General features: G+C 46.0%; 6 protein-coding genes across 16 annotated transcripts in view; 2 read left to right on the top strand and 4 right to left on the bottom strand.

The window, feature by feature from the left end:
* The window catches only part of COL20A1 (collagen type XX alpha 1 chain), a 146,940-nt gene extending 102,774 nt beyond the window's left edge, over window positions 1-44,166 (bottom strand). For both annotated transcript variants that reach the window (XR_016308755.1, XM_089663720.1), the window contains exons 1-16: window positions 44,113-44,166; window positions 36,814-36,899; window positions 21,445-21,555; window positions 20,540-20,683; window positions 17,988-18,098; window positions 17,578-17,745; window positions 15,527-15,682; window positions 14,473-14,592; window positions 14,224-14,388; window positions 13,489-13,653; window positions 13,242-13,414; window positions 12,120-12,249; window positions 11,890-12,032; window positions 11,610-11,733; window positions 11,270-11,406; window positions 8,436-8,568 (exon numbers count right to left, since the gene is read on the bottom strand). Coding sequence is in view for 1 of the 2 variants with exons in the window: in XM_089663720.1 (XP_089519846.1) it covers window positions 8,436-8,568; window positions 11,270-11,406; window positions 11,610-11,733; window positions 11,890-12,032; window positions 12,120-12,249; window positions 13,242-13,414; window positions 13,489-13,653; window positions 14,224-14,388; window positions 14,473-14,592; window positions 15,527-15,682; window positions 17,578-17,745; window positions 17,988-18,098; window positions 20,540-20,683; window positions 21,445-21,555; window positions 36,814-36,889 (2,056 nt within the window). In the remaining variant the exon portion in view is untranslated. The remainder of the gene's footprint in view (window positions 1-8,435; window positions 8,569-11,269; window positions 11,407-11,609; window positions 11,734-11,889; window positions 12,033-12,119; window positions 12,250-13,241; window positions 13,415-13,488; window positions 13,654-14,223; window positions 14,389-14,472; window positions 14,593-15,526; window positions 15,683-17,577; window positions 17,746-17,987; window positions 18,099-20,539; window positions 20,684-21,444; window positions 21,556-36,813; window positions 36,900-44,112) is intronic.
* An 11,097-nt stretch (window positions 44,167-55,263) lies between these two features.
* Window positions 55,264-63,966, bottom strand: LOC149434394 (DEP domain-containing mTOR-interacting protein-like). Its single transcript, XM_089663733.1, has 9 exons — window positions 63,881-63,966; window positions 62,452-62,630; window positions 60,265-60,388; window positions 59,109-59,287; window positions 58,258-58,449; window positions 56,835-56,954; window positions 56,007-56,077; window positions 55,783-55,887; window positions 55,264-55,456 (listed from the first exon to the last, which is right to left on the bottom strand). Exons 1-9 carry the CDS (start codon window positions 63,964-63,966, stop codon window positions 55,331-55,333), a joined length of 1,182 nt encoding a protein of 393 aa, XP_089519859.1. The 3' UTR covers window positions 55,264-55,330.
* A 20,350-nt stretch (window positions 63,967-84,316) lies between these two features.
* Window positions 84,317-115,440, bottom strand: ARFGAP1 (ARF GTPase activating protein 1). 4 transcript variants are annotated; one of them, XM_089663726.1, is made up of 14 exons: window positions 115,298-115,440; window positions 110,629-110,692; window positions 109,828-109,937; window positions 108,209-108,380; window positions 107,056-107,156; window positions 106,863-106,949; window positions 104,720-104,831; window positions 104,571-104,627; window positions 102,981-103,013; window positions 100,324-100,356; window positions 95,474-95,530; window positions 93,018-93,077; window positions 86,887-86,963; window positions 84,317-84,866 (listed from the first exon to the last, which is right to left on the bottom strand). In XM_089663726.1, exons 2-14 carry the CDS (start codon window positions 110,686-110,688, stop codon window positions 84,530-84,532), a joined length of 1,296 nt encoding a protein of 431 aa, XP_089519852.1. In that variant the 5' UTR covers window positions 110,689-110,692; window positions 115,298-115,440; the 3' UTR covers window positions 84,317-84,529. The 4 variants fall into 4 exon arrangements, with proteins under 4 accessions (XP_089519852.1, XP_089519854.1, XP_089519853.1 ...); XM_089663728.1 differs by lacking the exon at window positions 93,018-93,077 and having other exon boundaries at window positions 86,887-86,957; XM_089663727.1 differs by lacking the exon at window positions 100,324-100,356.
* Window positions 115,441-125,424: 9,984 nt separating this feature from the next.
* Window positions 125,425-190,832, top strand: NKAIN4 (sodium/potassium transporting ATPase interacting 4). 2 transcript variants are annotated; one of them, XM_089663734.1, is made up of 7 exons: window positions 125,427-125,664; window positions 163,735-163,872; window positions 170,903-170,983; window positions 174,576-174,773; window positions 181,553-181,613; window positions 187,746-187,830; window positions 190,248-190,832. In XM_089663734.1, exons 1-7 carry the CDS (start codon window positions 125,611-125,613, stop codon window positions 190,255-190,257), a joined length of 627 nt encoding a protein of 208 aa, XP_089519860.1. In that variant the 5' UTR covers window positions 125,427-125,610; the 3' UTR covers window positions 190,258-190,832. The 2 variants fall into 2 exon arrangements, with proteins under 2 accessions (XP_089519861.1, XP_089519860.1); XM_089663735.1 differs by lacking the exon at window positions 187,746-187,830 and having other exon boundaries at window positions 125,425-125,664.
* A 7,387-nt stretch (window positions 190,833-198,219) lies between these two features.
* On the bottom strand, window positions 198,220-212,830 carry BIRC7 (baculoviral IAP repeat containing 7). 2 transcript variants are annotated; one of them, XM_089663730.1, is made up of 8 exons: window positions 212,269-212,830; window positions 209,441-209,540; window positions 208,217-208,298; window positions 204,896-204,941; window positions 202,873-203,079; window positions 201,654-201,713; window positions 201,273-201,485; window positions 198,220-198,600 (listed from the first exon to the last, which is right to left on the bottom strand). In XM_089663730.1, exons 1-7 carry the CDS (start codon window positions 212,756-212,758, stop codon window positions 201,286-201,288), a joined length of 1,185 nt encoding a protein of 394 aa, XP_089519856.1. In that variant the 5' UTR covers window positions 212,759-212,830; the 3' UTR covers window positions 198,220-198,600; window positions 201,273-201,285. The 2 variants fall into 2 exon arrangements, with proteins under 2 accessions (XP_089519856.1, XP_089519857.1); XM_089663731.1 differs by lacking the exon at window positions 202,873-203,079.
* A 12,569-nt stretch (window positions 212,831-225,399) lies between these two features.
* Window positions 225,400-287,762, top strand: YTHDF1 (YTH N6-methyladenosine RNA binding protein F1). Of its 5 annotated transcripts, none has more exons than XM_089663724.1 (6): window positions 225,400-225,654; window positions 241,647-241,671; window positions 247,622-247,701; window positions 251,425-252,972; window positions 264,608-264,669; window positions 276,518-287,762. In XM_089663724.1, exons 1-5 carry the CDS (start codon window positions 225,628-225,630, stop codon window positions 264,638-264,640), a joined length of 1,713 nt encoding a protein of 570 aa, XP_089519850.1. In that variant the 5' UTR covers window positions 225,400-225,627; the 3' UTR covers window positions 264,641-264,669; window positions 276,518-287,762. The 5 variants fall into 5 exon arrangements, with proteins under 5 accessions (XP_089519850.1, XP_089519847.1, XP_089519848.1 ...); XM_089663721.1 differs by having other exon boundaries at window positions 247,583-247,701; XM_089663722.1 differs by lacking the exon at window positions 264,608-264,669 and having other exon boundaries at window positions 247,583-247,701.
* The last annotated feature ends 596 nt before the right edge of the window (window positions 287,763-288,358 follow it).

Here is a 288,358-nt window from a genome sequence, read left to right as displayed (position 1 = left end):
TCCCTTAAATGTCATTTTACGAATTTGCAAATTCCATTATTTAATAAAATTTGGTTTTATCACCTACTACACTATGGGCACTTTTTATGTCTCCCCATGTGGAGCAATTCATTTTTAGAGCCCACCTGATCCACCACAGTATCCAGAGGAGGGAGTCCCTGTTCCACAGGCTTCTACACCCACCCATCCCTAAAGGGGACCTCTGGCTGACTGGATCCTTCACTACCCGAGAGCTCCTGAGACATCACCATTATCCAGAGGGAGTATTATCCTTGGTTTGGCTACATCCGATTCCTAAAGGGGACCTCCACTGTCTGATTTAATGCGTATATACATTACGCATCTGGTGAGTGCGCATTCTTACCCCATTGATCTGGAGCACCATCACTGAAGTATGATTGCTGCTATTGCACTGATATCTGCACAGATTGTCACAGATTGTCCAGCTTTTAGCTGGAGTTCAACATATGTTCATTTATCTGGACATTTTATTATTTTAATCCTACAGTCATTTAGCGCTGCACTTACTTTTTTGATTGCTATTGAGGTTTTTATATTGGTTACCTTTTTAGTGCTACAGCTGCTACCTATAGAGCGCTCACTTTTCTTTTATTTGATGATATATATGGTTCTCTGTACATGATGGCAGCCCTCTTTGCTCATTATATATGCAGACTTCTTGCTTAGCACTGTTGCACAGACTTTCTCTGTTCCTCTATGTCAGCCCTTAAGTACCCCTAAAAGGTCATGTTTTCAGGACTACCTTCACCATGCACAAGTGCTTTTACGACAGCATTCCATGTATATTTGGTGGCAGGGAGAGTAGGCCTTGATGCCTTGTTCCGGGGTGTGTTCCATAAGCTGCCCCCTCATAACTGTGACTGAGCTGTTACCGAAAGCTTTTGGTCAACTACTCATGATTGGAACCTCGTAGGTGGGACTCCAGATGACATCAGATCTGTGCAACCAATAACAATGCAGCAGTATTGGGATCCCCACCTACCAGGTTTAGGCATCACCACCCATTTATTTGACCCTGGCTGGCATAAAGCGGCTAATACAGTTGAAGGGAAATTCTCAAGACATGGCCTGTTGGGGGTACTTGAGGATTGAGGATGGGAACCACTGCTCTATCTCAAGGCAATGAATCTGAGATTCAGTGCTTCTATTGAAATCATCCTGGAAATGCTAATCACCTGGCAATCTCTGGCTCCAATACTTTGAACTGCTGACCCAGAACAAGCATGCAACCAGTGAAGTCAGCAAAGGCCAGCATGCTCACTAGTCTGTAGACCAGCAGTTTTCTTAGGCAGGATGCAAACCAGGGGCGGACTGACAACTCATGGGGCCCCCGGGCAATAGGGGATCATGGGGCCCGTGTCCTTGCCCACACTCAAAGCACACCCAAAAAAAGCCTATAAAAGGTACCCGGGGCATTTCATGAGGCCCCCTACTGACCCCGGGCCCTCGGGCAGTGCCCGAGTGCTCGAATGGTCAGTCCGCCCCTGATGTAAACTCAACCACAAAGAGCTCATGTAATCTAGAACCCCTTCCCAGCCCTGGTGCCCCTTTAGCAAGGTCTGTAAACCCAGGGGACAGGACAGATCAGCTGAGCACATGACCAGTGTGATTGGCTGTTACTGTGGTCACATGATCGGAGGCCGGTTCCATCTATGACAGCTCAGTTACTGTGCCAAGAGCATTCAGTGAGCACACTCTGAGCACACAAAGCTCTGTCGCCCATGGATGCGTGTGCTGGTGTTAAAGCCCGCCCTCTTTTCCAATGTATGGCGCTACTTGGGCGGTAGGAGATTACCATTTCAAAAGCCATTTTCAATATTTCTGAATCTGCAGCTTTTAATATAATGATACCTGGCTATCCTGCCATCAAGGTCCTTGTTCAGGCACTTCCTGTTAGAGGATGACAACACTCTGTCCCTGTGCTGCTGCGTTGTCACACTTTTACACATTGCTCCCAATGAAGATTGCAAGTGGCCGTTTCAACACACATTACCCAGGCATGGAATAGAGCGTGGTGGCGTCATTACGTATGGACGGCAATCGCCATCTTGGGACTCCTTGTATGTACACCTGACTGTGGGTTACACAGTATATACTTGATGGGTCTGTGACTCTTGTTTTTATGTGAGTAGCCCTTTGTTTTTATGAATCTATTTTATCAATAAATATCTAAATATTACACTATGGAAGTTCTATCTTTGACTTCTTTTTGAGCCATTTGAAGACCCCTTTTAACCGTTTGTATGGTTTCGGTGGGAGCTGTTCCTGTGTCCCTTTAAAGGGAAAGATCCATCCAGCCTGGGATCATCCGGGGATCCGGGGCGGACTGATCATTTGGAAAGTCGGGCACTGCCCGAGGGCCCAGGGTCAGTAGGGGGCCCCACGAGATGCCCCTGGTACCTTTCATAGGCTTTTTTGGGTGTGGTTTGAGTGTGGGCGAAGGACACAGGGGCCCCATGATGCCCTATTGCCCGGGGGCCCCATGAGTTGTCAGTCCGCCCCGCCGGGGGTATTGATTGCTCTACGACTCCTTGAGGGTCGAATCTGTGAGGTGAGCGCACACACCAGAAGGTGATGGATAAACTGGCACCATATATTTGAGCGCACAATATAAAGTTGGAATATAAAGTTGAAGAATTGAAAAATCTGGATTTTTATTTTATATTTATATTTTATTTTTATTTATTTTTCTTGTGCAATATAATTTTTTTCACTTCTTTTTTTTATCATTGCATATATGTCACGCTATAACAATTGATCACTTTGATTGTAAATATTATTTTTGGATTATATTTCACTTTATAATTAAGTTAGTGAGGATGCACAGAGTAATATTATTTTTTCACTATAATATCATTTATTTACAATAATATGATTTGACAATATTTAATTTCACCACTTACACCATCCTGTTAAAATCATTTTTTCATCTCATTTCTTTCGGGTGTTAGCAGCTACTTCATCCCCTGAGAGGATATTTGGCAGCGCAGGAGTCCACCCTCATTTAAGTGGTTGACTGTTGTCACCACCAGGGAACCTGTCCTGAGAAATGCCATGCCATGGATGGAGTGTATGTAGACAGGAAGTGGCTACAAAGAGACTGCCGGAGATCAGCAAGGATGAGTGTATTTTATTAAACAAACCAGCAATTGTTCAGGATGCATGCGGCTTTAGGAAAGTAAACATCAATCAATTAGGGTTTACATCTAAGTTAAACACTGCCGGTCATGCTAAAGTAAAACATTTAAATATTTGTCCGCCGGAGTTATTAGAAACGCATTAAATAGACAAACATTCCATTAATGTTTAGTAAATCTTTAACAGGCTCGGCGTAGCATATTATGAATGTTCCAGCAGAATTCTGTGCGGCTCACATCATCGCATTAAAAGACCATTAAGCAGAAATGACATCATTTTGGTAAAACAGTTTAAGTGTGATTTAATAGTTTCCCTGAGTAAAAAAAAAAAAATTCTAATGAAATTATGAGAAAAGAGAGCGTTTAAAGAGGAACGCCAGATGGAAAAAACTCAGAACCCTTTCTGTGTCCCCATTGGAGAGATTCCTTCCACTTCCTGTCCTGGTGACCACCTATTATAAGGACAGGAAGTCAGGGGAAATCTCCCCAAAAGGGACACAGATGGCAACAAAACTAGACAGGGTTCTGATGCCTCCTTACTACAAATGAGTGTTCTCCTTGCTGCCTATGTCCTCATTGGATAAATTACTCTTAGTCTCTTTCCCTGTGACCACCTATCACCAGGACAGGAAGCAAAAGAAACAGACATCAATAAAAACCCAACAGAGTTTCTAGCCCTGCCCCACTTCAGGTAAAATGGAAAAAAACATTTTTGGTTAACCACTTGAGCTCCCCTTAATGACCACGCCTCTTTTTGCTACTCGGTGCTGCACTAATTCAACTGATAATTGCGCGGTCATGCAATGCTGCACCCAAACAAAATTTACGTCCTTTTTTTCACACAAATAGAGCTTTCTTTTGGTGGTATTTGATCACCTGTGTGCTTTTTATTTTTCACGCTATAAACAAAAAAAGACCAAAAATTTTGAAGAAAAACAATATTTTTTTACTTTTCAGCTATAAAAAATATATAGTAAACTCAAAGTTGGTTATAAATTTAGGCCAAAATGTATTCTGCTCCATGTTTTTGGTAAAAAAAAACCCCAATAAGTGTATATTGATTGCTTTGTGTGGAAGTTATAGCGTCTACAAACTGTGGTACAGATACTGCAATTTACACCATTTTTCTGCTATACAGCGCTGCGCTAGTTTAACGGACAATTGCGCGGTCATGCAATACGGTACATAAATGAAATTTACATCCTTTTTTTCCCCACAAATTGAGCTTTCTTTCGGTGGTATTTGATCGCCTGCTCTGCTCTGTGTCAGTGATAACAGCTCTTCGCGGGAAAACGGCCGGTAAAAACCGGCCGTGACCCGGCGGCTGAAACCCGCGGGACAGGCAGGGCGGGCGCGCGCCTCACGCGCGCCCCCTACCTGTTTTGCGGAGGTCCGTTTTAAAACGTCATTTTGCCTACGAGCGCCGCCCTGCCGCCGTTTATAGGGTTAAAGCTCCTGAATTTTTTTTTAGTAAACCCTTTTTTTTTTTAAAACAAATAAACATTAAATACATGACCAAAGATTCCCAGAGCACTATGGGTTTTCTAACAAGACTACACAGAAGCCCCTGCTTGCTTTGCAGCTCCCTCCATCTGATTGAAAACTGCTACTGAGACAAATGATGAGGGAGTTTTGTAAGTGAGCCGCTTTCAGCACAAATGGAATTACCTTCAACCCAGTGCTCTCCCATGGAGTACTTGTGACGGGAGTGACTTTGGGGGGTGGGGGGACCCCTGTCTCAGCTCCCCATATCCCTATTATGTGTAAGTCACCCTGTGCCTCTTAGGGGTACAGAGTGGAATGTCCTGATATTGTGTAGACATGTATAGGTGGGGGTTGGTCATCGTTAACTGCCATGTGGTGCATCCCATTGTTCTATTGTGTGTCTTGCTTGGGAGCAAACTATTAGGGGATGTATGTGTCTATGTGTATTGGCTTGGTGGGGGGGGTGTTTCTGGCAGCCCTTCCCCCTGATGGGGTTGACTGCTGATGTGTCTCTGGTTGCCAGATTTGGCTTGCCCCACCCTGTGTCCATTTGCAAGGAGGTGGGTTGTTCCCTTGAATGTGTATATATTTTGTATCTATGTTAACATAAAGGAATACATCTCCTGGTTTCCTTCAAGTAAGGTGCTATCTTGTCTTGTATGGCCAGCGGTGGTGTCCGTGGATCTGTGTTCGGACAGGGAAGCGGGAGGCTTACGGAAATACCCTAGTGCAGTCAGGGTCCGGTTCCGTTACAGTACTCCTTCTGTTCCACAAGATATCCTCAGTTTTCTGGGTGAAATGACACACAGGGCCACTCAAACCCTAAGATTGATGACAGTCTGAGAGTGTAGACTATAGCTGGGGCTTCAGGGGTGGGCCTGTGGAGGTGAAAACCTCATGGGAGGGTCTGCGGGGGACTCTGGCAGGGTTGGGCTGACCTAGACATCACTAAAGATTCCCAGAGTGCTATTGGTTTTCTAAGGAGCCCACACAGTAGACCCTGCTTGCTTTGCAACTCCCTTTGTCTAATTGAAACCTCCCACTAAGTCAAATGATGAGGGAATTTCCTAAATCGGTGTCTTTCAACACAAATGAAAAAGTGGAAAAACTTTCAACCCAGCACTCTCCTGAGCAGTACTCTTTCTCCAGCAGATGATGTCCTCGGTCTCAGGGTTGAATGATACTCAGGGTCACTCAAACCCTAAGACTGAGGACAGACAGAGTGTAGGACACCACAGCTAGGGGCTTCGGGGGAGGGTATGTGGGGGCAGGAGCCTCTTATACCCAACCATTCTCCCTCTCTCACCCCCCCACCACCTCTCTCTTCCCCCCCTCTCTCAGCCCCCCATCACCTCTCTCTCACCCCCCTCTCACCCCAAGTGAAGCCTCAGGAGAGGTTCTGTGGGGGTGGGAGCCTCAGGGAAGGGAGTGGGGGCTTCAGGGGAGGGACTGTGGGAGTGGAATTCTCAGGGGAGGGACTGTGGTGGTGGGAGCCTCAAGTAAGGGTGAGCATCTGTGGGGGTGGGGGCTGCAGAGGAGGGTCTATGGGGGTTGGGGCCTCAGGGGAAAGCCTGTAGGGGTGGGTACCTCAGGAGAGGGTCTGTGGGGGGTTTGGGCAGAGTTGGTCTTCGGGGTCAGTTTGTGCTTTGATTTTCCCATGTGTCAATGGGAATGCATGGCAAATGCATCTCAAAAGCCCCGTGCACACTAGTCCTTACTGGGCCCCTGAAAACCCACAGACCACAGGCTCCGCCTCCAGTCTGAACCCATATTACAACATCAAAGATCATCCAGAGCCCTGAAGAAGGGGAAGTCACAATCCGAAACGCGTTGGTAGTACCTTTCTGCTGTACGCTAATAAAGACCTGAACCAAAAGGCCTATTTGTACATCTCTCTATACTAGGCACTCCTCACCCCACATATCTATAGGTTGCCATTACTGGTCTCCTGAAAATGCTAATTATTTGGTAGCCATGTTTGATATAAAGCCATTTATAACTCCGCCCCAAATTACATCACCGATCTTGTCTCTAAATATCACCCAAACTGTCCTCTCCGCTCCTCGCAAGACCTCCTGCTCTCTAGCTCACTTGTCTCCTCCTCCCATGCTCATCTCCAGGACTTCTCCAGAGCTTCCCCCATCCTCTGGAACTCTCTACCCCAATTCATCAGACTATCGCCTACTCTGCTCACTTTTAGGCAATCTCTGAAAACCTATCTCTTCAGGGAAGCCTATCCTGCCCTCAGCTAAGACTGGAATCTTCTACTCTTCCAACCAGTCAATCCCCCACAGTTACTACCTTTTGTACCACTAGCCCCTCCCTCTTAGATTGTAAGCTCCCAGGATCAGGGCCCTCCTATCCCTCTTGTATTGATCTGTATTGTTGCTGTATTGTCTCCCATTATATTGTAAAGCGCTGAGAACTGTTGGCACCATATAAATCCTGTATAATAATAATAATATATAAATCCTGTATAATAATAATATATAAATCCTGTATAATAATAATAATAATAATATATAAATCCTGTATAATAATAATATATAAATCCTGTATAATAATAATAATATATAAATCCTGTATAATAATAATATATAAATCCTGTATAATAATAATAATAATATATAAATCCTGTATAATAATAATATATAAATCCTGTATAATAATAATAATATATAAATCCTGTATAATAATAATATATAAATCCTGTATAATAATAATAATAATATATAAATCCTGTATAATAATAATATATAAATCCTGTATAATAATAATAATAATAATATATAAATCCTGTATAATAATAATATATAAATCCTGTATAATAATAATAATATATAAATCCTGTATAATAATAATATATAAATCCTGTATAATAATAATATATAAATCCTGTATAATAATAATAATAATATATAAATCCTGTATAATAATAATAATAATAATAATATATAAATCCTGTATAATAATAATAATAATATATAAATCCTGTATAATAATAATAATAATAATAATATATAAATCCTGTATAATAATAATCTGCCTACTTTGGTACTTTCTAAATCAGCAATCTGGAAGCCAGGGAAGGCACAGGGCAGCTGCACCCTGGGGGGGCAGTGCTCAAGAACTACTGAAGCTAAAAGCTCTCCTAGACAGCCAAGCAACTAGCATTTTCAGACAGTGAAGCCCTCCTTCTGTTCATTGTTCTACATCTGTACAGAGGTGTGAATTTCAGCCCCAGTCATGACGAGGGAAATAATCTTTTCTGCCAGAGGATAGACAGTCCAGGCTGAAAGGCACAGAGGAGCACTAGAGAGAAGCAAATGTAGGAGCCCCCCTGGGAGATTCACGCCGGTTACTAATCAAAGTCAAGTGAAGGTGGACCCCTCCGCGCCACCATGTCAGTTAATTGGTGCCAGTGACAGAATAATAATTATCGGCGCAGAGGTCAGGCGGCACAAACTGGAACAAATAACAGCAACAGAGACGCAGCCGGCCATATGTCACCGCCAACTTAAAAATGCCTCTTTCCCCCCCCCCCCCCCAGCGACCAGCAGATCTGCCATTAAGAATGACATTCTGGGGCTCTGTAATTAACACTAATTGGCCGTTCTGCCCTGAATAAAGACTTTCCCTCGCACACTTGGCGTTTCTGCAGGAACGAGGACAAACCCCGCTGACAGCCAAGGGCACGGCTCCGGCAGAATGGTGGCAGCGCCAATGAATCAGACAGAATGGGCAACGGGCAGCTCTGACTGTGCGGTTCCTCATTCCTATCTCGTCACTTACAGGTTGTAAAGTTTCCCGTCAGATGGAGCAAAGTCTTCAGCCCGCTGTGTGAGATGGCCAGGGTGACGTTATACGGGGTCTGAGAGGTCAGAGACTTTAGGGTCACCGAGGAGCTGCCACCAGGGATCTCCACCTGAAAGGGGACAACGGGGACACCATCAGATACAACCTTTAAAAGAAGATCTCAGGCACTTCACTTTTATTGTATTCAAATGTAACACACGTATGGTACATGTCAGTGGAGGACTGACAACTCATGGGGCCCCCAGGCAATAGGGGATCATGGGGCCCCTGTGTCCTCACCCACACTCAAAGCACACCCAAAAAAGCCTATAAAAAGGTACCAGGGGCATTTCATGGTGCCCCCTACTGACCCCGGGCCCTCGAGCAGTGCCCGAGTGCTGGAATGGTCAGTCCGCCCCTGATACACATCATTGAAGCATGTTCAAGGTAACCTGGACTTAAAGGGAAAATTATAATGGTTTTGGGGGCAATTTTTATTGAAGTTAAAGTGAAGGGGAGAAGAGCAAAGAGGAGAGGAGCAGATAGGAGAGGAGGGGAGGAGAATATCAGGGGAGCAGAGAGGAGAGGAAAGCAGGAGAAAGGGAAGAGGAAGAATAGGAGAGAAGCAGAGAGGAGAAGAGATAGGAGAGAAGCAGAGAGGAGAGGAGATAGGAGAGAAGCAGAGAGGAGAGGAGATAGGAGAGAAGCAGAGAGGAGAGGAGATAGGAGAGAAGCAGAGAGGAGATAGAAGAGAGAAGATGATAGGAGATGATGAAAGGAAAAATGGAAGGAGGAGATAGGAGATGAACAGAGAGGAGATAGAGGAGAGAAGATGAAAGGAGAGGAGAGAAGGGGAAAGGGAAGAAGGAGATAGGAGAGGAGATAGAGAAGAGAAGAGGTGCAGATAGGTGAGGAGAGCAGAAGAGAGGTTATAAAAAAAATAGACATGAGCAGTAGTGAGGAGGAAAGCATAAAGGGGAAAAGACATGAGGAGCAAAAAGGTGAGCAGTAGAAAGGAGAGGAGTGAAGAGGTGAGGAGATGAGCAGAAAAAAGAAGATTAGAGAGGAAAATGCAAAAAGGAGAAGAGTGGAGAGGAGCAGAGAGGGAAGGAGCCAAGACATGAGCAGATGAATGAGTAGAAATGAAAAAGAGCAAAGCAGATAAAAGTGGCGAGGAACAGAGAAACATGGGGATAAGGAGATGGGAAGAGAGGAAAGGAGGAGCAGAGAGGTGATAGTAGAAGCGAAGAGGAAAGGGGCAGAAAAGAGAGGAGCAAACTAGAAAAAAGAGAAGTAGAGAAAAGAGGTGCAAAGGACGAAGGAGAGGAGCAAAGAGAAGACAAGAAAAGCAGAGTGGAGGGGAGAGGTGCAGAGAGGTGAGTAGGCAAGTAGAGAAGAAAGGAGAGGAGCAGGAAAAAGTGGAGAGTTGCATAAAAGAGAGAAGCAGAGAGGAGAGGATGGGAGAGGAGCACAGAAGACCGGAGAGCAGAGAAGTGAGTAGGCAAGTAGAGAAGAGAGGAGAGAAGCAGGGAAAAGAGAAAAGCAGAAAAGAGGGAAGCAGAGAGGAGAGGAGAGGAGCAGAGAAGAGCGAAGAGCAGCAAAGGGGTGTGTAGGCAAGTAGAGAAGAGAGGAGCAGAGAGGTGAGTAGGCAAGTAGAGAAGAGGGGAGAGGAGCAGGGAAAAGAGGAGAGGAGCAAAGCAGAAAATAGAGAAAGCAGAGAGGAGAGGTGCAAAGGAGAAAGGAGTGGAGCAGAGAGATGAAAAGAAAATCATAAAGGAGAGGAGGGGTGCAGAGAAGAGTGGGGAGAAGCAGAGAGGTGAGTAGGCAAGTAGAGAAGAGGGGAGAGGAGCAGGGAAAAGAGGAGAGGAGCAGAAAAGAAAGAAGCAAAGAGGGAAATTAGGGCAGGTGAGAGTAAACAGGAGAGGAAAGCCTGCTTCTCTGCTGAGGCAACTGTGAGCTGCAGCATGCATTGGTGGCAATATCTAATGTGAGCAGACAGTACAAGTTACCCCGGCAGATGAAGCCAGGAGGTCATAATAAGTAAAACAAAAAGACAAAAGGGGAAGGGAACGTCATTCCACATCAGAGAGGCCGCAGTATGAGTAGTCATAGGTGAACACATGAAGGATCTGACATGCACATGAAAGCCCGGAGAGTAATAACACTGAACCCGGCAGAGGAATACATTGTGCTGGAAGGAGACAAAGCGAAGGATTTCATCTGGAAGGAGAAGCGGGGATCACCCTTCACCTCCAGAGCTGGCTGACTCACCATGTGAGCGGTGTCACCTCCGGGGGTGGCTAATTCCTGAACGGGGATTACACAGGGTTCTCATATCATCTCCTGTACTTGAAGGGGACTCCCTGTCACTTGATTCGGATGACAGTGTTCCACTCGGGCAGAAATACAGAAAAAAACTAGATTGTCTATAAAAACTGCAAAGTGCTTTTTATACAAAAAGGCCGCGAGGCATAACCAGTCTATGAAGCAAAAGGGTTTTGGGTGCCTGACAACTCATGGGGCCCCCGGGCAATAGGGGTTTATGGGGCCCCTGTGTCATCACCCACACTCAAACCACACCCAAAAAAGCCTATGAAAGGTACCATGGGCATCTCATGGGGCCCCCTACTGACCCCGGCCCTCGGGCACTGCCCGAGTTCCCAAATGGTCAGTCCACCCCTGGGTGCCTCCATCTTCTAACTGCCATTCACGTCTAGAGGGATTAGCATTTTTGTTTCTGTGCCTGGCCATGCAGCCATGGCTGTGTTGGGCTGACCCAGGAAGATAATTGCTGCCCCCATTCTAGAGGGTGAAATTACTCCAATACTCACCTCTTTAGCAATGGCGTTGCTTGCCTCAGATGTGTATGAGATGTGCTGGATCGTTCCATTAGGGGGCGCCACCTCCCAGAACACAGTGACACTACTGTGAGTGACGTTGGTGAACCGTAGACTGTCCCGGGTGGGCTCTGAAAGACAAAAGACAAGTAGCCATCAGTGGAAAAATCAACCTCTAATGTTGCCGTTACTGACACCAGCAGCATGCAGAAAACTATTTATGACGTCTGCGCTCAGGGGGAACTTGATGTAATGGCGACACACTGGTGACAGGTTCTCTTTAATATCCCCATTAATACTTAAAGCTGGGTACTAGGATGTAGGCAGCACTTACCGGTGATCTGCTGTATGGTGATCGGGTCACTGGTCTCTTCTCCAGCTGCAGCTACTACAACCACGCTGTATGTGGTATTTGGGGACAAGCCAGACACTAGGACCTTTGTGGCTCCCACTTTAATCTGCAAAGCAAATGTTTGTGTCCTGCTTTAGAGAACAAAAAAAAATCTGATGACAGACATTAAGAGCGGAATTGGATGTGCTGAAGGCTGACCAATTATCATATATATATTTCCAAAATGAAGTATATGAAGCCCCTTTAGGAGTCACCTCTTTACCTCTTTCCCCTCTTCCCCATGGCCAGGCTCTGTTGAGTAGGTCACCATATAGTAAGCGGCGCCCTCTGATGGCTGCCAGTGGACCTCAAAGGACGAGTCAGTGACCTGGTCTACTGAGAGCTCACGAGGAGCAGACAGCGGCACTGCAAGAGAGAGGAGAACAGACTGAGAATGGTGGGGTGACCTACAGTAGATGACCACCTATGAAGTATCCGGAGTCATCTATTTACAGGTAGAGGTGATTCCACGGAGTCCAGAGCCCACGCCACTGATATAGATGGGGAAGACGGACACCAGGTAGTCGGTACGGGCGGTTAAGTTCTTAAGGACGGCAGAGGTGGAATCTCCTTCTAAGACCACCTGCAAATGAAAGACAAGCTACATCATGGGATTCCAAGGAGAGATGTAGGAAAACAGGAGATACCAAATGCAGGTCCACCAATAAAGGGTCAACTCACCCAAAGGGTATATTTTATTTATACATGGAGCTTTGGTGGGCTGAATCAGCCCTTGGCTTCTTGTAGGTCTCATATACTCAACAGTGAAATCTAATGGTCAACTCTGTTCCTGTCTATCTGGGAGTTTTGGGCTTCTCCTGTTACATTCTCCATAATAAACAATAATTATAATATCCAGAGGAGATGATGGGAACCCCTCTTAATGGGCACAGCAGATGTACAGACCAGGGAACTCAGTACAGGGAGAGTGGGAACCCCTCGTAATTGGCACAGCCAGTGTACAGACCCGGGAACTCAGTACAGGGAGAGTGGGAACCCCTCGTAATTGGCACAGTCAGTGTACAGACCTGGGAACTCAGTACAGGGATGGCAGGAGCCCCTCATAATGGGCACAGCAGGTGTACAGACCTGGGAACTCAGTACAGGGATGGTAGGAGCCCCTAATAATGGGCACAGCAGGTGTACAGACCTAGGAATGCAATACACGGTTGGTGGGAGCCTTTCAGGATAGACACAGAAGGTGTACAAACCTGGAAACTCAATGTAGGAATGAGGGAACCCCTCAGAATGGTCACAGCAGGTGTATAAACCTGGGAACTCCGTGTAGGGACAGGGGAACCCCTCATACATGGTAATAATATTTTAAAAAGGGACAAGATTTATACCTGAAAATTACAGACTAGTCAGCCTAACACCAATAGTATGCAAACTAATGTAGGGGATGATAAGGGACTATATCCAAGAATTTGCTTCTGAAAAAAGTATAATTAGTTGTAACCAGCATGGATTTATTAAAGATCGTTTTTGCCAGACCAACCTGTTAACATTCTCTGAGGAAGTGAGCTGTGAACTAGATAGAAAATACATTTTCTACCTTTACAGGCCACACTGTACCTCTTGAGGTGTCCCACCGCGAGATGGGTAGTAGACTATACGGTACTTGCGGACAGGTTGTTGTGGAGGGGTCCATGACACACGCATGCTCCTGGCTGTTACATCGGACACCACCAGATGAGTGGGGCTGGGGTGCGGGTCCACAATGACGGGTGCAACAACTTTCTGCAACCCTGGACGATAAACACAGCAGTGAGAAATCTGTTCTGGAAGGCAGTGAAGACCTCATAATGAACTCAATCCTCACCAATGTCTACCTCCTTCCGTCTCTCCTTCAGCCGCATGCACAGTGCCCGGGACACATCTCCCACCAGAGGGCTGAGCATCGGGAAGTCGGCTACCATGTGGACAGTCAAGTCGGTTGGTTTGGACGCCATTTCTCTCAGCTCTGATTCATCTGCGTTCTTCACCCCTGAGAAGTAAACAGAAACTTCGATGAAAATGAATGTCCAATTTTTTCTCCAAGATTTTCTGGCAGTGTGTTGGAATAGACATTTGGTAACAAAAAAACAGAAACAATGGTTTCTCTGCAGGCAATTAGGTTACTTTGAGCTGCACTGTGTGTTGTTGGTAGATACAGAATGTGTTGGCCCTTTCTATGTATACAGGTGTTCCAGGCATGTGTTCTCAAAAGTGTCAACCAGTAAAATTGGAAGCAAAGGATGGGGCCAGGTGGACAGCAAAAATAATAATGAAAAGGAGGAGAAGAACGGGTGATAAATACAAAAAAGGAAGGGGGGGGCAGTTAGAACCATGGTCAAGACCTTATTGATGTTTGTGTCCCTGCTGGAGACCTATGTGGTCAACATAGAGTATTAGGAGTCCAACCAAGGCTCTAACCCTGCCTGACTCCATGCAAAACATGAAATTGATGGAGTCCCATTTTAAAACAATGAAGGCATTAAAGAACACTTGTTACAAGAAGAAAATAACGAAGAAATCTAAGAGGAAATCGTTTAATGTTCTTGCTCTGCCTGCTTACCTATAGCAAACAAATATATTCCGGCCTCCTTGAGGGTCTGTGCCACTGTGATGGCATCATCCTGGGACTTCCCATCCGTTAGGAGGACCACCACTTTGCCAGCCTGGGCTCGGGCCCCGGAGGCGGCTCTGAGATTCTCTTCTAGAATGTGGGTGAGAGCCATACCTGATCACACAAAGGGTATACGTCTTACAGTGATACGGGCTGATTCACAGGGTATTGCAGCTGGAAAAATAAAGGTACCCATACCTGTAAAGGTGTTTCCTCCTTTATATTTCACCCTTCTAATGGCCTCCAGGACATCTGCTTTAGTGGAATAAGAGTTCAGATCCCATTCAGTCTGTGGCTCTCCGCTGTACTGAGATAGACCTGTAGGGGGCAGTGAAGAGTACAAAAGCCATGGCGTGTACATAGACAGACATAGGGGTTGATTTACTGAAACTGGAAAGTGCAAAATCTGGTGCAGCTCTGCATGAGAGCCAATCAGCTTCTAACTTCAGCGTGTTCAATTAAGCTTTGTCAAAATTAACTGGAAGCTGATTGGTTTCTATGCAGAGCTGCACCAGATTTTGCACTTTCCAATTTTAGTGAATAACCCCCATTGAGACTTTTCCCATGATCTGATCTACCTCTAACGCTCATGGCTTGTTCATACTAAGGTGCGTTGAGGTAGCACATGTACTGCAATGTACAATACCTTTGTGGTGTGCTTAAATATTGTAACCCATTCATTTTGGATGGATTGGAATAATTCTGTTCAGTCGCTCTAGTGATGCACAATGGGTCTAGCCATTCAGGTGACAGTACCATTCACTATTGCATCATCTCAGGTGATCAGTAAGTTGGCTGGAATATGAGGTCTACAGAGTGCTTCTCATGTAAGTGGTTTTAACCTCTCCCCTTTCAGTTCCCAGTGCCTGAAAACATCATTATGCAATACCATAGAATCTCTTTTGCTCATGATGGAAGACCCTCTCCAATCCAGTGAAAATTGGGAAAACTGTGGGAGGGTAATATAACGATAGAGACTCATATTCTGCTTTCCAGATAACGAATCCCGACTCATCCTCCCTTTCTGGCCTACCTTCTTCTAGGCCATCTTTTTTCTTAGCCTCCCCTACTCCATCCAAAATGAAAGAAAACAGTTTTGGGCTTTAGATACACTTTAATTCTCCATCTCCTACCCTCAGCTTTTCACAACTGCACCAACCAGGTCCTCATGTCAAAGTCTTCTGAACATTGTATGATTCCAGACGACTCATCCTACCACCACCAACCCACCATGACACCATAGTCTCATTACCGACTCGAATCTTGTCCTTGGAGATGTGGAGGGGGCTGAGAATCCCCCAAAGGAAGTTCTTCACCAATCTGAAGTTGGCACGTCCCACGCTCCAGGAACTGTCCACCAGGAGGACTATGTCCCACTCCAGCGCTGTGTCACAATGGTGCCCCGACCCTGGCAACAGAAAGAGACATTACAAACCAGTAAAAGGTAACAAAAAGCTGCTACTATTCAGTAAACACCAATCACTGCAAGTCTAGAGACTGCATTTTCAAGCTAGACTTTCACAGTGCCTTGGGTATTACTGCAACCTGTTGAACATTACTCTTACAACCTGGAGGTCATATGGGGGGATAGACTATTGATAGGTTGTGAATCAATTACTTCTATAGGTAGGAAAAATGTGGTCACTCTCCATAGGTCACAGGGACTTATAGTAATAGGGTCCCAGGTTTGACTTCCATCCAGTATATGAAGGTTGCTCAAGTCTCCTTCATTCCACAATTTGGGGAATTGGTTACATCATCTTTGCTGATTTTTGGGGTAATGATATCAGGAGGATGTTCTGCAAGGGGGCGGCACAGTGGCTAAATGGTTAGCACTTCTGTCTGGCAGTACTAGGGTCACTGGTTCAAATCCCAACCATGGAACCACCTGCCTGGAGTTTGCATGTTCTCCCTGTGCCTGCGTGGGTTTTCTCCGGGTACTCCGGTTTCCTCCCAAACTCCAAAGACATGCTGGTAGGTTAATTGGATCCCGTCTAAATTGGCCCATGAATGTAAGTTAGGAACCTTAGATTGTACGCCCCTTGAGGGTTAGGGACCTTAGATTGTATGCCCCTTGAGGGTTAGAGACCTTAGATTGTACACCCCTTGAGGGTTAGGGACCTTAGATTGTACACCCCTTGATGGTTAGGGACCTTAGATTGTACGCCCCCTTGAGGGTTAGGGACCTTAGATTGTACGCCCCCTTGAGGGTTAGGGACCTTAGATTGTACACCCCTTGAGGCTTAGGGACCTTAGATTGTACGCCCCTTGAGGGTTAGGGACCTTAGATTGTACGCCCCTTGAGGGTTAGGGACCTTAGATTGTACGCCCCTTGAGGGTGAGGGACCTTAGATTGTACGCCCCTTGAGGGTTAGGGACCTTAGATTGTATGCCCCTTGAGGGTTAGGGACCTTAGATTGTACGCCCCTTGAGGGTTAGGGACCTTAGATTGTACGCCCCTTGAGGGTTAGGGACCTTAGATTATACGCCCCTTGAGGGTTAGGGACCTTAGATTGTACGCCCCTTGAGGGTTAGGGACCTTAGATTGTACGCCCCTTGAGGGTTAGGGACTGATGTGAATGTACAATATATATCTAAAGTGCTGCGTAAATTAACGGCGCTATATAAGTACCTGAAATAAATTAATAAATAAGCAGTTGATTTGCCAGCTCTGCCTAAATACCAACCCCTGAGGATCCTCCAGTAGAGACCACATGACCAATGCTTTATCACTGGTCATGTGACCAGGAACCAAAGGGATGCAGACCTAGAAGCAAGGTGGATTGTGCATCTCCTCCTGCAAACAGTAAAGCCTAGATATGGAGTTATTTTGTATATTTTTCAGTAGAGGCTTTACAAAAAACCCGCAATGAGCTAAGCTTGCGTTTATTTTTGTAATTTTTGCGAATGTGTGCAGCTTAAAAATCCTGCCATAAAAACTCAACAAAAAAAAATCTACAGAAAATAAAAAAATATGATTATGTACTAAAGGATTTAAAGGAATGAAATAAAAATGGAGATCTGGTTTTCTCTCCTCTGATTGGCTGTTTGGTCTGGCCCTGATTCCTGTGCTCGGGGTACTCTTCCGCAGACATACAGCAGCAGACGCGAGGCATTAAACGCAGACAGGTGGACGATCGATATCTATCAAGCCTCGGGAAAAAGCACAGCAGGCTCGTCAATCAGGGTTTTCTTCTCCCAGGAGACCCTCTGCGTCGCCCCGATCATTAGAGTTCAGGAGATCACAGAGATGAATTAGCAAGCTTGCAGAGATGGACGGATAATTTACGCAGGCCGCTTTACCTCTCCGAGGGGTGCTGGGGGTAGCTGACACCTCTCTCTCCGATTTGGAGGAAATTTTCTGGGTAGGTTTGGCCAGTAGGGTAGCATTCTGGGGCCCTGACTTTCGTCCTTCAGGCCCCTGTGGTCTGGAGCTTGGAGTATCCAACTGCTCCTTGTCCTCTCTTCTCTCTAACAAGAGATAAAAATGAACGTTTGAGAATTAGATTACGTAACACCATCCACTCAAGACCAATATTCCAATGTAGGGTGGATGCGGCTTTGCCTCTTTATACTGTTAGATGGGTGATGGTTGGAAAAATGGCTGCAGGAGAGCTTGAAGAAGCCAAAACATCAAGGCCTCCAAAAGGAGGAACCCCTAGAAAATAGACCTCTTCTAGCTCTCCATTGGGCACCACGACACCTAAACTCACCTGTGATTGTGGTGCTGCCCTCTGCTGGGGAGGATGACTCAGTGATCTGCGGTGCTGGAGTCACATCCACCTTTTTCTTCTCATTTCGTACTTGGGCCTTCAAATCTTCAACTGCAAATATACAACGGGAGGAACATATGTCCAATCATCTTTACAAAAGTTATCAAAACTTATAAAAAGTGGACTTAGCATCTTTGAAATTTGCTCATGTCAAGTGCAGGGGCGGATTGACCATTCGAGCACTCGGGCACTGCCCGAGGGCCCGGGGTCAGAATGGGACCCCATGAAATGCCCCTGGTACCTTTTATAGGCTTTTTTGGGTGTGCTTTGAGTGTGGGCAAGGACACGGGCCCCATGATCCCCTATTGCCCAGGGGCCCCATGAGTTGTCAGTCCACCCCTGGTCAAGTGAGTTCATTCCAGGGGCGGACTGACCATTTGGAAACTCGGGCACTGCCCGAGGGCCCGGGGTCAGTAGGGGGCCCCATGAGATGCCCCTGGTACCTTTTTCATAGGCTTTTGTGAGTTTGGGCAAGGACACAGGGGCCCCATGATCCCCTATTGCCCGGGGGCCCCATGAGTTGTCAGTCCCTGGTTCATTCATAGTAACGTGTCAGTGTAACACTTCAAGGTACCTATTACCTCTCAGAGAGATCACAATGTTCTCTATGACAATGCCATCATCTGCTTTTCTCTCCAGGAGGAAGGAGCCACCTTTGTTCCGGCATCAGGCTCAGAGATGACACCATCATTTAACTTCTGCTGCCCGTGCAGTTCTTGGCTGCTTACCAATGTCTGACAAAAATCAGCCCCTGCTTCAGCCTCTCTCTGTGACTTGCTACACAGTGACATTGTACAGTCTGATCACTGAAGGAGAAGAGACTGAAGAAATGCTTCATCATGCCTGCAGCAGATTGGTGAAATCACCACAGCCAGAGCAAGGTCACCTCTGCAGATCAAGGATGGCTCCTTGTGGTAGAGCACATTTCTTCCAGTGCACCTAAATATGTGGCCAGAAAATTTGGGAGTAGGGGCGGACTGACCATTCGGGAACTCAGGCACTGCCCGAGGGCCCGGGGTCAGTAAGGGGCCCCATGAGATGCCCCTGGTACCTTTCATGGGCTTTTTTGGGTGTGGTTTGACTGTGGGTGAGGACACAGGGGCCCCATGATCCCCTATTGCCCGGGGGCCCCATGAATTGTCAGTCCGCCCGTGATTGGGAGGATATACAGTATGTATTTTCAATGCCTCTGTAGCCTGATTACGACAGGTGGGGGTTTGAATGGTGTAATGTACAAATCTAAAGAGGGATACATGTGTTCTAGATTGGAGGAAAAAGTTATTTTCTATTGTAAAGTACCAAAACTGCAATTTTATTTCATTTATTTCTCATTCGGTCTTGGTATCGGCTGAGGGAAGAATATTGAACTAGAAAATAAAAATAGAAACCAGATGCCCCCCAAGTTGTGAGGCCCCTAGACAAAAGCCAACTGTGACCAATTCTTGATTCTACAGTGTGACGTCCTCTAGTGTACATAGGTTTTTTTTTGTGCTTGGTTAGACGCTTGATAGAAGCCTGGGTATGAGTCAGCCTGGGTATGCGTCAGCAATGTTATTTCAGGTTAGGCTGGAGGGCTCTACAGGTCAGTTCTCCTCCTGCTCTAAAAACTTAAAGAAATTTGTAGAAGTAGGAGGCGAGGTTGAGAAGGGGCTGACTTGCATAGGGTAATCTGGCCAATCCCTAGGCAGGAGGCCTGGTATGGTGGCTAGGTCAGCCCTTAAATATGAGACAGCCTGGTCAGCACGGGAGTAAGGTGGAAGATGGAGTGAGGAAATGCTGCTGGTGTGGAGCCTGGGAGGGGGCCCCAGAGGAGGGAGGTCTGCCTACAGGCTGAAGCTGGACAGAAGGACCTCAACTGTCCCACAGTCTACCGGGGAAAGACAACCTGTCAGCAGGGAAGGAGCCAGCCCAGAGTAGGGCCTTAAAGCAACAGGAGCTACAGGAACAGGACAGTGTGAGTACTTCTACACCTCCTGGGCCAAAGAAGGGAGAGGGCGGTCAGGTGCCATACTCAACTAGTTCTCTCTGGGACTACATTCTTTGTGTGTCTCAGAATCCCTTGCTCAGGGACACTCTCAAAACAGCTGGGTGGAGGAGGAGATTTTCATCTGGGGTCTGAGGAGGTTCATTTAAGGGAACCAAGTGCTCCTTGTAGAGACTGTTTGCTGATTCTTCAGAGGGAAGTGCCACTCCAGAAGGAGTAGAGAGCCTAGGATCCATTTTGTGCTGTTTGCTGGATTCTTGTCATTTTGTCTAAGAAGTTTGTCCTCCACAGTTGTTCGGTTCTACTGGGCATCCCATATACCCCTAGACCCCATCCAAGTTGGTAACCCCTAATAAAAACAACAAAAACCAAGGTCATGGACTATGTACTGACTGTGGATAAAAGTATTGAAAATGCGTATGGCCTGGCTGTGCAGAGCTTAGGGAGGCCCAAAACCTCAACGGCCCCAAGATGGTAGCGTTACAATAGGTATGAGTGTGTAACTCACTTATGAACTTCTTCTTGGCTATGAGGGTGTCCTGTCCTCCTTGGATGACGTGTATCTGCAGAACGTATTCCTTCACAGGGTCCAGACCTCCAACTGTGGCCTTGGCCGTTTTTGTTTTCAGCATCACCTCCTGTTCTGGATCTCCTTACAGGAAAAGCGAAAAAAAATGGTTATTTACAACCACCAACTGTTCTTAATTTCCAAGAGAGGGGTGGAGACCTTCCAATGGAATTATAAACATTAACTCATTTTATTTATTTTTTTCATTTCCAAAGCTACTTAGATTTTTCAGAATATTACAATATAATAGTTATCTCCTGACTGACACACCTCCTGACATTGCCCCTCCCCCTTTCTTATACTTGTTGTACCACATAATAAAGCATGTAATGTTCCCCTTTTATTATTGGAACTGTTTTTTTTTTTCTTCACTCATATCTTCCTGGCTATTACCTACTAGGGATGAGTGTCAGACAAACTAATTTGGGAATTAAAATATGGGCACATGTGTTTGCCAGGAAATGGGTAAGGTTTGGTCCCAAAGAGAGTGTCTGGGTGGAATTTGTGATCGGTCACCTAATATACATGTTTTTTGCTAACAAACTATTTTCAACTTTACACAGTACACAAAACTGTTTCAACCAGTCCCCGCCCCTGAGGAGCTTACACTTCAAAGTCTCTAGTAGTAGTGCTGTCAGGTGGCTTATTTGCGTGAGCTCCATTTAATCTACCGTTATGCTTTTGGGTTGTGGGAGAAAATCAATGCACTGGAAGAAAAGCCACATATGATACTTCATGAGAACAAACAAACTCCGCAAGGCGGTGGAAGCTAAGCTCTGGTCCCCAGTGCTAGCTAGATATTATTGGAAAGTATACAACAATCCCAAAATCCTCCTCGCACTTACCCGTCAGTGGTTTTACTAGCACCTTATAGATGTTGCTGGTCCCCTCCACCTCCTTCCACTTCATCTGTAATCTGTCCTCCATCAGAACGGCCAGCCTCAACCGCCCAGAGCCTGCGACAAGGACCAGAAATAGCCCGGTCATTTTCTCTGTAAGTGGAATCCAGCAGGGCAAAATAACAGAAGAGGAACACTGGGCTGAGAGAAACACAGGCTGGTTAAGAGAACCTGTTGATAAAGCCCAACATTGGGAGTCTTTATGAAGACTATCAGTTTTGTAGGAAACTATGACAATACTGAGGAGCACTGATGATGTACTAAGTGCTGTTATCCCATAGTAACTGCTGTCAGCTGGATTCTGATTGGCTTCTATGGGTTATGAAAAAGCATCATAAATGACCAAAAAAACCTGTTTCTCACTAAGGCACTACGAAGCTGCATTTGAATTAAAGGGAAATTAATGTGCATTTTCAGTAAGTACATCATTATTAGAACTGACAATTATTAAATTATTATTAGTTATCATTGTTGATCTCCCGGATAGTAATTTGTGATGTAGTACCCATTTTTTTGGCTTTCCTTGCTGTCCCATATTTTTATAATGGTGTCTTTATTATATGGATAACAAGGTTACAGCTCTTTGGAGCTTGATGTCAAACTGACACCTTGTGGCCGAGCTGACAAATGTAGGAAATGTCAAGTTGGTCAATGCAATGTTTGAAAAAGAGAAATGTGAAGGGGAGCAAAGGGAAGTGGAAAAAGAGAGGGAGGAAGGAAGAAAGAAACAGAAAAGTGAGAAAAAGAGATATATGGGAAAAGGAAAAGGAAAAGGGAAAGAAAGAAAGAAAGAAAGAAAGAAAGAAAGAAAGAAAGAAAGAAAGAAAGAAAGAAAGAAAGAAAGAAAGAAAAGGAAAGAGGAAGGAAGAAGGAAAAGAAAGAGAAAGAAAGAAGAAAAAGGAAGGGAAGAGGGAAAGGAAAGAGGAAGGAAAAAAGGAAAGGAAAGAGGAAGGAAAAAAGGAAAGGAAAGAGGAAGGAAAAAAGAAAAGGAAAGAGGAAGAAAAAAAGGAAAGAAAGGAGGAAGGAAAAAAGAAAAGGAAAGAGGAAGGAAAAAAGGAAAGGAAAGAGGAAGGAAAAAAGGAAAGAAAGGAGGAAGGAAAAAAGGAAAGAAAGGAGGAAGGAAAAAAGGAAAGAAAGGAGGAAGGAAAAAAGGAAAGAGGAAGGAAAAAAGGAAAGGAAAGAGGAAGGAAAAAGGAAAGGACAGAGGAAGGAAAAAAGGACAGAGGAAGGAAAAAAGGAAAGAGGAAGGAAAAAAGGAAAGAGGAAGGAAAAAAGGAAAGAGGAAAGGAAAGGAAAAAGGAAAGAGAAGGGGAGAAGGAAAGGTAAGAGCAAGGAATAAGTAAAGGAAAGAGGTGGAAAGATGGAAAGGAAAGAGGAGAGAAGAAGGAAAGTAAAGAGAAAAGGAAAAATAATGGAAAGAGGAAAGGAAAGAGGAGGGAAAAGGGAAAGACAAGGAAAGAAGAGGGAAAGAGGAAAGGAAAGAGGAGGGAAAAGGGAAAGACAAGGAAAGAAGAGGGAAAGAGAAAAGGAAATAGAAAAGGAAGGAGGAGGGGAAAGTGACAGGAAAAAGAAGGCAAGAAGAAGGAAAAGAAAGAGGAGAAAAGAAGGAAAGGAAAGATGAAGGAATAAGTAAAGGAAAGAGGAGGAAAGATGGAAAGGAAAGAGGAGGGAAGATGGAAAGGAAAAAGAGGAGAGAAGATGGAAAGGAAAAAGAGGAGAGAAGAAGGAAAGGAAAGAGTGGAGAAGAAGGAAAGGAAAGAGTGGAGAAGAAGGAAAGGAAAGAGTGGAGAAGACAAAAAGGAAGAGAAGAACAAAAGGAATCTGAATAAATGGAAGGAGGAAAGAAGAAGGAAATCAATATGAATTAAGAGTGAAAGGCGAAGAAAGTAAGAAGAGGAAATAGGAAGTCAGAAGAAAAGAATGAGGATAACAAAGAAGGAAAGGACTGTAAAAAGAAAAAAAAAAAAGAATATGAGAAAGAGAGAAAGAAAGAGAGAAAGAAAGAAAGAGAGAAAGAAAGAAAGAGAGAAAGAAAGAGAGAAAGAAAGAAAGAGAGAAAGAAAGAGAGAGAGAAAGAAAGAGAGAGAGAGAAAGAGAGAAAGAGAGAGAGAGAGAAAGAAAGAGAGAGAGAAAGAGAGAAAGAGAGAAAGAGAGAAAGAGAGAAAGAGAGAAAGAGAGAAAGAGAGAAAGAAAGAAAGAAAGAAAGAAAGAGAAATAGTGAGCAGCGAGAGCCCTGTAGCAGTGAGAAGCTGATCTGATGCATTGGGCCCCCAGGGAGCCCTTCTCTGTGTGATGTCCCTGTATGTACCTGTACTGTATGAGCAGTGAGTCACCTGATCTTCCCTGGAAGGGGACCTGCTAGAAATGACTTGACTGTACACTCGGACTACCAGCCACACCACAAAACACTGGAGTAAATTATTGGGGGAGCCATCTGAAAATAGCCGAGAGAAGAGCGGAATGTCATTAGTGGCGAAGGTCGCTTCACTAATGGCCACTGTAGCCATGGCAACCGCGCTTCAAGTGCTGAAACCATAGAGGAATAATGGAAAGTACAAAAAGTGGGGGATCCCTCAAGACTGAGACCAATTAGAAGCGCAAGATAAGAAGAGGTAGTGAAATATCACCAGGAACACGCTGAAGGTGTGAGACAGAAACAGGCGACAGATTAATTTAAAGGGGTCAGTCCCAAAAATAATTTATTTTCTAAGAGTGGTGGGAGACATGGCTTAATACCCAAATTGCTTTTTAATTATTCCAGAAAATCAACTGGTGGGCTGTTTCCTAGAGTTCCTGACCTACAGTGGTTGGAGGGGCCAAGGTCTCAGAGCTATAAGCAGGTGGATCATACAGTCTGCCAAAAAAGGCATTTCCACCCAAAAATATAAGGGGCACATGTTCATTGAATGATGCCAGCTTCCACAGTTTCTGCAGACAACTAGCCATTGCACACAATGTCACACAATTCATGGGAATGGTCTTTCTTTAAAGTGCTTAAAGGAGTAATTTTTTGCTAGTTTTGGATAGAGCAATGAAGGGTTAGGCCCTTTGTCAAGTTTTATTTTGTACTCTGGGTCCCCAGTGGAGAGAATCACCCTCTCTATTGATCCTAGTGACCATGGTCATCAAGACAAAAGTTGAGGGGAAAACCCCAAATTTTTGAGTTGCCACCAGAGGAGAGGGATAATCCTCCAATGGGAATCCTTGCTCCTGTGAGAACTCTCTAAGATATAAGTTTTTTTTCAATTTGGAGAGATTTCCTTCCGTTTCCTGTTGGGTCCACAGGACAGGAAGTGAAGGTACATCTCCCCAGGGGGACACAGGCAGCAGTAGTGATCTTAGCAATTCTCTACCCAAAAACTAAAAAAAAAAAGTTTTGGCTTCACATATAATTGAAGCTTCCATGGAGGCAATTTTGTAAAAAGCAATATCGAGCGCTGTTAACCGAACATTACATACAATTACCGGCAATCGCTGTCCTGGTTTCTGTCCTCCCTTAAAATTTTTTGAGCTTCAGAAAACAGACATCTTTGAAAGCTTCCCAGTTCCTGCACGCAGCACATTAAATATTTCAATTACCAAAAAGCACAGAGCACAATTTTGATCCATTAAGTGAATCCAGGGATTTGAGTCAGCAATTCATCTCTCTAACAAAACTCTTTTTTTTTGCCAGTAAAATTAGCAGCACGCTCTGTAATCAGAGATTTTCTACTCTGTGCCAAAATACGGGATCAGCCGACGCAGAAGAGGAAAGTTCCTGCCTGCTGGTGGGCGAACGGTGACTAAAACAAAAGAGAGTTCCAAAGGAAGAAAACGGACAAACATTGTAGCAGAGGGAGTTTATGGAGGAGATGAAGCCATTGGGGGGGGGAATGCGATTTAGTGCTGTGAACCCAAAGTTGATAGTGTTTATCGACACCTAAGCACCGAAAAAAGTAAAATAAAACTACCTTGACCTCTAACCTGAACCAGACACCTGAAATTAACTCTGACCTTAATTTTTAACTGCTAGCCTAACCCAGACCCTAATACTTAACCTCTTATCTAACCCAGACCCTAATACTTAACCTCTTATCTAACCCAGACCCTAATACTTAACCTCTTATCTAACCCAGACCCTAATACTTAACTTCTTATCTAACCCAGACCATAATACTTAACCTCTTATCTAACCCAGACCCTAATACTTAACTTCTTATCTTACCCAGACCCTAATACTTAACCTCTTATCTAACCCAGACCCTAATACTTAACCTCTTATCTAACCCAGACCCTAATACTTAACTTCTTATCTTACCCAGACCCTAATACTTAACCTCTTATCTAACCCAGACCCTAATACTTAACCTCTTATCTAACCCAGACCCTAATACTTAACTTCTTATCTTACCCAGACCCTAATACTTAACCTCTTATCTAGCCCAGACCCTAATACTTAACTTCTTATCTATCCCAGATCCTAATACTTAACCTCTTATCTAACCCAGACCATAATACTTAACTTCTTATCTTACCCAGACCCTAATACTTAACCTCTTATCTAACCCAGACCCTAATACTTAACCTCTTATCTAACCCAGACCCTAATACTTAACCTCTTATCTAACCCAGACCATAATACTTAACCTCTTATCTAGCCCAGACCCTAATACTTAACCTCTTATCTTACCCAGACCTCAATACTTAACCTCTTATCTAATCCAGACCCTAATACTTAACCTCTTATCTAACCCAGATTCTAATGCTTAACCTCTACCCTATCACTGACCCTAATGCTTAACCTCTACCCTATCCCTTACTAACCTCTACCCAATCACTGAACTAACGCTAATGCCTAACCCCTAATCTAACCTGGACCCTGATACTCATCCCCTAACTTAATCCTGGACCTATTACTTAACCTTTAGCCAAACCCTGACCTTAATCCTTAACCCGTAATCTAACCCTGACCCCTCGTGCTTAACCGCTAACCTAACCCAGACCCTAATACTTAACCCCTAACCTAACCCAGACCCTAATACTTAACCCCTAATCTAACTCAGACCCTAATGCTTTTCCTGTAATTCAATGCTGGCCCTCTTACTTAACCTTTAACCTAACACTTACCCTATTGCTTAACCTCTACCCTATCCCTGACCCTAATGTGTAATGGTTTACCTAACCCAATGCTAATATTTAAACCCAAATCTAACTCAGACTCTAAGGCCTATCCCCTAACGCAATTCTATCCCTGTTAGTTAACTAACCTCTGACTCTAATGCCTAACCTGTAATCTAACCCTGACCCTATACCTAATCCTGACCCTAATGCTTAACCACTAAACTAGCCCAGACCGTAAAACTTCACCCCTAATCTAACTTGGACCCTAATGCCTCTAACTCAATCCTGGACAAATTACCTAACCTTTAAGGTAACCCTGACCCTAATGCTTAACCTTAACCCTACCCTTGACCCTAATGTTTAACCGCTAACCTAATCCAGATCCCAATGCTTAACTCCTAATCAGGGGCAGACTGACAACTCATGGGGCCCCCGGGCAATAGGGGATCATGGGGCCCCTGTGTCCTTGCCCAAACTCAAAAAAGCCTATGAAAAAGGTACCAGGGGCATCTCATGGGGCCCCCTGCTGACCCCGGGCCCTCGGGCAGTGCCCCAGTTTCCAAACGGTCAGTCCGCCCCTGCTCCTAATCTAACCTTGACCTTAATACTTACCCCTAATCTAACACGAATGCCTAAAACCTACTATAAGCCTGACCCTAATGCTTTACCCCCAACTTGACACTGATACTATTGCTGAACCTCTAACATACCCTTGATTGTAATGCTAACCACTAACTCAGCCCCGGGCCTAATGACTAAACCATAATCTAACATAACCCTGACCCCAACACTTAACCCCAACCCAACCCTGATTACACTGATGAGCTTGTGTGATGCATGGACTTGAGTGGAACAGCTTCAGCTAATGACAAGAGACTCTCGTAATGCTCCAGGTAGCCAAAGAATATGTGATCTTCTGAGTTGTTATAGGGTAAAAGGGACCTCTTCCTGGACATGCAGCTTTGAGCAATCTCCTGCACCTCTCACACAGCTCAATGACTTGCACAGAGACCTCACCGCAGCTGCCATCCTCTGAACTGTGAATAAGAGGCTGTGACAGCATCAGAGCAAAACGACACGAATAGGAGTGACAGCTGTACCTGAAACCAGGAAGACTGGAGGGGGCGAGAACAGCTGGGTGGGAGAACTAGAGTGTGAGAGGCTAAGAGGAGACCAAGGTGATGAACAGAGAGTCTGGAGAGAGACCATAGTGAGGGAGACTGCTCAGGGGGTGCCTACCATAAGGGAGAGGATCCTGGGGGAGACCACAGTAAGGGAGAGTGTGTGAACAGAGACCATAGTGAAGGATGCAGTCCAGGGGAGACCACTGTGAGGAAGAGAATCCAGGGGGAGACCTCCATGAAGGAGAAGATCCAGGGGGAGACCCCAGTGAGGGAAAGAGTCCTGAGGGAGACCCCAGTGAGGGAAAGAGTCCAAGGGGAGACTATAATGAGGGAGACCATCTGTGGGAGACCATAGCAAGGGAGACAGTCCGGGGGGACTATAGTGAGGGAGACCATTCAGGGGGAGACCAGAGTGAGGAAGAGAGCCCTCAGGGAATACCAATGAGGGAGAGAGTCCAGGGGAACCATAGTGAGGGACCGAGGGACAAATTTCCGGGGAAGACCATAGAGAGGGGGAGAGAGCCCAGGGGAGGTCAGAGAAATGGATAGAATATAGGAGAAGACCATAGTGAGGGAGAAATTTTGAGTGGAGAACACAGTGAAGGAGACAATCCAGGGGCCCATGGGATCCAGGGATCCAAGATCACCTGTGACACCACAGTGAGGGAGTGAATTCTGAGAGAGACCATAGTGAGGGAGAAAGTCTAAGGGGAAACTATAATGAGGGAGACCATCTGGGGGAGACCATAGCGAGAAAGATAGTCCAGGGGGAGACCATAGCAAGGGAGAAAGTCCAGGGGGAGACCATAGCGAGGGAGAAAGCCCAGGGGGAGACCATAGCGAGGGAGAAAGTCCAGGAGTAGACAATAGCGAGGCAGACAGTCCAGGGGGAGAACATAGCAAGGGAGAAAGTCCATTGTCAGAGACTGGGGTAGGAACATATAATGGAAAATAGTCCAGGAGGAGAACTTAATGAGGGAAGGCATACAAGAGGCGAAAATAGTGAGAGGGTGAGAGTCCAAGAGGAAAGACCATAGTGAAAGACAGGCCAGGAGAAGAACATAGTAAGGTAGAGAATCTATGAGAAGACCATAGTGAGAAACAGAATGCAGGGGGAGACCTCCATGAAGGAGAGGATTCAGGGGGAGACCACAGTGAGGCAAATAGTCCTGAGGGAGGCCATAGTGAGGGAGAAATTCCAAGAGGAGATTATAATGGGGGCAATAGCCTTGGGGAGATCAAGACAGTCCAGGGAAGACAAGTGAGACCATAGTGAGGGAGAGAGTTCAGGAAGAGACCATAGCAAGGGAGACAGTCTACGGGGAGACCAAAGCAAGGGAGACAGTCCAGGGGGAGAACAGAGTGAGGAAGAGAGTCCTGGGGTGAGACCAATGAGGGAGAGAGTCCAGGTGAACCATAGTGAGTGACTGAGGGACAGAATTCAGGAGAAGACCATATATGTAGAGGGGGAGAGAGCCCAGGGAAAGACCATAAGGTGGGAGAGGGTCTGGGGAGGCCATAGTAAGGGAAAGAATCCAGGGGGAGACCATAGAGAGGGAGAGAGTCTGAGTGCAGCCCATAGTGAAGAAGACAGTCTGGGGGGAGATCAAGTGGAGACTAGAATGAGTGTGAGAGAATGGGGCAGACAATAGCGAGGGAGACAATCCAGGGAGAGACCACAGTGAGGAAGATAGTGCAAGGGGGGAGAACAATGAGGTAGAGAGTCCAGGTGAACCACAGTGAGGGATTGAAGAACAACATTCAGAGGAAGACCATAGAGATGAGGAGAGAGTCCTGTGGAATGAGCATGAGCCATAGCGAGGGAGAGAGCCTGGGGGAGGCCATAGTAAGGGAGAGAATTTGGGGGAAGATCATAGTGAGGTATCCATTGTAAGGAAGAGAACCCAAGGGGAGACCATAGTGAGGGAGAGAGTCCATTGGGAGACCATAGTGTGGGAGAGAGTCTACGGGAGGCCATAGTATGGAAGAGAATCCAGGGGAATAGTGAGGGAGAGAATATGAGTGCAGACCATAGCGAAGAAGAAAGTTTGGGGGGAGACCATGGTGGGGGTGAGAGTCTGGGGGAGGCCATAGTAGGGGAGAGAATTTGGGGGAAGATTGTAGGTAACCATAGCGAGGTAGAGAGCCCAAGGGGAGACCATAGTGCGGGAGAGAGTCCATTGGGAGACCAGAATGAGGGAGAGATTGAGGCAGGAACATAATATGGAAGTGAGTCCAGGAGAGTATAGTAAGGGAAAGAAACCAGGAGGTGACTATAGTGAGAGGGTGAGAGTCCAAGAGGAGGAGAAGAACATAGTAAGGTAGAGAACTGTGAGAAGACCATAATGAGAGACAAAGTCCAGGGGGTCCAACTTAGAGAGGGTGGTAAAGGCTGAGGGGGGGAAGGGTTAGGAAAAGAGAGTCTGGAGGGGATCAGGATAAGGGCAAAGAGGTCAGGTAGGAGAGATCAGGCTGAGGATAGAGTTTGGGGAATCCAGAGTGAGAAAGGCCATGGGTAAACCACGGTATAGAAGAGAGAGACGGGGGACGACCAGGGAATGAAGAGATAAACTGGAGAAGATGAGAATGAGGGAAAGAAAACAAAAATGAGAGAGAAGGAAGGCAGGTTTATGGAGGAAGATAGAGAGGTAAAGGGAGATGGATTAGGAACTTTCCATAGTGAGAGTTGCTGGCAAAATGCTTAGAAGGAAATTAGAGTCAGAAGACTTTCCTGTCCATTCCTTTCATCCTTGCAGCTCCACCAGAGCAGAAACCTTCACAGACAGAGTAAAGATAATCCGCATCTCATTGCCGCCCCCGGCAACGGCTGAAAAACAGTCTGAGCATCACTCCAGTCTAGAGTGGCTCCTTTCTTTCCGTGCCTAGGGCCACACCAGGCTCAGGTGCACTATATCCTCCTTAAAGAGCCAGAACAATGTTTAGCCAGAGTAGTCTGTTGATTCAATAGAGATCAATAACATAACTACGACAGTTTTACTATCATGGATATTTCAGGGAAAGTCTGGGGAGGCCAGTGACATCACAGCAGCTGCCATTTTGTACATCACTAAGCACCAGTGACATAGTTACAACTTGAGACGTTTATGGAGGTCCTTGTCAAAGAGTTAGAATTCACTTTTCATGTGGGACCCCTTCCCCCGCCATCATCTAAGTATGAATAGTCACAGCTCCCATTATTAATTTTTGGCCTGAAGCGTAGTCTCTGTCCTTTCCTCTGTCCATCTCCGCAAACAGAATTTATTGTCCTCAAAGAGCCGCGGATTCCGCGGTGCCAAAATTAACCCTTTCCCCACCAACAGCTGCTGTTGGGCAGTTTTTTTTTTTATTATTTTCTTATTATGACATATCTATCATACAGTATCTAACAGGCTTTGTATAAAAAAAATTTTTTAACACATAAACATTTATCACAGTACACATTTACGACAGTTTGTTTGAAAAGCATTCAGGACTTTCTAAGAAAAAAAGACCACTATGGTGTTAGTCTACTAGTTCAGGGAAATCTGCACTGGAATAATTACATAAGTGGCTATTGGTGATCTTCTTTTGAGAATGAAGAGTTGTCCACTTATACTGGTGGTCCATGGAGAAGTGTCAATTTACATCTTTTGACAGTGGAAAAGGACCTCTTTACAGTGGTTGTCATTGGAAGATAAGCCATCTTCTAATGGTGGTCAGTGGGAGGGGAGCCCCCTTACACTGGTGGACCATGGAGAAGAGCACTCTTACATTGCTTGCCAGTGGAGAACATCCTAAATACTTTGGTTGACCCTGTGAGAAGAGCCACCTTCTCCTGGTGGTCTGTGGTAGAGGTGCCTCCTTACACAGGTGGTCGATGGAGAAGTGCCCCTTTACATCTTTTGCCAATGGAGAAGGACCTCTTTACATTGGTTGTCATTGGAAGATAAGCCATATTCTAATGGTGGTCAGTGGGAGAGGAGCCCCTTTACACCGGAGGACCATGGAGAACAGCCCTCTTACATTGCTTGCCAGTGGAGAACATCCTAAATACTTTGGTTGACCCTGTAAGAAGAGCCACCTTCTACTGTGGTCTGCGGTAGAGGTGCCTCCTTACACAGGTGGTCCATGGAGAAGTGCCCCTTTACATCTTTTGCCAATGGAGAAGGACTTCTTTACATTGGTTGTCATTGGAAGATAAGCCATCTTCTAATGGTGGTCACTGGGAGAGGAGCCCTTTTACACCGGAGGACCATGGAGAAGAGCCCTCTTACATTGCTTGCCAGTGGAGAACATCCTAAATACTTTGGTTGACCCTGTGAGAAGAGCCACCTTCTACTGGTGGTCTGTGGCAGAGGTGCCTCCTTACACAGGCGGTCCATGGAGAAGTGCCCCCTTTCATCCTTTGCCAAAGGAGAAGGATCACCTTCCATTTGTTGTCCCTGGGAGAAGAGCCATCTTCTACTGGCGGTCAGTGGGAGAGGAGCCCCCATACACAGGTGGACCATGGAGAAGTGCTCTCTTACATTGCTTGCCAGCGGAGAAAAATCTCAATACTTTGGTTCTCACTAGGAGAAAAGTCACCTTTTATTAGTGCTCGGTGGGAGAGGTGCCTCCTTACACAGCTGATCCATGGAGATGTGCCCCTTATATCCTTTGCCAGTGGAGCAGGACCTTACATTATTTGTCACTCTGTGGAGAAGAGCCACCTTCTATTGGTGGTCAGTTGGAGAGGCGCTCCATTATGCTGGTGGCCCACAGAGAACTATCCCATTATATTGTTTACCAGCAGAGAATGACCAACTTACGCTGACTATCACTGGGATAAGAGCCACCTTCTACTGGTGGATGATGGAAGAAGGGCCCCATTATATCAGTGGTAAGTGGAAGAAGCCAAAATATTATTGGCATCAGTGGTTACTTTTCTGGAGGTCAGAGACTGATCATTTCACAGGGATCCCTAGCAACGTATGGAGGAACCTTAGGGTTCCATGCAACACTGATTGAGAATGGATGCTTTAAATAATAAAAAATGAAATCAAACTTGTGAAGGGCGAGACATGAGTCTATGAGGACAGAAAAAACACATAACTGCGCATCAAAGTCATCACTAGATCCAGAGATGCAGGTAGCTAAAGTTATGTACAAATCCAAAAGTTTCCTGGAAGAGCCAACTTCTTCCCACTCCTATTGGTCTTTTAAGTGATGGGCATCCTCACTAACCAATAGTGAGGTTCAGGTCCCTGGAGAGGGTTGGACCAGATAGAAATTTTAGAGGAAAAGGTTGATTTTACCTATAATTTCGTCTCCTTGTGTCTCCAGATCTAACGATCGGTTTGACATGAGACTTTCACTTAAGGTCATCTCTACTTGTGCATTTTTATTTTTGATCAGTTTTAAAAGGAAGGTTCTTAATTAAATGCACCAAGGAGTTAATCATATCCCTCAATAAGTGGATTTCCGCCCTGTGCCCACTGACTGTGAAGATGGATATCCACTGGAAGGATGAACAAGGACAGTAATGTCTTCAGATAACAATCAAGGGATTCATGGGAAGACACCATTGGGCACACACGGTGTCACAGCTGGGCGCTCAGCCCGTCTCCGAGGTCAGACACAGAGTGACATTCACAGGTCCTGCTGGCCCTTCTTCACACACGGCTCCCTGTTGCTGGAAACGCAGCGCAAGAATGCCCGCAGAAAAAGGCGGGTCGGGGAAAAACAGGGGGGGGGTTTAATTGCGGCACAGAGACTTTTTGAAAGGGTCCGGAAGTAAACACAGGCTTCCAGAGTAGCTCTAAATATAGAAAAGTCGTCAACAAACTTCATTGTAAGGCGCCGTAAACACGACTGTGCCCTTTGATGAAGGCGCTGAACCGCTTTGAGGCCACAAGTCTTATTAGGGCCCCAAAAAAGGATCTTTTACCCGAGGGCCCAAAGGGAAGGTAGTTGCAGATGATGAGGTCCAAGTTTTAAAGTTGACATATATCAATAGGGGATGCACCGATACCAGGGGTGGACTGACCATTTGGGAACTCAGGCACTGTCTGAGGGTCCGGGGTCAGTAGGGGGCCCATGAGATGCCCCTGGAACCTTTCATAGGCTTTTTTGGGTGTGGTTTGTGTGGGCGAGGGCACAGGGGCCCCATGATCCCCTATTGCCATGAGTTGTCAATTCACCCCTGAGCGATACTGTTTTTTCATCGACAAGTCCAAGTACCGATATTTGTGCTCAAGTACTCGCCGATACAGATCACCGAAATCTTTGCAGTGCGATTTAAGCCCATGTAAAATGAATGGTTCAAATCGCACTGCAAATCCCAGCACACCCGCAGGGAAACCGCATGTGATTCGGATAGAAACCGCATCGCATTCCTGTTCAGATCACATGCGATTCTTTGCAGTGCGATTCGAGCCCATTCATTTTGTATGGGCTCAAATCACACTGCAAAGGAATCGGTTTCAGGCATCGGAGTACTCATGCAAATGCTTAATATCAGCACAGATATTGGTGTTGGTGTCAGTGCAACCCTACAAAATAATGCAGCTCTGAAATCCTTTTAAATGCAAGCAGTGTAAGCACCTGATATCAGCAGTTCCCTTTACAGCAGAGCTCAGACTGGGAGAGGGAGAAGCATCACAAGGAGTCAATCAGTTGTGTTGCATGAGTTAGCAAAAGACATGTCGATAGAAGCAGAGAGAAGAGCTCATCCATCTGCTGCTCCTCTTTTTACTGTCCAGTCACAGGACGGGGTAGGTCAATGACAGCCTATGCCAAGAAAATGTCGGAGCTATGATGCTGTCCATCCTTAAACCCGGAAAACATATGACATCTAAAAGGCAGAAATTAAATTCTGCGGTGGAGAAGGGAAAGAGGGGTGGGGGGGGAGGTTTAAGAGGGGCTCTGGATTGAAGGTGGGTATTGCAGCAATTATCTGTGCACAGTGCTCATGCACTAATAAGGAGCATGCTTTATAGGAGAAAAGAGCAGAGCGGCAGGGAGATGAGCTCATCACTGTGCTGCTTCTCCTTTCACTGTCCAATCACAGGCTGGGGTGAGTCCAGGAAGACCTGGATTTGGAAGTGGATCTGGCATCAGACTGAGGACATCTAGTGGCAGAAAAAAGTAATGCAGGGAAATCTCTGGATTGGAGGGTAATATTGGAGCAAAAGCTGTTCTTGTTAGTTTGTAGCTATACGCAGGGGCGGACTGACAACTCATGGGGCCCCCGGGCAATAGGGGATCACCACTTGTCACTCTTCATGTCTATGGCTGACTGTAGGCTTATTGGCCTTATCATCACCTGTAATCAGCCGCACTGTTCAATCTATTGGTCTGAAAGCCCACATGGAAGAAAAATATATTTGAAATATATTTTAAAAATAGTCTTACCAAATAAAGTGACATGTGTTTGAAATGCTACAATGTTGGCCATATTCAATATATTTCAAAATATTTATATATATATATATATATATACACACATACACACACTGCATGTTGAAATGCATTTTTATTACAAAATATATGAAAAATATTTTTTAAAATACAATTTCAAATATACTGTATGTCTTTAAATACACAAATCTCCATTTTTGGAATGCATTTACCAACATATGTAAAAATATACGTTAAAATGACTTTTTTATATGTTAAAAAAAAATCTGTAGAATATATTTGAAAAATATATATTTTTAAAAATATATTCTTCAGATTTTTTTTTACATATAAAAAAAAAGTAATTTTAACACATATTTTTACATATATTTGTAAATGCATTCCAAAAATACAGATTTTGTATTTTTAAAGAAATACAGTATATTTGAAATGTATTTTTAAAAAATATTTTTCATATATTTTGTAATAAAAACGCATTTCAACATGCAGTATATATAAATATATTTATTTATTGAAATATATTTTGAAATATATTGAATATGGGCAAAATTGTAGCATTTCAAATATATGTCAATATATTTGGGAAGAATATTTCAAATATATTTTTCTTCCATGTGGGAGACAGAGAGTCACTGCAGAGACAATCTACAGATATTCACCTAATTTTATAATAATAATAATAGGAAAGTCACCTCTAAGGTCACTTAAAGTAGATGTAAACCATAACCGACTGACACTGAGTTTGCTAAAGCGCTGTATATCAAAACCAACTGCCATTTTCCTTACTAAAATACTGTTTTCCCTTTTTTTTCCATCCCGTGTTACATTTTGCAGCATTGTGCAGTAATTGTGCGTTACTGCACCTTCAGCTCTTGAAAAACAATGCACTCCCTGTGTGGCTGACATTTTATTATTGTTATATTATTATTATACAGGATTTATATATTATTATACAGGATTGTTATATTATTATTATACAGGATTTATGGCGCCAACAGTTTGCTCAGCGCTTTACAATATAACGGGAGACAATACAGCAACAATACAGTTCAATACAAGAGGGTTAGGAGGACCTGCTCCTGGGAGCTGACAATCTTATCTCACCAGTAATTGCACTGGGCCACTGGGAGCTCCCTCTAGTGGCCAAACTGCAAATACCTATCTGTAATAAATTATAAAAAGCTTGTAAAATTGTAAAAATCACATAAAAAACTAATAAAACCTCAATTACAAGCTCACTGGGAATACACTGCACATTCATGGAATAATAATGTTGGGAAGAAGATAATGTAATCGTATAAATATCTGCACACAGAAAACACAAAAGAATTTTCTTGAACACATAATAGCGATCTATGTAAATATCTGCTCAGTGAAAATACAATTTCCCTTTATTAATGTAAAGAAACAGCACAGTTTTTAGCGCAATTATCTAAACCTGAACTCCAGGGAAATTTTAAAGCCCCCAGCATTCCCCCTTTTGTAGTTTTCTGCAGTGGGGGTGGAGCCTGCTGGGCCCCTCCCACAGATCTGCGCAGACTATGTACAGGACAGTGATGATGTCCATGCTACTTTTACAAGGTAATATCTGGTTTTGTAAAGGCATTCCCCTTTAATGACAGTGTTGTAGACACTCTGTCCTGCATGGAAGTGGAGCGTAGTGTGCACATTGTGATGGGGAAGTTCCAGCCCTGGAGGGGATCATCTGTCTTACCTGGAGTCTGGTGTGCGCTGACAGCCCGAATGATGATCAGAGCGCACAGGAGCAGAGCGGAGAGCGGCAGCTGCATGGTGAGTGATCTGTGAGAAGACATGGAATGAGACAGATGAGGAGCAGACACCCCGACGTCACATGGACAGGAGACCTCTCCCCCCTATAACTGTACATTACAGGAGACCTCTCCCCCCCATAACTGTACATTACAGGAGACCTCTCCCCCCTATAACTGTACATTACAGGAGACCTCTCCCCCCTATAACTGTACATTACAGGAGACCTCTCCCCCCCTATAACTGTACATTACAGGAGACCTCTCCCCCCCATAACTGTACATTACAGGAGACCTCTCCCCCCATAACTGTACATTACAGGAGACCTCTCCCCCCCATAACTGTACATTACAGGAGACCTCTCCACCCATAACTGTACATTACAGGAGACCTCACCCCCCTATAACTGTACATTACAGGAGACCTCTCCCCCCTATAACTGTATATTACAGGAGACCTCTCCCCCCTATAACTGTACATTACAGGAGACCTCTCCCCCCATAACTGTACATTACAGGAGACCTCTCCCCCCTATAACTGTACATTACAGGAGACCTCTCCCCCCTATAACTGTATATTACAGGAGACCTCTCCCCCCTATAACTGTACATTACAGGAGACCTCTCCCCCCATAACTGTACATTACAGGAGACCTCTCCCCCCTATAACTGTACATTACAGGAGACCTCTCCCCCTATAACTGTACATTACAGGAGACCTCTCCCCCCTATAACTGTATATTACAGGAGACCTCTCCCCCCTATAACTGTATATTACAGGAGACCTCTCCCCCCTATAACTGTACATTACAGGAGACCTCTCCCCCCTATAACTGTATATTACAGGAGACCTCTCCCCCTATAACTGTACATTACAGGAGACCTCTCCCCTCTATAACTGTATATTACAGGAGACCTCTCCCCCTATAACTGTACATTACAGGAGACCTCTCCCCCTATAACTGTACATTACAGGAGACCTCTCCCCCCTATAACTGTATATTACAGGAGACCTCTCCCCCCTATAACTGTACATTACAGGAGACCTCTCCCCCCTATAACTGTACATTACAGGAGACCTCTCCCCTCTATAACTGTACATTACAGGAGACCTCTCCCCCTATAACTGTACATTACAGGAGACCTCTCCCTCCTATAACTGTACATTACAGGAGACCTCTCCCCCCTATAACTGTACATTACAGGAGACCTCTCCCCCCTATAACTGTACATTACAGGAGACCTCTCCCCCCTATAACTGTACATTACAGGAGACCTCTCCCCTCTATAACTGTATATTACAGGAGACCTCTCCCCCTATAACTGTACATTACAGGAGACCTCTCCCCTCTATAACTGTACATTACAGGAGACCTCTCCCCCCTATAACTGTACATTACAGGAGACCTCTCCCTCCTATAACTGTATATTACAGGAGACCTCTCCCCCTATAACTGTATATTACAGGAGACCTCTCCCCCTATAACTGTATATTACAGGAGACCTCTCCCCCCTATAACTATACATTACAGGAGACCTCTCCCCCCATAACTGTACATTACAGGAGACCTCTCCCCCCTATAACTATACATTACAGGAGACCTCTCCCCCCTATAACTGTACATTACAGGAGACCTCTCCCCCCTATAACTGTATATTACAGGAGACCTCTCCCCCCTATAACTTTTCATCACAGTGCTGTCACCTGTATCACAATTATAAATGTGCCTTAGCCGGAAAGATTCACTCTCTCTATTTGTCCTGTTGACATGATCAGAGCTGCCTTTAAAAATCATGGGGCACCAACCTGACAGGGCCCCATACCTCACAGGGTCACCCCAACTGTGACCCACCTGGGAAGGCTCCCAGCCACCCTGCTACCTGATAGAACCCCCCCAACCATCCCACCTGACAGGCCCCCCCCCAACCTCTCTCCTATCTAACCGGGACCCAAACTCCCCAACCCACCCCCACCTGACAGGGCCCCCCAACCTCTCTCCTACATAACCGGGCCCCAAACTTCCCAACCCACCCACCCCCACCTGACAGGGCCCCATACAGCCTACCTTTCAAGACCACCATTACTAACAAGGCCCCCCCTAACTCTGCTCCATTTGAGAAGGTCCCCCAACTATCCCACCTGACAGGGCCCCCTCAACCCCACTCCACTTGTCATGGCCTCCCAACCTCCCTTCCATCAGACAGAACCCCAACAAACCTGACAGTGCCCCATAGAGTTTAAGTGACAAGGCCCTCCATACCTAATAGGGTCCCCCCAACTCTGCCCCACCGCCTATTTGACAGGGACCCCCAACCTTCCTCCTACCCGACAGGGCCACCCACTCCCATACAGCCTACCTGACAAGAAGGCCCAACTCTGCCTCATTTGGGATGGCCACCAATTACCCTCCTGTCTGACAGGTCCCCCAACCATCCCACCTGACATGGCCCCCCAACATCCCACCTGACAGGGCCCCCCAACCTCCCTCCTCCCTGACAAGCCCCCCCCCCCAACCATCCCACCTGACAGGGCCCCCTCAACCTTCCCCCTACCTGACAGGGCCCCAAACTCCCCAATCCACATACCCCAACCTGACAGGGCTCCATATAGCCTACTTGGCAAGATCCCCATACCTAATAACAGGGTACCCCTAACTCTGCCTCACCTAGGAAAAAGCCCTCCAACTGCCCCACCTGACAGTACCCCCCTTCTAATTGACAGCCCCCATCCATCCCACCAGACCAGGTTCCCCATTCCCTCTTTAAAGGGCCCACATTCAGCCCCTACTGGGCCTGGGTTCCCTTGCTGATGCAACAGGGCCTGGTACAGAATTACTGCCTGCACCCCTCTATCAGCAATCCTGGAGACCAGAAATCTAAAATCTTACAGTTGTCACCATAACAGGATTAAAGGGAATTTTTTCAATGGGGACACCTGTTTCAGTGACAACTAACAGTCAGACACCTGTCAGGTCTTTCATTTGCTGTCAGTAATCCATCAAGAAGATTCCCTTCACGTTCTGTCCCAACAAGAGGAATTTTCTCCAAAATGAATGAAAATACCGTTCACCGAGACTAATGCTCCATTCTAAACTAAATTCTCGCTACTGGGCGGAGTTCAGTTGACATTCGAATTAAAGGGAAATGAGCAGGAACATGCCGTTCTCTTCTTCTGCAAATGCAAGTTGCCCGGTTTTCATGCTGATGCAATGGGTTCAATGCTATCGCTGACCAAAGGGGCAATGTAACGGAACCGTCCCAGCCTGTGATGAGTACTTCCGTTAGAATACCGCTTCCCCGTCCGAACACCGACCACAGACACCACAGATTTGAAGTAAACCAGGAAATAGACTACTTTATTTTAACACAGATACAAGATATATACATTCAAGGGAACAACCCCCCCTCCCTGCATAATGACACAGGGTGGGGAAATCTACCTTTAGTAACAAGAGACACACCAACAGACAGTCCCATCAGTCCCCACCAAGCCAATACACATAAACACATATATCCCTTAATAGTTTGCTCCCAAGCAAGACACACAATAGAATAATGGGATGCAACCACATGGCATTAAACAATCCACAACCCCCCACCCCAATATTAGGACAGATCACCCTGTACCCCTAACAGGCACAGGGTGACTTACACATAAGAGGGATATGGGGAGCTGAGACAGGGGTCTCCACACCTCTCCAAAGTGAGCTGGGTTCCATGGGCCGTCACAGGCAAGCATGGTGATTGTGAATAGTGATGAGACACTACTACTGGGACAGTACTAAACCCATAAATAGCAGGGCTCTAATGGCCCTGGAGCCAGTATGCATATAAGAGCCCAGACTTCACTGGCTGCATACTTGTTCCAGAGCAGTGACACAGAAAATAATGAAGTTGTGGGATCGGCAATGGCAGTCTTGATGTTGAGAGAAGAGCTGACCATTCAAATCCTGTACGGGGTCTGTGGAATTGGAGATGATGTGTCTACAGATGTCTTATCGTGGAATCTCAATACATCTGTGATAGTGTGCAGGTGTGGGGGCGGGGCTCAGCCTGCAGGTCACATGACCTATATTAGTATGTGGGCATTATTCCGCACTTGTGATCACGAGCAATATTCTGATAACGTCCCAACCTGCCTGGAGCTCCCCAGATGTGCTGGAACACAAGGCTCCCTCCTACGATAGGGGGGCTGCCATTGCTGGACACCTTCCAAAAATGCTACTTGCATGGCTGTTACCTTGCGTCAATGCTTTCCGATTCATTCATCTGGAATGCAGATCATTAAAACCCGAATGCTTTTTCCAGGTTGGTGATACAAAGTATTGAAGCATGGGAGTCAGGCGACTGGACTTTTCCCCTATAACACCTTAATGGCTGCTTTCATTAAAATAAACCGTGGTGATCCTGCCATAAAGATCCTTGTTCCAGAACTTACGGTTATAGGGTGACAACGCTCCATCCCTGTCTGCCAACAGTACACCTGAGTTGTCACCCTTCCACACGGGTTCCCAGTGAAGAATGAAGTGGCAGTTTAATCACACATTACACAGATATGAAAACACTGTTGTCTCCATCAGGAAACCCACCATGAGAAATTCCATGCGGCCATCACTGGAGACCAAATAACCATGAAGTGGCTGCAAACAGGCTGCAGGAGATCAACAGCAGCACCTAAAGTGCTGTAAAGAATGACGTTTCAGCACATTCTTGCAGGCTTTTTTTGGTATTGTTTCTTTACATTTATCTAATACCCATTACTTCTTTAACATCCAACTTTAGCAATTATAATTGCAATAGGCCATCCGCTAAATTCTTGGCAAGATGGGCAATAGTTATACAAGCAACCAGGAGGCCAATTATAACAGACATAGAAAGGTTTCTCTGGTCTGATAAGACCAAAACTGAACCAAGCGCAAAATAATGTGTGCAGTGGAAAGCCAGCTGAGAGCACCATCCCAACTGTGAAGCATGGCGGTTTTTAGCCATCTGCTAAATCCCTGGTAAGATGGGTAATAGTTATACAAGCAACCAGGAGGCCAATTATAACAGACATAGAAAGATTTCTCTGGTCTGATGAGACCAAAACTGAAACAAGCGCAAAATAATGTGTGCTGTGAAAAGCCAGCCGAGAGCGCCATCCCAACAGTGAAGCATGGCGGTTTTTAGCCATCCATTAAATCCCTTGTAAGGTGGGCAATAGTAATAAAAGCAACCAGGAGGCCAATTATAACAGACATAGAAAGGTTTTTCTGGTCTGATGAGACCAAAACTGAACCAAGTGCAAAATAATGTGTGCAGTGGAAAGCCAGCCGAGAGCGCCATCCCAAATGTGAAGCATGGCGGTTTTTAGCCATCCGCTAAATCCCTGGTAAGGTGGACAATAGCAAAAAAAGCAATCAGGAGGCCAATTATAATAGAGATAGAAAGATTTCTCTGGTCTGATGAGACCAAAACTGAACCAAGCGCAGAATAATGTGTGCAGTGGAAAGCAAGCTGAGAGCGCCATCCCAACTGTGAAGCATGGCGGGTTTTTAGCCATCCGCTAAATCCTTGGTAAGGTGGGCAATAGCAATAAAAGCAACCAGGAGGCCAATTATAACTGAGACATAGAAAGGTTTCTCTGGTCTGATGAGACCAAAACTGAACCAAGCTCAAAATAATGTGTGCAGTAGAAAGCAAGCCGAGAGCCCCATCTGTGAAGCATGGTGGTGGGAGCATTAGGATGTGGGGTGGCTTTGCACGGGGAGCAGGAAACTACTCAGGATCGAAATCAAGGTGGATGGGGCCAAATACAGGGCGAATGTAGAGGAACCAATTTCAGTCTGTAAGATAGTGTACATCTATGTCCTTTACACAACATCCAATGTTTGACCTTTTTACAGAATCCTTCCAAGGTTTGAAGCTCACATACAAGTTTGCATAGAATGGGGGAACACCTGAGAGTATCTAAGTCATCTGATCAGGTTGTGAGCAGATAATGGTCAGCGTCTGAGGTTTAGAATGATTGTCCTGAGAACACTGGGATGGGATGTATTAGTATCTGCAGACTTTTATCTGAGGTCTATGAGGAGTCCGTTGGATGAGGTGAAGGAAAGTCAGGTAAAGTATCTGAGGTCTATGGGAAGCAGCTGCAGACTGACAACTCATGGGGCCCCCGGGCAATAGGGGATCATGGGGGCCCCTGTGTACTTGCCCAAACTCAAAAAAGCCTATGAAAAAGGTACCAGGGGCATCTCATGGGGCCCCCTACTGACCCCGGGCTCTAGGGCAGTGCCCGAGTTTCCAAATGGTCAGTCCGTCCCTGATGGTGAGTCTATAGGATGGAGTGAAGGAAAGTCACATAAAGTATCTGTGGTCTATTGGGGGGTTCAAAGGACGAGGTGAAGGAAAGTCCGGTAAAGTATCTGAGGTCTATGGGGAGTCCATAGGACAAGGTATATGAGTAAAGTATCTGAGGTCTATGAGGAATCTATAGGACAAGGTAAGGGAAAGTCAGGAAAAGTATTTGAGGTCTATGGGGAGTCCAAAGGATGAAGTGGAGGAAAGTCAGGTAAAATACCTCAGGTCTACGGGGAGTCAGTAGGACGAGGTGAAGGAAAGTCAGGTAAAGTATCAGAGTCTATGGGGAGTCAGTAGGACAAGGTGAAGGAAAGTCAGGTAAAGTATCTGAGGTCTATGGGCATCCATAGAACAAGGTATAAGAAAGTGGAGTAAAGTATTTGAGGTCTATGAGAAGTCTATAGGTCGAGGTAACAGAAAGTCAAGTAGAGTATCTGAGGTCTATAGAGAGTAGGTAGGTCAAGGTACAAGAAAGTCAAGTAGAGTATCTGGGGTCTATGGGGAGTCAGTAGGTCAAGGTACAAGAAAGTCAAGTAGAGTATCTGGGGTCTATGGGGAGTCAGTAGGTCAAGGTACAAGAAAGTCAAGTAGAGTATCTGGGGTCTATGGGGAGTCAGTAGGACAAGGTATAGGAAAGTCAGGTAAAGTACCTGAGATATATGGGGAGTCCATAGGACAAGGCATAGGAGATGTCGAAGAAAGTATCTGAGGTCTATGGGGAGTCAGTAGGACGAGGAATAGGAAAGTCAGGTAAGGTATCTGAGGTCTATGAGGAGTCCATAGGGCGAAGTATAAGAAAGTGGAGTAAAGTATCTGAGGTCTATGGGGAGTCTATAGGAGGAGGTGAAGGAAAGTCAGGTAAAGTATCTGAGGTCTATGAGACGTATATACAGAGGACTCACCGTGTTGGTTCCAGGCTGTCCCAATCACTGCATGATCTGATGAGGGTCCTTGCTGTGTCTGCAGAGGAGAGAAGACACATTAGAGTGTTATCCGGACACCTCCCACTGCCAAACCTCACAGCTCATTATACGGTCCTATACACACCCAGAGAGAACAGACAACTCTGTATGACTCCCAGACACAACGTATAGAACACAGCAATCATATAATATACATCACATAAACATGGAGAAGCCAACAACAAAGATACATACTTCATTGTATGCAGAATCGACTGCGACCAATCAGCAAACAGCATCCAAAAAGTCCTAACCTGATGAAATGTGAGAGGGTAATGCTTAGACATGATAAAGGACAAAGATAGATAGATGATAAATAACCAATAAATAGATAATAGACTGACAGATCGATCAATCGATAGATATGGGAGGGATAGATAGATAGATAGATAGATAGATAGATAGATAGATAGATAGATAGATATGGGAGGGATAGATAGATAGATAGATAGATAGATAGATAGATAGATATGGGAGGGATAGATAGATAGATAGATAGATAGATAGATAGATAGATAGATAGATAATAGATAGATAGATAGATATGGGAGGGATAGATAGATAGATAGATAGATAGATAGATAGATAGATAGATAGATAGATAGATATGGGAGGGATAGATAGATAGATAGATAGATAGATAGATAGATAGATAGATAGATATGGGATAGATAGATAGATAGATAGATAGATAGATAGATAGATAGATAGATAGATAGATATGGGATAGATAGATAGATAGATAGATAGATAGATAGATAGATAGATAGATATGGGATAGATAGATAGATAGATAGATAGATAGATAGATAGATAGATCCACATATGAACACAATGCAGATTTTACTGTATGAAACAGAAAAAGAAAGGTGTTCAAACACGAGGGACTACCAAGGCCAACTCTACCCACAACTAGGATTTCACTGTGTGGTGTCACATGATGGTGTCACTCTTCCTTGACGTGACATTGTAAGACCATATAATATCTTTCTGTGGAAGCCCTGTATGGAACAATCCTAGCACTTAGATTTGTCCCAGATTGACCTGTTCATGGCCAGCCTATGTTGTAAGGAATGATTGGCCAGAAGGGGCGGACTGACCATTTAGCCACTCAGGCACTGCCCGAGGGCTGGGGTCAATAGGGGGCCCCATGAGATGCCCCTGGTACCTTTCATAGGCTTTTTTTGGGTGTGGTTTGAGTGTGGGCGAGGACACAGGGGCCCCATGATTTCCTATTGCCCGGGGGGCCCCATGAGTTGTCAGTCCACCCCTGTTGGCCAGTACTTAGAATATAATATTTCTGGGGGTATCATGCTCCTTCTTTGCTTCTTAGTGAGTCACTGACCCTTGGGAACCCCAAACCTCCAGAATCATGCCAGGTCAGAGGCTCACTGATGGATCCTTTGGTGTTGAGTTTTTCTTCTTTTACCATCTTGGTGAGTAGTAAATAGGAGAGGAGGGAATAGCAGAATTTATTGGCATTATAGGTACATTTGGTTAGGTAAGAGTCATATTCAATTAACTGATGGGGTGTATTCCCCCCTGAGGTCATCACAGAGGACAAGGCGGCGCTCTTTATGTCTAAAGGAAAAGAAATGTAATCTCCAAACTCAGAAAGGTTTCTTCACAGTAAGAGCTGTGAAAATGTAAAATAGACTCTGTCAGGAGTTGGTTCTGGCCAGCTCAGTGGATCACTTCAAAAAAGTCCTGGATTCTTTCCTGGATACACAGAATATAACATTTATAGGTAAAGTTGATCCAGGGAATATCCGATTGCCTCTCGGGGGATCAGGAAGGAATTTTTTTCCCAGCAGGAGCAAATTGGATCGTGCTTTGCTGGGTTTTTTTGCCTTCCTCTGGATCAACTGTGGGGGTAGGATTATAATTTTTTTTTTTTTTTTTCTATGGTTGAACTGGATGGACTTTTGTCTTTTTTCAGCCAGACTAACTTTGTAACTATGTATGGTTTGAGTTAAGGAGTGGTTAGGAATCAGGAACCATTTTTTTTTAACATATCATAAATGTATTTTTTTGAGGTGATCAGTGTTTAATATTCCTGCCCCAAAATTTCCATAGTCTAAAAAAAGTGCAGTTACCTGTAGATAAAAAAAACAAGCATTAAGGAGGACAAAAAAAAAACCCATAAAAAAAAAAATCTTAAAAAAAAAAAAATACATTATTTTATAGACTTTTATGATTTTTTTTTTTTTTTACAGTAGAGTACAATAGGTTTGGCAGCATTATCATCAATGCACATTGGGATGGCATCAGGTAGAGAATAGGATCATAAATACAAAAGTGTAATGAAGTGCAATTCCTGGAGTATAGTTCGGGTTGTTAGGGAGAAGGTAAAATTCCAAAGCAATCCAGGGGGGCACATCCAAAATTCATCTTTAAAATAAAAACAAAATACATATAATATTACAGACAATACAATGTAACACAGACAGAATGTTGTGTCTTTTTCAATGATAACAATCTACAACACAAAGAAGGTAATTCTATCATCCAGAGGATGCGAAGCGCAGATTTGGGATAAACAACCCTCATTCGTCTTTCCAAGGTTCATCGACGCATCCTTCAGTGACATTGGCTGTCTTGTGTTCCGGTGTCATGTGACGTCTGGAAATTTAATGTTTTGTATCCAAAAAGTCACATCCGCCATTTTTATTTTTTTTTTTTTTTTTTTTTTAAAGGTAAAGTATAACTTTAATGACAGATAGGCAGAGAGACCCCCTATAACGGTCAGTTCAGTGAAAGTGATTTTACTTTTTTTTCTTTTGGGGGTTGTGTTTTTATGTATTTATTAAGGGTAGTTTACTTAATATCATTTAATGTTTTTTATTCCCAGGGGATTTATGTGTATGTGACTGTTATTCGTGTACTGATACATATTTTTTTTCCAATTTGTTTTTTCCCCATTTTGTAGTCATCTATAGCTAGATATGAAGAGAAAAAGATAGTTAGAAGGTATATTGCTGAAATTGATTTGATTTCTCTTTTTTCCTTTTATTATTGTTTATTTTTGTGTACTATATTCTATTTAGCTTTTTTTTTTTTAATTTATGCTATTTGTGTATTGTATCATTTTATTTTTTAAATTTCTGTTATAGATATGAATAGAGTTGTTTTGGCAAGATTTAATTTTTATAGTTATTTAGAGAGTGTGTTTTTGGGGTGGATTTGGGCTAGTTTGTTATTTTCATTTAGAGTGGTATTTAGTGAGTTTTTTCTTTTGTGGTGTGTATTTGATCATTTTGTTATTTTTATCCTTTATTCACGGTTTTTTTTAATGTATTTTGGATTATTTTATTATTTGTTATTTGCGTATTGAATCATTTTGTTCGTTTTTTGTTTCTTTCTACTATTATAGGTAATAATGGAGTTATTTTGGCAAAATAGTATTTTTAAAAAATGTATTTAGGTGTGTTTTTTGGGAATATATTTGAGGTAGTTTATTTTATTTAGAGAGATATTAGGTGGTTTTTTTTTTGTGGTGTGCATTTAATTATTTGGTCACTTTTTAATTTTTTTTTTCTGCTTTGTTTCTTTAAATGTGTGTTTGGGGTAGCTTATTTTATTTAGTCCTTTGTGAATTGCATGGTTTTGTTTTCTTTCTTTAGTTATAGATATTAATGGAATACTTTTGGAAAAAAAAAAATTTTTAAATGTATTTTAGGGATTGTGTTTTTTGGGGATAGATTAGTTTATTTTAATTAGAGTGATATTTGTGTTTCTTCTTTTGTGGTATTTGATCGTTTTGGGTTTTTTATTCTGTTGGGAAAAAAAACTACAAAAAATTAGGTCGAAATAGGTCAAGTTGATATAAGGTTTTCTATTGCTTGGGGGCATTTAGTATGCATTGCATCCTTCAGCAACATTTTTATTTCTTTGCCATGGGTGTGGCTTCTCTGCAAGCTGATAGGTTGCAGGAGGTGAGAGGGAGGAGATATCTCAGGGTGGATGTCACCACAGCAGCGATAGGCTATAGTCAAACGGGAGAAAGTGGGTGGGACAGTGGTACTAAAAAGTAACCCTCATTATCCAATGCAGCCAAATATTGGAACAGGGGGTGTGGCTAAACACATTAGCTCCTCCCTTGTCAGGTAAACAGTTCTTACTTGTTTCAGAGGAGTGGAATCACCCTTTGAGTCCACATAGAAGGGAAAAAAAAAGATTGAAATAAAAAACTGTTAAAAAGTTTTCAGCAAGTTTGGAATGATTCAACCCGTCAACCCTGTGCCATCAATTTCCACAGCGCTTTACATAGATAGTGTACATTCACATCAGTCCCTGACCCTCAAGGTGGGTACAATCTAAGGTCTCTAACCCTCAAGGGGTGTACAATCTAAGGTCTCTAACCCTCAAGGGGCGTACAATCTAAGGTCTCTAACCCTCAAGGGGCGTACAATCTAAGGTCCCTAACCCTCAAGGGGCGTACAATCTAAGGTCCCTAACCCTCAAGGGGCGTACAATCTAAGGTCCCTAACCCTCAAGGGGCGTACAATCTAAGGTCCCTAACCCTCAAGGGGCGTACAATCTAAGGTCCCTAACCCTCAAGGGGCGTACAATCTAAGGTCCCTAACCCTCAAGGGGCGTACAATCTAAGGTCCCTAACCCTCAAGGGGTGTACAATCTAAGGTCCCTAACCCTCAAGGGGTGTACAATCTAAGGTCCCTAACCCTCAAGGGGTGTACAATCTAAGGTCCCTAACTCACATTCATACACATACTAGGGACAATTTAGACAGGAACCAATTCACCTACCAGCATGTCATTGGAGTTTGAGAGGAAATCGGAGGAACCCGGAGGAAACCCGCACAGGAACATGCAAACTCTAGGCAGGTGGTGCCGTGGTTGGGATTCCAACCAATGACCCTAGTACTGGCAGGTGGAGGTGCTAACCATTTAGCCACTGTAACTTGTAATATAAGGTCCCTAACCCTCAAGGGGCGTACAATCTAAGGTCCCTAACCCTCAAGGGGCGTACAATCTAAGGTCCCTAACCCTCAAGGGGCGTACAATCTAAGGTCCCTAACTCACATTCAAACATACACATACTAGGGAAAATTTAGACAGGATCCAATTCACCAACCAGCATGTCTTTGGAGTGTGGGAGGAAACCGGAGTAAATACAGGCACAGGGAGAACATGCAAACTCCAGGCAGGTGGTGCTGTGGTTGGGATTCAAACCAATGACCCTAGTACTGCCAGGTGGAAGTGCTAACCATTTTGTTTAGCCTTTCCCATTGACTCCATGGAATTTCACCAAGATTTTACTAAAATTGTGAGGACATGAAGACTCAGTTTCCCTCATTCCTTATACACGAGATACATAGATGAAACTTTGCAATCCCTTTACAAATTTTCCTTGTCATCCATGTCAGGAACCCATCCTGCATACAGATCTCCCCTGCAGCACACCATCGCTATAGAAAGAACTTCCATGATGCCTCTGAGCTGTAACAGGGGAAACAAGTAGTCCCTTGATGGCTGGTCCTGTACTGCTTTGCTGAGCTCTATTGGTGAACAAATTAGTGATCAGTTAAGGATCATAATCTCTGTTTTGACACTCCATGAAAATGTTACTCAGTCTTCTACTGTGGAAGAAGGATAAGACACTTATTTTTTGTGGGCACTGCAATTAAAGTATAATTGTCTGTTACAACCAATCAGAACTGGTTTTTCATTTTCCAATTGCAGTATGGAACAATAGAACATGAACACGACTGGCTACTGCATACCCCTATATTTTACATCATTACCCCAAACAATTAAACTTTTTTTTTCCAGATCCTAAATTTGTCTCAGTTCTGCTTCCTAATGACTGATTTTTGGTTGCTTCACCCCCCCCCCCCCCTAAAAAAAAAAAACCCTGAAATAGGGCACTGTTAGAGCTACTCTACCATTCACCCCTCTCCTGCCTTTTCCCGTTTCAGCAGCTCATGGGGGAAGAAGCAATCATGAGCTTGACTTGTAAAGGACTGTGAAACAAAAATAAAGATTTACACTCAATCAACAGTTTTTCAAAACAAGCAGCAACATTTTTATTAGGTTGAAATCAGTCTTGCAGTGGGTGTGGCTTCTCTGCAAGAAGATGGGTAGCAGGACCTGAGAGGGAGGAGAGATCTCAGGGTGGGTGTTGCCACAGCAGCAATAGGCTATAGTCAAAAGGGGAGAAAGTGGGTGGGGCAGGGGGACTAAAAAAAGACAACCATCAGTATCCTATGCAGCCAAATACTGGAACAGAGGGTGTGGCTCAACATTCGCTCCACCCTTGTCAGGTATACAGTTCCCATTTGGTTCAACTGATGGTTTAGAGAGGTAGAATCACCCTTTAAGTGCACATAGAAGAAGAAAATGACACACAGCATATATATTTGAAATAAAAACTATTAAAAAGTTTTCACAAAGTTAGGAGTGATTCAACCCTTCTCCTGCCTCTCTCAGACCTTTCCCGATGTTCTGGGGGAGGATGTGTGGGTGGAGAGATTTCACACAAAGTGAACAGAGTTTTCAAACGCCGCTGCGCACAAATCAAAAGAATTTAGAAAACAGCCGTTCCTGCAAAACCTATGACCACTTAATGATACAGTCACCGACAGATCTGCCCCCAGGAGGACGAGGCTCCCCTGGGAAACTGGGGGATGAAATCTTATACTGGGGGAAATAAGATGAAAAAAAGGGAACCTGGCACCTGTGTAAAATATTAGCATCAAAACACAAGGTGTACTATGTAAAAAAAAAAAAAAAAACAACATAAAACCTTATATATAAAATCAACATCTTAAAAAAGGCAAACTTTTTTTGCCTTAGGCACTGAAGGTAACGGGAAGTCTAAACTGAGTTTTCAGAAGATCAGGAAGAGAGGGGAAATCTTCAAGTGAGGCTATTGATATCAGTTATACAATTTTTTTTTTTTTTAAATAAAGAAAAAAACCCACCCACACCACCACAAACCATACATTGAAAGCCAAAAAAAAGTTGTTTTTTTGCACAGACTGGCCACTTTAATAGACACTTTGCTAATACCAAGAAAAATCTCTCCCCACCATGACACCACCACCAGCCTGATCCATTGATACAAGGCAAGATGGATCCATGCTTTAAATGTTTACACTAAATTCTGACCCTTCCATCTGAACTTAACGCTCAGACCAAGTAATTTTTTTTCAGTCTTCTACAAGTCCAATTTTGGTGAGCCTGGATGAACTGTAGCCTCCGCTTCCTGTTCTTAGCTGAGAGGAGTGGCACCCGGAATGGTCTTTTGCTGCTGTAACCAATCTGCTTCAATGTTTTCAGAGACTGTATTCTGCATACCTTGGGTGTAATGAGTGGTTATCGGAGTTCCTGTTGCCTTTCCATCATCTCAAACCAGTCTGCTTATTCTGACATCAAGACGTTTTTATCCACACAACTACAGCTTGCTGGATATTTCCTCTTTTTCAGACCATTCACTGTAAATCCTAGTGATGGTTGTGTGTGAAAAATTGTAGAATTTTTTTTTTTTTTTTTTTTTTTTTAAGATATTCAGACCAGCCTGTCTGGCACCAACAACCATGCCACGTTCAAAGTCACTTAAATTCCCTTCCTTCCCCAATCTGATGCTCGGTTTGAACTTGAGCAAGTCATTTACAACACATCTACATGCCTAAATGCATTGATTTGCTGCCATGTGACTGGCTTTTTAGCAATTTGTTATCAGGCAATTGAACAGGTATACCTAATAAAGAGGCAAGTGAGTACATTGAAAAAACTAAAAATCTTGAGTTGCCATCAAGATCAGGACTAGGAGGGGAAAATCTTCAATGTGGGACATTTGTTCCAGAAAAGAGAAAAATGCCCAACACTTTGGATAAATTCCTTCACATTTCCTGTTGCATCCATTGAATGGGAAGAAAAGAGCTCAATCTCACACAATGCTCATTGTGCACATAACACGCCATATGTCTTGTAAAGGGGTCCCTTCTCTTATATGCTATAATGGTGCATTGGCGTGAACTGTGCAAAGCGCAACATGTCCATTTTTTGTTTTGGGGCAACACTGCTGGAGTGCATGAGTTGGAGGGAAAAAGTTCAAACTTAGGCATTAAGACATTAAACTGGTCTTCAAGAATGCTGATCTTGTGTGGGCTGTATCAAATACCCCTTTACATGTTGGTAGCACGAGTTTTTAAAAAAAAAAAAAAAAAAAAAAAAAAAAGGGAAGCTTAGTGGTAGAATTGCGAGGCGAAAAAAAAAAAAAAAAAAGGAATGCAGCCATTGCACCTAATTAGTGCCAATACATAGTTTGGTGACAGTACTCCCCCATTGCACTGCATCTATGGTGAAATGGCATTGGACAGGAAGTGTTAGGAATATGATGGGGGGTAGCAGAGGTTAGAAGGGACTGGTAAAGGTGTCATAGCACCGGACCAGTTAAGATAACCATTTTAATCCCTAAACAGACTGTTCTCCTTGGAGGAAGTGAACCAGATGTGGAAGTTCTACTTAGACAGAACTCAAGTTCCAGGGTTCTGCCTCTGTTCACAATGGAGGAATCTCTCATTAGAACATCTAGTTGTGGGAATGGGGATGGAAGCACCTAGTGTGCTAAAGAAACCCCAGAAACTGACCCCAAACTTTATATTTATTGAAGAAAGTCAGATACAGCCAACATGTTTCAAGAGATGGGCTTACCCTTTTTTAGGGCTTCAAACAAACAATTTAAAATTTTCAGCAACCTCTGGCTTGATCAACTTTCAGTTTGGGGCTGAGCCCAACCAAAAATGAGGGCTGCAAACAAAGGATGCATTCTGTAGTCTGAGATACCTGGAACAAAAGCTCATTTTATAAAATGGTATTCGGTTTATTCAACTAAAGCAATGTTGTCTCAAGTATAAAAGAAAAATAGGTGCAGCGCTAAAAGCAAAATAAAATATTTCTCTGTAGGATAAATATATAAATATCAGTGGTCAAACAGATATACCACAAGGTGAATAGGGCATTGAGTCTATAAAGGGTGCTGAGAGCACGTACAAAGTTCTCATCCCAGGGTGATGGTAGTAAAAGGTAGAGGGAATCCTGGAAAACAGAGTGCGCACTCACCAGAAGTGCGTTAAAATAACGCATGTAAGGAAGTAGCTGCTGCAAGATCTCTCCAGCATCAGGGATCTGGTCAGGTCGCACTGCGTCCTATCCACTGTCTCACCGCAAGAAGAGGTGGCCAAGTAGCATCCGAACGTGTGAGCGTCAGGGAACTCCTTGGTCCAAAGAAGTGCTGTGGGAGATGGTGCTCTCATAGAGAGCCCAATGAAGGACGCCACATGGTGTAATATTGTTTGACTTGCGTTTAATAGTCAAAAAAAGGGGGGTAAACAAAAAAGTACTGACCATAAGTAGTAGGCCACATATAGTGGCTAGATGTCCATAAGCTGTAGCCCCCCCCTGACGCGTTTCGTGCGATGCACGTCCTCAGAGGGACGTCCTCAGTCCTAAGCCCTGACCCTCTGAGGACGTGCATCGCACGAAACGCGTCAGGGGGGCTACAGCTTATGGACATCTAGCCACTATATGTGGCCTACTACTTATGGTCAGTACTTTTTTGTTTACCCCCCTTTTTTTGACTATTAAACGCAAGTCAAACAATATTACACCATGTGGCGTCCTTCATTGGGCTCTCTATGAGAGCACCATCTCCCACAGCACTTCTTTGGACCAAGGAGTTCCCTGACGCTCACACGTTCGGATGCTACTTGGCCACCTCTTCTTGCGGTGAGACAGTGGATAGGACGCAGTGCGACCTGACCAGATCCCTGATGCTGGAGAGATCTTGCAGCAGCTACTTCCTTACATGCGTTATTTTAACGCACTTCTGGTGAGTGCGCACTCTGTTTCCCAGGATTCCCTCTACCTTTTACTACCATCACCCTGGGATGAGAACTTTGTACGTGCTCTCAGCACCCTTTATAGACTCAATGCACTATTCACCTTGTGGTATATCTGTTTGACCACTGATATTTATATATTTATCCTACAGAGAAATATTTTATTTTGCTTTTAGCGCTGCACCTATTTTTCTTTTATTATTGACTATTGCAAGGAGGATTGGTTGCCTTTTTGGTGTTCTAGCTGCTTGTGCTCTTGTACCTGTAGCGCTCGCTATACTTTTTTCACACAATGTTGTCTCAAGTACTCCAGTGGAGACTAGATTCCTTGACCAACCAGCTGACTTGGTTAACAAAGAGCATTCTAAATCCCTCTACTACACCCAACAGATTGGAGCAAGAGGAATGCGATTACCTTGGGAGGAAAGCAAGAACAGTCAGGAACTACAATCCTGAAGCTCCAAGCACCATCTAAAAACAATGGTGTTCCACAACCCATTTTGGGTTGAGCGACGCTTTCATAGCACAATTTGACATTCAGCTTTACCTCTGAAAATTAGAACACAAAAAACCCCCACACCAAAAAACAAGGACACAACCACCACACCCAAACAAACACTTTCCAGGCAATTCCATCACCTGGAAAGTGGCAACCATGTGACTGGCTTAGTTATTTTCAGGGAAGGGGGGGGGGGGGGCCCCACTAAACAATTGCTCATAGCTTCAGCCCTATGGCTGCCCGGCTTCCTATAACAGCTAGGAAATCAGTGTCTACACCAGCCTTTTTACACCAGAGAAACAAAATTCAGGTCCCAAGAACACAAACTAAAGCCAAGTGTGTTTTTGGCCAGCGAGGAAAATGCCCCTTACATTGGTCGTTAAGAATACACTCCCATTGTGGTCAAAAGTACATTCCCTCAGATGGCTAAAAAGTGCATGGCTTTCATGCCACTGGCTCTGCCAAAATGGTTTTACACCCAGAAATATGCCGGCACCATAAGATGGGAGATAAGCCAGCCACAGGAACCCTTACCAACCTTTATAGGTTTCTACAGAAACCTGGTAGAGAATGGCTGCTCTAAACTGACCAGAGGGGGGAGAGAAAAAAACCCAAACCCCCCCCCACACACACACACAAAATCCACACGGACAACCACATTATGTGAAAAAAGGAGGAACTTTAATTTGATTAATTGCAGCTGAAATAAACAGAACATTCAAAAAAAAAAAAAAAAAAAAAAAAAAAAAAAAAAATGCATTGTGAAGAGATATTAGCCAGGAGAAACGTTCAAGTCACTCGGTGGACTCCAAAACCTCAAGGATGAGAGTCTTTGGACCACCCACGATCCTGTTGTAGATCTGCTGGTATGCCATGTCAAGACAGCTGGTCCCATTAACAGTTTGGAGAAACTGGCGTATCTGAATAATGGAGATCATTACATACCAACCAGGACAGCATCAGTGGACACCATCACATAACGGGGGAAGGGGGACAGGCCCTCAGCATACATCGAGGAGTCATTAAAAACAACAGGTATACATCAACTGGGTACCACCCCAATCCAGAGGGCACCATCATACACCAACCAGAACCGGGGGGGCGGTCATCAGCATACACAAACGTAGTCATACAGCAACCTGATTAGACGCCACCCTCATACACCAACCCAATCACCAGGGGCCACCATCATACACTTGAATATACATTTGCAGATAGACATGTGAACAGAAAATGCATATGGTACCTTCACACCAGCAGCAGCGGCTGGTCCGGCAGGATCAACTGCCTGGACATGGCATGGACCTCTTCCACGAGCTATAAAACCCCAGCCAACAGCATCACCAGTGATCTACGGTAAAAAGGAAAAAAAAAAAAAAAAAAAACCCACAAATTCATATTTACAAAACGATGATAATCAGTATATTCACAAGTCTACATAAAGACAACATACAAAACCTAGCCGCTTACACTCAGCGTCTTCTTAATGTATGGTGCTCCTGGTGCCGTCAGCTCTGCCTCTGTCACCTTCTTCTTTAGCACTAGACATGGATCAGAGAACACGTGTCATACAATGCATATCCTAAACCTGAACCCAAGGCACATGGGCTGATTTACAGCAATTTCTTTTTTTAATCCTTGTTAGCCAGTCTTATGATCCATTAACCCCTACCAAGCACCATACCCTCACTTGACACATTGGGGTTTATTTACTAAAGCTGGAGAGTCCAAAATCAGACTCACTTCTGCATAGAAACCAATCAGCTTCCAGGTTTCATTGCCAAAGCTTCATTGAACAAGCTGAGGTTAGAAGCCGATTGGTTTCTATGCAGAAGGGAGTCTGATTTTGGACTCTCCAGCTTTAGTAAATAAACCCCATTGTGTTTAAGCAGTTGGGTCACACCCAGTTACCTGCCACTGCTTTATTACAGAACCATCATGCTTCATGGGTCACGTTTTCGTAGCTTTATTCACTCAGTGAGCCAAAAATACTGCAAAGTTGGCAAAGTTTTGTTGGTCCTCAAATAAGAAAGATGGGAACTGCAACAGTGGCAGGATTGACAAGTATTTGGGAATGATGGGACTGTAGATTTATATATGCTGGGTAATCTCTGGATCTGTCTCCAGCAAGCTATACATTTTCTGGTGTACAGTAGTACTGTCTTACCCCCCTCCATAGTGTCCATAGATTAGCCAGTTTGAAATCTATTCCACAATGTTCTGTTGGATGTAGGGGCTCAAGAAATCAGTGGATGCCTCAAGTTTCAAAAACTTTACAGTGCAAGCTACAATTCTCACCTGAAGGGAGAGAGACGACTGGTCTACTGGGGGAGTACTGAGCAAACCCTGTCCCCAAACTGGAGGAGCCTCTCCTTCTTGAGGAAGGCGGAGTCACAGGCACAGGGTGTGGATCACCCGCTGGAATCCAAAAAACAGAATTATGAAAAATTAAATAAACGTGTATACATGTAGTGCTACCCTCTAGAGGCCTGCTGGATTTTATTTGCCCCCCCCCCCAGCTCTGCACACCCAGGCATAATGCATTTCACACTTGCAGTCAGTCCTTGAGCTGGTTTTTAGTTTGAGTGGTTAAGAACCTGGATAGGAGAATCAATGTCCACTTTGTGTATCTCGAACCCCAGATGATACCTCTTCACCCAGCTGCACCGAGGGTATTCTTGGGCAAGAGATGCCTAGATCTTTCAATTAAGTAGTACTTGGAGTCTGATGGGTTGGTGGCTGCTCTCAGGCCTTACACCTTGCCTTCTGCACAAGATGTCCTCCATAAGAGGCCTTAGGCATTGGAGATTCTTTCCAGCAGCCTGCCGGTAGGTAGGCTCCACACTCCAACTTCCACCTGACTCCCCTGCTGCTCGGGCTCCGGCACATTTAAGGTTTGCCCTTAGTCACCATGCTCTGCCTCCTGCCTGGGGATTGGCCATGTTCCCTTAGACCTGCAGATCTGGGCCTCCTACCCTCTTCGAGAAGGTTCCCTGGTTTCTGGAAAGGTGGAAGGGCTTCAGAAGCCTTGACCTGTAGAGCCTCCCAGCCTGTCCTGAGGTGAACTCACTACTTCACTCTCAGACCAACTCATTGCAGATTGCTACCCAGCTTCTGGCTAACAAAAAGCCTACCAAACTAAGCAAGAGGGCATTACATATACCAGTCACACAGAACAGAACATGACTAACGGTTACAATGCATCTGAAAGCCAACAGGGTATATTAGGTAGCAGATCATGTCCCTGAAGTTTTGTGGAAAGCAGAGGGAAAAAAAAAACCCAATCTATGGAGGCCCAACCTCAGCTTACAGGACGTAAAGGATTTGCTACTGACAGCTTGGTGCCAGCATACCTTCAGAGGTCCAATGGAGTCCATGCTTTCCTAGCATTGGGTTAGAGAGGGTTGCTAGCAGTGAGATACTCAATTGCTAGCAGAGGCATATGAATTAGAAAAATAAGAGATGAAATTGAAGTTATGTTCTGCAGTGGTATTAGCTACAAATACACTCATGGAAGAAAAAAAAAAAAAAAAAAAAAAAAAAAAAAAAAAAAAGATTAAAAACCAGTACAAAGGCAAGTACAAAAGCTGGAGCTCTGTTGCCACCCAATGGTAAAAATGAAGTATAGCCAAACATTAGACAAGCAGCGATCTATTGCTTACAGGGTGCGATTCTTCTGTTACCAACAAAGATCACAGGAAAAAAACCCAACTGTTCTTACCACACACAAAGCTGCCATGCGGGAGCTCGGCCCCAAGTTTCCGCAGACAGAAGGGGCTATCCGGAGATTCCTGCATTGGTTCCAGCCATGGATGGGACTCTTCCAGGACCTCGATCAGTTTCCTGCGGCGGCGGAAATTAATACCAAACTGGAACACTCGATCAGAGTCTGAGAAGTGATAGTGACCATTCACTGCAGAAAAAGAAATCCATGATTCAATAAGTGCAAGCAGACATCTTCTAATCAAAGAACTGTCAAATGTGGTCACCTATGACAGCCAGCCAACCAACTTTCATTGTCTGCCCGATACCAGAGAAATAATGTGCCGTTATAGAGGGGTAGGGGGGAAAAAAAAAAAAAAAAAAAAAAAAAAAAAAAAAAAAAAAAAAAAAAGCTTAGTCAGCTCCCACAATATCCTTTAGCGGAAACCATGTGACCAAAGATCTTGACACCTGACCTCAAGACCTACCAACAGAGGGAGCACATGTACCCCAGTATTATTCTGGATTCTTAATCCCCTTACATTATAGTCAGGGGTGGACTGACAACTCATGGGGCCCCCCCCAGCAATAGGGGATCATGGGGCCCGTGTCCTTGCCCAAACTCAAAAAAGCCTATGAAAAAGGTACCAGGGGCATCTCATGGGGCCCCATACTGACCCCCAGGCAGTGCCTGAGTTTCCAAATGGTCAGTCCACCCCTGATTAAAGTCTATACTAATAGAACAGTCACTTTACATTTAATCAGGTAGGACTGTGCACTAGAGTGAGCAGTAAGTCTACAGACGATTGTACATTGAGATAGCACCATGTGTGGCCAGCTTGAATTGCAGACTTGAATACTGGAACGTACCAGGCTGAATGATCCCTAGTTCCACCATGCCACGGCACTGCTCTAATCCAGCACTTCTCTTAGCCACCATGTTAAAATTTTGCAAACAATCCAACAGTTGGGAGCCAATAAACGTCCTTCTGTACCGCTTTGAGCCTTCTTCCCGAACCTTAAGAATACAATCCTCCTGGCTCATCAACCTGGGGAAAGCAGGGGCAATAGTAAGACAATAGTGAGTGGTGGGGTAACTTTTGGCTCTCCAGGGGAACTTAACAGTGTGTTACCCTTCCTACCCATCCTCCCTCCAGGAGGGACCCTTTTGCATTCCTCCCCCACTCCAGAGGGAAGAGGCACCCTTGCCTCCCAAATCCCTCCCCCCACTCCAGAGGAAAGAGGCACCCTTTGTCATCCTCCACTGCGCCCCCCCAATAGGCATCAGTTGACCAGCCAGACTAGAAATACAGATTCCTCCCCCCTGCACACAATCTTTCCTGTGAGATCCCTGGTTCTCTCAACTCCCCCCCATGAGGGGGTTTGAACATTAGACAGCCATCCATGGTTCTGAAAGAAGGGGGCGGTTTAGCACCAAGAATACCCCATGCTAGCGACTAGTAGCCGCCACCCCAGCTGCACATCAGCTATCACAGGAAAGCAGAATCATGGCCACCTCGATGGCCTTGATTGACCAGTCAACATCTGGGAGACGAGAAATTTGGAGCCCTTCTGGCACACAAGAACGGATTCTTCCTGGTGACAATATTTAGTCTCCTACATGAAGAATGACAACGCTCACCAAACCACAGACTACTGCAGACAGCAGTGACCCCGACAAGCGCTCTAACCCTTCCTTACTCCAGTATTAAAAGCCCAACTTGGGATCCAAGCTTCCATCCAGAGGCGGAGCATCTTTCCACCTGGAAAACTAGAGGGCATCTTGTGGCAGAGAAGAGGTACTACAGAAGCAAGGGGGACCCTTTTATTAAAAAATCCTCAAGCTGAGCTTTTATACATCATAGAAAGAAGCTCTACACCAAGGGACTTTCAGCTCTGCACAAGGAGCACCGTCATTGAGATGGAGGCAGAGACACTGTTGACCCCCCAAGATCTCACATTAGCTCCTCCCCCAGTGAAGGAAAGAGTTTTACATGAAGTTTCCCTTTTTTAGTTAGGCACTCACATCTCGTAGATCCGCTGGCCTCGGGTCATAATCCTCATCTCTGTGGTAGGCATCAAAGTGCCGTCATCATTTCGGAAGCGGTACAACAATTTGGCATCTTTAAAGGTGGAGTATTGGTCACAGACTGTCAGGAAGAAGTGAAAGCTACATGAACGAACAAAAAAAAAAAAAAAACCCGACAGGGCAAAGCACGCAAGGCAGGAATGGCAGCCAGCCAACCAGAAATATAAATCTGATAAGACAGGAAGCTCAGGCTGACTCCACCATACAACCCAATTGTATAGATTAGACCGACCATCAAGGTAGTACAAACATCTGCCTTACTGGCTAGTTCAGCCTGTCACACAATGTTTTACCGCAGAGGATCCCCTAAAATTGAAGCCTTGGGGAACCCAAGCTAAAAAACAATGTCCAATGGGGAGAAAAAAAAAAAACCCCCACACACTTCTAACATTGGTGTTCATGGTCAATAGGAAGACTGCAACCTTAACTCATTTACACTTGCTTTGACTTAAATGCACATTAAAGCACCTACCACTTCAACATGCTTTCTTGAAGCTTGGCAAAATGTGTGTGAAAAGGGGCCCAGTAGAACCCCAACTCAGTAGTATCCCTACTCAGATCTCCTCCCTACTCAGTAGCAACCCCCAGCTCTGCTGATCAACACACTAGCAACCCCTAGCTCTGCTGATCCGCCAGTTTGCCGATCCTCCTCCCTAGTCCCTGCTCACATGCTGAACGCCACATGTGACATTGCTAGTTTCTCCTGCTCCGGTCCCTCAGCTCAGCTGATCCTCTGCCACTCCACCCTCAGCTGCCCTTCTTGTATAGCATTCCCATGTTGCACACCAATTGTGCCAACTGCTACTTTCTCCACTCCAGACCCCACTCGCCAGATGAGTCCCAGAATATATACACAGGAACAGGTAGTGACTGAGGATGTCTTTCCTGATTGCTTACTGGTTTCCGAATCAGGGGTGGACTAACTCATGAGGCCCCCGGGCAATAGGGGATCATGGGGTTCATGTCCTCACCCAAAAAAGTCTAGGAAAGATACTAAGGGCATCTCATGGGGCCCCCTACTGGCCCTGGGCCCTCAGGCAGTGCCCGGTCAGTCCGCCCCTGTTCCCAGTGCATGCTGGGATCCTATACCTCAATATAAAACATCAAAATCTGCAGGTACTGCTAGTGAGCTTTGTCAGACTTCTATAGAGGCTCTGGAGAGGTTTTGAAGCACCAAGGGATATGGGGTATAGTTTATGGTAGGTTACCACCCTTACAGGCAGCCATAAGATGAGTGGTGTCCAGGGGTGGACTGACAACTCATGGGACCCCCGGGAAATAGGGGATCATGGGGCCCCCTGTGTCCTTGCCCAAACTCAAAAAAGCCTATGAAAAATGTACCAGGGGCATCTCATGGGGCCTCCTACTGACCCCGGGCCCTCGGGCAGTGCCAGAGTTTCCAAATGGTTAGTCCGCCCCTGGTGGTGTCACACTGATGGCTTGGTCATGCAGCATTGGCCCTATAGCTATGCAGGCACCATAAAATGAGCCCTTAATCAGCTAAAGCCAACAGAAGCCCTTGTAAGCTCCAGAGGAACCCTAGGCTTCCTTGGATGCCTGGTTGAGAATGGCTGGGCTAGTTTATGCAGGTCCTTATTTAACAGGAGGTGGTAAATCTAAAGTTGATTATACAATCAAGGATGTCATGGGGGGAGAAAAAAAAAAAAAAAAAAACCCACAATCTTCCAATGGGACAAAAATTTTTTAGTAGAGCGAGGAAGGGTCTGTGTCTTCCTGTCCCAGCAATGACCACTCAGTATCTCTTTTATGGGTGTCAAGGAGGGAGAGGCTCCCCAAACAGGGCTACAGCCAAAAACAAGTAAAAACAAAACATCAACTCTCCTCCAATCTATTCAAAACTAAAATTAGTTTTGGCTGGAGTTAGGTCTGCAGGCAGGACACATGTAGCAGACATTGGAGAAACCTTTGGCCTGATCTGGGCCCACCTCACCAGAAAAATCCACTGCTGAGTCCTTTAAAGTAGTATCTGCTTCTCTTAGGACTGGACTGACTTGCTCTTGAAGTCGAATGGAGGGGTTAGAAGAACATAGTCTGCAGTGTTCTAAATCAGAGCTTACCAACAATTCAAGGTTTTGGCTTTATAAACTAAAGCAGAAGACCCACCGTGATGAATGATGTTGGCGTCCATGAACTTCTGCATTATACGGATGGCAGTAACTCTGTCCGGAGCGTCCCTGAACGCGATAAGCCAATCGATAAGATCATTTGCGATAAAGGTGCTTGGGTATGTGAACGTGTTCCGGCATCTGTCTCGTATCTGTTTTGAATTGTGCAGACGCAGCCTACAATACACAAGAGCCCTAGTTAAAACTACACAGATCCCCACCAGCACACAGACAGCGCTACAGGGCCACCACAGTTCCCCACCAGCACGCGGACAAGCGCCACCACAGTTCCCCACCAGCACGCGGACAAGCGCCACCACAGTTCCCCACCAGCACGCGGACAAGCGCCACCACAGTTCCCCACCAGCACGCGGACAAGCGCCACCGGGCCTCCACAGTTCCCCACCAACACATGGACAGTATTATAGGACCTTCGAGACAATTTTAGGCCCCCCATATACACTTATGGGCAATAAACACAAGTTTGAGTTGTGTTTTTGAATCAAACCCCAACCACTCAGTGCAGAGGCAGCAGATGGAGTACATATGCCGAGGCCAATGCTTTACGCTGCAAAAAAAAAAAAAAAAAAAAACCACCCCAAACTTTCCCTTAGGGTCATCATTACCACCCACCGAACATAACAAATATAATTGAATAGGGGTGCTCCACAACCATCCAGCAGTTACATGCAATCCACAAGGATGTGTCACACTAGTGCAGGTTTAAGGGGTAAAAAGAAAAAACCATCCTCATCAATCTGTTTAATGCCCTCTTAAGAGCAATCCCACAAAGATCACTCTTCAGATCCCCACTAAAATATGAACAATGGTCTAAGACCTCCACAAATCCTCACCAACACATGGACAGCATTATAGAGCCTTCATAGATCCACCCCACCACATAGGGTGGATCTGCTTGGGGTTTTCTGACACTGTCCACCACATAGAGATATAGACCCCAAGCAGATCCAACCCACCACATGGACTGTGTTATAGGGCCTGCTGGACACAAGTTCCACACGGGCAGAGCTGTCCATACATACATGTGAAATAAGAAGACTAATAAACTCAGTATGGCCCTCATCACACATGTGGGCCATTTATCTTCCATCAACAAGTTCTATGGAAAAAGCAGATCAATTTATATCCGCATCAATTTTTTTAAATGGATCAAAGCCCTAAATTTGCTCAAAAAAAAAAAAAAAAAAAAAAAAAAAAAAAGGGAGGGTCCAACAATCCATTTTTTCATTGGTAGCAGATTCAGAAAACTTAACCAGGTTTCTTTGTGTGTGTATATATATATATATATATAAAAATTATTTTTTTTTAACATACACACATATATATGCACTGAACTAATGAAACAAACAGTCCACACATATAAAAGGAAGACACAGAGAAGCTCAGTCCCACACTCCTGCCCTCACCTGAGCTGCTCTCCAGCCAGGACAACCTCTGCCTCCTTCCGGAAGTTCTCCGCTTTTTTCTCCATACTAGGGCTCAGCAACTCCATCCCTAGCGAATCCATCTCTCCCAACTCCAACTCAGCTTCCCCAAGCAAGCCTGCACCAGCCATTAGTAACACTCCACCTCCTTCTAGTTGCTCCACCAACAACTAGCAACACTCCACCTTCTTCTAGTTGCTCCTATCAACTGATCCACTCCCCTCCCAAAATTAGCTCCCCCCCCCCAGAGACCTGTGTGCACCAGCTGAAGCTGGGATCCAATGGAATCCCAATCAAGAACATTATCTTTAACATGTTCATGTCATGTCAGAAGTCATTTTCAAATCTTCAGCTTTCACTAAAATAATCCTTGGTGGTCCTGCCATGAAGATCCTTGCACTTCCTGTTATAGGGTGACAACGCTTTGTCCCTCTCTTGCAATGGCACTCCTGTGTTGTCACCCCATCACATAGGCTTCCCATGGAGACTACGAATGGTTGATTTGATGCACATTATACAGTTGTCTCCATGAGGAACACCATGAAGCCATCATTGGAGGCCAGCACCCCCATGAATGGGTGCTTAAATTGGAAGTAAAGTTAGGAATACTTACCTGAAATCCTACAGTCCAGAGCCCATGAGGGACTCCTGATTGGACAGTATGGGATGACGTCACTCCTGAAGAGCAGGGGCGGACTGACCATTTGGAAACTCAGGCACTGCCCAAGGCCCGGGGTCAGTAGGGGGCCCCATGAGATGCCCCTGGTACCTTTTTCATAGGCTTTTTTGAGTTTGGGCAAGGACACAGGGGCCCCATGATCCTCTATTGCCCGGGGGCCCCATGAGTTGTCAGTCCGCCCCTGCTGAAGAGCAATCCACCATTGTTTACTTTTCAGAGGGCAGTAAGCACTGAAGCGTGTCTGAAAGAGACCTAAAGAAGACAATGGTATAGCATATAGGTCAACTTTTCAGTTAGTAGTGACACACGGGGGCTAAAATTCCAACCTTTGTACATGTATATGGAGAGTAGAGGTAATAAAATGTTCTGACCAGGGGTGGGCTGACCATTTGGAAAATCGGGCACTGCCCGAGGGCCCGGGGTCAGTAGGGGGCCACATGAGATGCCCCTGGTACCTTTTTTCATAGGCTTTTTTGAGTTTGGGCAAGGACACAGGGGCCCCATGATCCCCTATTGCCCGGGGGCCCCATGAGTTGTCAGTCCGCCCCTGGCATGGACATAGAGTTTTTTTCTTAGATCTTTCTAAAAAAAAAAAAAGAAGATGTATGGCCAGCCTTACCCCAGGTTCACACCTAAGCGTTTTCTGCAGCGTTTTGCAGAAACGCAGTACAGTCCATTTCCTATGGGACACGTTCACATCTACGTGTTTTCACCCAGTGCGTTTTTTGGAAAGGGTCGGGGACTTTTTTAATGCAAAACGTTGCATTTTTTTTGTTCTTTTTTGTTGTTTTTTTTGAAAAAACAAAAACGCATCAAAAACGCAGGTGCAAAAACACAAAACGCAATGCAGAAATGACACAAACACAACTTGCGTAGGTGTGAACCTAGTCTGAGGGTTCCAGTCCCGACAAATGGCATTGCAATGATCGGCACCTAGAGCAAGTGCGTGGGGGTAGACTGCGTGCTTTAACTGCAACGCACACGTGTCAACGAGCCCTTTTGGTTTACATGCTCAGAACGTTTTGATCTCCTACAGGGGACAAGGCTTGGAATCGCCCAGTTGCTGATCTAGTGGAAATGATAGGATAGCCAGGGATTTGGGGGGACCCAGGGGTAGGGGGTCACTCAATTTGAGAAGTCCATGTGCATGGAGCGCTAAACATTTCAAGAGTCATTCACAAATGACAATAGGTAAATGGGATCCACCAACGCGTTTCGGAAGCCAGAAGATCCGGCTTCATCAGGACTGTAAATGGATTCGGGAAGAAAGCTCCTAGGAATGGCAATCTAAATCAGGTGTTTTTTCTGTGAGTGGTCATGCCTGTGTCAGCGGAAGAGTAGTTACTGCCCAGCCCATTGGACACAGTGGGGGGAGATTTACTAAAACTGGAGAGTGTAAAATCTGGTGCAGCTGTGCATGGGAGCCAATCAGCTTCTTACTTCAGCTTATTCTATTAGGGTCCTTTCCCACAGGCGTTCAGTTTTTTTCCATCAGTGCAGTCACGGTTTTTCAAAGAACAGATGAAAAACACGGATGGAAACGGATCTAAATGGATGAAAGAGGGATGTAAACCAATGTAAATAGATGAAAAACTGATATATAAACGGATGAAAAAAGAGGTGAAAAAAATGGATGTAAAGGGATGAAAAAGGATGTAAAATAATGTAAATAGATGAAAAACTGATGTAAACAGATGAAAAATGGATGAAAAAACAGATGAAAAACACAGATGTAAACGGATCTAAACAGATGAAAAAGGGATGTAAACCAATGTAAATAGATGAAAAACGGATGTAAACGGATGAAAAATGGATGAAAAAACAGATGAAATAAACGGATATAAACTGAAAAAAAAACAGATAAAAACACGGATGTAAATGGATCTAAACAGATGAAAAAGGGATGTAAACCAATGTAAATAGATGAAAAACGGATGTAAACAGATGAAAAAACAGATGAAATAAATGGATGTAAATGGAAGAAAAAACAAATGAAAAACACAGATGTAAACGGATCTAAGCAGATGAAAAAGGGATGTAAACCAATGTAAATAGATGAAAAACAGATGTGAACGGATGAAAAATGGATGAAAAAACAGATTAAATAAACAGATGTAAACAGAAGAAAAAACAGATGAAAAACACAGATGTAAACGGATCTAAACGGATGAAAAAGGGATGTAAACCAATGTAAATAGATGAAAAACGGATGTGAATGGATGAAAAATGGATGAAAAAACATGAAATAAATGGATGAAAACTGATGAAAAACACGGATGTAAATGGATCTAAACTGATGAAAAAGGGATGTAAACGGAAGAAAAATGGATGAAAAACGGATGTAAACGGATAAAAAAACAGATGAAAAAAACAGATGAAAAAAAACGGATGTATACGGATGAAAAAATGGATGTAAACTCATCCATTTTTTCTCTGTAAAAATGTGACTGAACTGAAGAAAAAAAACGTAATGTTTTGTAAAAAACGGAATGTAAGGGACCCTTAGGGTTTTCTTCCGTTCAAAAAAAACGGATGTTAACGGATCGCAACAAAACTGCAGAAAAAGTCATGTCAGAACTACTTTAGATATCGCGCTGCAGCAAATCGCACATGTTAAGACGCTGACATTCACATTCATTAGATGCGATTTCAGTTTCGCAGTATGACCGGGCACTAAAACCTGGAAGGTGATTATGCAGAGCTGCACCAGATTTTGCACTTTCTGGTCTTAGTAAATCTCCCCCACTGTTACAGCCTTTACTTGGTTCACATCTGTGCGGGTGGTGCCGCTGCAGGACCCCCCAAATACCTGCATTCGCAATACCTGCACAGAGGAATGTGGGACCTATGGGCGGGTGACATTAATTCTAATGGCACGCCGTCCGCACTGGTAATCACAACAGTACTGGGAACCTCAGTTCCCGTGCGGACTACGATTTCCAAAGCAGTGCTGGGACTTCTTCCCTGAGTGATTGAACGAATGGACTCTCGTGCCTGCGCAAATCGCGGCCCGCACATATGTGAAACAGGCCTTAACAAGGGGGATCTTCTGACCCCAAAACGCATTGTTGCTGTTATCCTATTATTTTTGAAAGCAATGAAATCCCTTGGACTCTTGAGATGTATGGAGCTCTTTCTGCCTCAACCACACGAGCAATAAAATCTGGACAGAGGTCCAACTCTGTATGTAAAGCTTGGGATGGCATATGGCTTGAAGGGGACAGTTCACCCAAATCTGTGAAACCCACCATTGTAAATTTCGAGGCTCTAGGCAGTTGAATGGAGCAGCGAGGAGCAAAAGGAAGATGAGCAAGGCAGCTGATAAAGAGAACCTGTTACACTGATGTGTGGTGGAAGCATGGGCTCACTTGAAATATGAACAAAGTATATCCTTCTATAGTGTGTACTTGTCTCAATCCAGAGCACCAAGTGCCATTTCTGTCTGCTGCCTTGTTCCTCAAAGTCACTTTTGATACGTTTTCCTGACACCAAGAAAAAAGGGGCGATGGGGGGGACCTCCAGCATGCAACCTGTGATTGACAGCCTCAGCTCTGTTCCTGTCTGCTATGTGAAAGGGAGGTGTGTCCCTTCCCTCCAATCAGCTCTCACTGAAGCTCTGCAGAGTGCAACTTCTGCTCGCCTCCCCCTGCTTTCTGAAAGCTCAGACAAGCTGTATAAATTCTGGATTTTGAATGGATGTAGAAAAGAGAGGACTGCTGATAAACAGGTACAACCTATGTAGAGGAATTTGTTTCCTCCTGTGTATCACCAGACCCTTCGCTGGCTATACGGAAGGGTTTACAACCACTTTAACCCCTTGGCGCTGGCGCCTCCCGGCCCTTTAAGGGTTTCAGAAGCCGGGATTTTAAGGTCACGTGACCGCCGTGATTCGGCGTCACAGCGGTCACATGATCGGGAAAGGTTCCAATCGAAAGAGGAGATCGGGACCTTTCCGCGAGTACCGGACATGTGTGCTGGGAGTGCGCAGGACGCGCGCTCTCAGCACGTTTTTGTTAATTGCACGCAAATGTGCGCCCGCTCGGCGTCAAGGCCCAGACGCGGGGAGGCCGCACATTTGCATGTGGCCGGCATGAAGAGGTTAATGTGCTATTTGCCATCAAAATGTGAAGTGAAAAAATTCTGCGCTACATGAAACAGTGGTAAAAACCATTATATAACCAAAAAAACAAAGTGAAGAAATACATATATATTACAAGAAATTCTGTGTGTTTATATATATATATATATATATAGTGCTGATCGACTTTTTCAGCATGTGCTAGGCAGGTCCACAACAAAATGGCGCCGGTTTACTATATAAATTGATTGTCGGACAGGCCAATCGTATCCCCTTGATAAAGTCACATGACTAGTGATGAAACGCGTCGGGGAGGAGTGTGCGGATGACGTCACATTGTTGCCATTCATCGGGATAGCGGCTTGTAGTACTCTACAAATGGCTCTTGAAACGACATTACAGCATTCATTAGGTGGCCACTGCTTTGCCTTGCATTACATTACGGATGGTGTTGGTTTTGAGCATGTACAGGACTCTGCTGCTGAGATGATACTGCCATCTAGTGTTTAATCAGAACATCACAGGATCTTCATCATACCTGGTGCAAAATAGACCTCCGGAACGTGAGTGGAGTGCATTTCATGTTTTAATTGATGAATAAAAGGATAAAGCACTATGTGGAGTTCTATTTAATGAGGAGTACGGCTGATACAAAGACGCCTTTCAGGAGGGAGCTTACTTTGGAGTCTTCATTCAGCAAGCTGATCTTCTGAGTCCATATGGGACCAAAAGTGTAGTTAGACCGTAACATTGCTTAGATGATGGAGAATTTCTGCACGGGACTTGATGACAGATGCACATATTTTTCGTTATCCAAAGGAGGGTTTACTGAATGAACACTTTATTGATTGAACTTGATTTTTTGAAGTACTTTTTATTCTTAATTTATTTTGATTCACACTTAAAATATTCTTTATTTTTTGTGTGATTTTTTTCTTTAAAATATATATATATATCCATTCACAATATCCGCTCTCCCCGGACCCTGCATTCACAATATCCGCTCTCCCCGGACCCTGCATTCACTATATCTGGTCTCCCTGGACCCTGCATTCACAATATCCGCTCTCCCCGGACCCTGCATTCACTATATCCGCTCTCCCCCGACCTCGCATTCACTATATCCGGTCTCCCCGGACCCTGCATTCACTATATCCGCTCTCCCCCGACCTCGCATTCACTATATCCGCTCTCCCCGGACCCCGCATTCACTTTATCCGCTCTCCCCGGACCCCGCATTCACTATATCCGCTCTCCCCGGACCCCGCATTCACTATATCCAGTCTCCCAGGACCCCGCATTCACTATAGCCGCTCTCCCCAGACCCTGCATTCACTATACCCAGTCTCCCCAGACCCCGCATTCACTATATCCGCTCTCCCCGGACCCCGCATTCACTATATCCGCTCTCCCCGGACCCCGCATTCACTATACCCGCTCTCCCCGGACCCCGCATTCACTATACCCGCTCTCCCCGGACCCCGCATTCACTATACCCGCTCTACCCGGACCCCGCATTCACTATACCCGCTCTACCCGGACCCCGCATTCACTATATCCGGTCTCCCCGGACCCCGCATTCACTATATCCGGTCTCCCCGGACCCCGCATTCACTATATCCGGTCTCCCCGGACCCCGCATTCACTATATCCGCTCTCCCCGGGCCCTACATTCACTATATCCGCTCTTCCCCGACCCTGCATTCACTATATCTGGTCTGCCCGGACCCTGCATTCACTATATCTGCTCTCCCCGGACCCCGCATTCACTATATCCGCTCTCCCCGGGCCCTACATTCACTATATCCGCTCTCCCCAGACCCTGCATTCACTATATCCGGTCTGCCCGGACCCTGCATTCACTATATCTGGTCTCCCCGGACCCTGCATTCACTATACCCGGTCTCCCCGGACCCTGCATTCACTATATCCGGTCTCCCCAGACCCTGCATTCACTATATCCGCTCCTTCCCGACCCTGCATTCACTATATCCGATCTCCCACAGTACACACAACATGGAAATGCAATTATTTTAGCAAATATAAACTGCTAAATACCTTTTCTCATCAGCAGTATAGAGCAGTCTTGTGACTTCTATCAGTGTCCAGCACAGCACTGGTTAAAGCTTGTTTTCATTTTGCTCTAGGAGGATGCAGGACCCATCTGGACAGTGCTGATCACCTGCACTCTCCCAAGAGAAAAAAAAAAAACAAACCTCTCTAGCTATACACACTAAACTGAGCATGTGCAGAATGGCTATGGTTCAGTCTGTCTTAACAGGAGACGTGGACATTTGAACAAGAGAAGGAGCAGAGAAGTCAGGATCAAATAGCCTGCAGAGGATTAACCCCTTAGGTTCCACAGTGAGTATAACAAGCATGCTTTACTGCATATACAGACTGATTGTACTGTTGTGGGTTCAGTAACACTTTATTATGAGCTGACTGCCAACGCCACGCAACAGATGAAAGGAGGTGCATGACCCTTTTTCGGCAAAGCACGGCATGTGCGTTGTGGTGCGTTGGGCTCTACTCTCCAAGGCGTTGGAGCTCTATTCACAAAAGGACCGGTGAATGGTGTCAATGGGGAATGATGCACCAGTGTGAATGGGCCCCAATATATAAAGGTTGATCTGTGCCTCCTAGGCCCCATGTGATGCCTGCGTAGCGCAGCGCCGAAACCGCAAATAAATAAAGACAGGAGACGCGGCTGGTCATATTTCATTTATTATCCACATAATTCTTCTTGGAAAACAGAAGCTCTGCCTATGGGGGGGCAGAGCGATCACAAGGAATATGGCGATGGACACAGATATACAGCACTCCATACACACAGACGCAGGCACCAGAGAAAAGGGGGGGAGGGGGATACACGTATTCAGACTGCCAGCGACCCCCCCCCCCCCATTCTACGTGCGTTCACAGTAACAATGTGCATCTCCCTGACCAAGACCCAATACAAAGGCAGGCTCTACTTCTCACACAGGTCGCCCTTTTGCTCGCCCCTAATCACTGGCTGCAATGCGACTCATCGCCAACCAGAGAATTCAAATAACACCCCCACAAACACGCCAAACGATTCAGGGTGCTCATTGGTGTACCTGCAATCTAAACTATCAGTGTTTCAGAAACAAAAGCACTGAAAATTCTGGATGAGCACAACAGCCAGGAAAAAGAAAAAAAAAAAGGCTCAGCCAATGTTTGCATTAAAAGGAGTCTATGGATAATACATTCGCTGAACGAATGTCAGAAGCAGAAAACGGAACTAAATGTCTTTTCTAAAAAAAAATATTCCTTCCTGTTCACCAGCTCCCTCTAGTGACCAAAATGCAGTAGTTTTCTCATTGAGGCATTTCAGAAAGTTATACCACATTTTGGCCAGTAGATGGAGCTGATGACACAGGCTGTTAATACAGGACATTTTGTTCCATTTGCATGAATGCTTCTGACATTTAGCCTTCATGCTCACGGGACGTTGATAACGCTGGTAACGTTAGATGTGTAAAGTCATGTTAAAAATGTGAGTTTTTCAGCATTTGTTTTTCTCCCCGCGATTAGCAGTGTTTTCCCTCGTTTTTGTTTTTTAGCTTTTTTTTATACCCCAAAAAAATTACTTTTGGTCAAAAAAACATCCAAAGACGCCAGTTTGTGGCATTTTAACGCGTTTCGCCACATATTTTAGCGTTAAGAGTGTTTTTACAGCTGAAAAACTAAAAAAAAAAACACTAGTTTTGGGGTTTTTTTCCAGCCAAAAAACATTGATTACAGTCTCTGTGTGCATGGACACATATACTACATTCGCTGAACGAATGTCAGAAGCAGAAAACGGAACAAAACGTCTTTTCTAAAAAATATTTGTTCCTTTTCACCAGCTCCCTCTAGTGACCAAAATGCAGTAGATTTCTCATTGAGGCATTTCAGAAAGTTATACCACATTTTGGCCAGTAGATGGAGCTGATGACAGGCCGATAATACAGGACATTTCAATCCATTTGCACGAATGCTTCTGACATTCGCAGTGTTTTCCCTCATTTGTCTTTTTTAGCTTTTTTTTATACCCAAACAAATTACTTTTGGTCAAAAAAACATCCAAAAACGCCAGTTTGCGGCATTTTAAACGCATTTCGCCACATATTTCAGCGTTGAGTGTTTTTACAGCTGAAAAACTCAAGAAACTCACTAGTTTTGGGGGTTTTTTTTCAGCCAAAGAAACATTGATTCCAGTCTATGTGTGTATGGACACATAGTATCACATGCTGGGGGGGGTTTACTGGCTGTAGAAAAAAAAACCCGCCAAAAACAGCCGCTGTAAAAACGTCCCATGTGCATGAGGACTTATAAACAGGTGTAGTTATAGCCATTTCTTCGTGGCTGTGGATGGAGGTAGGATAGATGTGTCCTTGTTCAGCCCTCTCTGTTGGTCCTGCTGACTGTGATCACCAATACAGAAAGTGAAGGGAAAGGCAACATTTTATGTTGTTTCCAAAACAGGAAGAGAGGAAAATCTTCTAATGGGGACACCTAGTGACAACGGAGAGCACTTTCACACCAGGTACAATGATCAACGACATGCTCTGTGCATCAAGGGAAATACAAACATGCTACAATTTATTTGTGCAACACATCTATCATAATAATAATAATAATAATAAAAAACAAAGAAGTTAGTATTTTGACCCTTGATGTGGCCTGTACATAAAACGCAGTAAAACAAAACACGATGTGTTAAAAAGAATGCGTTTTAATGTACGTGTTTTTCGATCCATTATGGTGTGAAAGAGCCCTTAAGCCCCGGTTCACATCTATGCGCCCATGCGGGGCACGAGAACCCATTCATTTGAATGGACTCTCGTGCCCCGTATTGAAGAAGTCCCTGTACATCTTCTGAAAACGCAACCTCGGTTCCCAGTACGGTTGCGTTTTCCAGTGCGGGCGGCAGGAAGATCCCCCTTGTTAAGGCCTGGTTCACATATGTGTGGGCTGCGATTTGCGCAGGCACGAGAGCCCATTCGTTTAGTCACGAAAGGGAAGAAGTCCCTGCACTTCTTTGGAAATCGTATTCCGCACGGGAACTGAGGTTCGCAATACAGTTGTGTTTTCCATTGCGGGTGGCGTGCCATTAGAACTAATGGCACCCGCCCGCGGGTCCACATTCCTCTGTGCGGGTGGTGCAGCTGCATGGACTTTTGCGCAGATCCGCAGCCGGACCACCAGCACATATGTGAACCTAGCCTTATGCAGGCCATACATGGTTCGAATTCCGAACGATTTTCGTACAAAAATCGGACCTAAGAATAATCGGCCGATTTTCGCTCTGTTAGTGGGGCAATGGCATCGGCTGATTTTCGTGGTTCCTCCCTACACTAGAAAATTTGTGAAAAATTACTGATTTTCAAAATCATTGGTGGCACAGTCGGATTACAGAATGAACGAGGTTTCGATTTTCGGACGAAAAAGCGTTCGGAATTCGAACCATGTATGGCCTGCTTTAGAGAGGATTTTCTCCAACTTCCTGTTGTGTCTACAAAACCTGACATGGGTTTTAGCCCTCCCCTACTCCAACCAAAATTTGTTGTAAATTCCATCTTTGTACTTTTACGCCCAGCACCAGGAATTACAAAAAAATTTCCCTTGCAGTGCCCATCCCCTCCCTCATACAGCGAGGGTTAAATGCTCATGAGGAATAATGTGTTATACTAACCTTGCTCCTCTCTGACAAGCATCCTCCATCCTCTGGCCCATGCTTGCACAATGACGTCATCAAGTACAATGCAGGGCCAACAGCCCTTGAGGCATTGTCCATGTGGACAGGGAGGGACAGCCTACAAGCTGAGGCATAGGAGAGCCCCAGGCTGCATTCACCCAGGCACATTGTTTGCTGTTCAGAGGCAGCTAAACTTTCTGTGCTATGGGCACATACAAACTGGCAAAATAGTTGCACCTACAACTCCCTGGAAGCACACTGGTGGCATCCAGGGTTGGTCGGAGACTCAATTCACTAAGATGAGCAGTGACATGTGAAGAGCGGAGCTGCTAGCCACAGATAGCTGCTGCTGGCCATTGATAGGTGTCACTAGCCATGGATAGCTGCTGCTGGCCATTGATAGTCACCGCTGGCCACTAATAGCTGCTGCTGGCCATTGATAATCACTGCTGGCCACTGATGGCTGCTGCTGGCCATTGATAATCACTGCTGGCCACTGATGGCTGCTGCTGGCCATTGATAGTCACTGCTGGCCATTGATAGTCACCACTGGCCACTCATAGCTGCTGCTGGCCATTGATAATCACCACTGGCCACTCATAGCTGCTGCTGCCGGCCATTGACAATCACCACTGGCCTCTGATAGCTGCTGCTGGCTATTGACAATCACCACTGGCCATTCATAGCTGCTGCTGGCCAATGATAATAACCACTGGCCACTCATAGTTGCTACTGGCCACTGACAATCACCACTGGCCTCTGATAGTCACTGCTGGCCATTAATAGTCACCACTGGCCTCTGATAGCTGCTGCTGGCTATTGATAGTCACTGCTGGCCTCTGATAGCTGCTGCTGGCCATTGATAATCACCACTGGCCACTCATTGCTGCTGCTGGCCATTGACAATCACCACTGGCCTCTGATAGCTGCTGCTGGCCATTGATAGTCACTGCTGGCCTCTGATAGCTGCTGCTGGCTGGCCATTTATAGTCAACACTGGCCACTCATAGCTGCTACTGACCATTGACAATAGCTGCTGGCCATTGATAGTCACCACTGGCCACTGATAATCACCACTTGCCATTGATGGCCACAAACTGCGTGAACAGGCATTTAGAACTGTGGCACAAATCTACTGGTGGTCCCCCCCCTTCCCTGTGCACTGAGCTGAATGTATGGTTACCATTCATTCCTCGTCCCTTAACATTTACAAGCATTTAACCCTTGTAGTGCTGGGAGGGGCTCACTGCAAGGGTAGTTTTTTGGTACTTCCAACCATCCGGTTTTAGCTGTTTGGGGGTCTTCTAAGGCTCAGTAGAGGAGAATAGCTATGCAGCAACCAATATGAACAGGGAGAAGGCCGACCACACACTTTACAATCTGTTTTTTTTTCTAAGCACATGCCTTTCACACAGCAATCAAATAAAGCATGACACCTGATATGCGAGGTTCCTTCAGGGTGGAGGCAGAATTTTTGAGGGCAGTGACCTTCTAAGCTGCTGTGACTACTCCCCGAGCTGAAAAGTCCAGCATTGGTTTTAAATTTAGTGGGAAAGCCATTAGAATTGCTTTTACAGCACCGGGGTCATGGTGCCAGTTCCCTCTGGGGGGGGGGGGTATAATCTGCATGGAGTGCGTCTTCCTGGTGTTCCCCCTAATCCAAAAAACAATGATGGGTTATTGAACAGGCAACCCAATGGACCATAGCATGTCAGCAGGCGTGTGCTTAGTAGATTAGGGTGTAAAGGAGATGTGTTCTAGGAGCTGCTGCCCATGTCATGTTCATCCCTGGGCTCATTGACTTGGAATAATACAGCTCGGGGGGCTTGGAATGCACCAGATTCACGATCTGAGTCAGCATCTTGTCCTGTGTGGACGGACTTTGGGCTTGCATGGATGACATCAGGGGCATCTGACCTCCATAGACTTGTATGGGTATGCAAAACACTGTCTGAAGCAAAAGCCAGTCAACATTGGCCCTGTACGAATGTCCCGAGCATTTACTCAGCTGTCATCTCCTATTAGTATCTACAGCCACTAGATGGAGGTAGTGATAATCAGAATCAATCAATATGATTGATTCTGATTAACACTACCTCCATCTAGTGGATGTAATGCAGTACTGTCCTCAATTGAGGTAGTTCAGGAGAATATTGCATTATGGCCATTAGATGGCGCTGACAATCATAGTAAATAAAGTGACTATTGTAGGGAAATTAGATTGTATGTTCTGCTGCCAAATGTGCCCTCTATAATAGAAGGTAACAGAGGAGGTGACACACATATTCTATAGTACTGACCAACACTTGGCAGCAGATGTCAGTATTCAAGGTCAGTTTGCTGACTGAGGCTCATCAGCCAGAATGCCACAGATTAGGAAACAGATTGGTGACATTTTAGTATTTGTTCTCCTTCCAGAAGGAAGAAAATCTACAAACGAACAAGCAGATCTTACTCTGCAGGGAAGGTCCCAAAGGGGTTGTCCAAGCCAGGACTTGAGCGCTGCAGGAGAACCTTCGAGTCTTTGTGTATCAGGTGCAGGGCTATATGTACTGGGATCTAATGTGACATTGCCCCCCCTGCTCGTGTATCAGCAGCTGGGCTATATGTACTAGGATCTATTGTGACATTGTACCCCTGCTCGTGTATCAGCAGCTGGGCTTTATGTACTAGGATCTAATGTGACATTGCCCCCCTGCTCATGTATCAGCAGCAGGGCTATATGAACTGGGATCTAATGTGACATTGTACCCCTGCTCGTGTATCAGCAGCTGGGCTATATGTACTGGGATCTAATGTGACATTGTACCCCTGCTCGTGTATCAGCAGCAGGGCTATATGTACTGGGATCTAATGTGACATTGTACCCCCTGCTCGTGTATCAGCATCTGGGCTATATGTACTGGGATCTATTGTGACATTGCCCCCCCTGCTCGTGTATCAGGTGCAGGGCTATATGTACTAGGATCTATTGTGACACTGTCCCCCTAATCGTGTATCAGCAGCTGGGCTATATGTACTAGGATCTATTGTGACATTGTACCCCTGCTCGTGTATCAGCAGCAGGGCTATATGTACTAGGATCTAAGGTGACACCGTCCCCCTGCTCGTGTATCAGCAGCAGGGCTATATGTACTGGGATCTAAGGTGACACTGTCCCCCTGCTCGTGTATCAGCAGCAGGGCTATATGTACTAGGATCTAAGGTGACACCGTCCCCCTGCTCGTGTATCAGCAGCAGGGCTATATGTACTGGGATTTAAGGTGACATTGCCCCCCTGCTCATGTATCAGCAAGGGCTATATGTACTGGGATCTAATGTGTCACACTGCCCCCTGCTCATGTATCAGCAGTAGAGCTATATGTACTGGGATCTAATGTGACATTGACCCCCTGCTCGTGTATCAGCATCTGGGCTATATGTACTGGGATCTAATGTGACACTGTCCCCCTGCTCGTGTATCAGCAGTAGAGCTATATGTACTGAGATCTAAGATGACACTGTCCCCCCCGCTCATGTATCAGCAGCAGAGCAACCTGCACTGGGATCTATGGTGACACTGTCCCCCTGCTTGTGTGTCTGCAGCAAAGCAACATGCACTGGGATCTAAGGTGACACTGTCCCCCTTGTTCATGTATCAGCAACAGGACTATATGTACTGGGATCTACTGTGACATCGTCCCCCTGCTTGTGTATCAGCAGCAGAGCAACCTGCACTGGGATCTACTGTGACATCGTCCCCCTGCTTGTGTATCAGCAGCAGAGCAACCTGCACTGGGATCTATGGTGACAGTGTCCCCCTGCTTATGTATCAGCAGCATGGCAACCTGCACTGGGATCTATGGTGACACTGTCCCCCAGCTTGTGTATCAGCAGCAGAGCAACCTGCACTGGGATCTATGGTGACAGTGTCCCCCTGCTTATGTATCAGCAGCATGGCAACCTGCACTGGGATCTATGGTGACAGTGTCCCCCTGCTTATGTATCAGCAGCATGGCAACCTGCACTAGGATCTATGGTGAAGCTGAGTCTATCAGCACAGGGGAGGGACTAGGTCATTTTCAGATTATCGGCCTTTGCCCTAAAGATAGTCCCACACATTTCAATCCGCTTAGACAGATTGCTGCAAAAATGAAATGACCACCAAAGCCATGTAAAAAAAAATGATTGTGAAGTGTGTGGCTGGCTGTAGAGTTCAATGGCAATGAGCTGCCCGATCGTCAATTCAAGCAAATGATTCGATTTGATCTGTAGTTATTAGTAGAATGTACAATCAGATTGTAAGGTGGGGGGGGGGGGGCAGCTTCAGATTCAGTCACCCTAACCCAGACCCACCAGTACAAGTTAACCCCTTCCAGGACAGGGAGAAATATTGCTGACAGAGCCTCCATCTCAACAGTGAAGGAGGTATACATGGAGCCAACTCAGGAATGCAATCAGATCCAGAACATGAAATTCTACCATAACCCCTCACTGCCAGATCCTGCTGGTCCTCTAAGGGGTTCTTTATGCTGGAGACTGATAGGCAGGGCAGGTCCCCGATCATGTGAGTGGCCATCACATGATCATCATCATCCTGTCCTACCAGCTCCCAATTATTGAGGACAGCTCGGTAACAGTGCTGGGGGTGCCGAGTGAGCGTGCTCCCAGTACAGAACAGTATTAAAACCCACCACGGTGCCACCACATATGTGTATACAGCTGGGGGCAAGGTGGTGAAGAGTACCTAATATCCTAATACTTCTTTATATATTTGTCAGGATTGGGCTGACCTAAAATTTCTGGAATGTTCTAAGCTTCTTACATCTCTAGATAAGAGACAAGATCTCGTCTCCTGCCGTGTCCATTACAGCCTAACTCTGATTTAGCCTGGGCAACATAGGTCAAGCTCCTCCTCCTATCAGATTCTCCATAAATGGTAAACTGATCCTTGGGGGTGGGAATGTGGGAGGACCCTGCCTAACCTCTTTAGGCTGGGCAATACAGGTCAAGTCCCTACTACAAAATTCTCCATATATGGCACATTTCCCTGGAGGGAGGGATGGAATGGGGGGGGCCTGCCTAACCTCTTTAGGCTGGGCAATACAGGTCAAGCCCCTACTACAAAATTCTCCATATATGGTAAATTGCTCCTGGGGGGTTGGAATGGGGGGGGGGCCTGCCTAACCTCTTTAGGCTGTGCAATACAGGTCAAGCCCCTACTACCAGATTCTCCATATATGGTAAACTGCTTCTTGGGAATAGGGAAGGACCCTGCCCAACTTCTTTAGGCTGTGCAATACAGGTCAAGCCCCTACTACCAGATTCTAAATATATGGAGAATTGCTCCTGGGGGGTCGGAATTGGGGGGCCTGCCTAACCTCTTTAGGCTGTGCAATACAAGTCAAGCCCCTACTACCAGATTGTAAATATATGGAGAATTGCTCCTGGGGGGTCGGAATGGGGGGCCTGCCTAACCTCTTTAGGCTGTGCAATACAAGTCAAGCCCCTACTACCAGATTTTCAATATATGGTAAACTGCTCCTTGGAGGTGGGAAAGGGGGAGGACCCTGCCTAAACTCTTTAGGCTGTGCAATACAGGTCAAGCCCCTATTACCAGATTCTCCATATATGGTAAACTGCTCCTTGGGGGCGGGAATGGGGGGAAATGACCCTGCCTAACTTCTTTAAGCTGTGCAATGCAGGTCAAGCCCTGCTTACCAGATTTTCCATATATGGTAAACTGCTCCGTGGGGGAGGAAATGGGGGAGGATCTTGCCCAACCTCTTTGGGCTGTGCAATAAAAGTTCAAGCCCCTCCTACCAGTCTCCATATACGGTAAACTTCTCCTTGGGGGAGGACCTTGCCTAACCTAAGCACAGGCTATATAGCTATGGCCAGAAAATGGCGCTACCACACCAGCTGCTGATCACCCACAACTGATTCATGCTGGCTGATCTTTATTGAGCATGCTGGGATTTGTAGATCACCTTCAGATCTACAGTAAAATAAAGAATTCTATAACACTGAAAATATAGTACATATACTGACTGTAAACAAGACACACGCACAGCTACTAAAATATTCATCTCTATAGAACCCAAACTCTTCATAATGGTGATCCCACTGTGAGATAAGCCAGCGATGATCAGAGATCTCTCTCAATGACAGCAAAGGATCAACTGCAGTACCATCCCGCTCCTAGAACTTCTATCAGAGTCCTTCAAGACAAATATGCGTTTTCCTACATATGATCCATTAATGTTTCTATACGTGTTTGGAGGATACTAGTAGAAGATCTCAGAGTAGGGTATTACCCCCCCCCCACAAGCAAGGGTAGGGTATCACCACCCCCCACCCAAGGGTAGGGTATCACCCCCCCCAACCACCACCCTGGGGTAGGGTATTACCCCCCAACCACCACCCTGGGGTAGGGTATCACCCCCCAACCACCACCCAAGAGTAGGGTATTACCCGCCCCAACCACCACCCAAGGGTACGGTAACCCCCAACCACCACCCAAGGGTACGGTAACCCCCAACCACCACCCTGGGGTAGGGTATCACCCCCCCCCAACCACCACCCAAGGGCACGGTAACCCCCAACCACCACCCTGGGGTAGGGTATCACCCCCCCAACCACCACCCTGGGGTAGGGTATCACCCCCCCAACCACCACCCTGGGGTAGGGTATCACCCCCCCAACCACCACCCTGGGGTAGGGTATCACCCCCCCAACCACCACCCTGGGGTAGGGTATCACCCCCCCCCCAACCACCACCCAAGGGTACGGTAACCCCCAACCACCACCCTGGGGTAGGGTATCACCCCCCCAACCACCACCCTGGGGTAGGGTATCACCCCTCACAATTCCTATTACTGCACTTATTGTATACATAGAGCTTGGATTACACTGCAGTTGACATTCAGTGCAGTCAGAGAGAGAACACAGCAGCACAATGATTTAAAAAGCTTGGCGACACAGCGGCTTGCTATACAGCACAATTAAAAAAACAAAAAAAAAAAAAAAACCAACAACTGTCCACCAGTCCTATAAAATATCTAGTATGGGGGCTGCATCTATATAACACTGGAATTATATGCCGACATGCCACACAAAGCTATGAATTCTAACCCTATCCTTCAGCCATCAGACCGGAGCAAACGCAGCTGAGCTGATATGTGCCCATGAAAGCGGCTAAAGGCTTAGGGTGGGAGTCAGTTGGGCATTTTAGGGCCCCCTTTTGCAGTGTGTGACTAGGCAGCCCCTTCGTTTAACACCTCAATAGGTAAGAAAACCCCAACATGACCCTAATTTTGTACCTTGACACATAGCACGCACACTGTGGTGTGCTCCAGAACAGGTAGGGTACCATTCCAAATGAACGGCGCCATAAATACTGCCGTACGTCAACACGTTAGGACACGAGTCTTACCGCACACTGTCACAAGGAAAAGGTCTGAAGGAAGGCTTAGTAAATATTAACCCAAGAGGGCGGTTTTAAGTGCAGCAGAATTTGTTTTGGGCTGCACTTAGAAGCGCCCTCGTATTCTTCGGTCGCAGGAGGCCTTACAAGTTTGATTCGTAAAAGGGCAGCAGGGGAAAGATCGCCTTATAACAGAAATTTCTATACATTTTTTGCCACTTAAAATGAACCCATGCTAACGTGAGAAAAAATAAAACAGCCAAAAGTTAGTGGGATGTGCCCTTCTAAGTGCATCTTTGCTGGGTTACCCTCGGTCCAAGCCAAGATTAGGCTCCTAGATAGCAGCAACCTGGCGGGACTGTAGGAAGGGCTGTGCCTAGGCTCCAACTTTCAACTTTGGGCATCGAAGTTCTGATGTGCCAGGTGTGCCCCACCATCTTATAGAGCCTGATCTTCTGGACTTGTTAGCATGGCCTCACTTTAAGCAATCTTAAAAACTGAAATAACTACTGCTTTTTATCATTTAAAGCCATTAAAAACAACCTTTCTGCATCACCTAGCTCTTTCCTACCCAGCCTAACTGGACCTGGCCCAACCCTTCCATTCATTGAATTTCAGGTTCTTTCAATCATGCAGGTTCAGCACCACATGTGGGAGGAATGGGCTTGCCTAGGAATGCCCACTCCTCCAGAGCGACTTCCATCTATCAAGGCTACTAAGATAGATTCAAACTCAGTGGGATTGATTTACTAAAGGCAAACAGACTGTGAACTTTGCAAGTGCAGTTGCCCCAGAGCTTAATAAATGAGGGGAAGCATCACTTTGCAAAAAATATCCATGCAAGGAAAATAATAAAAAAAAAAAATTTGCTTGCACACAAATGGATTGGATGATGGAAGTCAGCAGAGCTTCCTCTCATTTACTAAGCTCCGGAACGACTTGCAGAATCCAGTCTATTTGCCTTTAGGAAATCAACCCCAGTATGTACTTAGTGTTGTTTTTCCCCGAATCCTGTTCGGCAAAGCTGCTGACTGCACTGTCTGATGTTCACTTAACTGCTACATGGGGGATCAGGAGATCCGTATGCGAACACCATTAAAAAAAAAAGCCTTGTGCAGTGTTCAGGTACAGAAGTGCCAAATCACAAATTGCTTCCAAAATGAACCAATATGTGTATCTGATAAAAATACGAGATGGATTCTGTTCAATAGGTGCATCTGGTGAAGGAGATTTTCGTGCAGCTGAGCAGTTTTGAGGTATATGGGGGAGGCAGGGCAGAATCAAATCCCATGAGGGCGCTACGACTGAAATCATCCAAGCCACTTACACACCGGAGATTAAAGCACAATGTCCACGCCACGTAGACTAGAACCCTGTTAATGGCATAGAGGGCAGGCGCCATTCCCTGCACATGACCACACCAAGACAGGAGGGGAAGGGCAGAGGAAGAGGCAGGTCTGGCCACTCCCCCCTTTATAAATACTATGCTGCAAGAGATGGAGGTACAAGGTGCAACCACACACACCACAGATGATCGGACTCCTGGAAGGAGCACTTGGGGGGGCGCCAACCTTCCCGAACAGACCCAGCCAGATATCTACAGGTCTAATTAGTTGGCTGTTTGAAAATGGGGGGGCAATTTAAATAACTAAAACCCTGCCGATTACCATGGTAAGGTAGCTACCATTCTACGGTAGCAGACCTGACTTCCTCAGAAATGTTCCTTCCTTATCTAACCCCCCCACCCATATTATGCATAGCTTACACAGCACAGATTTCTTTGTTCCTGAATCAGACCTGCCCAGCTGTGCCATGCTGGGGGGGGAGGAATGCCCATAAGCAAGCCTAAACCCTAGTCTAAACCATCAGCAGCACCGGACGCACTCCGGCAGACAGCCGTAACGGGAGTTCCTAGGGCCACTGGTAACGGGTAACATTCAGGAGCTTGGCCTAAACCAGTGTTTCTCAACTCCAGTCCTCATGGACCCCCAACAGGTCATGTTTTCAGGATTTCCATTATTTTGCACAGGTGATTTGATCAGTTTCACTGCCTTAGTAATTACCACAGCTGTTTCATCTGAGGGAAATCCTGAAAACATGACCTGTTGGGGGTCCATGAGGACTGGAGTTGAGAAACACTGGCCTAAACCAAGATGCTGCCTTTACAATGAATCTGTGCTTTGCCCTTGCAACAGGTTCACTTTAATGCAGACCTCCAGAAATGCATAATCCTTCCCGATTGGCCCAACACTGTCACACGGAGTGAGTCACATGCTCCCTCATACCTCACAGCCGCCGGGATATCCTTCGGCTCATACTGATGATGGCGAGAGTAAAGCACAGGGAAGCAGGTGACCTCCCAACGCAACTAATATTTTGGTGTCAATGGCGCAAAGAAGCCCCGGAGCTGCTGATAGTATCACCTACAATTTGTGTAAGTGGAGGGGTGTAAAACATGATCCGTTTAGACTATGGTTCAGGTTTTAAATTTCAGTTCCCAAAAAGGCAGTAAAAGGCATCTTTCATTATTCTAAAATAAGTTATGTGGCTACTTTAGCTATAAATAAATTTTAATCGGAGTTCTTTAATCCCAGAGATGCTTTGCAGGTACAAACAACAATGACTCTGTCATACGAATGCCGTAGTAAAAGAGGCGCCATGTCTGTCCCGAAAGCATCCTACAAGATCGGTATAATATATCTGGCCTGGACTGTTAAGATACTGGAGTTCCCAACTTCACCCCATCAAGTTTCCCCTCCCTCCTTCTACCAGTTGGCGCTATCCCAGCCATCATCGGTAGAGGGCGCCTGGCTCTTGCCCCCTTTCTTCCCCTCGGCCTCCCAGTGGCTGTCCCAGTTCTCCCAGCTGTCGCTATTGCTGTTCTTGTTGTTGGAGGTGGTCCCGGAGCCCCACACCTCCCAGCTATCCGAGCTCTTCCTCTCCGCCGTGTTCTCCGGGAACGTCCAGCTGTCCCCGCTCGGCGACTTGGTTGGCTTCTTGATTTCCTCCGAGCTGCCGAACGTCTCCCAGAAGGATTTTCCTGAAGTGGCATTTTGGTAGCTGTCGCTGGTGCTTTGCTGGTAGCCTTCTCCAGGTATAGGGCTGTGGATTGCCAGAAGAAAAAAAAAAAAAAAGGAAAAATGCATGAGGGTGGTGGAGTTACAAAAGAAAATAAGAGTTCAATATTATCCAGACCTCCGGTTTGCTCATGGCTCTCTTTGCTGGAGAGGAAGCTGTAACTGAGGACCTACAATGCAAGGATCTCCCTGCTTTTCTTCATTCATTCATTCAGCAAATATGTGCTGTTTTGCTTCTCCTACAGATTCCCTCACCTTTTATCAACTATGAAATAAGGCAGCAAACATGGCTGCCTTCACATAAAGACACCATGAAGAATGAGGCACAGTAAGTCAGTAATGGTGGACAAGATCAGCTGTAGAGAGAGAACTGTCTTTTGCCTTTTTGGGCACACAGGACATTTTAAAAATGCTCCTCCTCTTGGTAGCAAGAGGCAGAAAAAACACCAGACGCTTGTCAAAGTGTCTAATGCTTTTACAAGCGTTTACAGGCTTCAAGTGTTTGGGCTTTAATTAATTTAATTGGCAAAAATAATAACTTATGCTGGCCACTGAAATGAATGAACGCTCAAACGCTGAACCCGCCTAGCGTTCACACGCATTTAGACGCATCAAACGTTTTTTCTGCCAAACCGCTGCTACTCCTGGACGGACTGGCCCTGGGCCACTGGTCCTGCTGGTAAACGCTACTACTACTTAAAGCATCTAAAGGTCTATGTGTGCATGGACACATAGGACAACATGGAGGGGTCTTTCAGTATAAAAAAAAATGCCTGACGCCCCTTAAAGTGGCTGTAAAAATGCCCTGTGTACATGAGGACCAACAGTACTACATTTGATGGTGCCTGCATAGTTCCAATGCCAATCCCACATGGCAGAGCCAGTTGCATCATACAGATGATCTTTTTCGATGTCCATTAAAGTGTTACTACACCCAGGACCCTGCATTTTATCAGGAGAGAAGAGGGGGGCACTGGAAAAAAGGGGAGGATTAGAGAAGTCAGGATCAAACAGCATTTTTACACAATGCAGAGGATTAACCCTTTAGGTTCCACAGTTAGTATATATCAAGCATGCTTTACTCCATATACAGACTGATTTTACTGTTGTGGGTTCAGTAACACTTAAAGGGTGGCATTCTTCCCACCGGCCCCCTAATGTAATGGACATTCCTCTCACTGACCTCCAATGTAAGGGACATTCCTCTCACTGACCTCCAATGTAAGGGACATTCTTCCCACTGACCTCCAATGTAAGGGACATTCTTCCCACTGACCCCCAATGTAAGGGACATTCTTCCCACTGACCTCCAATGTAAGGGACATTGTTCCCACTGACCACCAATGTAGGGGACATTCTTCCCACCAGCCCCCCAATGTAAGAGACATTCTTCCCACTGACCACCAATGTAAGGGACATTGGTCCCACTGACCTCCAATGTAAGGGACATTCGTCCCACTGACCTCCAATGTAAGGGTCATTCTTCCCACTGACCTCCAATGTAAGGGTCATTCTTCCCACTGACCTCCAATGTAAGGGTCATTCTTCCCACTGATCACCAATGTAAGGGTCATTCTTCCCACTGACCTCCAATGTAAGGGTTATTCTTCCCACTGACCTCCAATGTAAGGGTCATTCTTCCCACTGACCTCCAATGTAAGGGTCATTCGTCCCACTGACCCCCAATGTAAGGGACATTCTTCCCACTGACCTCCAATGTAAGGGACATTCTTCCCACTGACCTCCAATGTAAGGGTCATTCTTCCCACTGACCTCCAATGTAAGGGACATTCGTCCCACTGACCCCCAATGTAAGGGACATTCTTCCCACTGACCACCAATCTAAGGGACATTCTTCCCACTGAACACCAGCGTAAGGAGCATACTTCCCACTGATCCCCAATGTAAGGGACAGTCTTTCCACTGACCTCCAATGTAAGGGACATTCTTCCCACTGACCCCCAATGTAAGGGACATTCTTTCCACTGACCATTCTCTTTGAGCAAACTTGCTGACAAATGCAGAAAAAGGGCCTCATCACTCACCTTTCCGTGTTGTCCTCACTCTTTCCTGAGAAAAAGCTGGTGACATCTTTCCAGCTCTTAGTCCCGACGCCCTGCACCTACAGAAGAGACCTGAAGGTTATATTCTGCTTGGTGTCATCATTAGCCTAACCAGCAACATACTCACAGCAGAGGCTGGAAACACAATTCTACCCATATAGAGCAAAGTAACAACTCAAGTGCCACCCTTCCCTGCTACCCAAACTGGCCTTCACCTAACTCTCCTGCTGCTCCGTTAAGCCTTCGGAATCAAAGGTAAGAAACCATGTGAAAATGTAGCCCGGAACTTACACAGGACTGAGGACGCTCTACCTGCTCCATGTGACAGCCTAAGGAGGCAGTCAGCAATATGGGGGGTGCAGAGTCACATGCTCCCCCCTACCCAAAGCGCTGGCTTGATCATGGTGGCCAAACAAGGTAGTGAAACTTCAACGGGAAGGCGAGTAGTGCCGAATGGGGTCAGTTAAATTATGTTGACCTCGAAGCTGACCTACACTATCACACCTCTGAGCAGACCTTTCATTCCTGTCAGAGACTTTGATCTGGGTTCATAGATAAAGTCCTGAGAGGGGTGCCTACCCTTCCCCCCCCTAAACCCCAAAAAGAGCCAAGGGTTAAAGGTGTCCTGTCAGGTCTCTAAGGATGTAAAACTACCAGTACCTTGCAACAGAAGAGCTATTATACTTGCCTCCCTGGTACCCCTTGTCTCCTACCTCCCCTTTGATCCAATCCAGTGTTGCAGCCTTCATCAGATTCTTAGGAATTTGACACTTCCGGGAGTGTCGGATGTCTTTGTCCTTCCCAGCGTGCTCTGGTTACATTCTTTGACCCCCTATTTGACTGCCAAGTCATGTAGTGGCATAGGGGGTCATAGGAAGGTAACAGTGCACAATGAATAAGAACAGTATGACCTCGAAGCTGACCTACACTATCACACCTCTGAGCAGACCTTTCATTCCTGTCAGAGACTTTGATCTGGGTTCATAGATAAAGTGCTGAGAGGGGTGCCTACCCTTCCCCACTAAACCCCAAAAAGAGCCGAGGGTTAAAGATGTCCTGTCAGGTCTCTAAGGATGTAAAACTGCCAGTATCTTGCAACAGAAGAGCTATTATACTTGCCTCCCTGGTACCCCTGGTCTCCTACCTCCCATCCATTTTGATCCAATCCAGTGTTGCAGCCTTCATCAGATTCTTAAGAATTTGATAACAAGTCTGGGGTATGCGATATCCGAGCATCCGGAAGGGTTGCCGCAGATTGACCTGCAGATTTCGGGATCTGCACAAGCTACATCATCTGTGAAGAGGACTCTGCTGATCATCCCAGGAAGAACCATCAAAAAGAATGGCAACACCTTGAGGTAAGCTGCAAGAAGAGAGCTTACCTCAAGGTGTTGCCATTCTTTTTGATGGTTCTTCCTGGGATGATCAGCAGAGTCCTCTTCACAGATGATGTAGCTTGTGCAGATCCCGAAATCTGCAGGTCAATCTGCGGCAACCCTTCCGGATGCTCGGATATCGCATACCCCAGACTTGTTATTGAATTACTGCCAACAGAGTGGCCCCCCCTTTTTTCTTCTATGCGTGGCAAACACCATCGAGTGACGAGGGGCTTTTGTGACCAGATCTGACCAGATCCATATGAGGACCCTAGGATTATCTGCTTTGAATGCGCATTTGGATTGCGTATCTGGTGAGTGCGCAATCTTTATACCTTTATCACCTCATCCACGAATCCAGGCATTGGAGCTTTTTGAAGACTCTTGGGTTTTGAACACCTTTTGAACACGTTATGGACTATACTCATTTTAGTCACCGTTTTGCACTTTAATAGCACCTTAACATTGGTTTGTGTAACTATTTAAGTGTATATTTATTAAGTTAGCGCTGCACCTCCCCCCCTTTATGCATTCTGATTATTGTGAAGGTTTTATGGTACCTTTTTGGTGTTCAGCTGCTATTTTCTAGTTTAATTTAATTTTGTTCACTTATTGATTTTATAAGTTGTTTTAAGCGCTCACTTGTCTTGAGATTTAAGAATTTGACACTTCCGGGAGTGTCGGATGTCTGTGCCCTTCCCCGTGTACTCTGGTTGCATGCTTTGACCCCTATCCCACTGCTGAGTCCTGTAGTGACATTGGGGGGGTCATAGAAAGGAAACCTAGTTCTCAATGAATGAGCACAGTATGTAGATGAGTTGAATGGCTAAGCGTATTACAGGGGCTTCAGCATTGGAACAAATGGGAGGTAGGAGACTCAGGCTGCCTGACAGCCGAGTGTATCGTGTCTTCTGTTGCAAGATACTGGCAATTTTATATCATTGGAGACCAGGGGGTTGATTTATTAAAGCTGGAGAGTGCAAAATCTGGTGCAGCTCTGCATAGAAACCAATCAGCTTCCAGGTTTTATTCTCAAAGCTTCATTGAACAAGCTGAAGTTAGAAGCGGAGTGGCTATGGCAGGCCTTGAAATTTCCACTTGCCAATGGCGAGTGGAAATTATGGTAGTGGCGAGTGTGTCCCCCAGGGCTGTCTTGCTGAGCAGGCTCAGAGCTCAGGCCGGATCTGTCATTGGCACTGGGAGCCGTCAGACTGCTCAATAGCTGAGTGCAGTGAAAGCAAAGGAAGGAGTGTGTGCTGTGCTCTCTGCCTCCCCCTAGAGTGCAGTACCCGGATCTGTGAGTGAACAATGAAGTACTGCAACTTTTTATAGGGTGTGTGTGTGTATGTACATGTGTGTATCTGTACATGTGTCTGTGTGTATGTACATGTATGTGTTTGTGTGTACATGTGTCTGTGTGCATGTACATGTGTGTTTGTGTGTAAGTACGTACATGTCTGTATGTACACGTATCTGTGTATGTATGTACATGTGTCTGTGCGTGTGTATGTACATGTATCTGTGTGTATGCGTGTATGTACGTGCCTGTGTGTGTATACATGTGTCTCTGTGCGTGTGTACATGTTTCTGTGTGTGTATGTATGTATGTATGTACATGTCGGTGTGTGTGTACAGGTGTCTCTGTTTGTTGGTGGCAAGTAACTCTTAAGGCCTGGCTAGTAGCTCAGGACTTGAAATTTTAAGCCCTGGGCTATGGTGTACAGCTGCAAGTAAATCTCCCACCACTGTGTGTAAGGAAACGCTCTTGGGAGATGTAGTTCTAGGGGTGCGATTGGCTAGGGCGGGTGTCGGCAACCCGCGGCTCCGGAGCCGCATGCGGCTCTTTTTCACCTTTCCTGCGGCTCCGGAGCACACTGCCCACCAGGTGACAGGCAATAGGGTCGGCAAGCCGCGGCTCTTTTAATGCAGCTCTTCTATGTGCCGGGCGCCCGCTCCCCTCCCTCCTCCAAACATTGGCTGTCAGGATGTAGGCGGGGCAGCGTGACGAACTCCTCTCCTCTCACAGTCCGCCCTGAAGACCAGAACGGCGCGGAAACACAGCTAGAGGAACGCGCGGAGCAAAGGTAAGTGAATTGACACAGGGGGGATGAATTACTATAGGGGGGATGAATTACTATATGGGGGATGAATTACTATATGGGGGATGAATTACTATATGGGGGATGAATTACTATATGGGGGATGAATTACTATGGGGGATGAATTACTATGGGGGATGAATTACTATATGGGGGATGAATTACTATATGGGGGATGAATTACTATATGGGGGATGAATTACTATGGGGGATGAATTACTATATGGGGGATGAATTACTATATGGGGGATGAATTACTATATGGGGGATGAATTACTATAGGGGGGATGAATTACTATAGGGGGGATGAATTACTATAGGGGGGATGAATTACTATAGGGGGGATGAATTACTATAGGGGGGATGAATTACTATAGGGGGGATGAATTACTATATGGGGGATGAATTACTATATGGGGGATGAATTGCTATAGGGGGGATGAATTGCTATAGGGGGGATGAATTACTATATGGGGGATGAATTACTATGGGGGATGAATTACTATATGGGGGATGTATTTTCAGTTTTAAAAATGTGGCTCTCAAAATAAATTTCAATCGTGGTTTTGGCGAGATTTGGCTCAGTTGAAAAAAAAGGTTGCCCACCACTGACCTAAGGCTATGATTGTGATTATGACGATACACTGTGGCCCTGGTTAACCCTTTGCTTACTGGGCCCTTAAACCTCCTTCATGACCAGAGCGCTTTTCGCAATATATGCAGTGTCGGATTTGTTTTAAATGTTGCAATGGTTTTGCGGCTCCCAGTCTTTTTTTCCCTCTCGGAAACGGGTCCAAGTGGCTCTTTATGTCTTAAAGGTTGCAGACCCCTGGGCTAGGGTGTACAGCTGCACCAGATTGTGTACTCTCCAGTTTTAGTAAATCTACCCCAAGGTGTCTTTAACGTGAACCTTGACCTACAAGGTAAAGGAAAAAGTTCACTTAGCGCCATGCTTCTTCATTACCCCACTTTCCTATTCCTTTGTTCTCCCTCGGTTCTGTGTTGCCTATGGGAGTGAAGTGAAATATCTGGTACTTCTTGGTATGGGTGACTCACTCCTTTTCCCATGTGACAGCATTAGGTTCCTTACGATTTGCCCAGGACTGTCACATGGGGAAGGAGCCCGAGTAAGTACCAACAATTTGGTCTGGAGCCAACACAAGGCTTCTTTCTGTAGTCCCAGTGGGAGAATAGAGAAAGAGGAGTTATGTACGGAAGGGGTGGGTTCACATTAACCCCTTTTGCGCCGGCGCCTCCCGGCCCTTTAAGAGGTTTCAGAAGCCGGTGAGGGGTTTTAGGGTCATGTGACCGCCGTGATTCACTGTCACGTCTGTCACATGATCAGAAAAGGTCCCGATCGCAAGGGGAGATCGAGATCTTTCCGTGAGTCACAGACATATGTGCAGGGAGCACGCGCTCTCAGCACATAAGTATTTTCAATTTGGTGCGCACATATGCGGCCGCTCGGCATCAAGGCCCAGACGCTGAGAGGCCGCATATTTGTGTGCGCTCGACGCCTACGGGTTAAAGATGTAATCTCTTTGCATTGTTATGATCCATGCACACGGGGCGTTTTAATAAAGCTGGTAGATTTAGCTGTTAAAAGTCACGTTAAAAACGCAAGTTTTTCTGCATTTTTGCATTAGCATTTTGCTGCGTTTGCGGTTTTTAGCCCAAAAAAAAAATATTAGTTTTTTGCTCAAAAAAAATGTCCAAAACAGGGGCGCACTGAAAACTCATGGGACCCCAGGCAATAGGGTATCATGGGGCCCGTGTCTTTGCCCAAACTCAAAAAAGCCTATGAAAAAGGTACCAGAGGCATCTCATGGGGCCCCCTACTGACCCCGGGCCCTCGGGCAGTGCCCAAGTTTCCAAATGGTCAGTTCGCCCCTGGTCCAAAAATGCTGGCTTGCTGCATTTTTCTGCATTAGAGCATGTATACAGCTACAAAACTCCTCTAAAAACCTACTCGTTCTGTTTTTTGGGGGGTTTTTTGTTCCCCAGCCAAAAAAACGCTGACTGCAGCCTGTGTGTATGGACATGCTGGGGGGTTTACTGGCTGTAGAAAAAAATGTCAAAAGCCAAAAACAGCCGCTGTAAAAACATCCCGTGTGCATGAGGACTTACTCTGACTTCAGGGACTGCTCACACCCCTTTGTCCGAAACACATTCCTACCTTGCATGAATCCCCCTAAATGCAGTGCACAGAGCTCTCTACACAGCCCATAGATCTCTGGCAGCAATAAGACTGAGGCTGGGAGTAGAATGCACACTCTGTGTAGGTAATACACATGGCTAGAGCACTCACCGTCACATCCAAAAAAAAAGGCAGCGTAGAGAAAACAAACATATTTGGTTAGAAGTTGACAATGCAAATACAAGATGGCATGTGAGCCGTCGACACATCCACGGCATGCTTGGGGGTGACGGTATCATGAACCCTGGTAAACACAGCGTAGGCACTCCCCTACCTCCCATGTGACAAGTCACAAGGACACTGAGCAATGCAATATGGTATGCAGAACTGATTTTAACATTTTCTATGACAGGTTCTCTTAAAGGCCACATGACCACCAACAGTTGACCAAGACACCGGATGTGGCGTCCAGCTACCCCATGCCATCACAGCGCCCCCTACCTTTGAGGCTAGACTGGATACTGAACTGCTGACGTCTTCTAAGATTCGTCCGTCCTTCACCTAGAACGTGGGAGGAAAAAGGGATATACAGGGGAGGGGAGTTCAGTGGAGGGTGGTGGTGGTGATGTGCAAAGGGGACAGACTCCCTTCACCGAAAAGCCAATCAGGTGCAGCGATGTTGCCTTGCGTGGATTAGAGAAGCGGGGCTTTGGCATTAGTTGATTAGTAGATCACGCCTTGCACAGGAAGCATTAGTCAGACTCAGGACACAAAAGGCTTGCTAGCTAAAAGGTGGCCCTATTGATGCTGGCATTTATTAGCGATACGGGGCCCAACAGAACCAACAACAAGTTTTGTTTTCAAATGATTTCTTTTTGTCAAAGGGAACTGCTGTAATCACTAATCAGAACCTATAAAATACTCCAACTTGCAATGGTAGAGCTACTAATGCAATGGTGCACCTGACAGCCAGAAGGATCATTGTGCTGGACAGGACTTAGGGGGCCCCTACATCATGGATGGCCTTTATGGGGTGGGATGGACAGGGTCATTTACCGATTGAATTTTGAATTTGGAATGGGGCCCTAATGGTTACTTTTAGAACCAATCTTCATCCCTGACATTCCACAGGTGAGATCTAAACCATAGCTCCAGCTCTCAGAATGAAATGACGGCTTTTCCTGGATAAACCGCGATGTCGTTTAGAGCAGGGGCGGACTGACCATTCAAGCATTCGGGCACTGCCCGAGGGCCCGGGGTCAGTATGGGGCCCCATGAAATGCCCCTGGTACCTTTTATAGGCTTTTTTGGGTGTGCTTTGAGTGTGGGCAAGGACATAGGGGCCCCTTGATCCCCTATTGCCCGGGGGCCCCATGAGTTGTCAGTCTGCCCCTGGTTTAGAGGTTGTCCAAGGTACAAATCTGTGATGGCGTCACATCCTCGGTTTTCATTTTAGTCGTTCTCTCATTGCAAGGAGAGCGGATTGTGGTTAGTGATTTCAAACAACAGCTGATTTTAAATCAATATCCATTGCTTTTCACTACCGTGCCATTCTGCGAGTAGCATTACAATCGAACCAATTGGAAGGAAAAGCTTCTGGCAATATAGAGTTAAGATTTCCTGTCTAGAGTTGAAACTGACAAAACATGAAATGACAAACGCAAGCTTAGCCAAGCGGAACAGAGACAATGGTCAACAATGGACAAGCAACAATTATACAGCCAAAATTAAAGAGCACCTGTATTTTACAGAAAGTCGTATGCTGTAAAGGAGGGAGTTAGAGGAGATAGGCATGGTTTTGGTTTTGCTTCGTTGCAAAGATTTTGGGGCCGTGCCAATATGCCCCGTCTTTCTTTATTAGCTCAGCCTTGCCTCCTGTGCCACTATGTTCCGCCCAGGAGGTTGCTCGGGTATCCCTAAGATTTGGCTGATTGACCTCCCATTTGATGGTGCCTGCATAGTTCCACAGCCAGTCCCATGTGGCAGAGCCAGCTGCATCATGCCGATGATCTTTTTAGAAGTCCGTTAAAAGGTGGCATTCTTCCCACTGGCACCCCCCAACGTAAGGCATACTCTTCCCACCAGCCTCCCCACGTAAAGGACGCTTCTCTCACTGGCCTCCCAATGTAAGGGACGCTCTTCCCACCGGCCACCAACGTAAGGGACGCTCTTCCCACCGGCCACCAACGTAAGGGACGCTCTTCCCACCGGCCTGCCCACGTAAAGGACGCTTCTCTCACCGGCCTCCCAACGTAAGGGACGCTCTTCCCACCGGCCACCAACGTAAGGGACGCTCTTCCCACCGGCCACCCAACGTAAGGGACGCTCTTCCCACCGGCCACCAACGTAAGGGACGCTCTTCCCACCGGCCACCAACGTAAGAGACGCTCTTCCCACCGGCCACCAACGTAAGGGACGCTCTTCCCACCGGCCACCAACGTAAGGGACGCTCTTCCCACCGGCCACCAACGTAAGGGACGCTCTTCCCACCGGCCACCAACGTAAGGGACGCTCTTCCCACTGGCCACCGATATAAACAAAGCTCTTCCCATTAGCCACCAACGTAAGGGACATTCTTCCCACTGGCACCAGTGTAAGGGACTTTTTTCCTTCTGACCTTTGAAAGTGTAGAAGGGGTTCCCCAAGACCTGAAATTTATTTTCAGGATTACTTTGCAGTAAAATGGTTGAGAAAGGCTACTCTAGGCTAGATTAGGTCTAAAGGTAGACTTGCATGTTTAACTGAGCAGATGGTAAAACAAATCCAATGGCTACCCCCGTTAACATCCAACTCATAGCATGGTTAGTACAGCTTAGGTGCATGTGAAATGGAAAAAGCAACGATGGGGACACACGGATAGGACCTTCACAGACATAAGACACCGATTCACATAGACACCGTGCTGAGCCCCATAGCCAGCAGTGTTCATCTTTACAATTACATCTCTGTGAAGTTACCTTCTCCTGGGCTGGTTTGACAACATTCTCATTAATGGTCTGGCCTAGCTCAGAGGCCTATCCAGGGAAAATAAAAAAAAAAAAAAAAAAAGAGGAGATCGGTCAGGATGGCGAGAGAGCAATGAATGGACATAGGGAACATGCACACATTGTGGATACTTGTGAGAGAATGCGAACCCTTAGGATTCTTCTAGATGACACTCCGATGATGCTCAAGCGCAAATCCAGAAAATCGCTAAGGGGTCTTAGACTTATTCTCACAACTGTATGTGCAAGTACACGAGTAAGTCATGCAAACCAGTGATCCGTACAGACTGCATGCAAGGGAATGGGGAGACAGCTGGTTGGAAGAGGGATATAAAGGAATTGAGAGCAACACGATGGAAATTCAGTGGTGTAGCATCAGGTATTTTGTAAATCTGTAGGTACTTTTTAACCCCTTTCTGCCTGCAATCTGTAGCAAAGTTGCCCTGCTTAGCGTCTCACACTGAAAGTATGTTGATAATTAGAAGCCGATACTGTGCAGAGCTGCTAGATTAAGCTATCACTGACCATTATGGCCCCCCACTAACAATAGGGAACCAATCAGGATGGTTCCCCTACATGCAGGCTGGAGGCTTCATTTGCAAAATAAACCTACAATCTGCGACGAAGATGACTATGTGTTTAATTGTATCTGACAAATTTTAGCATCTTTTAGGGTATTGAAAGGTTTATTATTTTTTTTATACCCTTTTAATTAAAAAAATAAACGTATTGTTTTAATACTGTACTTGTATCTGACAAAGACAGTATTAAAATAAAATAAAAAATTATTGTTTTAATACTGTAATTGTCAGATACAATTACAGTATTAAAAACAATATTTATTTTTTTTACTTAAAAGGAAATTAAAAAAAACAAAAAAAAAAAAAAAACACACCTTTCAATACCCTAAAAGCTGCTAATATTGTCAGACCCCTAGTCACAAAAGGGCACATTCTACTGTTCTTTAACTTTGTGCTGGTCCTAGAATAATCACATCTCTAGGTGGGCAGCCAACTACTTAATAAAAATACAGATGCAAACCGATTTATGTGCCAAGTACTTTGTTCAGTCAGTCTTGTGATTGTAACCCCACCAGTATTACCAGCTTTCACTTTGCAGCTTGCCATCCCACTGGCCTGCTCAGACAATCCATTAGCAGCATGAAGATACGGACCGATCGTCTCGCTGACCTGGTAGCGAGGGAGCAATTCCACAGAGACTAGCAAACGGTCTGTTAGTGATCCTGACACTAGGAAGCTGTTGTTCCATCAAGATCACCCATTTGTCATGACCCCCTAGGAGAGGGGTGGGCAACTGTGGCCCTTCAGCTGTTGTAGAACTACAAGCCCCATGGGGCATTGCAAAACTGACAGTTACAAGCATGACTCCCAAAGGCAGAGGCATGATGGGACTTGTAGTTCACCAACAGCTGAAGGGCCACAGTTGCCCACCCCTGCCCTAGGATGTACAGTAGAATTGTATAGAGAATTGATGGAAAGAGAGAGAACCCAGGAAACAGCCATTTCACACTGGTCCAAGCCCTCTTCCTGGTTCACAAGATAGAAGCAGTGCCAGGACAGGGTCATAGGAAACTTATAAAAACTTTTTTTTTTTTTTTTAATAATAATGTGACGGTAGCAGATCAGCGCTATGAACACTGTCATGTTTTTGCTGCTTTGTTCCAGTTGGCAAGATTTCTTTACTAGATGGATGGCCACCGGCAAGAGTGGATGTTCCTAATTAGGCTGTATTTGCATACAGACCATCTACAGGTGATGCTGATTGTCCATCATTGAAAGAACTGAAATCCAATGAGTGAAAGGGGTGGGCCAGGGACAGTCAGGCTGGGAAGGAAAGTGCTAGATGATGCTGGATGGCCTCCATCCAGGCTCTGACTTCTAATGCACACTGTGAGAAGCTCACAGTGTGCACTGAAATCAAAGTAAGCCATTTCCATACAGGAGAAGAACCTGTACAATTGTGCCAGATTGCAGGTATAGCTGGAGGTCAGTTTTAAAACAAACCTTTACTAAGGTTTAATTCACCCCTGACGACATCACTGAATGAAGAGTGAGGACAGGCAGGCATGAGGAGCGGAGACCGTGAGAAGCCAGGAAAGACGACAGGACAGCACAGGAGAGAGAAGAGTGCCTGCTCATACAATATTCTCTATGAAATTCTGGTGCACCAATTAAAGGGCATCTTTATTCAGTTCTCGATAGAGTGGCGAAGGGTTAGAACGTCTGTCTGGTTTTTACTGCCTATTCGCCTTAGTGACTGAAAATGAGGGGAATCCAAAAATGTACATTGTCACCAAAACAGAGGGGATATCTTACAATAGGGACAAGTGTTCTGGTGACTACTATGAAGGGATTCCCTTAATTTGGAGAGATTTCCTCTCACTCAACTGCAGGAAGTGAAAAAAAATCCCCCCCGCCCCCCCCAATGGGACAGAGACAGGAAAAAAACAGACAAGGGTTTTAACCCTTCCTTACCCTATCTCAATTTAAGAAAAAAAAAAAAAAAAAAAGGGTTTTATGTACACTTTAAGTCCCTACTTGCAGCAAGAATGAAGTGCAAAGTCCAGTAACGCCTAACAGCCAATCAGAATCAATCTCCTAAAGCATCAGTCCACTCAGAACTGGTACAGTTGTCTTCATACTGTCAATAGATTGAGGGAAACTTGTAGTGAGGGAGTATGAATGCAGCCATTGTTGGTCTCTCTTGGTTCGTTGGCTGCCATGCATCTGTAATACCAAGGAGGCCACAGGGGGAACAGGCACAACTCCATGGCTGTTGAGCACAAGGAGCCAATGGGGACTGGGCCTTTTAGGCTCCATCTATATCTAAAATAATTTGTGGACACCTACTCATCGCAGCTATGCGAGTTTGTTGGACATTCCATGCCAAAACCATGGCCATTAGATGGGGTTTACCTTCACACAGCTATTACAGCTTCCACTCTACTGAGAAGACTTTAGAGCAGAGGCGCCCACCCTTTGGTCCGCTGATGTAGCCCTCGACCTCAAACCAGGGAAGCACACTTCTATTATATCCTGTGGGTTTGATGTGCTTTCTGAAAGTGCACCACACCCGCAAGAAATACTAGACGTCTACGGCAAAGTTCACCTAACCCACAGGAAAGCCGCAGGTGCACTGTGCTGAACCCATGGTGCGGGTACACCGCAGCGCATCAATGTGAAAGCAGTATTATAGGGGGCACAGAACGAGGGTTTGTTTAAATTTGGAGTTTGGGAAAGGGGTGGGGGGTTGGTAAAACCCAGCGTTTTTACCACACCACCCAACCACTGGTGCAACGTCAGGGTTCTCAATCGTGACCACTGGTGCAACATCAGGGGTAGCTATGGTGACCCCATCCCATGCTCCAGGGGGCCCGTGCGGCCTCCCTATCACATTTGGTTTTACACTTGGATGGGGGGGAAGCATATACAGGAACCGATCCTCTCCATTTTCCTCCTACAGCCTCTGATCTGAAAGCTGGGTTCTCCTCCTCTCCCTCCCATCAGCGGCTACAGGAGGAAAATGTTCATTAGGCTATTCACAATAAAAAATTGGGAATTCTGAAGTCATTTCATGGTGGCCCGCAACTGGTTGCCAAATCACTCCTCCACTCTTCAAGAGGTTGAGCACCCCCCTTCTTTAGAGTGTGTCTGTGGGATTTTATGCTCATTAGATCAGGTGATTTTGGAGGAGAAGACCTGACTCACAGTGTTCTAATTCATCCCAAAGGTGTTCAGTAGGGTTGAGGTCCCACAAGTTCCTCCACGCCAAACTGGTCAAACCAAGTCTTTATGGAGCGGACTTTGTACACAGCAGCAGTCATGATGGAACAGAATAGGACCTTCACTGAATTGCTCCTCAAGGTTGGAGGTGACCATAGTCTCTATACTGTAGCATCAACAGTACCCTTCCCTGGAGACATCTAGACTTAGTCATATAGAAGGTTGTCCCCATATAAGCATATACAGGAACTGATCCTCTCCATTTTCCTCCTGCAACCTCTGAAAGCTGGGTTTTCCTCCTCTCCCTCCCATCAGCATTCAGCGGCTGCAAGATGAAAATGTTCATTAGGCTATTCGCAATAAAGAATTGGGAATTCTGAACTAATTTCATGGTGGCCAGTGACTGGTTGCCAAATCACTTAAGTGGCCTCAACTCTTCAAAAGGTTGAGCACCTTCCTATTCTTTAGAGTGTGTCTGTGGGATTTTGTGCTCATTAGGTCAGGTAATGTTGGAGGAGAAGAAGACCTGACTCACAGTGTTCCAATTCATCCCAAAAGGTGTTCAGTAGAGTTGAGGTCCCACAAGTTCCTCCACGCCAAACTGGTCAAACCAAGTCTTTATGGAGCTGGCTTTGCACACAGCAGCAGTCATGGTGGATCAGAAAAAGGACCTTCACTGAATTGCTCCTCAAGGTTGGAGGGGACCATAGTCTCTCTCTACTGTAGCATCAACAGTACCCTTCACTGGAGGCATCTGAACTCAGTCGTTTAGAAGGCTGTTCCCATACTTCTGGCCATATAATGTAAGTGTGGTGGTCAAAGATCTATAAATGTTTGGCCACATAGTGCATCTCTACAGTGGACTGATCCTTTAACTGAAGCGACTCCAATAAACTGAAATCTCATTGGTTACTGCACTTTGCAAGTCACCTGTCCTCTTTGGTTTACTGAACAGGCCGGCAGCACTGAACTGTTGAAGGGGAACAATGGAAAGAAAAGAGAGATCGGGGCTTCTGGACAACACATGAGATCATCACAACAGCCATACACAGACCATGCCTACAAATACGGCTCCATTACCGAGTCCGCTGGATGCTTGTTCCCTCCCCAAAACTGCACGCCGGCAGAGTTGGAGAGGGGGGAGGGGAGAAGAAGCTGCTTTAGTATGGTTTCAATAACCCCCACCTATTCTTCTTTTGTACATTATATAGTGGATCACATATAGGACAACAGAAGCAAAAGGAAAAAGTTGTGTTGTCTGCAGCATCCAATCAGAATAGTCACTGCAAAAACGGCTACAATCTGATTGGTTGCTCGAGAATATGGGCCTGAAATATAAAAATGGAGCATGGAACCTGGAGAGGTAGACAACAGCCAATCCTATTTTTTACTTTTCGTTCTCAAAACAAACAACACTGTTGGAAACCTCCCCGATATTCTCCAGATTTTATAGATCAGTCCTCTTGCCTGTCCTCCAGTAGATCTCAGGGCATTAATGGTACTCAAGGCTGTGCCGAAAATCAGCAACTCTGATTGGTTGTAGATTTAGAGCTGCTCGGCACTCTACGGCTGAACAGGTTTCCCACCTTCACCATGAAAGTGGAAATCCTCTGTGTGGAGAGTAAAGCAAACAAACAATCAAAGAAACAAACAAACTAACTCAAATAGGTCTCAATATAACTTTGTATCAGTACAATCACACAGATTATATCGATCTGTTCAATTGATTTTAACCACTTACCTCCTGATGTACACCCTGAAATGAGTGGTGGAGCGGCAGTCGCTGTGTCCATCAATAGCTGTGAACCAAGCTGTCCTTAAATGTCTCAGTTCATATATACTGGGTACAGAGCCGATCTGAGCGGCTCTATACCGCGTGTGATCTCTATGATGACCATTCACAGTGATCACGAATGTAAGCAATGTAGCCTATCCTGTAGCTAAAAAACGGCTGTTTATCAAATCACAATGACAGGTCACATCCACAGGAACACCACGCAGGGACATCAATGTGAGCAATTATAGGGACATCTTTCACACAGATACCTCAATGAAACCGTATAATTAATGGGTTTTCTAACTTTTCGCGCCAATTAGGGCCCGTTTAGGTGGATCTTGGACACCTGTGATTTATTGATATGCACAGACCCCTGGGGACCCTACACTAGTGAACAGGTGCTGTATTCCCTGCAATAGAAAAGGCCAAATACACTGAAGCAATACCAACTGGCTCAAGAGGAGTACTGACCATCTAGATGCGGTCATTGTCTAACCTGCGTCCCTCTAGATGGACCGAATGGTCACCATTCACCTGACCCTACTGTAAAAATGAACTCCTCTGTAATGGCTACTTTATTATAGGTACTTGTATAGCGCTGTCAATTTACGCAGCACTTTACATATATATTGTACATTCACATCAGTCCCTAACCCTCAAGGGGCGTACAATCTAAGGTCCCTAACTCACATTCATATATACACATACAAGGGACAATATGGACAGGAATCAATTAACCTACCAGCATACATGGGAGGAAACCAGAGTACCCAGAGGAAACCCACACAGGCACAGGGAGAACATGCAAACTCCAGGCAGGTGGTGCCATTTGTAGCTTTACAATCTAAGGTCCCTAACTCACATTCATACATACACATACAAGGGACAATATGGACAGGAATCAATTAACCTACCAGCAAGCGTGGGAGGAAACCAGAGTACCCGGAGGAAACCCACACAGGCACAGGGAGAACATGCAAACTCCAGGCAGGTGGTGCCATGTGTAGCTTTACAATCTAAGGTCCCTAACTTACATTCATACATACTAGGACCAATTTGGACAGGAATCAATTAACCTACCAGAATGCGTGGGAGGAAACCAGAGTACCCGGAGGAAACCCACACAGGCACAGGGAGAACATGCAAACTCAAGGCAGGTTGGGCCATTTGTAGCTGTACAATCTAAGATCCCTAACTCACATTCATACATACACATACAAGGGACAATATGGACAGGAATCAATTAACCTACCAGCATGCGTGGGAGGAAACTAGAGTACCCGGAGGAAACCCAAACAGGCACAGGGAGAACATGCAAACTCCAGGCAGGTGGTGCCATTTGTAGCTTTACAATCTAAGGTCCCTAACTTACATTCATACATACTAGAACCAATTTGGACAGGAATCAATTAATCTACCAGCATGTCTTTGGAGTGTGGAAGGAAACTGGAGTACCCGGAGGAAACTCACACAGGCACAACATGCAAACTCCAGGCAAGTTGTAGCTTTAGACGGAGTAGGACATTTATAATAAAGAAGAAAGATTGCTCTCCACTATATACCATGTTTAGTCTCCAAGTTATGACCCATTTATATAATGGCCCAGAGCCTTCAATATCCCAGAGTTCTCTCTGCCTAAACGCAGCACAGCTAACTCTGCAATTGGAGGAGAGGCCGGTCACATGACTGACAGGTTACATGACCAGGCTCTCATGCCAGGTTTTTTTTATTCTGCTCTCCCATTCAGAAGAACAGTGCTCTACTGAATTCAGACTTCCAAAGCCAGGGGAGCACTTTATAAATGTGCGTTGTAATAGGTATATATACTTTTATAAAGCAGCAGTAAGCCCATACCACTGCCTTAGGAAATGTCCCTCTACGGACAGCCATTGTTCCAGCATCAAAAGGAGTACGACTCTGAGCCCCCACTACCCCGGGCTGCAGTCCTAGGTGGTCTCACCTTCTGTGTGGCTTGTGTTCCCAGCTTGGTTGCCTAAAACAGAGAAGAAAAAAATACACACAAGTAAGAAGCAGTTTATCTAGGCATAAAAATAAAACATATAATTTGATCTCTGAAATGTATTCCCATTTGTTGTATGCGATGCTTAACCCACCTAGTGGTCTGATTATGTTAGTATTTCTGTGCTCAAAGCGGTACATTTTTTTGCATGGAAATGTGTCGTATTTTTATTGTAGGCCTGTAATTTTTAGCAATAACTCACTGAAATCTGTGCAAACAAGAGTCTAGTAAACATCCCGGGTATGTTAAAATTTGAAACACGAAATCATAAATTATAATATAAATAATCATAAAAAATAATATAATAATAATAAATTTAATTCAATAATATAATCAAACCAAAAACTTTGAAATGTGAAATATAGCGCCAAGTTCGCACATCGCTGAGCAAAGTCGCAGAATCGTTTTCAGTGTCTGATGAGGAATTTCCCCCACGAATCATTATCACTCAATTCTGCAAGTGGTTCTGATTTACTATCGCTGTTCTCTAGCCGGTCTAAAACCACGCCTGACCTAAAGGGACGCTTTTTGGACGCCATGGACGTTTCTCAGTTTCCAGGCAGGAAGAACAGTAAAAATGCAGGCAGGGCGCCGGACAAAGCACTCGGGACAAAATGTATGTGAAATGGTTTGATACAGGAATGTTATACTATGTGATTTTAGTGATTTTAGTGAATGTCACTTTTTGACATTTTTAAATTTCCTGCCAGTTCCGTCCCCCGTACGTCCCGACGCTCGCAGGGGACGGAACCCAGATGACAGATGCCGGCATCGGCCGGAGGACATTGCCGGGGACACTGCAGGAGGGACATCGCGGGAGCGCAGGACAAGGTAAGCGAAGAAGAGATCCCGGAGCAACACTGCAGTGTATTCCCGAGTGTAGCTCGGGGTTACCGCTTGTGGTGCTGAAACTTTACCCCGAGCTACACTCGGGAATACCGCCAGGGAGGTTAACAAAACCCCATTGGCAATACGTTCAAAATGGCAACAACTTATTCCTGATCTCTAAATATTATAAAAATAAATAATTAAAAAGAAAAAATACACACACATATACTATATATATATATATATATAGAAAGATAGATATGGGAGGGATAGATAGAGAGAATGTATGTATTTGTATGTGTGTGTGTATATATATATATATATATATATATAAATATGAGAGAGAGAGAGAGAGAGAGAGAGAGAGAGAGGGGGGGGGGTGATATATATATATACACACACACACACACACAAATACATACATTATCTCTCTCATATATATATATATATATATATATATATATATATACATATATACACATAATATGTATACATACATACACACACACACACATATATATATATATTTTTTTTTTTTAACTGCATGTAAAGGTTCGCCTGAATTTCGGCTTTAAAGCAGAGCTGATATGGAACTTGCCCATTACACTGACCGTCTGGATTTAATGCCATCTGAGCCGCTATCCCCAAACAAGTATGGAGACCAGAAAAAGGTGGAGACAGGCCTGACACAGGGACACTTACACTTTCCTTGGCAGCAGACGCAAACTTGCTGGCCCCGACCGTGAAGCTGCTCCAGCCCTGTAACAAGAGAAATAAAGAGTCTCTTTCTACTTCAGGACCAAAAAAAAAATTAGAATGTCGATAAATATAGAAGGTCGCTCTTCTCATACCGAGTACAGTGAGGTCATGGCGTTGTTCAAGAAATCGTCTTCTTTCTTCGGAGGGTCAATGGTATTCCCGAAACCGACGTATCTATTTTCCTGGTTCCCGGCACCACTGCCGCTACAAAACAAGCCACGAAAATATTCAATCCCCGTGCTTAAAGCCAAGATTCAATTAATAGAAAAAAAAAAAACAGTTTACTTCCCATAATGCTCTGCACAGGTTCCTACTGCTGCCTACTCCATGTTTCCCACATTGAAGGGAAGTACTGGACCTATCTTACAGGTAGGGGAGTGCCTACCCATGTGTTGTGACCACTTGTTCTACAGTGCTGTGAGCCCAGGCAGGATGATGTCTCCCCTTCCCAGCCAGGGGGGAGGGTCCATGACAGCCTAGGCTCACAGGAAGTCAATGATGCAGGCTGTCATTTAACCTAGGAGTGCCATCTAGTGACGGAAAGGACTATCTGCAGGGGACAGCTATAGATTGTAGGAATTTAGCTTTTACTGGGCTGCCTTTTATTCTTTTAAAACCTCAAAGACCCTGTTCAGGTGTGGGCTTAACCTCTTCCCATCTGGCCCATGTACATAAACAGCCAGACGGGAGAGTGGGTTGCCGTTCATAAACGGTGCCTGCATTTTCAGCCTGGGAGCGCACGGCACCACGAACGGAACACGGATCGCTCTACAGGACCTCTGTAGGAGTGGGTTGAGACTGGAGGCATGGGTTCGAATCCCACTTCTGACAGTCCCGATCATGTGATCACTGATTGGCCAATCAGTGATCACATGAAAAGGAGTAAGCAAGATGTCACTTCTGACATCATTGCTTACTACTAGTGAAATCTGTGAATGATCACAGAGATCACATGGTACAGGGCTATTCACAACAGCTTTGTACCATGTGACAAGCTGTGACCAATCACAGCTCTCACAGTATTTCTCAATGGCTGCCAGAATGCAACCAGAGAGGAGAAATGATTGCTTTTACAGCCTTTATGGGTGTAAAAGCAATCAGTGCACACACAAAAAAAAAAAAATCTTCATCACCCCCCACAAGTAGTACAGTGTCACCATGGTGACACTGTACTGCTAGGGTGAAAGTATGTAAAAATAAAAATGTAAAAACAATTTTTGAAAAATTAAAATTTCCGGTTATAAACTAATTTTGGTTATTTTTTTTTTACTAAAAAGATAACTGAATACATTTTGGCCACGATTTATGAAGAAAGATTATATATATAAATTTTATAAGAAAAAACACTTTTTTCAAAATGTTGGGACTTTTTCATTTATATAGCAAAAAATAAAAACCCCCGTGGTAAATAAATACCACCAAAATAAAGTTTTATGTTTCAAAAAAATACAAAAAAATTCCTATGGGTACAGTGCTGCATGACCGCGCAATTGTCATTCAAAGTGTGACAGCACTGTAAGCTAAAAATTGACCTGGACAGGAAGGGGGTGAAAGTGTCCGGACAGGAAGTGATTAAAGAGGTCACATGGCACCTAGTTCTGCCCAATGCTGCATCTATACAGGTCTGCCCATTGCCCACCCCCCACGCTGCATCTGTACAGGTCTGTAGGGAGACACTTTGGGTGGGGGGCCCATAGAACCCAGCTTACTTTGGAGAGGTGGGGAGACCCCTGTCTCAGCTCCCCATATCCCGCTTATGTGTAAGGGGTACAGGGTGATCTGTCCTAATATTGGGGTGGGGGGTTGTGTATTGTTTAATGCCATGTGGTTGCATCCCATTGTTCTATTGTGTGTCTTACTTGGGAGCAAACAATTATGGAATGTATGTGTATTAGCTTGGGGGGGGGGGGGGGGGTCTCCAGCAGCCCTCCCCCCTGATGGGACTGTATTCTGGTGTGAAGTTTGAATACCCGTGTGTCTCTTGTTAACAATGTAGATTGCCCCGCCCTGTGTCATTATGCAGGGAGGGGGGACTGTCCCCTGAGTGTATATATCTTGTATCTGTGTTCAAATAAAGTAGTCTGTTTACTTCAAGACTGGTGTCGTCTAGTATGGTCAGCGGTGGTGTCCGTGGTCAGTGTACGGACGGGGAAGCGGTATTATAACAGAAGTACCCAAGTGCAGACTGGGTCGGTTCCGTTACAGTCTGCAGTTGGAAGTCTGAGCGTCCCTTACCTCTGATAGGAACTGACGTCATCATTCAACCAGTCCTCAAACGCCTTGTCTCCAGAGCTCCCTCCGGCGTTGCCGCTTCCCACAGAGCTGGGTATGGAGAAACAGGACACAGATTGGTCTCATTAGCCAATCAGAATCCCACTGGGCCAGAGACGTCACATGACCAGGGAGAGAAGAGCCAGAAATGTCTTACCGCTGAGATGGGCCGCCCATCACCTTTGGCTGCGGAGGAGTCCAGTTTCGGGCTGAAGAGGTCTCCTCTGACCACTCGTGGCCTTCAGCCAACGTAGCAACCTGAGAAGTGTGAAGGGAGATGTGAACTCTAATGAATGACATTTATATTCCCATTGTACGGTGTATCGAATATTTGCTTTAATAAAATCCTGTTCTTGTCTTTCTTTTACCCTTGCATCCAAGTGCTGCTGATCTCCTGCAGCATCTTCGCTGCCACTTCCCGTCACCATACACTCTGGTGATGGCTGCGTGGCATTTCTCAGGGCACTTGGCATTATAAATGCTCTAGCTAGTTGTAGCAAGAGCATTTGTTGGCTTTTACATAAAAGTCTGTGAGCGGCCAGCGACCACAGAACACTACAGAGTCTACACACCCAATTGCAAGAGTTTCCTGCCATGATTCCCAGCTCAGTCCTTGGGCCTTTTATGGATAGAAGAAAAAAAATATCAAATCCAGCAGGGATGGTGGGAACCCCTAATAGTGGGCACAGCAGGCGTACAGACCTGGGAACTCAGCACAGGGACGGTGGGAACCCCTCATAATGGGCACAGTGGGTGTACAGACCCGGGAACTCAGCACAGGGATGGTGGGAACCCCTCATAAAGGGCACAGCAGGCACATAGACCTGGGAACTCAGCACAGGGATGGTGGGGACCCCTCATAATGAGCACAGCAGGCACATAGACCTGGGAACTCAGCAGAGGGATGGTGGGGACCTCTCTTAATGAGCACAGCAGGTGTACAGACCCGGGAACCCTTCACAGGTATGGTGGGAATTCCTCAGAATGGGTACAGCAGGTGTACAGACCCAGGAACCCCTCATAATGGGCACAGCGGGTGTACAGACCCAGGAACCCATCACAGGTATGGTGGGAACCCCTCATAATGGGCACAGCAGGTGTACAGACTCAAGAACTCAACACAGGGATGGTGGGAACTCCTGAGATCTCACTAATAAGATTCCCCATGAAATAGGTAACTTTCCTTGGGTGGCTTTACCCTTTAAAAGATGTACATCTGATTTAAGAGTTTATCTTTTTATATCCATGTCACAGCTCAGTCGTCAGTTCCCCTCGGATGGGGGAGGATGGGGGGGGGGGGGGGGTCTCACCTTGTCACGGTAGAGGGCTGCTGCTCGGCTGTTGTACTTCTCCTGTAGGCTCCAGCAGGGGTCACAGTCCTCCTGCGTTTCCAGGAACTGGCGGAATTTGGCGTTACCACCAACCTTCATCTTTTCCAGCTCCACGTCCTTCCACTTGTCCATAGTGACCGAACGGACAAAGCTGGGAGGAAGAAAACACGGCAACATCAGCTGCATATAAGAGGGGCTCAGTACAGTGTCAGTGCCTTTTATTAGCACTGATCACTGTATTGGTGTCACTGGGGATGTCAGTGACACCAAGTCAGTTCCCCCCCCCCCAGTGTCAGAATGCCCGACACAGTCCCGCTATAAGCCGCTGATCGCCATTACTAGTAGAAAAAAAAAAAATCCCAGTATCTATACCACCATGTATAAACGCTATAACTTTCACGTAAACCAATTAATTTACACGTATTAGGATTTTTTTTTTTTAGCAAATACATTTTGGCCTAAATTTATGACAAAAATTAGATTTTTTTTTAAATTTTACTGGATGTTTAAATAGCAAAAAGTCAAAAATATAGTTTTTTTCTAAAAAATTTGGTCTTTTTTGTTTATAGCGCAAAAAAAAAACCAAAAAAACACACAGGTGATCAACCACCGAAAGAAATGTGGGAGTTCCCTGGATTGGTCAGTCAAAAAGATAGAGACGGCTGTGCTTCCACCTTCATTGGTCCGCTGGTCACCAAGATGGTGGCCATATTAATGCCTCCTGGCTTTGCCCGTGTAAGAAGGTTGGTGCCACTACTAAGGCAGACCATAGGAGGTGGACAACTAGGATATGATGTAGGTGAGGTCATGTGGGGAGGTGCTGGCAGCTCCTGCTCTCCACCCCATAGGTAAGGGTCAGGGCCTATGCCCCCCATTAGTCCTCCTTAACTTCCACCTTGATGCAGCAGTTAAGTCAAACACCGGGGCGTATATAATTTATTGAAATGTACAACAGGAAAAAGTCAGGTTCACTGAAAAAGACAGCAACTCAAAGTATTAAAGCCCAAGGGTCAACCAATTTTCAAAAGAAGGTCAGCCAAGATGACTGGTCACAAGAAATGAGAACTGACCTTAGAAGAACCCTTCTAAGATGGCCGGGGTTCTGGTTTGGCATTGAGGTTGCCATTGCATTTCTTCCATAATGGTGAAGTGCCCCTCTCATCCAGTCACATGCCCACCTCCCCCCCCCCCCCGGGATAGTCACACCTTCCAACTCCAATGGGTGGAAACGTAGGTTCTAGCCTCCAGTTGGAGCTCACACAAGGCCATCTCCCCATTCTACGTGATAGTGCTGGGCCAATCACCAAGCATGGTTCTGCGGAGAAAGTCACATGCTCCTCCACTCCCAGAATTGTTGGTTATTTTCTTGGCTCCTCTTTGGAAGGACAGGGGAGTGAAGCAAAGATCAGTATGCTTCCAGGAAAAGGAGCATTAAAGAGAACCTGTTGCTTCCCTTCCGTGTGCAAAGAACCGGCTTGTTCCAAGGTAAAATAAATGCATAAATAGAGGACAACATCAAGTTGTTGCAAAAGGAAATAGAATCCATCGTGTTTATTTTCACTAAAAAAAAAATAGAATGACAGATGGAAGACACTCACCTGAGATGAACTCCAAGGCCCCGATGTTTTCCGGAACATTCTAGACATATCCAGATACCATAGGTCACGCTGACCCATTGAGGGTTGAACGCCCCACACTCAAAGCAGGTCTAGAAGAAAGAGTTCATGGCTACTGAGATGATCCCATAAACAGCCATTCGGATTCCACTGTACAATGCAACAGTCCTACCAACAAAAGTTGCCTCGTACTAAGACTGGCCCTGCTTTTTCAACCTTCTGTGCCTCGTTATTGGTCAAAGGTCCAAGGTCCTATCAATCAAAGTGATCACCTAACAGTTAAGGGCAGAAGGTAGGACCAGGACAGCTGGTCAATATCTACATACTAACCTACCCCAGCAAAGTCCCCAAAGGATGGAGCACCATCTGGACAACTATTATGAACGCTAAGGTCTACTAATGTTTATCTCTGGTACTTCAGCATCTCTGTTACCATTAGTGGCTCTCTCGAAAGTTGAACTCCATTAAAAAAAATATTTGTAAATCTGTTCAGCTACTCCTGCGATTCAGATAGAAGGTGACACCACTATTCAGATCCTGTCCCCCCTGGCCTTCAACCTGTTCACAGGACTATGAAAGAACATCAATACAATGTTAGGTGGAGGAAATAAAGCAAGGTAGATCCCCCTAAATAGGTGACCTATTGTGGTAAAACATGTTTAAGAGGTTCTAAATCCTTCCACATTCTATTGAAAACTAAATGAGCAAAAAAAGGTTTGGCTTTAGATATGAAACCGCCCAGGAAGTGACATCACTCACTAAGATCAATAAAGGTTGACTTACGTTATTCTCATCCTGTACTCGAACCTCCTTCAAGACTTTCCTTGACCGAGGACTGGCCATTGCTCTGCAAAACAGAACACGGAGTTATAACCTCTTCAGAGCTCCGTCCCCATGAAGACAGGCTTCTAGATTACCAGTAGGAGAAGTAATACAAGATTGTGGAAACCTCAGAGCTCCCCATGGTTGGCCCATGTCAGTCATTTCCTGCTCAACTTGTGATAAACCTGTGTTCCATAATTATGCCCATGTTCATCCTTTCCTAACAAGATTGTGAAATCGCAGTGCTCTAAAGTTGGCCTTGGCCATCATTTCCTACCCAAAATATGAAACCACAGAGTGCCCTATGTTCCTCATTCCCTACCAAGAATATGAAACCAACAGTGCTCTATGGTTGGTCCATGTCCCTCATCTCCTACCCAGCTCTTGAAACCAAAAATGCTTTATGGTTGACCCATGTCCCTCATCTCCTACCCAGCTCTTGAAACCAAAAATGCTTTATGGTTGACCCATGTCCCTTATCTTCTACTCAGCTCTAGAAACCACGGTGCTCCACTGTTGTCCTATGTCCCTCATCACCTACCCTGCTCTTGAAACCAAAATGCTCCAAGATTGACTTATGTCCTTCTCCTGCCCAGCTCTTGAAATCACACTGCTCGGACAGTTGACCCATGTCCCTCATCTCCTATCCAGCTCTTCAAACTACAGTGCTCCATGGTTGTCCCATGTCTCTCGTCTCCTACCCAGCTCTTGAAACCACAGTGTTCCAAGGTTGACCCATGTCCCTCATCTTCTACCCAGCGCTTGAAACCGCAGTGTTCCATGGTTGTCCCATGTCTCTCACCTCATGACACCAGTGTTCCATGGCAGACCCATGTCCCTCATATCCAACCCAGAGCTTGAAACCAAAATGCTTTATGGTTGACCCATGTCCCTCATTTCTTACCCAGCTCTTGAAACCAAACTGCTTCATGGTTGACCCATGCCCCTCAACCCCTACCCAGCTCTTGAAACCAAAATGCTCCATGGTTGACCCATGTCAACCATCTCCTGCCCAGCTCTTGAAATCCCACTGCTTGACTGTAGACCCTTGTCCCCATCTCCTAAAACCGCAGTACTCTATGCTTGAGCCACGTCCCTCATCTCCTACCCAGCTCTTGAAACCATATGCTCCTTGTTGGCCCATGGCCCTCATCCTGTAACCAGCTCTTGAAAACAAAATGTTCCATGGTTGACCCATGCCCCTCATCCCATAACCAGCTTTTGAAACCAAAATGTTCCATGTCCCTCATCCCCTACTCTGCTCTTGAAATCACATTGCTCTATGGTTGTCTCGCGGCACTCATCTCCTGCCCAGCTCTTGAAATCTTATGCAGCTCTTGAAACTACAGTGCTCCATGGTTGTCCTAGGTCTCTCATCTCCTACCCAGCTCTTGGGACAGCCATGGAACCAGGGGGGATAAAAATCAATGATTTTTTTTAAAAAATCAAAAAAAAAATCAGATTTTTTTAATTTAAATCGGATTTTTTTTATTTAAATCAGATTTTTTTTAAATAAAATGCTTTTTGAGGAAAATATATTACCATCCAAAGGTTATTCCATCATGAAATAAAGATTAGTTTTTTAATTATGTAGAATAAGGCTGTATATGTTTAATTTTTTTGGTAAATTCCATGAATCCATTCACAATGTCATGCTCTTCCAGAGGTTTTTGTAAGATTATTGGGCAGTTTCTCTGCCTACAAGATATTATCACAGATGCTCGGTTTACTTTTGCAGTTCTCAAAACTGAATTTGACTCAGCGGAGATCACATGCCTCTTCTTCACAGCAAAAATGTTATAACATGAACAGAGTTAAGAAAAAGACCTTCATCCTAACTTCTACAAACCTATGAATACAGAATCAACCCCTTCAGTGCGAAGGTTCAAGAAGTTCAGTGAATAGAATAGAAACAATATTTTTCTGATTGTTTGGAGTGGAATAGATCTGCACAAGAAGAAAGTGAAGCTAAGTGTGAGGAGGAAGGGGCTGACAGTCTAAGTTTCTTCAAATATATATATTTTGTTTAGCCAAATTAGTGAACAAACATGGATGTTTAAGCCAATCACAGATGCTGGAATGTTATTGTTTCAGATGAATAAATCTATTTAAATTGTTATTATTAAGGTAATGATTATTTTTCTCCTTCCTAAGTACAACAGAAAAGTTGTCCAAATATGAATGATTAACCTATTAAACTGGGGATAAAAAAACTAATATGAAAAGTTGTTATTGTAAAAATCTTCATCTACTTGTATATTAAAGTTATACCAGCAAGAATTAGTCTTTATGTAGAAAACTAGGATTTACATCAAGCCTGACTGACTAGTGATTTAAATCAAATCCACCCTGCATGGAACATGGGGTTTCATGTCCCTCATCTCCAACCCAGCTCTTGCCATATCTCTCACCTCCTTCTCAGCATGACACCACAGTACTCCATGGTTGACCCACGTCCCTCATCTAACCAGCTCTTGAAACTCCAGTGTTCCATGGCTCACCCACGTCCCTCATCTCCTACCCAGCTCTTGAAACCCCAGTGTTCCATGGCTGACCCACGTCTTTCATCTCCTACCCAGCTCTTGAAACCCCAGTGTTCCATGGCTGACCCAAGTCTTTCATCTCCTACCCAGCTCTTGAAACCCCAGTGTTCCATGGCTGACCCAAGTCTTTCATCTCCTACCCAGCTCTTGAAACCCCAGTGTTCCATGGCTCACCCACGTCTTTCATCTCCTACCCAGCTCTTGAAACCCCAGTGTTCCATGGCTAACCCACGTCTTTCATCTCCTACCCAGCTCTTGAAACCCCAGTGTTCCATGGCTCACCCACGTCCCTCATCTCCTACCCAGCTCTTGAAACCCCAGTGTTCCATGGCTAACCCAAGTCTTTCATCTCCTACCCAGCTCTTGAAACCCCAGTGTTCCATGGCTGACCCATATCTTTCATCTCCTACCCAGCTCTTGAAACCCCAGTGTTCCATGGCTAACCCACGTCCCTCATCTCCTACCCAGCTCTTGAAACCATATGCTCCTTGTTGATTCATGGCCCTCATCCCGGAATCAGCTCTTGGAACAAAAATGTTCCATCGTTAATCCATGTCCCTCATCTCCTACTCAGCTCTTGAAACCAAAATGTTCCATGGTGGACCCATGCCCCTCATTCCCTACCCAGCTCTTGAAAGTAGACTGCTTCATGGTTGACACATGTCCCTAACCCACCTTTTGAAACCAAAATGCTTCATGGTTGACCCATGTCCCTCATCTAACCAGCTCTTGAAACTACAGAGCTCCATGGTTGTCCCATGTCTCTCATCTCCTACCTAGCTCTTGAAACCCCAGTGTTCCATGGCTAACCCAAGTCTTTCATCTCCTACCCAGCTCTTGAAACCCCAATGTTCCATGGCTAACCCAAGTCTTTCATCTCCTACCCAGCTCTTGAAACCCCAATGTTCCATGGCTAACCCAAGTCTTTCATCTCCTACCCAGCTCTTGAAACCCCAGTGTTCCATGGCTAACCCAAGTCTTTCATCTCCTACCCAGCTCTTGAAACCCCAGTGTTCCATGGCTGACCCACATCCCTCATCTCCTACCCAGCTCTTGAAACCCCAGTGTTCCATGGCTGACCCAAGTCTTTCATCTCCTACCCAGCTCTTGAAATCCCAGTGTTCCATGGCTGACCCACGTCCCTCATCTCCTACCCAGCTCTTGAAACCCCAGTGTTCCATGGCTGACCCACATCTTTCATCTCCTACCCAGCTCTTGAAACCATATGCTCCTTGTTGATTCATGGCCCTCATCCCGGAATCAGCTCTTGAAACCAAAATGCTCCATCGTTAATCCATGTCCCTCATCTCCTACTCAGCTCTTGAAACCAAAATACTCCATGGTGGACCCATGCCCCTCATTCCCTACCCAGCTCTTGAAAGTAGACTGCTTCATGGTTGACACATGTCCCTGACCCACCTTTTGAAACCAAAATGCTCCATGGTGGACCAATGCCCCTCATCCCCTACCCAGCTCTTGAAACTAGATTGCTCCATGGTGGACCAATGCCCCTCATCCCCTACCCAGCTCTTGAAATCAAATGCTCCATGACTGACCCATGTCCCTCAAGGTCTACCCATGAATGGTCACCAATAAGTGTATGGTCATGTAATGAATTGCTCGGCCCCAACCCAGTGACGTCAATGCGTCACCATCGTCCCTCCGCCAGCCAATCAGTGTCCACCACCTCTGATCAGCGCCAATACATGCATCATTCTGGTGATTCTTCTACTTTCGAATTACCGGCTAATTACACATAAATGGGATGTTTCCTGGGACGCCATGTCACCCATCCCCCGGAGATCTGATCTTCAGCCCACCAATGGGAGACCCCATACACAGCGCCATCCCATTGTTACTGCTGACAACCACAAATAACCGATCCCCCCGATGGGATTCATCGCCTGGATACGGAATAGACTGATGGAGGGGATTGGGGGATGGGTGGCAGGTCGGTGTATCCATATTGGGTGGTAGGGTCCATGGTCCGGTGTGTGATGCAGAAGATCGGATCCTCCATTCATCCGTCATCTGATCTCGGGGAGGGGAGGACACACGGACACCGGGATGGAAGGGGAGGGGCTCACCTGCGGGAGGCGGGTCACGTGATCCTGTGTTCGGTGCGGTCGGTCGGTGGGTACTGATCGGTGATGTCAGTGTCTCTCCGCCGCCATCTTCCGGCTACGTTGCAGCCGCGCAGAGGATTGTGGGAGAGGCCGGCATTAACCCCTCCTTCGCCGGAGACCCGAGACCCCGCCCCCTCCCTCCTGGCTGCCTGTCCTCTCCTCCCCCCCGCCAGAAGAGCGGCATTTCCTGAGGAGGGGGAGGGGCGACCCGGCCGGTGGGCAGATCTACGAGGTGAGGCCCCTCCCCCATCACCTCACACCGTACATAGGGGCCACAGAGGGGGGGAGGTAAAGGGGCCACACAAGGAGTATAGAGGTCAGACAGACAATAAAGGAGCCTTACAGGGGCCACACAGACAATACAGGGGCCATATAGGTATTATAGCAGCCACACAGGTAATACAGGGGCCACGCAGGTATTATAAGGGCCACACAAGTAATACAGGGGCCACACAGGTAACACAGGGGCCACACAGGTATTATAAGGGCCACACAGGTAATACAGGGGCCACGCAGGTATTATAAGGGCCACACAAGTAACACAGGGGCCACACAGGTATTATAAGGGCCACACAGGTAATACAGGGGCCACACAAGTATTATAAGGGCCACACAGGTAATACAGGGGCTACACAGGTAATACAGGGGCCACACAGGTAATACAGGGGCCACACAGGTAATACAGGAGCCACACAGGTAACAGGGGCCACACAGGTAATACAGGGGCCACACAGATAATACAGGGGCTACACAGGTATTGTAAGGGCCACACAGGTAATACAGGGGCCACACAGGTATTATAAGGGCCACACCCACACAGGCACTACTAGGGCCACATAGGTAATATAGGACGCACACAGACAATATATGGGCCATACAGTCAAACATGATACTACAGGGGCCACACAGGCAATAGAGGGGCCACATAAACAATCCTGGCATGTCACTGCACACACTACAACTTGTTTACTATGTGATTTTGGTTTCTCCCTCCTTTCCCCCTCCTATTTAGTGCTAGTTAGTTCAGCACTAGCTAGCCCCCTCCCTGATTCTTCCGTGATCCCCTAATCCATGTTAGTACTTCACAGAGACAGAGCTTACGGAAGAATTTCTTCTTTTTACACTTCAGAAGACTGGAAAAATACCGTACTGCAAACAGTAAAATGGGGTTGGTTTCAACTTATTGAAGAGGGAAGATGCCTGTGGATAGCGCCGAGTCAGCAAGTGACCATACTGGGTCTAAGGAGGTGTATTAGGGAGGTAGAACAGTAGCGGCCCAATGTAACCCCCTGCAGAGTAGTCAGACTGGGAGGGGGGTGATCTGTCCAATCACAGGGGTGACCTGTCCAATCACAGGGGTGACCTGTCCAATCACAGGAGTGACCTGTCCAATCACAGGGTGACCTGTCCAATCACAGGGTTTGTGAGCTGTCCAATCACAGGTGTGACCTGTCCAATCACACGGTTTGTGACCTATCCAATCACAGGTGTGACCTGTCCAATCACAGGTGTGGCCTGTCCAATCACAGGGTGACCTGTCCAATCACAGGGTTTGTGACCTGTCCAATCACAGGGTGACCTGTCCAATCACAGGTGTGGCCTGTCCAATCACAGGTGTGACCTGTCCAATCACAGGGTGACCTGTCCAATCACAGGGTTTGTGACCTGTCCAATCACAGGGCGACCTGTCCAATCACAGGGCGACCTGCCCAATCACAGGGTGACCTGTCCAATCACTGGTGTGACCTGTCCAATCACATGGTTTGTGACCTGTCCAATCACAGGGTTTGTGACCTGTCCAATCACAGGGTTTGTGACCTGTCCAATCACATGGTTTGTGACCTGTCCAATCACAGGGTTTGTGACGTGTCCAATCACAGGGTTTGTGACCTGTCCAATCACAGGGTTTGTGACCTGTCCAATCACAGGGTTTGTGACCTGTCCAATCACAGGGTTTGTGACCAGGCTGTTTTTCTTTTAACTGCAGAAGGGAAAATTGAAGTCACCCACCTGGCTGTGCTGTCTGGCAGGGCTGCCTGGATCAGAAGACTGGCTGGACAGAGTTACAAATCCATCGGCAGGTATGACAGTCCATGTGTATGTATGTCAGCTCTGCTTTAGGTCGAACGAATACTCCGCCCATGACAGGTTCACTTTAAAGTGACGTCAAAAAGTAGCCATCACCGACCACCTGCACATTTTCATTGGAGAAGCCAGTCCTAGTGGTGGGCCATTGGAAGTGGGTGGAGCCGGGTAGCTTGGTTCAGGGCTTTGCTGGGATCCGGGGACTTTGTTCAGGTATCTGTTGTCCCCTCTTTTCTTGTGACAGTCACTTTATAGCTGACCTGCGCTGTGCCTGCGATGAGCTGTTGTTGTCACAGACGGTTGTGCTCTATGGAGAATACAGGGATGCGGAACACACCACCACTTGTTATGTAGCATTCCGGACAGCGGGGGGCAGCAGTGCCCACGGTACAACCAGCAGCCTTTGGTGACTGAATTTCGTGTAACAAATTTTACGGCTCACATGACACAAATGGAAACAAATAAATCTTTATTTATAGCTCAACAGCCTCTTCACGCATTTTAGTTATGGAATCGGCTTGAAGTCCAAACGAACTTTCACAATAAATCCATTCCAGGGGCATCGAAACAAAAAAAAAAGTGTGCAGATTCTAACTGTTTGCTTTCTTTAGAACATAGCCACAGCCTGAGAAGAAAAAGTCTGTCCCCTGCCAGCATGCTGAAGAGAAGGACCCTTACTCTCAGTCTGGAAGCAGTGGTCTCTGTGCAGAGGTCCTCTGAGCTAGAACTCTTCAAAGCAAAGCTCCTACCCCCTGATTATTGGAGATCTCTATCTCTGATGCAATGGGGAGGGGGAGGGGCATGTTGGACCTCTGCAGAAGGACCACTGCTTCCATGCAGGTCCTTCTCTAAAGCCAGCTGGTAAGGGACATTCTTTCCTGCTCAGGTCCAACACTCCTTCTGTGAGTCAGAACTAGAACTCTTCAGAGCTAAGCTAATGCTCCCTGATTGGAGATTTCTAACTCTGATTCAACAGGGGGCATGTTGGACCTCTTCAGAGGGACCGCTGCTTCCACTCAGGACCTTTACTACAGCATGCTGGCATGGGACAGGCTTTTCTGCTCAGGTCCAACACTCCTTCTGTGAGTCAGAACTAGAACCCTTCCAAGCAAAGCTAATGCTCCCTGATTACTGGAGATTTCTAACTCTGATTCAACAGGGGGTATATGGGACCTCTACAGAGGCACTGCTGCTTCCACACAGGACCTTTACTACAGCATGCTGGCATGGGACAGGCTTTTCTGCTCAGGTCCAACACTCCCTCTGAGAAGTCAGAGCTAGAACTCTTCAAAGCTAAGCTAGTGCTCCCTGATTACTGGAGATTTCTAACTCTGATTCAACAGGGGGCACGTTGGACCTCTACAGAGGCACTGCTGCTTCCACACAGGACCTTTACTACAGCATGCTGGCATGGGACAGGCTTTTCTGCTCAGGTCCAACACTCCCTCTGAGAAGTCAGAGCTAGAACTCTTCAAAGCAAAGCTATTTTTGGAGATCTCTAACTCTGATGCAACAAGGGGCATGTTGGACCTCTGCAGAGGGACCGCTGCTTTCACTCAGGTCCTACCGCATGTTAGAAAGGGACAGGTCTTCCTACTCAGGCTATGCCCATCATGCCCCCTGCTAAGTCTAGAGCTAGAGCCCTCCATGTTATCAGGCAGCATTCGCTTTTCTGATTGGAGAGTTGTATCTCTGACTCCGCAGGGGAGGGGTGTCGGTCCTTAGCAGAGAGTCCACTGCTTCCACACAGAGAGAAGGTTAAGCGTATCAAAAGGTCCTCTTCTGTGGAAATTCATTCACGTACTGTGTGAGCGACATTCTTGCTGCAGTACCGTAAACCCAGACGAATCATCAGGGGGAGGATCCCTGGAAAAGGCAAACCGCCCATCGGCAGAGAGGATATTCTGGTGTGTGTGGGGGGGGGTCAGCACCAGACTTCTTTTAATGCATGCCAAGCAATGTATTTTATATCCCGGAGTTCCGCTTTAACAACTTCTGCGATAAGCTGATTTAGCTCTACTGGTTACACAGAGGGATGGGGCCGTGACTGTACACTGTCACTGCACAGCTACTAAGGTGGAAGCAGGGCTGGAATGTGAGAGGGAGAAGCAGCACAAGGCTGCCGATCAGTTCTTGTGCTCGCAAAAGACATGTTGATAGGAGGAGAGAACAGAGAGACAAGCTCATCACTGTGCTGCTTCTCCTTTCACTGTCCAGTCACAAGCTGGGGGCGGGTCCAGGACAACCTGTGCTGGGAAGTGACTTGAGTGATGCTGGCCAGCAGACTGAGGACATCTAGCGGCAGAATAAAAGTACTGCAGCAGATGGTTCCAGATAGTATTGCAACCTAATCTGTGTTTTTATTTTCCTTTCATCAGCTAATATTTATATTTTAGTCTCCGTTATGCCTTGTTCACCACTATGCAGTTTGCTTTTTGTCCGTTTTTGTAGTGCTTTTCGCAGTTCATTTTGTGTTTTTTTTTTTTTTTAACCCGCATTTTTGATGCGTTTTTACCGCGTTTTGTTCAGTTTTTTTTTTGTTTAAAGCGGAATTTTTTGGTTGCTGGGTAGAATAAAAATGCAAAACGTGGCAGTAACGCACTACCATGCACTTCCAAGCTTCTCCATTGAACTCTATTGCAGCAAAAATTCAGCTTTTTGCATTTAACCACTTCCCGTCCTGCCCATATATATAAACGGCTAGACCGGAGCAGTGCAGGGTCGGGTGGCCGTTTATAAACGGCCCCCTGCTTGTGCGCGCTCCCTGGGGGCACGCATCACCACGATCCGGTGCCCACTGTGTCCTCTGGACACAGTGGAACACCGATCATCATACAGGACCTCTGTGTGAGGTCCCAATCATGTGATCACTGATTGGCCAATCAGTGATCACGTGCAGAGTAGTAACCAAGATGTCACTTCTGACATCATTGCTTACTACGTGTAAAATCTGTGAATGATCACAGAGATCACATGGTACAGGGCTATTCACAACAGCCTTGTACCTTGTGACAAGCTGTGACCAATCACAGCTCACTCAGTAGTTCTCAATGGCTGCAAGAATGCAGCCAGAGAGAAGGAGAAATGATTGCTTTTACATCCTTTATGGGTGTAAAAGCAATCAATGTAAAAATAGAAAAAAAAGTCTTCATCACCCCCACCATGGTGACACTGTACTCCTAGGGTGACAGTATGTAAAAAAGAAAATAATAAATAAAAATAATATAAAAAAAATTTTAAATTTTTTTTTTATAAAAGTTTATAAATTATAATTTTTGGTTAGAAACTAATTTGGGTTATTTTTTTTTTACTAAAAAGATAACGGAATAAATTTTGGCCAAGATTTATGATGAAATATTATTTATTTGCGAAATTTTATGAGAAAAACACTTTTCTTCAACATTTTTGGACTTTTTAATTTACATAGCAAAAAAAAATAAAAATGCCAGCAGTGAATAAATACCACCAAAATAAAGTTTTATCTGTCTCAAAAAAATGTTAAAAAATTCATATGGGTACAGCGTTGCATGACCGCGCAACTGTCATTCAAAGTGTGATAGCGCTGAAAGCTGAAAATTGGACAGGACTGGAAGGGGGGGGAAGTGTACAGACTAGAAGTGGTTAAAGCGTAATTTTTTTGTTGCAGGCCAGAATAAAAATGCAATACGGTGCAGTAACGCACTACCATGCACTTCAGCAGCTTCTCCATTGAACTCTATTGCAGCAAAAATTCCACTTTTTCCATGTAAAAAAAGTACCCGACCCTTTCCAAAAAACGCAGCAGCTCAAAAAAAAAAAAAAGCATTGATGTGAACAAGTTCCATAGGAAACCATGTTAAATGGACTGTAGTGCATTTCTGCAAAAACCAAAAAAGCTGATTCCGCACACACAAAAAAATGGGGTTGGATTCAACTTATTGAAGAGGGAAGATGCCTGTGGATAGCGCCGAGTCAGCAGGTGACCATACTGGGTCTATAGCAGGGAGGTAGAACAGGAGCGGTCAAATGTAACCCCCTGCACAGTAGTCAGACTGGGGGGGGGAGGGGCGGACTGACCATTTGGGCACTGCCCGAGGGCCCGGGGTCAGTAGGGGGCCCCATGAGATGCCCCTGGTACCGTTTTCATAGGCTTTTTCGAGTTTGGGCAAGGACACAGGGGCCCCATGATCCCCTATTGCCCGGGGGCCCCATGAGTTGTCAGTCCACGCCTGGGGGGGGGGGTGATCTGTCCAATCACAGGCTGGGAGCGGGCTTGTGCCCAGGCTGCTTTTCTTTTAACTGCAGAAGAGAAAAGTGAAGCGGACAGACCGGAACTCCCCGGTGAAGCTGGCTACATACAAAACCATTGAAATAAAAATGGAGGCCCCTATCTATGTGGTAGTAGCTACCGCCCAGCGGGCGACTCACGTTTTTTCCGTTCGGCTCATTTTTTTTTTTTTTCCCTGACGCAAGGAAACCACATGAAAACGCGGGAGCGGAGACGGCTTTCCTGCCAGGAACAGATAAATAGAAAGGCTGAAAATGTCATTATTTGTGGAACAAATGCTGCACTACCCGAGGTTTATGTTCCTCCAAGTCAGGGAAAAGACAGAATCACATTCCTGCTGCAAACATCTTCCAGTGAATGTGGGGTCTGAGCAGCTGCGGCGGAGCCCTTCCCATCATGCCGTGCACGTTCGTAGATCTAGACATAGGGGCGAGGGAAGGCGGCGCTCGGTAATGTAGAGGTGAACCCTGAATGTATTTCTTTTCCTAAAGCACCGTGCAGTAGAATACACTTTTTATCTTTTGTTTCACCATTCATTGCATCTCAGTGCTGCTGATCTCCTGCAGCCTATTTGCAGCCACTTCCTGTCGGCATGCTCTGCGGTGGTGGCTGCATGGTATTTCTCAGTGGGTAACAGTGGACCATGACCATGTAATGTGTGTGAAAATGGCTACTTGCAGTCTCCATCAGAATCCATGTGACAAGGGTGACAACATGAGGGCGCAAAATCCGTAATTACCATCAACTGAATGTTACCGCAATAATGTAAAGACGTAGCAGTACAAGACGTTGTGGTACAAGACGAAGCGGTAACAGCCGTAGAGGTACAAGACGTAGCGGCAGAAGACGTAGCGGTAACAGATGTAGCGGTACAAGCCTTGGGCGGCACAGGACGTAGAGGTACAAGACGTAGTGGCAGAAGACGTAGAGGTACAAGACGTAGTGGTACAAGACTTAGCGGCACAAGACGTAGAGGCACAAGACGTAGAGGCACAAGACGTAGCGGCACAAGACGTAGAGGTACAAGACGTAGCGGCACAAGACGTAGAGGTACAAGACGTAGCGGCAGAAGACGTAGAGGTACAAGACGTAGTGGTACAAGACTTAGCGGCACAAGACGTAGAGGCACAAGACGTAGAGGCACAAGACGTAGAGGCACAAGACGTAGCGGCACAAGACGTAACGGCACAAGACGTAGAGGCACAAGACGTAGCGGCACAAGACGTAGCGGCACAGGCCGTAGCGGCACAGGCCGTAGCGGCACAAGACGTAGCGGCACAAGACGTAGCGGCACAAGACGTAGCGGCACAAGACGTAGAGGCACAAGACGTAGCGGTACAAGACGTAGCGGTACAAGACGTAGAGGCACAAGACGTAGCGGCACAAGACGTAGCGGCACAAGACGTAGCGGCACAAGACGTAGCGGCACAAGACGTAGCGGCACAAGACGTAGCGGTACAAGACGTAGCGGTACAAGACGTAGAGGTACAAGACGTAGAGGTACATGACGTAGAGGTACAAGACGTAGCGGTAACAGACGTAGAAGTACAAGATGTAGCGGCAGAAGACGTAGCGGTAACAGACGTAGAGGTACAAGACATAGCGGCAGAAGACGTAGCGGTAACAGATGTAGAGGTACAAGACGTAGCGGTACAAGACGTAGCGGTAACAGACGTAGCGGCACAAGACGTAGCGGCACAGGACGTAGCGGCAACAGACGTAGCGGCAACAGACGTAGCGGTAACAGACGTAGCGGTACAAGACGTAGCAGCAGAAGACGTAGCGGTACAAGACGTAGCGGTAACAGACGTAGCAGCAGAAGACGTAGCGGTAACAAACGTAGCGGTACAAGACGTAGCGGCAGAAGACGTAGCGGTAACAGACGTAGCGGTAACAGACGTAGCAGCACAGGACGTAGCGGCACAGGACGTAGCGGCAACAGACGTAGCGACAGAAGACGTAGAGGCACAAGACGTAGAGGCACAAGACGTAGAGGCACAAGACGTAGCGGTACAAGACGTAGCGGTACAAGATGTAGCGGTACAAGACGTAGAGGTACAAGACGTAGAGGTACAAGACGTAGCGGTACAAGACGTAGCGGCACAAGACGTAGCGGCACAAGACGTAGCGGCACAAGACGTAGAGGTACAAGACGTAGCGGTACAAGACGTAGCGGTACAAGACGTAGCGGTAACAGACGTAGCGGCACAAGACGTAGCGGCACAGGACGTAGCGGCACAGGACGTAGCGGCAACAGACGTAGCGGCAACAGACGTAGCGGCAACAGACGTAGCGGCAATAGACGTAGCGGCAACAGACGTAGCGGTAACAGACGTAGCGGTACAAGACGTAGCAGCAGAAGACGTAGCGGTACAAGACGTAGCGGTAACAGACGTAGCAGCAGAAGACGTAGCGGTAACAAACGTAGCGGTACAAGACGTAGCGGCAGAAGACGTAGCGGTAACAGACGTAGCGGTAACAGACATAGCGGCACAGGACGTAGCGGCACAGGACGTAGCGGCAACAGACGTAGCGGCAGAAGACGTAGCGGTTCAAGACGTAGCGGTAACAGATGTAGCGGCAGAAGACGTAGCGGTAGAAGACGTAGCGGCAGAAGACGTAGCAGTAACAGACGTAGCGGTAACAGACGTAGCGGCAGAAGACATAGCGGCAGAAGACGTAGCGGTACAAGACGTAGCGGCAGAAGACGTAGCGGCAGAAGACGTAGCAGTAACAGATGTAGCGGTAACAGACGTAGCGGTTCAAGACGTAGCGGTAACAGACGTAGCGGTTCAAGACGTAGCGGTAACAGATGTAGCGGCAGAAGACGTAGCGGTACAAGACGTAGCAGCAGACGTAGCAGTAACAGACGTAGCGGTTCAAGACGTAGCGGTTCAAGACGTAGCGGTACAAGACGTAGCGGCAGAAGACATAGCGGTACAAGACGTAGCGGTAACAGACGTAGCGGTAACAGACGTAGCGGTAACAGATGTCGCGGCAGAAGACGTAGCGGTAACAGACGTAGCGGTAACAGACGTAGCGGCAGAAGACGTAGCAGTAACAGACGTAGCGGTTCAAGACGTAACGGTACAAGACGTAGCGCTACGTGAGAAATAGCGGTAACAGACGTAGCGGTACAAGACGTAGCGGCAGAAGACGTAGCGGTACAAGACGTAGCGGTAACAGACATAGCAGTACAAGACGTAGTGGTAACAGACGTAGCGGTAACAGACGTAGCGGTAACAGATGTCGCGGCAGAAGACGTAGCGGTAACAGACGTAGCGGTAACATACGTAGCGGTAACAGACGTAGCGGCAGAAGACGTAGCAGTAACAGACGTAGCGGTAACAGACGTAGCGGTTCAAGACGTAGCGGTACAAGACGTAGCGGCAGAAGACATAGCGGTACAAGACGTAGCGGTAACAGACGTAGCGGTAACAGACGTAGCGGTAACAGATGTCGCGGCAGAAGACGTAGCGGCAGAAGACGTAGCGGTAACAGACGTAGCGGTAACAGACGTAGCGGCAGAAGACGTAGAGGTACAAGACGTAGCGGTAAAACGACTTACGATCGGCTGAACACATTCACAAAAAAAGACAAAAAAACCTTTTTAAAAAATGATTTCCCTTTAAGCGCCTGTTGCCCCTGTGTGAGCGGAGACCATTGTCAGGCTCTTTTGTCTGTGATTAGTGTGACACGGCTCCTTTAAGAGGGACCCTGGCCCCTCCCTCCTCCTTGCTATGGTGAGAAATAGAGGTTAGAGGGGGGGAGAGGAGAGACTCGGCGTTCATCCATCCTATGGTCACACTGTGAGCCCAGCATCTGTCCCCGCTCAGGACTACTGAACATGGTCCGCACTGGAGCGTCCTAGTCCCCGGCACAGGTCTCCATACCCCCCCCTCCCCCATCCCCCAGTGACAGGATGGGATGCTGTACTGGGAGATGCACCTTGATCCTCCTTTGCACCGTCCAGCTGGTGAGTACAAGTTGTAGACTGTTCTCTTCAAGGGGCAGTCCACCCAAAACTGGCATTTTGTTTCTGGTAGGGTGGGGGGAGGGGGCACAGGTTCATTGCTCTCCCATTCCCTAGATCACCCTTCACACCTTCCATCCCAGCTCCAACTATACAGGGGGGGGGGTCACTCTTATTCTCATTTTAATCACAGGTAATGAAGCACGAGGAGTGAGACTGCCTTGCTCATATAAGTAGGAAACGGGGTTTTACTCCCTTATCCCCCCCCCCAAAAAAAATCTCCTTATTTGATGTACATTACAGGGTGTGAAGCCAGATGAGTGAGACTGCCTCCTCACTTGGCATTGCTTGCAAGGGGATCTCACTTTCATCACCCGAACCCTTTTTAATTCATGTTACATTGTAGCAAGATGAGTGAGACCACCCATGACATTTCTCCTAGGAAGAAGTAGGGTTGGGGGGGTCTATCATATCTCCCCCAATTCAGTGTTGAAACCACATTACAAGGAATGAAGCAGAATGAGTGAGACGCTTCACTTGGCATCGCTCTTAGGAGGAAGGGCAGTTATTCCTATCCCCCCCCCCAATTTGTTTTTCTAATTTACATTATTGGGAATGAAGCAAGACGAGTGAGACTGCTTCACTCATAGAACGAGGAGGGGAGGTTCACTCCCCCCCCCCCCCAATTTTGGATTTAATTTACATTACAGGGTGTGAAGCAAGAGGAGTGAGACTGCCTACCCACTTGGCACTGCTCATTAGGGGGAACTCGCGTTCATCGCCTCCCCCTCCCAGATCCCTTTTTAACTTATACTGTGTAGCGAGATGAGTGAGACTACCTCGTTGGTGTTAGGAGAAAGACGGGGGTTTCACTGTTCTCCCCCCCCCCCCCCACAATTAATGTTTTTATTTACATTACAGAGAGTGAAGCAAGATGAGTGAGACTGCCTTTAAAGTCTAATATTGCTCATGAAATCTCAACCGCCCCCCCCCCTGGTCAATTTTTAATTTATGTTACAATGTAACAAGATGGGTGAGACTCTGCACTTGGCGTTGCTCATTGTAGGAAGGGGTGGGGTTATTCCTATGCCCCCCCCAATTACTTTTTGCAGTCACATTACAGGGAATGAAGCAAAATGAGTGAGACTGCTTCACTTGGCATTGCTTTTTGGAGGAAGGGGGGGATTAATTTTGATTCCCCTCCCCCAGTTAATTTTTGAGTTCACATTACAGAAAATGAAGCAAGCTGAGTGAGACTGCCTCACTTGGCATTGTTCATCAGGGGGGGTTTACTCTTACCCCCCCCCCCCCATCCTTATTCAGTTTACATTACAGGGAGTGAAGCAAGATGAGTGAGACTGCCTCCTCCTATTCCCTGCTATCCCCTTTTTAAATTGTTACAATGTAACACAAAAAGTGAGACTGCTTCACAGACATCTCTCTTGGGGGGGGGTCTAGTCCTTTCTCCCCCAATTCAGTTTTGAATTCACATGACAGGGAGTGAAGCAAGATAAGTGAGACTGCCTCCCTTACATGGCATTGCTCATATAGGTGGGGGGCAGGGGCGGACTGACAACTCACGGGGCCCCCAGGCAATAGGGGATCATGGGGCCCCCAGGCAATAGGGGATCATGGGGCCCCTGTGTCCTTGCCCAAACTCAAAAAAGCCTATGAAAAAGGTACCAGGGGCATCTCATGGGGCCCCCTACTGACCCCGGGCCCTCTGAGTTTCCAAATGGTCAGTCCGCCCCTGCTGAGGGGGATCTCACCGTGTCCCACACCACCATCATCACATCCTTTTCCTAATTCATGTTACCATGTAGCGAGATGAGTGAGACTGTTCGCTGCCCCCCCCCCCCATTAAGCATTTCTTTTTTCAAGCAAGATGAGTGAGACTTCTGCAATCACTCATCCCAACACCACCATTCCTTTCTCTTTGTAAGTGAGCCTGGTGCACTTGGTATGGTGGTGGTGTTGGGGGGTTGTTACTGTGGCTTCTCTTTTAATTCACACTGCAGCGACTGGAGCGAGAGGAGTGAGACTGCCACCCTTGGCTCCATAATGGCTATAGGGCATCTGATAGATACGGAAGGCTGAAGGGTTGTACATTGTAACACTTCAGGTATCACAGTACATCCCCCTGGCAATGCCTTCATCTCCTTTCACTCCAGAAGGACGGCACCTTCTTTGTTTCGGGATCACATACCAGGACTGAGATGTACTTACAGTCATGTCATTCCTGGTGTCTGCGCAGTTCTTGGCTTTGTTTACAAATGTCTGACACGGGTCAGCCTCCTGCTTCAGCCTCTCTCCTTGTTACAGTCTAATTATTATTATTATTATAGAGGATTTATATTCAATCTCCTAAATTGGAAGCTCCCAGGATCAGGGCCCTCCTATCCCTCTTGTATTGAACTGTATTGTCTCCTGTTATATTGTAAAGTGCTGAGCAAACTGTTGGTGATATATAAATCCTTTATAATAATAATAATATATAAATCCTGTATAATAATAATATATAAATCCTGTATAATAATAATAATATATTAATCCTGTATAATAATAATAATATATAAATCCTGTATAATAATATATAAATCCTGTATAATAATATATAAATCCTGTATAATAATATTATATAAATCCTGTATAATAATAATAATATATAAATCCTGTATAATAATAATATATAAATCCTGTATAATAATAATAATATATTAATCCTGTATAATAATAATAATATATAAATCCTGTATAATAATAATAATAATATATAAATCCTGTATAATAATATATAAATCCTGTATTATAATAATAATAATAATATATAAATCCTGTATAATAATATATAAATCCTGTATAATAATAATAATATATAAATCCTGTATAATAATATATAAATCCTGTATAATAATATTATATAAATCCTGTATAATAATCATATATAAATCCTGAATAATAATAATAATAATAATAATATATAAATCCTGAATAATAATAATATATAAATCCTGTATAATAATAATATATAAATTCTGTATAATAATAATAATATATAAATCCTGTATAATAATAATATATAAATCCTGTATAATAATAATAATAATATATAAATCCTGAATAATAATAATATATAAATCCTGTATAATAATAATATATAAATCCTGTATAATAATAATAATAATATATAAATCCTGTATAATAATAATATATAAATCCTGTATAATAATAATAATATATAAATCCTGTATAATAATAATAATAATATATAAATCCTGTATAATAATAATAATAATAATAATATATAAATCCTGTATAATAATAATAATAATAATATATAAATCCTGTATAATAATAATGTAGATATGTCCCCCTGAAGCAACTGCGCATGTCCCAGTTTCAGGCACGATCAATCGATGATAGAACTACTGCTATCATCGATTGATCGTGTCTGAAACCGGGACATCCGCAGTTGTCCCGGACCCATCCTGCGGGGATCGTCGGCTTGCTTTACAACTTACCATTTCTTGGAGCGGGTCCTGTGTCACCTCGTATAGGTTGCATGCGGACAATCCTGCGGGGCGACACCGGTGTATTGGCAAGATGTGTCTCTCGTGTAGATATGTCCCCCTGAAGCAACTGCGCATGTCCCAGTTTCAGGCACGATCAATCGATGATAGAACTACTGCTATCATCGATTGATCGTGCCTGAAACTGGGACATCCGCAGTTGTCCCGGACCCATCCTGCGGGGATCATCGGCTTGCTTTACAACTTACCTTTTCGTGGAGCGGGTCTGGTGTCACCCCATGCTGTAGGTGTCACTCAGTGCGGCACGCACCCCCCGCACCTGCCTCGGGACGCCACTGATCTCAGCATACAATCTTTGAACAATCAACTTTAGATACAGTATATAATATGAGTACATACCTAATCTATCCAATCAATTTGGATCCAGTCAGGCAGGCCCTTGCACTACATAGTTGTTGGTAGATATAAAGAAGATTGTACAATCAGTTTGTGATGTGTGTGGTGAGAATAACATCTGCTAATGCACACGATTTTGCACATGGCAAGAAACATGATGCCTTGGCAAGTGAAGGGATGGCTGCTGCTCAACCAACCCCAGGAGTCCAATGAGGATTCCTCAACATTGCACTCCTGGGGTTGGTTGAGCAGCGCCCAGAGGCGGACTGACCATTTGGAGACTCGGGCACTGCCCAAGGGCCCGGGGTCAGTAGGGGGCCCCATGAGATGCCCCTTGTACCTTTTTCATAGGCTTTTTTGAGTTTGGGCAAGGACACAGGGGCCCCATGATCCCCTATTGCCCGGGGCCCCATGAGTTGTCAGTCTGCCCCTGGCAGAGTCCATCCCTTCACTTGTATTGGCTGACACTGGAATGGCTCGGACTCGTGCTCCCTTCTTCTCACTTGCCGGTGGGGTGATCCTTTTCCTTCCATCCCTTCATTTGTATTGGCTGACACTGGAATGGCTCGGACTCGTGCTCCCCTCTTCTCACTTGGCGGTGGGGTGATCCTTTTCCTTCCATCCCTTCATTTGTATTGGCTGACACTGGAATGGCTCGGACTCGTGCTCCCCTCTTCTCACTTGCCAGTGGGGTGATCCTTTTCCTTCAATCCCTTCATTTGTATTGGCTGACACTGGAATCGCTCGGACTCGTGCTCCCCTCTTCTCACTTGGCGGTGGGGTGATCCTTTTCCTTCCATCCCTTCATTTGTATTGGCTGACACTGGAATGGCTCGGACTCGTGCTCCCCTCTTCTCACTTGCCGGTGGGGTGCTCCTTTTCCTTCCATCCCTTCACTTGTATTGGCTGACACTGGAATGGCACGGACTCGTGCTCCCCTCTTCTCACTTGCCGGTGGGGTGATCCTTTTCCTTCCATCCCTTCACTTGCATTGGCTGACACTGGAATGGCTCGGACTCGTGCTCCCCTCTTCTCACTTGCCGGTGGGGTGATCCTTTTCCTTCCATCCCTTCACTTGCATTGGCTGACACTGGAATGGCTCGGACTCGTGCTCCCCTCTTCTCACTTGCCGGTGGGGTGATCCTTTTCCTTCCATCCCTTCATTTGTATTGGCTGACACTGGAATCGCTCGGACTCGTGCTCCCCTCTGCTCACTTGCCGGTGGGGTGATCCTTTTCCTTCCATCCCTTCACTTGCATTGGCTGACACTGGAATGGCTCGGACTCGTGCTCCCCTCTTCTCACTTGCCGGTGGGGTGATCCTTTTCCTTCCATCCCTTCATTTGTATTGGCTGACACTGGAATGGCTCGGACTCGTGCTCCCCTCTTCTCACTTGCCGGTGGGGTGATCCTTTTCCTTCCATCCCTTCATTTGTATTGGCTGACACTGGAATGGCTCGGACTCGTGCTCCCCTCTTCTCACTTGCCAGTGGGGTGAACCTTTTCCTTCAATCCCTTCATTTGTATTGGCTGACACTGGAATCGCTCGGACTCGTGCTCCCCTCTTCTCACTTGCCGGTGGGGTGCTCCTTTTCCTTCCATCCCTTCATTTGTATTGGCTGACACTGGAATGGCACGGACTCGTGCTCCCCTCTTCTCATTTGCCGGTGGGGTGCTCCTTTTCCTTCCATCCCTTCACTTGTATTGGCTGACACTGGAATGGCTCGGACTCGTGCTCCCCTCTTCTCACTTGCCGGTGGGGTGATCCTTTTCCTTCCATCCCTTCACTTGCATTGGCTGACACTGGAATGGCTCGGACTCGTGCTCCCCTCTTCTCACTTGGCGGTGGGGTGATCCTTTTCCTTCCATCCCTTCATTTGTATTGGCTGACACTGGAATGGCTCGGACTCGTGCTCCCCTCTTCTCACTTGCCGGTGGGGTGCTCCTTTTCCTTCCATCCGTAGCCGTATACTTTTCAATATGATTCCTCAGCACCATGCATTTTTGTACAGCTTGATTTTGGAAATGAGTGACTTCTTTTCCGCATTTCTCACCCATTGAAATGAATAGGCTGCCCCACACACAAGGTACGGGAACGCGCGGGAACGTGTGCGCGCTCCGGCACCCGCACAAGTGTGAACCAAGTCTGCCATTGTTTTGGTAAAGCTACTATCACATGTTATCTTTTGAATTCTATTCCCTGTTGTTTGGGACATTTCATTCCCCTTCCTCCTCCCTCCGGTCCTCTTCTCACACCTGTGTTGTGTATTGGTTTGATAGACAACTGAGCGATCTGCTGTGACTTGCCGTGGTCCAGCGTCACCGGTGGAATTTGATGTCCCCCCTCGGGGCGCACAGATCGCTTATTCTGGTGCTGCAGCAGAAAAACAACAGCTGCTGCAGATGTAGAGGGAGACAGGTGACACGCAGTGCTAGTCTGGCCCACTGCCATGGAACTACAAGTCACAGCGTGACCTGCCAGCTAGCCCTATACTAGCGGTAGGCAGCCTTGGCCATTGAGGAACTACAAGTCACAGCGTGACCTGCTAGCTAGCCCTATACTAGCGGTAGGCAGCCTTGGCCACTGAGGAACTACAAGTCACAGCGTGACCTGCCAGCTAGCCCTATACTAGCGGTAGGCAGCCTTGGCCATTGAGGAACTACAAGTCACAGCGTGACCTGCCGGCTAGCCCTATACTAGCGGTAGGCAGCCTTGGCCAATGAGGAACTACAAGTCACAGCGTGACCTGCCGGCTAGCCCTATACTAGCGGTAGGCAGCCTTGGCCATTGAGGAACTACAAGTCACAGCGTGACCTGCCGGCTAGCCCTATACTAGGGGTAGGCAGCCTTGGCCATTGAGGAACTACAAGTCACAGCGTGACCTGCCGGCTAGCCCTATACTAGCGGTAGGCAGCCTTGGCCATTGAGGAACTACAAGTCACAGCGTGACCTGCCTGCTAGCCCTATACTAGGGGTAGACATTCTTGGCCATTGAGGAACTACAAGTCACAATGTGACCTGCCGGCTAGCCCAATACTAGCGATAGGCAGCCTTGGCCATTGAGGAACTACAAGTCACAACAAGAGCTGCCAGCTAGCCCTATACTAGGGGTAAGCAACCTCAGCTATTATGAACTATAAGTCACAGCGTGACCTACCAGCTAGCCCTATACAAGCAGTAGGCAGCCTTGGCCATCGAGGAAGTACAAGTCACAGCGTGACCTGCCAGCCGGCTCTATCCTAGCGGTAGACTTCCTCAGCTATTGTGGAACTACAAGTCACAGCATTACCTGCCAGCTGGTCCTATACCAGGGTTAGATAACCTTGGCTGTTGTGGAACTACAAATCCCAGGAAGTATGGTAAGACTCTGACAACCACAGGCATGGCTCCCAGAGGCAGGGGCATGATGGGATTTGTAGTTTCAGCAAAGTCTGATTCACTGCTTTATAAATAGACCCCATAGAAATACACAGGCACCGTGGAGTGCTGCAGAGCAGGAAGCAAAGCCTGCCTATGTAATGAATATATAGAAACCATTAACATGCTGTATATAGAAAACACATCCCCATGCCTCAAACAGTCATGTGCCCATTGAGGAATGTAAAGCTTTCAGCCTCTCCCCGTTGTCACTATGCCATGACGGAGCAGGAATGAGCCGATGTGCAGCATGACCGGAGATTCCAGTGCCCTGATTGGTTCATTTTATTCCATATTACCCATTGCAGAGCTCATGGGTCATTGTCACTTGAAGACCCTCCTGCACTTATACCCACCAGGACCATGCTGGATGAAAGCTGATCAACTTGCTAGCTAGATTTTAAATGGAGGCTAGAACCTTCCAGATCAAACCCACATACAATCGGGGTCAGCATACAAACTCCATGCAGATTGATCCAGTGGGAACTGCAGTAATAAAAAGCAGGGAATTAGCCGTTGAAACTAAAAACTTAAAGCTGAGCTCTAGGCACAACAACTGTATTTAAATCTATTCTTTAAACAGGATATAAATCCACTCTGTGTGCACCGAATGCCTTGGCAAACCCAGATATTACCTTGTAAAAGTAGTCACTGTGCTCCGAAGAAGCAATCTCTTTTGTGCTGGCCAGAATGCTGCTGAACCTCCCTCGCTAGTGGCCCAGCTTACAAGAGGACAACTCCCTAGACCCAGATAAAGGATCTTTTCGCAATTCTGTCCCTCCTGGGTTGTCCCCAGGTCAGGATGGCCGTGTGACACATCCGCTGAGATAAAATGACGGCATCACATAAGGACGTGGACTAGAGGACTCCTGCCGCTGTAGCTCCTTTATTGGCGATCTGTTAGACCCACGATGCCTACCCTTCTCTAAGGTTAAACAGGTCAGATACAGAGAGTCCCCAATATGCTGCATACCCAGCTGCACTGACCAGGATCTGACCTCTGCGGAGAGACCACTGCTTCACACAGAGAGTAAGAGTCCACCTTTGCTGAATGCTGACAGTGGACAGGCTTTTCTGCTCGGCTCCAATCCACATGTCCAGCCTCTGCGGAGAGACCACTGCTTCACACAGAGAGCAAGAGTCCTCCTCTGCTGAATGCTGCCAGGGGACAGGCTTTTCTACTCCGCTCCGACCCCCCTGTCCAACCTCTGCGGAGAGACCACTGCTTCACACAGAGAGCAAGAGTCCACCTTTGCTGAATGCTGGCAGGGGACAGGCTTTTCTACTCAGCTCCGACCCCCCCCCCCCCCATGTCCGACCTCTGCAGAGAGACCACGGCTTCACACAGAGAGCAAGAGTCCTCCTCTGCTGAATGCTGGCAGGGGACAAGCTTTTCTACTCAGCTCCGACCCCCCCCCCCATGTCCGACCTCTGCAGAGAGACCACGTCTTCACACAGAGAGCAAGAGTCCTCCTCTGCTGAATGCTGGCAGGGGACAAGCTTTTCTACTCAGCTCCGACCCCCCCCCCCCCATGTCCGACCTCTGCCGAGAGACCACGGCTTCACACAGAGAGCAAGAGTCCTCCTCTGCTGAATGCTGGCAGGGGACAAGCTTTTCTACTCAGCTCCGACCCCCCCCCCCCCATGTCCGACCTCTGCCGAGAGACCACGGCTTCACACAGAGAGCAAGAGTCCTCCTCTGCTGAATGCTGGCAGGGGACAGGCTTTTCTACTCACACTGTGACTTTCTTCTAAAGAAACTAATTGTACGACTTTGCAGCCAACCTATTGAGCCTTAAACTGTGTGTGTGAAACAGCAACAACCTTCTGTACCCCTGTAAAAGCATCATCAGGTCGGCAGAGTTTTTGCTGTCACTGCGGCATGCACATGTTGCACAAAGTTTTGTGTGCAGGTGCACCCTGATGCGGGGGGGGGGGGGGGACATGTGCTCCAAGGTTTTTGAAGGAGTTTAAGGACTTGGGTATGATTTTTTTAGTATATTTTTTTTTTTTTGGCTAATCTTTACTTTTCATGTGATAGGGGATGGAAAGCCCCCCTATGTGATCCTATTGTGTGACAAGCTCCCTTTAATGAGACGTCAGGGGTCTTTTATACCCCTGCTATCTCACCCGTCCTCCAGTGAAGCTGATGGAGTGCAGATCATGTTCTATTAACTTCTTTCACGGCCGCATTGGCTGGGGAACCCAGGAAGGGGAGATCAGTGAATGGACTTCCCATGGTAGCCAATCAGCTTCTAACTTCAGCTTGTTCAATTTCGCTTTGACAATAAAACCTGGAAGCTGATTGGTTTCTATGCAGAGCTGCACCAGATTTTGCATTCTCCAGTTTTAGTAAATAACCCCCAATGTCTACATTGCAGGCAAATGTTTAGGTTGTCACCAGAGCAGAAACAGAAGGAAAATATCCATTGGGGACACTAGTTCTAGTGACTACCCTCACTTTAAAGAGATTTCCTCTCACTTCCTGTTTTGGGTATGGGACAGGATGGAAAGGGAAATCTCCCCAACGAGACACAGATGGCAAAAAAGGCTTACAGGGGTCATAACCCTCCCTTATGCCTCGTACACACTATACGAAAATTTTCATACGAGGACCGATCGCCCGATAATCGGATCGTCAGTACACAGATTTCGAGAGCCGATCACGACAATTCGTACAACAATATCCGAAGGGACAAGCACAAAAATTTTTCTCGTACGACACCAGATTGCACGATTTTCGTTTAATCAGTACAGTAGTCGTCTGAGAATACAATACAAATACAACACAATACATGACATCCCTTTCGAATTTCTTTTCTTTCATAGGAGAATTTTCCTATCTTTAGTAACCTTTTCCCTTTCGATGTGAGACTAGCAGGCGAAAAAAAACGGCCGATCGTTTGTCCGACATTCTCATCGTGTGTACAGGGAATAACTCTATCATAAGGCCCCTTTCCCACGGATGTTCCGATCGGCTCCGCCTGCCCGTTTTTCATGCAGAACCAATCAGAACCTATATTCTCCTCTATGGAGCAGCAGGTATAAACCGACAAATGTCTGTTTACACCTGCCAACATCCAATCCAATCCGCCAAAAAGAGACGGATGGAGATCCATCCCTCTCATGGATCGGATGGGATGGCACTTGGATAGAAACGGACAGGCGGTCCGTTTCCATCCAACTGCTCATAGAGGACAGCAGACTGTGCCTGTGTCCGCTCTGCAGCAGCGGAGCAGACATGGACCTATCATCCGCTTGCTCAGAGGAGAGAGAACCCTGCTGAGCAAGCGGGTCCGCTGACGGGTCCGCCCCGTGTGAAAGGAGCCAAAAAAGGAAAAAAAAGAGATTTTGCTCTTAACTAACATTAACAAAGCCTAGTGTTTCACTGCTTGTAAATTTGTAGGACAAGTATTTCCAACCAAAACTGATTTATAGCTGTTCAGAACTCATTTGGAGGGGTTGGATTTTATTTATACATTGGTCAGACAATGACGGATGCTCTTGGATGCAAACCAGGCAGAAGCTTTACAATGCTGGATTCCACCTACCACATTCTTATATACTGTATGTACACACATAGGCTGCCATACATTATTCCTCTCACTGACACCAATGATGGGGCACTATTCCCTCCACTGACACCAATGATGGGGCACTATTCCTCCCACTGATACCAATGATGGGGCACTATTCCTCCCACTGATACCAATGATGGGACACTATGCTTCCCACTGACACCAATGATAGGGCACTATTCCTCCCTCTGATACCAATGATGGGGCACTATTCCTCCCACTGATACCAATGATGGGGCACTATTCCTCCCACTGACACCAATGATGGGGCACTATTCCTCCCACTGACACCAACGATGGGGCACTATTCCTCCCACTGATACCAATGATGGGACACTATTCCTCCCACTGACACCAATGATGGGACACTATTCCTCCCACTGATACCAATGATGGGGCACTATTCCTCCCACTGACACCATTGATGGGGCACTATTCCTCCCACTGACACCAATGATGGGGCACTATTCCTCCCACTGACACCAATGATGGGGCACTATTCCTCCCACTGACACCAATGATGGGGCACTATTCCTCCCTCTGACACCAATGATGGGGCACTATTCCTCCCACTGATACCAATGATGGGGCACTATTCCTCCCACTGACACCAATGATGGGGCACTATTCCTCCCTCTGACACCAATGATGGGGCACTATTCCTCCCACTGACACCAATGATGGGGCACTATGCCTCCCACTAACACAAATGATGGGGAACTATTCCTTCCACTGACACCAATGATGGGGCACTATTCCTCCCACTGACACCAATGATGGGGAACTATTCCTTCCACTGACACCAATGATGGGGCACTATGCTTCCCACTGATACCAATGATGGGGCACTATGCCTCCCACTGACACTAATGATGGGGAACTATTCCTTCCACTGACACCAATGATGGGGCACTATTCCACTGACACCAATGATGCAGCACTATTCCTTCCACTGACACCAATTATGCGGCACTATTCCACTGATACCAATGGTGGGGCACAATAGCTCCCCTTGAAAGCATAGATGGGGCACTATTCTTCCCACTGACACCAACATTGTGGCACTATTTCTCCACCTAATACCAAAGATGGGGCACTATTTACTCCCACTGGCACCAAGACACTTTTTACTTTCGCTGGCCACAGTTTGGCCCTCCTAAAGTCTGAAGGACAGTAAACCGGCCCTTTAGCTAGAAAGTTTGTAGACCCCCAATTTAGACATTGACACTATGGGGTTTATTTACTAAAGTTGGCTCACTCAGAATCCCGTGCACTTCTGCATGGAAACCAATCAGCTTCCAGGATTTTTTGCAGCTTAATTGAACAAGCTGAGGTTAGAAGCTGATTGGCTACCATGCACAGGTGAACGAGATGAACCAGATTTAGTAAATAAACCCTTATAATTGGTAGTAAATACTTGAATTTGTAACAATAACACATTATTGAGCATGTATGCACTCAGCATGGCCATTTACTGTATATCTGATGACAGGTCCTCCTAGGTATTCCCGTGAAATTATTACTTCCAGGCATGTAGTCGACAACATTACAAAGCCTGCAGCTCCCTATTAAAGGACCTGTTGGCGAATTGTGCAGAATCCCGGGGCTGGTGTGCAGGGAGGCGCGCAATGCATGTGCACAGGCAGGCACTGTGTACTCAGTACATTGTAGACACCTGGGTGGTCATTATGGTAGGGGGTTGGGGTGGAGGATTGGGACTCCAGGGAGGCCGGTTTCCAAGCACCCGTTGTAGGAACGTCAGGCTACCAGAATCCTGAGCTCTTCAGAAAAATGAAATTGGTTGGTTAACTATTTAATCTCTTCCAAGCTGCCTACTAATATCCATTTCGCTCAAGTCAGCAATCCCAAGCCTCAGTTGGGTGCAGGACTCCAGCAGCAAACAAAGGAAGATTGTATAGTCTAAGGGTAGCTAGGCTTCCATGTGGAAGATCTGTACAAATGATCGTTCCATAAACACAACAACTATGAAAACATTGCACGTTTGAAACAGTATCAGGAAATGCCCGCGTGTATTGTATGTGATGGTGTCGTGAAGAACTATCAGCAGAAATCACACTTGGCCTGGATGGGTAGGTCACACGTCGATCTCTCCAAATCTCATGCATTGGCGTCTTCTTGCCATGAACTATTGGAAGCTTACTCAGGCTGTGCATGCGCCCTCCGATCTTTAGTGATTGGCTGCTCAGACACTGAGCACTGCATGGCGGGGATGCTATGGGGGTGTTGCGTGGTCCTCCATACCCAGGAATACACAATATCTTTATAGGCCCCTGAGCCATGTGGAGAGGGAGCCAGTAATATGTACTGTAAGTAAAATGAATCTGTTACTCCACTACGTACAAGCACACGTGCACTTCAGGTGTTAGGGTAAGGGATAAGTGTCAGGGTAGGGTTCTTCAGTGTAAGGTGAGGTTTAGAAAGTTCAATTAAATTGAGATAACCATGCCAAGAGCTTACTTTCGTTTTTCTTATAGTAGCCTTCCTCAGTCTTTTTTCTCCAGGGGAACCCTTGAAATAACTTTCAGGTCTCAGAGAACCCCGGCTAAAACCAGTTAATTGGGGGTCAGTGGGAAGAATGTCCCTTACATTGGTGATCAGTGAGAAGAATGTCCCTTACATTGGTGGTCAGTGGGAAGAATGTCCCTTATGCTGGAGGTCAGTGGGAAGAATGTCCCTTACATTGGTGATCGGTGGGAAGAATGCTCCTTACATTGGGGGTCAGTGGGAAGAATGTCCCTTACATTGGTGGTCAGTGGGAAGAATGTCCCTTACATTGGTGGTCAGCGGGAAGAATGCTCCTTACATTGGGGGTCAGTGGGAAGAATGCTCCTTACATTGGGGGTCAGTGGGAAGAATGTCCCTTACATTGGTGGTCAGTGGGAAGAATGTCCCTTACATTGGTGGTCAGTGGGAAGAATGCTCCTTACATTGGGGGTCAGTGGGAAGAATGTCCCTTACATTGGAGGTCAGTGGGAAGAATGCTGCTACATTGGTGGTAAACGGGAAGAATGTCCCTTATGCTGGAGGTCAGTGGGAAGAATGTCCCTTACATTGGAGGTCAGTGGGAAGAATGCTCCTTACATTGGAGGTCTGTGGGAAGAATGTCCCTTATGCTGGAGGTCAGTGGGAAGAATGCTCCTTACATTGGTGGTCCATGGGAAGAATGTCCCTTACATTGGAGGTCAGTGGGAAGAATGCTCCTTACATTGGAGGTCAATGGGAAGAATGCCCCTTACATTGGTGGTCCATGGGAAGAATGTCCCTTACATTGGTGGTCAGTGGGAAGAATGTCCCCTACATTGGAGGTCAGTGGGAAGAATGCCCCTTACATTAGTGGTAAGTGAGAAGAATGTCCCTTACATTGGAGGTCTGTGGGAAGAATTTTCCTTACATTGGGGGTCCTTGGGAAGAATGTCCCTTACATTGGTGGTTAGTGGGAAGAATGTCCCTTATGCAGGAGGTCAGTGGGAAGAATGCCCCTTACATTAGTGGTAAGTGAGAAGAATGCTCCTTACATTGGAGGTCTGTGGGAAGAATGTCCCTTATGCTGGAGGTCAGTGGGAAGAATGCTCCTTACATTGGTGGTCAGTGGGAAGATTGTCCCTTACATTGGGGGTCCGTGGGAAGAATGTCCCTTATGCTGGAGGTCAGTGGAAAAATGTCCCTTACATTAGAGGTCAGTGGAAAGAATGTCCCTTACATTGGAGGTCAGTGGGAAGAATGTCCCTTACATTGGAGGTCAGTGGGAAGAATGTCCCTTACATTGGAGGTCAGTGGGAAGAATGTCCCTTACATTGAAGGTCAGCGGGAAGAATGTTCCTTACATTGGACTCAGTGGGAAGAATGTCCCTTACATTGGACTCAATGGGAAGAATGTCCCTTACATTGGACTCAGTGGAAAGAATGTCCCTTACATTGGACTTAATGGGAAGAATGTCCCTTACATTGGACTCAGTGGAAAGAATGTCCCTTACATTGGACTTAGTGGGAAGAATGTCCCTTACATTGGAGATCAGTGGGAAGAATGTCCCTTACATTGGAGATCAGTGGGAAGAATGTCCCTTACATTGGAGATCAGTGGGAAGAATGTCCCTTACATTGGAGATCAGTGGGAAGAATGTCCCTTACATTGGAGATCAGTGGGAAGAATGTCCTGTACAATAGTGGTTAGTTGGAAGAATGTCCTGTACATGGGTGGTGGCCCTGTAACTATATAGGTACCATCAGATGTGAGGTCAATTAGCCATAGCTCTAGGAACCCCTAGCAACCTCTGGAGAAAACCTAGGATTCCACTAAACCCTGGTTGTGAATGGCTGCTATTTAGAGTGCCCACATCGACTAGTTTATTGGTCTACTTTTGCCTCGATGAGGGTGCAAATATTGGTACCCCTAATGCTTACCAAACAGATGGTTGAAGAGCTCTCTCATTGACACCCGCTGTCCTTATATGCATTCTGTTATGTAGCCAAGTCAAAGAGGAGAACAGAAGGGTTCTCGGCTAGGCCTTATGGAGAACGGCAGTACATATTTCAGCGGAACGCATTCCTCCACTGTCAAGCTAAGAGAAGGTTGCAGCAAGTCAACAACGTTTATGAGGTGGACATGTATGGCCAAATCCATGTCATCTCCTGGTTTACTGATATTACCTATATCTTTGCTGCAGAACTTGCCATTTTCTGCTCTTGAAGTCAGCCGGCTTGTTGTATGAGATACGGCGTCCCCTGCAATGTTCTTAAAGTTAGTGTGCTGGACGTTCCATCATTTTTCTGAGGAACCTAAATTGTCGGTGCATTGTTTCCATTACAACTCTGGAAATGATGATTTGAGTACCTTGAGGGCTTATTCTTCTACTGAGCAATCACTTAGCTCTCACTGCATTGCAGTAGCCTTATCTCAGTATCTCCAGGTCACAAGCAGGTAAGGCTGTGCAGTAAAGTTTTCAGTAATCTTTGTAATTCATATAGCCATTGATTTTCTCTCTGCACAGCTGGGATGCTCTCACAATCCTCTGTACAGAGGTCTATTATTATTACTGAGAAAAGACGCAACCTCAGTAATGAAGCACTGATTTGATTGCTGTCAGGTCCCTGTATAGCAATAGATTGCGGTTGCCATGGAGAAGTATTGTCACACACCCCCTCCACCCAACCTCATTGTTGTCCTCCTCCACCCAACCCCACCATCGCCCTCCTCCACCGCCGACCCTTTGTGTTGTAATCCGCCTGCATGCAGAGGAGGGAAATTGTGAATGCAAGTTTATTAGAACAACAAGGAGCCTTTTCATTCATTTCAAGGGGAAAAGAAAACTTTTTATAACTGATTTTTTAAATAAACTTTATCCAACAGGAACCCAACTCCCATCACCAAACCCATAAAGGCTGTAGGAAGAAAAGCACTGCTCTATCTTCATGCAGTAATGGCATTTATGGCTCTTGCCTGTTCTTGTTCATGCTTAAAGGATCAGTCCACCTGAAAGTGATATTTTTGTTATGGGTGGGGCCTGGCAGACTGACTATAGATTCCTATAGAGCTTAGATCCTCCAACTTCCGAGTTCTCCCAACTTTGTTTCCAAACTCCTGGGAGTTTTGAAGGCCTACTTCCCGCCTTTGTGTGTCCCAGCTCCTCCTATTATTATTATTATTATTATTATTTTTATTATACAGGATTTATATATTATTATTATTATACAGGATTTATATATTATTATTATACAGGATTTATATATTATTATACAGGATTTATATATTATTATTATACAGGATTTATATATTATTATTATTATTATACAGGATTTATATATTATTATTATACAGGATTTATATATTATTATTATTATTATTATTATACAGGATTTAAATATTATTATTATTATTATACAGGATTTATATATTATTATTATACAGGATTTATATATTATTAATATACAGGATTTATATATTATTATTATTATACAGGATTTATATATTATTATTATTATACAGGATTTATATATTATTTATATTATTATTATACAGGATTTATATATTATTATTATTATACAGGATTTATATATTATTATTATTATACAGGATTTAAATATTATTATTATATAGGATTTATATATTATTATTATACAGGATTTATATATTATTATTATTATACAGGATTTATATTGAGCCAACAGTTTGCTCAGCGCTTTACAATATAACGGGAGACATTACAGCAACCATACAGTTCAATACAAGAGGGATAGGAGGGCCCTGATCCTGGGAGTTTTGAATGCCTACTTCCCACCTTTGTGTGTCCCAGCTCCTCCCAATACTATAAAACACATTCAGGGACTATTATTATTATATTATTATTATACAGGATTTATATAGCGCCAACAGTTTGCGCAGCTCTTTACAATATAACGGGAGACAGTACAATTACAATACATTTCAGTACAGAAGGAATAGGAGGGCCCAGCTCGTGGAGCTTACAATCTAAAGGAAGGGGGAGGTGATACAAAAGATGATAGCTGCGGGGGATGGTCTGGCGGAGGTGATTCAAGTACAGTTCTTAGGTGGAGGTGGGGTAGGCTTCCCTGAAGAAGTGAGTTTTCAAAGATCGCCTAAAGGCAGACAGGGTGGGGGCTGACCGGACATGCTGTGGTAGGGAGTTCCAGAGGATGGGAGAGGCTCTGGAGAAGTCCTGGAGGTGAGCATGGGAGGAGGTGACGAGGGAGCTAGAGAGGAAGATATCATGGGAGGAGAGGAGTGGGGATTTGGCCGATATCTGTGCATGAGGTCGGTGATGTAGCTAGGGGCAGTGTTGTAGATGGCTTTGTAAGCTGTGGTTAGTATTTTGAATTTTATACGTATTATTATTATACAGGATTTATATATTATTATTATACAGGATTTATATATTATTATTATTATACAGGATTTATATATTATTATTATTATTATACAGGATTTATATATTATTATTATACAGGATTTATATATTATTATTATTATACAGGATTTATATATTATTATTATACAGGATTTATATATTATTATTATTATACAGGATTTATATATTATTATTATACAGGATTTATATATTATTATTATTATACAGGATTTATATATTATTATTATTATACAGGATTTATATATTATTATTATTATTATTATTATACAGGATTTATATATTATTATTATACAGGATTTATATATTATTATTATACAGGATTTATATTATTATTATTATACAGGATTTATATATTATTATTATTATACAGGATTTATATTATTATTATTATTATTATACAGGATTTATATATTATTATACAGGATTTATGGCGCCAACAGTTTGCTCAGCGCTTTACAATATAAAGGGAGACAATACAGCAACAATGCAGTTCAATACAAGAGGGATAGGAGGGCCCTGATCCTGGGAGCTTACAATCTAGGGATGGTGGAAATGTCTCCTAATGTTAATAGCAGGGAACGTAGCACAGAGATTGCAGCAATAGAGACTGTTCAGGTGTTTAAAAGAGAAGCTTCACCCCGATCGTGAAAACTAAAAGGCAGCATTACAAATGTTGTAAAAATAGATCCTGTATGTGCTGGTAGATGAAGGCTGTTGTTTACATGGATAACTTTCATAAACCCTGGTGGCCATTTGCAGTAAGGCAGAGGATTATCAGTCCCTTTACTCCCTGGAGATGTTCTGGAAGGCCCCCGCGCCTGCACACTCAGCGCTCTAGCCAGAGAATCGTAATGTTTACACGTGACTATTGTGTATTATTATTATTATACAGGATTTATATAGCACCAACAGTTTGCACGGTGCTTTACAACATGAGGGCAGACATTACAGTTTCAATACAATTCAATCAGAGGTTCCTGCTTGTTAGAGCTTATAATCTAAAAGGGAGCAATACGTGTAGATACGATTCCTTCTACTTCCATATTCCGTTCCTAGGCAAGATTGATGTCATTGGTACTGCCATCAATCTCCTGGGAGATTAATGTCATTTACCTAGAAGTCTTCAGGCAACCCTGAGAGTCCTGAGTACCAAGGCGTCAGATTGGCAGCACCTGCCGGGATTGGCAGCACATGGACAGGATTGGCAGCACGTTCATGGGATTGACAGCACATGGAGAGAATTACCAGCACAGTCACTGGATTGCCAGCACAGTCACTGGATTGCCAGCACAGTCACTGGATTGCCAGCACAGTCACTGGATTGCCAGCACAGGCACTGGATTGCCAGCATATGGACGGGATTGCCAGCACAGTCACTGGATTGCCAGCACATGGATGGGATTGCTAGTACATGGACGGAATTGCCAGCACATGGACAGGATTGCCAGCACACGGACGGGATTGCCAGCACAGGCATGGGATTGACAGCACATGCACAGGATTGGCAGCACATGGAAAGAATTGGCAGCACATGGAGAGAATTGGCAGCACAGGCAGGGGATTGGCAGCACAGGCAGGGGATTGGCAGCACATGCACAGGATTGGCAGGACATGGAGAGAATCGGCAGCACATGGAGAGAATTGGCAGCACAGGCAAGGGATTGGCAGCACATGGACGGGATTGGCAGCACATGGACGGGATTGGCAGCACATGGACGGGATTGTCAGCACACGCACAGGATTGTCAGCACACGCACAGGATTGGCAGCACATGGAGAGAATCGGCAGCACATGGAGAGAATCGGCAGCACATGGAGAGAATTGGCAGCACAGGCAAGGGATTGGCAGCACATGGAGAGAATTGGCAGCACATGGACGGGATTGGCAGCACACGCACGGGATTGTCAGCACATGGAGAGAATTGGCAGCACATGGAGAGAATTGGCAGCACAGGCAAGGGATTGGCAGCACATGGAGAGAATTGGCAGCACATGGAGAGAATTGGCAGCACAGGCACGGGATTGGCAGCACATGGACGGGATTGGCAGCACATGCACAGGATTGGCAGCAAATGCACAGGATTGGCAGCGCCTGCGTGTTCAGCTTTGTACCTTCTGGAATCATATATATTATGATACAATGGCGGTGTGTGAACAATACAGAGTACTGAGCGCTCAGGTGCGGGATTGCACATTACAATGGTAATGTGTAAATCCTATAATTCCCCAACTACAGTGCTGAGTGCACTGGCACAGGATTGACAGCCAATCTATAGGATAGGCAGCACCTGCGCATTCAGCTCTCGACCCGCAGAATCATATATATACAATATACAATGGATACAAAGGCGGGGGGGAAACAATAGAACTCCTTGGCTAAAGCGCTAAGTGCACAGGTGCCACCAGTCCTGCGCATGTGCTGCCAATCCTGCGCCTGTGCCCCTTCACTCATGGAACTACCTGAAAACTTCTGATCTGTATGACGTTCATATCCCAGGAGCCTGCAGGCAGTACCGATTATGCCATTCTCTCTCTAGGCTATATATGAAAGGAAGCTGTCAAATGGTATTTATTCAAAAAATCTGTTAAATGAGAGTATGAAAAATAAAATGAGGACAAAGGTCGTCTTTCACTTTCCAGCATCTGAACACTGAAATGTCAGTTCTGGATGGACCACGTCTTGGACACACTATGAGCAAACTGTGTGGGAATCGTTGGTATTCTGCATCGGTCTCGCTAAGCGTATGGCGCCCTTTAAAGTGACCCTGAATTGTTTAACCAGGAGAGCGCTATTTGTGTTACAGCAGGGGGTCCTGCGGGATGCGGCAGTAATAACACTTTCTAAAATATCCCAGCCTCCCTTTTCCATGGCTGCCCCGACAGATGGTCCTATTACACGGACTGACACTCTTCTGCTTCCATTTCGGCTTCAAGGGACCGTCTCCAGATGCCGCTGGAAGAAAAAGACCCTGCGTGTTCACAGTGAACTTGAACTCTCTGCAGCTCTCACACAGGAGTCTGTGCAGCCAACCTGATGGTGACCACCAGGGTTGTTTGGGAAAGTCATGTCTGTTCTCGGTCCACCTTTTCTATCTGATCATTGGGAGGGAAATTCACAACAGTTCTTGGTCTGTCCTCTGTATGGGGTAATTCGGGAAATACGTCTGTGTTCGTCCTCTCTGTTGGGTTATTCGGGAAAGTCACATATGTACTCGGCCCGTTTTTTTCTATTGGGTCATTCGCGAAGTATATCTGTATTCTGCCCGTCTTCTCTATCGGGTCATTCGGGAAATACATCTGTACTTGGTCGTCCTCTCTACTGGGTCAGTCGGGAAAATCACCTCTGTACTCTGCCTGTCCTGTCTATCGGGTCATTCGGGAAATACGTCTGTACTTGGTCGTCCTCTCTACTGGGTCAGTCAGGAAAATCACCTCTGTATTCTGCCTGTCCTCTCTATTGGGTAATTCGGGAAAGATGTCTGTACTCAATCTGGCCTCTCTAATGGTGATTCAGAAAATACATCTGTACCCGGCCCGTCCTCTCTATCGGGTTATTCGGGAAATACGTCTGTACTTGGTGGTCGTCCTCTCTACTGGGTCAATCGGGAAAATCACCTCTGTACTCTGCCTGTCCTCTCTATTGGGTCATTCGGGAAAGATGTCTGTACTCAATCTGGCCTCTCTAATGGTGATTCGGGAAATACATCTGTACCCGGCCCGTCCTCTCTATCGGGTCATTCGGGAAATACGTCTGTACTTGGTCGTCCTCTCTACTGAGTCAATCGGGAAAATCACCTCTGTATTCTGCCCGTCTTCTCTATCGGGTCATTCGGGAAATACGTCTGTACTTGGTCGTCCTCTCTACTGGGTCAATCGGGAAAATCACTTCTGTACTCTGCCTGTCCTCCCTATTGGGTCATTCGGGAAAGATGTCTGTACTCAATCTGGCCTCTCTAATGGTGATTCGGGAAATACATCTGTACCCGGCCCGTCCTCTCTATCGGGTCATTCAGGAAATACGTCTGTACTTGGTGGTCATCCTCTCTACTGGGTCAATCGGGAAAATCACCTATGTACTCGTCCCGTCCTTTCTATGAGGTCATTCAGGAAATATGCCTGTTTTCGGCCTATCCTTTCTATTGGGTCATTTGAAAAATTCATCTGTACCGGACCCGTCCTCTCTATGGGGTAATTTAAAAAAATATGTCTATACTCGTTCCATCCTTTCTATCAGCTAATTCGTGAAATATGCCTGTACCTGGCCCATCTTCTCTATTGAGTCAGTCAGGAAATACATCTGTACTCTGCCTGTCCTCTCTATGGAGTAATTCGAGAAATACATCTGTGCTCAGCCCATCCTCTCTATTGAGTCATTCGAGAAATACATCTCTACTCGGCCTGTTCTCTTTATCGTGTCCTTCGGGAAATATGTCTATTCTTACCCCGTTCCCTCTATGGGGTCATTCGGGAAATACATCTGTACTTGGCCCGTCCTCTCTATGGGGTAATTTGGGAAATATGTCTATACTCAGCCCGTCCTCTCTATTGAGTCATTCGGGAAATATATCTATACCCAGCCCGTCCTCTCTATTGGTTGATTCGGGAAAGTCACCTCTGTTCTCGGCCTGTCCTCTCTATGGGGAAATTTGGGAAAGTTTCCTCTGTTCTCGGCATATCGCCTCTATGGGGTGATTCAGGAAAGTCACCTCTGTTCTCAGCCTGTCCTCTCTATGGGGTGATTTGGGAAAGTTTCCTCTGTTCTCGGCCTGTCCTCTCTATGGGGTGATTCGGCAAAGTCACCTCTGTTCTTGGCACATCGCCTCTATGGGGTGATTCGGGAAAGTCACCTCAGTTCTCGGCCTGTCCTCTCTATGGGGTAATTCGGGAATGTCACCTCTGTTCTCGGCCTGTCCTCTCTATGGGGTGATTTGGGAAAGTCACCTCTGTTCTTGGCACATCGCCTCTGTGGGGTGATTTGGGAAAGTAACCTCTGTTCTTGGCACATCCCCTCTATGGGGTGATTCAAGAAAGTCACCTTTGTTCTCGGCACATAGCCTCATTGGGGTGATTAGGGAAAGTCATCTCTGTTCTCGGCATATTCGCCTCTATGGGGGTGATTCGGGAAAGTCATCTCTGTTCTCGGCCCATCCTGTCTATGGGGTAATTCAGGAACATCACCTCTGTTCTAAGCCTGTCCTCTCTATGGGGTAATTCGGGAACATGACCTCTGTTCTCGGACCATCCTTTCGATCACACATGAGAACGGAGAACCTTTCCTTCATGAAATGGGAAAATTAGTTCAGATTTGGGTGCTATTACATTCTTTCTATGGGGTCATTAAGGAAAGTCACCTCTGTTCTCGACCTGTCCTCTCTATGGGGTGATTCGGGAACTTTACCTCTGTTCTTGGCCTGTCCTCTTGATCACACAATGGAGCTGAGACCCTTTCCTTCATGAAATGGGAAAATTGATTGAGATTTGGGTGCTATTTAATCCTTTCTATGGGGTGATTCTGGAAAGTCACCTCTATTTTTGGCCTGTCCTCTCTATGGGGTGTTTTGGAAAAGTCACCTCTGTACTGTGCCCATCTTCTCTATGAGGTGTTTCAGGAACATCAACCTCTGTTCTCGGCCTGTCCTCTTTATCACACAATAGAGCGGAGTTCCTTTCCTTCATGAAATGGGAAAATGGATTCAGATTTGGGTGCTATTACATCCTTTCTATGGGGTAATTTGGGAACGTCACCTCTGTTCTCGGTCTGTCCTCTCTATGGGGTAATCTGGCAACGTCACCTCTGTTCTCGGCCTGTCCTCTCGATCACACAATAGAGCAGAGTCCCTTTCCTTCATGAAATGGGAATATTGATTCATATTTGGGTGCTATTTAATCCTTTCTATGGGGTGATTCGGGAAAGTCAGCTCTGTTCTCGGCCTGTCCTCTCTATGGGGTGTTTTGGGAAAGTCACCTCTGTACTCTGCCCATCCTTTTCTATGAGGTGATCCGGGAACGTCACCTCTGTTCTTGTCCCGTCCACTCTATGGGGTGATTCGGGAACTTCACCTCTGTTCTCGGCCCGTCCTCTCTATGAGGTAATCTGGGAACGTCACCTCTGTTCTTGTCCCGTCCACTCTATGGGGTGATTCGGGAACTTCACCTCTGTTCTCGGCCCGTCTTCTCTATGGGGTAATCCGGGAACGTCACCTCCTGTTCTCGGCCCGTCCTCTCTATGGGGTTAACCGGGAACGTCACCTCCTGTTCTCGGCCCGTCCTCTCTATGGGGTAATCTGGGAACGTCACCTCCTGTTCTCGGCCCGTCCTCTCTATGGGGTAATCCGGGAACATCACCTCTGTTCTCGGCCCGTACTCTCTATGGGGTAATCCGGGAATGTCACCTCTGTTCTCGGCCCGTCTTCCCTATGGGGTAATCCGGGAACATCACCTCTGTTCTCATCCTGTCCTCTCTATGGTGTAATCCGGGAACGTCACCTCTGTTCTCGGCCCGTCCTCTCTATGAGGTAATCCGGTACCGTCACCTCTGTTCTCGGCCCGTCTTCTCTATGGGGTAATCCGGGAACGTCACCTCTGTTCTTGGCCCGTCCTCTCTATGGGGTAATCCGGGAACGTCACCTCTGTTCTCGGCCCGTCTTCTCTATGGGGTAATCCGGGAACGTCACCTCTGTTCTCGGCCCGTCCTCTCTATGGGGTAATCCGGGAACGTCACCTCTGTTCTCGGCCCGTCCTCTCTATGGGGTAATCCGGGAACGTCACCTCTGTTCTCGGCCCGTCCTCTCTATGGGGTAATCCGGGAACGTCACCTCTGTTCTCGGCCCGTCTTCTCTATGGGGTAATCCGGGAACGTCACCTCTGTTCTTGGCCTGTCTTCTCTATGGTGTAATCCGGCAACATCACCTCTGTTCTCGGCCTGTCCTCTCTATGGGGTAATCTGGGAACGTCACCTCTGTTCTCGGCCTGTCCTCTCTATGGGGTAATCCGGGAACATCACCTCTGTTCTCGGCCTGTCCTCTCTATGGGGTAATCCGGGAACATCACCTCTGTTCTCGGCCTGTCCTCTCTATGGGGTAATCCGGGAACGTCACCTCTGTTCTCGGCCCGTCCTCTCTATGGGGTAATCCGGGAACGTCACCTCTGTTCTCGGCCCGTCCTCTCTATGGGGTAATCCGGGAACGTCACCTCTGTTCTCGGCCCGTCTTCTCTATGGGGTAATCCGGGAACGTCACCTCTGTTCTTGGCCTGTCTTCTCTATGGTGTAATCCGGCAACATCACCTCTGTTCTCGGCCTGTCCTCTCTATGGGGTAATCTGGGAACATCACCTCTGTTCTCGGCCTGTCCTCTCTATGGGGTAATCCGGGAACATCACCTCTGTTCTCGGCCTGTCCTCTCTATGGGGTAATCCGGGAACATCACCTCTGTTCTCGGCCTGTCCTCTCTATGGGGTAATCCGGCAACATCACCTCTGTTCTCGGCCTGTCCTCTCTATGGGGTAATCCGGCAACATCACCTCTGTTCTCGGCCCGTCCTCTCTATGGGGTAATCCGGGAATGTCACCTCTGTTCTCGGCCTGTCCTCTCTATGGGGTAATCCGGGAACATCACCTCTGTTCTCGGCCTGTCCTCTCTATGGGGTAATCCGGGAACATCACCTCTGTTCTCGGCCTGTCCTCTCTATGGGGTAATCCGGCAACATCACCTCTGTTCTCGGCCTGTCCTCTCTATGGGGTAATCCGGCAACATCACCTCTGTTCTCGGCCCGTCCTCTCTATGGGGTAATCCGGGAATGTCACCTCTGTTCTCGGCCCGTCCTCTCTATGGGGTAATCCGGGAACGTCACCTCTGTTCTCAGCCTGTCCTCTCGATCACACAATAGAGCGGAGTCCCTTTCCTTCATGAAATGGGAAAATGGGTTCAGATTTGGGTGCTATTACACTCTTTCCTTTGCCCTCTGGCCTTTTTTTTGCTAGGAGTGACAGCCCAGCAAGGAATGTTTGGTCCATTTGCTGGATGCCGTGGCCTCGTCTGTCTGGCCGGTCTCCTGTTGTCACTTTTAGAATCCAGTCACCTGGGCTTATCCATGGGATCAGAATGGCCATCTCATGTGGAACTTTTTGCTCCTTTTTGGTTTAAAAGAAAAAAAACCTCTGGTGGGCAAATTCTTGAGTGATATTTGCAATGTTTATTACAAGGATTGAATTAGTGCTGAGAGTTTAGACAGTGCTTTACATTTTGCACATCAGTCCCTGCCCAGAAGGAGCAATTGAAGGTCCCTATCTCCCTTGCAAAGACATACTAGGGCCAGTTGAAGTTTCTCTTGTCTGGGGGCCACTGCAGCCAGCAACAGATCTAGAGTTCGTTCACAGAGAACAGGCTGACCGATGCTGTGGGGACAGCAGAGAGGAGCCTCAAGACTCCCTGCAGTTCAAATACATACAGCCACCTTCTCTTTTGAATTATGCTGCAGACCGCTGCCCTCCATGTACAGGGAAAAAAATCTAAAAAATGCTGATTCATTAAATCTGACTGAATAGAATGGCATAGCAGGCCAGTTCTCTGCTATCTGTGCCTTGCAGATACGATCGTTCTCCTCGCTGACAGAGAGTCTTTTTGTCCATCGGAATGTGGGGCACGGAAGGTCAGGGTACCTGAAGACCGAGATATCTGTAATGAGTTCTGATTTTCCATCGGAATATTCATTTGCCAGTACTAAGCCTTCTGTAATAAGATTTGTAGAGATCTGATCAGGGGCGGACTGACCATTCGGGTACTTGGGCACTGCCCGAGGGCCCGGGGTCAGTAGGGGGCCCCATGAGATGCCCCTGGTACCTTTCATAGGCTTTTTTGGGTGTAGTTTGAGTGTGGGCGAGGACACAAGGGCCCCATGATCCCCTATTGCCCGGGGGCCCCATGAGTTGTCAGTCCACCCCTGGATCTGAGCATGGGCCAGGGGTGTTGGACCGAGGGAAGGTGGGGGTGGGAGTGTAAGGCGCAGGTACCTAGCACACCCTCTGAAAAGATTAAATACAAATCAAGATCTGTTTGATGTTATCTCATTGCCGAGCCGGCTGGCTTAAAGGAATCTTTTCACCCCACTTCCCTTATCTGTTGGAAAGTTTATGTTCTGAAATACCGGCTGTTCATAAAGATCCTTCTGCCCTTGGCCTGTTAATCTAAAGAACTGTTGGTTAGACAAAGGCAGGCGGTCAAAAAAAAAAAAAAGACAGAATCCCGACTGATAATGATCCTTTCTTGCAGACAGGAGGAGGCGAAGTATTAATTTATCAGGAGGTCGATCAGAAGTGACTGTTCCTATCCATCTATGGATATGAAAATGGCTTATGCAGGTCATAGACGGGTCGTTTATCGGCCGAATTTTCGTCCGAACGAATAATCGGCCAATATTCACACCGTTAGTGGGGCAATGTCGTCGGCCGATTTTCACAGTTCTCGTTTCTTTTTATCAGTCATGCTGGAAAATCTACAAAAAACAGCCGTTTTTCGTAAGCATTGGTGGCAGCAACGACCGATTTTTCATTTATCGGCCGACAATTCGGCCCGATAAACGACCTGTCTGTGGCCAGCCTAAAGCACATAAAAGTGACAATAAACATGCAAAACTCACAATGATGTCAGAGCCTCCCGTGCAACTAAAGTGGATATAAAGTACACACCCCTGTTAAAATGTCCGGTTTCTGTGATGTAAAGAAGTGAGACAAAGAAATTATTTTAGAACTTTTTCCATGTAAATGTAACCTATAATCTGTACAACAAACTGAAATCTTTTAGGTGGAAGGAAGTAAAAAGAAAAAAACTAAAATAATCTGGTTGCATAAGTGTGCACACCCTTACACTAATCCTTTGTTGAAGTCCCTTTTGATGTGATTCCAGTACTCAGTCTTTTTGGGGAGGAGTCTATCAGCATGGCACATCGTGACTTGGTAATATTTGCCCGCTCTACCTTGCTAAAACACTACAAATCTACCAAATTGTGAGGTTATCTCCTGTACACAGCCCTCTTCAGATCACCCCACAGATTTTCCATCGGATTCAGGTCTGGGCTCTTGCTGGGCCATTCCAAAACTTTCTTTCTGGTGAAGCCATTCCTTTGTGGATTGGATAGATGTTTTGGGTCGTTGTCATGCTGAAAGATGAGATTCCTCTTCATGTTCAGCTTTCTAGCAGAAGCCTGAAGGTTTTGTGCCAATATTGACCGGTATTTGGAACTGTTCATAATTCCCTCTACCTTGACTAAGGCCCCAGTTCCAGCTGAAGAAAAAACAGCCCCAAAGCGTAATGCTGCCACCACCATGCTTCACGGTGGGTATGGTGTTCTTTTGGTGATGTGCAGTGTTGTTTTTGCGCCAAACATATCTTTTGGAATTATGGCCAAAAGTTCAACCTTGGTTTCACCAGACCAGAACACATTTCCCCACATGATTTTGGGAGACTTCAGATGTGTTTTTGCAAAATGTAGCCGGTTTGGATGTTTTTCTTCGTAAGAAAAGGCTTCCATCTTGCCACTCTACCTCATAGCCCAGACATATGAAGAACACAGGAGATTGTTGTCACATGGACCACACAGCCAGTACTTGTCAGATATTCCTGCAGCTCCTTTCATGTTGCTGTAGGCCTCTTGGCAGCCTCCCAGACCAGTTTTCTTCTCGTCTTTTCATCCATTTTGGAGGGACGTCCAGTTCTTGGTGATATCACTGCTGAGTCATATTTTCTCCACTTGATGATGACTGTCTTCACTGTGTTCCATGGTATATCTATTGCCTTGGAAATTCTTCTCCTGACTGATACCTTTTATCAGTGAGATCCCTCTGATGCTTTGGAAGCTCTCTGCGGACCATGACTTTTGCTGTAGGATACGACTAAGAAAATGTCAGGAAAGACCACCTAGAACAGCTGAACTTTATGTGGGGTTAATCAGAGGCACTTTAAATGATGGTGAGTGTGTACTGACTCCTGTTTAACATGAATGTGATTGCTTAATTCTGAACACAGCTACATCCCCAGTTATAAGAGGGTGTGCACACTTATGCAACCACATTATTTTAGTGTTTTATGTTTACTTCCCCCCCCCCCCCTAATAGATTTCAGGTTTTTGTGTCAACTGAGTTATACAGTTTATAGGTTGCATTAAAGGTGGAGAAAGTTCTGAAATTATTTATCTTTGTCTCATTTTTTCATCTCATCACTGAAACCTGATATTTTAACTGGGGTGTGTAGACCTCCGTATGTCATCTCAGTTGCATGCTCAGCACCCTCCATGCAGTGAAATCCCCATATTGCAGACTGCCGGATGGGGTTATTTGGGGCCTCGTTTGCAGATGCTCTTTAATTACCCGGCTCAGTCTGGCGCTCAGCACACGCCGCAGCTTTGTCTAACGGTCTTGCATGACAGAGGATTTCCCGGGGGCTTCTACAGCTCCAGGATGGAAATGTGCGCAGACAATGAGCCGGTTTGAATGCTTTGTTTTACCGCTGGGAATTGGTTTTGTGTGCCTCACTATACACAACCACCTCCCGGTGTCTGCAGTGACATCTGTCCGCTGCGCTAAAACCGCACAGGTTGGAAAGTCGCTGCAGGCAGAGCAGCAAGTTGTCCCGCTTCTGTCTAACCTATCCGAAAATTGTCTTCGCATTTGACAAAATGGCCATTAGACATGTGCAGGACGAAATGGTTTGTTTCATTTAGGATCGAGGAGTTACTAATTTCATATTTCATACTGTAGTTTCGTTTTGATTATTTTCGACCGATTTCAAATCTTTCCAATAGATTCGAAGTATTCGAATCGAAAATATCGAATCTATCCGAATTCATTGTGAAGAATAGCTGGTTCTGTTCTATTCAAAATTCTAATTTTGGAAGACTATTCTTTCTATTCTAATCTATTATATATTTTTTCTGTTCTTTTCTATTCTATTCTTTTCTATTCTAGTCTATGTTTTTCTATTCTATTCCTTTATTTTCTGTTCTGCTCACAATTTGAATATCAGAAGACTGTTCTTTCTGTTCTATTCTAATATATTATTTTTTTCTATTATTTTCTATTTTAGTCTTTTATTTTCTATTCTATGCTTTTCTATTCTGTACCTTTATTTTCTATCCTATTTAATTCTATTCTTTTATTTTCTGTTCTGTTATGTTCTGTTTTACTCTATTCTTTTCTTTTTTTTTATTCTATTCTATGCTTTTCTATTCTGTACCTTTATTTTCTGTTATATTTAATTCTATTCTTTTATTTCCTGTTCTATTATGTTCTGTTTTACTCTATTCTTTTCTATTTTTTTCTGTTCTGTTTTATTTGATACTATTCTTTTTCTAAATTTGAATTTCAGAAGACTGTTCTTTCTATTCTATTCTAAGATATAATTTTTTTTTATTCTGTTCTATTCTTTTTCATTTTATTCTTATATTTTCTATTCTATTATATGCTCTTCTATTCTGTACCTTTATTTTCTATTCTATTTAATTATATTCTTTTATTTTCTGTTCTATTATGTTCTGTTTTACTCTATTCTTTTCTGTTTTATTCTATACTATTCTTTTCTAAATTTATATTTCGGCAGATGATGGCTATAGACTTTCTATTTTATTCTATTCTATACTTTTATTTTCTATTCTAACATTAATACACATAGTCTTTGAAGGAAATCAGCAATAGTCAGAGTTAGGGACCTTAGATTGTACGCCCCATGAGGGTTAGGGACCTTAGATTGTACACCCCTTGAGGGTTAGGGATCCTTAGATTGTACTCCCCTTGAGGGTTAGGGACCTTAGATTGTACACCCCTTGAGGGTTAGGGACCTTAGATTGTACACCCCTTGAGGGTTAGGGACCTTAGATTGTACGCCCCTTGAGGGTTAGGGACTGATGTGAATGTACAATATATATGTAAAGTGCTGCGTAAATTGACGGCGCTATGTAAGTACCTGAAATAAATAAATCATTTCTGACAAACTGAGCCAACTGAGTGGAGGAACTCTTTGGAACTCTTTGGTGGATTCTATCGATGATCATGGGTTCCAGACCTGGGAAGTGACCTCCTGTACATTTCGCTCATTGGCGTCATGAAAGGTGAAACTCGTTGAACATAACCGCTGATGAAGGGGCCCTTAAGAACCGAAGCGTGTTGGTTTGTTCTTGTGGACGTTTCTGATAAAATGAAAAACACTCAAACTGTAAAGCTTGGTCATACATGTGGCAGTCTTCAATCGATTTCCACCAGGAATCGCACAGGTTGTAAAGTCCCAGCAGGCAATGCAGCAAGCCATCCCGGCTCTGTTTTAACCCGGTGAAAAATTCTGATCAATTGCCATTTAGCTGCTAAGTTTAATAATTCCTCTACATGTTTATGACTGTTAGAGCCAGGGGCAGACTCATAAATCATGGGCCCCCCAAGCAATAGGGGATCATGGGGCCCCTGTGTCCTTACCCACACTCAAAGCACACCCAAAAAAAGCCTATAAAAGGTACCAGGGGCATTTCATGGGGCCCCCTACTGACCCTGGGCCTTCGGGCAGTGCTCGAATGGTCAGTCCGCCCCTGGTTAGAGCCATAAACTATGGTGGTTCATTTCAGACAAAGGATTGTTTTTTCAGAGGTTGGACTCGAATGTGTTCTAATGAAATGGTGCTTAGCATGGTTCTTCCTGAGGTATGTAAGCAGACATTGAAGAACTGAGTCTGTATGGAAGATATATGACTTGGTAAGCCCCTTCTCCTGGCTCTGAAATATTACTGCACTTAAACAATATTAATTCCTCTATAGCTTTTACTGCATTTACTGCTGACTCGTCAGCCAGGCCATGACCATACATGAAAAGTCGCCCCGCGCTGCATCCTGGGATCATTTTTTACACCTCTCTCTGTCTCGGAGAGGTGACCTTACTTGCGGGAGGAGAAACTTGAGCTTTGTATGCCTGAGACGTTTTACTATCGCTATCTTTTATTTATATAGCGCAATATATTTTGCAAGTCTTTAGAGGAAACATTGAGCCATGCAAAACATCCCCTGCCAAGCGGAGCTTGCATTTCAATATCCCTAATGGATAAACACAGGCTGGGGTCAATTATAAAGGTCAGGGCTCAGTAAAGACAGACAATGGAGAGATAAGTCACCTAATGAGTTTGTTGTACTGCATACCTTCCCCTTGTTGGATTTTTACTTCATTGTATAGGAGAGAAAATCAAGAGGAAGAGTGGAAACACCTAAAGATGGAAAAGATCACCCAGAACTTCAGAGCTACAGGGACTTGGAGATCTCACTGTCAGATTCCCCAAGACTCATAAGAGGCTAACAAATGACTCAGATTTCCAGACTTAACCTATAACTGCAATATCACTTGTGAGTGGACTGGGCCATTGAGGGAGCCAAGGCTCGCATCCAGCACTACTGACCCTGGGCCCTCGAGCAGTGCTCAAATGGTCAGTCCGCCCCTGGTTAGAGCCATAAACTAAGGTGGTTCACTGTGAGCATTGCCTGACTCCTGAAAGCAGGGCTGGTTGGCCAGTTCCTGAGCAGTTCCATTACAAAGGGCTCCAGTTATCCCAGTTGAACCACTACTTTATTAGCAGTCATTCTCAACCAGGGTTCTGTGGAACCTAGGGTTCCTCTGGAGGTTACAAGGGGTTCCTTGATCTATGGTTGATTGTCCTTCATAATTCTGGGGTCAACACCAGATAGCAGAGCCAGCTGCATGAAATCAGTGATCTTTTCAGCTGTCAATAGAGGTTACATTCTGACCAACACTGTAAGGTGGGCATACTTTCCACTAGCCACCAGTGTAAGGGGAATTTTGCTCACTGACCAACAATGAATTGGTTTTTAGCAGGGGTTCGAGACCTGAACATTTTTTCAAGGGTTCCTCTGGTGTGAAGAGATTGGAATAGAGTATTCAGCAATAGGAGTGGGAACATCCACTTACACACTTACTGCTGGAATTTCCAACACACGAGAGGCCGAGTGACCCAGCAATCCAGACTTAACCTATAACTGGAATATCATTTGTGAGTGGATTGGGCCATGCAGAAACCCAAGGCTCTCATCTAGCACTGTGGGCATTTGTGGACTTCTGAAAGCAGTGCTGGTTGGCCAGTTCCCAGGCAATGCCATTACAAATGTCTCTTTCTTAGCTAGACCATTAAGTTCTTGTATACGGGCAGCACAGTGGCTAAATGGTTAGCACTTCCGCCTGGCAGTACTAGGGTCGTTGGTTCGAATCCCAAACACGCCACCACCTGCCTGGAGTTTGAATGTTCTCCCTGTGCCTGCATGGGTTTCCTCTAGGTACTCTGGGTTCCTCCCACACTCCAAAGACATGCTGGTAGTCTAATTTGGCCCTAGTATGTGTATGTATGAATGTGAGTTAGAAACCTTAGATTGTACGTCCATTGAGAGTTAGGGACTGATGTGAATGACGGTGCTATAAAAGTCCCTGTAATAAATAAAGGATAAAAAATGCGACAGGTAGAGTGGGGAAAACCCAAAATAACCAGGAGCAGTGGCGGACTGACAACTCATGGGGCCCCCGGGCAATAGGGGATCATGGGGCCCCTGTGTCCTTGCCCAAACTCAAAAAAGCTTATGAAAAAGGTACCAGGGGCATCTCATGGGGCCCCCTACTGACCCCGGGCCCTCGGGCAGTGCCCGAGTTTCCAAATAGTCAGTCCACCCCTGACCAGGAGCTATACAGACCCAAAAGATTTCCCTACCGGAGTCCCCCACACACATAGGAAGACCAGAAGTGGTTTTGCACACAAAACTTCCCCAATTACTAGAACATCCCGTTTAGGTGGACTGCTCCCAGGAGAGAACTGGGAAGGGGGCAACTGCCCCTGGGCCAGTACTAAGAAGATATCTTGGGCTGGTGGAGTGGAAATACTTCACAATTTGGACGAGGCCTGCTCTAGTGTCTTGTGATGGATATTTTATATCTATCTGCTCCCTATTCAGTCCTGTGACCATAGCATCTGGCAAGGGAAAGTCTTCCAGCACCCATTTCTTTGCGGCTCTAAGATGTCATGTGACTGAATGCCAAGAGCCATTCTCGGCTTATCATGGAAGATGTGAAAAGGTGTGTTACAGTAAACCGTGTCCTTTAGGAGCACCAAGCTTTTCCCATGCCCCCCAATCACTGTGGCACCATATCACACTTTGGGTGGTATTCTTTCTTTACTGCACCGAAAGCTGTTCCTGCCATGAAAGGACCAGTTGGTTACATCTGGCCCCCAGCCCAAAGGTTTCCAGTCATCCGAAGACACATGGGCATTGCCAGATTTCTATAAGCAGTGGCAGATGGTACTGGCCAATTCCTATGAGCCATGCTAACAAAGAATAAATGAGACATACCCCAAGTGGAGGTCCAGTAATTGCATTGTTGCCTTGTTTAGAAGATAAATGTGTTACAGAGCAACTTAATTGCCTCGCTGGAGCCTGCTGAAACAGGTACCCCCTACTTGGAATTCTTGCAAAGCTGCAGCCGTACTGTTGCTCGGCAAGGGGTTAAATGCAAAATTGACTTTAGGCATCCTTCACGGGTGACCTTTGCTTGCATGCAAGGGATGCTGGGAAATGAATCACAAATTGCAGGACCCCAAGGAAGGTCGCCATAGCAACCCCGGCGGGGGGTAAACCAATTAAAACAAACATGTTGAGGTGGCAGGTAGGCTGCGGTGTGCGCAGAAAATCGCACAGGTAGGAGCCTCTTGCCTCTCTCACACTCCCCTTCCAGGATCATTTGCATGCAAATCAGATCTGGAGTGAGCGTCGTTGGCAGTGCCAAGCCTGTCTCATCTTCGCCGGGGTGACCCTGGAGGGTTGTCACAGAGAACGCATGTTAGAAAGGGCGGCGTGATGAATCCGCTTGGTATCAGGAGCAGTGGCCACGGAGACAGGATGATGGATTCCTCACAAAGAAAGTGGACAGGGATATCCATCATGCTGGAGGAGAGGCCTGGATAGCAAGCCAGCTCCCAGGAGCATTGCTGCGCTGACCGTAATTGCTGTACAGTGGCCAAAGGCCCCTTGGTGCTGAGCAAGGGTAAACTCGATAATGAGGACAGCCGATGTGTCCCTAGGCACCTCTGGCACACAAACAATTTCACACCTATATGGGCCTGTTCAGGCAGACAGCACAAAGTGCGACAGTACATTAACCCGCAGGAACCAATAACATTTCAACATGGCTCCCAATTTTCCCTTCTACCACCCAACCCCTTCTGTCCCTTTTTCCTTCTGCACTTGTTCCTCTGACAGCTCTAAAGAATAGTTCTGTAAAAGAACACATTGTCCACCAAACATGTTCATAAAGCCAACTAATATGCACTTGAACTTGGCCTAATTATTAATATAACTGTAGAGGCAGCAGTTGATTAACTTGACGTTTTCCGAAACTCCTGCTAATAACATCTCCCCACTACTAAATGTGACTAAGAGGATAAATTATAGTGTTTAGTGGTTGAAAAGATTGTGAAGAGCTGGAAGCCTACACAATAATAATAATAATTAGACTGAATATTGCAGAAAGTTTGGTGATCAAATAATACTCATTATTGGCTAACCTTCACCCTCAGCCTTTCCACTCCCCCTCCTCTCCAACATTTGGATATTTATTATTCTTATCTGGTAAATACGCTGTTTCTGGGAATGCTGCCTGCACTTCCTGAATTCTGACCTGGGTGAGTGACTTTTTTTTTACCCTCTTGGGAAGCCTATGTCACACATCCCAGGAGGGTTTGAAGTACCGTAGGGTGCATGCACCACTGGGACATCATCAGGAAGCTGGCTGACTCTTCCTGGCTGTTGCATATGGCCCCCTGATGATGTGCCGTGGTGCATGCACATCATAAGAGAGGTGGCTGCAAGAACCCAGAGAAGACATCCAGCCCCTAATGACGAGCTATGGCACATACACATCTTCAGGGGGTGACTACACGAACTTGGAAGAGACAGTCAGTCCCCGGATGGTACACTGTGGCTCAGGCATGTCCTTAAGAAGATGGCTGCAAAAACCTGGGAGAGACAGCCAGAATCCTACTGATACACCACTGTGGCTCATACCTGTCATTATGGGGGCAGGTGCAAGAACCCAGAGAAGACATCCAGCCAGTGATGACGAGTCTCAGTGCATGCATGTCATTGTGGGTGGTCACAAGAACCTGGAACAGACACTTGGCCCCCTGATGATAAACTGTGGATCATGCATGGCATCAAGGAACTGCTGCAAGAACCTGGAAGAGACAGCCGGCCTCCTGATGATGTATCATGGCACATATCTGTCATCAGGGGAGCAGTTGCAGGAACCTGGAAGACACAGTCATCCCCAGACAATGGGCATTGGTGCATGCGTGTCATCAGGGAGCAACTGCAAGAACTCAGAAGAGACAGCTGGCCTCCTGATGTGCAATGGTGCATGCATGTCAGCAAGGAGCTGCTACAATAACCTGGAAGAGACAGCCGGCCTCCTGATGATGCACCATGGCACATACCTGTCTTCAGGGGAGTGGTTGCAGGAGCCTGAAAGACACAGTCACCCCCAGACAATTGGCATTGGGGCATGGATGTCACCAGGGAGGCATTGCAAGAACTCGGAAAAGACAGCCGGTCTCCTAATGACGTGCGATGGTGCATGCATGTCATCAGGGAGCCAGTGCAGGAACTTGAAAGAGATAGCCAGCCTCCTGTTGATGTACCATGGCACATACCTGTCATCTGTGGAAAGGGGTGGGATGCAAGAACCTGGAAGACACAGCTGGCCTCCTGATGATGTATGGTGCTGCATGCATGTCATCAAGGAACCACTGCAAGAACTGGAAAGAGACAGCTGGCATGCACCATGACACATACCTGTCATCAGGGGCTGCTGCAAAAACCAGGAAGAAACAGCTGACCCCTTGATGATGTGTGGTGGTGCACACATGTCATCAGAGGGCACACATGCCATCAGAGCGCCACTGCAAGAACTTGGAAGACAGCCAGCCTCCTGATGATGTGCTCTGGTGCATGCATGTCATCAGGGAGCCGCTGCAAGAACTTGAAAGACAGCAGACCGCCTGCTGTTGTACTGCATGTCATCACGGAGCCACGGCAAGAACCTGGAAGAGACAGCCGGCCTCCTGATGATGCACCATGGCACATACCTATCATCTGGGGAAGTGGCTGCAAGAACCTGGAAGACATAGCTGTCCTCCTGATGATGCGTGGTGGTGCATGTATGTCGTCATGGAGCCGCTGCAAGAACGCAGAAGAGAAAGCCAGCCTCCTGATGATGCACTATAGCACATACCTGTCATCAGGGGTGGCTGCAAGAACCAGGAAGACACAGCTGGCTCCTTGATGATGTGTGGTGGTGTACACATGTCATCAAAGGGCACACTTGTCATCAGAGGGCTAGCTACATAAGAAAAAGATGGTGGCACAGGACTGGGCTGGCCCCTTGATGATGTGTGGTGGTGCACACATGTCATCAGAGGGCACACTTGTCATCAGAGGGCTGGCTACATAAGAAAAAGATGGCGGCACAGGACTGGGTGTGTAGATGGTTCAGGTGTGGGACAGCTGATCACAAAAAAACACCATAGAATAACTGGATATGGATGTTTTTTGTGCATAACCCAACAAAAAAAAGTGGGGAGGAGAAATAAAATGGGCGGGAGTGAAGTTCACTACAGATAGAAGAGCAGAGATTTCAAATCCCCGGAACGCTGCACAGACTCCGTGGGCACAGACAACACATCACCTATGGAGGTCAATATAGTGGGAACCTGGGGGTAGGGAGGGTGTACGGTGTTAGTCCCCCTTTTAATTTTTTTCTGAAAAGATGAACACTTTAAAGCAAACCTGTCAATAGGATAGGATTTGTAAAATGTCACACTGTGATAGCAGGTAGCGTCAGCTGTTGATATGAATATCTGGCTTTTGGAGGCAGCAAGGAAGGTCTTAAAGGGCATGTAAACTCGAACAATGAATTTATATTGAATATACCAATAAAATTGTTATGCAAGTTACCAGTTCTTAGATGTGGTGACTGCCTTAGTTTTCTTTTTTCAGACTTTTTGTCACTCCATAGTGACAGATTCTCTTTGTTTTGACAGCACGGTGATCAAAGCTTCATACCCTGTGGCCTAGTGCTGCCTAAAACCAGCAAAATACAGTATGCATGAAAAATGTTCATTTATTTATTGCTCTGCTTCCTAAACCTCTCCTTTTTCTATTTTCCTCTCTTTACAGATCGCAGCACTAGAGCGTCAAGTCTTTGACTTCTTGGGCTACCAATGGGCTCCAATTTTGGCTAATTTTCTACACATCATCGCTATCATACTAGGCCTGTTCGGCACTTTACAGTACAGGCCGCGCTATGTCATTGCGGTAAGAGTTCATGTCATTGGTGGAGAGCTTCGGGTATTGCAAGAGAGAGTTACAGGGCGAGCATCACCAGCTCCATGTAACAAAGGATTCTGGGAAATGAAGCCACCATCATTGGTTCAGCAGCTTTTTCCTGCTGTAAGATAGACAGAGTTGTGTTCCCTTTAGGAAAAATGGTAGTTTTTGCTCGATTTTAAAGTAAAACTGCTTCCATAGAGCAGACACCACAAGATGCCTGCTGTTGCCAGAGCAGCTTCCTCTGTGCCGCTCTCTGATTCAGTTCCACTTTGTTACTGGGACTTAGCGAAGCTCTATTAACTGCCTTCTCAGTGGTCAGTAACTCTCATTGGACATAGGGATGGCAGTTGATGGAATTACAGTGGAAGTCCAGTCAAAACCTAACTAAGCCTAAACCTGCTCCCACCCCCATTCTAAGCCCTATGCCAGGGGTTTACAAACTGCATCCAGAGGGCCGGATATGGCCCTTTGCTTACCTTTATCTGGCCCTTGGGACACTATTCCTCCTGCTGATACCAACAATCGGGTACTATTCCTCCCACTGACACCAAAGACAGGGAATTAATTTTCCCGTTGACACCAATATTGAGGCACTATTCCTCCCACTGACACCAATAATGTAGCACTATTCCTCCTACTGATATCAGTGATGGGGCACTATTCTTCCCACTGACACCAATGATGGGGCACTATTCCTCCCACTAACACCAATGATGGGTCACTTTACCTCCCACTGACACCAATGATGGGGCACTATTCTTCCCACTAACACCAATGATGGGTCACTTTACCTCCCACTGACACCAATGATGGGGCACTATTCCTCCCACTAATACCAATAATGGGGCACTATTCTTCCCACTAACACCAATGATGGGTCACTATACCTCCCACTGACACCAATGATGGGGCACTATTCATCCCACTGACACCAATGATGGAGCACTATTCCTCCCACTGATACCAATGATGGGGCATTATTCCTCCCACTGATACCAATGATGGGGCACTACTCCTTCCACTGATACCAATGATGGGGCACTATTCCTCCCACTGACACCAATGATGGGACACTATTCCTCCCACTGATACCAATGATGGGGCACTATTCCTCCCACTGATACCAATGATGGGGCACTACTCCTTCCACTGACACCAATGATGGGGCACTATTCCTCCCGCTGATACCAATGATGGGGCACTATTCCTCCCACTGATACCAATGATGGGGCACTATTCCTCCCACTGATACCAATAATGGGGCACTATTCCTCCAACTGATACCAATAATGGGGCACTATTCCTCCCACTGACACCAATGATGGGGCACTATTCCTCCCACTGACACCAATGATGGGGCACTATTCTTCCCGCTAACACCAATCATATAATGGGTTTACTCACACTGACCACCAAGCCTATAGCATTGTTTACTCTCACCATTGCCAAGGCATTTTCTACTCCCACTGGCCCCAGTCCGGCCCCCCTAAAGTTTGAAGGTCAGTAAAATGGCCCTTTGTTGCAAAAGTTTGGTGACCCCTGTGCTGTGCTAACTACCCTGTAAAGGAAGATGCTTATACTTACCTAATCTAAGGGTAATCCATTCTATTCATGTGACCTCCCCAGAGGCCAGACTCAATGTAGAGGAGAGATGGCTGACAACTGCTGCAAAACCTGGCTGGTGATGTCACCCATAGGCTTACTCTGGGGCTTTCCCTCCTCTACACTGAAGCCGCCGCAAGGAGAAGATCATGTGACCAGACCAGAGTGCCCTTAGGTTAGGTACATATCTCTCCTTTGCAGGGAAGTTTCGTGGAGGGCTTAGACTGGGGGTGGGAGCAGGTTTAAGTTTAGTTAGGTTTTGACTGGACTTCTACTTTAAAGCGGAGTTACACTCACTCTGTAAAAAAAATAAGTCAGTAGCTACAAAAACTGTAGCTGCTGACCTTTAAAAAACAGCCACTTACCCATCCCACGATCCCGCGTTACCCCCGCCACAGCCCGTTTCACCGGCTGTCCTGTATTCCAGGAGGCCGGCATCTTCAATGTGGGCACCCAGTTTCATAGCCAGGTGCCCACTGCGCACGCGCGATCAGTGCTGCGCTTCCTGAATGGCCCTGTTGTCTTCAGGGACCTGTCACGTGTCCCACAAGACTTCGGGGAGGAAGGGTAGGAGGACAACTTCCATTTCCAATCGCCTAGGCAATCGCAGCGGAAGTGGGAACGGGTACCTGTCAAATTCGGGTACCCATTCCCCCTGTTCCCCAAAGGTGCCAATCCTTAATGAGGAGCGGGGGACCAATCTTTAAAGCAGAACTTCCCCTTTTGGGTGGAACTCCTCTTTAAGTCCAGCTCCTGTAATAAAGTGAAACTGAATCAGAGAAGTGCACTCTCTCAAAGAATCTTCTGACTGATTAAGATAATTGAGAGCATCTCATTCTAGATCAGTGGTTCTTAACCTGGGTTCGATCGAACCCCAGGGGTTCGGTGAGTCAGTCTCGCGGGTTCGGCGGAGTTGAAGACCCACACCTGACTCATATGATTCGTGATGACATGCCCCGCTTGTCCATCATTGGCTGCAGGTGGTCACGCAACATCGCTTAGCCCAGTGGTCGGCAAGCCGTGGCTCGCGAGCCACATGCGGCTCTTTACACGCTTTAATGCGGCTCTTGTGTGCCGGGCGCCCGCTCCCCTCCTCCTCTCGGGCGGCAGGGACTCTGCAGCGTGATCCAAAAAAAAAAACAGCCAGGGCAGCGTGCTCAAATGCAATGATTGGCCAGTCTCGCTGCCACTCATATCCTGATAGCCAGTGATTGGCTGTCAGGATGTGTGTAGGCGGGGCAGCGTGACGAACGTGAGAGGACCTAGGCTCCTCTCACAGTCCGCCCTGAAGACCGGAACGGCGCGGGAATACGGCGAGAGGAACGCGCGGAGCAAAGGTAAGTGAATTGACACAGGGGGGACTTGGCTTACTACTTGCTACTTACTTACTACTACTATATGAGAGATGAATTAATATGGGGGATGAATTACTATAGGGGGGATGAATTACTATAGGGGGGATGAATTACTATGGGGGATGAATTACTATATGGGGGATGAATTACTATATGAGGGATGAATTACTATATGGGGGATGAATTACTATAGGGGGGATGAATTACTATGGGGGATGAATTACTATATGGGGGATGAATTACTATGGGGGATGAATTACTATATGGGGGATGAATTACTATGGGGGATGAATTACTATGGGGGATAAATTACTATGGGGGATGAATTACTATAGGGGGGATGAATTACTATGGGGGATGAATTACTATATGGGGGATGAATTACTATGAGGGATGAATTACTATATGGGGGATGAATTACTATAGGGGATGAATTACTATATGGGGGATGAATTACTATATGGGGGATGAATTACTATATGGGGGATGTATTACTATGGGGGATGAATTACTATATGGGGGATGAATTACTATATGGGGGATGAATTACTATAGGGGGGATGAATTACTATAGGGGGGATGAATTACTATGGGGGATGAATTACTATATGGGGGATGAATTACTATAGGGGGGATGAATTACTATGGGGGATGAATTACTATATGGGGGATGAATTACTATATGGGGGATGAATTACTATATGGGGGATGAATTACTATAGGGGGGATGAATTACTATAGGGGGGATGAATTACTATGGGGGATGAATTACTATATGGGGGATGAATTACTATATGGGGGATGAATTACTATGAGGGATGAATTACTATGGGGGATGAATTACTATATGGGGGATGAATTACTATATGGGGGATGAATTACTATAGGGGGGATGAATTACTATAGGGGGGATGAATTACTATGGGGGATGAATTACTATATGGGGGATGAATTACTATGGGGGATGAATTACTATATGGGGGATGAATTACTATAGGGGGGATGAATTACTATATGGGGGATGAATTACTATATGGGGGATGAATTACTATAAAACAGTGGTTCTTAACCTGGGTTCGATCGAACCCCAGGGGTTCAGTGAGTCAGTCTCGCGGGTTCGGCAGAGGTGAAGACCCACACCCGACTCATATGATTCGTGCAGTAAATATTCATTATTATGTTTTTGTGTGAAAATCATGTTTTAATGGTTTTGTTCTTTGTTCTTAACGGTTTTGTTCATTTTGTGCACCTATGTATAAATATATACCTATGTTTTGAATTTTAAAAATCATATTTTATTTTTCCAATTAAGAAGGGTTCGGTGAATGCGCATATGAAACTGGTGGGGTTCAGTACCTCCAACAAGGTTAAGAACCACTGTTCTAGATAGGAAGTTTAAAATGGAGTAGAGTTCACATTAAATCTTGCAGTGATTCAAAATGCCAGCCTACATCTACAGCTCTTTTCAGTTAAGTGAGATGAAGTTTAATCTGCTTTTATTTTGCCTTTCCTGGTTCCATTTTTACATAAAAACTTTCCATTTTTCATTACAAACCTGTTTTTCAGGAAGCTATGTACAGCACCCTACCGGTCCCTCCCACCAGCCATGATCTGACTGCTCTGAATAGAGAAGCATAGAGATCCCGTTACGACATCACTCAATCCCCGTGCTTCTCCATGCAATGCAGACAGATCATGGCTGGTGTTAGGTTGCTGTACATGGCTTCCTGAAAACAAGAAGCTGGTGTTATACCCACGTGTGATACTGAGCCTCCATGATTTAAATGCAATGAATGAAAGAGTTGGGCCAAGGACAGTCATGCTGGGGAAGAAAGGGCTGGATGATGCTGGGCATCCTTCAACTAGAAAATGAAACAGGCTTTATCTGACTTGCTGCAGCTTCTAATGCACATTACGAGAAGCTCACAGTGTGCAGTGAAATCAGAGTAAGCCATTTCAGTCCAGAAGAGCAACCTGTACAACTGGAGATTGGAGAGAAGGCCGGAGGGAGGATTTAAAGCAGAAATCCTCTTCAATCAGGGACAATATCCCTCTGGTCTCTACTCAGGAGTTATAAGAAACCCATCTTTTTGGGTGGCGCTGGCCTTCAATGCAGTGAATAAATTGAATTATGTATGAGTCACCTCCTAATGCAATCACCATTCCAAGAAAAACAAGTCCTCTAATACATAAAACATTGTTTATTTGCAAATTTCGGCACGATAGTGGGGGGGCCGACACTGAGATCTAGTCAAATCTGTTCATTTTATTCAGTTAAGTATTCCTCAGAGCTGCTAAAGCCGCTTTTCTCAGGAACAGAACAATTATGTGTTTTTCCACGCTGCCGCTAATAAAAGAGGATTAAAATGAATCAGCCTCACGCTTTTGTTTTATTTTTAGAATACAGATCAGGGAAGAGTGGCTTGGCTCCTCTGCGGTTACCTAATGCTTTGTAATGAAGCGGTGGGTACCTCGGGGGCGGGAGGGGAGGGCGGTCCGGCTTTTTATTTCCTGCAGATAACCCGCCTCTCTGACTGCTGGCCAATGAAACTGCAGAGATGACTGCTGCAGTTCAGTTTTGGGATGCAGTAAACCCTCTCTTGTGTAGTTATCCAAAAGCCCTCAGACTTCTGCTGGGTGCCGCCACCTTGGATGTGATGTCAGCCCCAGCAGAGATGTCACTCCATAGTATTCCCCTTCGCTCCTCCCCCGAGGAGCTATAGAAAAGGTTATGTTGGGGATGTGAGGGGAGGAGTTGGGCCAGCGCAGACAGTAATTAGACATTCTCAGAAGAGAAGAGGGCTCTGACATGCAAGGAGGGGAGTGTGCTAGTGAATTGACTTTTCCTGGAGTAGGAGAGGCAGAAGAGCTACGGCAGCATCTAGAAGAGAAAACGACTCTGACATGCAAGGAGGGAGGGGACTGTGCTAGTGAATTGAATCTTCCTGAAATAGGAGGAGCAGAGGAGCTAGGGCAGCTCCTAAAAGAGAAGAGGGCTCTGACATGCAAGGAGGGAGGGGACTGTGCTAGTGAATTGAATCTTCCTGGAGTAGGAGGAGCAGAGGAGCTAGGGCAGCACCTAAAAGAGAAGAGGGCTCTGACATACAAGGAGGGAGGGGACTGTGCTAGTGAATTAAATCTTCCTGGAGTAGAAGGAGCAGAGGAGCAAAGAGAAGAGGGCTCTGACATGCAAGGAGGGAGGGGACTGTGCTAGTGAATTGAATCTTCCTGGAGTAGGAGGAGCAGAGGAGCTAGGGCAGCTCATAAAAGAGAAGAGGGCTCTGACATGCAAGGAGGGAGGGGACTGAGCTAGTGAATTGACTCTTCCTGGAGTAGGAGGAGCAGAGGAGCTAGGCCAGCTCCAAGAAGTGAAGAGGGCTATGATGTGCAAGGAGGGAGGGGGCTGTGCTTGGGAATTGACTCTTCTCGGAGTAGGAGAAGCAGAGGAGCGAGGGCAGCTCCAAGAAGTGAAGAGGGCTATGATGTGCAAGGAGGGAGGGGGCTGTGCTAGGGAATTGACTCTTCCTGGAGTAGAAGGAGCAGAGGAGCTAGGGCAGCTTATAGAAGAGAAGAGGGCTATGATGTGCACGGAGGGAGGGGGCTGTGCATGGGAATTGACTTCCTGGAGTAGGAGGAGCAGAGGAGCTAGGGCAGCCTATAGAAGAGAAGAGGGCTCTGACCTGCAAGGAGGGGGGGGACTGTGCTAGTGAATTAAATCTTCCTGGAGTAGGAGGAGCAGAGGAGCTAGGGCAGTTCCGAGAAGAGAAGAGAAGAGGGCTATGATGTGCATGGAGGGAGGGGGCTGTGCTAGGGAATTGACTCTTCCTGGAATAGTCAAATTTTCTAGCTAGTTAAGGGGAACATTGCAAGTTGAATAAAAATAATTTGTGGAAAGGGAAAATGCTGCAAGCAAGCATTTATAATAATTTTCTATTTATTTGCTTCTACCCATAATTTGTTAAGCTGATGACAGGGTCGCTTTGTAAAAAAACATTAAGTAGGGTGTCAGTTACTAACTGATGCTGGTTAATGTCATCTCTCCTCCCTGTTCCTTCTAGTATGCCATCTGGGCTTCTGTGTGGGTGACCTGGAATGTATTCCTTATCTGCTTCTACCTGGAAGTTGGCGATCTGTCCAAGGTAAGACCCCAGGGACTTCAAGTACTAAACATTGCAGTGAAGATTAGTCTAATACCATATACTGCAGGAGCTTTCATTACCCTGAAAATCTGCTGTGCTCAGATACAAGGAGCGCATGACATGGGCCTTGTTTTCTGCTGCCCTCTGTAGCTGTGACTCCAATGTCTAAGAATCCAGTACAAGAACCCCAATCAAGGCACACCTTTGAATCTACCAAAAACTAGGGATCGTGATCTCCGGCCGTCTGACAGGCCGGGCCGCATGTGCGCGGGAGTACCGGGCCGTGGCACAGTGCTCTGAAGGAACAGCACGGGTATGCCGTGAGCACATGCGCAGGGTGTCACATGCACACTTCAGAGATATTCATTCATTTTACTTACTTATTATTATTATACAGGATTTATATATTATTATTATTATTATTATACAGGATTTATATATTATTATTATTATACAGGATTTATATATTATTATTATTATTATTATTATTATTATACAGGATTTATATATTATTATTATTATACAGGATTTATATAATATTATTATTATTATACAGGATTTATATATTATTATTATTATTATACAGGATTTATATATTATTATTATACAGGATTTATGGCGCCAACAGTTTGCTCAGCACTTTACAATATAACGGGAGACAATACAGCAACCATACAGTTCAATACAAGAGGGATAGGAGGGCCCTGATCTTGGGAGCTTACAATCTAATGCCGTCCATACATGGGTCGAAAGTTACCAATTTTTTGTCCGAAAATCGGACCTAAGAATAATCGGTCGATTTTCGCTCTGTTAGTGGGTCAATGGCACCGGACGTTTTTCGTGGTTCCTCCCCTTTTCGGTGTTCGGGCATGTTCTAGATTGTAAGCTCCCAGGATCAGGGCCCTCCTATCCCTCTTGTCTTGAACTGTATTGTCTCCCGTTATATTGTCAAGCGCTGAGCAAACTGTTGGCACTATAAATCCTGTATAATAATAATAATATATAAATCCTGTATAATAATAATAATAATAAAATATAAATCCTGTATAATAATAATAATAATAATATATAAATCCTGTATAATAATAATAATAATAAAATATAAATCCTGTATAATAATAATAATAATAAAATATAAATCCTGTATAATAATAATATACTCATTGCTGTTAATTGTTGTGTATATCGCTCGTTCTGGCCGGAAGGGCGTGGCTACAAGGTCACATGCACACCGCATCACTTCCACTTGTACGGAAGACGTCAACAATACGTATTGCCCGACGAGCGATTTTTTTAGATTGGTTAATGTGGGCCACGATTTTGACCAACGAACGAACGTCGGATGACCGATTGGTCGATTTTCTAATCGTGTATTCCCACCTTTAGCGTTTACTACCACTTTAAGCACGCCAGTGGCATTCTGTAGTGTATGACATGATTGCGTGATTCTCCTCTGTCAATTATGAATGAATGGAGGAATAATTAGCAGGCCGTGCTGAACGATAATTCGATTGAATGTACTGGTGAATGGCCTTTCCTACATCGAGCCGATTCTTTGATCCCTGTTGCAGAGTTCATATCAGACCTAACACATACATGTCATCACCTGTTTTATGTACATATGAATCACATACCGAGCTGTATCCTGCCTTCTCCAGCACCAGGGCCCCATCTGCCAACATTCCACCCTCCACCACCATCTGTTCTGTCGTTTGGAACCACATTCTATAACATAGCTGTCAATCCAAGTGCTATAGAGGCTTTAACAGGATGATGTCATGTTCTGTGTTTTTTTAAGTCTGCAGTTTTCATGACAATAATCCCTGGTGATCCTGCCATGAAGGTCCTGGATCAGGCACTTCCTGGTATAGGGTGACAACACTCTGCCTCTGTCTACCACCTGTCTTCTGTGTTGTCACCCTGTCACAATCTCTCTTAAAGCTGAACTCTGAGACTGTAAATAAAAAAAAATTCCCTTGCAGTGGGGTCCCCTTGGTGCTGCAAGTGTTAAATGCTTGGTATTTCTAGCGGTAGATGGAAAGGCTGTATTACGTACCCCGATTCCCCACTCCAGCCAGATTCAGTGCTATCCTATTCTCCCTAGTACTCCAGGCTGTGGGTGGTCCCTTTGCATAAAGTATAAAGCAGGGCTGTTAGCGGAGGAGGGGCGCATGCAACCACGGCTGAGAGCTCCTTAGAGAGGCAGCAGCACTGGACCAGTTGCATGGATAGGGGCCAGGAATACGGTAAGTGTGACATCTTATTCCTCAACCCCATAGTTTGGGGGCCCCACTGCAAGGAAACTTTTCTTTCCAGCCTCCAAGTATGCAGCCCCTAGTGCAAGGGAATTTTTCTTTCCATCCCCCAAAGTATGGGGCCCGTAGTGCAAGGTAATTTTTCTTTCCATCCCCCAAAGTATGGGGCCCGTAGTGCAAGGTAATTTTTCTTTCCATCCCCCAAAGTATGGGGGCCCTAGTGCAAGGGATTTTTTTTTCCAGCCCCCAAAGTATGGAAGTCCCATTGCAAGGAAACGTTTCTCTCCAGCCCCTAAGTATGGGGGCCCTAGTGCAAGGGAATTTATTTCCAGACCCCAAACTACAGGGCCCCTAGTGCAAGGGAAATTTTCTCTCCAGCCCCCAAAGTATGGGGCCCGTAGTGCAAGGGAATTTTTCTTTCCATCCCCCAAAATATGGGGCCCGTAGTGCAAGGGAATTTTTTTTTCCAGCCCCAAGTATGCGGCCCCTAGTGAAAGGGAATTTTTTTTCCAGTCCCCAAAGTATGGGGCCCCTAGTGAAAGGGAATTTTTCTTTCCATCCCCCAAAGTATGGGGGGCCTAGTGCAAGGGAATTTTTCTTTCCATCCCCCAAAGTATGGGGCCCCTAGTGAAAGGGAATTTTTCTTTCCATCCCCCAAAGTATGGGGCCCCTAGTGAAAGGGAATTTTTTTTCCAGTCCCCAAAATATGGAGGCCCTAGTGCAAGGGAATTTTTTTTTTCCAGCCCCAAAGTATGGAAGTCCCATTGCAAGGAAACGTTTCTCTCCAGCCCCTAAGTATGGGGCCCTAGTGCAAATGAATTTTTCTCTCAAGCCCCCAAAGTATGGGGCCCCTAGTGAAAGGGAATTTTTCTTTCCAGCCCCCAAAGTATTGAGCCCCTAGTGCAAGGGAATTCAGATTTAATGCTGGCTAAAAGGAGCCGTGCCAACACACATTTATGAGGCACGGTCCACTGTTGACATCATTAGATAACCCACCCTGAGAAATGCAATGCTGCCGTCACTGAAATCAGGAAGTGGTTGCAAAGAGGCTGCAAGAGATCAGCCGCAATGACGTAACAAAGCATGAAAAATGGCAGTTGTTTATAATACAAACTGGACGGCATTCAGGGTTTACATCGACTTTCATTTTTGGGTCTGTCACAGGAAATCGTCTGTTTTCTTCATCTCTTCTGCTTCCAGACACTAATTAGCCATTGCTCACAATGCGATTTCATCCAGCTGTGGCTCCTCCCCCACCGCCTTCAGCTATGAGATTGGATGGTTGTAGTCATGTGATGTCTGTGTTGATAATCGGTGGTTGTGTTTCCCGCTCACAGGACAGCGATCTTCTGACGTTCCACGTGTCTCAGCACCAGTCGTGGTGGAGTGAACATGGACCCGGCTGTGTCAGGAAGGAGGCCCCTGTAGCTGGCATGGCCGGCCTGGAGAGCCACTCTTACGTATCGGTGGTGGGATGTGCCATAGAGTACCAGTATATTGAGGTCTTACACAGCGCCACCCAGATCTTGCTGGCGGTAAGTCCATGCTTCATGTTCTCATTGGAGCCATTGCATGTGTAAGCCCCGCCCCCCCATATGAAGGATACCCATAAATCTGTGGTCACATGATGCACCAGCTCCTGAGTCTTCCCTCATCCTTAGAGCGGGGGTGGGGGGTTAGGAATTTTCAGGTGTCTGCATTGCTGCCTGTGTGACATCACTTTTTTTCATAAATGGCTGTCCAGCATGGGGTCCTCTCATGATGCTGGTGGAAGCCTTAGAGGCGTTTAAAACTTTTCTGAATGATAGGGGGCAGGGGTGGACTGACAATTCATGGGGCCCCCGGGCAATAGGGGATCATGGGGCCCCTGTGTCCTTGCCCAAGCTCAAAAAAGCCTATGAAAAGGTACCAGGGGCATCTCATGGGGCCCCCTACTGACCCCGGGACCTCGGGCAGTGCCCGAGTTTCCAAATGGTCAGTCCGCCCCTGATAGGGGGGGATTGACAGAGGACAAGGTTTACTTAAAGATGGGCTTCAAATCCAGCCTTCCCTTTAGTCTTGCTCAGTTGTACTACTCAGATTTCACTGCACACTGTGAACTTCTCAGTATCTCAGTACAGGGATGGTGGGAACCCCTCATAATGGGCACAGCGGGTGGACAGATCCAGGAACTCAGCACAGAGATGGTGGGAACCCCTCATAATGGGCACAGCGGGTGTACAGACACAGAAACTCAGCACAGGGATGGTGGGAACCAGGGGCGGACTGACCATTTGGAAACTCGGACACTGTCCGAGGGCCTGGGGTCAGTAGGGGGCCCCATGAGATGCCCCTGGTACATTTTTCATAGGCTTTTTTGAGTGTGGGCAAGGACACAGGGGTCCCATGATCCCCTATTGCCCGGGGGCCCCATGAGTTGTCAGTCCGCCCTTGGTGGGAACCACTCATAATGGGCACAGGAGGTGTACAGACCCAGGAACTCAGCACAGGGATGGTGGGAACCCTTCATAATGGGCACAGCGGAAGTACAGACTTGGGAACTCAGCACTGGAATGGTGGGAACCCCCTTATAATGGGCACAGCGGGTGTACAGACTCGGGAACTCAGCACAGGGGTGGTGGGAACCCCTCATAATGGGCACAGCAGGAGTGCACACCCAGGAACTCAGCACAGGGATGGTGGGAACCCCTCATAATGGGCACAGCAGGTGTACAGACCTGGGAACTCAGCACAGGGATGGTGGGAACCCCTCATAATGGGCACAGCGGGTGTACAGACCTGGAAACTCAGCACAGGGATGGTGGGAACCCCTCTTCATGGGCACAGCGGGTGTACAGACCCGGGAACTCAGCACAGGGATGGTGGGAACCCCTCATAATGGGCACAGCAGGTGTAGAGATCCAGGAATTCAGTCCTGAGATGTCAGGTGGTTTCACTCCCTAGCATTCACCAAACAATGAAATATCCGTTATGGAAGGCCCAGCCAGAGCAGTGTGCAGTCTCCATCCCCCCTCCTCCTCCCCAGATGAGGCTGTGGGAGGAATTTGGGAGTCACACAAAGCCCCAGAGTCCCCAGGGAGGGGCCCGAGCCTGGCAGGCACAATACTGGGTCATTAAGTCTCTAAATAATTCAGCGGCTGATTGACAAACAAAGAACAAAGCGTGTGTGAAGGCCGGAGTTCCTCTCTAATGGGCCGATCTCAGATCATTCTTCATCCACTGCTTTGTACAAGAAGGTTGGCACAGAATTCACACACAGATCACCAGGATGAGACAACTGGAGGCTCACAGGGAAGGGACACACGTTTTCTACAGATTTCCTTTTTTTACGGTCAAATAAATAAAATTTAAAAAACTATTTTCTTTATTTTAGGTGAAGTAAATGTGTAATGTTGCAGAATACAATCTACCTGCACTCTTATACCTACCCAGTCGGTTTAGTTTCCGTATATAAAACCAAAGGATTTGCATTTCTGTCCATCCAGTCCTGAGCTTTACACGGCTCTGTCTGGCAGGGCAGGAGACCTGAGTTTCATTGGCTCCGGATCAGGGGCGGACTGACAACTCATGGGGTCCCCCGGGCAATAGAGGATAATGGGGCCCCCGTGTCCTTGCCCAAACTCAAAAAAGCCTATGAAAAAGGTACCAGGGGCATCTCATGGGGCCCCCTACTGACCCCGGGCCCTCGGGCAGTGCCCAAGTTCCAAATAGTCAGTCCGCCCCTGAGCATAATGGATCAGACTCCAATCCAGTATGCTCCCAAATCCGCAGATCGGATCCATCCTGCGGGGATCGTCGGCTTTGTTTACAACTTACCTTTTCTTGGAGCGGGTCCTGGACAACTGCGGATGTCCCGGTTTCAGGCACAATCAATCGATGATAGCAGTAGTTCTATCATCGATTGATCGTGCCTGAAACCGGGACATGTGCAGTTGCTTCAGGGGGACATATCTACATGAAAGACACATCTTGCTGATACACCGGTGTCACCCCGCAGGATCGTCAGCATGCAACCTATACGGGGTGACACCGGACCCGCTCCACGAAAAGGTAAGTTGTAAAGAAAGCCGACGATCCCTGCAGGATGGATCAGATCCATCCTGCAGGATCGATAGTGGTGTGACCCTCCTGCGCTCCAAATGTGTGTTTAAAATAATTAAACCAAAATAAATAAATAAATGTATAAACCCCAAAGAAGCTGCTAGCATTAAATCATATACCAGTGATCAAGTGAATATAAACCATAAACAATGCTGCGCTACATTCAAACTAATTTATGTGAATGTGGAATCCAACATCTCAAATCAAAATTGTGACAATAATAATGACAATATAAATCTATACGTGCTTACTGATAATCAAAAATATCAAATAAATCACCCAAAAAGATGAAAAACACAAAACTGTATCTATACGTATGTGCATAAAAGAATACACATACATATAATTAAATCACACGTGCATATTGTGAAGTGAAAAAATAACCATAATAATGATACACGCAAAACTCAAAGTCCAAAAATAGAATGTTGAAGGTGAACAAAACGGTAAACGGTGTTTCCAAATAATACTGTAAGTGACCACAGGTGAAACAAATCGTGCAGATATCTGGGTGTATATAGATCTTATGAATCCAACCACCTTCTGGATTAGCCTCTCACCTCATCCCTTCGACCCTTGCGGATCAAAGAGCAGTAATGGATCCCTCTCACAGATCCTCCAGGCACCAAAGCACTCCAAAACCGCTTTTCAAGATTTAATATTCCCACTCAGGCTCTTCTCCAGGAAAAGTTGAAATATCAATCTCTCAGAATGAGACAAAGGAATCCTCCCATAGTGTAGTATATTTATTATACCATAGGAACATATAATCTCTTATAAAAACGAACTTACGTAGCAGCCAGTCCACATTAGAACCTCATGCTTTCAGATGAGGATATATCTGTTGGGTGTACAGCTGGATACACAGGTGTACCAAGATGGCCGCCACGCCGGAAATACGTCACCGCGCTACGCCGACGCGTTACGTCACAATGTCACGTGACTTCATCAGGGTATAATAAATATACTACACTATGGGAGGATTCCTTTGTCTCATTCTGAGAGATTGATATTTCAACTTTTCCTGGAGAAGAGCCTGAGTGGGAATATTAAATCTTGAAAAGCGGTTTTGGAGTGCTTTGGTGCCTGGAGGATCTGTGAGAGGGATCCATTACTGCTCTTTGATCCGCAAGGGTCGAAGGGATGAGGTGAGAGGCTAATCCAGAAGGTGGTTGGATTCATAAGATCTATATACACCCAGATACCTGCACGATTTGTTTCACCTGTGGTCACTTACAGTATTATTTGGAAACACCGTTTACCGTTTTGTTCACCTTCAACATTCTATTTTTGGACTTTGAGTTTTGCGTGTATCATTATTATGGTTATTTTTTCACTTCACAATATGCACGTGTGATTTAATTATATGTATGTGTATTCTTTTATGCACATACGTATAGATACAGTTTTGTGTTTTTCATCTTTTTGGGTGATTTATTTGATATTTTTGATTATCAGTAAGCACGTATAGATTTATATTGTCATTATTATTGTCACAATTTTGATTTGAGATGTTGGATTCCACATTCACATAAATTAGTTTGAATGTAGCGCAGCATTGTTTATGGTTTACATCCTGCAGGATCGTCGGCTTGCTTTACAACTTACCTTTTTGTGGAGCGGGTCCGGTGTCACCTCGTGCGGTCGGTGTCACCCGGTGCGGACCGCACCCCCCGAGACGCCACTGGTGGAGACACTGAAGCATCCAAGGTGGATAGTGGAGAATTATGTCACGGAGATCTCACTGTTGGAGTCTGCAGGACACAAAAGGATCCAGGAGCCGACTCTGCCCACTACTGTAGACTCCTCTTATAACTAAAAATCTCATTTTTGGGTGGCCTTTCCCTTTAAGAGTCTAATGCTGTCTCCTAGCCGCGTCAGTTACAGATTGCGCTCTCTGGAGATCTCTGCGCTTGCTGGTATTTGGAGGAGCAGCTGCGAACGTTTGCCCTGAAGGATGATGAAGAGCAGAAAAACAGATTATTTTTAGAAGTAACATAGAATGTTATGGAAATGTTACTTTCACGCTTCCCTACAAACCCCTCTCTGTGATACGCCATGCGCACCATTCCTGCACCACGTGACCTTTTCATGTCCCTGCTGTGCCTGCGCAGGGAGTCTCCCCGATACCGAACATTCCTCAGCCAATCCCCGGCCTTCCTCCCATCCAGCTGTGCATACTTCACACATCATCCATGACAAGCAGCCCGATGCTGGGGATGCCTGCTGACACTCCATATTATTATCATTGGAATTCATCTGGGGGGAGGCAGAAGAGACGGATGTCTTGGGCGCTTCAACAGGAGGGTGGTTCACAGCTCCTGAGGAGGGGGGCGCTCTTTGGCTGCTTGAGGACCTTGTCCCAGCACATCATTCATATGTAGATTTCTATACAATTCCCTGGCTTAAAGTGGACCTGTCAGTCTTTTTACAAGCCTATGATGACCTGTCACATTATAAAGCAGCACTGCAATGTTTGGAAATAGCTTCACCTTTTATCATTGAAGCTGCTAAGGATGTCATGAGTCTGCTGCAGGCTGGAAGAAGCATTTCCTCAGTCCCCCCCCCCCCCCCCCCCAGTGTTCACTGTACTGTAACTTTGCAGCTAGTCACAAGGTGAGAGCTGCAGCAGGTACTGATCATAATAATACATATTATCATACATGGTCATACAGGATATTATAACTATTATTATTATTATACAGGGTATTATACATATTATATATTTTTATACAATATATATACATGTTGTTGTTATATACTATTGTACAGGATTTTATACATATTATTTTTATACAAGATATTATACAGGTTGTTATAATTACATTTTTATACAGGATATTAGAGATGTTGTTGTTTGGTATTATTGTGTCTTTTTATACAGGATTTTTTACATGGTATTATTTCTATATATTTTATACAGGCTATTAGACATATTATTATACATGTTGTTGTTATTATTATTATTGTAAATATATTTAGTAGGAGTATTAATATTATATCTTTATATACAGGATATTATAATAATTATTATTATGTTTTTATACAGGATACTATACATCTTTTTTATTCATGTTATTATTGTAAATATTAGTAGTAGCATTAATATATATTTATATACAGGATATTATAATAATTATATGTTTTTATACAGGATACTATACATCTTTTTACACATTATTATTGTAAATATTAGTAGTAGTATTAATATTATATCTTTATATACAGGATATTATAATTATATGTTTTTTATATAGGATACTACATATTATTATACATGTTATTATTCTAAATATAATTAGTAGTAGTAGTAGTATTATATCTTTATATACAGGATATTATAATAATTATATGTTTTTTATACAGGATACTATACATATTATTATACATGTTGTTATTATTATTATTATTGTAAATATTAGTAGTAGTATTAATATTATATCTTTATATACAGGATATTATAATAATTATGTTTTTATACAGGATACTATACATGTTATTTTTATTATTGTAAATATAATTAGTAGTAGTATTAATATTATATCTTTATATACAGGATATTATGATTATTATATATTTTTTATACAGGATACTATACATATTATTAAACACTATACAGGATAATATACATATTGTCATACTTTAATATACAAGTTATTATATATTTTATATAGGATAATATTATTACATTACACAGGATAATATACATATTATTATACAGAATATTCGTTTAATATACTGTATTTTTCTACAGGATATCAAACATATTATTATTATATTATCTTTTTATCCAGGATTTAATACATGGTATTATTATATATTTTATACAGGCTATTATAAAGATGATGATTATATATAGGATAGTATAATTATTAATATATATATTTTATACAGGATATTAGACATAATATTTTTATACATTATACAGGATAATATACACATTATTATACATCGTTATACAGGATAGTATTATATATTTTTATACAGGATATTATCTTTTTATGCGGGCATTTATACATGGTATTATTATTATATATTTTATACAGGATATTATTATACAGGATATTAGACATGTTGTTGTTATTCATTTAAATACAAGATATTATAATTAATATTTTTTATATATACAGGATAATATACATATTATTATACATCATTATGCAGGAGATTATTATTATTACTATTATTCAGGATGTATTTGATTCTTTTCCAGCTCCTTGGCTTTGTGTACGCCTGTTATGTGACCAGCGTCTTTACAGAAGAAGAGGACAGCTGTGAGTAGACCCCTCTATATTCCTGACTATAGACACCCACCTTACACTATACAATCTGATTGTACAATCTCATTTAGATCTACCAACAACTATGTAATGTGGTCGGTCTGACTGGATATCAGTTGAATGGATTGGTCAGGGTTGTACTGATATGATCCAGTTTTGGTCAATTTAAAGCCGATTGTACAGTCAGGTTGTCATGTGTATGGTCACCTTTATGTATCAAGCCATTTCCTCTTTTTGTTATATTGGAACGGTAAACCTAAAATAAAAGTTACTGTAAGTGAAAGAGATACAAATGCTGTTCATGGCTATTAATGTAAAAGCCTCCAGACTGGTACAGGCCGTGAAAGCCTGATTTTTATCTGCAGCTTGTTGTGGCCATTTTAGGCTAAGGGAGGAGTAGTGTAAGGGGTGTGGAAAGGTTAGGGCCCCTGTCTGGTTGTTATTTCTGTGTCCATCATTCATCACCTTAGTTCATCCTGCAGCCTATTGTCACTGGGATATAAAGTGGGGGGACATCCAACATGTGACGGCTTTCACCAGAAAACGAATTGATGGTGGAATTTTATCGCTGTCTGCGTCCGCAATGGGAAGTTTTTCTCTTTCTTTGTCTCTTTTTCTTCCTTTCTCTTTCTTTCTTTTTCTCTCTCTCTCTCTCTCTTTCTTTTTCTCTCCTCTTCTTTTTCTCTCCTCCTTTCTTTTTTCTCTTTTCTCTTTCTGTCTTTTTTTCTCTTTCTTTCTTTTTTCTCTCTCTTTCTTTCTCTTTTTTTCTCTCTCTCTCTCTCTCTTACTCCCCCCCCCCCTCTCTCTCTCTTTCTTTCTCTTTCTTTTTCTCTTTCTTTCTCTCTCTTTCTTTCTCTCTCTCTTTCTTTTTCTCTTTCTTTCTTTTTCTCTTTCTTTCTCTCTCTCTCTTTCTTTCTTTTTCTCTTCCTTTTTCTCTTTCTTTTTCTTCATTTTTCTCTTTCTTTTCTTCCTTTTTTCTCTTTTTTTCTCTTTCTTCCTTTTTCTCTTTTTTTCTCTTTTTTTTCCCTTTTTTTCTCTTTCTTTCTCCATTGTTATGTAGATAGAAAGTGATGGGAAATCCAACACTTATGCAGGCCATACATGGTTCGAATTCCGAATGATTTTCTTACGAAAATTAGACCTAAGAATAATCGGCCGATTTTTGCTCTGTTAGTGGGGCAATGGCATCGGCCGCTTTTCGTGGTTCCTCCCCATTAAAAACATGAGTCAACTTTGTAAGGCCAGCACAGAGGTATTGAATTGTTCTCCAGGGGTTCATCACAGGAACCTACAGACAGGTAATGAGCGATAAAAATGAGAAAAGTAAATGATAGTCTCCCATCAATGGCAGGCAGGTACCTCGCCATCTGATTGCTCACAAGGGGACCTATGGATGGGATAGGGAGGGCCAAGACACATGCCAGGCTATGCTTGTACAACCAAACCCCATGTTATCTCTGTTTCCACACAATACAATCTGATTGCACAAATGCTGTCCAATCTTCATCATCTTTACCAACATCTACGAATGCCCCTCCTGTACAATTCGTTCAGTGCGTATCTAATCTTCATTAAGGTGGCCACACATGTGATCATCCATCCATCATACCACATGACTAAAACGATCACACTGAATAGGAATCATAAACCACAAAATAATCCCCTCCATCGCCACCCTCCATTGGATTAATCAATTTGAACACTGGAAACTCACCGAGCTGTCAGAATTCTATTGATTGTTTCTGATCATATAATCAACATAATCTTTTCATTGATTATTCAGTGCAGTTAAAAAGAGCAATAAGAATCATAAACCACAGACCATTTGATCGGATTATTGAGCGGTTGATCAATTTTGACACTGGCACATTAATAGGCTGTGCAGATATTTTATTGATCGCTTCTGAACAATTAAATGAATATCTGCATGTGGGTGTGTGTCAGACTACCGCTCCTAACTTAGATCGAATAAATGACCTTTCCTGAGAGATCATATTTGCAGTTAGTACTGTATGTGTTGCATTGTCTGAACGTTTAATTGAAGATGAATCGCTTGCTTGTGATCACTTGAAGCTAGATTGATCACAATTCAGTATATATATGAGCACCTTTAGATTCATCAGCAAGTGAGAAGTTAACCTTCCCATTCCATCCAATTTATATCCAATCAGGCAGGTCCTCATTGGTAAATCCATCGGAGGTTGTACAGTCAGATCATTTATGTGTACGTCCACCAAACATTATTCACAAATGAAAACATGTATAGCCACTGTGAACTCATCACAAATTGGTATATGTATGGCCACCATAAACACATCACAAATGGATACATGTATGGGTACCATAAATTGACTACAAATCAATATAAGTAAGGTCACAATATGTAAATTGATGACAAATCAGTACATGTATGGTCACCATAAATAGAACAGAAATTGATACATGTATGGTTACCATAAATAGATCAGAAATTGATACATGTATGGCCACCATAAATAGATCAGAAATTGATACATGTATGGTTACCATAAATAGATCAGAAATTGATACATGTATGGCCACCATAAATAGATCAGAAATTGATACATGTATGGCCACCATAAATAGATCAGAAATTGATACATGTATGGCCACCATAAATAGATCAGAAATTGATACATGTATGGTTACCATAAATAGATCAGAAATTGATACATGTATGGCCACCATAAATAGATCAGAAATTGATACATGTATGGTTACCATAAATAGATCAGAAATTGATACATGTATGGGTACCATTAATTGATTACAAAAGGATACATGTATGGCCACCATTAATTGATTACAAATCAGTACATGTATGGCCACGATATGTAAGTTGATCAAAAATCAATACGTGTATTATTACCAAAAATTGATGACAAGTCCCGTACATGTATAGTTACCATGAACAGATCAGAAATCAATACATGTATGGCCACCATAAATTCGTGATAAATCAATACATGTATGGCCACCATAAATTCGTGATAAATCAATACATGTATGGCCACCATAGTTACATAGTTAGTCTGGCTGAAAAAAGACAAAAGTCCATCCAGTTGAACCATAGAAAAAAAAAAAAGTTATAATCCTACACTCAGTTGATCCAGAGGAAGGCAAAAAAACCCAGCAAAGCATGATCCAATTTGCTCCTGCAGGGAAAAAAAATTCCTTCCTGATCCCCCGAGAGGCAATCGGATATTCCCTGGATCAACGTTACCTCTAAATGTTATATCCAGTTATATTCTGTGTATCCAAGAAAGAATCCAGGACTTTCCTACAGCAATCCACTGAGCTGGCCAGAACCAACTCTTGAGGGAGTCTATTCCACATTTTCACAGCTCTCACTGTGAAGAAACCTTTCCATGTTTGGAGATTAAATTTATTTTCCTCCAGACGTAAAGAGCGCCCCCTTGTCCTCTGTGATGAAAAATCAATACATATATGGCGACCATAAATAGATCAAAAATCACTAAATGTTCGGTCACCATAAATTGATCACAAATAGATACATATATGGACATCATAGATTGATTACAAATCAGTACATGTATGGCCACCTAATGTAAACTGATCACAAATCAATATGTGTATTATCACCATAAATTGATGACAAATCAATACATGTATGGCCACCATAAATTGATGACAAATCAATACGTGTATGGCCACCATAAATCAATACTTGTGTCACCTTCTATAAATTGATTATAAATCAGTACATGTCTGGCCACCATAAATCGATCACAAATCAATACATATATAGCCAGGGGTGGACTGACAACTCATGGGGCCCCCGGGCAATAGGGGATCATGGGGCCCCTGTGTCCTTGCTCAAACTCAAAATAGCCTATGAAAAAGGTACCAGGGGCATCTCATGGGGCCCCCTACTGACCCCGGGCCCTCGGGCAGTGCCTGAGTTTCCAAATGGTCAGTCCGCCCCTGTATATAGCCACCTTTACATTCACCTGCAACTAAGTGTCTAACCTTCCTGTAGTACCGTCCAATCAGGCAGACCCTCATTGGCAGTCTATGGAATATTGTACAATCAGATTGTAAGGTGTGTGTGGTTGGTCATACAATGTACACAAATCCGATGTACTGAATATAAAGCTCTGTCAGTGTTGGATATGAATGATGTGGGGGAGGGGAGTCTCATTAGCGGAGTCCCTGTACATTCCCCCCTTCATATTTTATACTTCTAGGAAGGAGAACTTCCATGATGGATGTGATGATTAGAAGGTCCCGGATGTGTCCTCGTTATTTCCTTGCTGGAGGAGCTCCGGGCTCTGTAATAGTTAACATCACGTGTCCCTTGATTAACCTAGATTCTGGGGACAATCAGTCAGTGTGGGGAAAGGGGCGGAGAGGCAGCACTGGAGGGAGCCGTACAGGAATTCACAGAGGAGCGGATTATGGAGGAAGCAATTAAAGGGCCTCAGTCTAAAGACAGGGGGGGTTGCAGTAAACTCCTAGAGGGCAACTGTGGCCCTCCAGCTGTTGGTGAACTACAAGTCCCATCATGCCTCTGCCTTTGGGTGTCATGCTTGTAACTGTCAGTTTTGCAATGCCTCATGGGACTTGTAGTTCTACAACAGCTGAAGGGCCACAGTTGCCCATCCCGTGACCTAGAGAGAAAAAAAAAGTGGATGCAAACCCCATCACTGCAATCTCATATCTACTAGCGCCAAAAACAGTTGTGTACGCTCTGTGATACGTTTTTTTATTTGCACTAGCCTAACCCCTAATAGAAAAAAAATGGACAGTGCTGAAGACGTTAAAGGGTTAACATTATGCAGGCCAGAGATGGGTTGAAAATCGAAAAAAATTGGCTGTTTTTCACACCGTTAGTGGGTTAATTGGTCGGCCATTTTTCGGGATTTTTTTTATTGGTGAAGTTGGAAAAAAATCAGCTGATTTTCCCGATTGGCCGATTTTCCTGGCAATGATGGGCAAATCGGCCGATCGTTTTACCGATAAAAAATCTGCACATGAGCCGTAACCTGCAAGAAGAAAAAGAAGAAGAAAAAAAGAAAAAGAATTCTAGTCTGCTATTTGACATGAAAAAGTCTTGCGGTTGCAACAATGTATCTATCTGTATCCAAATAAAAACATCTGTATCCAAAATTAATACATTGTTGCAACCGCAAGACTTTTTCATGTCAAATATAATAGCGAGCTCTCTGCAGGGACAGAAGTAATTAAATGCCGGCCGTAGACGGGACAAACATCGGCCGATTTTTTTTTTTTTTACCGTTGGTGGTAACGTTGGCCTATTGAGCGACCGATTATCTGTTTTTTTTTTATTTTTTTAAAAATGGCCTGCATTAGTTTCAAACTTTCAAAAGTCATTTTCAACCTTTTATAAACCTGCAGGTTTTTCATAACCTAATCTGGTGATCCCGCCATGAAGGTCTGTGTTCAGGCATTTCCTGTTATGGGGTGACAACGCTGTGTTCCGGTCTCCCAATTTTGCTTTTAAGTTGCCACCTTCTCAGGCAAGTCACTGGAAGCAGCACATTAGGCAGGAATGGTCTATCGCTGTCTCCATCAGGAAACCCATCCTGGGAAATGCCACGCAGCCATCTCTGGAGTGCATGGAAGTGGCTGTAACAAAGGCTGCAGGAGATCAGCAGATGCCACAAAGGATGAAATGTAAGGTTTTTTTTTGCGCCAAAATCACTCCTGGTTTTCTAGACCAATCCTATCCATCTTGTCAGTCAATGGGGTGGTCTTACAGACATTATTATTTTACGAGATTTATATGGCGCCAACAGTTTGCTCAGCACTTTACAATATAAAGGGAGATAATACAGCAACCATACAAGAGGGTTAGGAGGGCCCTGATCCTAGGAGCTGACAATCTAAAAGTAAGGTCCATCCACCCTCCCATAGCCTATAATGGCCGATAGCACAGCTCACGTACTGCATGGTAATGGCGGCTTCCCTGGAGGTTACATTTAAGTAACATTTTTAATTTGGGATTACTGAACCTTCATTTTCCATTCATTCTTCCCGTGTCTCTGCTCCTCCCCCTTCCCATCACCCTGCATGCCGACTCATTGTTTTGTTGCTTTTATTTTGGGATTTTGTTTCTTTCAGTTGATTTCATTGGTGGATTTGATCCATTCCCCCTCTACCATGTCAATGAAAAGTCCAGTCACCCGCTGTTCAAGCAGAGCTATTTGTAAGTATAAGACGGCACTCTGCCCCGTCTCTGCCAAGATAGACCTACCAGCCAATCAGATCCATGCTGAACTGCACTTCCTGACCAATCATCCCTTTTCTTGTTACATTCCGATGGATGCAGGCACAGATTGGCTGCTGTGGTGCTCCTGCCACCTGTAGAGTTGGCGCAGCGCTGAGCCAATGTTCAGCCTATCGGTTCGCCCTGGAATAGAGAAGTTATACCATTTGTGGGTGAATCTCCGGCACGCTTGATCCATAATCTGCTTTCAGCACTTGAGTACCAGCCTGTACTTCAATATCAGACTGTGTTCAGTGCTGTGATAGTTTGACATTTACTCTATCATGCAACACTGTACCCAGGCCCGGACTGGCCATAGGGCACACTGGGCATTTGCCCGGAGGGCCGAGGCTGCCTGGATAGGAGGAGTAGTATATACAGGAATGATCCATCCATTTCCCTCCTGCCACCACTGAATGACCACTTCTCCTCCTCTCCCTCCTGTAGGCATTCATTATCTGCCCCTTCAATATCAGACTGTTTTCAGTGCTGTGATAGTTTGACTGACATTTACTCTGTCATGCAACACTGTACCCAGGCCCGGACTGGCCATAGGGCACAATGGGCATTTGCCGGAGGGTCGGGGTGCCTGGATAGGAGGGGTAGCATATAGAGGAATGATCCATCCACTTCTCCTCTCCCTCCTGCAGGCATTCAATATCTGCCCCTTCAATATCAGACTTTTTTCAGTGTTGTGATAGTTTGACATTTACTCTATCATGCAACACTGTACCCAGGCCCAGACTGGCCATAGGGCACAATGGGCATTTGCCCAGAGGGCCAGGGCTGCCTGCATAGGAGGGGGGTAGCATATAGAGGAATGATCCATCCATTTTCCTCCTGCCACCACTTTTTTCAGTGCTGTGATAGTTTGACTGACATTTACTCCATCGTGCAACACTGTACCCAGGCCCAGACTGGCCATAAGGCACACTGGGTATTTGTCCGGAGGGCTGCCTGGATAGGAGAGGTAGCATATACAGGAATGATCCATCCATTTCCCTTCTGCCACCACTGAATGCCCATTTCTCCTCCTCTCCCTCCTGCAGGCATTCAACAGCTGCAGGAGAGAAATGGACAGATTGGTTCTCTATATGCCGCCCTGCCAACCCTCCTGTCCCTCATCTTTCTGCTGACCCAGGCCGCTGTTCTCTCTCCGGGTCCACCTGTGCTCTCTCCTCCCCCACAGCGCGGCCAGGTTCCCTCCTCCCCTTCTCCCGCCGGCTGCTGTGGAGGGATCTGTCAGGATGGAGAGCAGGGAAGGGGCCAGTAAATATGTCATTTACTGGCGCTTTCTTTGCCTGAACGAACAGTCAGGGATCAGTACCGATCACTAACTCTGTCCATTTATAACGGAGGCATAGTAAACTGTGTTTACTATGCTTCAATTTGTAAATGGAGGGGAGATATGCCTGTCCATTCATTGTGTGCTGCTGATGCTGCAGAAATGGAGACTGAGGACTGTGTCTGTGAGGACTGTGATTTTTCAGACATTCTGGTACATTGGAACATAACATGTGTTATCCCGTGCATTAACATTGCAAGAATGCAAATGGGCCCTAAATCCACTCATTTTCCCTGGCAAACAGTTGAGGCGGCTAAACACAATGGGGGAGATTTACTAAAACTGGAGAATGTAAAATCTGGTGCAGCTCTGCATAGAAACCAATCAGCTTCCAGGTTTTATTGTCAAAGCTGAATGGAACAAGCTGAAGTTAGAAGCTGATTGGCTCCCATGCACAGCTGCACCAGATTCTGAGTGCTCCAGTTTTAGTAAATCTCCCCCATATATTCATGAACACTTGTTTCCAGAAGCAACTTGCTGCAAGTAAGAATGTTTTTCAGTTGGGTGGAGCACCCCTTTGAATATAATTTTTTTTTTACAAATCGCTTTCTGGGTATCAGCCTACAAGCCGAGGTAGTTCTGTAGCATAATTCATCATTTTGGTCCATCTCATCAGTAAGAGTGAGCTTGGTGTGCCGTAACAGCACAAGATGGAAAGCGGTCAAGAAGGCGGTACATTAGTCTCCGCCCACTGCGCTCTGTGACAACCCCCCCAGTAATCACAGAAGCGCACATATCCTTTTAGAAGAACGTGATTTGTCATTTGTATATATTTTTATTTACTAGTCTTTTTTTATTTCGTACGTTAGGGAATCCTCCACTCTTACTGCAAAGAATCCCTTCCTAAATTGACGGTAAACTATTTTCCATACACAACTAATACGTCCGGTACAGAAATGATCACAATCAAAATTAACAAATGATTAATAAAATGATTCACAATCAGACCGTTCTTCTTCCACATCAACGTAGTTTTTATGCGTCTGATTTTTTTTTCCTGTCTTCACTGCAGGCCGGCATAAGTGAGAGGAGCACCGATCCAGCGTGGATACGGGACACCATGACACAGACTCAGCATTGGGCTGAGGAGTCACCAAGACTTGGGACTGTACACAATACGTCACGGCAAGACGACAATGTGTCAGGACTGCGCACTACTGACTGTTACTGGGCCAGTGCCCCTCCCCCGCCCGTTCTTCCCATCCGATCCCCAGGCCTTCTCTGAATACGCCCAGATGTGAGATGTATGTAAAGTCATTGTTCAGTATACGGCGCCCCAGACGTAGCGTGCGCCAGCTGTCCGGGGGCGCAGCCTGTTGATACAAGTTGGGGTTTTTTTTTTTCTTTCCTTTTTTTAAGGTTTAATAAAAGTTGTCACATGTTAGGTTGTTTACAATGTCAAACCAACGTCTTCCCAGCTTTGCTTCCAGAACGGGGCGGGTGGTCATCACAGATCACCCGCAGGTAGCGATGGCGGTCCTCAAATCCGCAACCTTTTGTTTTTAGAACTAGAAAGTCGTTTGAACAATTAAAAGGATAACTCCACTTTGATAGGGAAAAAAATAGCTAAATAAATAAATAAATAAATCACATACAATTGTGACTCAAGTCATATAATTGGATGGTACTAAATAGGATCTTTCCTTTTCCATCTAAATCTGCTGTAAAATGCAATATGGCAGTCTGGAGGTACAGTGGGGCAAAAAAGTATTTAGTCCCCACCAATTGTGCAAGTTCTCCCACTTAAAAAGATGAGAGAGGCCTGTAATTGGCATCATAGGTAGACCTCAACTATGAGAGACAAAATGAGAAAACAAATCCAGACAATCACATTGGCTGATTTGGAAAGAATTTATTTGCAAATTATGGTGGAAAATAAGTATTTGGTCACCTACAGACAAGCAAGATTTCTGGCTCTCACAGACCTGTACCTTCTTCTTTAAGAGGCTCCTCTGTCCTGCACTCATTACCTGTATCAATGGCACCGGTTTGAACTTGTTATCAGTATAAAAGACACCTGTCCACAACCTCAAACAGTCACACTCCAAACTCCACTACGGTGAAGACCAAAGAGCTGTCGAAGGACACCAGAAACAAAATTGTAGACCTGCACCAGGCTGGGAAGACTGAATCTGCAATAGGCAAGCAGCTTGGTGTGAACAAATCAACTGTGGGAGCAATAATTAGAAAATGGAAGACATACAAGACCACTGATAATCTCCCTCGATCTGGGGCTCCACACAAGATCTCACCCCGTGGGGTCAAAATGATCACAAGAACGGTGAGCAAAAATCCCAGGACCACACGGAGGGACCTAGTGAATGACCTGCAGAGAGCTGGGACCAACGTAACAAAGGCTACCATCAGTGACACACTACGCCGCCAGGTACTCAGATCCTGCAGTGCCAGACGTGTCCCCCTGCTTAAGCCAGTACATGTCTGGGCCCGTCTGAAGTTTGCTAGAGAGCATTTGGATGATCCAGAAGAGGATTGGGAGATTGTCAGATGGTCAGATAAAACCAAAATAGAACTGTTTGGTAGAAACACAACTCGTCGTGTTTGGAGGAGAGAGAATGCCGCGTTGCATCCAAAGAACACCATACCTACTGTGAAGCATGGGGATGGCAACATCATGCTTTGGGGCTGTTTCTCCGCAAAGGGACCAGGACGACTGATCCATGTACAGGACAGAATGAATGGGGCCATGTATCGTGAGATTTTGAGTGCAAACCTCCGTCCATCAGCAAGGGCATTGAAGATGAAACGTGGCTGGGTCTTCCAACATGACAATGATCCCAAACATACCGCCCGGGCAACGAAGGAGTGGCTTCGTAAGAAGCATTTCAAGGTCCTGGAGTGGCCTAGCCAGTCTCCAGATCTCAACCCCATTGAAAACCTTTGGAGGGAGTTGAAAGTCCGTGTTGCCTAGCGACAGCCCCAAAACATCACTGCTCTAGAGGAGATCTGCATGGAGGATGGGCCAACATACCAGCAACAGTGTGTGCCAACCTTGTGAAGACTTACAGGAAACGTCTGACCTCTGTCATTGCCAACAAAGGATATACAGTCAGGTCCATAAATATTGGGACATCGACACAATTCTAACATTTTTGGCTCTATACACCACCACAATGGATTTGAAATGAAACGAACAAGATGTGCTTTAACTGCAGACTGTCAGCTTTAATTTGAGTGTATTTACATCCAAATCAGATGAATGGTGTAGGAATTACAACAGTTTGCATATGTGCCTCCCACTTGTCAAGGGACCAAAAGTAATGGGACAATTGGCTTCTCAGTTCTTCCATAGCCAGGTGTGTGTTATTCCCTCATTATCCCAATTACAATGAGCAGATAAAAGGTCCAGAGTTCCATTCAAATGTGCCAATTGCATTTGGAATCTGTTGCTGTCAACTCTCAAGATGAGACCCAAAGAGCTGTCACTATCAGTGAAGCAAGCCATCATTAAGCTGAAAAACACAAAACAAACCCATCAGAGAGATAGCAAAAACATTAGGCATGGCCAAAACAACTGTTTGGAACATTCTTAATAGAAAGGAACTCACCGGTGAGCTCAGCAACACCAAAAGACCCGGAAGACCACGAAAAACAACTGTGGTGGATGACTGAAGAATTCTTTCCCTGGTGAAGAAAACACCCTTCACAACAGTTGGCCAGATCAAGAACACTCTCCAGGAGGTAGGTGTATGTGTGTCAAAGTCAACAATCAAGAGAAGACTTCACCAGAGTGAATACAGAAGGTTCACCACAAGATGGAAACCATTGGTGAGCCTCAAAAACAGGAAGGCCAGATTAGAGTTTGCCAAACGACATCTAAAAAAGCCTTCACAGTTCTGGAACAACATCCTATGGACAGATGAGACCGAGATCAACTTGTACCAGAGTGATGGGAAGAGAAGAGTATGGAGAAGGAACTGCTCATGATCCTAAGCATACCACCTCATCAGTGAAGCATGGTGGTGGTAGTGTCATGGCGTGGGCATGTATGGCTGCCAATGGAACTGGTTCTCTTGTATTTATTGATGATGTGACTGCTGACAAAAGCAGCCGGTTGAATTCTGAAGTGTTTCGGGCAATATTATCTGCTCATATTCAGCCAAATGCTTCAGAACTCATTGGACGCTTCACAGTGCAGATGGACAATGACCCAAAGCAGACTGCAAAAGCAACCAAAGAGTTTTTTAAGGGAAAGAAGTGGAATGTTATGCAATGGCCAAGTCACTCACCTGACCTGAATCCGATTGCATTTCACTTGCTGAAGACAAAACTGAAGGGAAAATGCCCCAAGAACAAGCAGGAACTGAAGACAGTTGCAGTAGAGGCCTGGCAGAGCATCACCAGGGATGAAACCCAGCGTCTGGTGATGTCTATGCGTTCCAGACTTCAGGCTGTAATTGACTGCAAAGGATTTGCAACCAAGTATTAAAAAGTGAAAGTTTGATTTATGATTATTATTCTGTCCCATTACTTTTGGTCCTTTAACAAGTGGGAGGCACATATGCAAACTGTTGTAATTCCTACACCGTTCACCTGATTTGGATGTAAATACCCTCAAATTAAAGCTGACAGTCTGCAGTTAAAGCATATCTTGTTTAATTCATTTCAAATCCATTGTGGTGGTGTATAGAGCCAAAAATGTTAGAATTGTGTCGATGTCCCAATATTTATGGACCTGACTGTATAACAAAGTATTGAGATGAACTTTTCATATTCAAATACTTATTTTCCACCATAATTTGCAAATAAATTCTCTCCAAATCAGCCAATGTGATTGTCTGGATTTTTTTTCTCGTTTTGTCTCTCATAGTTGAGGTCTATCTATGATGCCAATTACAGGCCTCTCTCATCTTTTTAAGTGGGAGAACTTGTACAATTGATGGCTGACTACTTTTTTGCCCCACTGTATCCTGTACACTGATGGTATACGGAACGCCCCCCACACCCCTCCCCAGAAATGTCATTTCCTGCTTGTGTGATTGGCTCATCGATTTTCCCGGAAGTCTGCATTAGGTTACAAGGCAGATTGAGTATCTCCGGCAACAAAAGTATCCTTTTTTAGTGAGTTACTCCCAAAGAAAAATAACGTCTAAAGGGATGCAGCCCCTGCCACTTTCCTCAGAGCCCTGCAGGTGCAGCAGCTGATTGATAATGAAAAGTTCACTCCTGCTCACATTCACTCTGTACATGGACACAAACAGCTATTTATTCAGAATAACAAACAGTAGGAATCTGCAAGAGGGCTTGGTAAAATCCCTGCAATGTACATAGATCAGGGCTCAAAATTTAAAGTCCTAAAGCTACTCGCCACCAATTGCCCCACCCAATTTTTACTGTGTCCACTAATTCAGCCCCTAAACATGTCCTTGTAAAGTATCTCATGAAATGAAACAGTTATAGGTTTTATGCAGAACAACATTACAGAAATAAATATGCCCTCCTCCAGTCCCATCTCCATCCCATGTCTTCCTCTGATCCCATGTCCTCCTCCGGTCCCATCTCCACCATCCCATGCCCTTCCTCCGGTCCCATCTCCATCCCATGCCCACTTCCAGTCCCATCTCCTCCACCACCACCGACAGAACCCCAACTACCACCATGCCCCCCTCACTGACCCCCTCCCTTCAACCGCCCCCTCCCCAACCAGTGTCCCCATTCATAAGAGTTGCCCCCCTCCCCCTTGTACTCACAGATGCTATTCCCATCTGCAATCCAGGCAGTTTCTCCTTCCTCTCCTGCGCCAAGACTGCGTTCTCATTTCTGGTTATCTTCTGCTACCCACTTGAGGAAGGAATCTTCTTCTGCAGAAGCCAGCCACTGCTCCTGTCATAGAGAAGCCTGGGAGGCCCGGTAGTTCTGCCACTGCTGGCGGCCTGTTAAAGCAGGGAGGGCACATGAGGGCAGCAGCTCCTCAACTCTGCTAAAAGCCTATGTGTACATGGACACAGGCTTTTATAGAATTGAGTTTAATAGCTTTTGGCATTTTTTTGCCAACGCTCCTAAACTCAAGTGTATGGCCCCATTGTACACGGGACACTTCTGAACGATGGAAACTGACTGCTGGAACATGTAGGCTAAAAATGGCTGTTTATCCACGTTTGCATACCGCATTTATGTTTGGAAGAGTGTTTTTTTTTTTTTTTTAAAAGAAGCACAGATGCCCAGAATGCACTGAAAAGTGATAAATTGACTATTTCAGAGAAATACAGAGAGTAGAAGCAGAGACAGCAGTATGTCTTGAGATTAGAGAGTAGAAGCAGAGACAGCAGTATGTCTTGAGATTAGCTTAGGTGTGAGTTGCTCATTACCATTTCTTTTGTTCCCAAGGGTGGGAAAAGGTGTTTAGTGGAGGGACTCATTAAGGCCACCTGGCAGGGGGTATTCGTGAGGAATTTGAAGTGTGAATGGTCATTGACATGCATGGTTTCCAAGGGTGGGAGAGGTGTGAGGTGTGAATTGATCATTACAATGTGTGACAAGCTTGGTAGGAACATCCTGTGTTCAGTGTTTTGTCCATTTGAGTACTGTGAAAATGCTTTGCATGCATTTTTCATGATGAAAGAAGGCTGTGGTCAGCATTGGAAACTGGGAGAGTTAAAAAAAATTCAAATTAAAAAACAAATGCGATTTGCTGCATTTAGCGTTGACAAAATAGACTGAACGCTAGTTTTCTGTGTTAAGAAAAAAAACGAAACTCAAATGTCTGTAAACAACTAAACGAAGATGTGTACATGGACACATAGGAAAACATTAGGAAGAGTTCAGGGGCTGCTGAAGGAAACCAAAAAGCTGAACAGCTCCTGAACGTGAGCCCCAAGAGCTACAGTGTATGTGAAGCCCATCATCGTAGTAAATCTGAAGTTAAAATTGTACTGTTAAATTCAATGATGCAATCCTAAATGCACAGCATATAATGGGCTAGTAATATTTACCCTAGGTTCACACCAGGGTTGGACTGACCATTTGGAAACTTTGACACTGCCTGAGAGCCCGGGGTCAGTAGGGGGCCCCATGAGATGCCCCTGGTACCTTTTTCATAGGCTTTTTTGAGTTTGGGCAAGGACACAGGGGCCCCATGATCCCCTATTGCCCAGGGGCCCCATGAGTTGTCAGTCCGCCCCTGGTTCACACCTAAGCATTTGCCGCTTTGCAGAAATTTTACACAGTCCATGTAACAATCTAAGGTCCCTAACCCTCAAGGGGCACACAATCTAAGGTCCCTAACCCTCAAGGGGCACACAATCTAAGGTCCCTAACCCTCAAGGGGCACACAATCTAAGGTCCCTAACCCTCAAGGGGCACACAATCTAAGGCCCCTAACTCACATTCATACACATACTAGGGACAATTTAGACAGGATCCAATTAACCTACCAGCATGTCTTTGGAGTGTGGGAGGAAACCCACACAAGCACAGGGAGAACATGCAAACTTCATGCAGGAGGTGCCATGGTTGGGAATTGAACCCATGACCCATTTACTGCAAGGCAGATGTGCTAACCACTAAGCCACTGTGTTGCCCCACTTATAAAAGTGCATCTTGTTGCTTTAATAGGAAGGAAAGGTGGAAAAGCAAAGAAGGTGGGTGATTGAGGACATTCTAGACCAGCAATGGGCAAACTACAGCCCGAGGGCTGTATATGGCCCGGCGGACCTTTTAATCCAGCCTGTGGAGCGTGAGAGAAAAAAAAAAAAAAACAGCCAGTGCAGACAAACATTGGCCATCAGGATGTGTGTAGGCGGGGCAGCTAGGCTCCTCTCACAGTCCGCCCTGAAGACCGGAACGGCACGGGAACACGGCGAGAGGAACGCGCGGAGCAAAGGTAACTAAATTGACACAGGGGGGACTTTGCTTACTACTTGGGGGGGAATAGTACTATACGGGGGATTGAATTACTATACGGGGGATTGAATTACTATACGGGGGATTGAATTACTATACGGGGGATTGAATTACTATACGGGGGATTGAATTACTATACGGGGGATTGAATTACTATACGGGGGATTGAATTACTATACGGGGGATTGAATTACTATACGGGGGATTGAATTACTATACGGGGGATTGAATTACTATACGGGGGATTGAATTACTATACGGGGGATTGAATTACTATACGGGGGATTGAATTACTATACTTACTATGTATGACATGGTAGTGGCTGGGGGGGTGGGAGTACGGATTGAGCCAAGACAGCACTGCGCAGTCAGTCTCTTAACAAAAAAAAAAAAAAGGGAGACCAACAACACTGTTCCCACTAAAATTGAAGGCACTATTTTATGAAAGAAATACATTGCATAAAAGTTTTGTAAAATAACTCTTTTTATGCTTTTCTACCTTAAATTAAATCTAAACATTTAATGTTACAAAATTTAACTTATATATTAATTCACACATACACATCATTCATCTTGGTCCGGCCCCAATATATGAACCCATTGCGGCCCTCAAGTCAAAAAGTTTGCCCACCCCTGTTCTAGACTGTGGCAGGTGCTGCTGTCCTGATCCCAGCTTCCACTAGGACTGCTCGACAATACTGTCATCTAGTGGTCATATAGGGGTACAGCATGTATATGCTTAGTATTACAGGAAACTAGCCAAACTTTTACATTTTAAAGTCAAAGTTAGGACCCCTGCTTGTTTGGCTACCCATCTTCATTGTGGTAATTCTCTACATCCTGTCAGAGGCTGAAGTTTCAGGAAACTTTACAGGAGGCATCCCAAATTGGATTTCCCATGACCTATTCTAATCTCACATTATGCCATACAGAAAGCAAGTCAGAGGAGACAGCAGCAGAAAGCAGCACCAATAGAAATTAGCTGACGTTAAGATTTACTTCAAAAAACAGAACTGTCCCCAATAAAGGTCCCTTTTATTTAGTACAGCACTCTGCCCACCCCTTCACTACATGTTAAACTCCATTTTGTCAGCAGCCTATTACATTGAACAGGTATCAGACAATTTTTGTAACCAAAAATACTTTATTGAACAACATCATAAAATAGAATATCACATCATAAAAATAGTTAAATATAAGTTGGCCACAGGAGGCCATTGTCAAAAAAAAAAAAAAAATATGCACAGGACTGCAAAAAGATGGGAGTCACTAAAAATTCCCAAGTATAAAAAAGGGAGATTGGATCACGCTTCCACTCCACTACATGAACAGAGGGGGGGGAAAAAAAAACCAAAAAAAAAACACCCACTATTGCTTTTTGTAGTACTGCAAAGCAGATCTGCAGGAACTGGATGCTTCAAGAGACCAGCTCACTGTTGAGAGATTGGATTCTGGTGGGTTGACCAGGCTTGATGTATCAAGTAATATTGAAGACTAGGCTGGACCTGTGTGATACACAAGGAATCATTAGACCTACAGCTTAAGGCTACATTCACACTAGCATTGTCAGCAGGCATCTGGGAAGATTTTTTTAATGCTTCTCAAACACCTATGAAAATTCTGCAGTGCTGTTCACACTGAAGCGTTAGTCACATCAAAACTGGCGCCTCATGTCCAGTCAGGAGAAGTTGAAGCTTCCCATTCAAGTCTATGGTGCCCCTCCTCAAACACCCGGCAGGCGTTTGCGACGTGGTTGCGAGGCGTTTGGAGCGTTGAGCCCATTTAACTTCATTATAGGCATTTGTGGTGTGGTTTTAATGCTTGGCAAACTTCTATCAAACGCCTCAAACCACGCATAAGGCGTTTGGGGAGCATTAAAAATGCTTCCCAAATGCCTGTCAAACACTATAGGGGCATTTGGCAAGAGCTAGAAATAAAGTCAAGCGTGAACCAGGGGCGGACCAACCATTCGAGCACTGCCCGAGGGCCCGGGGTCAGTAGGGGGCCCCATGAAATGCCCCTGGTACCTTTTTATAGGCTTTTTTGAGTGTGGGCAAGGACACAGGGGCCCCCATGATCCCCTATTGCCCGGGGGCCCCCATGAGTTGTCAGTCCGCCCCTGGTGTGAACAAGCACTAAGAGCCCAGAAACCGCATGGCAAGTCACAACACTGGTCACAATTAAAGAGGTCATATCGATTTGATTCCGACTTGGTCGGAGCCACACAGACTTCTAAAATAGTGCATGCGTGACTTGCATAGACATCTGTGTCTTGCAAGTCGCAATGACATCTGACTTGAAATTGTACAACTTCACTAGAAGTTGCACAATTTTAAAGTCTGATCGGTGTGACCGGGGACTCCAGGATCAGTTCATAGACCCAATGATGGTTGTAATTCTTCTAGTCTTGCCTGGAGCATGGATGGATCATTGCACTCATGTGGCTCCTTGTGGCATAAACTACACATGAAGTATATAGTAGCAGTTGTATCAATGATCATTTACTGCTAACTTTCAAACTTTGCAATGTTTTCCCATTGATTCTTTTCTTACTGCACCTAACATGCAGTCAGCAGGATTTAAAAAAAAAATGCACCAGACCTCAGGTGTTTAGAATTCGATAGGAATACGTGGTTAGTTTGTTTTTTAACACTAACCCTCAGGACACATCTATGTGGCCATGCGGGCCGCATTTTGCATGGACACGAGAGCTCATTCATTTGAATGGACTCCCGTGCCACACAGGGAATGAAGTCCCTGCACCTGTTTGGGAACCACAGCCCGCATGAGAACTTTGGTTCCCAGTAGAGTTGCGTTTTCCAGTGCAAGCGGTGTGCCGTTAGAACTAATGGGGTCCGCAATTCTCTGTGTGGGTGGTGCGGCTGCATGGACATTTGTGCGGATCCGCAGCGGCACCACCCGCACAGATGTGAACCTAGGGTTAAGCAGAAGAAAAATTGATCAGCATGAAAGCAGCCCAAGCCTCGTCTCATGTAAATCTGGCAGATCAGTGGAGAAGTCTCAGAAGGCAGTGGTTAAGTCACCTCCTGTGTATTGCAAGCCTTTTGCAAGGGGTGTTGCCACTAGGTCATAAGCAGGGGCAGACTGACAACTCATGGGGCCCCCAGGCAATAGGGGATCATGGGGCCCCTGTGTCCTTGCCCAAACTCAAAAAAGCCTATGAAAAAGGTACCAGGGGCATCTCATGGGGACCGCTACTGACCCCGGGCCCTCAGGCAGTGCCCAAGTTTCCAAATTGTCAGTCCGCCCCTGATCATAAGATTTAAGTTACGAGGCTGAGCTCTTCCCAAATACCAGTTCCAAGTCTAATCAGGGCCGGAATCTTCAGTACTTCCGAGTCACTGACCTGGACTAAGTATACAGATCAGAAAAACAGACCACACACCCACTTTACAGGCCTAGCTCATGTGATGTGCAGGGTCTTCTGCTTTCCTGATGGTGGGCCACTTTTGGATGAGAAAGCCCCGATCACCTGTCAGGCCTGATGTGGTATCAGCACATTTGAATTCATTACTATACTTCATGGTGACACCATCTCCGTAGGTAGGCATATGATATTCCATTCTCTATCTGTATTATGGAGTAATGCAGGGTGTCACTAAACCCAGAAGACATTGAGCTGCCTTATATCTGCTTATTAGTTGCTGGGGGGCTATTCTAAATTTTTCAAAATTTGCCTGAGTTGGGGGTTTTAGGTTTGCCTCTCCTAATCTGCAAATATGGGTCAGGCAAATTTGACCAGCAAAAGGCAGCCAGATTACTAGCATTTTCAAATATTCCACAGTGGCAGCCTCTAATGCAGGTGGTCTTCAAAGCTGAACTCCAGAAAGAATTGCAGACACATCCAACCTTTCAGACCAAGTTTTCCTTTATCCATAAGAGTCCCTGGTGTGCTGTGTACGCCAGGATTCCAAGTTGTGCTGCGATTCACATGGCATACCTCTTGCAGATCAAGCTGCTTCAACACTAGTTTGCAACATGCCCTAGCCTGGAAGGAGATGCCATCCATGGAGCTTAAAGCCTTCACTCAAACCCAGGAACCAGCATGAGAACAAGGCAGCTTTTGTTACAGCAAGCTGATCACAGGCCCATCCTGAACAGAGCAGGGCACAAAGATGAATCCTGCTACACCAAGTGCAGAAAGACAAGTACTCACCTGCCCTGCCAGCTCAGGACATGAAGGCCCTCATAGTGCCTCTGATGGTTGCCCGACAAATGGGGCAGTGTCTGAGATTGGGGGCGCAGTCCATACAGACCACCAGGTGTCCACAAGGTACGAAAACCATAGACGAGTCTTTGTCCATGCAGACTTTACACATTCTCTCCTCCTTCAGACGTCGCAGCTGTTCCTCTGTACTGAGTGTAGATTCTGAAGAACACAAAATGGTGTTAAGACTAAACCATTGGAGATCCACCTCACCCAACCTTTAATACTTGAGGTCTAAACTGGAAGTTCTATGCTTTGGCAGATCATACTTTCACCAACCCTTCATTTATATCATGCAACATTTTAAGTATTATGTCAAGTTAGGATTACCTGGTTTGGGGGGTTGGGATGCAGCTCTTTGTGTAGGACCTTCTGAAATTTGGGGTGGTTCTGGAAAGAGAAAATGCCTTTCATCACACAGATCTGCACAATAATCCAATCTGTACCAAAAGTGGAGGAAGCAACTTAGTAGGAAGTTGCATTCAACTAGACTTCTGAAATGTTGAAGTTCCTCAATTCATCTAACTGTACCAGTACCATGACCAAGAAAGAAGAACCTTGATATACTGTACAAACACAATGAAACAGTTACAGAACTTTCTGAATGGTTAATCCCCTCTTGTTTTGAAGCCAGAGATGGGAAGCTATGTCTAAATGAGAAGGCATTTAGAACCATTGCCGAAAGTGTGATAGGTCTAAGGATATAGTGGACTCAAATGAAGCAGTTATAAGAAATACAATTTTCCAATCAACATTCTAAAGACATTGGATGCCTGGCTGTCCTGCTGATTGGTCTTGGAACTCGACAAAAATAAAAAAAAAATTAAAAAAAAAGGCACATGCCGTGTTATTTGGTGGGGAAACCAGAGAATCTTCATGACAGCCAGTGTACCAGCATCTTCAGAAAGACATCAATAGGCTCTCATGACAGATTCTGTTTAAAGATGAACGCCAGGCAGGTATTAAACTGATGCAGCTCAATACATTTAACACTTTGAATGCAAGCAGTGCCTCTAGCAGAAACCAGCCTGTGCAAGCCTCTGGTCTCCTGTACAGCAGAGCTCAGACTAGAAGAGAAAGAAGCAGCACAAAGCCAATCAGTTGTGCTACAGTGCTCATGTGCAAGGGACATGGTGATTGGAAGAGAGCCAAGTGACATATGAACTCACCACTGTGGTGCATCTCCTTTCAGACTTGAGGGTTGGGACCAGAGCCGTTACTTTTACTAAGCCAAAGCAGAGAAAAATCAGGTCTACTGTCCTGACTTGACCAGGCTGTGCTTTATGGCAGAGCTGCAACAGGGTGGATGAAATGCCAATCTTGAAAGGTAACAGCTCAAATAAAGCATTTGCCTGGAGTTCAGCTTAAACACCCAAGCTCACCACAAGTGTTGAAGATCTGGATGTACAATCTCCATCTAAAAATTATGTAGAAGGGCTTGACTGATTTGAATACAATAATTTAGGTCCTCATTACCTCATTTTAGAAAACCCAAAATTTTAGTCACATTGTAAAAAGTATGAACTTTCAGCTCAGGCCATGTATGTACCTGGGGTCTGTGGCACGCGCTCCTCTTCTGCCAGCACAGTTTCATCGACCAGTTCAGTGACCAGGTCAGACAAGCAGCTGTAAGGGGTCCCAACCAGCAGGAATCGGCTCTGCACCACATTGACAACCAAGCTCTCATCAAAGCCCATCCGTAGGGCATCTTGCACTATGGACGACTGGAGGAAGGCCTGCCAGCGTCCTGGAAAATCTGCAAGGGACCAGCAGGCTGGTGGTTAATATGGTTAAATCAAAGCCCAATAGTACAAAGTAAGGCAGGGTTGTCATTTTGTGAGGACTGTAGGGGAGGGGTAGACCCTGTACTGTTCCACCAAGGAAGGTTTTAACATACAAGCAGATTGAAGATAAAGTGCTCATGTAGCCTTGGTGAGGCCCAACTATTAAAGCTGAACTCCTGGCAGATAAAAAAAGGCACAAAATGCAGCTTTAGTCAATCAATAAATTTTACATTTTATAAGTTTGTGAGCTGTGCGGATACCAACATGTAAACTTTATATAGAGCTTCTTATCCCTGTACTGCAGAGCTCAGAGAGGGTGAAGAAGCAACACAAGAAGCCAATCTGCTGGGCAAGGAGCATGCTGAGAGGAGGAGAGAACAGTGACAGGTGAGCTCAATGTTCTACTAGGGAACAAGCTAAAAACCCAGACAGGGCTGTGTAATAGTAAGGACTGGATGTCTGAAAAATCCTTGGCCAGCTAAAATAGCGCTCATAGGCATCTCATCAGTTTAGCAGTTTGCCTGGAGTTGAGCTTTAATCAGCGCTGACTCCTTAGTATCTCCCAAAGCCTCCCAATTACAAATCTCTCTGAATATTAATGCAATTTCATACTCAAAAATGGCTTCTTTTGAAACTGCATTAATATGCAGTCTTTTGAGCCAAGCTTTTTTTAACACCCAATAACCCAGCTATGAAAGACTTTTAGGCACTTCCTGTTAAATCAGCAAGCTCTGACCCCATCTCCCAGTCAAGTACCTGCGATGACAGTCAAACATTGGCAGTTATAACCACAAGCAACCAGTCCACCCATCCAGAGAAATGCTATGCAGCCTTTGCGTGTGTACAGAGGCAGTAGCTGCAGGAGATCAGTGGCCCCGAGGTTGAAAAGACAAAAAAAAAAAAGCCATTTTTTCCCTTAACAAAATCCTCAGCAATAGTCTGTTTTCTAATGCACTGTGTAACAGAGTGCCATCCACTTGGAATTTACCATTACTTAAAAAAAAAAAAAAAAAAAAAAAAAAACACACCTCAAGAGGCTTATTGGGTACAGAATGTAGGGTCCCAAATCAAACCACTTTCATAAAGCACTAAACCCTTAGGAATCCATGGTCCACCTAATCAGCCATCTGCTGCTGAGCAGATAGAGCCCAGTAAAAACCCTACTGGTCTGATCGGTCCCATTTCAGAAAGGACACCACCAGATGAGGTCAAAGTTCAAACCTTTTCCTATGGTTTTAGGGTCTACCAGGACAAGTCCAGGCCAGATTTCTTATGTGCCTTTCCTCTTGCTTCCAAAGAGTTACCATGAATGCTCAGGAGACCCCTCCATGGATGCTGCTGAATGGCAGAGTTGAAAACCTAGGTCCATCCAAGACAAGCTGTGTGCACTGGCCCTAAGAAAACCAAGCAACCCAACCCACTGGACAAGGTAGAACATCTTCACAACCTGAAAGCCAGTTCCTTGTGCCAAGTACAGATTTGAGAACCATAATTTAAAGCTTCCCAGCAGGCTGATCTCTCATTTGCAGGCAAGTTGTCACTTGAAAAACAGGTCAAGTCATACCATTGACTGCCATTTCTATAGCTTAACTGACAAGTTTACTTTTGATTAGCTGACAGGTATCCTACTAGGTCCATCACAGGTCAAGAGCCTCTCAACTACAAAGATTTAGGTGATGCCCTTGTTTGAAGTGTTCATGTAATAGGAAACAAATGTAGGTTGCGATTGCATGTAGCTCTGGCCTTGACATGGTTGACCTCTGCAGTACAATGCAAGCTGGCACTTACCACTGGGTGTGCTGGGGCTCCCATCAGATGTCCTCAGTGATTCAGGCTGTAAAAAAAGAAAAAAAAAAAAGTTGGTATCATGAATCTTTGAAATGCATGACAGCCACCAATCCATAATACTAGTAAAATGAGAAAAAAAAAAAAAAAAAATGGATGTGAAAAGAAAAAAAATTCACAAAAAGCAGTTACATTATGAACAGAAAGCGATACTCAAAAAATGATGCTTTATTACAAAATTGCATGTAGACAATTCAAGTGAATACCTCAGTTAGCCATCACCACAAGATGACAATAGCTCAAAGTATGACCCAAAACCAATTTAAAAAACCAGACGTCATGACCGGTCATAAGTAGAGGTGCTGTAGATATGACACATGGTCTAGTATATATGCAGCACTGACACAGGTTACACCATGTAGGGGTGTTTCACAAAAATTGTACCATATGGCTGAGCATAAACAATGCAGTAATAATCTTGATAATAAAGTAGCAATAACAATGGGTTTGGTAGCCCAATGTATAGCCTAAACAAGTTAGGGAAAAATCTAAGAAGAGATTATATTGTCAATCTACCTACAGAATCACGAACTGTTCTAAACCAGATCAGGTAGTAATTAGAATAGGTATAATGAAGCAAAAGAGGTGGTGAGATTCCAAACAGCAACAGTCCTGTCCATAATACTTAGATGAACTTAATAACCATGGTAATATCTCCATGTAGCTTCCACCATGTGGAAGAGAAATGGCAGGGCTCTGCCAATGTGAAAAGGGGTTCTTCACCGCCACATGCGGGATACACATCTCCTTGATAATACTGTGATGTAGAATACAGGAGCATCCATGCCTGGTTGTAAACATAGGGTGCTGTGCACCTTTCAGATTATGTAACATGATGTCCCCATCCTGCAATAAATAAGTGACATTTAGAAAGTCAGTGAAGATGTCACTAAGTAGCAAGGCAATGGTGGCAGTGAGCTGTGTTTCCTGCTGAATATGCTATATAGCAGTCACCACCAGGGGCGGACTGACAACTCATGGGGCCCCTGTGTCCTTGCCCAAACTCAAAAAAGCCTATGAAAAAGGTACCAGGGGCATCTCATGGGGCCCCTACTGACCCCAGGCCCTTGGGCAGTGCCCGAGTTTCCAAATGGTCAGTCCACCCCTGCTCACCACCTGTGCCTTAGGTGATAATCTTGTAAAGTCTCTCATAAAGATAACCGCCCGTGGTCCCGGAGGCAGCCGCCACCATCGGGACTAAAAGCAGGCAGGCTCCGCTTCCATCCTGGTACTCCGCCAGATGAACGGTGAGTGCCGGCGTGTATTACCGCATCCCCTGCAGGACTAAGTGTATGGCGCCAATGCGTCTGACCGGAAGTGACGTAATTGACATGTGAAGTCAATGTGTTTCGCTGATGGGCGTATCTTACGCAGCTTCGTCAGGACCAATGAAATGCCTACCTCACATACCTATAGAATCACTATCTGGTTTTTAAACCAGATCAGGTAGTAATTAGAATAGGCATAATGAAGCAAAAATAGGTGGTGAGATTCCAAACAGCCCATATATGTAAATCAACTGGTGGCAAGTTAACTCGTTGGGGGAAAGAACTAAAATGTATTTCAGGTACATCTATAGCTTCAATTTACGCAGCGCTTCACATATATATTGTACATTCATATCAGTCCCTAACCCTCAAGGGGCGTACAATCTAAGGTCCCTAACCCTCAAGGGGCGTACAATCTAAGGTCCCTAACCCTCAATGGGCGTACAATCTAAGGTCCCTAACCCTCAATGGGCGTACAATCTGAGGTCCCCAACTCACATTCACACATACTAGGCTTATTTACACAGGAGCCAATTCACCTACCAGCATGTCTTTGGAGTGTACGAGGAAACCGGAGTACCCGGAGGAAACCCACACAGGCACAGGGAGAACACGCAAACTCCAGGCAGATGGTGCCTTGGTTGGGATTCAAACCAATGACCCTAGTACTGCCAGGAGGAAGTGCTAACCACTTAGCCACTGTGCTGCCCAAAATAAAAAAATAAGAAAACCCCACAAACAAGGAAACTGGTCATATAAAAACAAAAAAACAAAAAAACAAACAACAACATGTTCAGATACCTGGCCCCACAGTGGGAAAAAGAGGTTTCAGTATTTGAACGATATCACCATAATGGAGTTCTTAATAAATACTTTCATTCACCCGAAGTGAACAGAAAGTATTATAATACAACTCTCCATATTCGTTTATTTTTGCAAAAATACTTAGAGGTCACGTTCAACATTTAACCCTTTAGGGAATAGGGTGTCAAGTTTATATATCCAGTGTTTCTCACATTTTAAAAGCTCTATCAAAATCATCTCTTCTCTGCGGGAAATTAAGCACATAAATTCCTTTGACCTTAGTACCCTCCAATTTACCTCCATGGTATTTTGCATAATGTTGAGCCAAGTTACTCTCAGGATCATTCGATGTAATGCCTCTAAAGTGGTCACCTATACGTACTTTAAGCTGTTTTTTAGTTTTTCCAATGTACATTTTTTTCCCCCTTTCTAAATGTCACTTATTTATTGCAGGATGGGGACATAATGTTACATAATCTGAAAGTGTCTGTACACACAGAAATACACATGCAGGCACATGTTCAATTGTACACACACACACACACACTAAAAAGTTGCAGTACTTCGTTGCTCACTCACAGATCTGGGTACTGCACTCTAGGGGGAGGCAGAGAGTACAGCACACTCCTTGCTTTGCTTTCATTGCACTCAAATATTGAGCAGTCCGACGGCTCCCAGTGCCAATGACAGATCCGGCCTGAGCTCCGAGCCTGCTCAGCAAGATGGCCCTAGGGGACACACTCGCCCCAACCATAATTTCTACTCGCCTTTGGCGAGCAGAAATGTCAAGCCCTTGTGTAACCTATAAGTCACTGCTGCATACATACTAGACCATGTGTCATATCTACAGCATCTCTCTACTTATGACCGGTCATGACATCTGTTTTTAAACTGGTTTTGGGTCATACTTTGATGTATTGTCTCATCTTGTGGTGATGGCCAACTGAAGTATTCACCTGAATTGTCCATACATGCAATTTTGTAATAAAGCATAATTTTGAGTATCGCTTTCGGTTCATAATGTAACCGCTTTGTGAATCTCTTTTCACATCTGCTCTTTTTTTGAACCAATCCATAATACCCAAGCAGTGACTGAACAGTACCAACTTCCATGCCCTAGAAATGCCATGTAATGTGAAAATCAGGACATTCGTAAACCAGGTTTCATGGTATTAATGCACATGTTACTCACTGAACTCTCCGGACTGCTGCCTATAGTGTCTTGCACGCTACGAACATATGCATGTCCCATGGACTGCATAAGAAATTCACACCTGCAATGAAAAATTTCAGTTACCTCGAATCTGACCACCATCTATATCAAGTGTTCATACAGCTATTCAGTGGAATGTTCTCACTCTAGGGTCACCATTTGAAGGTTTTCACTTTAGAAACACAAGGGCACTCTTCTTGCCTCTGGGAGAGGTTAAAAAGGAAAACCGTAGGGGGAAATCCCCTGCAGTGCAAAAATAAAAATTTTGGACTAAGGTACCATTGAAAAGCAATTTTATGGATCACAGCTGCAAGCTTACCTTCCCATGCAGCTGGTGCCCCAAAGCAGCTCCTCTTCAGCAATGTAGTGGTGTCAGTGAGTACAGAGTGAAGAGAAGCAGCTTCAGGGGACCAGCTGCATGAAGAATAGGAACCTTGCAGGTGCAGTCCCACTCTGAAATCACATACAATGCATACACTACTCTGCACTGTGAGGGTGACCAGGCCTGCCTAGAAACCACAGTTTGAGGGAACAGGAAAGTACTGGCTGCTAGAGGAGTGCAGGATCAAGTAAAACTGTCATTTAATGGTGTCCATGGCAAGAGACCTACAAGGGTCAGTTTTACATTTCTTTGATGGACAGTCTTGGCAAGTCCTGCTAAAGCTTTGCATTGAATTGATTTGGGGGGTTCAAACATCTTTCCAGTTTACTGCTGTCTGGGACTACATTACAGATTTCCCTTCATGTCCTGCGGAAAAGTGGGTTTTGACAGATGTGGGGGTTTATAACAATACCAACAAAAAGCAGATCTATTCCTCTTCCAAACTGTAGATACTAGGTTGCCATTGCTGATTTTCACCTCACACCCTGAAACCATTGTCACCTGGAAAGGAAGCAAGGGAAATCTCTAAATGAAGACACAGATTCCAATAAAACCGAGAAGTTCTAACCCCAACCCCCTGCTTGGGCCAAACACTAACTGGGCTGGACATACAGCAACTGCATAAGGAAAGGGTTGTCTACTAGAACTGAAAGCATGCGCTAGTGCTCTACAGATTTGGTAATCGTTGAATTTCAGAAAGTTCTGGATAGGTCATAGACCACTTTTCCAGATACTTTGCAATACACATTTGATGAAAGTGTACTTGATGTTTAAAAGCCCCAACAAGATGAAAGCCATGCTTACCATGTTAACAGACTCACCTTGGAAACCATTTTGCATGTTCCCTCCAGGGGTCATCTCCCCTTTCCCAGTTCCTCAGTTCCCCATCACAGTGGAAGCACCGAACATTATCCCGCTGCCCTAGTGAACAAAAATCATGGGACATTATCCTTCTCTCCTAAAAGCCAATGGGTCAAAGCATGGGACATTATCCTCACCTAGAACCCAAAGGGTCAAAGCACAGAACATTATCCTCACCTAGAACCCAAAGCTTGGAACATTGTCCTCACCTAGAACCCAAAGGGTCAAAGCATGGAACCTTGTCCTCACCTAGAATCTGAAGGTTAAAGCACAGGACATTTTCCTCTCCTAGGACCCAAATGTTAGAGCACAGGACACTATCCTTCTCTACTAGAACACAAGTCAAAGCATGGGACATTATCCCCATCCTAAAAACACAAAGCAGCTGACAATGCCTCTGTCCTAGAACCCTGTCAAAGCCAAAATGTACACATGACAGGAGACCATCGCATATCTATGCAATTTTACAAATAGAATTCCTACATTTCTCCATTGGATTTGTATTCTTCTGCATCTGAGTTCTATGCAATGCCAATAGAATGCATCAGAAGGGCTTTAGATCAATTATCCATATGGGACATAGGAACTCACAGAAAACATTAGTAAGAATGTCAATGAAAACCTATAAAAAAAACCTGCGGAATAAACACAAGGAAAGGTTTGCACATAGCTTGTTGCGCCGGGAAACACCTGTCAATGTCAGTACAACAGAAGAGCTATTGTTCCAGGTCATTGTGATCAGATTAGACACTATAATAACTTCCTGTTCTGGGGTCTTCCCAACACAACAGGGAGATGTGAGGTCAGAGGAGTCACCTGACCTCTGACCTCCAGAGCATAGGACTGTTCCATCCTCACCTGACATCACATGTCACAGAGAACCATTCACCAACTACATGCCGGAGGTCACCTGAACCATGAGTCAACCAGAGGTCACCTAAACCACAAGAGCCAGCATGCCCCTCCATCACAGTAATAGGATCAGATTGAGGTTGAATGGGTGGACCACTCACTGTCATGCCTGATGCATCTTCCCCTCCCCCAGTGACCTCATCTGTTGCTATGCAATTAATATCCATTTCACTATGTTGTACATGAAGACCAGAGAATGGATTGTTTATACTTTCTAGGGTTTTTTTTTTTTTATTAAATTCAATAAAGTAAAAAAAAAAAGGGATGCAACATTGAGACAAGAAACACTACCATCAGGTACTCCGGGGAGTATGGTGGGGTTGGAGCGATCCCAGTCCATACTAGTATAGAATACCCCAACGGTTGGGTATGATCCCAGTCCCCCCAGTCCATACCAGTATAGAATTCCCCTATGGTAGGGTATAATCCCAGTCCCCCCAGTCCATACCAGTATAGAATTCCCCTATGGTAGGGTATGATCCCAGTCCCCCCAGTCCATACCAGTATAGAATTCCCCTATGGTGGGGTATGATCCCAGTCCCCCCCAGTATAGAATCCCCCCTATGGTGGGGTATGATCCCAGTCCCCCCAGTCCATACCAGTATAGAATTCCCCCTATGGTGGGGTATGATGCCAGTCCCCCCCAGTCCATACCAGTATATAATTCCCCTATGGTGGGGTATGATCCTAGTATACAATTCCCCTATGGTAGGGTATGATCCCAGTCCCCCCAGTCCATACCAGTATAGAATTCCCCCTATGGTGGGGTATGATCCCAGTCCCCCCAGTCCATACCAGTATACAATTCCCCTATGGTGGGGTATGATCCCAGTCCCCCCAGTCCATACCAGTATAGAATTCCCCCTATGGTGGGGTATGATCCCAGTCCCCCCAGTCCATACCAGTATAGAATTCCCCCTATGGTGGGGTATGATCCCAGTCCCCCCAGTCCATACCAGTATACAATTCCCCTATGGTGGGGTATGATCCCAGTCCCCCCAGTCCATACCAGTATACAATTCCCCTATGGTGGGGTATGATCCCAGTTCTCCCAGTCCATACCAGTATACAATTCCCCTATGGTGGGGTATGATCCCAGTCCCCCCAGTCCATACCAGTATAGAATTCCCCCTATGGTGGGGTATGATCCCAGTCCCCCCAGTCCATACCAGTATACAATTCCCCTATGGTGGGGTATGATCCCAGTCCCCCCAGTCCATACCAGTATATAATTCCCCTATGGTGGGGTATGATCCCAGTCCCCCCAGTCCATACCAGTATATAATTCCCCTATGGTGGGGTATGATCCCAGTCCCCCCAGTCCATACCAGTATATAATTCCCCTATGGTGGGGTATGATCCCAGTCCCCCCCAGTCCATACCAGTATATAATTCCCCTATGGTGGGGTATGATCCCAGTCCCCCCAGTCCATACCAGTATATAATTCCCCTATGGTGGGGTATGATCCCAGTCCATACCAGTATATAATTCCCCTATGGTGGGGTATGATCCCAGTCCATACCAGTATATAATTCCCCTATGGTGGGGTATGATCCCAGTCCCCCCAGTCCATACCAGTATACAATTCCCCTATGGTGGGGTATGATCCCAGTCCATACCAGTATATAATTCCCCTATGGTGGGGTATGATCCCAGTCCCCCCAGTCCATACCAGTATATAATTCCCCTATGGTAGGGTATGATCCCAGTCCCCCCAGTCCATACCAGTATATAATTCCCCTATGGTGGGGTATGATCCCAGTCCATACCAGTATACAATTCCCCTATGGTGGGGTATGATCCCAGTCCCCCCAGTCCATACCAGTATATAATTCCCCTATGGTGGGGTATGATCCCAGTTCTCCCAGTCCATACCAGTATAGAAGAATCCAGCAGTGGCCAGTTGCTCGGGGCTGAGGCCGGTATGTAGCGGCCAGTTGCGGAAGGTGCCCATGCGGCTGGTCAAGTCCAATAGTTCGGGGTAGACGGCGTGCTCGTCCTGCTGCTCTCCGGGCAGTCGGTGGATCTGGCTGAGGATATGTCCGTCCACGGTGTCGGGTTCCCCGCGGAGGGGGACGTTGCTGGGCTCGGCGCCGCGGAGGAAGGGGCAGGTCGGGAAGTACTTGCGGTGTTCGGTGTCGGCTCGGTCCCCGGGCTCCCAGCTCCGGAGGATTCCCCCGCAAGAGAAGCACTGCACCCGGTCCCCGGTGCCCAGGTAGAAGAAGCCGGCCCGGGCCAGGTCATGGGGGGACACCGAGCCCGACCAGTCCCGGAACGTCAACAGGCGGTCCAGCTCCCGCTCCATCCCCGACTTCACCGCACCGGGGGGCCCCCAGGAGCCCAACACCTCCCGCACCGAGTCCATGGAGGAGCGCTCTCCGCTGACACTCACCGCACTCAGCCGGGGACACGAGCGGAGGACGTTCTGGAAGAGGACACGGGACACACCGTCACACCGGGGAGGGGGAGGGGCACAGCATCACACCTGGTCCCAATAGTGTATGAGGGGGAGGGGTCACCTGTCCATAATACTGTATTAGGGGAGGAGTCACCTGTATGCACCACTATGAGGGGGAGGGGTCACACCTGTATGCACCATGGGGGGGATTGGTGGAGGTTAGTCACACCTGTACACTGCTATGAGGGGGAGGAGTCTGCCATCCATAATATATAAGGGGAGGGGTCACCTGTAAGCACTACTATGAGGGGGAGGGGGTCACACCTGTCCATAATACTGTATAAGGGGAAGGGTCACACCTGTCCATAATACTGTGGAAGGGGAGGGGGTCACCTTCAAGCACTACTGGGAGGGGGAGGGGTCTCACCTGTCCATAATACTGTATAAGGGGAGGGGGTCACACCTGTCCATAATACTGTATAAGGGGAGGGGGTCACACCTGTCCATAATACTGTATAAGGGGAGGGGGTCACACCTGTCCATAATACTGTATAAGGGGAGGGGGTCACACCTGTCCATAATACTGTATAAGGGGAGGGGGTCACACCTGTCCATAATACTGTATAAGGGGAGGGGGTCACACCTGTCCATAATACTGTATAAGGGGAGGGGGTCACACCTGTCCATAATACTGTATAAGGGGAGGGGGTCACACCTGTCCATAATACTGTATAAGGGGAGGGGGTCACACCTGTCCATAATACTGTGGAAGGGGAGGGGGTCACCTTCAAGCACTACTGGGAGGGGGGGGGTCTCACCTGTCCATAATACTGTATAAGGGGGGAGGTCACCTGTAAGCACTACTGGGAGGGGGGGGTCACACCTGTCCATAATACTGTATAAGGGGAAGGGTCACCTGTAAGCACGGGGAAGGGGGGGGGGGTCACACCTGTCCATAATACTGTATAAGGGGAAGGGTCACCTGTAAGCACGGGGAAGGGGGGGGGTCACACCTGTCCATAATACTGTATAAGGGGAAGGGTCACCTGTAAGCACGGGGAAGGGGGGGGGGGGGTCACACCTGTCCATAATACTGTGGAAGGGGAGGGGGTCACCTTCAAGCACTACTGGGAGGGGGAGGGGTCTCACCTGTCCATAATACTGTATAAGGGGAGGGGTCACACCTGTCCATAATACTGTATAAGGGGGGAGGTCACCTGTAAGCACTACTGGGAGGGGGGGGGGGTCACACCTGTCCATAATACTGTATAAGGGGAAGGGTCACCTGTAAGCACGGGGAAGGGGGGGGGTCACACCTGTCCATAATACTGTGGAAGGGGAGGGGGTCACCTTCAAGCACTACTGGGAGGGGGAGGGGTCTCACCTGTCCATAATACTGTATAAGGGGAGGGGTCACCTGTAAGCACTACTGGGAGGGGGGGGGTCACACCTGTCCATAATACTGTATAAGGGGAGGGGGTCACACCTGCCTATACTACTATGAGAGTGTGTGTGGGGGGGGGGTCACACCCAGGGGCAGACTGACCATTTGGAAGCTCGGGCAGTGCCCGAGGGCCTGGGGTCAGTAGGGGGCCCCATGAGATGCCCCTGGTGCCTTTTTAATAGGCTTTTATGAGTTCGGGCAAGGACACAGGAGCCCCATGATCCCCTATTGCCCGGGGGCCCCATGAGTTGGCAGTCCACCCCTGGTCACACTGGTCCATAATACTGTATAAGGGGAGGGGGGGGTCACACCTGCCTATACTACTATGAGGGGGAGTGGCTCACCCACCTTGTCACATCACAGGGGAGGGGCCATGATCACCCAGAGACTCACCGGCCAGCTGATCTCCCACTGCATGCCATCATATCCTTGGGTTTCAAGAGTGTCCATGCTGAAGGCCCCCTCCCGGACCATGCCTGCGTTCATGCTGATACTCCAGTGGATCATAGCTGAGGGAAACCAACTGTTCTGGAAGAGACATGGGGCAGTCACACAGGGCATTGGGTACCAGACCACATCACATAGGGGGAGGGGCACCACCCACCTGGGTACCAGACCACACCACATGGGGGGGGGGGGGGAATTGGATGTCATCACCCACCTTAACATGCTACATCATGCAGTTATCACTTACCCACCAACATAGAATACTCACCTGCAGAGCGACAGGGAGGGAGTACCAGGCAGTGTAGAACCTGAATAGAACGTATCCACTTCCTGCGGTGTTCTGTACAGCAGAGCTCACACTGGAAAGGTAGAAGCAGAACAAAGTCAGGCGCAGGGGCGGACTGACCATTCAAGCACTGGCTGAGGGCCCAGGGTCAGTGGGGGGCCCCATAACATGCCCCTTGTACCTTTTATAGGCTTTTTTGGGTGTATTTTGAGTGTGGGCAAGGACACAGGGGCCCCATGATCCCCAATTGCCCGGGGGCCCCACGAGTTGTCAGTCCGCCCCTGGTGAGGCGTGAAGCTCCTATTGAGACAAAATCACTGTACTGCTTCTCCTTTCACTGTCCAGTCACAGGCTTGAGGAAGGATTGACCTGCATGTGTTCCTGTACTGCAGCAGAGAAAAACCAGGTAATATGCAAGGATTCCATAGAGGTTTACAGTCTCAGCTGGAATGGTGTGTAGATTCAACTGACCATGGAAGATTATGGCTCCATTCACACTAGAGCAGGGGTACTGAATTAAAATTCAAGGAGGTCCGGTCACTAAAATTTTCTTCTGGTCAAGGTCCGAATAGGGTGTGTCCATCAGTCTGCCCCCTTACACTAGGTCAGGGGTAGGCAACCTGTGGCTCGCTAGCTGTTGTGGAACTACATTTCCCATGAGGCATTGCAACATTACAAAACTGACAGTTACTGCTATGACTTGCAGAGGCATGATGGAACTTGTAGTCCTGCGGCTCTCAGGTTGCCTACCCCTGCACTAGGTGTTGCCATCAGAGTACAAGTTTACATCATGTATTCCCATCACATCAGGTGTGCCCATCAGAGTGCCCCTTTACATCAGGTATCCCCATCATATTGACACCTTACATCAGGTATTCCCATCAGAGTGCCCCCTTACACTCAAAGTACCCCTTTCTATCATATTTCCCCATTAGACTGCCCCTTTCCATCACATGTACCTATCAGAGTGCCCCTTTCCACAGTATGGCCCATTTGTGCCCCTCTTCACATAAAATGGGCCCAGCAGAGACCCTTAACACAAAATAAGGGGCACGCTGATTGGAACAGGTGCCATTGAAATCTATGATATGGAATGGTTCCTGCAGTACTTTGATGCAACGAGAACTCCAGTCCCACGGAGCCTTAAGCCATTGGCTACAAGAAATCCGTTATGTATCCAGCAAGTCTTCCAGGACAAGAGCCGGATGGAACAGTCCCCCCCCCCCACCCAGATTTAATGATGCTCCAGGCTAGGTTGACACTTGCCCACAGGTTTGTGAGCTGCTTTTGGGTGCTGGAATGGCAGTTCTTCCCACTCAGCCAAATTGCGCCGCTCTTTTGACACTCTGAATGACCCCCGTGTATCTCAGCCCGCAGTGCATTTGTGGGTGTGGGAAGACCATGCGGTTTCCCTGCAGCTACATTTTTAATAAGACGCAAAAACCTTTCTGCAGGATACACAAGCAAATGAACGGGCTGCCGCACCCATGTGAACATGGGCCGCATGTCCCGCAGTAGTGTGAATGTAGAGCCAATCGGGGGGAATAGAGCCAAAATAAATAAAATCGCGCCCACCACCGTCACCCAACTCATCTTCCAGGACCACATACAAAGGACAGGAAGTTAAGGTGGGATAAAGGCCATCAAAGCCAGAACAGTCCAGAAGATGGAGCCAACAGGCAAGAAATCCTACTTCTAGAAAAAGAAGAATAACAGGTACATACCCAAGCTGCTCTAATACTATACTTCATAGGCAGCAAGTGTTATCTGAAGAATAAAAAGGAGAGAAGATTACAGAAGCCTAGATACTTTAATCAACATGAGGCCAAAAAAAACCCATCATTTAAACCTTCATAGACCTTGAAGCTCTAAGGGATGGAGGAGAAGTTTCTCTTCCCCCAGCAACCAAGGGATGGCGACCCCCCCATGCCTCATTCAGAGTTAAGTTTTAAAGACTCCAGCTTGTATCAGTTACTGTACATACACAGTTGCCTTTTAGGCCTCATCCACACTTAGGCTCAAACACTTTCTGCCTCGTAACTCCCCTCCCCCCCACCAGCTTCAGGTCTGTAGATCCCCTTGGACCGCACCATGCATCAGCAATGAACAAGGATTGTACACACGAAGCCAATGACCTATACCACCATAAACGAGGAGGAGAAGGTCCATTGGACATTTCAGAATCCACATTTAGCAATTAAGTCTTGACGAGCCCTGTGGGTTGTACTGCCCGTCTGGCTTTTGGAACCATCCCTAGTAAACCACCCTATTTTAAGAACAGATCTGGGAGGGGGCCCATAGGCATCCCCACCCAAGTCTCAGAGTGCATCCACTGATCCACAAGCTAGTCTGATGCAAACCAGTTAATACAAGGCGGCACTCTGACAGGGACTCCCAACATAAGTGGGGGGCAGGGGCAGACTGACCTTTCGAGCACTGCTCGAGCGCCTGGGGTCAGTAGGGGGCCCAATGAAATGCCCCTGGTACCTTTTTTTATAGGCTTTTTGAGTGTGGGCAAGGACACAGGGGCCCCATGACCCCTATTGCCCAGGGGCCCCATGAATTGTCAGTCTGCCCCTGGTGGGGGAGGGGGGGGCACAGATTCTGTTTAGTCACCCTGATCTAATGAGCCTATACATACTAGTGCTAACATTATGCACCCTGTCATTTTTTACAGCACCCCCAGATCAGAGGCCAAATCCAGCCCTGCCTTATATGCACACATTCCCCCCGCCCCCCCGCCCCCCAAAAAAAAAAAAAACACAGTACTTGATACCCAATTCAGCAAGAAGTTAGGTGGCCTTCTAAGGCACACCAAGGTCCTGTTAGAGGATAGCTGCCCAGTTCTTTTCTCCTGGCCTACAGAAGGTTATGGAAAGTCACATGGGAGGTGGGCCGCCAACCACACGACGACAACTGGCCAGGGCCGCAAACCACACGACGACAACTGGCCAGGGCCGCCAACCCTACTTAGCATTTCAAAATAGCAAGTACGTAATCAGCTAGATAGAAATGAGCTCCCTGGATTTCTGGCAAGGTGATAGGGCACTCCATTCTGCAGCATTTTTAAATAGACAAAATGTACATAATTACATGTATTGCAAAGAAGCACTAGAGATTTTTGCCTAGGCAAACAAGTTAATGACCATAACAACAAAGTGGTGCAAAGTCTGAAGTTGTTCTCTGAATATTCTCCTGTTGCTGGCTCAGTGACAATACCAGTTAGAATGATATCTAAAGCCACACCCTTGACTGATAACCATCTAAAGAAACACTCACTTCCTATAAAGTCTGTAGAAAGAAGGAAGGAAGATTTCACTAGCAGAACAAACTCTTGACGAGTTCTATCCATTCCCTACTCCATCTGAAGCTAAAGCAAAGTTCAGGATGTAAAGAAACCCCATCAGCTCTGGCCCAGAAATGCTGACTAGCACCTAACTGGGGATTTGGCTGTAGCTTTACGCAACATTTAAAGAATAAAATGAATTGAAAACATTAGGATTGATCAGAGATAAATTCAAGCACCTGCCACGTTTTTATTGCCACCTGTGCCATTCGTGAAATTCATCCACGGTCCTCCTTATGGTGATCCAACAGTGAAAGAAGATTCCAAATCTTGGGTTGTCACCAGGTACAGAGGAGAAAGTTTTCCCAATGGGGCAGTAGTTCTGGTGACAACCAAGGATTCCCTCACCTTTTCCCCTCCTTGTCCAGTTTTACGTATGGAACAAGAAGTGCGGGGAAATCCCCACAGTGAGACAGACAATGCAAAAGGTTTACAGGAGCCATAACCATTCCTTCTGCTGCCCAAAATTGGAGAAAGAAAAAATTATATATTTGCTTTTTGTTCCATTTGAAAGCAGCAACCATGACTTCATTAGGGTAGCAATTTCAAAAAGAGCCAAAAAAATGCAGATCTTATTGATCAGTTCTATGCAACCAGACCCAAAAGGGATCCTTCAACAAATACCCTAAGAGAGTAAACTGTATCAAAGCAGAAGCCCCTCCACACATTCCCAACACCACCTACCTCTCCAACCACAAGGAAAATGACAATAAGAAGGTCCCATGGCTTTATAGGAAAGCCTTCCAGCTGGAGGAGATTGGCTGACCACATTAACCATGAAACTGCTGGACAACATCCATCAGAAAATCTGAGATGGTGTACATTTACATGGGCAGCAATGAATATAGCCAAGTCCTCTTAGGCCTTGTATGACCCTAGGTCAGTGTTTCTCAACTCCAGTCCTCATGGACCCCCAACAGGTCATGTTTTCAGGATTTCCCTCAGATGAAACAGCTGTGGTAATTACTAAGGCAGTGAAACTGATCAAATCACCTATGCAAAATAATGGAAATCCTGAAAACATGACCTGTTGGGGTCCATGAGGACTGGAGTTGAGAAACACTGCCCTAGGTTCACACCTATGTGGCCGTGCGGGCTGCGTTTTGCTCAGGCATGAGAGCCCATTCATTTGAATGGACTCCCGTGCCCCCACACAGGGAAGAAGTCCCGGCGCTACTTTGGAAACCTCAGTTCCCAGTACGGTTGCGTTTCCCAGTGCGGGAGGCGTGCCATTAAAACTAATGGCACCCGCCCGTGGGTCCTCAATTCTCTGCAGCTGCACGGATTTTCGTGCGGATCCGCAGCGGCACCACCCGCACAGATGTGAACCGGGGGTGAATCCGTGCCCCGTGGGAGGAGTGCTTTGACCCTCACAGGGAGGTACAGATGTTCCGTGCGTCTCCATGCGGGCAGTCCCATGCATGTCAGTTGGGAAGCAGAAAATGCACGGACATGGCCAGGGGTAGACTGACAACTCATGGGGCCCCCAGGCAATAGGGGATCATGGGCCCCTGTGTCCTTGCCCAAACTCCAAAAAGCCTATGAAAAAGGTCCCAGGGGCATCTCATGGGGCCCCCCTACTGACCCCGGGCTCCTGGGCAGTGCCTGAGTTTCCAAATGGTCAGTCCGCCTCTGGACATGGCTACAGTTTCCAATTTGAAATCCACGCGGGTGCGCGGCCCTGAACAACACCGGTTGCATTCCACTAGTCGTGTAGAGGTTCACGCATTTACAGGCATACAATGTACAATACGGTCAAAATAAAATCACGCACGCAAACCATAACGGATCTGTGCGCACAGATCCTACACATACAATCCTGCTGTGATTGGGATCCACATACATTACAGATCTGAACATGGCATATTGTGTAAAAAAATACAAAATCTGGACAATCGCAGGAAAAGGTTGCCGGGCCCTGTCAGTAATGTGTTGCAGCGATGATAAAATTCAATTCTTTTCTATTATATTCCTTTATTTTCTGTTCTATTTTATTCTGTTCTTTTATTTTATATTCTATTCTACTTTTTGAAATTTGAATTTTGGAAGACAGCTATATTCTTCCTGTTTTATTCGAGTCTATTTTTCTATTCTATTATTTTATATTATTTTCTATTCTATTGTATTCTACTCTATTATTTTCTTTTCTATTCTATTCTTTTTTTGTTTTGCTCTATTCTTTTCAATTCTATTCTTTTATTTTCTATTTTACTCTATTTTTTTCCACTCTTAACTATACCTTTAATTTCTATTCCGTTTTATTCTGTTCTGTTTTACTCTATTCTTTTCTGTTCTTTTTCGAAATTCAAATTGTGGAAGACAGCTATATTCTTTCTATTTTATTTTATTCTATTCTTTTAAAATGTACTCTATTTTTTCTATTCTATTCTATTTTTTTCTATTCTATTATACTCCTTAATTTCCTATTCTATTCTTTTATATTCTGTTCTGTTTTATTCTATTCTTTTAAATTTTTGGATAATGGCTATATTCTAACACTAATACCCATAGGGGTTGATTTACTAAAGGCAGATAGGCTTGGAAGAGCGCTGCATATGCAGTTGCTCTAGATCTAAGGGGAACATGCAAGGGAAATAAAGACAGGATTTTTGCTTCCACATGATTGGATGAAAGAAATCAGCAGATCTTCGCTTCATTTCAGAGCTTCCCCTCAGATCTAAAGCGACTACATTGCATTGCACAGTATATTTACTTTTAATAAATCAACCCCATAGTCTTTGAAGAAAATCAGCAATAGTCAGCAATATGTTTATATTTCGAATTTGTTTTGGAATTCGATTTGAATTCAATTTGAATTTCAGACAAAATTTTGTTTCGTTATTTTGGATTTGTTTAAATTCATTACTGTTGTAATTTGGAAATTCGGATACATCCGAATCTCTGAATAACAAAAATTTTGTAAAAATTTTAGTTTGGAACTAAACGGACCGCACGTGTCAAGCGCTGGGTTAAAGGAATACGGAGGAGACATTGCCTTTCATTCTTTTTCCCTACCGAGATACTGATGTTATGCTGCACCGTTCTCCTCTCGCCAGCAGGGGGAGGACTAAAGCCAAGCAAGCCCATAGACTTCTATGCAGAGTGTTGAGAATCCTGGGAGTTGTAGTTTGAGGGCATAGCCATATAATGGGATGAATTAGCTCCTTACACTGTAATTCCCAAAAGACTTTGGGGCAAGGAGGAAGAGTGGAGGTGCTTTTCTGAGACTGCTTAGCTATGTTCTTTCTCCAGGAGCCGAGGAGAGCACATATGCTGCATACTGCCCAGATTGCTGAGTGGTCAGACCAGCGGAGACACCTGAGGCAGCACAGCACAGACCGCAGTGATTGCATCTGCATTGTTGCCGCAGGGGGACCACCCTTTGCTTTGAGGGGCGGCCCTGCTTCTACAGCAAGAGGTCACTGCAACATTCTGGGGACTGCTGAGAGGGCTTTTCATCCATTGCTGATACTGCTAGCAGGGGCTGAATCACTGAGAGTAGGACACCAAGTGTACCCAATCCATACCGCACCCATACTGCTCTCTGTACCGCACTTATTCCAAACCTAGGCTACACCTATACCGTATTATAACAAACCTTTTCCACATCTGAACCACCTTGCACCTGTGCAGAGACTATACCGTACCTATACTAATTGCAGGTTAACTGGGATGATTGTTAAGTGCGCTGACCGTCTTAAAGGGCCCCAACAATAGCCAGCAGAAGAACATCTCAAAGGACTGCCCCTCCTGTAATATTTTTCGGCAAGCCCCTTTTATTCCCGCTACCATCCTCCATCAGTCTAGGACTAGTGTTGACGCCATAAATGCGCTCTGGCGGTAAAGTTCCGGCACTCTGTAGATTACACTTTACTTCTGCTCACTGCTGCACTTAAGGCGGCCTTGTTACTGGATATGCTGATCTGAACGCCAAATGTCATCTTATGCCTAGTCCTTACTGTTAATCACTTTGCATGCTTTGTTATTACCATTATTAATCCATTTATTCTTGCCTAGTTACCAACCAGATTGGGTGAAAATATAGTAATTTTGCCTTTACTGCCTGGTTCTGATTCGGTGCCAGGTTGAGGGTAAGAATAGAGGACCCACCCTATCTAGCATTTGCAATGGGGGTAGCGCTACAGTCTTAATGTATATGAGTAGGTTCAGGCTGGACGAAGGTGGACCGAAGATGGACAGAAGATGGGTTAGTTCTGTCCTTGGGCGGACTGACAACTCATGGGGCCCCCGGGCAATAGGGGATCATGGGGACCCTGTGTCCTTGCCCAAACTCAAAAAAGCCTATGAAAAAGGTACCAGGGGCATCTCATGGGGCCTCCTACTGACCCCGGGCCCTCAAGCAGTGCCCGAGTTTCCAAATGGTCAGTCCGCCCCTGGTTCTATCCATACAGAAAAGGGACGTTGGCAAATAAAAACAAACTGTGGAGCTTTCTATAGTGTAGGCCATTTATGTACCTCATAACGCCTGACTGGAAAACTCTTAGAACGTTGCTAAGAGATGCCTACCTGTTACTGTTCACCACCACAGGAGTGAGCTCTCTCTCTAGTTCAGACTCCCTCACATGTGCTTTCTCTCCCATGATGCAGTAGCTCTGAGCTCAGCATTTGAGAGCTTGCTCCTGTGATGGTGAAGGTGAATGGTAACAGCTTAGCAACATCCCGAGAGTTCTCCAGTCAGGCTTCATAAGGTGCGTAAATGGTCTACACCTATAGCAAGGGCAGTAGTCAACTTTGGTCAGAGCTTTTATCTACAGACACCCCTTACCTGCATAGACAGGTTTTTTGTTGATAAAGGTGAATGAACCCCTTTATCAAGGAGGGTCAGGGGTGTTTTTCAAGCACTAAAGAGGGTTGGCTCGCCTTTACCAAGAAACTGCCTTTGCGCATATGTGGTGTTTGTAGATAAAAACAAACAGTGCAGCTTCCAACAAAGCTGGATAATGCCCTTGCTAGGACATTTTTGCATAGGGTTTCCACCTGTCCAAGGTTTGACAGTTGTCCTTGGAGGACATTTTGGCATAGGGTTCCCACCTGTCCAAGGTTTGACAGTTGACCTTGTAGGACATTTTCGCATAGGGTTACCTCCTGTCCAAGGTTTTGCCACTTGTCCTTGGAGGACATTTTCATATAGGGTTGCCACTTGTCCAAGGTTTTGACAGTTTTCCTTGGAGGACATTTTCGTATAGGGTTGCCACCTGTCCAGGGTTTTGACAGTTATCCTTTTAGAACATTTTCGCATAGGGTTGCCATCTATCCAAGGTTTTGACAGTTGACCTTGTAGGACATTTTCGCATAGGGTTACCTCCTGTCCAAGGTTTTGACAGTTTTCCTTGGAGGACATTTTCGTATGGGGTTGCCACCTGTCCAAGGTTTTGACAGTTGTCCTTGTAGGACATTTTCGCATAGGGTTGCCACCTGTCCAAGGTTTTGACAGTTGTCCTTGTAGGACATTTTGGCATAAGGTTGCCACCTATCCAAGGTTTTGACAGTTGTCCTTGTAGCACATTTTCGCATAGGGTTGCCACCTGTCCAAGGTTTTGACAGTTGTCCTTGTAGGACATTTTGGCATAAAGTTGCCACCTATCCAAGGTTTTGACAGTTGTCCTTGTAGGACATTTTCGCATAGGGTTGCTACCTGTCCAGGATTTTGACAGTTGTCCTTGTAGGACATTTTCGCATAGGTTTGCCACCTATCTGGGGTTCTGACAGTTGTGTCCAAGTTTCAGTCCAGCAGAAATCTGGGCACACATACCTCCAGTGTAGTCCAACCATCCTGGAACAAATTCAAGTAAACCTAATTCTGTCCCGGGTCCCCAGTGCTGTTCTGGGTGCTCTGCCCTCAGTGCACCAGCGAGGATTCCTGTGTTGAGCGGGCCCAGCGCCTGCCTCTGTCTTCTCCCCAACTCCCCCACCTCGGCCCTGGCACAGTGGGAGGAAAATAGCTAGAGTACAGTATCTTCTCCACCCTCAAACTCCGGCTCCCAGCCTCCCACAATTTCTGGCTTCCAGTGGCTCCCACCGGTAAGGAAATCTAATGGGGGTCTTTAGGGGCAGAGGGTGCTGATATAAGGGGGTCTCTCTGATCTAATGGAGGTGTTTAAGGTCAGGGGGGCTCTGATATATATGGACGCTGCGTACAGTATCTCCATCTCCCAGCTAAGCTACGTTGCTAAGCAGGTTTCTAAGTGAAGCCTAGCCGTTACTGTTCAAATCCGCCATCACAGGACTGGGTCTCAGACGCGGAGCTCAGAGCTACTGCATGAGGAGAGGAAGAGCATGTGAGGGCGTTTGTTTTCAGAAGAGCTCGCTCCTATGATGGCGGAGGAGAGCAGTAACAACTAGGCCTCACTTAGCAACGTCCTAGAAGTATTCCATTCAGGCGTCATGAGGTACATAAATGGCCTACACCTAGAACAAGGGCATTATTCAGCTTTGGTCAGAGGTGGTTTGTTTTAGCTACTGATACCCATTACCTGTATAGGCAGATTTTTGATCAAGGTGATCTAACCCTTTAAGGCGCACTGCCGTCCCATAACGCCATGCTCATGATGTACATGGGCAGGTTCAGGCAGGATGAAGGTGGCCAAGAGAGGAACGGGATCAACGTACTTTGTTTTTCACTCAAAATAACAAACGGTGCCATGGTTGGACTACAACATGGAAGGACGAGGGCAAAAGTGAGGGGTCATGTTAGCTACCATGGGGCTCCCCTACACACAGGAGCATGGTAACTATAGTAACCAGAGGACCCTGCCTGCTTTGATTCTCTAAGCTTTATTTACACAGTTTGGACATGGCAGGACCACTTGAAGTAGAGGACTATGAGGTGCTGGAAAAAAAGAGGTGGGGTGGTCACTTATAGGAACCACACTCCTCCCCCTCTGCTCCAGTGTTCACCAGACAGCACAGGAATAATGGAGCTGGGCAGCAGTCACGTGCTCGGGCCTCTCCCCTCTGCTTCACTTCCGCCCTCACTCCCCTCGCGTCACTTCCGCTTTTTCGGCCGCGCTGACTCCTGCGTCCTAAGCGCGCATGTGCGGCGGCTTCCGCTACCCGGCCTGCCCCGCGCCGCTGCTGACGTCAGCCGCACTCTGCCCAGTCCCCGCCGCCATTGGTGAGTGTGGAAGTCCCGGGCCAGGCCTCACACCCCGACCGGAGAGACAGCCCGAGAGCCCGGCACCGCCCTGCGCCCGCTCCGCCCCACCCCCGGCCCACCGACTGAGAGGAAGAGAGAGGAGCCGGCCTAGTGCGGCCTGTACACAGCGCGGCCTCCACTCCGCTCTACATGAATCATGTCTGCCACCAGCGTGGACCCGCAGGTGAGAGAGCGAGGGGGCTGAGCCCCCACCCTGACATCTGACTCCCCCTCCCCCAACATCTGCCCCATGATCACTCTCCCACCCAGCGGGGACTCACCCCCTAAATACTGCCCTCCCCGCCCCCAATAATAACTCCCCTCCCCCACTGCGGGATCACTCTCTAAATACTGCCCTCCCCGCCCCCACCGGGGACTGACCCTACACCCCAACCCTGAGATCTGACCCCCCCAATAATCCCCCTCCCCCCAACATTTGCCCCATGATAACTCCCTTCCCCCACCGGGAGCTGACCCTATACCCCAACCCTGAGATCTGCCCCCCCCCCTCCAATAATCCCCCTCTCCCAACATCTGGCCCATGATAACTTCCCTCCCCCACCAGGGGCTGTTCCTACACCCCAACCCTGAGATCTAACCCCCCCCAAAATCCCCCTCCCCAACATCTGCCCTATTACTTCCTGCTCCACCACCCACTGAGGGCTCACCCCCTAAATGCTTCCTTCCCTGCCCCCCCAATAATAACTTCCCTCCCCCACTGCAGGATCACCCCCTAAATACTGCCCTCCCTGCCCCCACCGGGGACTGACCCTACACCCCAACCATGAGATCTGACCCCCCAATAACCCCCCTCCCCTAATATTTGCCCCATGATAATTCCCTTCCCCCACCAGGAGCTGACCCTACACCCCAACCCTGAGAGCTGACCCCCCCAAATAATCCCCCTCCCCCAACATCTGGCCTATAACTCCCCTCCCCCACCAGGGACTGACCCTACACCCCAACCCATGATAATTACCCTACACCCAACATCTGCCCCATGATAATTCCCCTCCCTCAACATCTGCCCCATGATAATTCCCCTCCCTCAACATCTGCCCCATGATAATTCCCCTCCCCCAACATCTGCCCCATGATAATTCCCCTCCCCCAACATCTGCCCCATGATAATTCCTCTCCCTCAACATCTGCCCCATGATAATTCCCCTCCCCCAACATCTGCCCCATGATAATTCCCCTCCCTCAACATCTGCCCCATGATAATTCCCCTCCCTCAACATCTGCCCCATGATAATTCCCCTCCCTCAACATCTGCCCCATGATAATTCCCCTCCCTCAACATCTGCCCCATGATAATTCCCCTCCCTCAACATCTGCCCCATGATAATTCCCCTCCCTCAACATCTGCCCCATGATAATTCCCCTCCCTCAACTCCCCCCCCCCCCCCCTAATAATTCCCCTTCTCTAAACATCTACCCCATGATAACTCCTCTCCCACCACTCACCAGGAGCTTACCCCCTGAATACTGCCTCCCCCCCCCCCCATTGGGGGCTGACCCTTCACCCCAACCGTGAGATTTGACCCCCCCAATAATGCCCCTCCAACATCCGTCCCATGATCACCCCCACCCCCCAGGGGCTCACCCCCTAAATACTGCCCTTCCTGCCCTCAATAATAACTCCCTGCCCCGCTGCAGGATCACCCCCTAAATACTGCCCTCCCCACCCCCACCGGGGACTGACCCTACACCCCAACCCTGAGATCTGCCCCCCTAATAATCCCCCTCCTCCAACGTCTGCTCCATTGTAACCCCCCTCCTCCAACGTCTGCTCCATTGTAACCCCCCTCCTCCAACGTCTGCTCCATTGTAACCCCCCTCCTCCAACGTCTGCTCCATGATAACCCCCTCCTCCAAAGTCTGCTCCATGATAACCCCCCTCCTCTCCCAACATCTGCCCCATGATAACCCCCCTCCTCCAACGTCTGTTCCATAAAAACCCCCCTCCTCCAACGTCTGTTCCATGATAACCCCCCTCCTCCAAAGTCTGTTCCATGATAACCCCCCTCCTCCAAAGTCTGCTCCATGATAACCCCCCTCCTCTCCCAACATCTGCCCCATGATGAACTCCCTTCCCTCTTACATCTGCCCAATGATAACCCCCCACCCACCGGGGACTTACTCCCTGAATACTGCCCTCCCCGCCCCCACTGGGGGCTGACCCCCCCCCCAATAATCCCCTTCCCGCAGCATCTGGCCCATGATAACTCCCCTCCCCCTACATCTGCTTTCGTAATAACCCCCCTCACCTAACATCTGCCCCATGATAATTCCTGCCTCCTACATCTGCTCCATGATTACTCCCTTCCCCCACTGGGGGCTCACCCCCTAAATACTGCCCTCCCCACCCCCAATAATCTGCCCCCCAATAATCCCCTCCCCCCAGTATCTGCCCCCCTAGTAATCCCTCCTCCCCTAACATCTGCCCCATAATAACCCCCCTCTGCCAATATCTGCTCCATGATAACTCCCCTCCCCCCACTTTGGTCTGCCACCCTAAAAACTGCCCTCCCCGCCCCCCCCCCCAATAACCCTCCCCCACCGAGAGCTGACCCTACACCCCAATCCTGAGATCTGACCACATAATCCCCCCTCTCCATCTGCCCCTAATAACTCAAACATCTGCACCCCGATACCCCCCTCTTCCCAAACATCTGCCCCCATGATAATTCCTCCCCCTAACCCAACATCTACCATCTCCCTAACATCTGCTCCCTGATACTCCTGATACTCTTTTCCAACATTTGCCCGTATCCCTGCCAGAAAGAACCCTTCCCATATCTTTTACCTCCTGATACTCCCTCCCCAACATCTTCCCCCTCAGACTTTCCCAGCATCTTCCCGTGATACTCCCTCCCCAACATCTTCCCCCTCAGACTTTCCCAGCATCTTCCCCTGGTACTCCCTCCCCAACATCTTCCCCCTCAGACTTTCCCAGCATCTTCCCGTGATACTCCCTCCCCAACATCTTCCCCCTCAGAATTTCCCAGCATCTTCCCCTGGTACTCCCTCCCCAACATCTCCCCCCTCACTCTCCCAGCATCTTCCCCTGGTACTCCCTCCCCAACATCTTCCCCCTCAGACTTTCCTAACATCTTCCCCCTCACTCTCCCAGCATCTTCCCCTGGTACTCCCTCCCCAACATCTTCCCCCTCACTCTCCCAGCATCTTCCCCTGGTACTCCCTCCCCAACATCTTCCCCCTCAGTCTCCCAGCATCTTCCCCTGATACTCCCTCCCCAACGTCTTCCCCTGATACTCCCTCCCCAACGTCTTCCCCTGATACTCCCTCCCCAACGTCTTCCCCTGATACTCCCTCCCCAACGTCTTCCCCTGATACTCCCTCCCCAACGTCTTCCCCTGATACTCCCTCCCCAACGTCTTCCCCTGATACTCCCTCCCCAACGTCTTCCCCGATACTCCCTCCCCAACGTCTTCCCCTGATACTCCCTCCCCAACGTCTTCCCCTGATACTCCCTCCCCAACGTCTTCCCCTGATACTCCCTCCCCAACGTCTTCCCCTGATACTCCCTCCCCAACGTCTTCCCCTGATACTCCCTCCCCAACGTCTTCCCCTGATACTCCCTCCCCAACGTCTTCCCCTGATACTCCCTCCCCAACGTCTTCCCCTGATACTCCCTCCCCAACGTCTTCCCCTGATACTCCCTCCCCAACGTCTTCCCCTGATACTCCCTCCCCAACGTCTTCCCCTGATACTCCCTCCCCAACGTCTTCCCCTGATACTCCCTCCCCAACGTCTTCCCCTGATACTCCCTCCCCAACGTCTTCCCCTGATACTCCCTCCCCAACGTCTTCCCTCTCACTCTCCCAGCATCTTCCTGTGATACTCCCACCCCAACATCTTCCCCCCTCAGACTCGCCCAGCATCTTCCCCCTCAGACTCGCCCAGCATCTTCCCGTGATACTCCCTCCCCAACGTCTTCCCTCTCAGACTCTCCCAGCATCCTCCTGTGAAAATTCCTACCCAACATCTTCTGGTACTCCCTCCCCAACATCTTCCCCCTCAGACTCTCCCAGCATCTTCTCCTGATACTCCCCGCGTCTGCCCTGTGCCTTCCTGACGCACCTCCCCCACGTCTGCCCTGTGCCTTCCTGACGCACCTCCCCAGCGTCTGCCCTGTGCCTTCCTGGGACACCTCCCCCACGTCTGCCCTGTGCCTTCCTGACGCACCTCCCCCGCATCTGCCCTGTGCCTTCCTGACGCACCTCCCCCACGTCTGCCCTGTGCCTTCCTGACGCACCTCCCCCACGTCTGCCCTGTGCCTTCCTGACGCACCTCCCCCACGTCTGCCCTGTGCCTTCCTGACGCACCTCCCCAACGTCTGCCCTGTGCCTTCCTGACGCACCTCCCCAACGTCTGCCCTGTGCCTTCCTGACGCACCTCCCCAACGTCTGCCCTGTGCCTTCCTGACGCACCTCCCCAGCGTCTGCCCTGTGCCTTCCTGACGCACCTCCCCAACGTCTGCCCTGTGCCTTCCTGACGCACCTCCCCAGCGTCTGCCCTGTGCCTTCCTGGGACACCTCCCCAGCGTCTGCCCTGTGCCTTCCTGGGACACCTCCCCAGCGTCTGCCCTGTGCCTTCCTGGGACACCTCCCCAGCGTCTGCCCTGTGCCTTCCTGGGACACCTCCCCAGCGTCTGCCCTGTGCCTTCCTGGGACACCTCCCCAGCGTCTGCCCTGTGCCTTCCTGACGCACCTCCCCAACGTCTGCCCTGTGCCTTCCTGGGACACCTCCCCAACGTCTGCCCTGTGCCTTTTTGACGCCCCTCCCCAACCACTATAAAACCGCAGCATCCGGTCTGATCTGACACCCCTTCAGATCTGTTCATCTAATATTTTGGCAGCATAGTTCCTGTGTCCCCCTTCATAATATCTGCAATATGACTATGATTATCACCAACCTTTATGTGAAGGTTCCCTGACCACCCAATATTCTTTTCCTTGAAACTGCTCATCAGATATTTTTATTACCAGGACCTACAACCCCAACACTTGCTCCTTTGTCTGCCTTTAAAATAGAACTAGAGCCTCTGAAGAAAAATGATGTGCTGCATCACCTATTTAAAAGTCCCTCCAATATGTCAATCCTACTGATGCAGCTTTCTGTGATGGTGTGACAACAATCCTGCACTGTTTCTGCGTTCAGAGCAGAGTTGTCACTGTATAGCCGTGTCTGCTTGTGGGATGTTGCTGTCGCTTGTCAATGGCTTGTCTGGCAACCTAGTCTTGCCTACAGCTCTGGATTGGCAGCACTGCTTCTGTTGCGGATTCCCTCCCACTGTGAGCTACAGTGTCTGGGAGGGGGAGCGTTTGAGACACGAAGGAGAATGTAGCTCTGGATTTGGTACTTTTTTATTATTATAGTTCCAACAGTTTGCTCAGCGCTTTACAATATAAAGGGAGATAGAACAGCAACAATACAGTTCAATGCAAGAGGGTTAGGAGGATTTAGACTGTCATACTGGAGTCTGTAGTTGTACTTTAATATTGGTGGTGTTCCCCATTGCTGTCCTTCATATACTGTCATACCTGTCCTTGCTCTGTCATTTGTCCTGTTTTGTCCTCAGGTAGCCACCTCATTCATCTGTCATGGGGTCTCTCCCTCTTTCAGCAGCATTAGCTCAGTGCCCTCTGTATCTGTCCCCTTAATTCAGACCTTCTCCCTATATGTGTATGTTAAAGAGGAATTCCAGTCTAGATCTAACTGAACTTTAATTCTGTTCCCATTCCCCTTCTGTCCCCAACTACCCTGTAGAAGGATGCCTATACTCCCCTATTCTCAGGGTGCTCTGGTCCGGTCATGTGATCTCCCCAGCGGTCGGCTTCAGGAGAGAGGAGAGCATGGACAATGGATGGAATGCCTGGCTGGTGACGTCGCCCATAGGCTATGGGGCATCCATTGTTGACTGTGTCTCCTCTGAAGTCGCCACTGGGAGCCAATCGTATGACCGAATCAGAGCACTCTGAGAATAGGTAAGTATAGACGCTTTCCTTCTGCATGGTAGTTAGAATAGGAGGATGTGGACTTGTACTATAAAGTGTTACTAAACCCAGGACCCTGCATTCAGGGGCGGGCTGACCATTTGGAAACTCGGGCGCTGCCCGAGGGCCCGGGGTCAGTAGGGGGCCCCATGAGATGCCCCTGGTACCTTTTTCAAAGGCTTTTTTGAGTTTGGGCAAGGACACACGGGCCCCATGATCCCCTATTGCCCGGGGCCCCATGAGTTGTCAGTCCGTCCCTGCCTGCATTCACTATATCCGGTCTCCTGGAACCCTGCATTCACTACGTCCGCTCTCCCCGGACCCGGCGTTCACTACGTCCGCTCTCCCCGGACCCGGCGTTCACTACGTCCGCTCTCCCCGGACCCGGCGTTCACTACGTCCGCTCTCCCCGGACCCGGCGTTCACTACGTCCGCTCTCCCCGGACCCGGCGTTCACTACGTCCGCTCTCCCCGGACCCGGCGTTCACTACGTCCGCTCTCCCCGGACCCGGCGTTCACTACGTCCGCTCTCCCCGGACCCGGCGTTCACTACGTCCGCTCTCCCCGGACCCGGCGTTCACTACGTCCGCTCTCCCCGGACCCGGCGTTCACTACGTCCGCTCTCCCCGGACCCGGCGTTCACTACGTCCGCTCTCCCCGGACCCGGCGTTCACTACGTCCGCTCTCCCCGGACCCGGCGTTCACTACGTCCGCTCTCCCCGGACCCGGCGTTCACTACGTCCGCTCTCCCGGACCCGGCGTTCACTACGTCCGCTCTCCCCGGACCCGGCGTTCACTACGTCCGCTCTCCCCGGACCCGGCGTTCACTACGTCCGCTCTCCCCGGACCCGGCGTTCACTACGTCCGCTCTCCCACAGTACACACAACACGGCAATTAAATTATTTTAGTAAATACAAACTGCTAAATACCTTTTCTCATCAGCAGTATAGAGCAGTCTTGTGACTTCTATCAGTGTCCAGCAAAGCATATGTTAAAGCTTGTAGGAGGAGTTTTCATTTTGCTCTAGGAAGATACAGAACCCCTGACGTCTGTCTAGACAGTGCTGATTGGCCCTGTGCTGATCACATGCACTCTCCCGAAATAAAAAAACAAAAACCTCTCTAGCAATAGACACCAAACTGCGTGTGTGCAGAGTGACTCCACACGATATGTCTCCTCAGGAGATAAGAGGGGGACACTGGAAGAAGGGGAGGATCAGAGAAGACAGGATCAAACAGCCCTTTTACACAATGCAGAGGATTAACCCCTTAGGTTCCACAGTGAGTATAACAAGCATGCTTTACTGCATATACAGACTGATTGTACTGTTGTGGTTTTAGTAACACTTAAACTGTTTCAGAATGTCCTGATTCCTCCTTTCGTTACCCCACAATATCTGTTACAGGGATATCTCCCTAATAGCCCTCTTCTGTAAATCTACCGTAGTCCCCTTTCCTTGTGTACCTATATTCAGCTCTAATTTCTGGAATTCTTCCTTTCTCATCAGTCTGAGAGCCCTCTTCAAAGTATCATCATCTCCTTATGTCCCAGCAACTGTTTGTCCTGCGCTTCAAGTGTCCTCCATACTTCAAACCTTCCCCAAGTGCTCCTCGCTATTTAAAATTTGTACCAGCATGCCCCACTTAACCGTGACATTTTTACTTCTGTTCCTGCAACTCCCTCCCCCCCCCCCCCCAGGATTCACATGCCTCCTCTGGTATCCCCCATGTCTGTTCCTGCAACTCCCTGCCCCCCCCCCCCCCAGGATTCACATGCCTCCTCTGGTATCCCCCATGTCTGTTCCTGCAACTCCCTGCCCCCCCCCCCCCCCCCCCAGGATTCACATGCCTCCTCTGGTATCCCCCATGTCTGTTCCTGCAACTCCCTGCCCCCCCCCCCCCAGGATTCACATGCCTCCTCTGGTATCCCCCCATGTCTGTTCCTGCAACTCCCCCCCCAGGATTCACATGCCTCCTCTGGTATCCCCCATGTCTGTTCCTGCAACTCCCTGCCCCCCCCCCCCCAGGATTCACATGCCTCCTCTGGTATCCCCCCATGTCTGTTCCTGCAACTCCCCCCCCAGGATTCACATGCCTCCTCTGGTATCCCCCATGTCTGTTCCTGCAACTCCCTGCCCCCCCCCCAGGATTCACATGCCTCCTCTGGTATCCCCCATGTCTGTTCCTGCAACTCCCCCCCCCCAGGATTCACATGCCTCCTCTGGTATCCCCCATGTCTGTTCCTGCAACTCCCTGCCCCCCCCCCGGATTCACATGCCTCCTCTGGTATCCCCCATGTCTGTTCCTGCAACTCCCCCCCCAGGATTCACATGCCTCCTCTGGTATCCCCCATGTCTGTTCCTGCAACTCCCCCCCCCCCCCAGGATTCACATGCCTCCTCTGGTATCCCCCATGTCTGTTCCTGCCTCCATCCCCCCTGTTGTAATGGTGTCTGCCTTCTCACCATGTTGTGCTGCATGCAGAATTCCAGTGCTCAGTATTGTCACCGTTCTACCTTGGCACGAGGGATGCACCAACACCATTTTTTTTTTCTTTTCTGTTTTACAGTGAGTACCGATTTACCTTTTATTTTTCATTTTTTTTGCTTGCCGATACCAAATATCTACCGACGACTGTTTTGTTTATGCTTCCGCTGTCAGCAGGGGAAAACCCGCTGACAGCTGAATGAGTGACCAGTTGTTAACCTCTTGGCGCCGGCCGCACGCAAATGTGCGGCCTCCCGGCGTCTGGGCCTAGACGCTGAGCGACCGCACATTTGTGTTCTATTAAAAAAAAGATATGCGCTGAGAGCGCACGCTTTGCGCACTCCCAGCACACATGTCCGGTACTCACAGGAAGTTCCCGATCTCCTCTTTTCGATCAGGACCTTTCCCGATCATGTGACCGCCGTGATGTCGTGTCACGGTGGTCACATGACTCTAAACCCCGCCTCCCGGCTTCTGAAACCCTTAAAACCTATCCGCCCTTTATAGCGGAGCTCCACCCAACAGGGGAAGCGGCCACCACTGCCACATTTGGCAATATTTGGGGGTGGCGGGGGGAGCCGTGCCAAACTGAATCCTCCCCCCCAGTCTTCTGACACACTTTACAGGTCCCAGAAGACTAAGGGACCATTCGCAAAGCGCAGCACGTCCCGCACATGCGCAGTAAGAATCCGGCTTTGAAGACAAAAGGCTTCACTTCTGGTTTCCCTTACTTGCCAGGAACCCAGAGGCTAGTAAAGAACTTGCCCGGGTAAGGATGGTGCTGGACCCCTGGACATGTAAGTGTCTCTTTACCCCCAGTTCACATATATGTGGGTGGTGCCACTGCGGATCCGCACGAAAATTTGTTCAGCCGCACCACTCGCACAGAGGAATGCGGACCCCCGGGCGGGTGCCATTAATTCTAATGGCACGCCGGCCGCACTGGGAAACGCAACCGTGCTGGGAACCGAGGCTGCGTTTTCCAAAGAAGTGCAGGGACTTCTTCCCTGCGTGTCACAGGGCATGGGAGTCCATTCAAATGAATGGGCTCTCGTACCCCAGCAAAACGTGGCCTGCACAGCCACGGCCGCATAGGTGTGACCCGGGGGTTATGGAGCAGAGCAATTTTTACATTTCTGCTATGGACCTGTTTATTCATTGATCACTTTTTCATTACTTAAGATATCATTATACATTTTTTTTTCATTTTTTGAAGAACAAGCAAGGCTTTCTTTTCGTGAATAGTGTCTTGTGATGAAAACAATTTTTTTTCACAAGCCTTAGACATTTAAATTTAACAAAACTAAAAAAAAATGTTTTTGGGGGGTTTTTTAGCTGTGTTCGTTTAAAAATATTACTGCACATAAATGTTGCACAATGAAAATGAAATGACACTAAAACTATGATTCTGGTACAAAGCATTGAAAAGTTATTTACAAATGAGATACATTTTTTTTTTCTTTCAATTTTGCGCTTTTTTAAAATGAGAAGGTTACTAATATTAGTTAAAGGTGTGAAAATATTTACGAAAAAAAGCAAACTAAAAAGGTTTTAATCAATAATAGTTTATAAAATAGAAATGAACAAAATAAATCAGCAGGAAAATAATTAAATGGAGAATACGGAGTTAATTAGGGCTGATTAGAGTAAATAAAGATTAATAAGGGGTTAAACAAAGCAACCTTTGTTTTTTGTTTTTGTTGCTCTGTAGATGAATAAACAGATACAAAATGAAACAATGTTTTTTTTTTTTCTTTCTGTTTCAGGCAGAGCAATGTTTATAAACATTTACAGAAGGCTTTTTTTTTTTTTTTTTACAGCTCCAGTAGTTTTACACTTCAGCTGTCAGCAGTGGAACCACAATGACAGCTAAATGAGTTGTCATTTGTTAAAGTGGTTGTAAAGGCTCAAGGTTTTTTACCTTCATGCTGCTCCCACAGCCCCCCTAATACTCCCCTTCTTGATCCAGCGATGTGACATTGTGCCACTTGTGGGGGGTGAAGAGTTTTTTGTTTTTTTGTGTTTTTTTTTTTTTTTTTACACTGATTACTTTTATACCCATAAAGGGTGTAAAAGCAATCATTTCTCCTTCTCTCTGGCTGCATTCTTGCAGCCATTGAGAAATACTGTGTGAGCTGTGATTGGTCAGATTGTCACATGGTACAGGGCTGTTGTGAATAGCCTTGTACCATGTGATCTCTGTGATCATTCACAGATTTTACACGTAGTAAGCAATGATGTCAGTAAGTGGGCATCACAGTGGCTTAGTGGTTAGCACTTCCGCCTGGGCTGTTGTGAATAGCCTTGTACCATGTGATCTCTGTGATCATTCAACGATTTCACACGTAGTAAGCAATGATGTTAGAAGTGACATCTTGCTTACTACTCTTCATGTGATCACTGATTGGTCAATCAGTGATCACATGATCGGGACCTCGCACAGAGGTCCTGTCTGACGATTGGTGTTCCACTGTGTCCTGAGGACCCGTACAACGATTGGTGTTCCGCTGTGTCCTCCGGAAACAGTGGGCACCAGTTTGCGGTGCTGCGCACTCCCAGGGAGTGCACAGAAGCAGGGAGGCTGTTTATAAACGGCCACCCACCCCTGCACTGCTCCCATGCAGCCGTTTATATACATGGGCCGGATGGGAAGTGTGTAACCTATCAGCATATCTTTGGAATGTGGGGGGGAAACTGGAGTACCCGGAGGAAACCCGTTTGCGGTGCTGCGCACTCCCAGGGAGGCTGTTTGTAAACGACCACCTACCCCTGCACTTCTCCCTTCCAGCCGTTTATGTACATGGGCCGGATGGGAAGTGGTTAACCAGTAATTTCCAACTTTGTTGTTGTTGTTTACATTGCGGCTGTCAGCGGGGAATCCCATTGACAGCTGATAGAACTGAGTCTGAAGGTAACCGCTTCAGGTATCAGAGCCTTTGCAGCTTGTGCCAGTGCTTAGTATCGGTGCAACACTACTTGATACTGTCACCTCTTCATATCTTATCATTGTGAGGACTAATGTGAAAATGGGGAATCCAGAAAACAATTCACCGAGGGTCCTAAACCACCTGAATATTTCCAGAATACACAGCTATCCTTCCGGCTGTTCAGTGTATCCATCGTGGAACTCCACTTTGTAGCTACTTTTGTTTGTCCCTATTGTTGAGCCAGGGGAAGCCTTCTTCTGGGGGGGGGGGGGGGTGCAGGATTGGCGGTCCCTAGCCAGATGACGCCCAGCCTGTTTATATTTCATGTCTGGAAGGTTTTTATACTTGTGAAATCTTCTGACACATAGGTTGTGGTGATTGAGTTGGTTTTTATTTTTAAATTGCAAATACATGATGGGTCATTGTTACATGATGACGTGTCAGTTTCCTGAAGTCTCATAGATGGTTTTGCTCGTCATGTAAGTGGGAAGAATGAATGGTAGAACTTTCGAGGGGTGGAAAGAGAGGCGGTGCAGACACTGGCAGTAATGGTAGAAGGTCCAATGAGCAGGGAACTCTGAGTCCTACTGTGTATTGTAATTGTACTGCGTGCTCTCATGTTGTAAAGCGCTGCGGAAACTGTCGGCGCGATACAAAGACCATAGAATAATACAAGGAGAAGAGTGTAGCCCTTACCCTACACAATGGGCTTGTCGTGGTGACTCTCCTAAGTGCCCTCCTTAAAGAAGAACTCCAGGAATTAGGAGGAAGGCAGGCAGCCAACTCTTTGGCTGCTGTATAGGGGACCCAAATCAGAGAGCCCAGATTTATTTATTATTATAGGTACTTGTATAGCGCCATCAATTTACACATATATTATACATTCACATCAGTCCCTGACCCTCAAGGGGCGTACAATCTAAGGTCCCTAACCCTCAAGGGGCGTACAATCTAAGGTCCCTAACCCTCAAGGGGGGTACAATCTAAGGTCCCTAACGCTCAAGGGGCGTACAATTTAAGGTCCCTAACGCTCAAGGGGCGTACAATCTAAAGTCCCTAACCCTCAAGGGGGGTACAATCTAAGGTCCCTAACCCTCAAGGGGCGTACAATCTAAGGTCCCTAACGCTCAAGGGGCGTACAATCTAAGGTCCCTAACGCTCAAGGGGCGTACAATCTAAGGTCCCTAACGCTCAAGGGGCGTACAATCTAAGGTCCCTAACGCTCAAGGGGCGTACAATCTAAGGTCCCTAACGCTCAAGGGGCGTACAATCTAAGGTCCCTAACGCTCAAGGGGCGTACAATCTAAGGTCCCTAACGCTCAAGGGGCGTACAATCTAAGGTCCCTAACGCTCAAGGGGCGTACAATCTAAGGTCCCTAACGCTCAAGGGGCGTACGATCTAAGGTCCCTAACGCTCAAGGGGCGTACGATCTAAGGTCCCTAACGCTCAAGGGGCGTACGATCTAAGGTCCCTAACGCTCAAGGGGCGTACGATCTAAGGTCCCTAACCCTCAAGGGGCGTACAATCTAAGGCCCCTAACTCACATTCATACAGATAGATACTAGGGCCAATTTAGACAGGAGCCAATTAACCTACCAGCATGTCTTTGGAGTGTGGGAGGAAACCCGCAGTACCCGGAGGAAACCCACGCAGGCACAGGGAGAACATGCAAACTCCAGGCAGGTGGTGCCGTGGTTGGGATTCAAACCAAAGACCCCAGTACTGCCAGGCGGAAGTGCTAACCATTTAGCCACTGATTATAGGTTTATGAAGCTGGAAATAAGAGAGAAATCCATGAGGTGCTATACACCTCATTGGACTTAACTCATTGTAAGCCGGCACATTTTGTGAGAATTCCTGGCGTTCCCCTTTAAACTTTTGTTATGTGTCTTTTTTAGTTTCACAACCTGAATTTTTACACGTTTAGGATTTTACAGAATTTAAAAAAAAAAAAAAAAAAGCCTGTGCGGCTGCGTTTTCAAAAGAAGTGCAGGGTCTTCGTCCATGCATGTCATGGGGCATGGGAGTCCATTCAAATGAATAGGCTCTTGTGTCCGCGTAAAACGTGGCCCGTACGGCCGCATAGATGTGAACCGGGGGTAATACAACACAAGGGGTATATACAGGGGTGGACTGACAACTCATGGGGCCCCTGGGCAATAGGGGATCATGGGGCCCCCGGGCAATAGGGGATCATGGGGCCCCGTGTCCTTGCCCAAACTCAAAAAAGCCTATGAAAAAGTTACCAGGGGCATCTCATGGGGCCCCCTACTGACCCCGGGCCCTCGGGCAGTGCCCGAGTTTCCAAATGGTCAGTCCGCCCCTGGGTATAAGCATGTCACTTAAATCCAGTGGTAAGCAATCGGGATTTTATCCATTTTTAGTTCCATTCTGAACGGGCCGGTAGGGGTTGTATGTACTCCATCACAGAGCCGGCTTCTGGAAGGCACAACTCGGATCCGATACAAGAACAATACAATACTGACATGGAGACGTAATTGGAGAAGGGAGTGGCAGAAGGAAGCATGAAGTTTGTTCAGCGGCGGCGTCTTTCCTTGCTACTCTTGGGCATTTTTGTGCATGCTGTCCATGGAAATAACAGATCGCTGCTCAGCCGTTCACAGAAATCCTATATATTTTTTTATTCAATGAATACAAGGCTTTCGGTGATTGGTTGAGGTGGTGATTGTGATGTCATTCGCCTGCCATGGCCCAAACAAACTTTTAAAAGTAAACTTGGTGTTTGTCTTCAATGTAATCTGCACATTAGAACTCCTTTCAGGAGTCTGTTAGGGATCCCAAATTTTGCGTTTTGTAGTCTCCCCATTAAAGCCTGCAAAAATAAGCTGTGCCCTCAGATCCCCCCCTTCGCTCCCACCCAGAGGCGGACTGACCATTTGGAAACTCGGGCACTGCCCGAGGGCCCGGGGTCAGTAGGGTGCCCCATGAGATGCCCCTGGTACCTTTTTCATAGGCTTTTTTGAGTTTGGGCAAGGACACAGGGGCCCCATGATCCCCTATTGCCCAGGGGCCCCATGAGTTGTCAGTCCGCCCCTGCTCCCACCCAAATCACCCGCAAGCATATGAAGAATATTTTCGTTTTTTATAGGGGATGTTCTAATACCTGGTCGCTTTTCTCCGTTGCCGAATTGTCAGCAAGCACTTCTGTGTCACCAAGTACTGGACAGTGCTGGACCAGTGGTGGTCTGTAAGTGATGATGCTGGCAAGAGGGGCAGCGATATGACTGGGAAGGGATCAGCAGTGATGGAGGCTTTTTTTGGTTGGGGAGGAGGGGGGGGGGGGTCACATCCAGAACTGGTGGGGAGGAAGACCGAGGACCGTATTCTTCTTTTAAACCACCACCTAGGAAAAGGAGGATTTCATTCTTGGAGTTTTGGAGACTAGACACATTTTATATTTTTTTTAATAAAGCTAAAGGCAAAACGTTTTGTTTAGTTTTGGATGGACTGGAGAGGGATTAGACCCCCTGTCAGGTGTTTGTTGCTGTCTGTGCCCCCATTAGGGAGATTCACCCTTTTTATTGGTCCTGTTTACCATTATCATTGAAAGTAAATCCCAATATTTGGGTTGTCCCCAGCAAAGCAATAAAGGGGAAATTTTCCAATGGGGACACTAGTCCCAACCACAGCACCACCTGCCTGGAGTTTGCCTGTTCTCCCTGTGCCTGTGTGGGTTTCCTCCGGGTACTCCGGTTTCCTACCACACTCCAAAGACATGCTGTTGGGTTGTTAATTGGCTCCTGTCTAAATTGGCCCTAGTATGTGTATGTATGAATGTGAGTTCGGGACCTTAGATTGTACGCCCCTTGAGGGTTAGGGACCTTAGATTGTACGCCCCTTGAGGGTTAGGGACCTTAGATTGTACGCCCCTTGAGGATTGGGGACCTTAGATTGTACGCCCCTTGAGGGTTAGGGACCTTAGATTGTACGCCCCTTGAGGGTTAGGGACCTTAGATTGTGCGCCCCTTGAGGGTTAGGGACCTTAGATTGGACGCCCCTTGAGGGTTAGGGACCTTAGATTGGACGCCCCTTGAGGGTTAGGGACCTTAGATTGTACGATCATGTGACCGCCACATGACCCTAAACCCTGCCCCGCCTCCCTGCTTCTGAAACTCTTAAAGGGCCGGCGTTTAGGGGTTAAATAACCCTCCCCCTTAGCATTTCTGGCCATGACCATCTTGAGTAAGGGGAAATGATTCATGTATTTACTTCCTGGAATCCATCTGCCCTTAGTTCAGGCATGCAGGCAGGAGGCTGTGCTTAGGTGAGAAAACCCCCATCCACCCCTCCCAAAGGCTCCTGAGATCTATGACATCATTTGCCTAGGAATGGAAACCAGGAAGTAACTGAAGAAATGTAAACAAATATGATTTCCTTTCCTGTCTCTTTACGAAGGATGGCCACATTTTGAATGAGAGCGAAGTTCCACTTTAAGGGTTGCTGATGTATGTATAGGTTTTGTATGCAGAGGGATGACAGGAGTAGTATAGATCTGATGAAATGAGATTGCCGTGGTTCTGGTGTATAGTATGACTTCATACAGCGTGGTTTCACATTGTGCCCATGGCAGCCTGTAAGTCTGCTTGAACAACACGTTTCCTTTGTGTATGTATATGTGACTATTGAAATTGCTGAGACTGACCCTCACAGTAGTTCATAAACAAGTTCTGGACAACTTTTCATCTAATTTTTTTTTCTCTTTTCTTTTTGAATCACAGAGACCAAAAGGACAAGACAGTAAAGGTAAGTTTCCTTGTGTGTCTTCCTGCTCCTCAAACTCCCTTCAATGACCATTTGAATGATGTGTGATGTGCATGCACCAATCTGCAACATTTCATACAGTAGACCCTGACTTTCCACATGTCTGCAACATGAACTCTTCTTTTTTTTTTTTGCCCATCTGCCAATAAAAATGTTTGCATTTCCATCAAAGAACTTATTTTGGATCTGTTATCCCAACCCAGATAGGTCTACTGATCGATGCTGTGTATTGTTTTTGTGTTTTGTCATCTTTTGCCGCACATTTGTATGATCATTCCTATAGTCTTCTATTGGGTAGAAGCATGAGAAGTTGTCCAAGAATACTTGGTATTAATTTATACGTAGGATACAAATGTGAAAAAAAAACTTCCTGCGCTCCTAAGTCCCTATAAACTAATCAAGGAGGTACAGCTGCCAACATCCAATCATATACCAAATGATAAACGTGAAAAACGTTTTTTAAAATTTATACTAAAGTCTTGTTTTTTGTTTTTTGTTTTTTTTTTTAAATAACACATGTCATACTTACCTGCTCTGTGCAGTGGTTTTGCACAGAGCAGCCTGGATCCTCCTGCCTCCCTCCTTTCAGGTGCCCCCATAGCAAACAGCCTTCTAGGGGGGCTCCCAAGCCATGGCTCTGCATGTCTATTCACACAGAGCTGTAGCTTGGCCCCGCCCCCTCCCTCTCCTGATTGGCTCACTGGCTGTGATTGACCACTGCTGCCAATCAGGCTGAAAGTCTCCGAAGAACCAAAGCTCTCGTGGACATCCATGGATCAAGATGGGGCTCAGGTAATTGTTAGGGGGTGCTGCTACACACAGAATGATTTTTACCTTCATGCACAGAATGCATGATGGTAAAAAACTTTGAGACTTTACAACTACTTTAAAAGAGGCTGTCCAGGGCAGCAAGGGACCGATGCTGCATCCATCTAATTAAGTATAAAAAAAAAACACTTCTCTTTTAACCTCCCTAGCGGTAATCCAGAGTGTGGCTCTGGCTAGTTTTCAGTACCAAAAGCTGTAGCCCCCGAGCCACTCTCGGGATTACACTGTAGTGTGTGTGTAGCAGGGCTGGACTGACCATTCAAGCACTCGGGCACTGCCCGGGGTCAGTAGGGGGCCCCATGAGATGCCCCAGGTACCTTTTTCATTGGCTTTTTTGAGTTTGGGCAAGAACACAGGGGGCCCATGATCCCCGATTGCCCGTGGCCCCATGAGTTGTCAGTCCGCCCCTGGTGTGTAGTGTAACTTACCTTGTCCCTGCAATCCCCCAATGTCCTCCCACGGTGTCCTCCGGCCGCTGTCCTCCCACGGCGTCCTCCGGCCGCTTTCCTTCCACGGCGTCCTCCGGCCGCTTTCCTTCCACGGCGTCCTCCGGGCTCTTTCCTCCCACGGCGTCCTCCGGCCGCTTTCCTCCCACGGCGTCCTCCGGCCGCTTTCCTCCCACGGCGTCCTCCGGCCGCTTTCCTCCCACGGCGTCCTCCGGCCGCTTTCCTCCCACGGCGTCCTCCGGCCGCTTTCCTCCCACGGCGTCCTCCGGCCGCTTTCCTCCCACGGCGTCCTCCGGCCGCTTTCCTCCCACGGCGTCCTCCGGCCGCTTTCCTCCCACGGCGTCCTCCGGCCGCTTTCCTCCCACGGCGTCCTCCGGCCGCTTTCCTCCCACGGCGTCCTCCGGCCGCTTTCCTCCCACGGCGTCCTCCGGGCTCTTTCCTCCCACGGCGTCCTCCGGCCGCTTTCCTCCCACGGCGTCCTCCGGGCTCTTTCCTCCCACGGCGTCCTCCGGGCGCTTTCCTCCCACGGCGTCCTCCGGCCGCTTTCCTCCCACGGCGTCCTCCGGCCGCTTTCCTCCCACGGCGTCCTCCGGCCGCTTTCCTCCCACGGCGTCCTCCGGCCGCTTTCCTCCCACGGCGTCCTCCGGCCGCTTTCCTCCCACGGCGTCCTCCGGCCGCTTTCCTCCCACGGCGTCCTCCGGCCGCTGTCCTCCCACGGCGTCCTCCGGCCGCTGTCCTCCCACGGCGTCCTCCGGCCGCTGTCGGCTTCTGGGTTCCCTTCCCTGCGAGTGCCGCGACGTAGGGGAGCAGAACCGGCAGGAGATTAAAAAAAATAAAAACACGAGATACACACAATACATTGTAATCTGTTAGGATTCCATTACTGTATCAAACCATTTCACCTCAGTTTTGTCCCGAGTGCTTTGTCCTGCGCCCTGCCTGCACTTTTACAGTTCTTTCTGCCTGGAAACTTGAGAACATCCATGGCGTCCAAAAAGCGTCCCTTTTAGGTCAAAAAGCTGGAAAACGGCGATCGTGAATTAAAATCACTTGCAGAATTGAACGATAGCGATTTGTGGGGAAATTCCTCATCAGACACTGAAATTTCCATGAAAAACAATGTACCGTTTTGACATTCAAAAATATTGACATAATCAGGCGGCCAGGGAGGTTAAAGGCTAACGCCACCCTTTGCACTGTTGTTAGACATGCATTTAGCAGCTGCTATCACTTCTAAAAATTTTCATTGCTATGGGTGGCTCTGCCCTCACATCTGTGTCAGTGAATGTATACATTACAAGTCCCATATGCCACTGCTTCACACGGACTTGTAGTTCTCATAGGAATACGTGTTTGGTGATCACAGTACTTGTCCATTGACATTTCCTCCAGCTCTCTAAAAGAGAAGTGTGAGACTGTTTTTTGTTTTACAAAGATCATAGTTGCCTAAGTGGATGCTACATCTGTCCCCTGCCGAGCGATCAAACCTGCTGATCGCTCAGTCTTCATCTTCACCCTAGGTTCACACCTATGCGGCCATTCGGGCCACGTTTTGCTCGGGCACAAGAGCCCATTCATTTGAATGGACTCCCGTGCCCGTGACACGGAGGGAAGAAGTCCCTGCACTGCTTTGGAAAACGCAGCCCGCACGGGAACCACATTTCCCAGTGCGGGTGGCGTGCCATTAGAAGTAATGGCACCCGCCCGCGGGTCCACATTCCTCTGTGCTGGTGGTGCGGTTGCATGGATTTTCGTGTGGATCCGCAGCGGCACCACCCGAACAGATGTGAACCGGGGTTCAGTGAACACAGAGCCGGTGACAGTCGGTCTCTCAGTATCTCTGCTACTCCAGCACCCACTGAAACATGGGGCTGTTTAGGGGCAGGAAGCGGCTGGTTCAGGGGTCTCAGGGGCTCACTGAGTGGCTGAGCCAGCTGCTGGTTCAGGCATATGGGTGGATCCAGACATTAAAGTCCGGATTTCTCCAGAGCTTGGATCTACTGTGTGATGTCAGACTTTAGCTTGCTGTCGGCTGAAAATAGGTCACAGGAGTGCAGAGCTAAATGGATTCCTGTGATCACTAGGAGGAAGTATAGCTGAAGAAGTATTGGCCATGCTTCTTAATTGAAGGCCCGAATTTCAGTACAGACATGCTGGTAGAAGAGCCTGCATGAGCTTGGCAGTGCTTCCACGATCCTGGCAGTGCTTCCATGATCCTGTACAGACTGGCTGGTAGAAGAGTCTGCACGATCCTGTCAGTGCTTGCACGATCCTGTCAGTGCTTGCACGATCCTGTCAGTGCTTGCACGATCCTGTCAGTGCTTGCACGATCCTGTACAGACATGCTGGTAGAAGTGCTTGCACGATCCTGTCAGTGCTTGCACGATCCTGTCAGTGCTTGCACGATCCTGTCAGTGCTTGCACGATCCTGTACAGACATGCTGGTAGAAGTGTCTGCACGATCCTGGCAGTGCTTGCACGATCCTGGCAGTGCTTGCACGATCCTGGCAGTGCTTGCACGATCCTGGCAGTGCTTGCATGATCCTGGCAGTGCTTGCACGATCCTGGCAGTGCTTGCACGATCCTGGCAGTGCTTCCACGATCCATTGATCGAGCTTGTAATGCTTTGCCAGAATCATTTCGTAAAGTATTCATGCCAATGTATGTTTCTTGCAAATAAATGTGCATTTATTTCTTTTTGAAGGTGGAGTTAGGATTTAAGGCTTGCAGAAATATTAGGCAATGGAAGAACACATTTTGTTAGTAATAGTCGATAAAGCTTGCCTAATTCTGTAAAGTAAGAATGGACACACAATGCCGTTCAGGGGCTGCTGCTTCTGGTTTCACAAACAAGCCTGGGAAAATACGGTCAGGGGGAATTTGCCTGTTTATCATCAGCCATATTTGCATCGTGCTGCAGCATGGTGGAGGTTTTGGATGATGGTGATTATGTGACTCACATCTCATACTGAAACTTTGCATAGGAAATAGATGAACTGAAAGCCATGTGATGGTGTCACTGCTAATGTAAGCCATGTGATGGTGTCACTGCTAATGTTTTCCAACAGAACTGGCCGGTTGCAATGAGCAGCCTGTGTCCTGCTGAACTGTAACTGACAGTTACAACCGCCTAACAGTCTTCATCCAACTGCATGGAGTCAGCGCGGCGTTTGCATATCTGCAGTTCTCAGACTAACAGGAGGAGCAGGCGGTATGGTCGAGGGGAAAAATAGATAGGAATCCTACTGGATTCCTATCTCTTTTATAGTGTAGAGAATACCAGGTGGGGAAGAGATCACACTGTCTGAGTATCCAGGACACTTGAGAAGTCTCACCAGGTTCTACCGATGAACTAAAATCTCACTTTTGGGTGGACTACCTCTTGAACTAAGTTGCCTAAATCCCATATAGGGCCGGTAGCTACTAGTACAGCTCAATTTGTAGTCAAGGTAACCGTCCGCATCATATTGTTAATGTTGACCTCCTGTAGTCACCGTGCAGGAAGTGTGGCCATGGCAGCCTCTTTTTGGGATATTTTCTCTGACCTTGGAGAGCTTTCTCCTTCTCTTCTTCCTGGTCTCACATCACAAGGGCAGGAAGTGATGGGAAATCTTCATTGTTGTCACTGGGACAATGAAGGGGAGGGGATTAGAGCAGTAAAACCTCCAGTATTCTAACCAAAAAAAAAAAGTTTGCTTAGCGTGTCTGGTATCTTAAAAAAAATCTCCAAAAACGAAAAAGAGAAAGTTTGCCTAGCGTGTCCAGTATCTTAAAAAATCTCCAAAAAAAGAAAAAAAAAAGTTTGCCTAGTGTATCTGGTATCTTAAAAAATCTCCAAAAAAAAAAGTTTGCCTAGCGTGTCCGGTATCTTAAAAAATCTCCAAAAAAAAAAAGTTTGGTATCTTAAAAAATCTCCAAAAACGAAAAAAAAAAAGTTTGCCTAGCGTGTCCAGGATCCTAACAAATCTCCAAAGAAAAAAGTTTGCCTAGCGTGTTCGGTATCTTAAAAAATCTCCAAAAAAAAAAGTTTGCCTTGCGTGTCCGGTATCTTAAAAAATCTACAAAAACGAAAAAAAAAAAAGTTTGCCTAGCGTGTCTGGTATCTTAAAAAATGTCCAAAAACGAAAAAAAAAAAGTTTGCCTAGCATGTCTGGTATCTTAAAAAATCTACAATGAAAAAAAAAAAGTTTGCCTAGCGTGTCCGGTATCTTAAAAAATGTCCAAAAACAAAAAAAAAACTGCTGATCCACCATAAATCCAGCGAGCTGCTAAAGTTCCTGTAATGAGCTCCTGCTGCATTGAAATACAAAGCAGGATTGTCAGCCCTGTATGAGTTCTCACTGCTGGACTACAGAACACCTCCCCTATGTTCATCTCCAACACATTTTCTACAACAGGAAGTGTGCTGGGTTTGTGGCAGGTCAGTAGGTATGTTTGTATCATGGGGGATATGCATGTATTGCAGAGATGTAGTGCCTTTGTATTGGTGTACTGTGTTGAACGGTTGCAGCTGTAGCCCCCCTACCCCTTCCTCCTCTCCCTCCCTCCGCTTTTGCATAGACTGTGTCTTAGGCCAATCCTTGCCTAGTTAGTTTACAAACTCAATTTCTCCTCAAAAGTTTTTCCACTAGGGCGCTCAAACAATGATCTTATTTCAGTGCAAAATGGATCGTTACACCAGAAGGACAGCGTGCACGACAACGACTTCGAGCAGTACCTGTCTGGCCAGTCTAATCAGGTCAGTACATACATTCTACCGGGAGACCCTCGGGGAGTGTTGTGGGGGGGCTTGTTCAATGACATCGCTTTGTGGTACTGTAAATTCTGTAAATAAGGAAATCTATCAGGCCTGTCTAAGAAGCCACTGATGGAAGCGGATGTTCTGCAATGCTACCAAGGCAGAATGCCTTATTCATCGATGGCTTTTTAGGCGGCTGTCAGGGAGTGAGAACAAGTTACATCCTAAAGATGGGTGGAACATGTAACAATTTCCCAAAGGTGAACGTATCCTTTAACATGGTTTTCACTGCCTCCCTGTGACAACAAGCCTGTCTTCTCCCCGCATTCACTGTCATTGCAGCTGACGGCTTGTAGCTCTCAATGCACTATCAAGGTGCTGATAAGCGCTCTAGGTAGTTCATTGATCCTTTCTGTCATTCAGTAACTTCTTGCCCGTATGATGTATGGGCAGACAGTATTCTGAAAGTCTGCAAGATCCAGGAATGCACTCTGATGATGAAAGGGTTCACCTTTACAGAACAAATGCAAAAGGAACCGAACACCCTCCTCCCTGTCCCTGCTAGATATGCCGTTGGCTTTTCTGAGCTGTTAGTGCCCACACAGCTGCTCCAGCGGTCCGGGGATTTGAGGGTCCCCACTCTTCTCCCTTTACTCTGTGCAGAGCTTCCTGGACGGTCCAGAGCGATTCTGATTGGTCAGTGGCTGCACAGACAGTGAATTGCTACACCGAGAAGTGGGAATAGAGCAGGGGTGGGCAAACTTTTTGACTTGAGGGCCGCAATGGGTTCATATATTGGACCCGGGGGCCGGACTAGCTGCTGGCCGGCCCAGCCACTACCATGCCATCCATAGTAAGTATAGTAATATTCCCCCATAGTAAGCATAGTAATTCATCCCCCATATAGTAATTCATCCCCCATATAGTAATTCATCCCCCCTGTAGTAATTCATCCCCCCTGTAGTAATTCATCCCCCCTGTAGTAATTCATCCCCCCTGTAGTAATTCATCCCCCCTGTAGTAATTCATCCCCCCTGTAGTAATTCATCCCCCCTGTAGTAATTCATCCCCCCTGTAGTAATTCATCCCCCCTGTAGTAATTCATCCCCCATGTAGTAATTCATCCCCCATGTAGTAATTCATCCCCCATGTAGTAATTCATCCCCCATATAGTAATTCATCCCCCATGTAGTAATTCATCCCCCATGTAGTAATTCATCCCCCATGTAGTAATTCATCCCCCATAGTAATTCATCCCCCATATAGTAATTCATCCCCCCTATAGTAATTCATCCCCCATATTAATTCATCCCTCATATAGTAGTAGTAAGTAAGTAGTAAGCCAAGTCCCCCCTGTGTCAATTTACTTACCTTTGCTCTGCGCATTCTTCTCGCCGTGTTCCCGCGCCGTTCCGGTCTTCAGGGCGGACTGTGAGAGGAGCCTAGCTCCCCTCACGTTCGTCACGCTGCCCCGCCTACACACATCCTGACAGCCAATCACTGGCTATCAGGATGTGAGTGGCAGCGAGACTGGCCAATCATTGCATTTGAGCGCGCTGCCCTGTCTGTTTTTTTTTTTTTTTTTTTTTTTTGTATCACGCTCCGCGGGCCCGGTTAAAAGGTCCGCCGGGCCGTAGTTTGCCCATTGCTGGAATAGAGCATGGACACTTGACAGCTTGCTGGAGGCAAATACAATGGGGACCGGGAGGGGGAGACCTAACACAAGTCTGAGAATGCGCTATCAAGATTTAGGGCAGTTAATTACAGGCAAGAGGGGCCAACTCCCTGTTAATGCTCATTGGAATGGGTTGTCTAACAAGGTCCTATAGATATGGTGATCTCAAATCTCCACAAACCATTGGTTTATAGTGTTTGTTAGGACATCCCAGTTCTGTCCACTCATTCTCTGGTCTTTCTACAAATCTCCCGCCACCATTCTTGGAAGACCACCCCCTTGCTAATGCCAGCCTTAGGTTTGGGTATGTTAGGAAAATTTGTCTTTGCGGTCTCTTCTCCTTGGGAAGGTCTCCCCAGTGGTGGAAAACACAGCAGCAACCAAGAAGTATTGTGTTGGCCTAAAATGGACACCAAGTGGTCGATATTACTAAATCTGAAGAGAGCAAAATCTAGTGCAGTTCGGCATGAAATCCAATTGGCTTCCAGGTTTGTTTGTCTTTTGTCAGAGCTTAACCCCGGTTCACATCTATGCGGGTGGTGCTGCTGCGGATCCGCACGAAAATCCGTGCAGCCGTACCACCTGCACAGAGAAATGCGGACCCGCGGGCGGGTGACAGTTCTAATGGCACGCCGCCCGCACTGGAAAACGCAACCGTACTGGGAACCTCGGCTGCGTTTTCCAAAAAAGTGCAGGGGCTTCTTCCCCTGCGTGTCATGGGGCACAGGAGTCCATTCAAATGAATGGGCTCTTGTGCCCATGCAAAACGCAGCCCGCATAGATGTGAACCGGGGGTGAACAAACTGAAGTTAGAGGTTGATTGGCTGACCATGCACAGCTGCTCTAGATTTTGCACTCTCCAGTGTTAGTAAATTAACACCCCCCATCTCCCCCCTCCCCATCCCATCCCGTGGTTCAGCTGCTTTCTGTGGAAAAAGGAAGTTCTGATAAAAAAAAAAAATTTTTAAATGGTTAGAGAATTTCCTAACTTGCATTCTAATGAATGTGACAGGTCTTTCAAATGGCATTCAACCTTTGATGTGATCAGTGTGTTGTATAAGGAACATTTAGACTGGCCATGTATTATACAATTTTCTTGACAATTGTGCTTTAGATTTACCAAAAACCATATAATATGAGGTCAAACCTAACACTTTCAATTGTATCCAATTAGACGGGCCCTTGTACTACATAGTTGAAGGTAAATCTAAAGGAAATTGGACAGAAAATTGTATAGTGTATGGCCAGCCTAAGTGTTGGGTTTATATAATCTATTGGTTTCTTTCATTACTCAATCATGTTGTCTCAGCTGCACAATCACCGAGAGCATTGTGAACACTCACCTGCTCCTATGATGTCAGTCTGCTGTGGGTCCCTCATAGAATGAGTAGCTAGTGGGGAGGCAGTGTGGTAGAACAAATGAGCGGTCTCTTTAGCCATCCTGGTGTTTTGGCTCATTTTCCACCTGTGACAGGATCGCTAGTAGGACCTGGTCCTTACAAGATGAGTACTGAGACAGTTGGCAGTTGCATTTTCAAGGGCTGATGAATGACTGTCCATACATGCTCCTTAAGTCAGCTGAGGAGGAATTACTTCCTTCAACTCTACTGCTTTTCCAGCCATATGGAACGTGATCTTAGATGATGGCTAGTAAAGCCCGGAGCAGTGACGTCACCCATAGGCTCCCATGTCCCAGCCGTAAGGAGATTTGTCCTACCTTCCTGTCCTGGTGACCACACAGAAAATGACAGAAATCCTAGTCACCCTGTTGGAATATTTCTCCTTTCTTCTTGGCCACCTAAACATTTTTTCAGATTTATCCTTTCCAGTGAAAGTAAATCACCAAATGGCTCCATGTGCACCTGTAAAAGATTCACAAAGGCTCTGACCCTTATCTGTTGTACCAATTATGACTAATTATTACTTATCAATGACTGTTGTGACCATTACTGATCATACATGGTCTGTTATTGGCACTAGAGAGAGTTAAAGCAATGTGGTATAAGATGATTAGTGGCTAAATTCCAATTCCATTTCTTTTTGAACAGAGTAACAGCTACCCTTCAATGACGGACCCATACCTCTCCAGCTACTACCCTCCATCGATTGGTTTCCCGTACTCTCTCAGTGAGGCACCGTGGTCAACAGGTGGGGATCCTCCTATCCCGTACCTCACCCCGTATGGACAACTGAGCAATGGAGACCACCATTTCATGCACGATGCTGTGTTTGGCCAGCCTGGTGGACTTGGAAACAACATCTACCAACATCGTTTCAACTTCTTCCCCGAGAACCATGCCTTCTCTGCCTGGGGCACCAGTGGCTCTCAGGGCCAGCAGACTCAGAACTCAGCCTATGGGGGTAGTTACAGCTACCCGCCAAGCTCTCTGGGGGGCACCATTGTGGATGGACAGACCGGGTTTCACAATGAGACTCTGAATAAGGCGCCTGGTATGAACAGCATTGAGCAGGGCATGGTGGGGCTAAAGATAGGTAGCAATGTTACCGCCTCTGCAGTCAAGACAGTGGGCTCTGTGGTCAATAGTGTAGGGATGCCCAGCGCCCTGTCTGGCAATGGGGGCACAAGCATAAGCATGCCACCTTCAAAACCCACTTCTTGGGCCGCCATAGCCAGCAAACCTGCCAAACCCCAGCCTAAGACAAAAACCAAGCCCGTGACCATCATTGGCGGAGCCCTGCCACCGCCACCCATCAAACACAACATGGACATCGGAACATGGGATAACAAGGGCCCAGTCACAAAGCCTCCGATGCCTCAGCAGATCCCGTCTCCTCAGTCCATCCCTCAACCGCAACCCCAACAGCAGCTGCTGCAGCCCATCCCGGCCCAACCACCGCCTTTATCCCAAGCCCCCTTCCAAAACCCTCCTCCACCACCGCAGCAGCAGCAACAGGCCCCACAAAACCGCTGGGTAGCCCCTCGGAACAGGAACGCTGCCTACGGGCAAGGTGGGGGATCTGATGGCAATCCCTTGGGTGGGGCTCAGCCTCACGCTGCTCCTGGTAGTGACTCCCATCCAGTGTTGGAGAAGCTCAAAGCCTCCCACAGCTACAACCCCAAGGACTTTGACTGGAACCTGAAAAACGGGCGAGTGTTTATCATTAAGAGCTACTCTGAGGACGATATCCACCGCTCCATCAAGTACTCTATCTGGTGTAGCACAGAGCATGGGAATAAGCGTCTAGACAGCGCCTTCCGCTCCATGAACGGCAAAGGCCCGGTCTACTTGCTCTTCAGCGTCAACGGCAGTGGACATTTCTGTGGCGTGGCCGAGATGCGGTCACCCGTCGACTACGGCACCAGCGCCGGTGTCTGGTCGCAGGACAAGTGGAAGGGCAAGTTTGACGTCAAGTGGCTCTTTGTCAAGGACGTCCCGAACAACCAGCTGAGGCACATCCGCCTGGAGAACAACGACAACAAACCGGTCACAAACTCGCGAGACACGCAGGAGGTGCCCTTAGAAAAAGCGAAACTAGTGCTTAAAATCATTGCCACTTACAAGCACACGACCTCCATCTTTGATGACTTTTCTCATTATGAGAAGCGCCAGGAGGAGGAAGAGGTCGTGCGCAAGGTAAAGAATTAGTCTTGTTAACTCTTGGTACACCCCATTTTATGAATTTTCCTAAATATGTCAGAAAACAGCAGCTGTTAATATATAATGTATTCGACACCTAAACCCGTATCTGTTTAGAATGTAATCCATTATAAACATTAAAGAACTACAGTACATGGTTGCATGTGCAGAAATAAGAATTTTATCAACCCAGCTTGTATTTACTGATTTTTCTTTAATGTGTTCAAGCGAGTTGTTCTGGACTAGGGCCAAAAAAAAAAAAAAAAAATCGATTTATTGTTTTATATTATCCAGCAGACAGTGAAAGTGTGCCGAGTCAGCAAGTCTTCCAGTTTTCCTTCTTGTCAGCCGGAATGCGGACAGCTTATCACACGTTCACTGGGAGTGTATTTCCTGGCGTTTGTTGGTTTCCTCTCTGTGCTTGATGTGTCCTGGAGATTTCCAGGACCGGTTTGAACCTAGTAATTTTATACAGCAGGGTTTCTGAAAGTGAGAGATAACCATGAGTGTTTGGGAACACCTCTTTCTTAATTAACAGGTAAGCAAATAGGGGTTCTTGGATCACCTGATTTCTGACACAGCAGTGAGATGGATTAGTGCAGGGGTGTCCAAACTACGGCCCTCCAGGTGTTGAGGAACTGCAAGTCCCATGAGGCCAAGCAAGACTCGACACCCAGAGGCATGATGGGACTTGTAGTACTTCAACAGCTGGAGGGCCATCGTTTGGACACCTCTGGATTAGTGCATTACAGCAATATCTGGGGGAGAAACTGAAGGTGGTGTTTTTTTTGGAGGGTTTTTTTTTACCTTCGTGTATTCTCTGCATGAAGGTAAAAAACCCTTTTGCATTCAGCCCCCCCAAAATACATATCTGAGCCCGATACTGATCCAGCGATGTGCACAAGAGGAGAAGCTCTCTCCCTCCTCATTGGTACAGGTACAGCAGCCGGAGTCATAGGTCCCCGCTGCTGTCAGTCACAGCCAGTGAGGAGGTGGCAGGGCTGAGCTGGCCTCCATGTGTTTTATATAGACAGTCCGGCCAGGAGCGAGCAGGCACGAGTGCCCCCAAAGCAAGCAAGCAACCAGTGAGGATGGCGGCGGGGCTGAGCTGGTCTCCGTGTATTTTATGTAGTCAGTCGGATCGGGAGTGAGCACGCACGAGTGCCCCTAAATGCAAGCAACCAGTGAGGAAGGCGGCGGGCTGAGCTGGCCTCGTGTGTTTTATATAGACAGTCCGGTCAGGAGCGAGCATGCACGAGTGCCCCCAAAGCAAGCAGCCATTGAGGAGGCGGCGGAGCTGAGCTGGCCTCCGTGTGTTTTATATAGACAGTCCGATCAGGAGCGAGCACGCACGAGTGCCGCTAAAGCAAGCCGCCAGTGAGGAGGCGGCGGGGCTGAGCTGGCCTCCGTGTGTTTTTATATAGACAGTCCGGTCAGGAGTGAGCAGGCACGAGTGTCCCCAAAGCAAGCAAGCAGTGAGGAAGGCGGCGGGGCTGAGCTGGCCTTGTGTGTTTTATATAGACAGTCCGGTCAGGAGCGAGCAGGCACGAGTTCCCCAAAGCAAGCAGCCATTGAGGAGGCGACGGGGCTGAGCTGGCCTCGTGTGTTTTATATAGACAGTCCGATCAGGAGCGAGCAGGCACGAGTGCCCCCAAAGCAAGCAGCCATTGAGGCGGCGGCGGGGCTGAGCTGGCCTCCGTGTGTTTTATATAGACAGTCCGATCAGGAGCGAGCACTCACAAGTGCCCCCAAAGCAAGCTGCTTGCTGTGGGGGCACTCGAGGGGGGGACCCTGAGAAGAGGAAGATCAGGGCTGCTCTGTAAAAAGCGATTACACAGAGCAGGTAAGTAGAACACTAACATGTTTGTTATTTAAAGACAATATACCTTTTACAGTCACCTGAAGCCCAGATCAGGTAGATGGAACTTGTGTATGCCTTTCACGGCTTTGTTTACATCTCTGACTGGTGTGTTCCTTCCACACTCATTGGCTTTATCTACACACGATTCCTACTTGGTAATGTAACACACCTGAGAGGATTTTAGTTCACATCTATACGTGTCGGGAACATGTGCAAAATCATGCGCTCTCCTTTGGTAGATGTGTGGCAGCGCAATTTATTGTCATTCACACCCCCAGGCATCTGCAAACACGTGCTAAACCGCATGGTGCAGTCAGTGGTGTATTTTAGGTTTTGTGCTGCCCTAGGCAACACAAAAATCTGTGCCCCCCACAGAGAGAGCCTGACTTTGACCAACAACACCCCTCCTACCTCCCACCCGAGAGAGCCTTCCACTGCCCCGCATACACCAGACACCATCCCCCATGGAGAGAGAGACAGACGCTAACCTTCACAGCGCCAGACATCCCCAGGAACGAGAGTCTGGCTGTGCATCCACTGTCATGGAACCCACCAGGTCCCCATACTGTGTGTATCCCTTCTTCCGTCCCTTCTATCCAGGGGCAGTGCTGCCCCCCCTTAAATGCCGCCCTAGGCAAATGCCTTGTGGTACATACACCCTGGGTGCAGTACGTTTTTGGAGAAGAGTTGGGGCCGACTTTTCTGTCTTTCTCACGCATGTGGTAGCCCAATGAAATGAATAGGCTGCCCTACACGCAATGTGTAGAAATGCGCCCACACCTGTAGGTGGAAGCCAAGCCTTTGTTAATGCACGCTTATTATTCCACTCACACTGGAAGCTATACACTCCATCTGAGCTTAAGTTTTGCAGTTACATTTTTTTTTTTTTTCTTTTTTAACCATGCGGTCCAGCGGTGAACTGTTCCTGTCTGTAGAGCGCACATTGAGCGTTCTGATGTCAGGAACAGTCCATTTACAAGATCGCTGGACCACGGGAGGAGCAGGAGCCAAAAGGACTTGTCTTGTGTTGTATGGGCTGGTCAGGCGAGTATATCTTCGGTGTCCTCTCCCCTAGAACAAAATGAGCATTTAACCCGTGCATTGCCAGCACAGCCCCCCCCCCAAAAAAAATTCCCCGGATTTCTGCTTTAAGGTAGTTAGATGACATCCTGATGTCCTTCCTCTTCTCTCATGTCATCTGTGGGCAGTCTTCAAAGCTGCAGAGACTGGCACCAACATTTTGATGGCAAAGCAGTCTGAAACACTACTGTGACCCCAGGCTGACAAGGTGTGCCCCCCAAGGGGGTGTGTCCATGACAGCCTGTGCTCAGAGGAAATGTGTGTTCAGCTGTAAAGAGGACTGGCAGTAGGACATCTGAACGTAGTTTCTGCTGGGAGCAGCACTGTAGAGAAGTTGAGTAATGCAGCGAAAGCTGGATTTAAATTTTTGTTCAAATGTGGGGGGGGTGGGCAGGGGGATCATTTTTTATATTCTCTAAAATCCTGAGTTTTGTTTGTTACAAATGGCAGCTACACGGAATGGCTAAACTTCACTGTTTGAAATCCTAAAGTGGCAGTTGTGTACAAACAAAACGTTTGCCTCACAACTGCTTTCTGGATGTGTTGGCAATCTGGATATGACTTCTGTCATCCCATTGGTTGCTGGGGTCCACATTCCTGTTTCTCAATGCTTCTTGATAAGTCAAGGGTGTTCTTTCTCCCTTGGTTGACCCTCCAAACAAAATCATGGTCCCGTTGTAAGAGAAATGTAGGGTGTTCCGGGTCCAAGTCTTCAGGCACATCTGTCATCCCATTGGTTGCTGGGGTCCCCCTTCCTAATTCTCAACGCTTCTTGAAATATCAACAAAGTCAAGGGTGTTCTGTGCTCCCTTGGTAGACCCTCCAAAAAAAAAAAAATCATGGTCCTGTTGTAAGAGAAATGTAGGGTGTCCAGCGCCCAAGTCTTCAGGCACATCTGTCATCCCATTGGTTGCTGGGGTCCCCCTTCCTGATTCTCAATGCTTTGTGAAAAGTCAAGGGTGTTCTGTGCTCCCTTGGTAGACCCTCCAAAAAAAATCATGGTCCTGTTGTAAGAGAAATGTAGGGTGTTCAGGGTCCAAGTCCTCAGGCACATCTGTCATCCTATTGGTTGCTGGGGTCCCCCTTCCTGATTTTCAATGCTTTTTGAAATGTCAACAAAGTCAAGGGTGTTCTGTGCTCCCTTGGTAGACCCTCCAAAAAAAAAAAAAATCATGGTCCTGTTGTAAGAGAAATGTAGGGTGTCCAGGGCCCAAGTCTTCAGGCACATCTGTCATCTCATTGGTTGCTGGGGTCCCCCTTCCTGATTCTCAATGCTTTGTGAAAAGTCAAGGGTGTTCTGTGCTCCCTTGGTAGACCCTCCAAACAAAATCATGGTCCTGTTGTAAGAGAAATGTAGGGTGCTCAGGGTCCAAGTCCTCAGGCACATCTGTCATCCTATTGGTTGCTGGGGTCTTCCTTCCTGATTTTCAATGCTTTTTGAAATGTCGACAAAGTCAAGGGTGTTCTGTGCTCCCTTGGTAGACCCTCCAAACAAAATCATGGTTCCGTTGTAAGAGAAATGTAGGGTGTCCAGGGTCCAAGTCCTCAAGCATAAAATAGAGGCAGCGTGTCCTATTAAAATAAAATAAAAAACACAAAATGTGTACTTTAAGCTGCCTCGTGTAACTGTCATGAGAGTAGTTTGAGAAGAAAGAGGAGGTAAGCTGGGGGCTTTGTGTAAATTGTATGGGAACGATGAGGCCACATCTCACAATGCATGACCCGTAGGCTAGCAGAAGAAGTGGGACCTAGCTTGACTTTTACTGAAGTAGGGGAGATGTCCATTAAGTGCAGTTTTCACCAAATATATCCTCTTCCATTTTTTTTTCCCCTTTATTTTCTCTGTTTATTAGCCAGATTTTCCTTAACTTGAAAGCCAGACCAAATCCAGGTGTTAGCAGATTATTTTCTTGGGTATCTTCCATTCACCCTTTCTAAGCTGTTCCTGTGTCTTCGAGTACCAGAGGCAATTGTCTTCCATGCTCAGTCTCTTTGTTATCTTAGTCCTGAGTGATATGGAGGCATTTGGCCACAGAGCCACCAAGTTTCAGCTTTCTAATCCCTACCCCCGCACACTTTTTCCTATTTACCCATGGTTCACATATATGCGGGCTGCGTTTTGCGCAGGCACGAGATCCCATTTATTTGAATGGACTCCCGTGTCCCGTGACATGCAGGCTTCCCTCCACTTCTGAAAACGCAGCCCGCACGGGATCCTCGGTTCCCAGTACGGTTGTGTTTTCCAGTACGGGCGGCATGTCATTAGAATCAATGGCACCCGCCCGTGGGTCCGCATTCCTCTGTGCGGGTGGTGTGGCTGCACGGATTTTTGTGCGGATGCGCAGCGGCCCCACCCGTACAAGCCTTACACCCTCCATGCATGCCTTTTCCCCAGAGGTAGTCTTAGTTATTTGACATCACAGGTCCTCTTACTCCTTATTCCTTCAGTGCTAGATGATCTTGAATGCAGCATCATTGGGTGGCTTGACATTGCATCATATGAGAGGGAAAATGGGTTGGATGAAACCCATGATACCTTAGGCTGAAAAAAAAATAAAAATAGTTGCAATGACGCTCATGATTCCTTTGACTTACAGAAAGTAGGTTGCATGGCACCTATGATACCCTGGGCTCTCCGGAAATTGGTTGAATATCACCCATGGTGCCCTCGGCTCATGGAAATGGATTGAACCCCAATGAAAATATCACATTACATTGGGTGGCTTGACAGTGCACCCTATGATCACCTGGATTTACAGGAAAAGGGTTGAATGCCTCCCATAATGTCCCGGGCTCACAGGAAGTGGGTTGAATGCCACCCATGATGCCTTGGGGGGGGGGTTCACAGGAAGTTAAATACCACCCATGATGTACTGTGCTCACAGAAAGTGGGTTGAATGACATCCAGGATGCTTTGGGCCCAAAGGAAGTTGATTGAATGATACCCTGGGCTCACAGGAAGTGTGATGAATGACGCCCATGATGCTTTGGGATCAGGAATGCTGTTAAATGACACCTATGATGCCCTGGGCTCACAGGAAGTGTGATGAATGACGCCCATGATGCTTTGGGATCAGAAATGGTGTTAAATTACACCTATGATGCCCTGGGCTCACGAGAAGTGTGTTGAATGATACCCATGATGTTCTGTGCTCATGTGAAGTGTGCTGAATGCCACCCATGATGCCCTGGGCTTACAAGAAGTGGGTTAAATGACACCTAAGATGCTCTGGACTCATGGGAAGTAGGATGAATGCCACCCATGATGCCCTGGATTTAAGGGAAGAGTTTTTTGAATGCCACCTATGGTGTCCTGTGCTCACAGGAAGTATGTTGAATGCCACCCATGATGCTCAGGGCTCCCGGGAATGGTGTTAAATGACACCTATGATGCCTCAGGCTCACAAGAAGTGGGCTGAGTTACACCCATGATGCTTTGGGCTCACGGGAAGCAGGATGAATGCCACCTACGATGACCTGGGCTCTCAAGAAGTGGGTTGAGTTACACCCATGATGCTTTGGGCTCATGGGAAGTGTGTTGAATGCCACCCATGATGCTCAGGGCTCACATGAAGTGTGTTGAATGACGCCTATGATGCCCTGGCCTCACAAGAAGTGGGTTGAATGACAACCAAGATGCTCTGGGTTCACAGGAAGTAGGGTGAATGCCACCTATGATGCCCTGGGCTCACGGGAAAAGCGTTTTGAATGCCACACTCGATGCCCTGTGCTCAGGGGAAGTGTGTTTGAATGCCACCCATGATGCTCAGGGCTCACATGAAGTGTGTTGAATGACGCCTATGATGCCCTGGCCTCACAAGAAGTGGGTTGAATGACAACCAAGATGCTCTGGGTTCACAGGAAGTAGGGTGAATGCCACCTATGATGCCCTGGGCTCACGGGAAAAGCGTTTTGAATGCCACAATCGATGCCCTGTGCTCAGGGGAAGTGTGTTTGAATGCTACCCATGATGCCCAGGGCTCACATCAAATGTGTTAAATTACACCCATGATGCCCTGGGCTCACATGAAATGTGTTAAATTATAGCCATGATGCCCTGGGCTCACAGGAGGTGAGATATATATTTAGCTGGGAGTCTTTCAACCGACAAGCACGGCACAGGACCTCGGAGTGGAAGGCAGAGATGAGTATTGCAATGAAAGACTCTTTTCACAATCAATTTAATAAGAAACTAAGCTGTAACCGGGCTTTTAATAGATGGTGGCGTTTCTAGTGACCTCTCCAATGGGGGACCCATTGCAATGGGATGGAAGATAAGTCAGGTTCTACAGATGTCTCTATAAGATGTATGAGTCCAATAGTAACAGTAAGATCCCCCCAGTGCCCTTTTCCCAGCATGTTTCATTTCTTCTCTATAAAATACAGAGGCCAGCTGCTACTCTACAGGACTGACATTTTAGGTGAGAGAGCAATTTTTTTTTTAATTTAAATTTTTTTTTAAAGGCTTCCTTTATAGCAGAGATTGGCCTCTTATATTTTCACAACTGGTGTAGAGTTAATGGCTGTAGAGAAATGGAATGCTTTTAATAGATCTTGAACCTTGAAATTCCAGTTCTGTTCAGGAGTGAAAATGTCAGTCCAGCTGGATACTTAAAAGGAGGAGAAATCTTGGAAATCCTGACTGATGAGCACCATTGGTGCAAGAAAGACAGGTAGAAAAAAAATTCATGCAGAAGCCAAAGACCTAGTACCATAGGTGGAAAAAGACACAAGGCCATCAACCAATAGAAATCCTCCATAAACAGAACCCTATACCCACAACTGACCCAGAGGAAGGCAGCAAAAAAAAAAAAAAACTGACCCAGAGGAAGGCAAAAAAAAAAACAACTGACTCAGAGGAAGGCAATAAGTGCATTAAATGACACCCATGATGCCTTGGGCTCACAGGAAGTGGGATGAATGACACCCACGATGCCCTGGGCTCACAGGAAGTGCATTAAATGACACCCACGATGCCCTGGGCTCACAGGAAGTGCATTGAATAACACCCATGATTCCCTGGGCTCACCAGATGTGGGTTGAAGGACACCCATTATGCCCTGGACTCACAGGAAGTGCATTGAATGACACCCATAATGCCTTGGGCTCACAGGAAGTGGGTTGAATGACACCCATGATGCCCTGGGCTCACAGGAAGTGGGTTGAATGACACCCATGATGCCCTGGGCTCACAGGAAGTGCATTGAATGACACCCATGAAGCCTTGGGCTAACAGGAAGTGGGATTAATAACACCCATGATGCCCTGGGCTCACAGGTAGTGTATTGAATGACACCCATGATGCCCTGGGCTCCCAGGAAGTGTATTAAATGACACCCATGATGCCCTGGGCTCACCAGAAGTGGGTTGAATGACACCCATGATGCCCTGGGCTCACAGGAAGTGGGTTGAATGACACCCATGATGCCCTGGGCTCACAGGAAGTGAATTGAATGACACCCATGATGCCTTAGGCTAACAGGAAGTGGGATGAATAACACCCACGATGCCCTGGACTCACAGGAAGTGCATTGAATAACACCCATGATGCCCTGGGCTCACAGGAAGTGTATTGAATGACAACCATGATGCCTTGGGCTCACAGGAAGTGGGATGAATGACACCCACGATGCCCTGGGCTCACAGGAAGTGTATTGAATGACACCCATGATGCCTTGGGCTCACAGGAAGTGGGTTGAATGACACCCATGATGCCCTGGGCAAGAAGTGTATTGCTGACACCCATGATGCCTTGGGCTTACAGGAAGTGTATTGAATGACACCCACGATGCCAGTACCAGTTGTCCAGAAAATAGGTTAGCTCAGTGCAATGTATCCTCTACAGGTGTGTTCCATACTTTGGTTGAGCAGCTAAACAAGTATGAATCATTTTACCAGAAAAAGTATCATTTCAATTCAGTGCAGCCAATCTTGTGATCCAAGTTCCCCTGGCAGAGAGCACAGAGCCAGGTTAGTGCCCATTCACTACAGTTACACTGACACCGGCCCATTCTTGGTGAAGGTCCACCTGAGTGTACCTATGGTCCGCCTTGCTAGCACTCCCTCACTGCTTTTTGTAGCTGAGGCTCCGATCACCGGTGTTCATGACGGCCCAATCTCCGGCATGGACACTGACGTGTGTTCTCCTACCATGGAAGCACTTGGTATTGTCAGCTGAGGCTGGGACAGTGCAGGAGTGCTGGCAAGCTACGGTTGGGTTGGTGGGGGCCTTTACCAAAGCCTACATGGGGATGGTGACATCAACTTTTTAAAATGCATGTCAAGGCCAAACCTTTTTTTATTAGTTGGGGATAGAGTAGGGAAGAGGGTAACTCCCTATAAAGTTACTTTTTGCTTTCTGTCCCATTGAGGACGTTTCCTTTCGCCTCCTGTTCTGGGGACACAGCAGGAAATTAGGGGAAATCTCTACAAAGTGATTGGAGTTGTCACAGCCCACATGGAAGAAAAATTTATTTTAAAAAATATTCATCCCAAATATATTCTCATATATTTGAAAAACTACAATTTTGGCAATATTTAATATATTTAAAAATAATATATATATATATATACTGCATGTTGAAATGCGTTTTTATAACAAAATATTTCTAAATAATACATTTCAAATATACTGTATATCTTTAAAATTACAAATCTACATTTTTGGAATGCATTTACAAATATATGTAAAAATATATGTTAAAATTACTTTTTTATATGTTAAAAAAAAAAAATCTGAAGAATATATTTAAAAAATATATATTTTTAAAAATATTTTTCATACATTTCGTAATACATGAAAAATGCATTTCAACATGCAGTGTGTATATATGTATGTATATATATATATATATATATATATATATATATATGTGTGTGTATGTTTGTATGTATGTATATATATATATATGTGTGTGTGTGTATTTGTATGTATATATATATATATATATATATATATATGTGTGTATGTTTGTATGTATATATATTGCATGTTGAAATGTAATATTTGAAATGTATTTTAAAAATATTTTTCATATATTTTGTAATACATAAAAACCGCATTTCAACATGCAGTGTGTGTGTATGTTTGTATGTATATATATATATATATATATATATATATATGTGTGTGTGTGTGTTTGTATGTATATATACTGCATGTTGAAATGTAATATTTGAAATGTATTTTAAAAAATATCTTTCATATATTTTGTAATAAAAACGCATTTCAATGCAGTGTGTATATATATATATATATATATATATATATATATATATTGAATATGGCCAAAATTGTAGTATTTCAAATATACGTCAATGTATTTGGGAATAATATTTTTAACATATAGTTCAAATATATTTTTTCTTCCATGTGGGAGGAAACAGTTGTCATCCCATTGGGGGATTTTCCCTCACCCCATGCTCTGATGACAACTTAAAATTCTTAGATTTCCCTCACTCCCTGTTCTGACAGTGGTCACCAGGACAAAAGGGATGGGAAGGAGGACCGTCCTGACAAGGAGATAGCCAAATAAAAAACCTGGATGAGGGTCTAAGCTTTAAAAAAGAAATGTTTTGCCTTTACATGCACTTTACCCGATACATGTCACTGTCCGCCCCTACTCACCTTTTGACTGAAAGCTGAGTGTGTTCATTTTGCTCTTCTTGGATTACCCGTCTTGTATTGACAGTTCTGGTGTCACAGCCCTGATTGGCACAGCAGGAGATCAATGAGAGCTATATATGACAGATCTGTGTATGTATAATAGCTGCATTTAACTCTTTTTATTTAGTGAATAACTGGAATAAACACTGATCTGTTGTCCTCTACCAGGTGATCCCTTAAAAAAAAACCAAAAAATTGGTCATTCAATTGGCCGATGTTACCACCAACGGTAAACAAATCAGCTGATTTCCATCCCGGCTACGGCCGGCATTTTTACCTCTGTCCCTTGCAGAGAGCTCCGCTATTATATTTTACATGAAAAAGTATTGCGGTTGCAACAATGTATCTATTTGTATCCATTTCAGATACAGACGTTTTTATTATGATACAAATAAATACAAATGGATACTTTGTTGCAACCGCAATACTTTTTCATGTCAAATATAATAGCGAACTGGAATTCTTCTTTTTCTTCTTCTTTTTCTTTTTTTCTTTTTCTTCTTCTTTTCTTCTTCTTGCAGGCTCATTTTTTATCGGTAAAACGATCGGCCGATTTGTCCATCATTGCCAGGAAAATCGGCCGCAATTTTTCCAACTTGACCGATAAAAAAAATGTGCCAAAACCCCAAAAAACGGCCGACCAATTAACTCACTAAGGTTCAACCTCATATTATATAGTTTTTGGTAAATCTAAGCCAAAAATCTCAAGAAAAATTGTATAATGTATGCCCAGTTTTAGCTGGCCATACACTGTACAATTTTCTGTCCATTTTCTGCCCAATTTCCTTTAGATTTACCTTCAACTATGTAGTGCAAGGGCCCGCCTAATTGGATGCAACTGAAAGTGTTGTTAGGTTTGACCTCTTATTATATAGCTTTTGGTAAATCTAAAGCAAAAATCTCAAGAAAATTGTATAATGTATGGCCAGCCTATCTGTGCAGCTGTTTTCATTCATTGACCTCTTCCTAAAGGGGCTGTCTATGTTCTCTCTGCTCAATCTGTCTTCTCCCTTTCATTTGCATAGAGTGGCAGTGGAATCCGAGACAGGAACTGCTAGCAAAAGAGAGGGAGAAGAAGGTTCGGAAGGTAAAGCATTCTGCCTTGCATGTGTTGGCGTTTTGCAGGTTTTTACATCACGGGATGCGGAAAGGATATCCTATCAGTTCAGAATGGACACGGGGATACACAAATACTTCAGCGGGGTCACCCTTTATTGCAAGGCTCGTTTTAAAATGATCCGCAGATCTGAACTATAAGGCAGCCCACATATCAGCACATCTGTTTTCCTGTAGAAGCTGCTTTGCTCTGCCCTTTCCCTTGTATTTTATCACAGTTACGTGATAGTTTACGTGTTTGGAGTAAAGAGAGATCACACACACCCACACACACCCCCACCCACCCACACACACCCACACCAGGGGCGGACTGACCATTCGAGCACTCGGGCACTTCCCGAGGGCCCGGGGTCAGTAGGGGGCCCCATGAAATTCCCCTGGTACCTTATTTATAGGCTTTTTTGGGTGTGCTTTGAGTGTAGACAAGGACACAGGGGCCCCATGATCCCCTATTGCCCGGGGGCCCCATGAGTTGTCAGTCCGCCCCTGACCCACACACACTTCTAGGTATAACATTTAAGTAACGACAGATACAGAATAACAAATGAAATATTAGAAAATATAACAAGAATAATTAACCGATTCACGCCGGCACCTTCCGGCCCTTTAAGAGTTTCAGGAGGCGGGGTTCAGGGGCATGTGACACATCATCGGCAAAGGTTCCGATCGAAAGAGGAGATTGGGACCTTTCCGTGAGTACCAGACGTGTGCTGGGAGCACGCAGGGCGCGTGCTCTCTGCACATATGTCCTTTTTTCATAGAGCGCAAATGTGCGGCCACTTGGCGTCTAGACCTAGACACCGGGAGGCCGCACATTTGAGTAGAACCGGCGTGAAGAGGTTAAAGATTCTGTTTCCACCATGGGTCCCTCCATCCTATATGGCGTGGCACAAATCATCAGAATCAGACGCGTCCATGATAGTAGCTCTGAGGTGAGAAGTGTTAACTCTCCACCACCAGGGAGAAGCCAGGGGATCAGGTGTGTGGATGAGCTGTGGATAAAGTTCCAGAGGTGCAGCCCTCCTCAGATGGAGATCAACCAACTGGAAGAGAGCATACAGGTGGTGCAAACACCTAGCGTATTATCCAAGGATTTATTAAAAAGTATAAAAAGACAAAAAACATAGTCACAAACACAGCGCACATATAAAACCTGGAAGGCCACAGAGATGTCTGCAATGATAGCAGAGTGTCTGACTGGTGGTACGATCGTCCTACTGACACGTTTCAGGGACGTATCCCTTTCCTCAGAGCTTTATCAATGACTCTGCCATCATTGCAGACATCTCTGTGGCCTTACAGGCTTTATATATGCGCTATGTTTGTGAGTAAAAGCAGAACACCCACCCCCACCCTTTACTGCCAAGGAAGCTGCCATCTTGGCCTCTGTTTGATCTGCAGTTGCCATGGTGCGGCATACATTATTAGTTATAACACCTGCCATGCTTGACAGTTCCATGAGAGTTATTATTTATGGCATGCTTTGATGTAACCATTTTTTGGGAAACTGTTAAATGGATGGATTTAGTTCCGTTTAATAAGATTAACATTTTGATGGGGAAATTGTCTATTTCATATTTCCTTATTAAAGTTGTCTCACAACATCTAAGAAAGCCTCCAAAATCCAACCTTAGCTGACTTCATACCAAAGGAATGTCATTAGAAAATGACCACGTCCTTAAAAGGTCATGTTGCTCCAAGGGAGGTGGGTTGGCCATTCTTTCCATTCAAGTCCTATAGATACTACAGCTAATACTTGTAATAATGGTCTCGCCTCAGAACTGGAAGAAAGCATACAGGTGGCGCAAACACCTAGCGCATTATCCAAGGTTTATTAAAAAGTATAAAAGAAAAAAAAACATAGTCACAAACACAGCGCACATATAAAGCCTGTAAGGCCACAGAGATGTCTGCAATGATGGCAGAGTGTCTGACTGGTGGTACAATCGTCTTACTGACGTGTTTCGGGGACATATCCCTTTCCTCAGAGCTATATCAATAAGGCCACAGAGATGTCTGCAATGATGGCAGAATGTCTGACTGGTGGTACAATCGTCTTACTGACGCGTTTCGGGGACATATCCCTTTCCTCAGAGCTATATCAATAAGGCCACAGAGATGTCTGCAATGATGGCAGAGTCATTGATAAAGCTCTGAGGAAAGGGATACGTCCCCGAAACGCGTCAGTTAGACGATTGTACCACCAGTCGGACACTCTGCCATCTCTGTGGCCTTACAGGCTTTATATATGCGTTATGTTTGTGACTATGTTTTTTGTCCTTTTATACTTTTTTAATAAACCTTGGATAATGCGCTAGGTGTTTGCGCCACCTGTATGCTTTCTTCTAGTTCTGAGGCAAGACCATTATTACAAGTATTAGCTGTAGTATCTATAGGACTTGAATGGAAGGAATGGTCAACCCACCCCCGTTGGAGCAAGATGACCTTTTAAGGACGTGGTCATTTTCTAATGACATTCCTTTGGTATGAAGTCAGCTAAGGTTGGATTTTGGAGGCTTTCTTAGATGTTGTGAGACAACTTTAATAAGGAAATATGAAATAGGCAATTTCCCCATCACAATGTTAATCTTATTAAACGGAACTCAATCCATCCATTTAACAGTTTCCCAAAAAAACGGTTACATTCAAAGCATGCCATAAATGATAACTCTCATCGAACTGTCAAGCATGGCAGGTGTTATAACTAATAATGTGTGCCGCACCGTAGCAACTGCAGATCAAACAGAGGCCAAGATGGCAGCTTCCTTGGTAGTAAAGGGTGGGGGTGGGTGTTCTGCTTTAAAAGATCAAAGGGGGGTAGGCCACAGGAGTGAGAGCCCTTTCATCTGCCTGTTTATGTGGATCTAGCAGTTGTTTGGGTATCCCGGTTTCAATAAAGGCTTGTGCATTTTTCATGGTACACCATATAGGCAAAAGTATGTGGACCGCTTTCATAGTAATGAATTCAGGTGCTTCCAGTGAACGGTACTGGTAATGCTACAGTGTACAGAGACACCAACCAACCTTGCGGTGATGGTTTGGTGAAGACCCTTTTCTGTTCCTGTATGACTGTACTCCTGTGTAGAGAGCCAGTTCCATGAAGACATGGTTTGGTGTGAAGAACTCAAGTGTCCTTCAGAGAACCCTGACCTCAACCCTACTGAACATCTGTGGACTCGATTAAAACCCCAAATGTGAGCCTGGTCCTCTTATCCAGCATCAGAACATGACCTCACAAGTGCCTTTTTGGCTGAATGGACCCAAATTTCCATAGACACACTCCAAAATCTTGTGTAAAGCCTTCCCTGAAGAGTGGAGGCTATTCCAGACACAAAGGTGGGCAAACATGACCATCGGTCAGGAATGGGGTATCTGTCAGGGCGGGGCTGTGGAACGGACAGGTAGGCCTAGTGGCAGGGTAACGCACTGGCTGACGACAACCACCACCAACAGACCGAAGTCCCTCAGGGAGCGGAGTCTAAGTCCCAGGCTGCCCTTCACCAGGGCCCCTGATGGTGGGGATGGACTTGATGCAGCCAGGAACCAGGTCGCGGCCCCCGAGACACCCCGGCTGCGGTAATGGCCGCTGCCAATGGCGTGTAGCTGGTGAGAATGACAATAGCGTAGTCAGGCAAGCTGGGTCGACAACAACGGGACTAAACGGTACAGAACAGTAGACAGAGAATCACAGGTCACGGGCCGGGTTCAGCAACGGAAGGTCAGATCGAAGGAAAACACAGAGAATGGTCTTAATCACAAGCCGAGTCAGATACCAGAAGAGTCACGAGCGTATACACAGAGCTGTAGGAAGACCAAGACACAAGACACAAGTGCAAAGAGCATGTGCGGGCCACAGGTTTATATGTCATCAGCCACACCCCTCTGGGGGATGGACCTCAGAGACCTGTAGGCATTAAAGGATTCCCACCATGCACAGCAGAATCCAAGATGGACGCCAGCACATGGAGTAGCAAAACCTCAAGGAAAAGGTAGGACCTTGACAGTATCCCAACAAAGCAAAGGGAGGCAGAGGCAACAGCTTACTGTTAATGGCCATGGATTTTGATTGGGATGTCAGCCAGCTCCTATAGGTGTGATGGTCCACTGTCCACATACTTTTGGCTGTATAGAGTATCTTTGTCCATATTGCCAAGGTTTATAATCAGTTAATTTTCAGAGGCTTCCCAAGTATCCTTTAGAAGAAAAGCCAAAAAGCCAAGCCGTTTCTCTAGAGGAGCTCCTAATAATCTCATATGCCGAAGTTGTCATACTTGTCCAGCAAGAGGGCTACCTGTCAGTGATATCCTTCTATTTAAATAAAACCTGTCAGAAGAGAAATCTGATCTCTTTATGGAAATATTACTCATCCTGATTCTCTGGTATTGGTGGTGGTGTGATTCCACTTCACCTGCTGTGAACTTCATCCACGTTGATGACTTGGAGACACCTGTTACTGTGTGCCTTGAGAATTGCCCAGGTTTACCCATTAATAGCCAAATGCATGTAAAAAGATGATTACTTTTTTTTGTAAGCAGGCCTTACTTCAAACTGTAGGTCCACTTTGATGGCAAATAAATGATTACAATCAGAATAAACATGTGTCCAAACTTAAGCCATTGTAAATTATGTAAATTCAATTTGCAAACCCCTCCCCCCCAAAAAAAGTATAAGTCAGCAGCTATACATAGTGTAGCTGCTGAATTTCAATAAAAGAACACTTACCTGTCCAGGGATCCAGCCTTGTCCTCACCCAGGCCGGTTCTCCAACATTCTTCAGGTCCCTGGCACTGGCATGTTTACTGAGGGATTTCCGGCCGTGACTCCTCTGTTTTCCAGCTGGCTTCCTACTGCGTATGTGTGAGCCTGCAATCTTCTAGGACCTGTGATGTGTCCCAGAAGGCTGCGGTCGAGGGGTGGACTTCCACTAGGCACTCTGGACAGAAGTGGGAGCATGTACCTGTCAAAACAAAATTAAGTGTCCAAAAGTGGTAGAGGAGGTCAGAAGGAGGCGGAAAAATGGAACTTCCCCTTTTGGGTGAAGTTTTGCTTCAAAAATGTTCCCTCGCCCTCCTAACACACCGGCTTACTAACTTGTGTGTAAAAAAAGAAAGAAAAAAAAGTTACCTCTTCTCCTGTTCTTAGTCCCCTCCAGACCACTTCACGTGATCTGACTTCCCTGTATTAGTCAACGGCTGCAGGGGAGAGAAGGGAGCTGTGACAGCGGATGGGACATAGGAACCTATGAGTAACATTGCCACTCCCAGGCTTCCCCAGGTGCTGTTGAGTGCTCTCTTCTCCCCCGCAGCTGCCACTGGTTGAAAGGGGATCACATGACTGGAACAGAGCAGGCTGAGAATAGGTAAGTATATACACCTTTATTTACTAAGGTTAGTCAACATACAGTTAGGTCCATACATATTGCACACTCTCTGGTTTAATTTGAGGGTACGTACATCCAAATTGGAGGAAGGATTTAGGAATTACAGCTCTTAAGAATAGCCGTCCCCTCCCCCTTTTCAAGGGACCAAAAGTACTTGGACAATTGAATCAAAATCAGTTTCATGGCCAGGTGTGGGCTACGCCTTCATTATTTCTTCATCAGTTAAGCAGGTAAAAGGCCTGGAGTTGATTCTAAGTGTGGTATTTGCATTTGGAATCTATTGCTGTGAACCTACATCAGGCGTTCAAAGGAGCTGTCCATGCAAGTGAAACAGGCCATTGTAAGGCTTCAAAAACAAAACAAATCCATCAGAGAGATAGCAGCAACATTAGGAGCGGCCAAATCAGCAGTTTGTTGCATTCTGAGGAAAGAAGAACGCACTGGTGAGCTCAGCAACATAAAAAGGCATGGACGTCCACGGAAGACAACAGTGGTGGATGGTTGTAGGATCCTCTCTAAGGTAAAGAAAAACCCATTCACAACATCCAGACAAGTGAAGGACACTCTCCAGGAGGTGGGCGTATCATTGTCAAAGTCTACAATCAAGAGAGACTTCACGAGAGCAAATACAGAGGGTTCACCACAAGGTGCAAATACAGAAGGTTCACCACAAGGTGCAAATACAGAGGGGTCACCACAAGGTGCAAACCATTCATAAGCCTGAAGAATAGATAAGCCAGGTTAGACTTTGCCAAAAAAAATCTAAAAAGGCCAGACCAGTCCTGGAAAAGCATTTTTTGGACGGATGAACGAAGATTAATCTGTACCAGAATGACGGGAAGAAAAAAGTGTGTACAGGGCTTGGAACAGCTCATGATCCAAAGCACACAACGTCATCTGTAAAACATGGTGGAGGCAGTGTGATGGCATGGGCATGCGTGGCTTCCAGTGGCACTGGGTCATTGGTGTTTATTGATGACGTGACAGAAGATAGAAGCAGCCGGATGAATTCTGCAGTGTCTAGAGATATACTGTCAGCCCAGATTCAGCCAAATGCAGCAAAGTTGATTGGACGGCGCTTCATAGTACAGATGGACAATGATCCAAAACACACTGCAAAAGCAACCCAGGAGCTTTTGAAGGAAAAGAAGTGGAATATTCTGCAATGGCCGAGTCAATCACCTGATCTCAACCCAATTGAGGATGCATTTCACTTTCTGAAGGCAAAACTAAAGCCAGAAAGACCCACAAACAAAGAACTGAAGACAGCTGCAGTTAGAGCCTGACGAAGCATGAGAAAGGAGGAAACCCAGTCTTTGGTAATGTCCATGGGTTGCAGACTACAGGCAAAGCATCAGAAAGGAGGAAACCCAGTCTTTGGTAATGTCCATGGGTTCCAGACTTCAGGCAAAGCATCAAAACGGAGGAAACCCAGTCTTTGGTAATGTCCATGGGTTCCAGACTTCAGGCAAAGCATCAGAAAGGAGGAAACCTAGTCTTTGGTAATGTCCATGGGTTCCAGACTTCAGGTAAAGCATCAAAACGGAGGAAACCCAGTCTTTGGTGATGTCCATGGGATCCAGACTTCAGGCAAAGCATCAATACGGAGAAAACCCAGTCTTTGGTGATGTCCATGGGATCCAGACTTCAGGCAAAGCATCAATACGGAGGAAACCCAGTCTTTGGTAATGTCCATGGGTTCCAGACTTCAGGCAAAGCATCAGAAAGGAGGAAACCTAGTCTTTGGTGATGTCCATGGGTTCCAGACTTCAGGCAGTCATTGCCAGTAAAGGATTCTCAACAAAATATTTAAAATGAACATTTTATTTACGATTATATTCATTTGTCCAATTACTTTTGGTCCCTTGTAAAAGGTGAAATGGCTACTCTTAAGAGCTGTAATTCCTAAAACCTTCCTCCAATTTGGATGTACATCCCCTCAAATTAAACCTGAGAGTGCACACTTTCCGCCCATATCCATTATAGAACTAGAGCTGGAATATGTTTTGGTAAATGACTTAAAAAATCTAAAATTGTGCCTGTGACCAAATATATATGGCCCTAACTGTAGGTGTTGGGATGGGACATTTTTAAGACTGGTTAGGCTGAGGCTGAAATTCTATTTTAATTTCAAAAGTCATTATTAGTATCTTTAGATGTAAAGCTTTCATTTGGATGTACTCCCTTCACCCGAATTTAGTTTTGTTATTTCAGATTCGTTACTATTGTAATTTGGAAATTCAGACACACCCAAATCTCTGAAAAATGAAAGATTTTGATTTGGAACGAAACAAACCGCACATGTCTAGTCTTGTGTAATGTGAGGACTCCAAAGTATACCTGGCAACAGTTCCATGTACTTCCATGACTGCTTGGAAGAGGTGGTCCTGGGCACAATGAACGCTGAAGCAAAGTGTACCAGACCACAAGTTAGGTGTAAACCATCCCTGAGCTCAGAACCCTCCAGATATCACTGGGTATGGAAGCAGAGATCTCTGTGGTTTGCCTGGCAGGGCGGATATGAGCATACATGAGAATTCTTCCTTCTAGCCCAATGTGAATAGAGACCAGCAGGAGACGGGAGGAGGGCAACTGAACCTGAGCATTTATTTATTATTTATTTCACGTACTTATATAGCGCCGTCAATGTACGCAGCACTTTACATATATATTGTACATTCACATCAGTCCCTAACCCTCAAGGGGCATACAATCTAAGGTCCCTAACCCTCAAGGGGTGTACAATCTAAGATCCCTAACCCTCAAGGGGCGTACAATCTAAGGTCCCTAACCCTCAAGGGGCGTACAGTCTAAGGTCCCTAACCCTCAAGGGGCGTGCAATCTAAGGTCCCTAACCCTCAAGGGGTGTACGATCTAAGGTCCCTAACCCTCAAGGGGCGTACAATCTAAGGTCCCTAACCCTCAAGGGGTGTACAATCTAAGGTCCCTAACCCTCAAGGGGTGTACAGTCTAAGGTCCCTAACCCTCAAGGGGCGTACAATCTAAGGTCCCTAATCCTCAAGGCGCGTGCAATCTAAGGTCCCTAACCCTCAAGGGGCGTGCAATCTAAGGTCCCTAACCCTCTAGGGGCGTACAATCTAAGGTCCCTAACCCTCAAGGGGCGTACAATCTAAGGTCCCTAACCCTCAAGGGGCGTACAATCTAAGGTCCCTAACTCACATTCATATACTAGGGCCAATTTAGACAGGAGCCAATTAACCTACCAGCATGTCTTTGGAGTGTGGGAGGAAACTGGAGTACCTGGAGGAAACTCACGCAGGCACAGGGAGAACATGCAAACTCCAGGCAGGTGGTGCTGTGGTTGGGATTTGAACCAACGACCCGAGTACTGCCAGGCGGAAGTGCTAACCATTTAGCCACTGTGCTGCCCATAGCATGGTTTGGAACAAACTTTTCCAGTGTCAGTACACCGTCAAAGAATCCCTGGTGCACCTTTCCCTGAGGGTCCTTGTTCAGACACTTCTTGGGTGACAACGGTCTGTCTCTGTCATTTAATTGCGCTCCTTCGTTGGCACCCCGTCAAACGAGCTTCTGATAGAGACACAAATATCCATTTCCACAACTTACACAAGTCATAGTCCACTGTTGTCACCATCAGGAAACGCACCCTGAGAAATTTCATGCAGCCATTGCAAAGTGCATGTAGACAGAGGCTGCTGGAGATCAGGAAAAAAAAATTGATGAAAAAAATATTTGAACAAAAAATGTATATTCTAAAATAAAGCAGTTTACCCCCCTACTGTCAGTGGCCCTTTAAGGGTTTTTGTTTTGTATGCAGGAGGCCAGTAGGCGCGCTTCTGATTATGTGATCACTGTGATTGGCAGCTGTACCACCTTCCAGTTATAAGCTGTGATTGGGAGCTGTTGGTGACAGCTCAGTGAACATGCTCCGAACGCCAGATGTGTGCCTATATGTGGGTGCACCATGTTAAAGCCAACCACTGTGCTGCCACATATGTGTGTATGTTGGCGGTAACAGGTTAAGACTCTCAGTGCTTTAGCAAGCTAAAAGTGGGAATACACGATTAGAAAATCGATCAATCGGTCATCCGGCGTTCGTTCGTTGGTCGAAATCGTGGCCCACATTAACCAATCTAAAAAAATCGTTCGTCGGGCAATACGTAGTGTTGACGTCTTCCGTACAAGTGGAAGTGATGCGGCGTGCGTGTGACCTTGTAGCCACGCCCCTCCGGCCAGAACGAGCGATATACACAACGATTACCAGCAATGAGTATAATATCGTTTAATACATGACCTATATACATAAATAGATACATAAAATATAATCTGCAGAATTCTGGTTTCATGATCTCATTAGGCCGATCTACTTTTAACATTTGGATTTTTCGTTCGTGTTTATGAAGATTCCTTGGACATAAACATCCGGGTCATCTTCTGTTTATAACCAAAAATTATCATTTTTAAACTTTTTTTTTTACATTTTTATTTTTTTTTTTATATTATTATTTATGTTTTTTTTTAACATACTGTCACTCTAGCAGTACAGCGTCACCATGATGACATTTTTTTTTTTTTTTCACTGATAGCTTTTACACCCATAAAGGATGTAAAAGCAATCATTTCTCCTTCTCTCTGGCTGCATTCTTGCAACCCATGAGAACTACTGTGTGAGCTGTGATTGGTCACAGCTTGTCACATGGTACAAGGCTGTTGTGAATAGCTCTGTACCATGTGATCTCTGTGATCATACACAGATTTTACACGTAGTAAGCAATGATGTCAGTAAGTGGGCATCACAGTGGCTTAGTGGTTAGCACTTCTGCCTGGCAGTACTGGGGTCGTTAGTTCGAATCCCAACCACGGCACCACCTGCCTGGAATTTGCATGTTCTCCCTGTGCCTGCGTGGGTTTCCTTCCACACTCCAAAGACATGCTGGTAGGTTAACTGGCTCCTGTCTAAATTGTCCCTAGTATGTATATGTATGGCTGTGAGTTAGGGACCTTAGATTGTACGCCCCTTGGGGGTTAGGGACCTTAGATTGTACGCCCCTTGAGGGTTAGGGACCTTAGATTGTACACCCCTTGAGGGTTAGGGACCTTAGATTGTGCGCCCCTTCAGGGTTAGGGACCTTAGATTGTGCGCCCCTTGAGGGTTAGGGACCTTAGATTGTACGCCCCTTGAGGGTTAGGGACCTTAGATTGTCCGCCCCTTGAGGGTTAGGGACCTTAGATTGTATGCCCCTTGAGGGTTAGGGACCTTAGATTGTACACCCCTTGAGGGTTAGGGACCTTAGACTGTACCCCCCCCTTGAGGGTTAGGGACCTTAGATTGTACACCCCTTGAGGGTTAGGGACCTTAGATTGTACGCCCCTTGAGGGTTAGGGGACTGATGTGAATGTACAATATATATGTAAAGTGCTATGTTAATGGACGGCGCTATATAAGTGCCTGAAATAAATAAAATAAGTGACATCTTGCTTACTACTCTGCATGTGATCACTGATTGGCCAATCACATGGTCGGGACCTTACACAGAGGTCCCGTCCGACTATCAGTGTTCCACTGTTTCCGGAGGACACAACGGGCACCGGATCACGGTGCTGAGCGTGCACAAGCAGGCAGCAGGGAGGCTGTTTATAAACGTCCACCCGCCCCTGCACTGCCACTGTCTGGTCGTTTATATACGCCGGACGTGAGGTGGTTAAGGGATGGCTGGGCTGGAAGGGGTTAAAGGAAACATTGTTTTGTTTTTTTTTTTCCCCAGAAGCAAAAAGGTTACTTTGATTTTTAGTGCTGGGTCTGATGTGACCACCGTGTGATGGTCAGTCACAGTGGTCACATGATCAAGCAGACCACCTTCCCCTCCGGGAGTCCTAACCCAGTTTATGGATGGTTGGGCTGGAAGGGGTTAAAGGAAACATTGGGGGTTTTTTTTCCCCAGAAGCAAAAAGGTTTCCTTTGATTTTTAGTGTTGGGTCTGATGTGACCACCGTGTGATGGTCAGTCACAGTGGTCACATGATCAAGCAGACCACCTTCCCCTCTGGGAGTCCTAACCCAGTTTATGGATGGTTGGGCTGGAAGGGGTTAAAGGAAACATTGGGGGTTTTTTTTCCCCAGAAGCAAAAAGGTTTCCTTTGATTTTTAGTGTTGGGTCTGATGTGACCACCGTGTGATGGTCAGTCACAGTGGTCACATGATCAAGCAGACCACCTTCCCCTCCGGGAGTCCTAACCCAGTTTATGGATGGTGGGGCTGGAAGGGGTTAAAGGAAACATTGTTTTTTTTTTCCCCAGAAGCAAAAAGGTTTACTTTGATTTTTAGTGTTGGGTCCACTTTCAAAAAAAAAAAAGGTGTGCAATTAACGCCAATTACCGCCATTCCTTTTGCCTTTCGTACATTTTATTTGTTGGCGATAACCAAGTCTCTTACGTTTTTGTCTTTGATCTCTCCGCAGGAGCGCCAGACTCGAAGCAAACCCTAAGGACACGGCTTCACCTTTATGAATAGAACTGATCTTAAAGACAAAAAAAAAAAAAAAAAAAAGTAACTTTCAGAGGTGATTTAAAAACAAAAAAAAGAAAAAAAAAACTGAAATAGACATTTTGTGGTGCAGCCTGTAGGCCTGGGACTGAAATGACGCTTTTCAGTATCTGTGTATCTTCTAACGCAGGCTACAACATAACCTCCACTCCTAAAATAATTTCATTTTTTTTTCGTTTATCTTCTTTGTTTTGGCCAGTCCACCTGTCTTTTCTTGTATCATTATACACCTGTAGATTATAAGTGTACTATTACTCTTCTCCCCGACCCCCACACCCCCCCATCCCCCTCCCCCCCCCCCCCCATCCCGATCCAGATATCTGCTTTTTCTCCTGAGGAATAAAAAAAATAATAAATATTAGTTTGTCAAACTGACCCAAAATTGAAGGCAGACTCCAAAGAATCCTTGACGAGAGAAAATTTTCAGCCACTGTAGGGGTTGGGTCCCGGCTCCGCCCCCACCTCACTATATAACTAGTGTGACAACCTGTGAAATGTAATGAATAAGCCGTTTGTGCTGTGTTCCTGGGCACCTCCAGAATTTAATAATCGATGTCATTGAAACCATATCTGCTTCCGATTTGTCTGTTTTTGTTGCTGGTTTTATTTTGCGGTTTGAAGGTAACCACCACCCCCTATCCCCCCCACCCCACCCCAAACCAGCTTGAAGGTAACCCTCCCCACCCCACACCCATTTGTTTTTTTTTTTTGTTTTTTTAAGTACATTCTTGAGATACCGGGCAGAATACATGACAGGGATTGGTGAATGCAAATTGCCTGTTTATGTACCCATGTATTTTCCAGTGAGGATACGACAGCAGTTGTGCAGCAAGGCGTTTGGCTTGGGGAATCCTGGCAGAGGGGAATCTGTTATTTTGAAAGTGTATTAAAAAAAAATGTACATTTTCCACAATGATGTATGGAATTAAAGGATCAGGGGAGGAATTGTGCACAGTAGTTGTACAGTTTGGCTGAAGGGGCTTTTTAAAGGGTTGGTTCACCTTCATAATACAGTGTGCAGCTGCAGCCAAGGGGCCCTCGTAGTTGTCAAAGCGTTGTAGATAAATCGAGCTTCATTTAGATTGCATGCCTGTAGGCCGAGCAGAGCCAGAAAGTCGTTCTGAGTAATCCATGCTGTCTTGCATACTAGCTAAGATGGCTGGTCTGTTGGACGTGTCCCCCCCACCCCACCCCATCATTACAGGAACAAGCACTCTCCGTCGTCCACACATCTGCACATGCTCAGTGTGCCCTTCTTTGCCCACAAATTGGCACTTATGCAATGCGCTCTCCCTCAACCCACAGCTCCCGGCTCCCTCTGCTCTTAGCTCTGCTATGACTGGGAGAGGGAGTGTGGATTTGTGGACAAGGGAGTGTGCATGTGCGCATTTGTGGACACAGGAGTGTGCATGTGTGGATTTGTGGACAAGGGAGTGTGCATGTGCGCATTTGTGGACACAGGAGTGTGCATGTGTGGTTTTGTGGACAAAGGAGTGTGGATTTGTGGACAAAGGAGTGTGCATGTGTGGATTTGTGGACAAAGGAGTGTGCATGTGCGGATTTGTGAGCAAAGGCTTGTGCACTGTACATATACAGATTTGTGTAGAAGGGTGTATGCACTGCACATTTGCGGATTGGGGGACAAGGGAGTGCGTACTGCACATGTGCGGATTGGGGGACAAGGGAGTGTGCACTGCGCATGTGCGGATTGGGGGACAAGGGAGTGTGCACTGCTCATGTGTGGATTGGAGGACAAGGGAGTGCACACTGCGCATGTGTGGATTGGGGGACAAGGGAGTGTGCACTGCGCATGTATGGATAGGTGTACAAGGGAGTGTGCACTGCGCATGTATGGATAGGTGTACAAGGGAGTGTGCACTGCGCATGTACGGATTGGTGGACAAGGGGATGTGCACTGCACATGTACGGATTGGTGGACACAGGTCTGCACTGTGCACGTGTGGATTTGTGGACAGGAGAATTTGCACTGTGCATGTGTGGATAAGGGGCTGTGAACTGTGCATGTGCAGGTTTGTGGACAAGGGAGTGTGCACTGCACATGTGTGGATTGGTGGACAAGGGGGTGTGCACTGTGCATTTGCAGATTTCTGGACAGGGGCATGTGCGGATTTATGGACAAGGGAGTGTGCACTGCACATGTGTGGATTGGTGGACAAGGGGGTGTGCACTGCGCATAAACTGATTTGTGGACAGGGGAATTTGCACTGTGCATGTGTGGGTTTGTGAACTGGGGCATGTGTGGATTTGTAGACAAGGAAGTGTGCACAGCGAATGTTCAGATTGGTGGATGGGGGAGTGTGCACAGCGCATGTATGGATTTATGGACAAGGGAGTGTGCACAGCGCATGTTCAGATTGGTGGATACGGTAGTATGCACAGCGCATGTTCAGATTGGTGGATACGGGAGTGTGCACTGCGCAAGTACGGATTTATGGACAAGGGGCAGTGCATTGCACATGTACAGATTTGTTGTCGAGAGAGAGCTCTCCTTTCTCTGATGATTGTGGGGGGCTGCGCTCTACTGTTCCTCCTATATGCAGGATGGCACAGATTATTTATAATGCTCCATTTCTGGGCAGCCTTTGCGGAAGCCATGCTTGACATTCAGGTATCTAATTTAAACGCAGCTCCATTTATCTACAGAGCACAATGGTTTGAAAAACTCCTGGGGCCCCTCGGTGGCGCTGTAAATTTGTATTATAAAGATTTAGTAACCCTTGTAAGCATGTTTTTCTTCAAGCTAGGTTTGTGTCAGTTGTGCATTTTTCCACCCAAAAATGGCTTCTTGTGATCTTCCCATCAGAGGCTTCTCTGGCCAAAGCAGTCCACCTAAAAGTGATATTTCGGCCTAAAAAGAGTCTGCTATACCAAGTCAGCTGCAGACTTCGGATAAGTCCCATGAACGTTGGATTCAGTTCCCTCTTACTCCTGAATTTTGGGTGTTCCCTGCCCTTCCAGGGTGTGCTCACCAGGGCTCCCTTGTAGTGCTGATACGTTATTATTCTAATACAAAAGTCCATCTCTTTGGGTCCCCAAACAGGTTTAGCTCTCTGACCTCTGCCAAAAGCCTGAAATATCTGTTTTGGGGTGAACTGACTTTTTAATAAGATGGAGAATAATGAGGTGCAGATACCTGCAGCAACGAGTGAGACTCTATCTACTTGCTAAGGGTTACTGCAATTAAACTGAAGGCCACATTTTTCATGATGGATTTCCTTTAAAATGATCTTTGTGAGACCCACTTTAAAGCTTAACTCCGAGGAAATGGTTAAATACAAAGCTTTGATTCTGTTCAGCCACTTGAGTGATTCACACATCCAGGCCAGACAGCACTGCTAGGACTTTTAAACATCTACTTCTTTGGTCACCCCTTTGCTGATTGAACTCTGGTGATGATGCCGGCACATTGTCCAGTGAGCAAGGTGGAGGAGAGGAAACTGCAAGCTGAACTTGGAAAGAGTGATGCCTTCTTTGTTATTATATGCAGAGTTGTTTAAATCACAAAACTGGATGAACAGAACTGCACATATTTTTGGCAGAGAAAGCAGTAAATGTACCTGGATTTCTGCTGTGTATTTCATCGTTTCCGCTCTCAGTTCAATGCATCCGAGTTCATAAATGTGCAACTTGTTTGTTATCAATGGCGTCACATGCTGGGCCTCATGATCATATTGCCCGAAATAAGAACTTGGTGTGCTGCCCCTCAACCACTGCTTCCTAAAATTTTCAAAAGCAATGAATTTCTAGTTTTAATCTGATTGGAGAGTCCACGGCAACAACGCAGTTCTTTTATCAGACTGCTGAAGCCTGTGTCCCGCCATTGGTCCATGACTATTGACTGACAATGTGACTGTGTTGGTTCCAGTAACCATTGGTTTCCTAGAAGCTCTGTGACATACTATGGGCTTGGCTGCGCATTGGAGACCTTGCTTTCTAATCTTTGTTAGAAGTAATTCACCACCATTCAAAGATCATTCTATATCATGTGGTGTATCCTAGCAGCTTGTTCTTCTAGATGAGTGCAATTCTGACCAGATTAAAACCTTTCGCACATGAGGATGCGTCTTCTCCATATTCAGACCAGACTAGCCTCAACCTCCTGGGAGGATCAGAGGTCTTTATCTGGAGAAGACAGAGAAGATGAGGACTTTCCTCTACAGTGCTAGATAGGACCAGGAGCCAATTGATGATAGACACCTTAGTTTCAGGGGATTTCTTTATCAAAGTAAGCCGGCTTTCCCTCTTTGAAAGTCCAGTCCTATCCTGAAGGACAAGTTATATTTTCTGGCCTAAACCCAGGCCATCCTCCCTAGGCCTTTAATGTCATCTAATCAAGACCCCTCCTCCTAGCTGCGGTGGCCTCCAGAGTCCAAATCATTTCTGATTTGGGTCATGTCTGCACTCTTACTCCCTGTAGACGTAAATCATACTTCTAGCATCTATAGCAGCCAACCTCAACCAGGGTTCCGTGTAACCTTGGAGTTCCTCCTAGAGCAGTTTTTCTCAACCTTTTCAACACAGAAGTAGTTTTCCGGTTTCAGGGAACCATTGATGGAAATGACTATATCTACAACTCATGATACATTAGTGGGATGGTCAATGGGAAGAATGCTCCTTTCATTTGTGGTCTTTGGGAAGAATTACCTATCCCCTTACAGATAGCTAAAAAGATCAATGGTGTCAGTGGTAACTTATCTGAGAGACAGAACTTGCTCATTTCTCAAGGAACCACTTGCAACCTCTGGAGGAACCGTAGGGTTCCAGAGACCCCTGGTTCAGAAACCCTGCTCTAGGACTGTGGCTAATGGACCTTCCATCTGGTGGTGCCTGCATAGCTTCAGGTCTGTCACTGCTTGACAAGCCGATAACATGACACCAATGATCTTTTTAGCTCACTGTAAAGGCGGCATTCTGAACATCTCTGTGAAGAAGGCATTCTGAACACCTCTGTGATGAAGGCATTCTGAACACCTCTGTGATGAAGGCATTCTGAACACCTCTGTGAAGAAGGCATTCTGAACACCTCTGTGAAGAAGGCATTCTGAACACCTCTGTGAAGAAGGCATTCTGAACACCTCTGTGAAGAAGGCATTCTGAACACCTCTGTGAAGAAGGCATTCTGAACACCTCTGTGAAGAAGGCATTCTGAACACCTCTGTGAAGAAGGCATTCTTCCCGCTAACCACCAATGTAAGACCATTTTCTCATTGGCTCCCAGTGGGCTAATCTTAGCAGGGGTTTCCTGAGACCTGAAAATCATTTCAAGGATTACTCTGGGGTAAAAAGTTTGAGAAAGAGCCGATCTGTAGTGTCTGGGTACAGCTCCACTTAAGCCTATGGTAATTACTGTGGAGGCTTGGACAGTGCCGGAGGAGGCTGCTGCTGCTAGGGAGCGGTAGGCCCCTAGGTGGGGGGGATTCTAGGTTAGGGAACTTTGATAATGCTGAACTGACACATGTAGAGGTTCATTCAGTTGCATCAAATAAAAAAATTAATTTCCTTTACCCAAGTTTAGGTTATGGTAGAGGAGTAAGGACTTGATTGTGGGCCTAGGCTTTCTGAGTACCATAATCCAATTGCTCAGAAGATCGAAAACTTCTTAGTGTGTAGTGCAGAGCTCCTAGTACAAGCTTTGTCTCGCTTGCAATTCATTTAAAATCTTTGTTGGGAATGAAAGATAACAGCCAACGTGTTTAGGGAGGAAAGGACTCCCTTCCTCAGGGCTTGAACAATGATTTGTGATGCAGTTAGGATTAAATGGCATATGAAGCTAGTGTTTTCTACCAACGTGCATATATCTAGCTTGATCTGTTATCTTAGCAGTGTTTTTATTTGCCAACGTCCCTTTTCTGTATGGATAGAACCAGGGGCGGACTGACCATTTGGAAACTCGGGCACTGCTCGAGGGCCCGGGGTCAGTAGGGGGCCCCATGAGATGCCCCTGGTACCTTTTTCATACCCTTTTTTGAGTTTTGGTAAGGACACAGGGGCCCCATGATCCCCTATTGCCCGGGGGCCCCATGAGTTGTCAGTCCTCCCCTGTATCTTAGATTTTTTCCTCTGCATACGGTAAACCCAGAAGCAACTTTGAAAAGCAGAGCTTCTAATATGCAAGGAAAGACGCTTAGGTTGAAGAGAACCGTAGAACCTGGCTTTATTGTACATTGTGGTTTTAGTCCGTATAACACATCCTTATGTTCTAGAAGCCTCCTTCCCTGCAGGACATAATAGGACACCCCGACAGTTCATACTATCTTATATGCTCAGCCTTATTCAAATATTAACACAGCTATGTCAACAGTCCTGCTACAATTGATAAATAGCATGCCAGGCCTAAATGACTTGCCTTTCCTGGAGAAGATGCTGCTGCAGGTTGCCTACCCTGCTAGTCAGGTGACCAAGAAAATCTTTTGCAAGGCAAGATACCTATTTTGATATAGGAACCAATTTCCAACCAGTTAGTCCTTTTCGTTGTCTTGAACTTATTCAACTGTATTGGGGATTGAAAATCTGAAGATAATATGGACACTGAGGCTGAAGGAGTGTTGGCCTTCATTAGGGTGCCTCTGAATCAGTGTAGATGTTCTTCACGAAGCCCCTTCAACTCTTTGTGTTTTTGGATGGTGGTATTTTGTCTATAGTAGCCATTCAAAAAGGATTTTGGTCTCCCAGGCAAAAACGTTCCTGCAGAAGCATAGGTGAACGAATGCCAACAAAGGTTTGGAAATGTAAGTTTGTGTTTCCCCATTGCAACTGGGTCCTTTTCCTGCCCAGGAGTTGCTATAGACAGAAGGCCCCCCTATGCTATCTGTTAACAGCTTAGGATGCAAACTGCTTCTTTACACCACTAATTAGTATAATAAACAGCACAAATGAATACAGATGTACTCGTATAGGTTACGTATCTGGGTCTGCACTGTCAAACAGCCAATCACCTGAGCAGGATCCTGCCACGTGACACGACACTGTCTTGAAATGGACCTGTTTGGTTTTTTTTTGATTGATGGGAAAGAGGGGGTAGCCTTAATTTTTCTGTGTCCCAGCCACATCCTGTCCTCCATCTTATACATCATAGCCTCATGATATGTGTACGTCTTGCATGTTCCCCCCCCCCCTTCTCTACATACCTGTGTGTGTTTTGGTTACCGGTCTAAAAAGTCGGCGCTTGGCTGCATCGACCGTAATCAAATGAATCATCCTTCCCTCTTGCCGCAGCATTTTCAGGGTCTATACTAACACCGTGTCTTTCTGAATCAAAATTTCTCTCTTCCTGATATTAAAACATCAGATAAAAAAAAAAAACACGTGTCTGTCTGTGTTTAAAAGGGGACTTTGTAGATGTGGACTTAAAGCTGTTGCACTCTCTCACCACCAGGGAGTGCCGCTAGACTACAGGTAAGCCTGCCTTGGTAGGGTACTCCTTGGTTGGATATTACCAGACCAGATTGCCTCGTTACAAATCCATTGTGGTAGAACTGTAATCATGAATGTCTTTCTCAACCTTTTTAACATGGAGGAACCTCTAAAATAGCTTGTTGGCTTCAGGGAACCCCTGCTAACAATTGTATTGACAGCTCCCTGTACATTAGTGTGATGGCCATTGGGAACAAGGACCCCCTTACAGATAGCTAAAAAGATCAATGGTGTCAGTGGCAACTTATCCGAGAGGCAGAAATTGCTCATTCCTCAAGGAACCCCTGGCAACCTTTGGAGGAACCCTGATTGAGAAACCATAAACTACAGAGTTGTAAGATCTATGGACTGAGGCGAGGGGCTTAATGGTGTAACTGCTGTTACATCAGTGCTTCTGATCCAGATATCTTAAACATCAAAGTTTTTATTAATTTACATTTTTTGTAGCTCTTTTCTCCCTAGGGACTGAAAGTGCTGTTGGGGCAGATGGTGAGGCAGCCATTTATCTTTAAATGCGTCCATCCTCTGTACTGAAAATGGCCACTCACTGGCTGCAAAGCTTCTACAAGAGGATTGGAGTATGTTTAGGGTGGAAAGGACAGTTGATGGGTATTTCTGTAACATTGCAGGGCAGTATGTCATCTATGTTCTGGGACAGGGTAGGCCAACAAGTTCTTATCTGGAGTACCTCTGCTTCCATAGGCCTCCAAAGAGTTGGGTGTCATCTGTACTTATTTGGGTCTATGTCTGTAGGCTTTTTTTCCTTCAAGCTGGCTTTGCATTCTCCTATGTCTAAAGGAAAGGAAAGGCAAAACCAAATATTGGAAGCAAGTCAAATGCTTCTGTCAATCAATTCTGAATAATCCCATAAGCGCCTCCAACTGATGTCAAACTGATGCCATCCGACCGGCCAAAAGCACGTTGACACGGGCCCCAGAACACGCAAGATCCACCTCTGTGAAATATTGCTCTTCTCTATTTCACCTAAATTCCATTCTGTGGGTCTTGAAAGGGTACATATGTTTAAGAATAAAAAGAAAAGTAAAATTGGATCTGTAATTTTAGTGGTCAATCCATAGCTAGGCCCTCAGTTGCCGTGTTTAAATTCTGCTTTTGATTGTTTTTGCTGCAATAACAGATCAAAAAAATTAACCTCTACCTGCAATAGAATGCACATTAAATGCTTGGTCATGGTTATTATAAACCATTTTCTTGACCTGGTCTTGTATATCTATGTCTCTTTCTTTTTCTCTGTTACAACCTGTTAGAATCTGGTTACTAAGGACAATCCAACGTTTCTGTTATATACTTTGAGGACAAGGCATTTTCTCCTTGATTTGCTGGAAACCGGGAAACTGATTTGGATAAAGCATTCTTAGATGTTGGCTTCCCTCATCCAGTTTATTTTCTTGCTACCGGCCATATTAAAAAAAAACTATTTGAAGTCTTCTCTAGAAAGCTGCTGATTTGTTGCATAGTAGGCTAAGAAACAAATGACGGAGGTGGAAAATTTTGATAAATTATAATCGACTATATTGATGTGGAGGGATAATCTGCGTCTATTTCGGTGGACAGTTGGTATGAGGCAGATAAAAGAAAGTTGGGTTTGAATCCTGTCCCAAGAATATAGCTTGTGTGAGGTTAGCCTCCTGTGTGTTTTGATCCATGATCCTCAATACACTTCTGTTTCTAGCCTGACCAATGTTCCTGGCATCAACTTGGGTAGCTGAGTTTATTGTCCCCCCCCCCACCCAGGTCTTTTATAATGGTGGCTCTTTATTTGAGTTCCCATACTATAGCTTAGTGTATTCTACAGCTTGGAGACTAAATGTTTTTTTTTGCAAGTTGCAGTACATTTAAGGTACAATTCAGTTGCTAAACTATATCAAGGTTCATAATCTGTATGGTAATTGGTAACTAGTATTTTTCAGTGTTCAGCCCCTTTTTACCAAATGCCTCTAATCATTTTTTTAGGTTTGTTCTGACACCATATTGCTTTTTGGTGTCTAGTAGTTGGGAAAAACATCAGATATGTTGTGATCAGACCTGAGCTTCCCTGTCCTCCAAACTCATCTCTACCTGAACTTCAAACTTACTCCTTTGAGCTGTTGACTAGGTTATTACTGCCCCACAGCTCACATAGACGATGATTGGCTGTGGGGTGGTAATGACCTGGCCTGCAACTCATAGGTATAAAAAAGGAGCCAAGTTCAAGTAAGGATGGAGGACGCCCAAGCTCACCTCTAGTGGTGACTAGTCTGGGTGGAATTTTCAGCCAGTAAATAGTGTCCAGTGCAGACCCCTCAGTCATGTGTTATCACTGGTGTAGTTTTGTGTCTTAAACAGGGCTGGTTCTTTGGGAAAGTTTGACGTTCTGGAAATTGACAACCAGTAGCCATAAATGATACTGAAGTCACCCTTGTGACTTGGACACTAAAGTCTATCTAAAGCCATGATCTGGATGGAGCTGGAGAAGGATTAGAAAATTATATTGCTGTGTTTATCCCAGTCTGGGATATTTGGCCTTTTGGTTGCTCACCAAGACCAAAAAGGGCTGGGAAAAGCCACAGTTTGTGAAGTTGTTATGAGAACAATAGAGGGGACATCTGTTTATAGATAGTTAAATCTTCATATCTCTTGGGTTTAACGATTTTCGACTCTATCCAAATCTTGGCAGTACTTTATTTTGGAACGCCAACCAACATTTGTAGGTTTAGAGTGAGGTAAGATGTCATTTTGGTCTCCGTGTTTCCCTTCACTTCCTGTCCAGTGGCAGCCTAAAGTATAAAAGGGAAAATCTTCCCACTGAGGACTCAATAATAGAACTCTGAGGGACTTTCCCAGTGAGACAAATTTCCCTTTCCTTTCTGTTATAGAAACATGACTGAAAGTTGCGTTAAGTGTCTTCAACCTGGGTTCTTACCCTTTCCTGCTCTATATTCTGAAATTTGTTGGTGTTCCACTTTAGTTTGGTGCTGAGATGATAATTCAGTGTCACAATCTTAAAGGGGCCTTGCTATTTTAAAGAATCTAAAAAAGTCATCCTCCCCACAAAGTAAACAATAAATTTTGTCCCACCAGAACAATCTTTAGCATCCGGCAAAATTTCAGTTGCTTCATTCCAGCGATGGGGGGGACATGTTCTTGGCAACGAGACCTGGGTTCATGTTTTCTATTGCAAGGAGAACTTTTTAGCTTTTTTTTTTTCCATGACGATCACAAGTTTAAAGTTCAAACAATGGCGATGTGTATTACACTAATGATGTCTCTTTGGGATTGATTAAAATGTATTGTTTTAGTTTTAAGCAGAATATTGGTTTGGTAAACAAAATTAACTGTAATTCTGTCAAGGTCCTTGTTTTTTTCCTTTTGTGTAGTCCACATCAAACCCTTCATCTCTCATGACTACAGTGTCTGCCCTTTGTCATGTCACTCACTTCATCAGGGGTCCAGTGATTTATCCTAGAGGTGTATTTGAATTTTTTTTTTGTTCTATGCAGTCCCTGCATGCATGGAGGAGCCCTGAGGGACAGCAGCCTGTGTCCCCACCCCCTTAGGTCCCCCTCTGTCAGATGTGGGAGGGGTTCATTTGATTGAATGTAGCCAATAAGCATCTTTGTTTCCTTGCCTATGGTTTCTCATCTTGCGTTCTGCAGCAGCCCCACACACTGGCCACTATGCTCTTTGCTTGTCTAGACTAATAAAGATTCAATAATGTCATGAAATTGGACTCGGTGGTTTTTATTGGAGGGGATTTGGGTGATGTCCTACTGTAAGGGACTGATTTATCTTTGGATGGGGTAGGGATGGGTTATATCCCATCTCACATTTTTATTTCTTTCTGTGCCCCAGCTGGGTAGGTAGTCACCCTTTCTATGTCTTGGTGACCATTGTTCAGGAGATAAAATAAGGAAAAATCCAGAATTTTATGGGTGTCACCAGCATATGGGTAAATATTAAAATGGGGACACCTGTCCTGGTGACAACTGGCTTAAAGGGAATTGACCTCACTTTGTAGACATTTTCTCTTGCTTCCTATTGTCAAAGAAAAACTTGAGGGATTTTCAGTCTTTCCTACTAAAAACTAAGTTTTGTCTACACATGAACTTTGAATTACAAAACAGCTTGTTTAGCCCTTACATTTATCTTCTTGTAAAGTAAAATGTGGAGCTTTCTTGAACATAGCATGCCAACATCACCCAGGGCTGTATCGTCTGTGTGCTAAAACTCACTGATGCATGCCAGAGCTAGCATTGGTGGGCAGAGAAGGGTGAGCTGTGATGTCCAGAAGAAGCCAAGGAACTGCTCATTCGAAACGGGC

Source organism: Staurois parvus, unplaced genomic scaffold (genome assembly GCF_062004578.1).
Source record: "Staurois parvus isolate SC_StPar_1 unplaced genomic scaffold, SC_StPar_1.0 ptg001756l, whole genome shotgun sequence".
Lineage (NCBI taxonomy): Eukaryota > Metazoa > Chordata > Amphibia > Anura > Ranidae > Staurois > Staurois parvus.
This window is presented reverse-complemented; position numbering and strand designations above follow the sequence as displayed.

Coding starts and splice junctions, on each gene's coding strand:
- LOC149434394 (XM_089663733.1), bottom strand. CDS start 63,966: ATGGAGTTGCTGAGCCCTAGTATGGAGAAAAAAGCGGAGAACTTCCGG. Junction 62,631..63,880: donor CTGGCTGGAGAGCAGCTCAG/GTGAGGGCAGGA, acceptor TGTGTATTGTAG/GCTGCGTCTGCACAATTCAA. Junction 55,888..56,006: donor ACATTAAGAAGACGCTGAGT/GTAAGCGGCTAG, acceptor TTTTTACCGTAG/ATCACTGGTGATGCTGTTGG.
- ARFGAP1 (XM_089663726.1), bottom strand. CDS start 110,688: ATGGCCAGTCCTCGGTCAAGGAAAGTCTTGAAGGAGGTTCGAGTACAG. Junction 104,832..106,862: donor GACGTCAGTTCCTATCAGAG/GTAAGGGACGCT, acceptor CTTGTTTTGTAG/CGGCAGTGGTGCCGGGAACC. Junction 95,531..100,323: donor ACAAGCATCCAGCGGACTCG/GTAATGGAGCCG, acceptor TTCCCTGGATAG/GCCTCTGAGCTAGGCCAGAC.
- NKAIN4 (XM_089663734.1), top strand. CDS start 125,611: ATGGGATGCTGTACTGGGAGATGCACCTTGATCCTCCTTTGCACCGTC. Junction 125,665..163,734: donor TCCTTTGCACCGTCCAGCTG/GTGAGTACAAGT, acceptor CTCTCTTTACAG/ATCGCAGCACTAGAGCGTCA. Junction 174,774..181,552: donor CCACCCAGATCTTGCTGGCG/GTAAGTCCATGC, acceptor ATTCTTTTCCAG/CTCCTTGGCTTTGTGTACGC.
- BIRC7 (XM_089663730.1), bottom strand. CDS start 212,758: ATGGACTCGGTGCGGGAGGTGTTGGGCTCCTGGGGGCCCCCCGGTGCG. Junction 209,541..212,268: donor TGCTGGATTCTTCTATACTG/GTATGGACTGGG, acceptor TTTGTTCACTAG/GGCAGCGGGATAATGTTCGG. Junction 201,486..201,653: donor ATCCCAACCCCCCAAACCAG/GTAATCCTAACT, acceptor TGTGTTCTTCAG/AATCTACACTCAGTACAGAG.
- YTHDF1 (XM_089663721.1), top strand. CDS start 225,628: ATGTCTGCCACCAGCGTGGACCCGCAG. Junction 241,672..247,582: donor AAAAGGACAAGACAGTAAAG/GTAAGTTTCCTT, acceptor TCTCCTCAAAAG/TTTTTCCACTAGGGCGCTCA. Junction 247,702..251,424: donor TGTCTGGCCAGTCTAATCAG/GTCAGTACATAC, acceptor CTTTTTGAACAG/AGTAACAGCTACCCTTCAAT.